The 236850-nt window shown below is 40.1% G+C and overlaps 6 protein-coding genes, 1 long non-coding RNA gene and 1 other non-coding gene across 12 annotated transcripts; 6 read left to right on the forward strand and 2 right to left on the reverse strand.

Moving 5' to 3' along the window:
* Positions 1 to 36166: 36166 nt before the first annotated feature.
* Positions 36167 to 66729, reverse strand: LOC110962468 (B cell scaffold protein with ankyrin repeats 1). The gene is made up of 17 exons (XM_022210421.2): positions 64297 to 66729; positions 63612 to 63704; positions 62431 to 62826; positions 58887 to 59029; positions 58656 to 58794; positions 58421 to 58563; positions 56393 to 56507; positions 55458 to 55654; positions 49361 to 49424; positions 48884 to 49081; positions 46125 to 46184; positions 43219 to 43361; positions 40148 to 40211; positions 39918 to 39947; positions 39596 to 39675; positions 39468 to 39503; positions 36167 to 39377 (listed from the first exon to the last, which is right to left on the reverse strand). Exons 2-16 carry the CDS (start codon positions 63622 to 63624, stop codon positions 39471 to 39473), a joined length of 1818 nt encoding a protein of 605 aa, XP_022066113.2. The 5' UTR covers positions 63625 to 63704; positions 64297 to 66729; the 3' UTR covers positions 36167 to 39377; positions 39468 to 39470.
* A 1214-nt stretch (positions 66730 to 67943) lies between these two features.
* On the forward strand, positions 67944 to 141133 carry LOC110962478 (protein phosphatase 3 catalytic subunit alpha). 3 transcript variants are annotated; one of them, XM_022210449.2, is made up of 14 exons: positions 67945 to 68234; positions 96905 to 97105; positions 108814 to 108938; positions 109492 to 109603; positions 110043 to 110188; positions 110955 to 111094; positions 113992 to 114069; positions 114917 to 115011; positions 124404 to 124529; positions 125836 to 125907; positions 128417 to 128501; positions 130471 to 130568; positions 133845 to 133874; positions 139349 to 141133. In XM_022210449.2, the coding sequence occupies exons 1-14, from the start codon at positions 68174 to 68176 to the stop codon at positions 139549 to 139551; spliced, it is 1572 nt and encodes a 523-aa protein (XP_022066141.1). In that variant the 5' UTR covers positions 67945 to 68173; the 3' UTR covers positions 139552 to 141133. The 3 variants fall into 3 exon arrangements, with proteins under 3 accessions (XP_022066125.1, XP_022066141.1, XP_022066151.1); XM_022210433.2 differs by lacking the exons at positions 133845 to 133874; positions 139349 to 141133 and adding an exon at positions 131176 to 131478 and having other exon boundaries at positions 67944 to 68234; XM_022210459.2 differs by lacking the exon at positions 133845 to 133874.
* A 2580-nt stretch (positions 141134 to 143713) lies between these two features.
* LOC110962501 (uncharacterized) lies at positions 143714 to 152943 on the forward strand. 3 transcript variants are annotated; one of them, XM_022210491.2, is made up of 13 exons: positions 143714 to 143910; positions 146253 to 146306; positions 148470 to 148658; positions 148920 to 149018; positions 149336 to 149434; positions 149524 to 149556; positions 149648 to 149668; positions 149792 to 149842; positions 149964 to 150005; positions 150693 to 150791; positions 150889 to 150913; positions 150988 to 151070; positions 152262 to 152943. In XM_022210491.2, the coding sequence occupies exons 1-13, from the start codon at positions 143850 to 143852 to the stop codon at positions 152273 to 152275; spliced, it is 870 nt and encodes a 289-aa protein (XP_022066183.2). In that variant the 5' UTR covers positions 143714 to 143849; the 3' UTR covers positions 152276 to 152943. The 3 variants fall into 3 exon arrangements, with proteins under 3 accessions (XP_022066183.2, XP_022066164.2, XP_022066174.2); XM_022210472.2 differs by having other exon boundaries at positions 143746 to 143910; positions 148920 to 149027; XM_022210482.2 differs by having other exon boundaries at positions 143746 to 143910; positions 148473 to 148658; positions 148920 to 149027.
* A 7142-nt stretch (positions 152944 to 160085) lies between these two features.
* LOC127530199 (DNA damage-inducible transcript 4-like protein) lies at positions 160086 to 162545 on the forward strand. Its single transcript, XM_022210511.2, has 3 exons — positions 160086 to 160323; positions 160531 to 160684; positions 161107 to 162545. Exons 2-3 carry the CDS (start codon positions 160594 to 160596, stop codon positions 161595 to 161597), a joined length of 582 nt encoding a protein of 193 aa, XP_022066203.1. The 5' UTR covers positions 160086 to 160323; positions 160531 to 160593; the 3' UTR covers positions 161598 to 162545.
* Positions 162546 to 170503: 7958 nt separating this feature from the next.
* Positions 170504 to 170576, reverse strand: trnar-ccu (transfer RNA arginine (anticodon CCU)). Its single transcript has one exon. It is a non-coding gene; the product is annotated as a tRNA-Arg (tRNA).
* Positions 170577 to 171564: 988 nt separating this feature from the next.
* LOC110962514 (sperm-associated antigen 17) lies at positions 171565 to 173320 on the forward strand. Its single transcript, XM_051943665.1, has 4 exons — positions 171565 to 171688; positions 171874 to 172275; positions 172545 to 172730; positions 173195 to 173320. The coding sequence occupies exons 2-4, from the start codon at positions 171877 to 171879 to the stop codon at positions 173210 to 173212; spliced, it is 603 nt and encodes a 200-aa protein (XP_051799625.1). The 5' UTR covers positions 171565 to 171688; positions 171874 to 171876; the 3' UTR covers positions 173213 to 173320.
* Positions 173321 to 173537: 217 nt separating this feature from the next.
* On the forward strand, positions 173538 to 174949 carry LOC127532293 (uncharacterized). The gene is made up of 3 exons (XR_007939663.1): positions 173538 to 173869; positions 174107 to 174167; positions 174420 to 174949. It is a non-coding gene; the product is annotated as an uncharacterized LOC127532293 (long non-coding RNA).
* A 3334-nt stretch (positions 174950 to 178283) lies between these two features.
* On the forward strand, positions 178284 to 200687 carry LOC110962529 (transmembrane protein 151B). Its single transcript, XM_022210524.2, is given in 7 exon segments — positions 178284 to 178522; positions 189486 to 189824; positions 190523 to 190657; positions 191007 to 191146; positions 191241 to 191280; positions 192524 to 193034; positions 193037 to 200687. Coding segments are annotated over 7 exon segments (1992 nt in total). The 5' UTR covers positions 178284 to 178453; the 3' UTR covers positions 193795 to 200687.
* Positions 200688 to 236850: the final 36163 nt, after the last annotated feature.

The raw sequence follows: 236850 nt of genomic DNA on the forward strand, positions 1-236850 counted from the left end.
TTTTTAAAGACCCAGTGATGGTGTTGTCACCCTTAAAAACAATAAATCAGGGTTCAGAGTCTGACTGTAGACTGTGGGTATAAACCTGCCATTTGCCACAGATTTCATGCAAATGTATCCTTCAGCTCCACTATCTACATGTTATTGATTTCAAATTTCCCTTCACTACAGGAAACGACCACTTTTAGACACCGTACATTACCTGCTCAGCACCAAATGGAAAGCAGACAAAGTTAGCAATTAGCTGGTGAAAACGGTGTGTTATTTAGCAGATTAACCCTCGTGTCGTCCTGTGGGTCAAAATTGATCCATTTTAAAGTTTGAAAATGTGGGAAAAAAAATAGATATTCTCACAGTGAGACTTCTGATGTCCACATTTTCAGTGTTTCTGGGAAACATTTTTTGGTGGGAAAAAAAAGTCAAAAATGTTTCTTAAGAACATTCACAAAAAAATCCAAAATTCTTTTGTGATTGTTCTTGAAGAAAAATACTAGAAGTTTTACTGATATACATGGAATTAATTTAGATATTTTCAGGATTTTTCTGGAAGATTTTTACTCATTTAAAAAAAAATTTTTAGAATTTTCTTACCAAATTTGGGGATTTTTTAAAAATAAATCTTTTAAGGGAAACTTTTAAGGAATTGTTGAAATTTTCTTCCTGAAGGTTTGTGCAAATTTTCAGAAATTTATGCAATTTTTTTGTTAAATTTTGGGATTTTTTTTCCAGACAAGGAAACAATAATTTTTTGGTGCTTGTAAAATGAGGACAACAGGAGGGTTAAAAACCAAATTGAAGCCCAAACTGGAGTTAAAAGAGGAGGAATAATTGGATTTAACGTCATGAGGTGGCCAAATTATTCATAATGGTACGTGGTGTTACTGTCTTCAACTTTCACTCCCAAAAGCCCCTCAACTACCACACTGAAAATCAGTCATTGTAATGATAGTGATTGATTGCCTGCATGCAGATATTCAACTGAAGCTATTCCCATCACTATTTTGAGGATACAGTCACTGACTCCTTAGCTTGGGACCACCCAATGCACTCTGCTTAAGGAAATACAACCAAACTAGAAGGATTTTCACCCGTAGCAGAATGAAAATGAGGTGTAGTCACAATATTCTGTGCTGCAGAATGGTCTGACTGCACAAGAGTAAGTTTTCCCAGGCTTAGATACCGACTGCTACAGAAATGTAGCTCAAAATTATACGTTAAGTAAGATGTTTGGGATCTCCTGGACATACATAACCTGACTCCTTGACCCCGACAATAAGGGGATCTGGTCGCTCTGTTATGCTGTGGGAACACTGTGGTCACAATTTTGTTTAGAGTGATCAGTTTTTTTTGTGTGATTAAACTTATCTATGCGGATGGAATTGGTCTGATATATGTTATGGCCTTCACAGTCGCCAGATCTCAACCAGACTGAACACTTTTTGGAGATCTCGGACCAATATGTCAACACTGTCCATCCCAGCTACCATCAAAACACCAAATGAGTGAATATTTTTCTGAAGATGCTCCGTCTCTTCAGTCGAGTTCAAGAGACTTGGAGAATCAGTGAAAAGGTACATTGAAGTTCTTCTGGTCCAACACCTTTATCCTTTAATTTGTCACCAATCTACACATATCTATACTTTGGTGCTTGGTAAGTTTGGGTACTTAATGCTGCACTCTACAAACAGAAGCAGGAAATATGATCCCACATGAAACTCAGTCATAATCAGTGTAACTGATTAGTCTGAAATTCAGACTTCTGATCTTGTATCCGGCCATGAATGGCATGACCTCATATCATTCACGTATATTTTTATTAAGTTATATTATTTCCGGAAGCATTTTCAGACTTTTGTAGGTCAAGGGGAGGTTCCATAGAAAATATGAATAACTTAATAACACGGCCAGCTTTTATCAAATTAAATGTAGCTTTCAACCCCCTCATCCTCATCCTATTAATTTGTGCTACAGTACCTTACACAGATGAGGACACCTGACCGGATAGCAAAATAACTGCAATGTTCAGGATCATGTCACTCGGGGAAGCTTGTGAAAGAGCAGACTGAAAGAGGAAAACAAGGTTAGTGATTGCTGCAGAGGTGGAACAAGGACAGCGTCAGATCAGAGAAAAGACGACTACCGGTATTTGACTTTAAGTATTTAACTAATTGGATTCCATTGATTCTCAGAAGTGTGTCTATGACAGTTTCTCCTGAAAGCAAACATTAGTTTTCATGTCCTGGAGTGATCCCATGACCCTCCATACCCGTGGCTCCATCGTGGTATTACTCCGGCTAATCTACAGTAATACCCCAATCCCTGAGGAATGGAAGACGGTGTTTGGACCAAAGCAGGATCGGGCTGCTGGGACCTCGGCGGGTCATGCAAGGTAACATCCATCTGGGTCACTGTGTCAAGTACATGAAGCTCTGATCGAGTAAAGCCTTTCTAATGGGATTGGGGACATTGAAAGAGGCAAAAGTCAGGCTAAAGCGCCAATTAAGTCTCATTAGGGTTCTGTGTGATGGGCTCAGGGCTCAGCTGGACACTTGATGACAACAACAGGAACCGTCACTGGTGCCCATAAGCCCAGGTGCCCTGTTTGGAGCAGGGGCGCCCTCCTCACGGTGGTTAAAGCACTGCACAGCAACACCAGAGAAGCCCACCTGGCCTCAGGCACAAATCGGAGTTCATTTGGATATCATTAAAGAGGACCAACAATGTGGCATGCCGATATAAAATTACCCGATCTATAATGGTAATCATTATGCCATTTATCAAAATTGGCCAGTTGAGTCAACATCTGGCTTCAATAGGGGGGCTCTTGTCGGTGAGGGTCTTGGCAGCGTCTTGTACCCTACATATTTTCCACTCTCTTTTATCAAGGCCTGCTGTCAGTGATTTGATGAAGCTAAATAGATGATGATTTGGCCCTATTATGTTTCGCAGGGCTCAAGCAAAGGGGATTTGTTGATTGCCTTTGTGTTTGTCCATTTTTCTTTCAACCCTTATGGATCCAGGAGAGGTAACGGCGCCTCGTGGTTCTCCGACGTTGCGTCTGACTGTGAACCAAAGAGAGGATGTGGAGGGGGAAAGCACAGCGAGTTCTCTCACACAAACCTGTGAGTGCCGAGGCTGGACTGGGCTGCTGGACACGAGCCAATGGCAGCACAAAGAACTCTGTCACATCCCCAAGTTTTATGGCACGACTATAATATTCATCTTGTGTGCCGTTGGGGGCAGGTAATGAATTAATCTGATCCTTTCGTCTTCTGGCATCAAAGTCTAATGCACTTTATCTAGCAGGAAGTGATTAAGGCTGAATTTGTGCAGATTTATGCTGTTAGTGTTTGGTGCAGACAATGTGGAGCTGCAATTTTCATGCAAAAAGGAAACTGTACTTTCAGTGAAGTAGGATGCAATCTGTCATAAGCAAAGCCACGAGGGGAAAGGTTTCGGTATCAGTATTTTACTTTTTCTGGGAAATATTAGCCAACCTATAGAGAGTTAGCAAACACGCACTCATATCTGACTGTTGAGGAGATGTTAGCTTAGCTTAGCAAAGCATAAAGAGTATAAGCAGAGCAAACAGCAAGGCTAGCTGTGTGTTAAAAAGTCTGAAGACTACTAATAAACATAATAAATAGGTCTATATGTTGTTTGTTTAATCTATATAAAGTGTAAAAAGAAAAAAATCACATAATTTCATTTTTCATTAGCTGGTAAGTTCATTTTGTCGTTGTCATTAGCTTTGGTTGCAGTTCTTGATTTAATTTTTTTTTTTTTAAACATTCTAATGAGTGTCACCACTGTGTGTTCTGCTCTGATTGATTTCAGCTGTGTCTTCAAATCAGCCCCTGTGTGCATCTGCAGTCTTGAACTTTCCCTCTTTCAGTTACCAGTTCATCCTGTTTACCTCCTGTTACCTGCTCTGGTCCTTGGCTGTTCATCTACTTGCATTTCCCTGTAAGTCTCTTTGTGATTCTACATTTTCCCCAATGTTTCTTTAGTGTTTTATGAAATGGCATTGCTTCCTCTTAATTGTCATTTTGTCGGATTTTTGGACTAAAATTGATCTCAAACTGTTCTTTGCTTTGGTCCTGCTTCTCAGCTCCTTTTGTAGGTTTAATTCAAGGTATTTTTGGTTGATTTAACCGACCTGTCCATCCTGTGTTTCTGCATTTGGGTTCAACTTAGAACTAAATCATACTCTTAATGGAGTCATGTGAATTTTTTCTTTGAGGAAAATGTTGAAATTGTAGACTCTAATATTAAATTAAAAGCTACATTTGCATAATTAATAACGTAGTTTGGTGGGAAAATTTGCAACTCTCATCTTATTTCCCTTTGGAAAGTACTCGCTGTTGTTTTCAATCTGTCATATAAATAACACAGACTTGACTTGTCTTGATTTCTGTTACGAAACCTGCGAGTCTGCTGCTCCTGCCTACTGTGTGTTTACTCAGTACTACAGTTAATACGTGAGGATTACTTTGACGGGTGTATTCTTCCACGAGCTTATATTAAACTACTATAAAATCATTTTATGGTTTGTTAGGCGGTTGTGCTCTTTTGTGCTGCTCTTATGCCTTTGTGTGGCTGTTAATACTAGTTTGGATGTTTCAACCACCTCGAGGGATGACGGAGGTTGCGAGTCTCAACATCCATTGTCATGAGTTTCTAGTACGTGCAGACAATTTTCTCATTAAAGTGTCAACAATACGTGTATATCCTGCCATTGTGACGCTTTATCTTTAACTAATTAATCTCAGTGATGTGTCAATATGTGCTTCACTAAAAAAAAAATCTAACTGGCAAGAAATCTCACAAAAGACCACATTTTTCTGTGAAGAAGTTGATGAAGGGGCACACAACAGCCTATGTTTGTTTGTTAGCTGAAGAGAGCTTGGGGAAGAAAAAAAAGAATGCGCTAGTCCTAAATAGTACTCTCAGCTCCGTGTATTCCCACACAAATTTGCATAAATTTCATAGTCTAAGTCATGGACCGTGGCTGGAGCGTGTTATTAGTCTATCTTTAGGTGGTAGTACAGGCCGATCACACTGAGGCTTGTTGTTATCTCATTCAAAGCACCCTGGTGTTACACCCGGCGGATTGAGAGTGGGTCTTAAGATCGTGGGATTTGTTCACATATTAAAGCATGTCTGTTTGGATGCGCAGAAACGAAACAGGTGTTCAGTGTTTATGTGTGAGAGAGAGAGAGAGAGAGGGAGAGAACTTGTGTGTGTGTGTGTGTGCCTTTGTGTCGATGTTTGTTCATACATAGGATGAGATCACGCTGTTCATGTGTGTGTACATGTGTGCGCTTGTGTGTGTGTATGACTTGACAGAGGGGTGGGGGGTGCTTTATTGAAAAGTACTCCTCTCCTCCCCTGTTCAACATGCTGGATTAGCACCAGCAGTTTCCCATGGAGCCGTCCCTCCCAGCCCCCTGCCCATTTGCATAAGGCGCAGACAGGCGGAGATGTGACAAACAAACCTGGCACACACAGCGCCGGCTGCCTCCTTTACATGAACTCTCTCCCTTCTTTCTCGCCAGCGACAAGGAAGAGGCGCAACGTGGAGCTCGAGCGAACCCACCTGCGCACACTTTTCACACAGAGAGTCCAAAACTGTATAAAATTAAACGCAGAGCCGGGCTGAGGTTTGAGGCCCGGCGTTCCTCCTGGTGATCATAGTGATTCACAAGTACAGGAATGCAAAGGGCTGAAGGAGGTGAGGAGGGCTTTCAATGCGCTGTCATTTGGACAAAACTCCCCTGAATCAAAGTATCCTCCCCCTCGTTTTTCTCTTCCACCAAGATGGTAATGTTCACCTTAAAACATCTTTACTGTACTGTAGCTACATAACACAGCTCTCTGCACTGCTGTCCGGCTGCCAAGTTCCTATCAAGCCCCTGATTTATGGCGCTTGATGCATTCCTTGGCCCTGGCGAGGAGGCAGTTTAGCTGAAATATGAGAAGAGATGCAGAGAACACACTCAAAGTGGATTTCGCTTCAGCCTGCCTGTGCACTGCAAAACTGGTGCGGCCGTAAAAAAACCTGCAAACCCGAGAGTCGACTTGAGGGTATTTTCTTAAAAATCGAACAGAAATCTCATTGGCATGCCGTGTTGGGCCCGTAACAAAAAAAGAACTGCACCCCAGCTGTCATAAAACCCACAAAACCCCCTTCTGTTGGTTGCGATGTGCAGCTTTCACCCTCCTAAATTACATTGGCGTTAAAAAATACAACTCTTTCCCTTTTCCTGTCCACTTACATGTAGAAAATTGCATGCAGGTGTATGCACGGAAAAAGAAACCAACACCTTTTTTAGTAGTATAAATGGCTTTCTTGCTTGTGCAGTAAAGACCTGTAATCAGTCATAACGGCTTTAAGGAGCAGTTTGTCTTCGTTTGAGTCTTAATGCAGAATTGCTGATAACCTGGAATCAGATAAGCAGAAACAGACATTTCTGAAAATGTCGGCGTACGAAGCGTCCGCCGTGCGCCTTGCATCGCTTTGTCTGCTCCCAAGTTACAACAGCGTGATTACATGCTTTATTAAGTGCTGAAGTGCTCTCCCTGAGTAAAAGCAGATGTCACCACAAGGTCTGTCACTGAGTCTGGATCGGGGTGCCTGTGGTCAGTGTCTCAGCCCGCCTGGAGCTCGCTGTGGTTTCCCATCAATTTGGCGCACAAAATCGTCGCCAAACAAAGCGGGCAAAAAAATAGTTTTTCTTAAAGTTGCTGTATGTTTTCATCACTTCCCCTGAACAACACAATATAAACACTTGCATGTTAGAAATTAAAAGTGTTCATACAAATGGTATGAGGGTAAAGACAGATGTTCTCTCCAGGCTTGCGGCAAAAGTGAAATGACGCCGGAGAAGGAAGCGAGTTGCTACTTCTGTACCCAAACGCGCATATGCCCATGGATGCTCCAGGCCTAGTCCAGCAAGGAAAACATTAATTATTGTTGTTTTGGAGGCTAAATGCGGGACAGATCATCCACAATGTCCTTGCACTGTCACGAGCATCCACACCGCTGAAGTGTCCTTGAACAACACGTCGCATCTCGACCAGCTTCTGGTACAAGCTGCCGGTCGGGACACGAGTCCGACCTCTGACCTTTCCGTGAAGGAGAGCAAATCATTTCCATATCATGCTGCATTTTATCGCATCACAAAAGAACACCCATCTCCTGACTAGAATATATACAAACTCGGATTTATATTAGCATTCAGTGCCTGGACATGAGATGCTCTTGTTGTTGTTTCCCTTTTTCATTTGTAACATCTGTCCTATTGTCCTCTCAGGTGACTGATGTCCACGTTTCTGTTCTTCTGAGCCTGAACCTCTCTACAGTTATAACCGGTGAATCCTTAGTTTTTGTTTATCACTTCACTGTTTCACACCATGTTACATTAGCCTCCATCACCTTAAACCACATCAAATCTCTAGTTTGTCAGTAGTGTACGGCAACACTTTAATGGGTGAAAGGAGACACGTCTTTTATCAACAAACGGGCAGCACATGGCCTAAATGATAAATAGAACAGCCTGGTTGGAGGGCAAAGCTGTAAATCTGTCACAAGTGTTGTTCAAGTGTCGGTTTTCATATGTTTTAGCTAAACTAGGCCTGTTATGGTATTACTTTAGTGGGCAAATGACAGAAGTGATATATATGTACGTGTAGGGAGTAAGAGGAGATTTGCCATTTAACTCAGGTACACACCACCATTTCTTACTTTATCATTAAATAACATTCTGTCGCAAGGTTTGGGACATGACACATTTTCTGAGGAATAAACATATATTGTTTTTTTTTTTGTTCTAAAAGAGAAATCATAGTTTTAACTGCATTTCTTCATAACATGGCATTTACATCGTTTTCTGAATCAGAATACTTTTGTTGAGCAACTTTTGTGTTGATATAGTGCAGTGGTATCCGTACAAACTACATTTTCTAAATAGACAAGCACAGAGGAGATTCCAATGCAGAATGCTGAAATAAAGAATTAAAACCGGCATGTGTGCGTAGCTGACAGAAGCACGTCTGTATTATCGTACCATCAGTCTTTACTTCAGCGGTAGCAGGTAACAACAAGCTAGTTAAGTGTTTTTCACAATTCATTTGTAGCATTTGCATAAAAAAGACCAGAAAAATGAACCCAAATCAGAAATGACTTAAACCTGCATTCTCTCAAACAGCCAGCAGAGGGCGACTCCTCTGGTTGTAAATAGATTAGATTCTATAGAAGTTTATTAGAAAATTAGTCTACTTTTCATTTGATTTGTTTACTCAGTAAACATTTTCATAATGAGTTTATGGTCTCAGTTGCAAGTTTAAAGAATTTTTTTCTTTTTTAATACAGCATGATGTTAATTTTGCAAATTATGCTCCCATTTAGAGTAAAATAGTCAGACTCATCCTTTGCTTGTTGCGTCTGGTTTGAAAAAGCCAAGATGGCAAAAAACTAATTTCAAACTAATGGCTTTAAAACAGCCATCTGCAAAAAACAAGACCAGTGTTTTCCACGCTGTATATTCCAGTTATGGCCCTTTCTGTTTAGGTTTGTGTTTAGAAAATGCTCCATCCTCTGGTGTGTACACCAGTCAGCCATTTTAAACTTTAAACCTGTCTGTGTCGGTCCATCTTGCGTTGCCAAAACAGTTGTGACCCACTGAGGCCTCTGGAAGATCTCCTGCGGTGTCTGAAACAGGATTATTCGGGTCATGTGGCTCAGGTTTGTTCTGGTAGACTGGGATTTGTTGGAGTTCGGAGGCCGGGCCATCGCTTTGTGCTCTTGGTTGTGTTCCTCGAGCTGTTCCTGAGCAGTAGTTGATCCTTGTAATCGTCCAAGTGCAACATTTAGCTCATTTAGGCACTAAAACAATCACCAGGGTTTAAAGGTTGATATTTAATGAGCAAAACTGCTGGAATAACCATGCTCAGGGTACCAACACATACCTTAAAATAAAATTAGTGGTATTTCCCTTTAGTCTGACTCTTCCCATATGGGCTCCCTGTGTTTCCCCAACACTGGGAGGGAACAATGTTTAGGATTTACCCACCATAGTATTAATTAATCATTGCACATCTGTAAGTGTGTATGCCCATTTCAGCGCCTGTTATGTTTGTGGACTCGAGTGTGTGTGTGTGTGTGTGTGTGTGTGTGTGTGTGTGTGTGTGTGTGTGTGTGTGTGTTACAATGGTGCTTTGTGGCACTTTGGCACCTGCGCTACATTATAAACCTAAAGGCTTGGATAATAAGCTGCAGGTGCACTCCTGGCAAACAGGGAGGAGATGCATGTTGGGGGGGGGGTTGCAATGCTGGGGTGTTTGTGTGTGCATGCTGGAGGAGCTGGGGGGTGGGGGGGTCACCTGCTGTTGTTGGTTGGCACTCAACTTTAGCAAATATGACGTCAACTCACCTCCTATACCTCCTCTATACCGCACGGTCGCTCAACTTTTTAACTGCGGAAATGACTCGTCTTCCAGGAAATTGGCTCCGAACAAAGAAAGCGGCTCTTTTGTCCATCGCTCCCTCCCGTCTGTGGCACTGTCAATAATTATTGATGCTAATTGCGACGATGATTAGGGTAATTTCTTTATAGCTGTGTTGGCAGGTATGCAAAGTAAAGACGGGGCTGATGGAGGCGACCACAGGAGGGGCTTCTCTCATTGACGGCGTGGAGTCGAAGTGACAGCCAATAAGGAGGCAATGTACTTCATGAAAATCTAATTAGGTGATGAATGGTGCAATGCATGGACTCTGGCACAGTAATATTGTACTCCCACCTGCGAAAATACCAGAAGGAATAATTGTTTATGTTTAGTGGTGGTGGTGGGGTCTATTTTATTTATATAATGCAGGCGGTGATGTGTTGGTATCTTAAGTATCGTATCATAAACATCTGCTTCATACAAACCCTCCTAAACATGCTGCTGCTGCTGCACATATTCTGCAGAGATATGGCTCCCGCAGCACATTTCTGTGAAGTTTTTAGAAGAGAAACTCCAAAAAAAATGGCCGTTTTCTGTAAAGGATTGCATAAAATTCACCTCATTACAGCTTTAGAATCCCTCACCTGCTTAACATTTACTGTACTTTCTGCCGGAGCCGTGCTATATTCTCCGTTAATGGCTTCCAGACTTCATCTTGGCCGAAGCACGTTGTTGTGATTGAGCGAGAATTCGCCTCCGAAGCTCCAAACCGTGGCAGACTGAGAAATGTTTGTATGTTTAAGGTAAGACTGATACGATATGCGCGTTTGTGGTTTTTGCGCCTTATGAAATCTTTCAGAGTCAAACCCTTTTGGCTGAAACCGGCAATATTAACCCTCCTTTTGTCCTCATTTACAGGCACTAAAAAATATTGTTTCCTTGTCTGGAAAAAAAAAAAATCAAAGAATTCAGCAAAAAATTCCCTAAATTTCTGAGAATTTGCAAAACCTGCAGGAAGAAAATTCCAGTAATTCCTTAAGTTTTATTTAAAAAAAACTAAATTTGTCAAGAAAATTCATGTAAATATTTTTTTAAAAATGAGTAAAAATCTTCCAAAAATATCCTAAATGTATCTAAAATGATTACATATATCAGTAAAACTTCTATTTTCTTTAATAACGTTCACAAAAAATTGACCTTTTTGTGAATGTTCTTAAACTTTTTTTTAAACATTTGTTTTTTCCACCAAAAAATGTTCAAAGATTTCCCAAAAATGTTGAAAATGTGGACATCAGAAGCTTCACTGTGAAAATACATATATTTTTCCACATTTTAAAACATTTAAACGGGTCAATTTTGAGCCGCAGGACGACACGAGGCTTAAGGTGGGCTGAACATGAAGAACTGAAATATATTTCAGTTTTAAAGTATCTTACCTCTGCAGCTTCGCATTAATAAAGCCCATCAGCCCACCTAAAACATGCTGTCTGGTTATGAAACGACAAATTTGAAATCCTCGGTTTAGAAGTGAGGTAGCGAGGCAGCGCACAACATATGGCGCCGCGTGTTCAAACCTGGCAACAGGCAGCAGATTAACAATGAAGATTTCCTCTAAATGAAACAAAACCCCTCTAAAAAGGACTGTCATTAAAAGGGCTGCAAGTGTAACCTTCACTTTCATGTGCCCAGGGGAGTGAGCAAGACAAGAGAGGGAGACTTCTTTTTTTGATTCTTTCCGCTGCATTTGGAGAGAGACTGAACATGCATTGAGCTCTTTGGATCTTCTCATCCGCACTTTCCCATATGGCATATGGATCTGGGCGCAGATCGAAGGATGAGACAAAAAAAAAAAAAAGAGAGTCCCATATGTGTGTCTTTTTCTCTTCATTAGCTCCCAGGAAAACAGAAGTACCTCCTCGGCAGCTTGATTGAAATTAATGTTGTTAAAAACGTCAGCCGCTCGTTTGCAGGAGGACCTGACATCGCAAACAGGAATGTTCTAGAAGATTTTGACATTGCCTTGAGAGAAGGTTCGGTTTTGTGAAATGTACGGGACGGTTAAATCCGTATCACTTCTGTTTTTGAGTGCTGCTGGTAAAATTCGAAGGAAGGACCTGCCTCCCCCCAGGGTCTCCTCTTTGTTTGGCAAGCAACATGGCTTCCAGTCTGGAGGTGATCAGCATGCAGCGCTAACCTCATACGACCCTTAAAAGTGAAGATGCAGCTCCGTACACTCTTTATATCCATTATGGGCATAATTTATTGAGATATTATTTTGATGTGTGCTACCCTAAACCTGATTTCACTGACTGACATTATATCAAGACAAAAAACTGGAAAAAGTGAATGCATTAGATGTAAAGCAGTGTTAGCATTCGTTTAAAAATATTATTCATGACGGCAGCAAGTCCAATATTCTTTCTCCCTTAGCTCAGTTTCAGTTTAAACTACCTCCTGAGGGACATTTATAGCTCTTTAGTAGCTAAATGATGGCATATATAAGAAACATCCACCTACAGTAGCCCCAAATGGAGAAAAACATTAAAGCTGCAGGTTCAAAAATCAAAACAATGACCTGAAAGACGCTAAAATCAGTGACACCTTTTACATCACCCAGAGTCTCTGTTATCTATTTAAAAATAACTCAAGCAGCTTTAACCTTCGTGTCATTTTACAGGTCAAAATTGACCCATTTTAAAGTTTGAAAATGTGGAAAAAAATGTATAGTTTCACAGTGAAACGTCTGATGTTCACGTTTTCAAAATTTTTGGGAATTTTTTGAACATTTTTTGATTGGGAAAAAAATGTTAATGTTTAAGAACATTCACAAAAAAAATCAATTTTAATGTGAATGTTCTTAAAGAAAATATTAGAAGCTTTACTGATATATATGGAATCACTTTAGATATTTTTAGGATTTTTTTTGGAAGATTTTTGCTTTTTTAAAAAAATATTTACAACCATTATCTTTCCAAATTAGTTTTTTAAAATAAAAATTTTAAGGAATTATTGCAATTCCTGAAGGTATTGCAAACTTTCAGAAATTTGAGGATTTTTTTTTCTGAATTTTTGGATTTTTATTTTTATTTTCCAGAAAAACAATTTTTTATTTTTTATTTTTGGTGTCAATAAATGAGGACAACAGGAGGGTTAAGCCACATGACAGCACATGAAGCACACAAGATTTTCAGGATTTTGCACCTCGGGTCTTCGTTTGGCTTGCAACTTCACCTCCATGCATTTATTTTGATTTGTGCTATCTTAAACCCCATGTTATTGATTTATGATCAGTAAAAACCAGCACTGAAATGACACCAGCTTAACAAAAAGTAAACATGTTAGATATATTCACTCTCCCTTAGCTTAGTTTTGGTTTACGCCTACTCCCAAGAGACATTTATGGCTCTTCAGTAGCTAAATGCTGCGCTGTATTTAAAACAACCACCTGCTGCTATAAAACATTAAAGCTGCAGGCTCTAAAACCAAAACAATGAACCGAAAGATGCCAAAATGCTCTGTGAGCTTAGGGAAACTCTAGACTCCGAGGATAATTTTCTATTCTTTGCTATCCGTTACACCTTTTACATTACGCAGAGAAATTTGATCCATTGTTTGTTTCAAAAAACATCAACTGGAGCAGCTTTAAGTCACATGATAGCACAACCGGGCCACACAAGGTTTTCAGGATTTCGAGGAATAAGTACCCTGCTGTGGTTTGTACACTAGAAGCCCCCAAAAACTTGAGGATTCTGTGCACTTCCAAACCAACTACTTAGGTTCAATCCATTAATGCCACGGCTCTATTCCCACAGCAGTGACCCCCTCCCTCTGTTAGCTACCAGGACTAGACAAAGTGCCCATTGTACCAGTGCCCTCATTCTTCCTGCTGCACCAACACCCTTTTAAGAATTTCCCTATCCCCACCCACCCCTCCTAACTTAAATTAATCAGGCACACTCATATCTAACACTGAGAATATATACTTTTGATTAATTATACAGTACGACTTGCCAAACACCACTTATCTGAGTCATAAAACTGTGCTTGACCTCATTACCTGGATAAGGCACTTAAATGTAATCCACTGGTGTTAATGCTTTGTGCTTTCCAATCAGCATGACTTCTTTCTCCTTGGAGTTTCTTGCTGCTGCTAATTTTTTTGTCTGCGTCATTATTTTTTGCACTTTTTAAAGCCCTGACTTGATATGTGAGGAAAGCGGGTGCTGCTGTCGCCATGCGGGCATCTTTATTCACAGATGTTTCACTGAATCAGACCTATGACAGCTCTGGAGGGCCCAACAGGAAATTCCAGCATCCTAAACCCATCTAGCTCTGACAGGGTTGTTCTGTGGCAAAAAGGCACACGAGCGATATTTCTTCTGTGCAGAGACGGCGTCAGTTTGCACATGGCCTCCCCTTGACACTTTCTGCCCGTGTCCTCCCCCGCCGCCCCCGTACCCAGAGGGACGTGCATAAATCCACTGTTACCTTGAAGAAGGTGTTGACACTGGGCAGGGCACCAATGAATTGCACTGTTGCCTCAATTAGCTGCTCGGGATCTTGTGTCAGAGCCACGAGGACAAGGGGGTGATGTGATACCCTGCAGCCGAGGCTCCGTCACTTACCTGGTGGCCCCATAGTGTGCCTTAGCATATCATGTGCCGGCGCTAGCTAAAACATACACGCTCCCAGCTCTTTTTACACGGATTCGGCAGAAACGCAGCAGCCGTGGCGATGATGGTGGTGGGGAGGAGGGGAGGCCTCAGCAGGTCCTCGACTCCTCCTTGGGCCAGGAATGTACCTCTCTAACCAGGGCCAGGCCTGACGGGGAGAGAAAGTTACAACTGATGTGATGTTAGATACTCTCTGGAAGCTCGCGGTTGCCAGCAGGATTAAGGTTAAGGAGCATTCTGTTGCTGGATCTGCGCTTAGGGGCATCTTGTAGCTCGGAGGAAGCGGTGTCGGCAGAAGGGGGCGAGTGTTCCTCCCCGTTACCCCCTAGCCACCCTCCTCCAACTGCCATCTGATGTGAGGTAACATGTGAGGGCGAGCTTCCATCTGTCCACGGTATACGCTAGCAGAAGGTGCAGCTAATGAGGCTTGATTTGCTGCTGCACCTGCCTCCAATCTGGGGGGTGATGGTAGTAGTGGTGATGGTTGTTGTGTGTGCTGTGTGTATATATATTTATATACGTGTGTGTGTGTACTCGGGGATGCTCTATCTCAGCAGCCTCTCCTCCTCCTCCTCCACCCGCCCCCTCTTCCCCCTCAAGGTGTAATCATTGGTTAGCTTGTATGGGAGCGCCTGCAGGTTGATGGACCCTGGGAATTCATTAGGAAGTAGGTGAGGCCTTGGGTTGAAAGGGCCTTTTGACCTGCCTCCAAACACCCTCACATTACAAAGCAGAGGACGATTCAAAGGGAGGCGGGAGTCAGCCAAACTTGTCGATGCGTCTTCACTGCTAACACCGTAGCTCGTCTTTTGTTAAAAAACAGAGCGATCCCTTTCCGCTTATCGTTGCTTTTCGCTCGAAAATGATTCCGTCAAAATCAAGCAAACTAAGACGAGATCTTCTTCCGTAGAGGTTGTTTTCCTCCAGATGGTGTAAGGGGGAGGTGTTATGTCCACATGTTAAATGCAGGATGTTTATCCCCCTTCCCTGTTCCCTGTCACAGATACCATTTGACACAAGAGCTCTTCAGGGGCCAGTTATTCCAGGCCATTGAATCCAGATCAAAACCAGCCCTGTGTTTTTTGACTCCCCTTCTTTTTTTTTTTTTTTTTTTTTTTCTTCACAGTCAGTCCCCTTACTGCTCCTGCAACTGAGACGGGGAGGCAAATCTTCACCGCAGCGTAAGCCGCCAACGTGACCACCAAACACAGCATCCTAACGGCGTACTTGTATTTTTACTGCAATATTTTGTTGTTGGCCGTGGTGGAGGAGCAGCAGAGGAAAATCTCAGCCCTCGTAGAGAAGTTTCAGGGGCAAAAAGAAAAGGCAGAAAGGAAAACAAAAGGTTCATCGCCTCAAGGCTACATTTATAGCTGTAGTGAAGCCATCATTGGGAAACCGCCTTCACAAGAGGCGCGAATAATCCACAGGGTGATGTCATCGCTGACAAAAGCTGTGTGCCACTCTAGATTATTTTCAAATTAGCTGCTCCATTCAGAACGGACTTCTATACGAGGAGGCCCAAATTAGAGCTTGCATATTAACGAGCGACCGGGGCAGATTGGCAATGCTCACTTTTAATTTAGAGAATATAGTTAAAATCTGCACCAAACTGATTTGATTCAACTGTAGATAACTTCCAAAAAAATTAACATTTTTGAGTTTTCTCAGCCACCACATTTTCTGCTACACCTCATGATTTCATGAATATTTTATAGCTCCAGTTTGTCCAAATGGCTCATATTTCATATTAGTTGAACTTAGTGCACTATCTGACCCGACAATACACATTCAGCATCTATAAATAATGCGAACGACTGCAGCGTCTCCCCGCAGCTGCTTCAGGAGTTGCTGCTTCATACTCACCCAAACTCCTATTTTTTTTTTCCCCCTCAAGATGTTAAATATGAGATCTGTTATAAATCAGAGCTTCGTCACCCAATGAATCAAGAGCTGAGAGATAAATCCAGGCCCTGCGCTGAAATTGTGAGCCAGCTCCATGGGAAAAGAGTTTATGCTTGCGAATCCGAGAATGCTGATCATCCCATCGGGCTCATTTGTTTACTTTCAAATTCCCTCTTTTGTGGGTTTGGAATTAGAGCAATGTTTGTGCTTGCTTTGGCCAAGGGGGAAATCACTTGAGATGTGATTAAGAAAATGGATACTGCCCTCTTCTGGCTGAAACAACGATCACTTTTCTGTCAGTGTGGAATACAGGAATCCGTCCACAGCTGAAGATGATGTCGAATCTTTGCTTTGAGCTCAGAATTTCCAAACAAAGTGCAGATTTACACAGAAAGATCTTGCCTTCTATCAATATTGCTGCGTATGCGTGCATGAAGGGCCACTTTTTCAGGCTACAACATGTGACAGAAGGCAAGTGATTTGACAACGGATGCAGAAATAAATGCATTTGTCAGTCGGTTTACCAAGCAGAGCATCATTCTCTAACCAGGTAATTGTCCAGAGCTTTTAATGACCACTGCAAATCATTCGTTAAAAGCCACGTATAACTCCCATATGCTTCCCCTGCCTCTCTCTTGTGTGTAATGGCGCTCCAATCTTGTGGCTGACGTGGGTCAGATCTTCAGGCAGGTGGCTGGGAAATGGAGGCAGATGGGGCCGAGCGCGCCACCACCGAATCTGTGAAGTTTCTCTCCTCAGTTTCAAGCCGCACCGACGGGGCCCTTGAATTATTACCGGGGGCCCCCCATTCATAATTAGCCCGGGCCTGGTGGGGACCAAAGCCCCACTAATGACGCCTTTGTTGCCGCTGATCTGCGTCGCACAATCAACAAGAGGAGGACGTATGACTGGGAGAAGCAGCCCCACATTGAGCGATAACGTGCCTTCAGGGCAGCCTCTCTAAAACAATCACGCACTGCTTCAGCTTTCCCCTCGTTAAAGATGAGTGTTCACATGGGGCGTGAGACGGAGAGCATGTTCGTGTGTGTGTGTGTGTGAGAACCAGAAGCTTGTAGGTCTACAGATATGCCAGTTCCCACAGGCAACATATAGCTATTTGATGGGCCTTTAGTCTTTGTACGCTAACGACACCCTCAGTTTTGTCAAATATGCTGATAATTTATATGCGTATAATTCACATTCATCTTGTTTTGACAAGGTTCAGTTGAATCTGTATTAACAAGTCGTAATAATAATTTCATATATGTGTGTGAGTTTTTGATTTTTTTTTTTGTGTTATGTTTATTTACATTATCGTCTTCATTTATGGGCACCAAAAAATATTCTGTCCTTGTCTGAAAAAAATCCAAAATTCAGAAAAAAAACTCCCAGAGTTTCTGAAAATTTGCAAAACATTCAGGAAGAAAATTCCAATAATTCCTTAAGTTTCCCTGAAAAGTTTTGTTTAAAAAAATCCCCCAAATGTGGCAAGAAAATTTTCAAATATTTTCAACAAATGAGTAAAAATATTTTTAAAAAATCCTAAAGTGATTACATATGTATTAGTAAAACTTCTGATATTTTCTTTAAGGACATTCACATAAAAGTCAACCAAATTCCAGCGAATTTCGCTGGATTTTGGTTGATTTTTATGTGAATGTTTGTTTCACCAAAAAATGTTCAAAGATTTCCCCAAAATGTTCAAATGTGGACATCAGAAGTTTCACTGTAACAATATATATTATTTTCTCATATTTTCAAACTAAAACGGGTCAATTTTGACCTGCAGGAAAACAGGAGGGTTAATACAAAACGCATTTCTATTTTAAAAACAAGCTACAACAAACATGATTTAACGTCAGCATTTTCCTTGATTTCTCAATAGCACCACAGAAAAACAAGATAGCCCAACAGTAGCTTAAAATTAAAGCAGTGTCGCTGCCATGTTGTCCTTTCATTTCATTCCAAAACCGCCAGCCTCCACTTTAGTGCAAACCTGAGATGAAACCCAACACGTGCAGGTTTTTTTTTTTTTTCCCCTTAATTTAAACCTCGACAGTGAATTTCAAAGAAGGAAAACAGTTGAGGAAAAGTGACAGGAGCTCCACAGCTGCCATCCCTTCCCTCCCTTCCTCCCTCCCTGCCTTCTTATCAGCCAGAGGACATGACTATGTGACCTCTACGAGTTTGGAACAAGTCCGTCAAAGGTGAAAAAAAAAGTAGAGAAAATATAGAAATAGTCCACTGAAAGTCAGGCAGAATATTGAATATTTTATCCATGGTTATGCATAATGTTTTCCAGCCTGAAAATGTGATTTATTTGTAAAATATTGATCTAACATACGACTATAAACATAATATTCCCTTGAAAATGACCATGAAAGTGCTTAAATTGTGATTGCACATGAGGTTTTACTCTTCCCACACATTAACACACACTCAAAACGGGTTTTAATAATCGCTGCATTAATGTCAAGTAAATTCCAGCATCTGATTTCACAATACGCATCACATTTTGAGACATTTCAGCAGAACAAACCTCAGCCCACTGCCTCCCTCTGCCAGCTCTCCTTCACCTGCCTATTTCACCCATCCTCTATTCAAAACGACCCACTCCCACTGACGAGTGCAGATGAGAGGAAAGGCCACACAAAGATCGGAAATGCATGTTTTCCTCCTTTGTCACGGCGGCTCATCTTCTACCTGGAAGTGAGTTGGAGCAGAGAAAGGGAGGTCAGGACAGAAGCAACACAGAGCAGGAAATCAACCACATCTGCGCTTTCTCTTCCCATTATACCTCCTCAAATGTTAAGTATCATTTCACGTGTCCACATTAACATTCTAGATGTTTCACATGCGAGACAAACGCAGTTTCCTTCAGAGTACGCACTTGAACATCACTTGAGCCTCGGCTGCTGAAGGAGGCTGAATTTTTTTTGGCAGCCCCTGTCATCTTGGCAACATGGTGCTACCAGCATCTGTTTCTGGCTCACGGTGGCAAGGAGGAGCAAGAGGAGGGAATGGATTTTCGGGATAAACCTAAAAAAAAAAAATCTTGGTCAAATACGCAGCTGCTAATGGATCCTGATGTCTCGAGGAGGTGACGGCAAAGCTGAGTGCGCTTTAGTTCGGTGCCACAATAGAGACGAGGCTTTTGGTAATAGTTGGGGAAGTGTGAGCTAAATGTGTCCGTCCAAGAGGGGGCGGATCCCTGCGTCCAGGAAGTTGGCCCTTTCTCAAATGAAAGTGTATTTGTGCATTTATTAGTGCGCATTGACAGCCTGTGTTAAACGATTGCGGTCCACCCACTGGTTAAGTCCAGCTTTGAAGTCACACGCCGAAGGATTACCAAGCCCTATATGCCAAGACGGAGTAAAAAGAAAGGAATACACCCTCACTGACTGCACTCAATTTCATTCCTGACTTAAATGATATCGGCTTTTACAAGGAAGTCAATGGAAGTTAGACATCGAGCCAGAATCCGTTACATCAAGTTAAGTTTAGAGCCATCTTTTTAAAATCAATACACATGAGGTTTTGTCAAAGAAATTGCTCAACACCAAAAACGCTCATTCTCCATCTTCTTGGAGGTTAGAAGAGAAGATTGAACTATAAATCCAGGAGCTGTTTGGCTCCATTTAGCATTACAAAAACTAGAAATGCAGAAAAAGCTTCTACAGGTAGCATAATTCCTGATCCAAAGTCTCTAAAGCTCACTGAGAACAAGTTTTATCTGGTTTCTTTAATCCATACAATAAACTAAGGCACAAAAATTAGTACTTGGATTTTTACGGGCCGCCATGAAGTTGCCAAGCAACCAGTGGAGACTCCAGGAATGGACTGCCAAGTAATAATCAGTCACACAACCCCCCAATAAAAGCACAAGTTGGTGCCGTTTGTATGCTAAGCTAAGCTAACAGACTGCAGATTGCAGCTTTTTATTTACATGTATCAGTGTTAGCATTGTAAAGTATTTTAAACTAAAGTAAAGTTTCCAGGTGCATAATGTCTAATAGTTGCATCCAAAATTGTCAGTGTAATAAGATTTTTTTCCAGGTTTAATCCTCACCAGGATCTACAGAAAGCTCATTCAATTAACGCATTTTCTTTGAGGACTGATAAGCGTCATGTTGATGTCATCCTGACATGCTTTCCAGGATCTAATAATTCAGCCTTTGGCACACGACTCTTTTGAAACTGATTGTTAAGATGTTGCTGCAGTTGTGTGAACCCTGTGAAATTAACAATGTCTGAGCAGCGCAGCTCGCTGATTTCATTGAAGCCAAGATGCAGGAAGCGAGCTGTGGAGAAGCCCTTTATGGTTTTTGGCATGTTGGAGAGACTGTCGGCAGCCAATTGTTCAAAACTCCGTTGTTTCACGGATCCGAGCAAAGAGCGTTCAATGATGCAATAAACTGATTAAAAGAGGACATCAGCCCTAAGTGAATATAACAGTATTATGACTCCATAGAGGAAAGCATACTGATCTGATTTCATGAGATTCCCACAACTTTTGCTGAAACGCATGTTTGTTATATCCGTTAAACATCTTGTGGCTCTAGTTTCAACAGTGCTTGTAATAAGGCCAGAAGCTAACACGTCGTGCTTTTTGCAGTTTTGCCTCCTGACCTCCCTGCTGCACACTTTTACCTCGTCAACAGTGCAAGGCTTCTTAAAGAAATCTGGAAATCCAAAATGTGATTTTTCTTCTTGTTTCCGGACATACTTTCGGGGTGAATGCAGGGCAGACAGCCACTGCTGTACCTAGTAGATTAGACTCCTCCACTTCTTCCTGTTTCATTCCATCCAGGTGCATACTGGGAACGCTGCCATGTATATCCCTCGGTGCACAACAGTACAGCGCAGCTGTGGAAGCCACCTAAATTTGATTCCTCTCGTTGTAGCCTAGCAACGGTGGGTATTAACGCACACAAGCTGGATGGGTGCAGTTCTGGTGCCAGAGGCAGGATGGGCGCCTGGTTGCAGCTCATTGGCAGATGACATTGAGTGAAAGCTGGCATTCTGAGATTAGGGGATCAGATGCTCACAGCGCTCTATGCAGGAAGTAGTATGAAATGTAAAATCAATGCCAGGAGGGCTTGACAGGTCCTTTACACCTGACGTGCAGATGTACACAGATACACCATACATAATGTTGTTACACAGCACATAAACCGCATTACATCAACTCTGTTTTAATTTGTTAGCATGCTGGCATTTTTTTAAAGAAGCAAATGGAAATATAATATTTGCTGATGTAAAACAAACCAAAAGAGCATTTCAAAAATATATTATCAGATCTTGGTTTCCCCTGCAGATAAGAAAAGTGGTTCAGGATTTGAGAAATATTCTGGCATCTTTCCAGCAGGTACAAATTCCTAATGTCACCTTCGCTATTGATTTACTGTGAGTAAATGGGCTCCTGTTTGGACTTAGAAGTTACAGTAGCATGGGGAGGATGTCCTGGCAGCTTTTAAGTGTTTGCATGGATCAGCTCAGGACCTTTGTCACTTTGTCTGTGTTGTGTCTCTACCACCTGCAAAAACTCCATGCTCCCCCCTCCCAAAATAAATAATAACCTTAGGACAGCGCGGCCAAAAAACACACCTCTTGTGGATTTAAAACACAAGCCAGTAGCATTTCCACTGGCTTGAGGCCGCTGAGCGGGGGAGGCAGCTCTCCCCCGGACGCGTTGGCAGCTCCGCTAGCTTCTGTTTGCTAGAATACCAGATGCCTCACGCCACATGCTTCAACCACTTTGATTTCATCTCTGTGCAGTTGTTGATCAGATCCGTCTCTGTTTGACACAACCTGCTTCCCGTCTCCCTCGTAACTTTCATCTTTTCCACGCCGGGCAGGCAGGCGGCCGCGGCTGTCTTGAGATGTCACCCGGTGACGTGCAGTGTCCATCTGGTATACGTTGTAATGGGCCTGGATGAATGAATGGCCAGCCACTCCACTGCTTCCTTTATGATTCCCAGCAGTGGTGCTGTCCAACTTTGATTCCCCAGTTATTAGGGAATCGAATTCCCCACTGAGGCGACGCCCAGAGGAGAGGAAGAGAAAGAGACACACAAAAGAAGTGTGAAATCTGTGGCAGTGCTACAGAACATACTGCACAGCCCACCACTGCTCTCTTCCTGGAGCCTCTTCTGTCTTTGTGTGTGTCTGTAAACACATTTACACTGCAAGCAGCGCCACAAAACCAGAGTGTTAGTAAAGATTTGCAGCAACAATCGAGCCAGTTGCAGAGGTTTCTCCAACTGAGGTGCTGACTTTTTGGCTAAAGTGGAGAGAAATTTAGCGCAGTTTGAATAGTAGCAGCTCAGAGAAAAGCAGCCTGAAGGTCACGTAATGAACCGAGCGCCCTACGACAGAGACAGACTACACTGCTAGGTGGATAACCCTCAGGGGATTTTCCTTCATCTTAAAAACTATCGACCGTTTCCCTCCGAATTTAAAGGGCTCCTACTGGATCCCATCACAAGGGGATTAAAGAGGAAAAGGGCAACTGGGATCACTTGGAGAGCAGACCCCTTCCACTTGAGCCAACACTCAAGCAGGGATGAAGTGGAGCTGCAGAGACGACCCAGAGGGAGAGAGCGCAGAGGGAAGGGAGAGACAGGGAGGTGGCATAGTTTGGATTCCCAATATGTGTCCGGGGAATCCGAAGTGAGGCCAGATGGCACAGGCCTGCCGGTCTTTGGGAATCACAGCATACGGCGGCGGGATGCATGGCAGAAGGTAGCGGGAAACAGTGCCGGGGTCAGCTCTTGATGTTGGACGCTCCCCGGAGCGGTTCCTTCCATCCCTTTGAACAAGAGAGCATCTCCACACAACTGTGCCGCTTCTCTGCTTAATGCGGCAGTTGACTTCAAACACAGCGCTATTCCCTCCTGCCCAAAGCCTCCCGAGTTCTAAACATATGTTATCAGACCTGATGAAAACACTGTGCCAATAACGTGCCACTGAGCGCTGCGTGTGGACATATGTGTTCTGTTTTTGCCGCAACTTTCATCTCGTACAATTTCATTTGACTCACTCGTGAAACTGACATGCTGGAGCTACGTCACAGACACCAGCAACGCTTCCCGATGCCTGTCATGCCGGTGTGCTTTGCTGCGGAGTGAAGATATGATGGCAGCCAATTATATCAGTCAGCTCTCTGAGACAGATGTCCAATATGACCTGGTTTGTGCTAATAGGCAGATTTTTAAACAAGAGTAATTATTCGACGTTCACAGACCAGCAAAAGGAGACGGATGCTAATATCTGATGCTGAATGTGTGTGACAGGTGTTACCACCAATTTCCCTCAGTCTCCTGTGGCAGCCCCCACTCTGAAAACATCTTAAAACACGTCCGCATCCACACTGTAGTGATCTCGCATATTTTTAACACATTCTCTTTGACTTTGGGAAAAGAAGCAAATGCTGCATGTACACACTGATTATCTTGCTCTATTTCTGTCTAAAATAACAGTTTTTTGGAAGCCAAGTGTGGTGTTATGCTTGTTGTTGCATCTCCATATCCGTGTATAGACTAAGATCCCCTCGTTATTCTCATTAATGATCCATCTGTCATCTTGGCAGAAGCCCACTGGTATAGAGTTAGCTATGATTAACATTTAATCTATATGATTTTCTAATGAAAGCAGGGCTACTGCGCTCAGTAATGATTGATTTGGTTCGCTTTTTTAATAATGGCTCGAGTTGTTGGAGAAGATGTTTAACTCTGTGCTTATTATGGCGCTATTGTTTTCTCAGTAATATTAAGTGGTACTCTTTAATATGAATTTCCTCATTTGTTTTCTTTTCATGCAGTTGTCACTGTCGTTGTTGTGTACGTTTCAGGGAGCATGAAAACACTGACTGTCAGCCGTAAATGAGGCCAGAAGATAATCTTCCCTTTTTGTTTCATATCTCAGTTTTTCCCAGACAGTTAGAACACACGCAGGGTGTCAGTAGGTGAACTGGAAACTCTGCGTTGGTTGTTTGGATGAAAACATGTGCACTGAAACAGACCGGCAAACTGTCCAGAGCGTTTCTCTGCAAGTCGCCCGATGCATGCCGGGCTGCATTCCAACGCTCTGCGTAAACGGGGAAAGGACTGGAGTGATTATATCCTCTATCAGCTAGAGTCTTGCTTATTTTTTAGTAAGATTAGATAGTAATGAAACAAGCCAAGCGAACAGATCAAGCAAATGTTCTTTGTAGGTCAAAGTGTTTTGCAATCTTTCTAGCAGTGATTCAGATAAGGAATAAGTAAGGTCAGAAGATAAAAAGAGAAGGTCTTCAGGACAAAAAGATAGTTGGCACATGCAGAAATATGGATCTAGGAAGACAAACATTCACAAAACTACCCGTTACAACTCTCTGAGGTCCATGGACAAACTCTCCATGACGTCACTAATAGTTTCCTGAAAAGCACTTTTGTAGTTCAGCACGGTGACTCCAGCCATCGCCATCTTTGCAACACGTAAATTCACTTAGGTCCTGACTAATCCAATAGCAGGCAAAGAGGTGGAGCTCAGCTGGGCCATGGACTGTCCTGTGAAGGCACCCGACTGCCACTGAAAGCTGCTACACCCTTAATTATGCATGTCTTTGACCCTAAATACCATTTAAATCCTCTCCTTGTACAGGTGCCCAAGTCAGGCTTCCTAAATGTCTATTTGTATCCACAGAAAATCCATAGAGTAGTTTTTCCAGATATTAACGCTTTATTGAAAAATCAACACAAAGCAACATTCGGCTGCGTCATTGTACCGGCAACAAATAACAAAAACCATTAGAGCACAAAGTCTGTGTGTGCCACATCAAGGTGCCAGCGTCTGGTGTGCATGATGCAAAGACAAAATTTTAAATCAAATCTACACCAAAGGAGTGTACATCAGAGGGAGAACCGGCCACAGATGTCCATGTTTGCCCAAATCCATGTGCCGACTAATCTGGTGAAGGCTGAAGTTCTGCTTTGCAACTTCATAGCAAAAACACAATCTGCTGATGGCTTTTGCAAACCACCTGACTGGACTTTTGCTCAAAATATGTAGATTTTTAAAGTAATCCATATGATTTCCAGCATATGTCCAGTTTAAACAGATTAAAGTTGGTTTAGCTCATTGACATTCTGACTTGCATGCGTTTTCATGACCGGGAAGATTATCAGTCGAGACCAAAGCTGTTTTTTTCTGTTGTAAATGTGCCTGTTTTAAGATGGAGGTCTATGGGGTTTGACTCAAAATTGGGGTCAGCTTCAATTGGTCATTCGAGGAACAGCAGGTTTTGGCATCTTTCAGAATCAGTAGTTTCGTCCTATCATAACTGAAAACATGCTGGATGGGAGCTTTGAGGGCTTGGTTAATATTGAAGTCGACTATCTCTAGAGAATCTGTACAGCGTTGAACAGTGATTTGTTTTATTTTATGTGGTTTCTACTTACCCGAATGTTACCTATGAATCTTCCATTTCTTCTTTTCCATTACTTCTTGTAATGTTCAGTCACTATCTAAATGTGAAACATGTTTTCAGAAACAACCCTTCGTTCATTCAATCCTCTCAACAGCTTTCACTACAGTCCGCTGTGTCTTCATTTAGGAATCTGGCTCTTGCCTGTATTGCATTTGGCGTACTTGCTTCATAAATGACTTGGATGATTAAATCAACCATCAGATTCATTGATTAATTTTCTGTGGACCAGCTAATCGATCACTGAACTTATCAGATCAGCTCTACTTTCCATTTTCATTGAAACATTAAGCCCGGCTCAAAGATCCATTTGTCTTTGACCGCAGATTGATTTAAGCAATGTTCTCAAGAAATCAATGGAGTGCTAAAAAATAGTATAATTAATGATGTGATCAGGTCCAACAGTGTGCAAGTCAACCAAAGCACGCGCTACAGATTGGAGTTCATTGATTTTCTTACTGACGCCGCGGTTTTTACTGTCTTCCTCTCCTAACTCCTACTCGGAAAGGATTTCTGCTAATTAGACGAACTGAAAAACCTACCATGTGAACAGTGATGTACAAAATACCTCTACTCCTTGTGCATCAAACATGCCTCGAGACATTCAGTTGTGCTGCAGTCGTCTATATGAAGAACACAGATCTGTAACCTTCTATAGGCTCACCGAGACATCTGCTGTACATGGCAACGTGAATAGAGCTGTTGGCTCGGGTTCAAGCTTCCAAGAGTGCCTTTTGTCGGTGAACGGCCCATTGTGGAGGGACAGGAGGATGGTGTTTACGGTCGCCGCTACCTCCGTGGCCCCCACAAGGAGGATAATGAGATACAGTTGTTATCAGTGACAGCCGAGGGCCACGAGGAGTTGTGTCGGCCCGGTGCCTCTACTCTGATCCTCCCAGAGTGGGAGAAGAGATTGGGATGCTCTCTTGAAAGCCTCCGATGGCTTCTTAGTGGAAACTACGCATCTTTAACTGTGTTGTATATAAAAACATTTCACAACAGAAATACAGCATGAATTACAGATAATAGTCGGTCTAGGTCGTCGAGAAAGAGATGAAAAACACCCTAGCACTTGTAGTTTCGACTTGTTTACTGATTATTTGAGTCAATTTTCAGTTGTACATAGAAATGTAAATTACATCACTTTACTATCAATATCCTTAAATCATACACTGACTAGTCAGAATTTTAACTCAAGATATCAGCATCTACGATAAATAATTCAATTGTTGTGCATAATGTTGCTTGTTATGCTTTACGGTGGATAGTGGCCCTGCAAAGCACTTTAGCAGTGTTAGCGGAAGTAATTATGGTTGCTGTGGTGAAGATTGCTAGATAATGGCATGAAGTAGGAAGATCTCATCAGCAAGGAAGGTTTCGTTCATTCTGGAAAGCCACTTTCGCCTCTGACTTGCCGTAGCTTCCAACATCAATACTAGAACAGATATCTGTAATGTAATCTCGTCAACTTAAAACTCTCATTCAAGATGTCTGTAAATGCATTTTGACTCGGCAGAAATCCAGTTTGAAATATCTACAGCTTCGAATTGGCTGGTTTTAGTCCAGTTTAAGATTCTTCTAATTAGTTTAAACTTAAGTTATATCGTAAAAGGACTTTAAAGGCACAGTGAACTGAGAGAAGTTAAAGATATCTTGAACTTGAAATGTGACAACTCTGGTTTAAACTGTAGATACTGAAAATGGAATAAATGCTATTCATTTGGAGATTTACATCTTCGATACTATGCAACTGAATAATAGATATCTATAGTTAAAACCAAACAAACACATGAATAGTAAAAGGGACATCATTTGTACAAGGAAAGATAATGATATGAATATCTCTAAAATGACAGTTGTGGATAGAAAGAATGTCATTGTAGATATCTGAAGTGATCTTTTAGGCCTCGTCCAAATGAAGACAAAACGCTTAAGTTTCAAAAATGATCGCCATAAAGACGAAGGCGTCTCAGAAAATGTATGCGTCTACATGAATGCACTCGATACGCATGGAAATGCTGTAAAACACATGCCAGACCTCTCGGGCCGCTGTAACGATATGACGGAAACATGCACAAACAGAAGAAAAAACAGTGGGCATGTGCACTTGCGGCAAAAGTTGTAAACAGAGACCAAGCTGGGAAGTAAATAAAGCGCCGTAATGTGTCCTCGATAATTGTTTGTTCAACTCGGTGGTGATTGAGAAGAAGGAGATTTTCCTGCAACAGGGATAGTAGGATCACTAGCTTCATTGCCGCGTGTGGCGCATGCGTGTCAATGAAGATACGAAACTATGACTCAAGCGTATCTGAAAAGTAGCGGATAGCCAGTAAACACGGAGCTGCGTTTCAAAATCTTTCCACTCTGGAACCTGGTTTCAAAAACGATCATTTACAGACCCCCAAAACGCCGTTTTTGTGTGGATGATACGCAGATTCGGCAAGAAACTTATGCGTTTAGACCTCGTTTTGTCTTCGTGTGGATGGGGCCATAGACTAAGGAGAACTGAGCAGGGGATATCTGATCCATATACAGTTTAGCTATTTAATGGTAACATGGTTTGCTGTATGCATGTGGATAAAGAACTATGATGTAAATACTGAAATTCAAATTGTAATGCCCTACACTTCTTGCTTCTCTCTAAAGACTTCACCTCACATTGGCAGGCTCAAGCATTATGAACTTCCAATATGAAATGTACCTTTGTCTGAACTTTGACATGTTTCGTAGCCGCCCAGCTTCCCCCTACACACCGATGCCATTCATTCTTATCTCACAGCTCAGACCAAACATAAAAGCAAATCAGCAGCGGCACACTTTACCCAATATCCTTGCTGGATGTGGCACAACATCTTAATTGATTTGTTCCAAAACCAGATGAAGTGACTCACAAAAATCTGCGCTATATGCCCCTAGATAAGTGCAAAGAAACGAAGATTTGTGCTTTGAAGAGTATCCAGCAATTATGTGTGGCATTTGCGGACAAACGCCATTGTTCATGGAATTTAGGGTCGAAGCCGAGGCCCTTACAGATGATTTATGTGTTCAGCTGGGGATGGGGGAGGATAAAATGGGCAAATTTCATCTGGCTGTAGAAAGCTGCAGCCCAGCGGGCCTAGAGAAGGCTTAAACATAAGCAGGACGGGTGCCAGGTCCTCTCCTCGGCCATTGTGCTTTAATTAACCTACATAGGAGCTGACTGCTTAAATGTGCAGTGATAGATAAGGCCCCTTGGATGATTGATTTATTTACTGCACATGTTAGTGATTTCCATAACATTACTGCCCCAATTACTAGCCATATGAGGCACAAAAGTCATTAACACTCAATGTATGTGCGGCCATGAATGCACCAACATACAGTAAAACATATACTGAGGTGGAGATCAGTCGCTGGAACATGACGAGGCTTTACGAACTCCCAGTCAGGAGGAAAAGATCTCAGCTGCGTCGAGATCAGCCAAGGTCACCGGCGTTTTAACGGAGAACGCTGAGGAGCAATTTCACTGAATGATCAAGAGATGGTGGACTTTTGGAGACATTGTTTTACAAAAGCACACCAGGTCTGGCTTTGTCAAGTGAAGTCTGGCATGGGCCCAGCAGCAGTCTGAAGCTGTGATTGCAGCAGAACGTCTCCATCAGAGAGCACTAGAAGGTAACGGTGGGATTAAAATGGGCACTGCTGGCACATACAGGCGGGCAGGGTGTTTTTTCTTTTTCTTTTTTTTTTTTTTTTTTGCTGGGCCATTGTTCCATATGTGCTCCACCTGCGCCTCTCAGAGCCTCGCGCCAAACACACGGCCGGCAGGCTCTACCATCCTTGCTGATTGGAAGTTGCCATGGAGACGCTGGAAGCCGGCGCTGAAAATGGGGGGGTGCGCACGCTGTAAATCTCAACATGGTATTTTTTTAATTTAGGAAATTGGCAAAGGAAGTGTAGTAAATGAATCGGCGTTAATAATAATTCACATATGGGACAAAACACAATTAGGCTGTTTTTGGCTACAGGCAAAGAGAAGGCAGCTCCCTCTAAAATGTGATCCCATCTCATCAAAGGCACTTCAGCTTTCCCAGTAGTCCTGAGCGAGGAGATGGTACGGCTCTGTCTGATAATGATGTTTATGGAAATAGTATCACTGAAGACTATCACTAGACGCAAAGATCAGCGAGATGGAGACATCAATCATGTATCAGTGACCCATAAATTGATATCCTATCAGTCCGTGAGAATAAATGTTAAGAGTGAATTGTGTTGGTTTAGAATGTTTAAAAAAATAAATAAAAATAAAAACATCCCCTCTGGATAGTTTACCCACTAGTGCTTTATTTTATAAGTTTTTTTTTTTCTTATAAATTGTTTTGAGCGCAGAGGAAAGGCGAGCAGTAAAGCTCACCCGTAGCTTTTAATAACACGATGGCCACCATCCAGCTTCAGACGAGTGCTGGGATTGGCTGATCCCTTCACACCCTGGCACCTGGAGCAGCCAGAAGTATGTGTGCGAGTGTGTGTGTGTGCAGTATATAAGTGTGTGTGTGGGTGAGAGAGGGGGAGAGGGTGAAAGAGGCTGTTATTGGTGGCTGCACTATTGGAGGCGGTACATGACGAAAATCAAAGGCCCTCACCTGCAACCAAGTGAGAAGAAAAATCATTAAAATGGTTTCAGGCCAAAAGCCTTTGCATAAAATCCAGAAACTTTTAGTTTAAAAAAAAAAAAAAAAAAAACACTTTCTCCTGGTGTTAAATTCAAAGTGCAAAGTACATTCAAGGAAATTCTTGGCTGGGGTTTTGGTATTTGCAGCAGGTGTGAGGGAATATGTGAGGGGAAAACAAGACGTCCTGTCTGAAAATCGTCAAAGCTCGTGTTTGTGGGAGTCGGACAAAGGCGCAGTGCTGCTCACAACTCGCCATTGTGACCCATGTATTTGTGTATGATTAGCACCCCCGTCTGAAAACAGCTGTGCAAATATGATATCTACATTTGCATGTTTGTTGTCATTCATTTCCACATTAATCCATAATCCAAACTAAACTGATGGTAAACAGCATTGTGTGGATGCGTGTTTGATTGTTCAGTTGTGGTTGCGGGATCATCCAGTGGATTAATACGTGCAAACCGGGGCTTTGGGTCGAAATCACTGCATCGATAAAGATGCTGCCATTTCCTTGCACAGAAATCTTTAGTGCAGCTGAAGTCGGTGCTGTTTGTGAGGCTCTGGCTTATCCAGTGCGGATGTGACCTTTCCGAGTCATTGAAAATGCAGAGTGGAAACAGACAAACTGACCTGCAGAGGAATTAGCCGCTGCTCCTTTCGTCTCCTGCAAACCCAACAGCTTGAACACGCCTGGGCGCTGCCTCACAAAGGCGCTCTACAGAGGAGGCCTATTAATCTTCCCAAAGCCTCAAAAAGCAGAGGAGCCAGTGTGGGCCCCTGAGTCTGGTGCCCGGGGCCCACAAACAGGGGTCCTTGGCAGGCTCTGAAGGGTCAATCTTGGCCTCCGATCAAATAGGCGAGGGCAGGACAAGGGCACAGGATGGTGTACCTGTGCCCTTTAGCAGATGCCAGACTGAGGCTGGCTCTGGGGAGACGTAGAGGATCATTCCTGGTGCTGCTGGCCTTCACCAACATCAATCAGCATGGAGCTGCTGTTCCTCCGTCATTAAAGAGGAGATGGATGGAAAGCAATCGGAAAGCACGGCAGCTTTTCTCTCTGGAAGTGAATTAGCAGCACCTGTGGCGCCACTTTTTCCCCTCACTGTTCTGTTTGTTGTTTAAATCATTGCCAAGAGACGTGTGTTATTATAAGTTTGATCTCTTGATACATGAAATGATAATAGCTTACAGTTCAGTGTGTACATTGTGGGTGTAAATATCTTGTTTGTTTGCACTCTGAATCAATATTGAAACAAAAAGGCCTGTTTGAGTATTATGAGTCCTCTGTGACATCTAAAAACAACAGTGACTGCTTACCAGCAGTGTGTATTTCAATATTAATATATTAGATGCATTGCAAAACCAAATACTGTTTGAAGTAGAAAAACATCCAGTAACCTTTTGGGGTTCGTCACCATTGCAGACGAGGCTACTTGAGGCTCCTCAAAGGTTCTTCAAAGAACCATTTTGTCATGTTTAAGCTCAATATCGTCATCATTTTTTTTTTCAAATTAATATCGGGATGATTTTTTCAACTGGCTGAACACAAGACAAAATATAAACGGTGTTGTAGACGATCCTAAAGAAGAGTTTTTTGTCTTTGCATTAAGGACCAATTTGCCTCTAAAACCTGCATTTATTCATTTATTGCCACAAAACTACAACCAAAAACAGTTCTTCAGTGTGTTTTTAATTGTTATTGAGCTAAGTAAAATACAGTTAAGCATTGTGTTGTACTGTCAGCACTGTAATAGTTTCAGTAGAGTAGTAGTGAAGAAATACGTTTAAAACATAAATAAATAGATAAAACAAAGTGCAAATGCAGGGATGGCAGTTAGCCCTCCAATTTAGTCTACGAAAAGACAAAGTTACTACTTCTCATCTAAACTGAGCTATTAAAGGTTCTTCAAGGAACCCCAACTACATGAGCGAAATGAACAGGGTTCCTTAGATATCTCTCTTAATTCTAAGTGAGTATTTTGGACATTATAATTGTATCTGCATCGGGTGATTTGCCACACACTTGTGACACACTTTTATTGAAATATTTAATCAGTGAGACACTTAGTGTATGTTGATGTTCTACTTTTTTCCCCTTTTATTATCAAGAAATCTAAAAGACCGAACAAGTTTCATGTGAAGCCTGATGTGACTGAGTCCTGCCTGCCACGGTTGTTCCACACATTATTAAAACCACAATCGTCTCTTCATTACCACAAACACGGTGTTAAGTTGAGTATTAAGCTCATACATTAGTCACGTTATCAGTTATCTCCTTCCTTTTGGCTCGCTGCTAGAGAACAGGATTTATCATTAACTCGAGGCCCAGGTGTAACACGGCTCCTGGGGGCATTTTTCTCTTTGACTAAGCCGACACTTGTGTAACCACTCTACCTGCACCTTTGATTCACTTTTTCAGACCAGCTACATACGACTAAACCTGCAGAAGAAGTCCAAAATAAAGCCCTGCCAGCCTTTTTTTAACACTTTTTTTCCCTCACAAGCACACTTCATGTTTAAGAGCGAACTGGATGTTTTTCCAGAGCCGGCCGTCGGTCATCCTCACCCTCATGGACGCTGTATAGTTTCTTCTACTTCCTGTTGTCGTAAATGCATTCTAAAGGTGTATTGTGCACAGCTGAATATAGTCCTCGACAAACGCACACAATTCACTCCTGAGCAACATTTGCTAAAAAATGCTGCTGTTTCAAGAGATTACTGTTGTGTTTTCCGTTTTTGCACACAACTGTACGTTTTAAAGGTGATCTCTGTCATGCAATTAGCAAAAATACAACACAAGTGTCTATAAATTGTCAGAATAAAACACCAACCATACCACTCTTGGGGAAAAAAAACAACAAAATGATAATATTAATGCACATTAATCATTTATAGGATTTAAACACACATACATGGCTCAGAAAGTTCGCTTTCATCACTAGTTGACTCGTGATTCATAATAAGTCACAGAATACAACTATAATCTGATTATTTCCAAGCTGAAGCATGGATGAGCATTCTCATGAGACGTCTTGTCCCAAAGGACTAGTTTTTAATCCAGAGTTGACCTTTGCAAAGGAGGCTTAAGGTAAAGCAGAATTTCACCTCAGAGATAAAAATAAGACCCCGCTTTGTAAATATAATGTTCATCCATTAACCATTTTAAAGGGAGTTGGTGTTAAAAAATATGGGCTGCTTCCTTTGAATGAAACTTTTAACCTCGTGCTTAAATCCGAATTTAAAGACGGCAGAAGACTGCAACTATGTGATCTCAAGTCGTTAATCGGGAGGAGCTTTTAACGCTGATTTTCTCGTAATAGTTTTATCTCTTTCATTTCCTCATAAAATGGAATAGTTTGTGTTTAACTTTCTGAAATAATTAAATGCTACAATCAAGTCCCCTGATCTGTTAATGCGCAAACAGGAAGCATTTGATTCGAATTTATTTCCGTCAAATAAATCTGCCAAAAGGCAAAAACCCATAAAATTATCCTGTTACTGCCTTAAAGCTCCGCTATCCTTCAGCTCCGTCTATTGCCTCTTAAACAAATAGACCTTGCTCAGGCTTTTCACTGTGTGTAAGGACTTGTCAGAATAGATGTGCCCTGCTGGGGCTGCTGCTCTTTTCACCCCACAGCCTGCGAGGACTGAACAGAGCTCTACTGTGCCGCGGCGGACATTGAAATTCCCCCGCCGTTTGTACAGTGAATTCCATTTCCTTGCCTTTTGATTCATACTTCTTCTTCCTCCTCTTTCCCCCTCCTTGTGAAGTACCTTTTTGTCCCCTGTTTGAACTTGGGTGAAGAATCACTCTGCAAATGGAGGTTGGGGTCAGACAAAATGGGCGAACTGAATGACTTCAGAAGAGGGGGAACTATGAAGTATAGCTGCATGCACTGCAGTGACAAAAACACATTAAAGTCTGTGAATGACAGATTCTCCTATTAGTGCAAATGGAAGAGCAGTTTGATCTCTTTTGAATCTTGTAGGAATTGTTGGAAGTTACTATAAATTTACATCTTGAAAACCGACCCTATTAGATGAATTTCACTCATTAACCCTCCTGTTGTCTACATTTACAGGCATAAAAAATATTGTTTCCTTGTCTGTACAAAATCAAAAAATTCAGCAAAAAAATTCCCCAAATTTCTGAAAATTTGCAAAACCTTCAGGAAGAAAATTCCAATAATTCCTAAAAAAAAATCCCTTAAAAGTTTCATTTAAAAAGTCCCCAAATTTGCCAAGAAAATTCTTGTAAATAGTTTCCAAAAATGAATAAAAATCTTCCAAAAAAAATCCTAAAAATATCTAAAGTGATTACATATGTCAGTGAAGCTTCTATTTTCTTTAAGAACATTCACAAAAAAATTCACTGGATTTTGGTTGTTTTTTTTTGTGAATTTTCTTAAACATTTTTGACATTTCTTTTTTACCACCGAAAACTGTTCACAAATTTCCCAAAAATATTGAAAATGTGGATATCAGAAGTTTCACTGTGAAACTGTATTTTTTTTTCCACATTTTCAAACTTTAAAATGTATCAATTTTGACCCGCAGGACGGCACGAGGGTTCAAACACATTCCCCCTTTATTTTCCATCTTTATTAGCTGCAATCTTTAATCGCAAGACTGACGCATGTCGATCTGAGGCACAAATGTGTCTTATTGGAAGCTAAAAAACAAAAGTCGAGGATGGTTCACTTTGTTTTTCCTGCTCACAGCCTCTACAGCCAATCAACGATGTCCACACCGACTGGTGAGGTCAGCTCAGAACAGCTTGTTCTCATCGCAGTGAGGTTCATCTATAACTGTATGCGGTTTGTGGATTAGGGGATGAAAGAATGCCACTGACTGTGAAATTGCCTGATTTTTATCGGGGATGTTGGGGAGCAGCTGTGCACAATCCTCTGCCCTAATCTCGGGGCTGGAGAGGGGACCGGGCGAATCAGGGGAGCCGTGCATGTGTGCTGTCGCCTCCCCGTGTGTGTTGTGTGCACACTAAGGTGTACGCCGGAGAGGTTGTGTTTATGCATGCTCCTCCACTAGACTAGTTATCCCTGATACGTTATCCCAGTGTTTTTGCAGCAGTATGGAACCAGCAGTGCCGCGGGGATGCGGGAAAGGATTCGACACACGACCGAGGCGACAGCTTGGCTTTTCATGTTTCAATTGATAAAGGCCATCACCGGTTAAGAGCTGTGTCATAACAATATTATTGATGCGTTGACTGTATAATCCTGCCGCTCCACTGTCTAACCAAGCCTGATGCTGGAGTAGAGGAAGAGGGAGACCGACTGAGAGGATTTTTTTGGTGGAATTTTTCAATCCGTGTTGCGTAATTGTTATTCTGTCCACTTTTAAAACACAACTGAAAGTTTGCGTCCGTATGTGTGCAGACAGGCGACAAATTAAAGGAAAACCTAACATACGGTGTCTTGGTAGGGTGTTGGGCGACCACAGGCTGCCAGAACAGCTTCAGTGCGGTGATGGAGCACCGTTCTTCCAAAAGATATTCACTCACTTGGTGAACTTGGTGTTGATTTGCAGTGACGCTTAATTCTACAGGGGCAAGTGGTTGCAAAGCATGCCAGCAAAATGTCCCCTAAAGCATAACTGGGTCACTGCGTCTTCAGAGTGCAGCCTTTTTCCTTTAATGTGTCACCTGTTTGTATATAAGCAGTCCTGTTGGGGAGTAGCGGAATGCTCAAACATGCAAGTGCGATATATGTTTGGAAAATATGTGAAACTTCAGCTAGAGAATTGTAATTTTTTTCTTAAGTGTTCTCTTAAATTTATGATGTAATTTTGCCATAGCCCACGATCCACCACAAAAGAGCAAAAACATATCTGCACCACGGCATAAACCGCGTCCATATTAGGCTCGCGTTGCCACGGTAGCAAAACGGCTGCTTTCCACTTTTATTTCTTCTGCTAAATTTGAACACTTGCTGGTCAAACTTCATGTTGAGCCACAAAATGCAGCTAAGAACCTAAAATGACGACAAAATGTTCTATCAAGGAGCTGTAGTTTGACATAGTTTAATATTCATTTAGATTATTAGTGTCCACTTGATTCTGTGGAGTAAAAGGTCAAGTAAACATTGGATTTTGGATTTTATTGCCAGACAAAAGTGTTATAATGTCCATTCAGATTAGCTGTAGTTTAGGAGGAAGTATTATGTGAATGTCATATCTAATGTTGAAAATTACATTTAAAAGCATGTTCTGTATTCTGTAGTGAAATACATTCAAAGTAACCCTCTCCATATTGATAAACATGCACATACATTTATCACTGGTTCCCTTCAGCTCTACAGATCATTTTGTTTTTATCCTTCAACTTGCTGGTTTGGTTTAGTGAATTCTCACTGTTTGAATACGAAAAAAGGAGTTAAAATGTTCCAATAAACCCACGTTAGCTCCAACTAGTGAACACAGTGAATCATTTAGCAGCTGAAGAACCAGATAGTTTCATCTGGAGATGGAGACCAAAAAAGAGCTAAAAGCAAAGTAAATATTGGATTTACGTTCCTCAGAATAAAGACAACAGAAGACTACAACTGTGTGCTCTCAAGTCAATTATCTGCACACACATTTATACTTGTAATAGTTTTATCCCTTTCTTTTATAGTTTAAGCATATTCTTATTGACATATGGGTCTTAAAAAGAGTTGGTGAGGTAGAGTCAGACCATTCTGTGCTGCTGAATAGTCCAACTGTACCTCATTACCAGTTTTTCAGTGTTGAGAAGGTTACTTTTAAAATGTATTTCACTACAGATGACTCAATGCATGCTCCTAAATGTTATTTACAATGTGTTTTATTGGATTACTCAAAGTGAGTAATGTATTGGGAATGCTTTTACATTATTATAGCATGTTGGGCAGATCATTCTGAGGTGCAGAATAGTCTCCTATACCAGACCAGTTAAATACAGACGGCCTGTAAAAACTATTACACACTAAAAACTGCAAAGCACTGCTGACATTTAGGCTTCCAAATTAGAATTTGCTGTTTTTTTGCAAAATATAAATGCTCAAAATTGCATCCACTTGTAACCATTGCTGCATTTAGATATGAAAAGAAGAAATTCACAACAACAAACAAATTACATCATCATGACAGTCTGAATCATTTGCATTTCAGAAATATTGTGAGGATTATTTTTTTCTGAAAATGCTCATACAATGCAGGGACACAGTCTGTCTTTGATCCTTTGTCTTTGATGTGTGCTGCCTACGTATAGAAGCATGTCCGGTGTGGGCGACACATGTCACTGAAGTTCTCTATCTCCTTGTCTCTCGGCGACATGGGAATCGTTCCTTGTGGTGGGACATTTACATACGCAGTGATCGGAGGGCCTATCTCGGTGGCCATGCCTGACGCACCGGCTGAAATACACTCAGCAGGTGACAGGCAAACATATGCCTCAAATGCCATGGGGTCCTGAAGCCGGATCATCTCCAAAGGCTAACTGGCAGGTCTAAGTAGGGACGGCATTAATACATATTATTCACAAAGAGCATGATTGAACAGAAAAATGTGCCCGGCGTGTACCCAGCTGCTTTGTTGGCACACAGCTCAGCCTCTGCCTGGGTTTCAAGACCGAGCTTGGATTTAGCCGTGCATTCACTGAATTCCCCATGCAGCTCTTATTCATTCATTCAGGCACAGGCAGGCCTGTACCAACAAACTGGTGTGTGTCTGTGTGTGTGTGTGTGTGTGTGTGTGTGTGGGAAAGAGCGTGTGCATTTGTGCCAGTTCCCAAATAGTTTGCATATGACAGCAAATTTAGATTTTTGACAAGTAAAGAGAGTCAGTGTTTATCATTCAGAAGTCCAGAGCAAAGCGATTCTCCCACAAATCACCTTTAATTTAACCCTCACATTTCTATATTTACCCCAGCGAGTCCACTTATAGTTCTGCACGTTTCATTTTCCTCCCATGGTGCTTAATTTGCAGATTAATCCTGACGTTTCTTGGCTGACGCAAGGATCTGTGACCAACACACCGAACACATGCTTCCTGTTTGCAAACCAGGCACTGCAAGAAACCCCTTCACTGATGTTCTCACCTTCTGCGTGAGTGTTTTTACTTTCCGTTTACATTTTTAAGCATGTATGGATGCATTTTTTTTTTTTTTTTTTCCCACATTGCTTGCCTCCCAGCCAACAGGAGGTCAGCAGGTGCTTCTGTGCTCACCAGATGTCTCCGTTTTTTCAGCCTGAGCCGAGACATGGGTATATTTAGAGATATGGCGCCCTCTGGAGGGTAAAGTTCTGGAGAAATAATTTGTTTTCCCCGGAGCACTGGCACATGACAATCAAGCTTGACATTAAACATGACAGATTTTATTCTGCACGACTTTTTAACTCCTGATTCACTTTAAAATTGCTGCAAATATTGAAAAGTTCAGTACAGAGATTTTTTTTTAAAAAGAACATTTTTTATGTAGTTTAACCCTCCTGTTGTCCTCATTGATGGGCAAAATATTGTTTTCCTTGTCTGAAAAAAATCTACAAATTCAGCAAAAAACTCCCCAAATTTCTGAAAAATTGCAAAACCTTCAAGAAGAAAATTCCAATAATTCCTTTAATGTTATTTTTTTAAAAGTCTCTCAAATTTGTCAAGAAAATTCTTGTAAATATTTTTTTTTTAAATGAGTAAAACACTCCAAAAAGATCCTACAAATATCTAAAGTGATTCCATATATATCAGTAAAACTTGTAATATTTTCTCTAAAAACATTCACAAAAAAATCAACCAAAATCCAGCAAAATTTGCTGGATTTTGGTTGATTTTTTGTGTGAATGTTCTTAAACATTTTTAACATATTTTCCACCGAAAAATGTTAAAGAATTTCCCAAAAATGTTGAAAATACGGAAGTTTTCACTGTGAAATTGTATATTTTTCTCCACATTTTCAAACTAAAACGGGTCAATTTTGACCTGCAGGACGACACGAGGGTTAATCTTTGAAATTATAAAAAGCAGTAGCTGTAGACACCCATTTTACAAAATTAGGATTGAAAAGCACTGAAAAAGTGCATTTGCATTCATATGCTGCATATTACATGTAACTTTATCATCAATATTTATCATTTCACTTCTCAATAGGCTGAAAAATAAAACAAAGATGATAATATAAGTTTAAAAAGAAAACATTTTGTTGTTTAATCAGATTAGATGTGGTACAATTGGTGAAGTAATGGGATCTTTGTTGGGTGATGGAGCCTGGAAATAAGACAAATGTAACAAATGGGATGAGTTTGACTTAGCGTTTGATTTTAAAAAAATGTGTTTTTAGGTTATTTGAACACTCACCTTTCATCGTTTGTCGGCTTTCCGAAAGAAATATGACTGTAGAACAATTGAATAGGATGCAAGTCATTATTGCATGCTTGTGTACATTCACACATTTATGCTAATTTTCACAAGTGAGGTAAACTCACCTGCTGTCCTTTCAGTGGCTTGCTGTAAAAATCCGACTCCACTGTTTGGCTTCCTCTCCGACTTTCATTCACCGTAACACCTGAGGGGGAAACGATTCAACATGCACTGCTGAACGGAGAATTGTTCAGTAAAGGACAATAAAGAACTCTCATTTAGTGCTAGTGAAACTCACTAGATCAAAACACAGCGTTGTGGATTTGATTAAATAACGCTTCCCTGAGGATTAATTCCCCGCCAGTGCAGCCGGGACTGGAGAAACTACAAAGGCATGCAAACACAGGTTTCTTCTGTGCACTCTGAGATAAGTTTTTAAAGACTCACTTGGCGCCTGATGAACGATGTTGATTTTATCTGCGGGGAGAGAGGACTTTCTGAGCCGTTTACAGTACACAGTTTAATACAGCCATTTGTAATGTGGCCATTTGTCCCAGTTACCTGCGCTGCATAATATTTGTTCTCGTGTTAAAGTTCCAGGAAAACTAAAGTCTGTGGAGCCTCTCTGTGATGACGGCAAAGTTTAGCCCACACATCCAGACTGGAGGAATATTTACCGTATACACTGTCATCATCCGCTCTGTTGTTGATGATACTGGCTCTCCGATGACTCAACTTCTCCTGCAGAGACAAAGATCAGCGCTTTAATATTAAACTAACACACTCTGAGATTTTTCATGATTTATCTGTGTTGTGTTCGCGCAGGCTGGGGAAAAAGATCGATCGAGGTTTTCCAGCTCGGTCGTAAATCTTTTGGTGCCTTCATGGATGTCGGAATAATGTCTAAGTAATGCAACAACAGAGCAGGAAAAAAGGGCGAAGGAATGCCAAAATATAGCACTTATTACTCCTTTACATATATATAATTTCATATGCAGATTTACATACTATTTAACCTTCCTGTTGTCTTCATTTACGGCACCAAAAAATATTGTTCTCTGTCTGAAAAAAATCCAAAAATTCAGCAAAAAATTCCCCAAATTTGTAAGAAAAAAAATTGCAAAATCTTTAGGAAGAAAATTCCTTCGGTTTCCCTTAAAAATCTTAAAAATCTAAAAAAAAATCCCCAAATTTGGCAAGAATTAAAAATTTAAAAAATAAAAAAATTGTAAATATTTTCATAAAATGAGTAAAAATCTTCCAAAAAATTTCCTAAAAATATCTAGTGTTTACATATATATCAGTAAAAGTTCTATTATTTTCAAAATTTGTTGATTTTTTTTTCCCCTGAATGTTCTTTAAGAAACTTTTTTAAAATTATTTTTTAGCATTTCTTTTTTTCCCCATCAAACAGTGTTCTAAAATTTAACAAAAATGTTGAAAATGTGGAAGTTTTCACTGTGAAAATACATATTTTTTTCCCACATTTACAAACTTTAAAACAAGTCAGTTTGACCCACAGGACAACAGGAGGGTTAAATTGTTGTTCTAAAGAGGTAAAACTATTAAAATTTCTCCTAAAAAAGCTTTCAAAGTGTTCAAAAGTTCCAAATATCAAGACATATTTACTTTGCAGATGTTTTTCTTCTTCTATTCCATAATTCATCTCAAACATTCATTTTGTGACTCTGTGGAAGGACCGTGGCCCACTCAGCTAAGATGTATAAATACATATTTAAACTACAGAAAATGAAAATTACTTATCACAGAGGCCATTCTGCTACATTATGAGAACTTTATTTTTTAAATTTTAAGTACATTTTGGTGATTAGACTTCATAGAAGACCTCTTCTAGTGATGGAGTTTGGTATTACTTTTATTTTAGTCAAATCTGTGAATGCATTCTCCACCACAGTCACATCTTTCCTTTGTGTTTCTGGTGTTCGTAGCGTTAGACTGCTGTTTCCCAGTCTGTCTGATGCACAGCAGACCAGACGTTATGTGTTGTCTCAGCAGGAAATGCACAGGTGTTGCTAATAACATTAACAATGTGTGCCGGTTAGACCTGTCACACTACCAGGACCCTGAAACCAAAGCAGCTAAATGGAGTTCCCCCATCATTCATTTTATTATTTCCTACTGTGACGTGTCAAAGCGTCACCTGTAAGAACAGACAGATGGAGGCCCAGCACCTCAGTGTAAATTAACATTCATATTAACAACGGCAGCCTACTGGCATGGTCCTGTCTTCTTCTCGCCTTTTTGAGGCGTTTGCCCCGCTGTCTGTACTAACGTCTCCTGTCACAGCAGAGCTTCTATTCCCTCTCTGCCCAGCAGGTGTCCTCAGCTCCTCCTGCTGCTCCACAGTCACCTGATAATGAACTGCCTGCACACCTGTCCCTCATTTCAACCACTTATGGAGCATTAGACACTCACTCTCGCTTTAATTTTTTACACGAGAAGCAACTGGAAATCCTTTTTGTATCACCAACACAGCAAGCATCTTGTCTTAGTGTCCACATAACAGATGTGTCACGGCAAAGATTTAACAAATTCATTTCAAATATGTACAACATATCAACCCTCGTGTCATCCTGCAGGTCAAAGATTACCCGTTTTAAAGTTTGAAAATGTGGGAAAAAATATATATTTTCACAGTGAAACTTATGATGTCCACATTTTCAACATTTTTGGGAAATCTTTGAACATTTTTTGGTGGGAAAAAAATGTTAAAAATGTTTCTTAAGAACATTGATTTTTTTTTCTGAATGTTCTTACAAAAGCATTACAAGTTTTACTGATATATTTGTAATCACTTTAGATATTTTTAGGATTTTTTTTGAAGATTTTTACTCCTTTTTAAAAAAAATTTGAAGAATTTTCTTGCCAAATTTGGGGGATTTTTTTAAAATAAAACTTTTCAGGGAAACTTTTAAGGAATTATTGGAATTATTCTTCATGAAGGTTTTGCAAATGAATAAAATTGCCCAAAAAATTGCAAAATGAAGAAACATTTTCCAAAAAAATTGCCTAAAAAAATCTAAAGTCATTACTTGTATATCGGTAAAAGTTCTAATATTTTCTTTAAGAACATTCACAAAAAAACAACCAAAATCTGGTGAAATTCGCTGGCTTTTGGTTGGTTGATGTCCACAGTTTCCCCAGAAATGTTGAAAATGTGGACATCAGAAGTTTCAATGTGAAAATATTTTTTTTTCAAACTTTATAAAGGGTCAATTTTGACCCACAGGACAACACGAGGGTTAACGATTAAATTAAAGAATATATGTGCAGAATTATCATGAGTTTCCTAATTCTTCCTAACGGTCCTTTTATGTCAAAAATGTCAGTTTTCTGTTAAAAAAAAAAAAAAAATCTGAAGTATTCAGTTGCATGCCAATTCAATTTATTTTTTGTAGTTTTATTGATATTTTTTGTGTCTTTCAAAAAAACAAACTGTAAAATCAAAATCACACATTCTGTAAAAGTTCATGTTTTTTGTTTCTGACATATTTTGTGCTCTCTGGCTTGCCGTACAGCTCTCAGAATCTGTGGTCCATCACTTGTTTCTTTCTCCTCTCTAGGTGAACCTGAAATAATTAGTCTTTCTTCAGATCGATGCTCGGTTGCACAGCACCTACACACTGTGTGTCATTAACAACAGATGTTATATTCAGGTTTGGTCTTGCGTGTTCTTTCATTCAGATGCCTTCATGTGTGTGTTCACAGTGCGTGCTCGTCCTCCTACCTGCTGCCTGCCGTCCGTGGCCTTCTCAGCAGCGTCGTCCACGGTGAGTAAACCTGACTTCCTTCTCTGCTCAATGAGCTGCTGGATTCTGTTTGGCTCAAAGGTGTCGTAGGTTGAATTCTTTCTGTCGTCTCGACCGCGTGCTGCAACGAACAACAAGTCCATGAACACACCTGCTGCTTTCAGTGATCTGGAAATCAGACACATTTTTACCACCAGGCAGCACAAAATATTCCCTAAACAAGTCAACAAGGTGGACTTAATGTATAAAGACATGAATTCAGTTTGTTCATTTTCAAACTGAAAATGAACAAACTACCTGTAAAGCCTCAGGTGGTCCTCAGTGAATGTTTTTAACTGTGATTTTTATGAACAATTTACTGTTTACGGTACAGGTTTTCCTCTGTTTGGTAAAATTACAGATAATTAGAGAAGTTATAGAAAAAAGCAATAATTTACATGTTAACTATAAAAATAAAACAGACCTCTAACTGTAAATAAATGTCCACAGCAAAATCTCTATTTTTCTTCATGATAATCCTTTTTTTTTTTTACATTTGACCATAAAATTATACTATTTCACTGTGTTTAAATTGCAGTAAATAAATAGTATTTGCCATTACTTGAAAGACAAATGGGACAAGATATTTTTTAACTGCCATTCTGTTTTGTTAAATCACATATAATATCGAGTAAAATCAAAGAAACAAAGCATTAATTTACAAGTTTACTGTATAAAAAATCTGGCTAAAACTGCACATAATGTCCTCATAAAAAATGAGTAAATCTGCAAAATTAGACAGTTTTGCCACCAGCTAAAAATATAGTTATTTTACAGATATTTGCCATTATTTAAAAAAATAAATATCCATATTAAGGACTGAAAAATGTGTTTTTAGTTATTTTTTCCTGTTTGTGTCAAATTACTGATAATATCTAGTAAGATCAAAGAAAACAAAGCAATAATTCACATGTTTACTGTGTTTACTGTATTTTTTTAAAAAACAGGTCAAAACTGTAAATATTCTCCACAACAAAAATGTGTATTTTCACTAATGGACTTTTCCGTTGTGAGTCTGAATTGACATGATTTTATGGTCAGTTAAAAATATCATTATTTTACAGATATTTGCTGATGCTTGAAAGAAAAATAAATGTATGTGAAGGATTATTTAATTACAAATATCAGTGCAGATTTATATGTTAACCCTAAAAAAACATGCCGAAGCTGTAAGTAATATACAAAAATCATCTAAAAAATGCATTATTTTACAAATACATGCCGTTAAGTTCAGCTTTTTATAGCCTTTTAAGTATTTTTTTCTATTTTTTTCACATTATTTTTCTATCAGTCTTGCTGCCAGCTTTTTTATTTATTTATTTTTTTACAGATTTTATTTTATTTCTTCTTTATTGCGGCGTGCTTAGGATCGTCTGGCACTGTGAGTTTGCGCTGCACATCTGTAACGTCAGCGAGTCTTGTGGATTCTCAGTAATTTTCTGGCTGACTGTGATGATCTATGGACCTGTCATTCAGTGTCACCAGCAGAACAGTGAGGCAGATAAATGGCTTCGTATCTCTGCAGGTGCTCCGTTCACTTCTTTCTCTCTCCGGCACACGGCTTTTGTTTCAATGTGCTACCTGCTCATTTTATTGCTTTTTTTACTGTTTGTGTGCCCATTACTTTGCTGCTATAATGACTCATTTCCCCGCGGTGATCGCTACAGTTTTAATTAAATAAGTAACACACCACAAATTATTTAAGGGTGTCACCATTAATTCAGAAGGTAATTCCAACAGGAAACCTTAGGAGAGTAGTCAGCAAAAATCACCGGCGCGGTGAAAGTCTTGCTCTTGTAGAGAGTATCTGTAAATCTCAAGGTTCTAATACTGATTATAGGGGAATAAAGGCGACTTTTTGGAAGAAGCAGGACAGGTTTCACTTCATATTCTGTTTGTTTTCTTTGTTTCAGAATTAACCCTCGTGTCGTCCTGCAGGTCAAATTGACCCGTTTAATGTTTGAAAATGTGGGGAAAAATATATTTTCAAGGCGATACTTCTGATGTCCACATTTTCAGCATTTTTGGGAAATTTTTGAACATTTTTTGATGGGGAAAAAAATGTTTAAAAATTTGTCTTTAAAAACATTCACAAAAAAATCGCTGGATTTTGGTTGATTTTTTTTTGTGAATGTTCTTAAAGAAAATATAAGAAGTTCTACTGATATATATGTAATCCTTTTAGATAATTTTAGGATTTTTTGGAAGATATTTACTTATTTTTTGAAAATATTTATAAGAATTTTCTTGCCAAATTTTGGGGGATTTTTTATATTTTTTTTTCATTTTTTTTTACACATTTAGATTTTTTTCTGATATCTTTAGGATTTTTTGCAAAATATTTACAAGAATGTTCTTCCAAAATTATAATACAATTATAAAGGGAAACTTGTAATGAATTATTGGAATTTTCTTCATGAAGGTTTTGCAAATTTTCAGAAATTGAGTTTGTTTGTTTTTTGTTTTTTTGCTGATTTTTTGGATTTTTTTCAGAAAAGGAAACAATATTTTTTTTTTGGTGCCTGTAAATGAAGACAACAGGAGGGTTAAGGACTGCAAATGTCCTTTCATGCCTGAACGTCACAAGCGAAAACGCAAAACCTTTGTAAGCTTCGTGCATTAGCTTGCAGGTGATGACTTTGTCAAGGCTGAGAGCACAACCCCTGATGATATGCTGCATGTCATCAGATTATCTCAGTGTGAGCTCGGAGGTTTTTAGCAGAAAGTCTGCACCGCTAACTGAGAGCATGAGACTGAAAGATGCAGATGTTTATCTTAACAAGAAGCTGCAACTGAGCCATAAAATCTCAGAGGTATGGATATGCTAGTTAAATGAAAAACGTACCTTGTTTAGTGGGAAGTGAGTAGAGATCAGCATCACTCTGTAGCGTCTTCTGCTGGAACACTGGACACAGAGCAGCTTCAAGTCACATCATCATCATAAGATCGCACAATATTTACTTCTATTTAGCACATTATATTTACTATTACTAGAGGGATTAAAGTCAGAGCTCATTCTCCAATGTTCTTTATTTTGCCCCTGCATTTTAATTCTTCTCCCACAAGATGGAGCCATGAACTAAATTTAATTAATCTACTGACTGAACAGCTAAGGGGGAAAAACAAAATGCAGCAACAACAAAACTTATTACTGGTTCAGGAATTAAAAATGTGATGAAACTAAATATAGGTTCAATGAAAAAGAAGTGAAAATCTTGTTTAATGCCAGAAAGGACCCATGTTGAGCTCTGGATTGAGTTATCCACCCTGAACGATGCTGCTGGTTTGGTGAGCGCTCAGAATGAAAGGCTGCACTGTTCAGCTGTCAGAGGCGGCAGGGCTGCGGCCGTGTGACCGACCACGGATTAAAATTCAGCATCCACACCCTGGAAGATAATCCCACCTCTGACTACTTCCTCCGAGACAGCATCTCTCTTTTCCACTTGGTTTTCAAACCCTGCCTGGCTCATAACACAATCCCTGGCTCTATGGCTTCATTCAAGCCGGCCGTGTAGTTTACATGTTCAGTAATTTCTCCCGATGGGGTTGAATTTCATTCACGTTTCAGCGTTTCGGTCTCATTGAGCATGGAGATGTTGCCGCTAACAAAAGCAGAGTCCTCATTATTTCCACTTGTGCAGCGTCTTCCAATAACTGGCTCCTCGCCTAATCCTCCACCAAGCCTCATCTCTCCTCTCACATCTCTCACTGTGGGAGTGAGGAGCAAAATGTGATCCTTGTGTGGTTTGAAGCTCCACTGTCTCAATAGATGGAAACCTCAAAATCCCTCTCCCTTCTCTTGTGCGCTCTGGGGACAAGGACGATGGAAAACATGTGTAATGACTTATTCTGGCTGACTTGGCCTTGGCCGGGCCAAGATTGGTTGCAGATGGCAGCCCGGTAGTTCTTTCTATTACTGAGGGGACGGTTGGGATACAGATACTTGTTTTGCTTTGTAAATCCATCGGGGGAGAAGGTTGGCTCACTGGATGCAAGCGAGCTTAATAAAAAGCCACATAATGGGGCGAGAGAGTCTGCTGCACTGGAAAAAATGCCCCTCTCAAAACAAGGGGAAAAACTTATTTGAAAGAACTTTTACCTTGAAATAAGTGGAAAAAAATCTGCCAATAGAACAAGTGAAAAATGGCTTGGTAAGATTTGTTGAAATAAGATGTGATATTAAGAATATTGAGATCTTAAAATTAGCTGGGAAAACTTATTTTAAGCTCTATTTTACCAGGATTGTCAAGCTTAGATGTCTTAGCCCTCCTGTTGTCCTCATTTACGGCACCAAAAAATATTGTTGCCCTGTCTGGAAAAAAATCCAAATTCAGCAAAAAATTCCCCAAATTTATAAAAAAAATTTGCATAATTTTCCTCAAGAAAATTCCTTAAAACTTTCCCTTAAAAGTTCTTTTTAATCCCCAAATTTGGCAAGAAATAAATAAAAATAAAAAAATATATAAAAATTGTAAATATTTTCAAAAAAATGGATGAAAGTCTTCCAAAAAATATCCTAAAAATATCTAAAGTGATTCCATATTTATCGGTAAAAGTTGTAATATTTTCTTTAAGAATATTCGGGGAAAAAAGTCAACCAAAATCCAGTGAAATAAGCTGGATTTTTAAAAACTTTTTTCCCCCGAATGTTCTTAAAGAAGCTGTTACGATCCAACCTCTAGGGGCTGACTGGATGCAACAAAATAACCAGATGTTATTGGTTTAGGTTAAGGGATTTATGGCCGTAACAGAAGCATTTTTTTTTAGCATTTTTTTTTCCACCAAAAAATGTTAAAGAATTTCCCGAAAATTTTGAAAATGTGGAAGTTTTCACTGTGAATTATTATTATTTTCCACATTTTCAAATGTAAAACGGGTCAATTTGACCCGTGGGACGACACGAGGGTTAAAACAAGATAATTTCAAGATTGCTTGACTTAACAAGATATTTAAGCTGCATTGTCTCAAAACAAGTCGCTCCATCTTGCTGAAATGTCACTTGTTAGGTGAATTTATCCTAAATCAAGTGGGATGAGACATTTTGACTAAAAACAAGACGAGTAGACTTGGTAAGATTTTGAGTTTTTGCAGCGTGAGCGTCTCTAATCATTTTTGTGTGTTTTGGACGCAAGTAAAAGAGAGGGACGAGTTGTAATATTTCCTGTGGGAATAACGATTAATTGCGGATGCGTGTTTCACAGCTGTTAAATGATTTATGAGCCTTAATAATACCACTGACTTTTGGATGTTTCGTCTTCATGAAATATTCAAGCTGCTGAAATTGAACAGTTAGGGACTGTGGGCTGTCCACGCACACAAATGGCTCGTTTCTCCATCCTCGCTTTTGTTTGTTTTGCGACGGGGAGCGACTATGTTCTTGTGGTTTATGGAATCAAAACAAAAAGAAAAAAGCCTCTTTGCTCTATTCAGCAGCACTCCACTGACAACAGCAAATTCCAGGCACTACCTCCCTCCCACATGAACTCCCCTTCACATACTGTGCATAACTCAGCATTTGTTTTTACTCCAGAATCGTGTATCTGTAGCCGTGGAGTGAAGGGAGTAGAAGATGCAACAAAAGAGCAACAAGTTGCCACATGTTACCTTGAGCGATGTACGGGGTTTCGCTCTCCTTCACCTGGGTGCTCTCGGGCCGAGGTGTGGGTGCTGGTGGGCGATTGGCAACGAGCACCGCTTTTGTGGAGTTCAGGAAGGTGTCATATTCATCATTCATCCCCAGTGGCGCGTACAGATCCTCCTCCTCCCCCTCTTTATCCTCGCCGCCTTGCTGTTTCTGTACATCTGTGATGGAGAGATTCCCTAATGCACAAAGTGTTTACTGCACTATTGCCTCAGTGTCATAATGACGTTCTGCACGCTGCTTTTGCTGCTGTCATTTCGCCGCTGATCAGAAGCTACATGATGCCCCCCCCCCCCCCCATCTCCATCAGTGAGGGGAAACTGCTCAGTGGTCGGAAATGAACGCAGCATAATGATATGCTGGAGGAGGGGGAGAAAAGAACAATTCCATTACCGGCTTTTCCTTGTCCTCCTTCCGCTTCCCATCAGGCCCACACTCACCTGCGTTGCACATCATTTCGTAGACACTGGAATCACCATTGTCCTCGCCTGAGTTCAACGTATTCTGCAACAACAAATCACCCCAACAGACAGAATTTAGTATTCAAAGAAAGCAATGTTTCATCTGGTGTGTTAGACATGGACATTTGCTGTGTAACAGTGGATTTTTGGGCTAATCTCAAAGTGCTGCAGGCTTGTAGTCTTGGTAAAAATGTGAATTCATCCTTGGCTCGCTCACCACGCTGCTAATTTTCTCACCTGTATCCTACTTCCAAGGCATAAAAACAAAACCTAAAAGCACAGATGACTATCCACCAGCCTCTCTGCCGTGCTGTAAGGCTGCTTTAATATTCAGCGTTTTCATGTCAGCTGTGACAACCATCCAGATTATTAATTGAGGCTTCTCGCTGCATCTGTTAGGACTTGTGGGAAGGCAATTTCCAGAGCTATAGCATGAATTACAGAGGTGTGAGGTGCACTGTATCGCACGGCTGCTGAACAAAGCTGCCGCAGAACCGTCCTATCTGCTAATGGCGTGCTGAGGGACAGGCGGGGGTATGATCAGGGTAATTAAGCAATCAGACAATCTTCCCCTTCCAGTCCAAACATATCATTTAGCGAGCGATTCAAGACCCTTGACTTGATGTCAGACTGGATCCACAATTAGACGCACATATAGATGATGATTTATCGACTTCTGATCAGGAACATTCACTTTATTTAAAACCGAAATGTTATTTTAAAAATGTATTCAGTAATAATTCCTCAGATATGGACTAACCACAATGTATTTCAGCTGCATATTTTCACACTGCCGCTAAGCTGTGTTGTAGATTTTGCATCCAGACAGATTGTGTCAACAAAGTACTCAATCATAGTCCACATGATGGCACCTCAGGACTCCTATTGTCAGTTTAAAAGAATACTGTATAGTCTAAATTCAATAACAGAGTCCCCGGCAATCATATAAATCTGCAGAATATGAGAAACGGCTCAGTTGGTTCAAAATATCCTCCATATAACACGCCTTGCTCTGTGTGCTGTTTCCAGGCAACACAGCCAATCATGACTCAATTACAATATTACACTGTTCCTAGTATTGCAAATTACTTAAAGGCTGCCATGAATGCATTACTTAACAGTCGAGGTTCATCACAGGCCCAACAGGTGGAAGGGACGGGTTAATTACCACCGCGTGAATATTGAATTTTAATAGTTGGATTCTGCACTTTAGCACAATGTGGTACTTTCAGAGGTAATGTCTGGACAGAGGAGGGGTATTTATTTACTAACCGCGAATGCTAAATCATTTTACAGATGTCTGAAACTGCAGGAGCCCCAGGCATTCCAGACAAATTCAGTTTCACCGCCGCAGTCCAAGCAGCGGTACCTCAGACAAAACAGCAGGCATGATTCAGTTCGAGGGAGAACAAATCTTGAGTGAATCTAGTGCAGCAGGAGGAGGGTAAATTTGTCTTTAGCAGCAGCCGAAATGGTCAATTCACAAGCTGGCTGGTCTGAGCTCTCAGCACCACCATGCTCGCTGTTTTTAGTCGTGTCAGGATGAATGGATTTGATGCACGGCAGATTGTGGAGCCATTGTGAGCCCATCACATGAGAGCTATGCACTTAAAATCCCACCAACTTGTGTTTTTCTGTTTTGGCAGAGGAAAATAAGAAGCAGTCAGCTCAGCAGGCAAATAATTATTTCACACTTCTGCAAAACTAATTCTTCTCATAAAGTGTCATCTTCGTAGTTAGCAGGGAACCAAGCATTCATTATTGAAGGCTGCTATAACAAGAGTGTGCCGGCTGCTCTTTAACACTGTGGCGCTTTGAGCTAATTGCGAGTGTCAGTCTGCTCACAATGCTAACATGTCGCAGGTAGCTGTTTGACACATTAGCATGCTAACATTCTGCTAATTAGCGCTGAACGCAACCTGCTGAGCCGCAAAGGTCGGCCTCGTTACGGAGCTGAAGGAAAAGTCACCAAGTCTCTGTGATTCATTGTGTGGCAGCCGTGGATGAATACAATTTACAGACGGTAAATTCACAAGCCATCCACTTGAGGTTGAGAATATTCACTGGAAAGGTTAAAACTTTGTTCAGCTGGTGACGCCAGCAAAGAAGTCTGTTGAAGGTCTTCATCTTCTTTGCTTTCTGTTAACAACTCTGCAACATTTTCTTGGTGATGCCTCCAGTAGTTTTGACATATTTGAGAGCAAACCAAAGCAGTGGACTTCCATTATCTGCTATTGTGACTACAAAACACATGGTATCTTTTTAAAAATTGGCAAAATGACACCATTTTGTGGGAACAAATCATTAGACTTTAACTTTTCTTGGACTAATATGTGGCTTTGTCTGGAAAAATAACCAAATCCAAGCTTAAGATTGTGACTTTTTAATAAAACTACTTAAAATTTGAAACTAAAAATTAAAAAAAAGGTTTACACTGATCAGATTCTGTTAAAAAAACAAGCAAAAAGTAATCTGTGCACCTCAGCGCAACCAAGAAGCTTGAATGACTCAGCTCTGTGAGGCATAGCAAGAATTTAGAGACTATTCGGTTGAGCTGCAGGCAGTGTTTACTCAGAACAAAGATTACACAATAAGACGGATCCAGAGGAAAATAATATCTGCTTGATTGATTCAACAAATGTAGCATGGCTCCATGCAGAGGAGCAAGCTGTTGAAAGACACTTTCGGCATAGTGAAATATCTTCCTGGAGTTGATTCGAGTTATGTAAGCAGTCAAATATCTGTAGTATGTGGAGCCATACTTCTCCAAAGTAATTTTTTGTGAGTTCTCTCTACTTCTAGCCATGGCTGTGCTGTTTGAATAGATGTGAATTACTCTGTATTGCAGTGAAAAATGAGCCCCGTATCATTCAAATGATAAACAAATCTCTGACGTTTTCATAACTGGACTGTAGCAAGTCTGCTAATTTGGCTTGCTTGAATTTGGATAGGGGTATACTTTCCCCAAGCGCAGCATGCAATAAATAAATAGCTCTTTGTAGTCTTTGGAGGGCCTTACAGTTGCAAACTATTCTGCATCTGAGAGTGCGCAGTGAAATCTTGTTCTGGGAGCACCGAGTCCATGTAAATGCCGAGTGACACGCCGCCAAATTTGTGACCCAGCATTAAAATATTAACTAAAGCCTGGGCGCGTTTGCGCTGATAATTGAGCAAGCACAATGCAGCAGTCAGAGGACAAAAACATTGTAGATAACAGCGGAGCATTTTCTATATTTGTATTCTAGTTATGCTCTCCCTGAATAATTCAGCTTTCCCCTCTGGAGCAGTTCACAGCTAATTAACAAAGAAGTGTGGTGCCAGGGCAGACTAGTGGATCTGACGCAGGCCCTGTGAGTGATTTAGCCTGTGTATGAAGCAGGGGACCGATCCATCTAGGATTTATTGACAGAGTGCTGCTACACTGACGCCCAAATCACTGATGCATCATGGGTTGATTAATTGGGGATGGGGGAAACGCTGCAGATGAGTTAATGAAACTGCCATGCACCAACAAAAAGGAATAAAATCTCACCCCGCAATCATGAGTCTTATAATTTCTCTAACGCGTTACACAAGCACAGTATATGGATATTCTTTAGCTGTCAAGATGAATTCTAATTACCTTCCGAGAAAACCACATCGAAACGCTGGTGCATGTCGAATCTGTCTGCTTGGTTACATCTATAGGTTTGTTGAAGTCCCCATGGAGAGACCTCTGTTTGACTTCGTTGCTCCCCTGTCAGCTGAGCCGACTCGCTGCAGCCTTGCAACGAGTGCTCACTAGAGCAATCTGATCAAACCTTGCTCAGTCTGCATTCACTCTCAATTAGCAGTGTTGCTAGGGGGAATAAATGCATTTGCAACAGCTGTTGGAGTGTCTAAATTTCCCTCGAGGGGGAATTCTCCACAGATTCACCCGCGGCATCGGAGAAAGTTAAAAATTGTCGGTATTACAAGGGAAGGCTGAAGATGAGAGTGGAGACATTTTCATATGAATGAATGAGGATCACATAGCTGACATGTTACAAACTGATGGGCTGTAACATGGTGGGGATCCAACAGCTGCTACAAGCTTCAAGGGACTGCTCATACTTAGTTATAGCTAACCTATGGATTATTATAATTTGTCCAGGTTTTTAGATATCTGTCAAAATCGGCATCCATTTGCAGAACGTACTTTAGCTGAAGTTTTATACCCATAAATGTGAGCGCTTCCATTATATGAAACTGTATACAGTGATCAGGCATAACATTTTGACCAGTGGCCTAATATTGTGTTGGTCCTCCTCCCTGACCTGTTGAGGCATGGACTCCACTAGAAGGTCTTCTGTGGTATCTGGCACCAAGCTGCCTGATCAGTGTGCATGTCCATGTTTCAGAGGTACTATTAACTACATTTCTTCTTCTATCTTTTTAGTGGTGCAGAGTAAGACTATCTGCAAAAACAGTTGTTTCTTCTCTTGATTTTAGTCACAAATCTACCTCTTGTCGCCAGCGATGAGCCTGGACATGCTGAATGACTTAGAATCTGCTGGTAGCACCGTTTCTGAACTTTTTGATCAACCCTCCTGTCATATCTACTGTACTGAATCTAAACTCTTGGTGAAGGACTTTTATTCATGATTAAGTATTCTATTACTACTTTTACTACACTTAATAGCTTCATGCTAGGAGCTAAATGAATAGATTAATGCCATACACCTGCAGCTAGTTACCTTTGTGCTAAGACTGGCATTAGGTAGAAACAGCTCAACTGTCTCTGTCCAAAGGTGGCCACACGGAATCTTCACAGGGGTGATAAATTGTCTTTTCACTTTAGATTTTGCACAGATGCGATCTGTTGATCAGTGAGCTTTACAGCTGAAGGTAGGCGGATTATGTTACCTTGCTTGTTATACATAGAAGACGCTTCTAGGTAGCACAAGCAATTACAGCCAAGGCCAAATGGTAGAGGAGACCGTTGACTGCCTCAAAGAAGCAAGAGAGAAAAACACCACAACCGTGTACCAAAGATGTCTCTCACCCTGAAATCTTGCTTTTCATTTGAATCACTGCTGAGGAACAGTGCCTAGACCTTTTTGTGAAGTCCAAATCAGACACAAATGCTTACAAACAGGATCAGATGTGTAAGTTTTTCTTTTATCTGTAAAAAGGTATCATGTATCATCTGGCTTAGTATTTTCTTCACACACTAAAAATGATGCGATGTTTTTAGTCTACCATTCAGGCTTTACTACTGGTGCATTATCTATTTCTTTAAAATGATAATCTCTTCAGTGTCTAATGAAATTAGCATCTGAAAGAACATGATGATACTAATGTCCTTCAGGTTTATCGAATAAAGGTATGAGCATGCATGCAAGGGAGCTATTAAATTTGGATTGCCTCTCATTAGCGAGAGAATGGCAAACGTGCCGCTCGGGCGTAAATGTATCCACAAAGCAAAATGGGAGGTTGAGCAGGAAGAGGATCTCCATATTAACGTGAGAAAATGGCAGCTATTACGCAAGGAAATGTCGACATTAGCGGCTGAATTAATTGCCTGAATGTATGCAGACGGGCTGCGCTGTGAGGCACATTGTGGATGCATAAACAAACACAGCCTTTCTGGTCTCTGTGGGGGTGTTCCATTAGGAACCTCGCAGGCCAAACATGTTCAGGATGAGAGGAGGAGGGTTTGCCATTCATCCACTAACTGAGCCACGAGCTGTAAAGACACTAGTTAGGAGGCGGTGAGGTCGCTCCTGACACACGGGTCACTGTCGCTGCTTCCCACCTGTCTATTCTCTCCTGTTTGTTCATTATTGATAAAGAACCATTTACTCATAGTTCTAGTGCTGGACTGACGTAGGTGAGAACAATCCTTAGTGCTGCTGTGAGATCTGAAGAGCAAAGGTGCATTCTGTCAGGAGCTACCTGAAATCTTTTTTGGAAGTTCTTGTCAAAAACGCCAAGGAAATTCATCATATTTCAATATTGAAAAGCAACAGAAAAGGAAAAGTTCCAATGGGAGTGCATAATTTTTTACAGGTAGTGTAGACAGTAAGCGGTAAATGGATGATCAGGAGGTAGTTACCAGCGTCTCTTTCAATAAGACGTGAAGCTCTGTGTGGCCGTGGCTCTTGGCAATCTCAGTGGGAGTCTGTCCATGGCGATTGGCCGTGTGCAGCGCTCGGTCAGCACCTGGACACTGCAGAAGGAGGCTGGAGACGCTCCTTAATCCATACTGAGCAGCGAAGTGAAGGAGCGAGGGGACATCTGCATGGTGGAGCTCTGTCGTGGACGAGTGCCCATTTTGATTAGGTGCGAGAAGGAATTCATATTAAGCCAAGTTACGACTGAAAAAGAGCAGCTGCACATTCATACACACAACAGTCCTTGAAAGCAAACTCGCAAGAACTCACTACTTCCTTTCCAGGTAATAGGTCGAAGGTGATCCATTGCAATGTGGGCAATCTAACACATCCAGAGTCAAAGAAAGACGGCTTGGAGGCAGTTATTGACCTGTTTGTCATGGCAACATTTCCCTCTGCCCTTTTTAGCAGAGTTAAGGATCAATCTCAATAGCTGATGAAGCCATCAATCTGCCACATAATGAGCTGAGAAATAATGGAAAGACTTTTTTTATATAGTGGGTAATGTGCATTATGCAGGAGGAATGTTTTCCAAATGTGAGCAGTAAGTTCAACTCACATCATTGCATAAACACATGGTCAGAGGGAAAGAGGGAATTACCTTTAGTATAGCTACAGCTTATATGTTATATTAAATACTTGAAGTAATGCTTAAAAATAATATTCACCTGTAAGAATTTCCCATTCCACACATTTAGAGACAGGTTATATTTTCTGTTTCCGAGAGTACATGTGCTGTCAGCAAACATTTTCAGACGATTCTTGCTTATGTAACTCTAAAAGTAGAGTTTAAAGAAAGCTATACCACCAAGTGTGATTACTCAGCGGATGTTTTTCGGTGTAAAAGTTCAGAGTAAGCAGTCCCACAGTGCCGTACCTCTTTCAGGTGTGTTTTCACTCTGCAGTGCCTGAAAGCCTCCGGTGGGCATTGCCTCCAAAAGCATGGAGGCCAACTTCTGATCCAGCTTGTCCACAGAGGACACCTGAAGAGCCTGAAATCCAGACGCACTTTGAAAAGATTTTTTTCAGTTGCAAGGAAAACGTTTATTTCTTCACAACCAATACAGGCAAACTGCTAAAAAAATATATTGGATTTGTCAACAAATGAAAGCACCATCAAAAAAAAACAACAAAAAAACAACCCAGTGGGAGTACTATTGGTGAAGAGGAGCAGTCAAAGTGCCAGTTTGAATTTAACCATCGCACTCATCAGAGTCCCGTCTTTGCCAGTCCAAGCTTTTAGTTTGAAACGCTCTCTGCAAATTCTTCTTTTGGCATTGCTCAAGTTTGCATCTTCAGCAAAAGAGAGCTAATCAAATCAAGTGTTCGTGGCTGGAAGAAGGCTGAAACCTGCAGCCTCTTCAGTTTCAGAAGGGCGACAGTAAACGGTGGCTCAATAAACCTCAGCAGAAATATGCTCCTTCAATTTATCCCTCTTTTTTTTACATTTCTTTTATAATGGCTTGAGTGGATCGATTATAAGCTGTGTTTTAAGGCGGTGATTGACTAATTTCTATGACTGAGTTACATAACGATGAGTCACTAAGTAGCATAGCGCATTTAAAGTGCCTCAGAGGGGTTACTTTTGTTCAGAAGAGAGAGAACAGAAGTGCATTCAAATGTGCTTCCAACATTACCAAATCAATGATTGACTGTAGCTATTTGAATAAATTTGCAAGTGTTATAACTTTGAAGTTCGAAGTGCGCTCACTGCTCATTTTATGCAAGCTTTCTATTTTACAATATAATCTCGACAAAATGAAGCCGAATATGAATGCGAATCTCTCTTGAGAGCCAGAAAATGTACGGAAATTTAACAAGCTACCTTTAAATTGTGATTGAAAATGAACAGAGATGAAGATGTCATTTGTAGTTTTTTGTCCCTGATATGTGTGAGAAAAAAAACCCCCACTGGATCCTACATTTCCCATAATGCAAATAGTAGAATGTTTATGTTAGAGCAAATACTGCAATCTTCTTACCTTTCAAGCCACCACTGTTTTAACCCTCGTGTCGTCCTGCGGGTCAAAATCGACCCATTTTACAGTTTGAAAATGTGGAAAAAAAAGTTTATTTTCACAGTGAAACTTCTGGTGTCCACATTTTCAACATTTTTGGGAAATCTTTGAACATTTTTTGGTGGAAAAAAGAATTGTTAAAAATGTTTAAGAACATTCACAAAAAAAATCAACCAAAATCCAGCGAATTTCGCTGGATTTTGGTTGATTTTTTTTTTTTTTTTTTGTGAATGTTCTTAAAGAAAGTATTAGAAGTTTTACTGATATATATGTAATCACTTTAGATATTTTTAGGATTTTTTTGGGAAGATTTTTACTCAATTTTTTTGAAAGTATTTGCAAGTTTTGCAAATTTTCATGAATTTGGGGATTTTTTTGCAGAATTTTTGGACTTTTTCAGACAAGGGAACGATATTTGAAGAGTTCATTTGCAAAAATGGGTAACTCCATTTCCAGAAAACTAATTTTTTTTATTGTTTACTTGAGATAATAAGACTAATAATATATTTTTTCTCTATATTGTCATGTATTTTTCTACTGAGTCAAATCCACTCAACTTCAGTTTGATTGATATTATCTCAAGTAAACAATAAAAAAAAAGTTTTCTTAAAATTTATCAAAACGGTATTATCTGTTTTAGCAAATGAACTCTTCACTTTTTGGTGCCTATAAATGAGGCCAACAGGAGGGCTAAAAAACAAGCTTCAAACATGTCGTCAAATGGTGTCATCTGCGTTGTTTCTCAGTCGTGCAAATGATTTGAAATCCCCTAGTGCCGTAGTCACTGACCTTTGGAGGAACTAACAGTGGAATTCCCCTTCATAAAACTGAGATAAGGCACAAAAACGACATGCGGAAAGTCTGAGGCAGCCCTTTAATGACTTTACCTGACACATGAAATCTACAGGGTCTGCTACCCTCGACAGAAGGCAGGTGATCTCCTCCATGCTGCTGTAGTACTGCAGCTGTGCGCTTTTCAGAGCCACTCCGCCACCGAAAATGGTCACTTTTACATTCCCTGCTGGAAAATCTGCAAGAAATAATCAGAAAGCGGGGTTAAAAACACAACAGTGCTTCATTATTCTTCATCATACGCTCTTTATTGGTGTGTTTTTTGTTCACCTGGAGCACTGACACACAGGATTCGCTCGTTCCAGCGGACAGGCTTCAGTCTCAGCGTCTGGTTTTCGCCTCTAAACTCAACCTCGGCGTTGCTAGCGGCCGCCTCATTCCTCAAAAGAATGAAAACCTCCGCGGAGCTCTGCCAAACAGACAGTACAGTGGATTGCAGTGTAGCGGAGGTGCTTTGTGAATAAACGAAATGGCTCACTACCGACTAGATGAGCGTCTCACCCCGCAGGGAACTCTGGGAGGAATGACCATTAAGCTGGATCTGGCACTGTCAGTTCCAGTTGACTGCGTTTGTTCCGCCTTCTGCTCTGATCCTGATGGTTTACGTGTCAAGAGGTTGGCATTTGCTGCGGAGGCTGATACACCTGTAAAAGAGGCACTGAATGTCAGAGTCATTGTTATTCTTATGCACCAACAGTTTCTGCAAAAGTGTCTTTTTAGTGTGTTTTTAGCATGCTTGTTGCACTGCTCTATATGGGCAGTAATTTGTCGACCACTAACAATTTTTATTGGCATTCATAGTCCCCTGAGAATGAATCCTACACTGTAAAACAGTGTTGACAGTATTTGACTGTATATCTTTGGACAATTTTACTGTTATTTTACAGTTTGTTGTTAAATTGCAGATAATAAATACTAAAATCAACCGAAGAAAAATATTCATTTACATGCTAACCCTAATAAAATCCAGCAAATACACCCACATCAAAAATACATTCTTAAAAATATCGTAATTTTACAGGTATAGCCATGCATTTTTCTTCTTTTGCCATTTGATTTTAAAGGCATTTAGTGTATTTGCCTCGTCACCACTGATCCCCTTTAATTTTAATTCAGTATTTTTACTTTTTTCCCCCAGTTAGAGTAGGTTATAAAAAATATATTTAAAAAAATCCTTTTTCAGGTCCAGGACAGTCTGGGTAATGAGCTGTACACTGTAAAACCAACAACAACCAAAAAATAAATTAAGCTGCTTTTAACTCTTTTTTTTCTTTTTCTTTTTTTTTTAAACAATTCACTGTTATTTTTATATATATAATTAAATTGTATACCGTAAATGACCATTATGGTGTAATTAGTGGAAGCAAAATTCTATAAATGACCATTTTTGTTTTGTAAATGGTCAAAAATAGTATAAATGATCATTTTTTTCCATTTTTGACAACAAAAAATATCATTTATACTGTATATAAATCAGCCAAAAGTATACTTAATTTATAAATATTTGTGGTTAACTGAAAGAAAAAAGGTAAAATAAATAAAAGTAAAGTTTGCTTGTTATGTGAAATTACAATGAATACATATTAAAATCACAGATGGATTCTGGATTTAACTGTTTGTGGTTTTTATTTTGTAAATTTAGCATTAAATAACAGAGCGTCTTCTTTATTTCACTGTAGATGCACCATTAAAAAAGCACAAATGTCTATTTTTATCATAAATCTACCAATAATTAATAACAAAATATCCTGTTTTTATTACTATAAATTCCCCATTAAAATATATAAAATGTATTTTTTTTAAAACTATATATGCACAATTTGAATAAATAAAAATGTTTTCCATTTTTTAAAAACATTGGAAAAAGTCTGCAATAGGCTGCCAGTATATTTCTTTATTTTTGTGTTATTTTTGCAAGTTTTTCTCTTAATAGTGTAGTAAGTGACCACGTCACCTGCCACATTAACTCTGAGTGAACCAACAACAACAAAATAGTAGTTATTGGACTGAAACTCCTTTAAAAACATCCCTGCAAGAGATTCTATGGGTTCAAACTGTCCTAAAATGACTCTCTGACTGTTAAACAAACTGAGAGTCTCTTGTAATTTTCATTTATTTGCAGTGTCGTCTGGTTGATTTGGTTTTATGGCAGTTCTAGAAACCAGTCATGCAGTGTGCCGTCTTCACCGGGGCTGTGGAATATCAAACCCCTAAACATGTTTTGCATTTGAAAACAAACAGCATCATCTTGCATGAATAGCGCAGGCACTCCTGGGTTAAAATATAACTGCTCATGGGATCCTGGTTTGAACCACTTCTCTCTATCAGTGCAATGAAGTGATGAGGAGGGCTCTTGAATTTGCATGGCTCGCAGTGAGTAATCAGTGGAGGCCAAATTTGCATCAAATGTTCCTCCTGCTCACACACCTGTTTAAATACAAGCCCACTCCTCCGCTTTATGATTTCATACAAATGGTGCAAAGAGGAAAAACAGGGAAGGAGGCTGAGGGTAATTGGCGGGGCAGATGGGGACATGGTGGAGACACGAACATTTCAGCAGAAGACGTCTCGGCAGCAGGTGCTGAGAAATATTAGGTGTCAATTTTCAACACATAATTCTGTTGGGGAAAAAAAAAAGTCAGTAAACAGGTTTCCAAGATGCTGCTCAGGCATTTTCCCAAATAATGAGCATTCTTTTCCACTCTAAGCCATCTGAATTCTCTTTTCTTTACCCTTTTTTCTTGAAAAAATGATGCTCAAGAGATCAACACAGTGACTGAGGCTCAATTTGTCGTGCAAGAAAATATTAGTTTATGGTGACAGAGGATTGGTTTTTGAATACAAAACAGCTGATTAATCAGTGCTATGTAACTCCTTCTGTACCGATTTATAGTAATTATCAATGTAGGAGTGTTTCAATGGATATTTTTAATGCGCATTTGGGATAATCAAGATCAATAACTGCATTTTTAGAACACTAGACAGGATTTTGTTTGAAATAAAACTTTTAAAATAAAAAAGAAACCTTGAATATAAGCTCAATATCTCAGATGTTACGGAGTTGTAGGGAAACTGAGGTTGGATTTCACACCTGACTGGTTCATGAAATAAGGTTAGGGTCTTCTGAAAGATCTTTTATGTCTGTAGTAAACAATACTAATAGTTCTGTTTCACTTTTAATCCATTCTGAAGAAGGCTGTGGATTTGTTTTGCACGTTTGCATTTATTTTTCTTCTACACTCGTAGCCCTCGTGTCATCCTGCAGGTCAAATTGACCGGTTTTAAAATTTGAAAATGTGGAAAAAATATATATCTTCACAGTGAAACTTGTGATGTCCACATTTTCAACGTTTTTGATAAATCTCTGAAGATTTTTTGGTGGAAAAAGAACTGAATCAACCAAAATCCAGCAAATTTCGGTTGATGTTTTTGTGAATGTTTTTAAAGAAAATATTAGACGTTTTACTGATATACATGGAATCACTTAAGATATTTTTAGGATTTTTTTGGAAGATTTTCACAAATTTTTGGAAAATATTTACAAGAATTTTCGTGCTAAATTTGGGGGCTTTTTAAAAATAAAACTTTTAAGGAATTACTTTGATTTTCTTCCTGATGGTTTTACAAGTTTACAAATTTTTTGGCTGAATTTTTGGATTCTTTCCAGACAAGGAAACAATATTTTTTGGTGCCCGTAAATGACGACAACAGGAAAGTTAAAAAGATGCATGAGTGTATGTCTATACATTTGCTGCATATATTTCTGAGATTGATCCCATGTTTATATCATTTATTTCTATTTTATGTTATATGAAGATTAAAGGTGGCCTATACAAGTCATTTTGCATACTTTTTTTCCCCCATTATGCTGGTTTTATTTTGCACTTTTATCTGTGTTTTTGTGCTACATGCTAAAAAAAATCTCAAGATGCACAAGCAAAGGTTTATTTCTATACATATATTTCTTCGTTCTGTTCTATGGAGATTATAGAAATGTGAGTCACATGTGGAAATCTCCAGAAAAGTGTGCATTTTGGATCCATACCTTTTCTCACGATGTCGGTCACAGCGGACAGGTACTCTGCAGCATCTTGTTCGCTGGAGATCTGCAGGCACTTGTCGCCGTTGAGGGGCACCAGCTCCAGCAGAGGGGTCAGGGAATCCACCCCGCACAGCAGCACCACCACATGGGCCGCCGGACTCAACACCCGGCCCAGGAAGAAGCGTTGCATCGGGCAGAGGCTCTCCAGCATGCCTTTAGAAAGGATCAGCAGCTTGCAGGTGTAGCGGGACAGCCTGAGGAAGTCGTCCCTCCGGCTGGACACCGTGGCGATGTCGTAGCAGCAGATCCCGGCCTCTGGGATGGAACCGGCGAAAAGGGACTGCAGGTAGGTCGCCCATTGCTTCGCCTCGGTCTCGTAGATGATCAGCAGATCGTCAGCTACAAGAAAAAGGCAAACTCTGCTCAAAGATGTGAAAAAATCCACAATAAAGCTCTCATCTAATTGAAATGTTCTGGGTCTCCCAAAACATTTGACATCAGTATGCAGGCCAATAATTTTGGCAATTCTTGTTGAAATAACCTCAAATTATCACAGAATGTATAGAAGCAGATCAAGACTTTATTTTGAATGTTTGTTTTTGTTCTGTTTTCAGGTTGAGCCATTCACTCCCAAAGAGAAGTCATTTTGCGTCTTGGAATTTGCTGATGTTGATGATGGGCTAGCAGATGCTTTAGCCCTGCATAAGCAGCCTTCCTCTTCAAATTTTTGGTACCAAGTCCAAATTTGTTTGCCACTTGGTGAAATTTTTCCAAATTTTGCACTGGAGGCACGCTGCACAGTCTTGGGTGACTGCATGCGAGCAGATTCCAAGACGCAGAAGGACTTCTCTTTGGGAGTGAACAAAACAAAAATAAAACATTAGATATAAAATCTTGATCTGTTTCTGTACATTTGAGGTTATTTCAACAAGAATTGCCAACATTATCGGCCTGCGAAATGTGGTCAGATTTTTTTGGGACACCCTGTACAACAAGTCAAACACAGAAGCATAACTTTGACATTTTTCGCAGCTACACTACCGATTTTAACTACAAAATGTTGCTCTGAGCATCGCAAAGGATCATAAATCATCATATATTAAAACATTAATCATTTTCATTACCCAAGTAAAAATGTATGTAATAATGAGCTGATGAATAATTAATGCAGAGGGGTAGCTTACCTGCCTGGCTCATTTCTGCAGAGCTGCTTTGCGTTTAGGTCTCACTTCACTGTAACATGGAAAACAGCAGGAGCTCGGATAAGAGGAAGTTTCCTGCAACGCCGAATCAGACAAAGACATCAAAGATAACTGGTGACGGCGAACATGTTAGGACGTGTGGTTTTGTTTTTCAAAAGATATGCTACTGGAGTAGTTTGACTGCACTGGTTCTGAGTAGTTTAATCAGTGAAATTAAATCTAATAAAATCTTTGATTCATTTAGTTTTGCTGTGAAGCTGGCAGGTAAAAATGGAAATATATTGAGAAAAAGCTCATGTTTATTAGCTGAAAAGGGCAGTACTGTAAGTCTGACATGCTCATCTCATACAGAATATTTCCATATTTCCAACAATGTAAATAGTCTAAAATTACGTCAAAACCACTCTTATACTGTGTGCTTACTATTTTATAATATTTAGAAGCCAGAGTAGTTATGTATATAAGCAAAAATTAAAACCACCAAATAACAAAGGTCACTGTGGAGCAGACAACAGGTGACCGGAAAGTGAAGCGCTTGAGACTTGACCGGAGTTTAATTAAGTCCGGGTGCAAAGCAGAGCAGTGGAACCTGAGGCATGTTAAAACTAATGATCTGGTGTGAATGTGTGTAGAACAAGCGGAGATAAAAAATGATGTTGTGACCTACCATGCACTCAGTCCCTCATTGTAGAAAATGTAGAACTCAGAGCTTCATTAACTGCCTCCACCTGCCAAACCAGTGACTCATAACACACGAGTGTCTCACTAATAGCAGTTTGCCGCCGTTTATTTCCTTTGAGCTGCAGGGCAGCGACTGAAAGGCGCAACTGTTGAGAAAACGAGCAGGTGAAAGTCGAGGTCTTCTTCATGCAAATCAGTGGTGGCTGGTGACTCACCAATGGCAGATCGTACTGTTCCCCTGCATGCAGATCCACTCAAATTTTGTCTGATCTGAATGTTAAAAGAAGACCTGAAATCTTCATTTGCAAATCAAGTCCTGTATAGCTACTTCTACATAACTGGTGACGTGGAAACAAAAAAATAGCAGGTAAAACTCGGCCTCAGTGAGATATTAGTCATGTTATCACCTGTCCAAACAAACAAGACTGAAAGTGCAAATCTTGCCCTGAGGGTGGTGCTAGTGGAGAGGATATCGAGTAGTTGAAATCAAAAAGGTTTATCTTCAAGGAACCATGAGTATTCTGTGCTGTTCTTCCTCCAGAAATATAATGTAGTTGTATTGACCTAGATTGAAATATAATACAGATGTTTAGTCCTGAAAGTGATGTTACAGAGACTATATGAAGAACTCAAAATGAAAATGTTAGCAAGTCACTATAACTCAGGATTCATCCTCAGGAAGCTATGAATAGTTTATGACAATCTTTATAATGTCACCATAAAACTGATGACATAGAACCAAATAAAATGTCAGGTGAAACTTGACCTCATTGAAACATTGATGATGTTATCACCTGTGCAAACAAACAAGACTGAAACTGCACAATTGGGGTTTATCTTCAGGGAACCGTAAGTATTCTGAACTGTTCTTCTTCCAGAAATGTGTGTGTTAAATTGAAGTAGATTGAGATGTAACAGAGATGCTTTGCCCTGAAGGAGGCAGTAGAGGGACTACAAAATAATAAAGGTAAGGGTGCTACTAACACTCAGGATTTATCCTCTGGGAACTATGAATCGTTTATACAATTTTAATATATATTTTGGTATAAAACTGGTGACATGGAAATAAAATGGCAGGTGAAATTTAGATGGATAATGTTATCATTTGTGTAACCAAGGAGACTGAAAGTGTGAATTTTGCCTTGAGGATGGTGCAAGTGGAGAGGACATGGGTCAATTGAAATCAGAAAGGTTTATCTTCATGTAACCATGAATATTCTGTACAGTTCTTCCACCAGAAAATGTCTGTTATATTGAGGTAAATATATAATATACACGTTTTGTCCTGAAGGTGGTGCCACAAGAACTACAATATGAAGGCTGCCACTAACACTCTACATTTATCCTCTGGGAACTATGAATAATTAATCATAATTTTGATGCAAATATTTTATATATTTTGAAATATAGTGACACAGTAGCAAAAATAAAATGGCAGGTGAAATTAGGTTCCAGTGAGATATTGATGTAATCATCTGTGTCAACAAACCAGACTGAAAGTGCACCTTTTGCCCTTAGGGGAGTTGAAACCAAAAGGGTTTCTCTTCATTGAACCATGAGCATTCTGTTTTCAGTTTTTCCTTTGAAATGTGGCTGTTGCATTAGGATAGTTCGAGATGTACAGTATTACAAATGCTTTGTCCTGAGGGTGGCGCTAGAGGGGCAAAATGATGAAATCAAATCGCCACTAAAACTCAGGATTCATCCTCTGGGAACAATGAATAATTTGAGAATCTTGACTTAGAACTTCACAAATTTTTACTTACTCTGGAAAAAAAAAATGCAATGTTTCTCATGATTTTACCAAATTAATTTTCTTTATTTATTGTAATGTGTTTATTTATCATTATTTTGACTTTATCTGAGAATTTAAGTGAGTTTATTTTAGCTATTTTTTTCAGATAAAGAAGATAAAACGGTAGCAACTGTCTGAATTCTGATTCATGGAAATCTTTAGTATTAGTCAACAGTCCGAGTTTTGACAATAAAAATGTCATTATCACATGAAAAAAGCAACATTTCGACTCGATGGTGAACACTCACACTCAGTCTCTGAGTCAAAATATGTTGGTCTATCTGTGCATTAATAAATGATTTTTTTCTAGTAGAATTCAGAGCACCTCAGATACTCTTTGGCCTGCAGATCAATACTAAGGATTTCCATTATTAACAAGTGGGACAGTCATTAATTTATCTCCACAGACGATCCACGGCCCAGTTCTTGAAGAGCACATGGTTCTGTAGTTTATTCACTATTTTTTCCACCAACATTATCTTAATGTATTTGAAAGCTACAAGTTTTTTTCTCTTTACATTTGCTGTCCTGCACAGTAGCAGAGCTTGTAACTGCTGCACCAGTCTTTAAATGTACAACAATAGCAAATCCAGACGTTCAGAACAGATGGTAATCCATATTTATAATCCTTAATACGTCTTTAGAATTATTCTTTACTAATACAAAAAAAGGGGGATGAGAGAGAAAGACAGGAGATATAACCAAAAGAACATTTTAGTTTCAATAATCTCAATGCTAATGTTGTTATTTCAAGATAAATATCAAATGAAGTTGACATGATTTATTATTCTGTTGGATTCTCAGTTGTATTAAGATTTTTTACATAGTTCTTAAACTTACTTTAATATGTGAGATATATTTTGTATTGAAAGGTTTGTTTAAATTTGTCTTCTCTAATGTGTAATAATTGGCCTTTTCAGAACAAAGCTGTCGACGACCATGAGTATTTGTTTATTTTTGCTAGAATTATGCTGTTTTGGGTACAGGTCGAGGAGAATCTGCTCACATTTAACTCTTATGCCTTCCAAAAATGCTTTTGCAGTTTAGCTTTGCAATGTCTATCTTCACAAGGAATAAATAAAATAAACCCAAACCACCGCTTATGCGTTGCTGAAAGGGAATTAGATAAAGTGATGATTGAAATGACATTGAGATCATAAACACCTAAAAACAAATATTCACCACTTGATTCCAACCTATTTTGTAACTGAATATAATTATGTATAAAAATGACTCAATCAGTTCTATACTCTTTTTTTTTTTTTTTTTTTACATTTTCAAATATGCACATTTCGCTGGTTTCATGTCATATAAATAGCACAAAATGTTTTGCTGATCACCAAAACCATAGTGTTTTAAAAAGAAATCACATATATTTCTCTTAAGTATGTTATCAGCCAGCCATGTTTTAGCCAATTTAGAAATAATTACCACACCAATAAAACCCTCAGCTACCTTTAGCACATCTTCTACTAGCATGTGTATAATAATTTCAAAAATTTTCACGCATGAAAAAAAAAATCATTTTACAAATTTTACTATGCTGTCAGCCTGAAAACCTCTTACCCAGCATATACTGAGTGGAATGTTTACTTGTTTGTTAGATTGCTTCAAATTAATCATTAATTTTTTTATTGTGCATACCTAACTGCACATTTATCACGAGTTTATTGCAGGTTATTCACAGCAGCAGTTATTAATACCGGAGTGACACAGACACAGCCCTTTGATAAAAGTGAATGTACAAGCGGGGGGGCGGGCCGTCGCTTGTCGACCAATGGGAGCCCCGTGGCCGGTGGTGGGCGGGACTTGCGGGGGCAGCATGTTTGGTTGCACACTGCGCTCAGACAAGTTGATCCAGAGTAACAGTAAATCAGACGGAGCAGCTCCTACAGCACCAGCAGTGAAATTGTAACCCTGTTGCAAGTATTTTTGGCCGCTGATAGGACCGAGTGAGATCACTGCGGTCTCTTTTCTCGGATAGACTCAAGAGTTGTTCGGCGAGAGCAACGCAGGGACCGTTTTCAGTCTCATTTCTGCTATATCTCAATTTTATATCACACTGGAAATGTCCGAAAACAAGCCGAATGATGAACCGAAGTTATCTACGACGGACAGGGTGGTGAAATGTGAGTGTAATTTCATTTTTCTTAGCTTTTGTGACGTGTTTGTCGAGACGCTGCCACAGTCTCTCCGTGCTCTCTTGACGGTCGTGGCGAGCAACAGCAGCGAAATGTAGTCGAAAAAATTGTTTGCTGGCCATGGAGGAAGAAGAAGAAGGGTGTTAGCCGAGCTGTGACAGCAGCAGCAGCAGCAGCAGCAAACTAGGAAGTGAGGCTAACTCAGTTTGTAGACCAGAGCAAGAATTTAGCAAGAAATGTGTCACTGTCTACTTGTGAGGTGTGATATAGCCGCTCAGTCTGCACATACACTGTGTTCATTAGCAGCGAGGAGCCTCCAGGCAGCAGGGTGACAGATGCATTTGATTCACATACAGTGCACAGCTTTACAGTATGCATGCAGATATTGCACAACCATTGCATTCAACCCCAAGGGCGATTTTCCCTCATTTTGCATGCATCACCAAACATAGTTTTTTTTTTTTTTTTTTTTTTTTACCAAGGCTCCTCTTTCCCCCCGTTCAGCATTGCATAATACTACTTGATGTCGCCTGTTTTGTAATCTCACAATTTGGGGTTTAGTGTTCATGCCACATGGGGTGGTTTCTTCCTGCCTTCTGTGTTTACAGGTCTGACATTCCACCTTTGCAGTCTACCATAAGAATGCAATAAAGATCATAATCGAGTCGACCTAACCCGGAATAGGAGGATTGTAGCCTGCCCAGCTGCATGTCAGTCATGTAAAAGGCAGGGCAGAAACAAACAGAAAAGCAGCATTTCTGGAGTGTGTTTGCTTGGGCTGGCTGGTTTGGATCCAGCACTAGTTGCAAACCAATATCCTCCCCGACTCCCAGCACATCACAACAGTGCAGGAATCAGCGTGCACGAACACATGAGGGAATTGTTGAGTGGTTTCTATCCGGGCTTTGCTGCAAGACTTCAACCAATTGAAATGATTAGATCATCAGTGACCATTAAGCACCAAGATTTTTGTTGGGGAAATCTCCAAAAGGCGACCATGATGACTGGAATCATTGCCTGGGCTCTGTCTCAAACGTAGTTGCACTCGGTTGCTCTGTTAGTCTTGTGCCACTTGAAATGCTGCAACAGAACGAGAACTGCAACAATCTCTCCTGTGCCATGGCTGCATTTTGCTGGGAAAATGGGGGGAGAGTGTTAAAAGAGAGTGGCAGTGTGTCTCGGGTGCTTTCATGATGAATATTTCAAGAGATCATACCCCTACAGTCTCCACCAACTTGAAGGGTACTGAAAAATACATATGACAAGTATGGGTTTTATAGAGATTTAACAATATCGCCGCGTGACTTGAACGGTCATGTTACGTGGACCTGAAGCTGCTTGAGGAGATGCCATCGAATTGCACGTCTCAATAGTGTATTTCCCTTCTGCTGTGCTTCGCGATGGTCTTAATCAGGTTGGAATGTATTGATTAGACATTAGAGGAGCTGTCCGAGAGCCCGGTTTATGTGGCTCACTCTTAAACCTCATGTGGATGTCAAGAAAGTAATTTCACTCATTATTCATTCATCAAGTTTCCTGAAGTCAGTGTTTTGGTAATGCATCAGTATTATGTCAACACGGACGCCGGCTGTGTACAAAGCATCTCTCCAAAACAACTGCAGGCCATAGGTGTGAAGTAATTTGTTTTTCATCGTGCTACGAGGTGTCAGTCCAACTTATCCTAAGTGCTTTGCATCCACCTGTTTTCAAAATATATTATCCTAATGCTCCTGAAAGCCGCTGCTGCTTAGTAATTACTCATAAGAGTTAAATCAGCTGAAGCGGCGTAATTTCCTTCATGATGTTTTGGCAGAAATAAACATATCAGCAATTTCCAGTATGTAGCGTTTCTGTTTAAAAAGCTCTGTGACCTGTACAGTGATATTATTGTGCACAATTCCTGCTCTCCTGTTGATCGTCGCAGCTGTTCATTTTTTAAAGGCTTACCTGATAAAGTGTCAGTTAAATAAGGATTACTTTGGGTTGAATGGTAATCCTGATTATTTTTGTCAGAATCTGTGATAATGTTTTTTTTTTTTTTTTTTTTTCCAAAGTTATTAGCCAAAGCACTACAGCTAACCAGAAAATGTTTTCATTGCCGAAGCACTCTAGCACTGTGAAATAATATTGTTATTGCTCAAAATATCCATTGTTGTTCATCATTCTTTGGGCTTGTAGAGTGAAAATCGAATGTGGAAACATGAGCTTTCTCTGTGCTTGTGTAAGAGTTTGTAGTAGTGCTGCCCTGGCTAAGATATAAAATAAATAATTAGTAATATGGTTGTCATGGTGCAATCATGACAGGCCCAGCGCTCCAAAGCAAAACGAGCTCAGTAATGGTGTTTTTCCGTCATCGGCCGGCTGAGAGGCAGGGCCTCCGCGCCCCCAATGCTGCACCGGGTCCTTCTCTGCGAGTGGGGATGGATAACATCTGACATTTGACTTTTGAGAAGAGGCCCCCATGCTCAGACATGCGTGGGTTGGAGAGATGGTGGTGGTGACAGCGGCGCAATGCCAGCCTCTGATCCCAGCTGGATAGGCGAGTCATTTATAGAACAGAACATTAAGTAATGCCACATACTTGATCCTCGCCTTACGTGTGATCACCTGCATGCGGAGCTGCTCGGCGTTCATTAGCCCACGTGTGCGCCACTGTAGTCGTCCGGTTCACGCAGCGATATAAAATTACCAATTGGGAGGAATTTTCCTTGAGGTGTTGTCATACTGAGCGATATTTCCTCATCAGCATGCATAAACCTCGTCATTAGGTTTATTTGCATGGGAATGTTGCTAAGGGGAAGTTGGGTGATTTATAATAACCGCTGCAGACGCTGTTTATAATGTTAATCTCGTGCCAGTCAGTTGCGTGTGTAATTTGTGAAGTTCAACCTTCAGTGAAAATTGTCTGCTGTGTTTTGGTGACGCTTTGTGTTACAAAACCTGCGCAAGTTGTTTGTGTTTGGCACACTTTTTTTTTCTCTCTGCTAAGTTTTTTTTTTTTAAATTAATCGTTTTTGTGGAAACACAATAATGGATACAGAAAAAAGAGGTTATACATATATATTTCCCACTTTTTACCCCCCCCAACTTACAGAACAACACCAGACCCTGACAAGGGGATCAACGACATGAAAAATGGAACAGTCTGTGTACAGTTAAATAAACTCAAAGTGTAGCAACTGTAACGTACGTAAATTAATGAATAAAATAAAATACAAAAAAAGGGGGGAGGTTGAGGTGAGGAGGTTAAATCAGAGGTAAGATTTGGCTCAAATTGAAGTAATCTTTGAAGGATTGCCATTTCCTAGTATTGAATTTTAATCAAGAGTCAGTAGCGACGTATCTGAGTTGCTCTGTAGGACAAAGCTAAAAAGATAGCATTGAATTGTCTTCTTTGGTGGTTGCAGTGTGTTCTGGCTGATTGTTGTGTGGTGCTGTAAAAAAAAAATATCCTGAAAAGAAATTAAAAACCAAAGAACGATGACTGACCTAAAAAAATGAAATACTGCAAAATTCAAACAAAAAGCAAAACAGAAAATAATTGCAAATATCAGTAAAATGATATTTTTGCTGATTTAAATGCAGTAGAAAGAATATAATTTTACCATTGCATGACCAAATTGCTACTTGTGAAAATACAGATTTTAAATGTGGACATTATTTGCAATTATGGCCTGTTTTTTTTAAATTTATTTTTTATATGTTCAAAGTAAACATCTAATATATTATTCTCCAAGTATTTTACTAAATATTTCCAGTAATTCAAAAAAACAGAAAAATTGTAGAATAACACAAAACTGATTTCTCAATTCTTAATATATTTTTTCATTGGAATAACATCAAAATTAATTACTATTTGCAAAAATACATATTTTTTAAATGTTGAAATTTACAGTTTTGATCTGTTTTTTTATGGTTAATGGTTAATTTTTGTTAAAATGGACTTTTTCCTGTGATTTTGCAAGTTATTTGTAATTTAATGAAACAGAAATTTGTAAATTACATTTTAAAAAATCATTACTTTTTTCAAAAACGTTCAATACAGATATTTTTCTTATAAGTAACAGCAAATATCTGTCAGATAATTGTATTTTTTTTTAAAATTTAAATAGAACAAATGTTTTTTAAGAGCACTAGAAAAATGCTGGCACTGACTTTTGTATTCAGTTATTTGGTCATTATTCCAATTATTAATCAGCTTTTCAGTGTGTTCATGTCTGGTTTTCTTTCTTATTGAACAGTAAAATCATGGCAGCTACTCCTGGGTAAGAGCACAGAAGTTAATCTGAGCCTCTGATTGGTCGATACTTCACTTGTTCAAGTAGCACTGGAAACATTTTTCATCCTTACACTGATCCAACCAAAGGAGTTTGCAAGATTTAGATTGGCTGTGGAAGACTTCCTATGTTTTGAAACCTTTCTGAATAAGAAAAAGTTAGTCAGTCAGTTTCCTGAGTTTTACAAGTCTTCAGGGATGACACCTCTCTCCCTATTTGTTGACTTATCTCCTTGGCATGTGAAGAAGACGTCTGGCGGCTGGAGGGGCTCCTCTGCTTTTTTTCCTTTCTTTTTTGACAGCAGTCCACTCACACAGCTCAACCTGGAAATGTCGCCTACGGCAGAAACAATGAGTGACAAGAAGATAACCGACCAAATGATCAAAACCTCTCATGTGTCTCCTTGCCTGGTCCGCTGTGACGCCAGAGATTGTCTCGGTAGTTTTTGATAACGGTGTGTTGCGTCATGGCAGAGAAGGGGGAAGACCTGAGCTGCCTGTGCCGCGATGTGACGCTCAGATACTCAGCCTGCGGTATTCTGAACCCGAGAAAGTGCACCTTTACTGCTCATTAGATTAAAGAGGAATTAGGCTCTGTTGTGGATTTAGGGCACGGCAAAGCAGCGGATTTGGACAGATTAAGCTCCATATAGGGGGATAAAGGCGGATCTGCTCGGAGGTTGTAATCTGACTCCATGCATTAGCTTCTGCTCTTGCTAATTCATGTGAACAAATGGATGGCAAGTTTTGATAAAGAAAGAAGGGGAGACAAACTGTATAGCTACCTTAGCATTTTCAGCTTATTGCTAATCCTATGAGTACAGTTTAGGGATTTGCAAGCCTTTGCACTTGTGCTGCTGGTACATATGAGCCCTTTTGTAAGCAGCAGTTTTGTAACTTATATGTCAATAGAAGCAATTTATTGATGTGGCTCTTCTTAAGGTGCCTTACGAACACCACATGTGCCACATTTCACTCTTTTGCAGAGCACCAAACACACAAATTCCACTCTTGATTGCCCATACCCACAGTGGGCCATAGATCATAATGTTGTGCTACTGTATTTGGTAAAAAAATCAGCCTCGGTATAAACAAACGCTCGGCATTTCTCATTTCATGGCTGGCAGACACCGACACATGGAGCTGTTGTGAGCTTACAGTGGCTAACAAAAGCCATTTGGAACAGAGGCAGGAGTGGTGTGTCATTAGATCCCTCTGTGGACTCGATCGCAGCACAGTCACAAACCAATCAATACAGTGTCTGCAACACATGTAACTACATATTGGGCACCCAGTACAATGAGCGTGGGGGAGGAGAGGCTAACCCAGTGAACTGGGAGTAGTTGGGTTATAATAGAGGCCAGTGGAGTAGCAAATCTGCTTTCTCACTTCGACTCCTGCTCAGAGGACCGAGCATCGACAGGCTGCAAAAGACACTGGGTTTTGTGGGGGTAGATTCAGAGTCGCACCCGTGTCCACACGTTAGCCGGGTCAGTTTTAGTTAATCGAGAAAGCAGATTGCGAAAGAATTCAAATCCAGAGAAACATCTGTTGTGCAGTTGTTGCCAAAAAAAAAAATACTGAGAGCAAAAGCTTTGTCAAGGACTGAATCATTGCCGAGATTCAATTCAATTACAAATCGGTGCATGATGAGTTGCTCTTTTTTGTATTGTGAATAGCTGTTTTATTTGGTAAGTGTTTGCTAAAACTGACAATCCATTAGACACGTTTGTTTTACTGGCTTTTTATTAAATGTATCCAAATGAATGAAAAGCAAACTCTTTATTTTCCTAAATGCTTTTATGAATTTGATCCAGCCGGTGCTCACCTCACACTTGCATCACAGTCTGAGTAGTAGCGGTAGTGTCATAGTAATAGCACTAGTCGTGGTAGTGACGCTGCAAAAAATACAAAAACTCGTCTTTACTCATCAGGAAAGGTAGTGTGTGTGTGTAGGAGGGAGCGAACAAAAGTATGTGTTACCTTGGGTAGTCAGATTATCCCACTGAATCCAGCTTTGCAAATTAATCTTGCAATAACTTTCCTTCATATTTTTAATCCTTGCAGAGTCGCCTCCAAATGTTTGGTCTCAGAAGTTGGATTTTCAAAATACTTTCTCATCTTTCCAGGTGGTTCATATTTCTGGCAGCATTTCACAGTGAATTTTCTTAAAATTCTGCATTAAAGTGTATAAATCTCTAATTTTGAGCATCTCTTTGTTGCTTTTCCATCACTTTCATAAAATACAGTGTCATATCAGTTTAGGTGATGTATTTTCTGAGCATATTGCGTATATCTTTTTTTAATTTATTTTTTTTAAGAATTCGATTTTTTTTTTTTTTTTTGCACATAAAAGCAGTCTCATAATTTAAAATCAGCACATCAATGCAGTGAATGAACGTTTCCACCCCAAGCTTTATCCTTTGCAGATGAGTAACACTCTTTTGGTATTTTAAATCAGCTGAATATTTATTTAGCCCCACGGGTACACACACACACACACAGCTACCTTAAACCGCATACCTTAATGAAAAACCATTTTAGCGACACTGAATAGTGCTTTGTGCCTCCGAATTAAATGTTTCCACAGTAATGTCATGTTTCCAACTAGAACAGATCTCCTGTATGTGAATTCACGCAGCATTTTTGGCCTCAGTTTCTCTTGCTGCGCTATTAGAAGACGAGGTGGTGAAAACATACCTGTATGCTAAATGGGAGACGTGACTTAGTGGTTTGAAACAAGCCCCTGCATGCTGCTGTGCCGGGCGGCTGTTTGAATTTAACCCTCGTGTCGTTCTGCGTGTCAAGTTGACCCATTTAAAAGTTTGAAAATGTGGGAAAAAATATATATTTACAGTGAAAACTTCCACTTTTTCAACATTTTTGGGAATTTTTTGAAAATTTTTTGGGTGAAAAAAAATGTTAAAAAAATGTTTCTTAAAGAACATTCAGAAAAAAAATCAATCAAAATCCAGCAAAATTTGCTGGATTTTGATTGATTTTTTTCTGAATGTTTTGAAAATATTAGGACTTTTACTGATTCATTTTTTGAAAATATTTACAGTTTTTTTTTATTTTGCAATTTTTATTTCTTGCCAAATTTAGGGATTTTTTTAAATAAAAATGAAGCTTTTAAGGAATTTTTAGAATTTTTTTCCTGAAGATTTTGCAACTTTTTTATAAATTTGGGGAATTTTTATGTTGAATTTTTTGATTTTTTTTTCTGAATGTTCTTAAAGAAAATCTTAGAATTTTAATTGATATTTATATATATGTAAGCACTTTAGATATTTTTAGCATATTTTGAAAACTTTTATTCATTTTTTGAAAATATTTGCAATTTTTATTTATTTTATTTTTCATTTTTTAAATTTTTCTTTCTTGCCAAATTTGGGGATTTTTAAGGGAATCTTTTATGTATTTTAAAAATTTTGTCTGAAGATTTTGCAAATCTTTTTTTTTTTTTTATAAATTTGGGGAATTTTTTTGCTGAACTTTGGAAGTCTTTCAGACGAGAGCAATATTTTTTGGTGCCTGTAAATGAGGACAAAAGGACGGTTAATTTCTAGTAAAATGAGCAAAGCTATCTGTGAGGTGCCGTTTAATGGTAGATTAGCAAGCAGAGAAAAGTCACGACAGGAGAAGGAATGCCTTGTGTGTCGACTCGTTAACTGTAACGGGGGGGGGATGATGATGATGCGGCGGCCAGAAAACACAATATCTCATGGTAGGTGTTGAGTCGAGATGGCATCTTCTCTGCTATCTCGTAGGCATCTGTGCTTGTTGACATACAAACACACTGAGTTTGACGCACATGCAACCTGTTCCTATAAAAAACTGTTGAATATACAGTTTCTTTTTTCATTTCCTGGAGGCTATGTGCAGCTTGCATACAGGTAATGTCAAACCTTAGCTATGAGGAAGTTTGTTATATCGACCTTTGTATGTTAGCTCGCTCCATCAGTTTACAAAGTGACTCCGCAAAGCAAATTTGCTTGGAAACCATTGCACCGGGCTGATTTTCTTATTTCAGTTTGATCAGGCGCTGTATTCCCCCCAGGGTATTTGATGAAGCCTATCAGCTTTCATGGCAGAACAGGATTTCACACAGAATTCACAGTTGTCTTCGGGGTGCAGCGCTGCGTTCCACTGCAGGTTTGTTTTGGCGGTAGTTCGCTGTGGCTGATCGCTGAAGCACCAGCAGTAACAGCAGCAGCCAATATGGCATCAGCACGACGCTTTCAGACACACTGCCCCGGTGGTTTCTGGCCAGCGACGGGTTCAGCCCTTAAAATGCAGTTTGACATTTTCCAGGGCAGGACTCATAGCTTTTGACTAAGAGCCAGCAGACCCTTGAGGTGAAGAATGCGTGGGACTCATATTAAATGTCATATGTACCAGCTTTCAGTTGTTTGCTGTGCAGTGAAAGAGCGCCGTATAGGGCTTAAATCCTCATCTTTTTGTTTCATTTCACCTGCGACTGGAGACTTGAGAAGAAAATAGTCGTTTTTAATTAAAAGTCCAATCAATAGTTTTCATCAAGTGTTACGGATGTGCTCCAATAAGGCCATAAGTAACACAGGAGACACCAACAAGAGCACTGAGCTGCTGCCTTTTCCTTTTTTTTTTTTTTTTTTTTTTTGTGCTGCCTGTGTTGGATAATGCGATTTAGTTTTTAAGGGATTTAGACAAAGAACACATAAATTCATTTTCACTCTGTGCTGTGAAAAGCAAACACTGTGCTCAGGTTCTGCACGGAGCCTTTAACTGTAAGGTGTTTTTAATTGCTCGGCTACATTAAGCAAGTGAGCAAAAAAATTAGCTTAATTGTGGAAAAGTCCTAATTACAGATGAGTAAATAAGCACGTCGTGTGCTGTGTAGCTTCGTTCTGCACATTCACTGTTTATCCTGGTGCGTGAAATGACAATCCTGGGAGGTTTTTTTTCTTTCAGGTGTCGTCAGTTTTACGAGCTAAAGCGCCCAGTGTGTGGACGAGAGAGAAACTCCAGCTATACAAATACAGCTGGAGGTGAGTTGAGGCCCCAAGGTTTATTTACACTCATTCACACGCGTTAATTATAGACCACCTGGCTGAAAATTAACCCTCTTCTTCCACGTGCTGGTCGTGAATTTGGCGTCGGCTTATCTTAGTTTACCGATGAAAAGAAATTTAAAAATCTTTCATCGGATGTCAGCATGTTCTATAATTGACCTGACAGGATGTTGTCTTGTGAGATTGGCATTCGTGTGACGAGACATGACGGTGCTTCCTGATGCTGCGTGACGTGCTCTCATCCACATATTTATCATTAATACTTTTGTCGTTGGCTTCGGGACATTGTTTAATAAATTTCCACCTGCACGTTTTGAAGCCGGTGACTCAGTTGCGGTTTTTAAAAGTGAATTTTACATTAGTTTGCGGTTGATTTTCGCCCATGGCAAAAGCAGAAAAGGGCAGAGAGGTGTTAAGTTTGCCCCAGAGCCAGTGATGGCAGGCCACTCAGTCACTTCCTCCCACGTGGAGAGGGAGGGGAGGGATGATGACGGCCGGCTGCAGAGGCTGACCAGAGCTCGAGTCGTGACTGTGGTGTGTCGGTGGGGAGACTGGATCAACTGTAGAGGTGTATTTGTTCTCCTGCCCTTCCCATTTCAGCCACTGAATTAGGCCCCAGAGCCAGCTCAGAAAGGGCCAGTGGATTTTCTCTGGGAATATTCTCCAAATAATTATGTCTGTTTATCTAAGTTGGATTTGTCCGCATTCGACTCCCAGGAAGAAGGAATAGACCAATTATTGGCCTGGCAGATTATTGTGGCCGATATTTAGCATTTTACAGATTGTCTGTATTGTCATTTTTTTTTAGTTGATTATCAATAAATGAATGTGCTACTTCAGGTCTGATGCAGCCTCCTCTCTGTCTTTTGTCATTCTGTGGTCTAGGAAATGCTTTTCAACCAGAAAATGCAAAACCTGAACAGCAAACACAAGCCGTTGCCGCAAACCAGGAAATTAGCATCTCTCACAGTGACGAAGATAGAAGGCAGCCACAAATTACTCTAAAACATTGACTGGAAAATATGGACCTTAGTGGGCTATAAAGTGGTAGAACTGTGAAAGATTATGAAAATAGAGAACAGCAGAAGACAAACTGATCAGTCGATCCCACATAAACCGAGGAGAGCGTTTAGTCACTCCTGTTTCTATTTTACATATTCAGTTACAGCCGCCCTTGTTAATATTGTTAATGAATATCGGTCCTAAATATTGTTCATCGGCCTTTCTTGAGTATCATTAATAAGCATCGGTATCGGCCAGGGAAACCCACGTCGTTCGATCCCAGCAGGACCTCAAGGGAGTCACCGCCCCCTGGAAATTCACAGTTAGAGCAAACTGATATCTCATCGGCCTGAGCTCACAGCGTGTCTCCTTTAGCCAGACTGTGGACGGGTTAGTGCGTCCCATGGCTTCGATTGATTGTGTGCCTGTCCAAACACCACCAGAGAGCCATACATTACACTGACCAATCATTTGAGCTTTAATGCCACCCCATTCCCTGTTGCACCATTAAGAGCAGAGGCACTCCTACTGTATCTTTTGGCTGTTAAATGGGCCTGCCATTTATGAACGGATCCCTTATTGATTGCCTAGAGAGAGAAATTCTCAGCACACTGTGGTTTATGCACTCATCAGCTGTCATTGTTGTGCATGTTAATACATGTATGTTTTCATATTTGTGTGAGAAAAACTCTGAAGAATGTCGGACGTGAGGTAGAAGTTGGAACCTCCCATTCCACTATTTGTTTGTATTAAACATGTTGCTTCAACAGGCTAATCTCCTCTCTGTGAATTCCTGAGCCCAAGATGTGATCCATTGTTGGTAATTAATACCGTTGTCACACCCCGGCCAGACTTTACACACACATCGACGCGCTCCCTAGCTGTCATGCTCTTGGCAGCTTGTTTGTTGCCTTTCTATATCATGCAAACCTTTAATAGCGGGCCTCCCCCCACACAGAAACTGGTGAGGTTGTTGAGTGACAGCAGCTAGCTGGTGCACAGTTACTGCTGCGAACACAAGTTTTGATATGTCCGCATCCGTGTCACACAGCCTGGAGAATACTAAAGAGTACAATGTCTGTGACAGCTTTTCTACCGAGACTCGACACTTACTTCAGTCAGCCTTTTTTTTATGTCCTGTAGAAATGGGAGACACGGCTACAAAGACGATGATTTTTTTGTCTGACTGGCTCGACTATTTTCTGTCTCTGTGTCATGTATTCCAACCACCCTCCAACAACATATATTTCTGTCTTTCTCCAGCTATTCACTTTTAGCTCTAGTTCTGGCATCCCTGCTCTCAACCATGACTACAACGCTTCCTCTAGGCCATCGTCTGCCGTTCATTCAGCATTTCTTTTCATTCCCTTTTGTACACTCGCTTGCTCAGACTGCTGCTCAACTGTGTCAGACCCATGTTTGTAAGGCCAAAACACCCATAATGCCTCAGGACCTTCTCCCTGTATAGAACGTAATCCGATCCCCCGGGAGGAATGTGGCGAGCCTCGGGGACGGCCAAATCGAGGTACAAATCAGCCGGTCGGCCCGCAGATAGTGTATCTGCTAGTGATTTTAAGCCAGCTCTTTGGCATCGATTTAATTTTTACCCACCACCAGAACAAAATCATGGTTATTTTTAATTGCAAACACACATGACAGGAGTGATGTCAGATCATAGTTGTAAACTGCATGAAGCATTCGCTGAGCTCTGTCTGTTTTGTAGCCAGCAGTTAGCAGGACAGGGGCTTCTTTTCAGCCCAACAGATGGTGTATACAGTACAGAGCTATTCTGTTCCACTGCACAGGACTGCAGCACTGTATGGGGATGTCTTTTTAAAGCCTGTTTGCTTTCGATGAAAGCAAATACACTGTGTTTGAGTGCCGGATAACTTAAATACCCCACCCAGGATTTACAACAGTGTATTTTGTCTTTGACTACTTGAATTTTCAGCCTTGCTTGCTCACTTTCTCTGTATATTTTTGCAATTACTGGACATCTGTGTTGCACAACCAGCAGGAATGACCTTTGAGATTTTGCAAAGGTGAAGAATTTAAGAAACCTCCTGTATCTGGTCTGACCAGATTTGCATGGAACAGCTACTGAAATGCAGCAGAAGAGAGTCAAGGCTCCCTGTAGGCAGTCAAGCTGTCAAGTGAACTGAACTTACTCACTGACCTGATCCTCAAGAACATATGACCCTTGGAGCAGGCCTGTTTGCCCCAAAGCGAGCACGGCCATGACCCAGCCAGCTCACTGCTGCTTGACCCACACAATCCAGCAGTGCCTAGAGAGTGAAGGCCTTGGCCTCTTACTTATGCTCTCATCTTTGATTGGATGTCAACTGAGGAGATGGCTTTCAAATGTGAGGCTTTAACTGCCTTTAATCTCACGGCTGCTAGTAAAGCCTGCACAGATGGTGCCTTCAGCATTATACTCCACTAGTGAATTTTGAAAGTGCTTTCTCTGCAATATGGAGGTCAGGCTGGCGGCTGAGAAGGATGATTTACTTTACAGTCACTTTTAGCCCAGAAGGGTTGCATAATAGCAGCTACTTCAGGGGCTCTGTCACAGTTTCTTCTGATATATAGAGCTCCTCTGGGGTGGGGTGGCTGGGAATGGCGAGACAAGATATGTGTGTGTGCACTTGGTGTGGAGTTATATTCCTTGCTGACTCAGAATTCCTTTGGTTTTCAGAGAAGTAATTCCTCTGTTGCCCACCCCCCCTCCTATCCCAGTGCCGTGCTGTTTTTGCTTTTCTTTCTTGGCAGTCAGGTACCCCTGCTGGCAGGAGAACCCACCACACCCGCACAGTCATGGCCTAGAAACAGAGATGGGCTTGAGAGGTGGGCGTGGGCAAGGGGGAAAAGGAAGCGATGGCAGGGGAAGGGAACTCTAAGGGGCCTTGTTGTCTTGGCAAGAGGTGGGAGGAGGTGGCTGGCTGTGCCATCCCATTGCCTCACCACCTGTCCTCCCAAAAACCACAGTCCGCCTGCCAGAAATGAAAGCTCAACCATGGATCTCTCGAACACAAACACTTGATGCCAGCAAAATGCTTATTATATGGCATATTATACTTGAACCTATTTGCTTTATTTATTTCAAACGCATACTTCGCTTGCTGTTGCTGACCCATCCTCGTTCTTTTGACACAGCATGGAGGAATGCCATTTCACACGTGATGTGGCTATTCTTGTATGTTTGGGAGGGCTTGCCCCAGTCCACACATCATTGTGATAGTTGGTGGTGGAGTATTAATTTTCAAGTCAGGCAGGTAACCTTCCCAGCTGAGAGGATCGGGGCGATGGAGGTTAATTAATGATGAGGAATGTTATCTACAGTTCAGGCTGTGTTTTATTTGGGTCAGCTTCAGGTCTGGTATGCTCCGTTTACAAAGTGTGGGTGCAAATATAGACTGGCCTCATCCCCTCTGTATGTGTCTAGTAATTGCATTCTAGAAATGCCAACATCCCGGCTGCCAACGAGCCCTCCTTGGGAGGTGCGATCACGCCTGTTGAGGCATATTATCTCAGAGGCAAGCTGTGAATGAGTACAGAAAACACTGAAGTCAGTTGGAGTTTCTGGAATGTAACAGCATCTTTCTATTGATTAACATGCCATATTGCATCATTGTCGATAATTCTGTACTCGTTAGATTGTTTGAGGAGTCGTACATGTAGATTTCGGATTATGGATTTGCAATTTCATGGTGCTTGACCTCCTCCAGATGTGCAGCGTCGACGAATCCTATAGCAGCCAACCAGATTTTCAGAATGTCCACGGTACTACATTTGAATGCAATCCTATATTTTTTTGAATTCACTCAAGACATTGTATGTTTAGATACTGAAAGCAAGTGTGTCCTGCATCTGAAGTTTAAGATTCCGTATTTCTTTATTTGCCATTTCTCTGTTCATCTGTGCACACAAAAAACCAAAATATCGCATCAGTGCCACGGAGAAGACAATAAAGATTAGGTTAAATGAATATAGATCGCTAGAAGACAAATAACATAAAAATTACCCCTGCTGGATCAGTATCTGTAAAATGTTGATCACCTCAACAATTTAGCGTCTTACTACAGAAAATCTAGAAGCATGTATATGTTTGAATTACTGTTCAGATTAAAAAGTTTAGTTTTAGTTGAAGAGAGGATGTTTGTAAAGAAAATTACTTTAGTCAGAAGGGTTACATGTGTCATTTCAGATATTTATAAAGGGTTGGAAAAGCAGCTTCAGTGTAGCTCTGGACAGTTTACTGCAGCAGGCAGTGAAACGAAAGCATTCAGTAGCAGGTACAGAGTACAACTAATTTTCTTGCACATCTAATGTTACATGACTAACCAGTAGTTAAAAGTACTTTTGCAAATGTTGCTGCAAAGTCGGCCAGTTTATTTGTGGTAGCATGCTGCATTATATTTTTACTTCTCTGTTATGCTATCATTATAGTATTTGGTTTCAGGTGTTTAGTAGCGAAACTTTTGAAGTCAGACCTCTGGTATTGTAGCTGAACTGCGCATTGCGGATCTGTATCACATCCAGCCGCCGCCTGCATGTCAGTACACACTCATAGAACACGCCACCAACAAGAACACTTTGTAAAGTGGCTGCCGGTGCGCTGGCGGAGCTCTCCAGGGTTAGTGGGGACATATGTTCTCGATAGAACCGTGTCGTCAGTCCTTCCGAATACATGAAGCAGTTGACAACATGATGGAGAGCGGTGGAAGACTCACACAAAGGTGGTTCTGTCAATGTGAAGGGCTAGATTTTTTTTTTTGTCCAGACTGGAATCCAAACATCCCTACCAATCCATCTGCAACTGCCTGACCTTTCTGTTTGCCATGTGAAGAAAATGTTGAAATTGTAGCCTTGAAGGCCTTTGCAGACATGTTTTCGTTATGCCAAAGACTAGACATCACACATCTTCTAAGTAAATTTAATTTGAACCATGAGTGACACTTTAATATTGGGATCGGTTATCTCTGTTTGCTTTTAGGGAGGCGGTACGAGAAGAAGGGATTTCTGCTTTACATTTCTTTGTGTCTTATTGCGATGGTAGTTGAAATTCTTAATCCCTTGGATTTTGTAAGGCGTAGCTTGGTTATTCTCCTGGACACACCTAGTTGATCTACACAAGTTAGCATCAAAGCGAGCTGACCAATTAAATATTTAGTGTCCCATCGTGTCTTCTGTTAACGTTTGCACTTTACCGCCTTGCAAATGCTACAGCCGACATCCATCTGACCTCCTATGCGTGAATACATCCAGTAGTTATGCACGCTGTCTTGCCTTTCTTTGCTTTGGTATCAGCACATGGTTTTGCTTGTAGAGGAACTGGAGAAAACAGCAGAAATCACAAATCCACCTGTCTGTGGACTGCCCGTTAGAGCTGCTAAATATTACATCTAGCAGTAAAATCCATAGGTGTTGCTGCCCCCAAAGTTCAGGTCAAGAATGCCTTCCTTGTAATTGTCAGCTCCATAACTAGACAAGTGGAGCAATTAGCATGTTGCATTGATGTTATGCTTGATTTGTCATGCCAGCAGACTTTTAGATCACCGGGGAATATGCAGATAATTGTCGCCATGACACTATCTAGCCGTGGTGTGCCACAGGCTCCGTTTGTGGAAATAGCTTGCATACGGCCGAACATGCACCCATAGCACCCCGTCTTCCAGATCCTTTCAGCCTCCTTCATTGTTCCGTCTCTGCTATGCTCCAAAGCTGATTACAGCGCCTTCTCTAATGAAAGCTAATCCTGTGTCACGGCATTGTGGAGGAGGTGGTGGAGGAGGAAGGAGGGGGTGCAGGCCTCAGCACGGCAAAGCTGGCAGGGAATGTCTTCTTCAGGGCCTGTCAGAGTGGCTTTCAGAGGAAATGCCTCAGAGCGTTAACGTCTCCACAAACCTGGAAACCTGTGAGGGGTTTTATGTTGAACTTTATTCTGTGCATCTTACACGTGGCTGACCCGAGCCTATAATGCTCTGTAGTAATTTGCTATGATCAGTCCAGCTGTTCATCCCTCTCACTTGTGTTTACCTGTACTGAAGGAGAGCATCGTCTTATTTAACCTGTTGTTTCTAACACCAGTCTACAGTATAGACACTTGTCCACAAGAATTCACAGCAGGTAAATTTTGTCATCCGCCCAGGTCCACGAGATTTCGTACTAAAAGTGCACCAACTGAGCGTGTGCAAAAGTGATTCTCCACCATTCATACCTTTTAATAGTTTATCATGGAAAGAGTTGGAATGGAAGTTGTCACTGCCGAACGTCAAAGAAGCTTTGATTTGTCCATGCTTCACATTCACGAAGCCCAAATGCAGTAATTTCTCCAGATATCTCGTGCTACATTCACATACTGTTCAGGAAGTTGAAGGGGAGCGGGGGATCTCAAAATTAATATCCGGATACCACCGTCACGACCGAATATTCGGATATTCGGGTCCAGCCCTACTGTGGATTTGATAGCCTTGGTCTAGGCCTGTGTAAAGTGTTGCTTTGATGTTTGCTGCAGCGTAAATGTAGAAATTTCAGTTGCATAGACATGAATTTGACTGATTAGGAAACACTGAATGTTATAAGGACACCGACAAAGAGAGTGTATTTAATGTGGATCCACTTTATCGTATGTCATACAGGATCCATTCACAAGGTCAGGTTCAGCACAGGAACCGATCCATCATATTGGATTGGAGCATCTCTATTAGTTTTCGGCAGCATGCTTTTAGAATCACTTATGATTATGTAAATTTAAAAAGCAATGAGGCAACATGATGCTTCAATATTTCCTCCTTGGTTTTACTTTCATCAAAATCATGTTTAGACAGTGTTGAATCTTATAGATTTGTACAAAGAAGAAGCTACCCATGTTGCTTAGTATCTAACCTAATACTGTCCCTTTGGCTTAGAGAGCTTTTTCAGTGTCAATATTTAATATGGCTGTCTAGACTTCACTTTATTCTCCATCATCTACGCCTTTAGAGTTTACTAATTTAAAGAGTCTGACCTTAGAGGTGCTTTGGTTTGTCCATACTTCTCAAACAGTAATTTCTCCAGGTATCTTGTGCTGCGTTTACATACTGTACTCAGGACCCATCAGAAATAGACATCGACTTTCTAGACATGGAACTGACTTTCCTGTCTGTCATCAGGGCCTCGCTCATAATTTGCAGTGGACTACAGGTTGCGTCAGTCTCCAGGGGACGTCCCATCAGTGGACTGAGAGTCAGGGAGTGCATAGTTTTTTTAGAGTTTGGCAGATGCTCTTTTTTTTTCAGCCATTTTGATGCATTTTTACTTCATTGACAGATCTTTCCTGACTCATGCCCTTCCCCCAGTCCAGTCCCAAATAACTGAAGTCATTTGCCAGCCGTGATCCGTGTCCCTGGCGGCCTCTCACTGTGTCATTGATCCGCTGCTGCATTGATGGCTCGCCACGCACCCAACCACCACCAGAAAAACAGCATAGGGACATCCCTTACAAAACGCCTGTCCACCCCCCCCAGCATGGTATCCGTTCGCCTGCTCCCTTCTATCCATCCTTACGTGCATATATACATTCATCCATCCCGACATTCGCCCACATCAGCGTCCCACGCTTCAGTCCTAACCTCACTAATTAATCAGGGACTTAGAGTGCTGTCTGAGCAGCGGTGCATTTTGATCACCTGCTGCTGCAAATGTTTTCTACATTTCTCATCTAAAATCTGTTGCGGCAACAGCAGGATTAACGCTTGCTTGTCGCTCATTCTCACATGCAGCCCATGCCTTCTAAAACACTGCTATAGGCTATTTTCTGTCAGAGCTGGAAGGGCTTTGATAACCCCTGTCAGCCATAGCAGGATGGTTGCAGGTCTTGGGTGGATTGTTCGCTTGTTTAGTACACAACCTGTCCGTCTTAATAATGAGGATCCTTAAATAACTGTCATTGACGGAAACCTCTGTGCAGACGGCCACACATGTTGTTGCAACGAACAGCTGTCAGACGCACCATCGCACTGCTGTTGTTTGTGTTCGCTACGCCTGATAGTATGTCATTTTAAAGCATGTTTCAGAGTAATATGTATGATCAGGCTTCTGCTCGATTCTTCAGCTTTGAATCGGCTCTCTGCAGAATGTAACATGCTGCTGGCAATTTATTTTTAAGCCAATATTTTGATGGATGAAAGATTAAGACTGAGACTCCACAGCACTGTTTCCCTGGCAACCCTTTTACTCACTTTTATCTAATATCTCTCCTGTTTGTTGATGCAATGTAAAAGCTTACATCTCTGCAGCAGATCTCGATGGTCAGCAGCTCTTTAAAGTACAGTAATAGTCCACTTGTAGCATTAAATTGAAATTATGGTCATTAGAGCCACAATTAATTATGACATTGACCACAGGGTATAGCCAAAGATTGAAGCAGAGGAGAATGATTGTGCCGCTTAAAAAGTTGCATGCAACTGTGTAATAAATTCATAACGTCTGAAACAAAATTTGCAGAACAAAGCACACTGTGTTAAATTACTGAAATAATATAGCCAAATTCTAACAGCAGTGTAATGTTTTTACAAAATACAGTAAAAAACCTGCAAAATCAGAGGCTTTTTTTGGAGCCAAAAATGAGAGTGACAGTTAACAACAGGCTGCTGTACAAACTGTCGGTGTGAACTGAACAAAAAGCAAGAAAACGACAGAAACGAGACCAAAAAAATGCGGCGCAGCATGGCAAAAGCAAGACACAAATGAGAAACAAAATTACAAAAGAAATGGCTGAAAGGAGAGAAAAATGACAAATGATGCGCAAAAGAAAAGCGAGACGAAAAAACGAGACGTAAAACAACAGAAACAAAACACTAAAGAAAACTGAGACGCAAAATGACACGGATAAGGCAAAAACTAACACACAAAACAAAAAAAACCCATACAGATAGTTTCAACGAGGCATAAAACAACGGAAGCAATGACAGATGACACAAACATACACAGGATAAAAGTGTGACATGACAAAAACAAAGCACAAAATTACAATAAATGTTGATCACAGTGGCAGCACAATATAAATGCTGCATATTACTGGAACCTCATTAATTAATTATACAGTTGTGAAGTCTTTCAAGTACATTAAAATAATGACACTGTAAAAATACAGTCAGGCTCCATTCAACCAAAACTGGACAATTAAAGGTGTAAAAAGAGCTGGAATTACTTTCAGTGGCTTCGGAACATGCACCAAAAGTAACGGGTATCTGTTGACCCATGTTGTGCATCAAAGGGTTAATGATGTTCAGCAAATATTAACAGATGAATAGAAGTTATAGCCTACTGGTGGGATTTTAAAGCTTGGGTATTGTTTACTCTCTGGCTGGGATGGGAACAAAATGCAACTTCTGCTCCAATAAATCCAACCAGCTCGCTACTAATTTATGGGAATGAATTGAGTAATTTGAAGACACCATTTTAGTAATTTTAGCATGTGAATTATTAATTACAAGGAACAAATTGAGTAGTACAAGAGTAGAAATTATTAATTCGAGGGAGTAATTTGTGTGCGCAAATGATTAAATATGTTATCCTTGATACCTGCTGGGCATTGTAGCGTTACTTGTCTTCATGGCACCACATCTGTCTTTGATACAGGCCCCCTGAGTCTTCGTTGACAGTTATCCTCAGCCCCCTTTTGCATTTCTATTTCCTTTTTTTCCCCGTTCTGTCTCTGGGAGGGTTTGTGTCGTAGGGCTCGGCTCCTTCCTGGCTCAGCCGCGAAGGTAACCCATTCCACTCCCGTAACGGGAGACAGATGTAATCAGCGGACTCAAAGCGCTGAGCTTCAAAGCTATAGGCCGGCTTCTGTCCCTACTAATGCATGTTAAAGAGGTTCACACCAATTTATAAGTGACCTTTTCACCGTTAGTCCCAAAGCCTGCAGGCCTTTTGAACCTGTGGCGGGGCAGATGAGAGTACTTTACGTTCTATTGGTCGACTTCTTAATACATCTTCATGTGACATAATATAGTAGATCCCCTATTTGAAGTATAGAGTCACATTGCAAATACCACGTGCATGGATTCAGCTGTGCATCAACTCACTGCTACGATGCTTCATTTTTCAGAAAATTAAAATCTGCGACTATGTGCCTGGTGTTTAAAAGACCAGATTTTGAAAAGAAAGGCTTTTTTTCATTTCTCACCAGAGTCCATGATCTTTTTCTGTAACTGAATCCACAAGTTCTTGCTTGAATATTGTTTAAACCCGTTTTTGTTTTACAATACCCTGTTTTTTTTGCTGCAGACTGCGCCATTCGTGTCATTCTACAGCTGAAATCTATGGTGATAATTGAATTTAAGAGATGCGTCATTTCTAAGGAGAGCTGGCTAGTGAATTATTGATTGACAGCATTAGAGGCTTTCTAGGTGGGTTGTCGAGGAAGACAGAGTTGTAAAAAAGCCGATACACCAGTTTCACATCCGACTTATAGACATCACACTGTATCCTGCGTGTGAAGTAGACCATGCTGCAAATAATTTATCACCTCATGAAATACAATGAGTGTTACATGGTTCATGTGCTGCAGTTCTTTGCCATAAGGAAAGCTAGCCATGTGATCTTTTGCATTATACATGTCAGGTAGTCAGCTTCGGAACGGCCCAAACAGTCTCATAATGAAGCGATGAAAGTGCTGCCAGATGACATTTGAAGATGAGGTGCTTTCTGCTGTACAGTATGTCCTTTGTTTCCTGCCGCCTACAGATGCTCATGCATTCTGTTCATCCTGGACTCCTATCCCACTCTAATTCAGTGTAGTTATGTAATTTAATTAACAAACACTGGCTATCGGCGGAGAGTGAGTTGCACACTCTCTGTGCCCTATTCAACACTTGGCAGTCGTCCCCTGCGCATACAGCACACGCAGTGGATGCTTCATCACTAAAAGGCTTCCAACTGGATAAAAGTCTGAGTGTGATTGATATTTTTTTTCTTTTCTGCACCGTCAATAGCAAATTAATCTCATATATGCATGTACGGTGTGCAGATAGTGCAGCATGCTGTGATTCTGAAGCATAATCTCACATTTGTTAACATGCTACTCAGCGTATTTCTGTTTTTTCTGCGTGCCTGCTGCATGTCACTTTGGTCGTGCTGTCTTTACCTGGCACTGGTATTTATTTTTTGATCAGATAGTCAGTTTCCACTTGATTCATTACTGAGAGATCTCGCCTGCGCTGCTAGCCACTTACCTCGCCTCAGGATAAAGAGCACAGCACCGTATTTCAAAAAAAGGCAAACGGATCAGGAGAACAGAGTCGGCCGCTTTGTGCCAGCGAGGAAGCAAAGTTGTAGATTGGTATCAGACTTTAGATCACGCTGTGTTTGCATAATAACATCTGTCCATACAGTCAAATCACCTCTGGTATTCTATACACTTGGTGTGAGCTGACCTTTGCTGCACTCGCGCATAGTTGCCCCAGTCTTTGTTCTGCCTCAGCTCCCTGTTGGTCATGCTGAGATTTCCACTGGTCACGCTGAGTCTTAAGGGAGGAAAATTGCTGGTGCGGTGGCTTGTCTGGTGGAAGGGGATGGAGGGGTTGACGTGACAACCGAGAGTCTGGCCCACGCCCCCTCACTGCATCGTGCAACGTCAGCGGTCAATTTGGCATCTGATGCAAAGATGCTGAACTGGAAGGATTTATCAGATGGATCGGTGTGTTGTGTCTGTGCGGTTTTAAAGGAATTCATTTGTTTTATAAATGCCTCCTCGCTGGCTACGCTCCCAACGTGGCTTAGACTTGTTATTTTTTCAGGTATTTCCTGGGTGAAGGATGTGGAGCATCCACAGTCAGTGTTTGCGGTTGATGTCAGTAGCAGCACCAGCTGGATATTGATCGACTGACTATATTATGTGCAGTATTTGCAGACTTATTTTTGCTCTGTAGCTCCCGAAATTTCTTCTGAATATATCAGAATGTGACCGTACGAACGTCTGTTAACCCTCGTGTTGTCTTGCGGGTCAAAATTGACCCATTTTAAAGTTTGAAAATGTGTGAAAAAAAATATTTGCACAGTAAAAAGTCTGTCCACATTTTCAACATTTTGGGGAAATCTTGGAACATTTTTTGGTGGACAAAAAGAAATGTTAAAAATGTTTCTTAAGAACATTAACAAAAAAAATCAACCGAAATCCAGTGAAATTTGCTGCATTTTGGTTGATTTTTATGTGAATGTTCTTATAGAAATTATTGTAAGTTTTACTGATATATATGAAATATTTTAGATATTTTTATTCATTTTTTGGAAGATTTTTATTCATTTTTTGAAAATATTTACAAGAATTTTCTTGCCAAATTTGGGGGATTTTTTAAAAAAAATAAAGCTTTTAAGGGAAACTTGGAAGGAATTATTGGAATTTTCTTCCTGAAGGTTTTGCAAATTTTCAGAAATTTGGGAATTTTTTTTGCTGCATTTTTTTCAGACAAGGAAACAATATTTTTTGGTGCTCGTAAATGAAGATAACAGGAAGGTTAATCATGTTAGATTTAGCACGCGCAACTTTCAGCAAAAACACCAAGACGACGTGCAGGAATTGTAGACATCCGAGCTGCCAGATGAGGCCAGGTTGCTCTTGGCTAAATGAAGCCAGGGGTGTTTGTTGAGCTCTGCAACAGTCTCTCACTTTCTCCAATTAAGCTGATCTGTCCAGCACCATATGACTGCGCACCTCACGCTGTCTCATTCCTCAGAGAGATAGCATTGGCTGTGAACCACACCGGCCTCAACATTTCAAGGCTTCCCAGCAGTTTCAGATGCTCCGGTGTTGCAAAATTTCTTGAAATTCACACCTGAATGTCTGCTCTGCGGAACTGTTCTTCCCGTAATTCTCAGGCTTGATGAGTTGAGAACTTTCTACTCATCAAATGGTTGAATGTTGCTATAAACCTGACCAATGTAGGATACTATACTTTCATTAAATCAACTCTAAGGTTTATTTAGCACGCCCTCCAGACATTCAGAGGTTTAGTGGTCTATTAAGCCTTAAACCTAATAGCTGATGGATGGCTTTAATTTGCAGCTTGGAAATTACAATACTAATCTGAGACAAATTACTAGGGAAAGTTAAATCAGACGGGGTTTTTTTTTTTTCTTCCTCTGTGACCCTCGCTCACTCTCTAGTCATTTCTCTCTCATGCTAGATTTGAGGCTGCAATGCAATTTCCCAGTTACATAACAGAAAGGGAACAGAGAAATGGTAAAATTAATGAAGGCAAAAGCAACCGGCTAATGGAGACCATTTCTGAGTCATACTTGTTTCAGGCAGATTGCCGTGGGGTCAGTTTGTGTTCTCGTGGCTGTAAAGCTCCGTAGGAAAGAACAGAGAGATGCACAGGGCTATTTGCAACAATCAGTTGCTGTCTGGGAAAATCCTGATGCTGCTGATAATAGCAGGGTTTGGCTGCAAAAGGATTTGAGGGACTTTTTCCATTTTAATTCTGCTAGACTTTCACCGTTTTTGAACAGCTAGTTACTTCAATGAAAGGTTATATAATGCAATATGCGCCTCCTCCAACAATAATTTTTTCGTACAGAAAACAGAAAACAACAGATAGGTGTCCACCCATGTCGGACTTTTTCCTCAACTCCGAGCTTTTAATTTTTGTCTTGGGAATAGCAGCTCTTTCTTTAGAGTGAAGAACCTACCATTACAATGTGCCATGTAATGTTTTGGCAGGGGTGGGTGTTACTCTTGTTAATAAGAGGGCTGTTAGAAATTCCACAGGGGGAAAGTTCACAGTGTTTCCATTGTCATGACTGTAGGAAGTGGAAGGTTGATGTGTTGTAGAGATTGCCGAGGTGCCAACATCCACAGCTTTCGTACGAGTTATTTCAGTTAAAGAATAATGTTATTCTTCAGTGTTTGAATATTAGAATGCGCCGTGTTTTGGCACTTCTGTGGGGGCAGATGTGGTCCGCTGGTTGTTCGAATGGGACCACACACCGCACGACCGTCTCCAAATTTGTTGTGTGTGTCCCATCAGCTGTAGATAAGATGCAGGAGGCTCGTGGTCTCAACCTAACAAATGAAGGTTTTGGAGAATGTTTTAGATTTTCATTGTTTTGGTAAATTACTGTTATTAACTAGTACAGATAAAAAGGTGTTAATTTGCATATTAGCCCTCACAAAGCATCACAAAACTGTAAATAATGTCCACATAAACAAATCCGTGTTTTTAGAAATAGTAATACCTTCTTTTACAATGTGTGACTGTAAAATTACCTGATTTTTTTTTTGTGGATAAATTCGTTATTTTATAGGAAAATATGTATACCGAGGATAGAAAAATTATGAATAGCTTTTTAACAGTTGTTTTCCAGAGTTTGCCTGTTTTGCTGAATTTCACATAACGCATTAGCTGTCGCAAAACTGTAAATAAAATCTACATCAAAAAAGTATCTACATATTTACAAATAGTAATTGCTTCCACTACAGTGTATAACTGTAAAATTACATGATATTTACCGTGTTTCAATCAGCCACTCCGCAAAATATATATTTTTTCCCAGGTAATATCTACTAAAATCACAGAAAATCTGTTTTGTCAAATGTTATTCATTCTTTTACAATATGTGACTGTAAAAATTACGGTTTTTCTGAATGTGAATCAGCTGAAAAACATTATTTTAGAGATTTTTTGCTGTTATTTTTGCAGTTTGTGAGTGGAACAGTATTCCACATTTTTATAGATTTTTTATTTTTTATTTTTTTAACAATGTATGCCTCTTGTTTATGGATCCCAAGTTACCATTACGACTATTAAAAATGTGGTTTTCCATGCATCTTCTTCATGAAAATCAGTTTGTTTAGCTTCAAGCATGTTGAGCATCTTTTCACAGAATGTTCTGCAGACATTCTTGAATTAGCTTTGTTTAGTTTTCTAAAGTTCAGTTTCAGCAGCAGCATAGTTGTGGTGGACTGCTTTGGGAGTTTACCTGTCACCGGTTAATGCTTAATTGGCTAACATTGTGGGCTGAGGAAAATACAGCAAATACCTTGGCCTCTGCTCCCATCTGACAGTTGCACGAAATTTCTTGGTGTTTATTGTGACGGCAAACCAAATCAATGCTCCTGATGTTCAACAGCTCGGAAGTCTCCCTCCAGCATGAAAACGTGTTTTGGTCACTTTACGGAATATTGTCAGATCAGAGTTTGCCTAGGAAATATGAGGTGTGGCTATTAAATGAGACTAATGCTATAATTCAATTTTATTATCCCCCGCCTCCACAAAGTGGAAAATGGGGATATAGGTTTGGCTTCCGTGCGTCCGTCCATCCGTCCATCCGTCCGACATGAAGGGGACAGCTTTTCTCGGAAACTATTACAGCTAGGATTACGAAATTTAGTGTATAGCTTCACACCATGGACACCTTGATCAAGTTCGAAAATGAGACCTGTGCGACAATATTTAACAGAGTTATGGCCCTTGATCACTATTTTGGACATAGACTCATAGACATCACATGTGGCGGGGGATATTGATGACCATGTCGTCTTGTTTAATTTGGGCAGATTGAAGCTTTCAGAGGTTGTTGATGCCTACTGATTGATGCATACTACGTGATTCAGACCTGCACACTGTGGTTTAACCCTCGTGTTGCCCTGTGCGTCAAAATTGACCCGTTTTAAAGTTTAAAAATGTGGAAAAAAATTTATTTTCACAGTAAAACTTCTGATGTCCACATTTTCAACATTTTTGGAAATCTATGAAAGTGTTTCTTAAGAGCATTCACAAAAAATCAACCAAAATCCAGCGAATTTCGCTGGATTTTGGTTGATTTTTTGTGTGAATGTTCTTAAGAAATATTTTTGAACATTTATTTTTTGTTTTGAATGTTCTTAAAGAAAACATTAGAAGTTTTACTGATATATATGTAATCATTTTAGATATTTTAGAATTTTTTTTGGGAAGATTTTTACTTAATTTTTGAAAATATTCGCAAGAATTTTCTTAAGGAATTATTGGAATTTTCTTCCTGAAGGTTTTGCAAATTTTTTAGAAATTTGGGAAATTTTTTTGCTGAATTTTTGCATTTTTTTTTCAGACTAAAACTATATTTTTCGGTGCCTGTAAATGAATTCAACAGGAGTGTTAACTGACATAAGCCAAGTCTCATTACTTAATAGCCACACCTCGGACATTTTGCACATCATCTGACCCAATGTTTGAACTCTTATGTTACTGGTTTTACAAATTCATGCTTCCTCCTTTTGGGAAAATCACTCTTATGATGGTATTTCATGTCCATCATGTAAAGTTTGACTTTAGAAAATTAAATCAAATTGCAAAATCTGTCCGGAAAATTTCATAATATTACATATTTTCCCCAAATTGTTCAGTCCTAGTTCAAGATGTGGCCTTAATTTCTAGAGACATGGTCCAATGTGCATCTTAGACAAATGTGAAATAGAAGCTTGATCTTCTATTCAATAGTTTAATATTATTATTTATTATGTAGTATTATTAAAACAGAGTATTCATACATATCTCCTGACATGCCTAGATGGTATCTTTAATTATCTTCATTTATGTTGAATCTCTGACATAATCACATTGCAGATTCTCAGCCGCCCTGTCTTTCTATTGAGGTGGAAAATGCCCCCAAAACAAGTGCATAATAGTTCACATGAGGGTTCACACTGTCCTGTATGTGTTCAACATGTCAGGGGAGCAGTGTTTGCCACTGTGGAGCCCCAAAGCCCTGAGGTCCTGGTCCTGGGGCTCGAGTTGTGCAGCAGGTGCTCATGGGAGGCCAAACCGGGGCCTTGGGCAGTTCTATCTCAGATGAAGGATCCCTGAATGCCCCAGACATAAGCCCTACATTGTTTAATAAGATTTATTCAGCCACACTAAGTATTGGCTTTAATAAAATTGGTGATAATGGCCCATTTTGAGCATTTTGTATTTCAGTAAACATGAGTTTGATGCCATAGCACTGTGTCCTGTCACGCAGAACCTTAAACTAGTAGATAAGGAGAAAATAATGGTCAGAATGTTGATTTTCACACATCAGAAATTGGTTTTCCCTGCATTGGCTCTAGGCAGAGTTTTAACTGAATCATGCTTTGTAAATTGGAACAACCGTAGAGAAGTGTTACTGTCAGTCAGATTTAGATTGTTACAGACACAGGGATGCTTAAAAATATCCAGGGTGCAAGCGTGCATGTCCAGTAAATCTGCAATTTCAACATACACCTGTTAGGAAGCTTTAACTAGTGCAGCTGAGTTCCCAAATATCATCTGTCACCGAGCACAGTGTGGCACAGATAAAGTGCTGGTCTGATTACCAGTGATGTCACCTATGGGAGACACACACAAACACAAACACGCACATGCATGAACACCAACAGTATTTGCTCCTTGCTTAGTGCGTTAGTCACAACCGTATGCTATGTGCAAAGTCTGCAACTGGACATTGATTGAAACGTTGTCTCACATTTTCATACTCAGTAAAGCTTCTAATTATCTGTTTTTCATGCAGTGATTCGATTGGAGAGCACGTTGTTTTAAATTTAAAATACATGCAAACAACAGTCGGGCTTGTGAGTGCCTCAGTCGTGTCCAGAATTACTGGAGCACACTGGACTGCCGTGAAAAGCGATGCCTTATAAGCCACTAATTATGGAAATTGACAGTAACAGAGATTTGTTGTGGATTTGGTTAGTCTAATTTCTGTGATGCCTTCGAGACTGTCGGAAATGAACATCATTTTAGCCCTTTTAAGTAACTCTAGCTGACAAATAAGTGAATGCATGTCAGACTGAGGATGATGCCTGTATTCACACATTAAAAAAAAAAGCACGTTGACCTCGCCCTAAATATGGAGAAGGGTTATACATTAAACCCTGCATATACTCATGTTTTTTAGACTTTGTCCTCATATGAAACCCTTTTTATATTATTAAAACAACAGATGTCTCAGTTCTCTGCTTCATTTTCAAAGTGTAATCTCTTTTGCCATGAATATTGCCAAGAAAACTAGAAAATGTGTGGGTCTGTTATAAATATTGAAAATTGAATGAGTCACAGATCATCGCAGCAATCTGGTAAATTGTCTCAGAGGGTGGGCTGGAAGCAGGGGAGTGAACACTGACTCCCTCTCCTGCAGGGAGTCGATCCCCTGGAAGGTACAAAGTACCTGCTAATCAAACAGCTTAAATGCCGTTTGCTCAGTCATGCGGAATTATCTGTGTATCCTCATAAGTCTTTTGTCAATGAAGAGAATATTAAAGTACTATAAACATGTTATGAAAGTGCAGCGGCCTTAATGATGCTTTCTTTTTTAAACCCTCGCAGCTGTCCCCTTCCCCCCCAGTCACCGGCTGACAGCTAAAGAGGTGTTTGACAGCGATGGGAAGCCCAAAGTGGACGTGCTGAAAGCTCACCTAACCAAGGAAGGCCGTGTGGAGGAATCGGTGGCTCTGAGGCTCATAGGGGAGGGCGCCGCTATCCTGCGTGCAGAGAAGAACCTGCTGGACATCGAGGCCCCGGTGACAGGTCAGCACTCAGATATGGCGTATTTTTCTGAAACTTCTGCTCGAGCTTCTTTGATTTACCTGAAAAAGCACAAAATATGTGTATTTAAAAAGATAGCTGTGAGCTTTTAGCTTGATATGACATACTTACTGAGATAAGTAGATTTTAAGTTGCCTTTTCTCCCACTTACAGCTTTTTTTTTTTTTTTTTTTTTGCGTGTCAAAGTTTGAAGCTGTTTGACAATATCTCATGAACTATTAGCTACAAAAGCCTGATGCTTCCACTATTATTTGTCATCATGCCACCAGTTCAGAATCTGCAATAGTGGACAAGTAGATAAAATAATCTGATTTTGGGTTAGGTAAAATATTAGAAAAACAATCAAAGATTCAATCTTTGAGCACACATTAACCAAGAAAATCATATTGCAGAAGACAACTAGTGATAGTTTCTGAATTACATGTAGTTTTATGTCACAATAATACTGCATACATATTTTTTTGAAAATGTATTCATTATGGGCATATTTTTTATTCTCAGATAATAACTGAATTCATATCATGTTAGTTAGGGTTTCTTTTGTGCTACTAGACTATGTTTGGATTTTATGCTCTTAGTCATGCAAAGCAAACCATAGAATTAAGGAAACTTATTTATTTATTATTTATAGTTTATTTAATAAGGACCAGTGTATACAATAAACATGTATAACACTATAACATTTATAGCCAGAGCTAATTTGCAAAGTCTGTCCCTAGAAGGGCTTTTACAAGATGAACTTGAACATCAAAGGTTAAACAGGTCCAGAAATTCTTGTTTTTCCAAAAGGAGACACTTGAATGTGACTGTAAAATCCACTATAGACTTCCTTGACTTTCTTGTCATACTCTCCTTAATGTTATCTGCATTTATTGATTTTTGTATTGTTGCAAATCTGCATTTATTTTTCCATTTATTTATTCAGTCTGCCTGTTTCTCAAACTGAAACTTAAGGACTGCTTCACAACTGTTTGGAAAAATGTCTGAATTTTTCCTTGTTTGTACTTTAATGAATGACAGACCATGATCCACTTACAGATATTACTGGTGTTTGCATGCAAACATGATGGAAGAAGATGAATATTCTTCCTGGCTTGTTTTTTTTTCTCCAAAGATTCCAAATCCTCATCAAAACTGCGCTGTGTGGCAGCGTACAATAACCAACTGTTTGTTTTACGTATTAAGAGGTTTAAACAACTTCCAGATAGACTTGTGCTGGAGCGAAATCACGCTGGATGAGAGGACTGAATGTTTACAGCAGTATGAAAACTTAATTTTCCTAATTAACTGAGTCATTGTGCCTCAAGGCCACACATGGGTCGCATTGCTAGCCATAGCAATGCAATCTGAGGAACACACGGGTTTCAATTTTGCAAAGGTAGTAAGATCAACAGAATACTTCTCTTTTAATACCAAGAGGTGATTTTAAAAACCTCTGCTACACTTGATAAAGGGTAATGAAACACATTGTCCTTCTTTTGGGTAAAACAGTTTTTAAAAAGTACATTTTCATCTCATTTGCTTGTGGATACTTAATAAGATTTGCTGTTTTTTTATAGTTGTGCACTTTTCTAAGCTCCCTGCAGCTGAAGTTGAGCTCATTCGTGGCTGCCTCCCTGAAGGAACATGCTGTTGTGGGAGGTTTTCGCTGATGCAAATGCACAGATCCAGAGCGTCTATTGTTGTCTTTCTTCCTGGTCAAGTGCCCTCTTCCTCCATTAGACTTTCTGATGAGGCTTCTTTGATGTCGTCGTAACCAGAGGCCTACTCAAAGGATCTATGGCAACCCCATCATTTCTTAATACGAGCTCATTCCCTCAATATCGACCAGAGGGGACCTGTTTTCATATTCGGCAGCCATCGTTCTTACTTACATTCATGAATGCACGGCTCTTTTTAAGCACTGTGAGGTTTTATTGAGGTCATTGCGATGAGAGAGTATCTTGTTGAGCTGTTAAAGAGAGTGAAGCTTAACAAAAAGATGCAAACAGGTTGCACAATCATAAGCCTTATTTTCCTGCCTCTGTCCTTGCATTTGCATTCACCTAACCAAGAGATTAAGAGAAATCCAACTAGATTACTGATTATTTAAGCATGCGTACACATAGCCAGTAGTGGTTTACATGATGAAGTACCACTCTGGAAACAACATCTAAGTGTTGTGCACCGCTGTGTCCTCATGAATTAAGTTAAAACTCCGACTGAAGCTCAACCAAATGGTATTGATGTTCCAGTTTTAGCTAAGCAGCACAAAATAAGTTAATTTCCATAGTGAGTAGGCACTGGGCAATTTGTAAAAATTAAACACATACGCAGAGGATGGAAAAGTTAAACTCTCTCCTCTTGCTGTAGCAGACCTCCAGGAAAATACAAGAAGAAATTATGAGTAATATTAAACCGAACACAAATAAAATATTGCTTTAAAAAATGCAGCGCTGGGTGTGGGAGAGATTAGATTACTGAGTGAATGACATGCATTTATTGCAGGATGTGTAAAAGCATGATTCGATTTTATGGTTTAACTCGGTCGCAATCTGGACTCTGGCGTGTGAACACAGTCTGACCTTCCTCTGTGGTCAGATTGTCTTTGAAATTTCCGAGAAGCTCTGTTACAAGCTAACGTTTTTTTGTTTTTTTTTCTTTCTTTCTAAAACGGCAGAAATGACAGATCAGCCAGTAAACCTCCTGCCTTTGTTGTGTTACATAGAAACAGTGCTTCTGTTCGGCAGATCCTGAGGAGCTGTGTGTGTTTTTGTGCTCATGCGCTTGTGTACACGAGTGCGGCAATGAAGCACTTTTTTCCCTCCCACTCAACACCCCTGTCTCAACCCCTCTCCCACTCACTAGTCAGGCTTTTTCAACAAGGATTTCTCTGTTTGCGCGCTCACTCTCCTGCTGTGTTTCCCTCTCGTGCGCGCTCCCGAACTCGCCATTCTCTATAAACATGTCTTTGTTTCACTCCTCTTCCCTCTGTCTGCCATATTTGAACCTTCTGCGCCGTGGTCAGAAGCCGTTTCTTTCCCCCTCTGCAAGCGCACCTCCAATTCCAACGCGACACATGGTCAACAAATTAGTATGTAAATATTTATCATAGATGCAAAGCGCCATGACATGTCAGCTATCTCTCTGCCTCTCTCTCCCTGCTTCTCGCATAGTCACTTCCTTGTTGGGCCAGATGGCAGGTGGGGTTTTCATGATGGGAGGGGTGTGTGTGTGTGTGTGTGTGTGTGTGTGTGACGAACGGAGCTGGCTTAGGCTACCGAGTACAAGCTGCTCCCATGGCCTCCACACAAGTCACCATCAGCCGAGCTCCAGCAGCCACATCAACAGGCATCGGCACGCTTTTAACTGTTCGGGCACATGCTCGCGATACGGGAGCAGGGTTTCTGTCGTATTAACCCTCCCAAGCAGTTTTGCTTGACTGTGGGCTCATTTTTCTCTGCAATATAAAGTCCTGCACCTCTATGGAATCAGCGCAACCGTGGCTGGAAATACAGGGAGTATGATATAGTTATGATGCCATAAATCAGAAGAAGTTGAATATATTTGATTATGTTGCAAAAATGTTAAACCTGGAATGAGTGTGTCATCATTTTTCCATCCGCCCACATGCATTTCCAGCACTCGAAACAAAAAAGGCTCCTCTGCATGCTATCAATATTATACTACTTATGATATTTTCCCCGATTATCCCCAATCTGCCTAATGTAAACACAGCCAGCAGTTCTGCCGAAATGTCCCAGAATTTTTGGCACGTAACTGTTGAGTCACTAGTGGCTTCACTGTTGCACAAAATTTTTGTTTTTTTTACAGAATCCGGTTGGAGCAAGCTATCTATTTTTGACCAAATTTTGTATTAAACAAGTCAAATAAATAGAACTAGTTAAATATTGCAATGTTAAGCCTAGATGTGGTCATTTTTCCCAACAGAGCTGCACATTCTTTGTTCTTTACCGGTCAAAAAATGGAAAATTCATTGATTCTTCCTGCTTTTAAAGATCTGTCTCTGATGAATATGACATGTTTTTATTTCCAGCGAGTTAAAACACATTGAAGAATTTTGTGCTTAAACCACTGAGGATGATTTTCCACGAGCTTTAGACTTAGCAGTACTCAGTAAAATCTGAAATGATTTAAATTCAAGTGCAGTTTGCCTCAGCTGCTCCCATTTCATAACAGATCTATTTTTTTTTTTTTGTAGAAAATGCATTCTTGGTAAGGAAAGACTTGTGTGTGTAAAAAGGACCTTGATAAGTAAAATGTAAAGTGTGCTTCCTCTATGCCGCACTGCAAGGCTATTAAATCTTATGCAATGGTCTTTTAATGAGAAATACATGTGTATGGAGGCTGACAGATCAACCAGCTGGGTCAGATTTTGCTTATTGCAGATATTATGATGTCTGTATATGTGATAGCTGGTGTACTATATGCTGGGAAGTAGCAACAGAAGTAACATAAAGCAGAGGGCTTGTGCAAGTTGGAAGAGGAGAAGAATATTTCTGCCCCACAAAAGCGATGTTTATTTCCCTCTGTCTTTTTCTAGATCTTTGTTTATTGCATGCGGAATGCTAAAAAGGCTTTCCTATTCGGGCCCCGAAAACGGAAACAATAAAATACAAGCTCAAAGCCCATATATATAGATGCATCCAGTGAGGGGTAGGCATTAAACAGCTATAAAAGCTTGGGAACCAGCAGTTTGCACCAGCACAGTCATTTGAAGTTAGTTCATTTCTTCAAAGTCCAATAATAAATCAGAGGTTTTAATATTTATTGTTGCTGCCGTGCTTTAACAGCAGCTTTTGAAGCATTGCATGCAGATTGATGTTCGTAGCAGATTGCAAGCTCCACCTCAGCCTTTGCATAAATGCAACGCTCTGCAGGATGTCATAAAAACCGGGGGTATTGTTATCGCCCGGTCTCAATCAAAACGCGATATGGCACAGTCTGCACCACTCGCTCAATGAGCCCGGCCTTTGGAGTGGCCTGTGTAGGTTCTGAAGCCAGGTTGTGTAATGCCCACCACCCACTCGATAGCTGCTGCCCGCTGATATGCTGCTACTCAGGGAGATCACTTTAGCGCACAAGCAGGAGATGGCCAGAACGAATTGTTTCTCACTCCAGATAATGTACTCCCACCTGCTCTTCTTATGTGGGCTTTGGTTCTCACCTCGTTTTTGTGTGTTGTGTGACAAGAGGGAGGGAGGCAAAAGCATGTCTGTAGGTGTACAGGAACAGAGTGATGGGAGGGTTGTGTGTTTGCTGTGATAAAGCGGAGCCCTGAGCCGGAGGAGTGGGCCGCTGCACTGTTTCTGTTTGATTTGCATCGACCAGCATTGCACAGAAGAGGTGACTGCAAATCACAGTGACGGTCACGTCGGGTCTTTTTGGCCGGTGATTGAACTCCCAGCATCGCCGTGTCACCCCGCTGTTTTCTTTGCCAGCTAGTGATAGCTTTCCAAAAGGTCAGCTGGAGGTGCAGTCCTCCCACACACTGTGTTTGACGTGTGCTTCAGGTGAAATTGAAGTCTCTCGCTCCCTCAATAGACTTCAGCGGGAAACTGTAAACACTGGATTTTCACAATAATTGCTCTCTTGGTGGTCCTCCCTTCAGACAGTATTGTATTCTCCAGAGTTTAATGTGAATGTTTTTAGCTGCAGAGCCTGATTCTGAATGTTTTTGCGCTGCATTGTTGCCATTGGTGATGCTTATAGGGGTCCTTTATCAGCTCAGCAGCAGCCCAGGTCAGTTTCTTTTCACCTCCGTGATACAAGCTGCCATTCTTTGCGTTTGAAAGGATTTGATGTTTCCATAGCAATGTGCAGCCTTAGCATCACACACCTTTCTGGATGAAGCGAGATGCATCACTGGGGTAATTGTGTTGCATTCTGTTGCATCATGATGTTCAGGAACACATTTATCCATCTGCTATACGTGCTTTATCCAATAGAGAAGTGCAGTGGGGCTGGTGCCTGTCCCAGCTGATAGAGGGTAAAAAGCAGCGTGGAAAGGGCAGTAGTTCATCACAGAGAGACTTACACACCTTCAGCTAATTTAGAATTACCAATTAACCTGCCAAGCATGTCGCTGGACATTGGGACAAAGCCAGAAAACCTGGAGAGAGCATTGCAACACCAGCTTTTAAATCATTAATGAAAAATATGCATCATTTGAGGTGTGAATTCAGCAAAATAAAATAATGTCAGCAAGTATTTTTAAAGAAAATGACACTTACACGGTCACTTTCAGTTGATGTGAGAGCTGCTTTTTCAAAAATCACATTCTAAGGGAGGAATTTGAGAAGAAAAAAGGCAGAAAAAAACCTCCATTTTTTTCAAGATATGTAGTTTTTTTTTTTTAACTTAATACAGAAAATAGCTGTACACTTAAACAATAGCTGCAGTTTACTTCCTACTTATTAAAGCACAGATTCAGCCATTTTTATTACATTAAATCAATTTCCCGTCAACTTTGCACCCAATCTAAAATAGACCAGCCCAACGTTTGTAGTAGATTTGGTTTGATTACACGAGGGAATAAGGACATCTTTAGAAATCAGACACAAACAACAAGGCACCTTTTTGAAGTTGGTCCCTGCTGTGGATTTAAACAGCTACACAGTGTGGATTTAATAAAAGACAAATGGTAAAGCGGAGGTTTACGATACAGTCAAGGCGAGCTGATTCTCCGAGCTGTCTCGCGAGGCTCGTAACTTGAGATAATTGCTCTCCAACGCTGTCCTCCAGTTCCCACTAATTGGGTATCTCTGTGAAACACTTTTTTTTCACAGGCTCTTATTGTATTTCCTGCTCCAAGATACAGTTCATAAAGCAACGGTTTCACAAAAAGAAAGTCTGTGTCCTTTTCAAATTAGATTTACATCTATTCACCCTGTTGTTAATTACTTAATTAGCCGATTGCTTCAAGAATAGATGAGTTGTGGCACGCTGGCATCAGACATGGATGCTTTGCTTATCTCCGCTGTTGCTGTGAGAGCGTTCAGTGAATATTGCTGATTGTTATCTTTGTGTTATTTGTTTATTATCAGATGAAGAAGATGACTTTTCTGACTTGTTAACCAAACTGGAAGGGCTTTAAATGGCGGAGCTAACTGCTGTTTTGATCAAACTGTTAAATGATTTAATATTTGTTGTAACTTAAGCCCCCAGTGACACGCTTGTTCACCACTATGCCTGTTATACTATTAGACACCATTTGACAGCCATTAGCATTCAGTGAACTCATCTTTAGTTTCATTTGATTTGGATTAGCGGTCCCCGACTGGTGCAGCGTGAGTGTCCACATTTCCCATCCAACCTTTCAGCATGTCAGCTGTTTCAAACTCATGGCCTCTTTGCTGTGGTTCAGTTTTAATTTGTAAAATAGAAACAAAAGCATCTCAAGTAGAACTCGGCTTGAAGTGCAATGACTGAACTTAAAAAACAAAAATAAGTTCTGCAGCAACATTTACAAGTTTATTTTAAGCTATAATATGCACCATTTTCACAACTAAATGCTCAAAAATAACAAGACTGATGTTATAGATTTTGCTGACGTGTGCTTGCAACGCCTGCACAATATTGGGGAAAACGGTTTGATATTTTGTTTTTCTGCAACATATTTTGCAACGGGAAACGGCTGCATAATAAACTCTCAGTACGATGCAGTTTGTGACCAAAGCACTGCAAGATTTCAAGATGTTCACCTCATTTTTTGTAGTTATACAGCTTAACATCTTTCACTGAGGCCACAAACAGCCAACACTGCTAACAACAACTAGCTGCAGACATTCAGTGTATTTTGTCATGCTAGTTTGGGCTAACAGGGCTGCTGGATAACTTTTTATTGACTGTTGTATACGTAACAGGTTCAGGTAAGACTCCCACACACTGTCTAACTTGTAAAAATACATTTATTGGCGCAACTTTTGGGTATAAGACCTTCATGAGGCAAATTGTTTGGTGAAAAATCAGAATCCGTGTTAAAAAGGAATGAGCAGACTCTACCCTAGAATGGTATGAATCACCAAAACAGACAAAAAAATGCTTATTTTTATATGAAACAGCAGAGTCAACAATGATATAAAGAGAAACACTGATATTGCACAAACTATTTACTTCGTGTGGGTAAAGCCCTACGAAAGAAATACTGAAATCTTCCACTCACATAATGGACCCGTACTCTGTAAACCAACCTGCAACTTGAAGAAATACCCTAAAATATACATTAGAGAATACACAACACTACTGGATAGCATAACCCACAATCAGACAGAAGAGGTGAACAGCAATAAAACATCCAAATAATGTGAAATCTAAAAACCCCCATCCTGTCCAAATGCAGCCCATATTAACCAAACAAAACTATTTTCTTTATATACAATCAGTGTCTCTGTATCCAGAATACCTGCAGTGCTGTGTGTGTGTATACACATCAGTCAATCAATCAATTCATCAGACTTTAGCACAGAATGCTTTGCAGATAACAGAAATAAAAATGCAATAAAACAGCACAAACAACCCCCAACCCCACCCCTACAGCCAAGTTATCAGTAAAGGACTTTAAAATGTAAGGACTGAGGAACTGAATAAACACCGTCTCGTACAACACAGGCAATGAGGAAACACCAGAGGAGATAAAATGAAATAAAACAAGATAAGCTAGACAACGAAGATAAAATAAGTGAAATGAAATATTTATTATTAAGCTAGAGATTGATAAAGATAGAAGTCAGTGATAATAAAATAAATGATAAAAACAAAACAAAAATAAACGACATTAAATAGACTAAATTATGTAAATAGAGAGGCCAAATAAAATTATTTCTGCAAAGGGTGATAAATGAGTAAAATCTATAACATTAATCAAAAGCCGGACTAAAAAGGTAGGTCTTGAGTTTATAATATATGCGTTGACCTCCGTTTTCAGATGTCTTGGCTGTTATCAACAGCTTCTCTTTAATTAAATGTGTGGAAAATGTTTTGGTCTGAGATGCTGCACTCTAAACATTTAACCTCCTGTTTCCTTGGAACAATACCTGCAGAAACCTGGAACACTAAAAAATATACCTTATTCCTTAAAAATATGCTGATTTGGGTGACTTTTTACTTGGAACTCGGCCTTTAAATCGGCTCCGGATCTGCTCGTCAGAAAGCTCGCCACAGTTCTGGTGTGGATTTTCTCTGCTTCCGTTTGTTCATGATATTCCAGTTTGACTCCACGAGGTTGAGTTCATGGCTCTGTGTGGGCCAAACCATCTGTTGCACGACGAGTTGTTCGCGTTGTCACTAAAGACAGTTCTTGAAGACAGCGGCTCTGTTAGTGGTCATTGTCATGCTGCAGAGTGACTTTAGTATTGACCAGATGTGAATATGTTTGTAGAATGATGGTGTTTAAGTGTCTAAAGCTTGTGTGTGTCTTCATACCAAAGACTGCACCCTTCCAACGTCAGAATGCTGCTTTAAAACTTTCCTTTGATTTTAGGAAATAACTGCATCCGTCACACAGCGTCACACATTTCTAGAAACATGACGCAGCAGTGGCAGCTTACATTAATAATTTAAATCTCCCGTCATGCTATTAGATGAGTCGCCTAGTTAGTCTTCAGTGTTTTTCTAAACAGCAGCACACTGTGTTAATGTTTTACACGTAGCTGCTGTGTCCTGGATGCATCCTCAAATGTGTCGCTGCTTTTTATTCTCGGCAGAAATTCAAAAATTACTGTTTTTGTTTTTAGTTTTGCACCTCATTAATAGTCTACTTTTTAAAAAGGAGTTGCTGTGCACGGACTGAGTATTGGAAAAAAAAAAAAGGAACATCTGTATTTTTTAGCTATTTTTTTAATACTGGGTAATTAAAACTACATTTTATTCACAGGGAGAAGTGATCCAAGAGTGAGGTCACTAGCTGGCAACGCATGATGAGATTTTTTAGTGATAAATAAGTTCAGATGGAGCTTATCCTTGAGCTGACCTTCATAGTGTCTGTAAAATTGACGAGGAGCGTTTAAATCTGGCATGCTCCCTGTCAGTCAATGTTGGCGAAGCAGCAAATCCCCGGGAGCCTCTGCTTCCCTCGTGTCCTCAGGGAGTAATAACGTATAGGATCACATAGGGTGATAGGAAACCAATCCAGAGTGAATCATTGGTGGCGGCTGCTTCCCGTTGGTCACAGAATACTCCCCTGACGGTGTTTATAAGCTGCCTGGCGCGGCTGTTAGCATGGAAATGATATGACGGGAGATCAAAGTATGTCAAGTGATGCGGCGAGTGTAACAACGCGAGAATATTCTGAGTAATTATCTGTTAGTTACTGCGATGACAAGCCAGATTTGTAATCACAGGTAATTTAACAGGAAAAGTTTAGAAATTGCACAAAGCTTTCCAGTGGTTTTGGCCAATGAAACATTTGTGTATTTGGCAAAGACGCGTGCTGCGTTTGAAATGAGTCCTGCGAGCCAGTTGAAACACCTCAAGGTTGAAAAGAGGTTGAAAGGATAGGATGTGGTGGAAAAGCCAGGTTTGGAAATGGAGCCAGTTCTCCAAACTGGACAAATTCTTTCTCGCATGAAACAGTGGGTTCTGACGTCTGGTAGATTTTGTTTGCTATTCAAAACCTGACATGTAACCATATGGAGTTTAATGTCTGACATTCAGTGCTTGCCATAGAAATGCTGTGCTTCCTATATTTCAAGGGTCGTGAATGAACAGCTTACTTTAGCAAACATTTTGATGAGGGATTGAACGATACGGGTTTTTCCAGGGCCAATGCCGATCACTGGAACTGAGGAAAGGCTAGTAACTGATATTTACATGTAATGATTAAACAGCATGTGATAGCAGAGAACCTGTCATTCATAACCAGACTTATTCATTCATGAGGCTGCCTATAACTGGATCTGTTCAATAGAAATAAGAGTGATTAAATTAGAACGCTCTCCGGTTCATGTATCATTGATTGAGATTGATCAGTTTGTCTCCTGCAGTTACATCTGTTGTTTTTCTGTTCACTTTTAATGCAAACTAAGGTCCATCTTAAAGCATTATTAATTACTGTTTTCATTATTAATTATTGTTTTCCAAACTCTGTTTCAGGTTAATCTGTAGCTATCTTCTAACTTAGTCGCTAGCCATTTTGAGAGAAGCTAATTTCCCAGTTTGTGACAGCAACTTTTGTTTCTTGTTTAGTTTTTCTGAGACCACAGAGTGATGACGGACAGAGAGAGGAGGCTGCATCAGACCTGAAATAATGCATTTGATTTAATAGTAATTGACCAATAAAAATACAAATACCGATAATCAGAAAAATCCCAAATATTGGCAGTGATAATCTGCCTAATTTTGACATTTAAACGATCTCTTGTTTGTATTTTTGGGTACAAATCAACATTGTTTTAAGTTCTTTGTGTAATTTTTGAGAGTAATACAGTAGTAGCGTGGGCTGATCAAAAACAGCTTCTATAAATAAATTTCATTAAAGGAAGCTGGTTAAATCCTGTGTAGAAAACTGCAGATAAAATATTGTTCCATCTGTGCTCTTAACTGCTCGGCTCACTTGGACAGCAAACAATAAAAATGATGCAAAATGTGGAAATAAACAAATATCCCTCTCACCATGTTACTGAGGCTTTCGAGTGTTGTTTATCGGGTGTAAAGTACTCGCCATCCTGACTTGCTTTGGTCCTTATTTCCAGTTTGCGGCGACATCCATGGGCAGTTCTTTGACCTGATGAAGCTGTTTGAAGTAGGAGGATCGCCAGCATCCACGCGCTACCTTTTCCTGGGGGACTACGTCGACAGAGGGTATTTCAGTATTGAAGTGAGTCTGTGTATTTGTTTTTGTCCTCACGAGGGGCCTAATCATGTGCGACACACACCATGTGCTCGACTGAAGCTGTGCTTATTAATAGCTTTTCTCTGAGCGTGGATCAAATCCGACTGCAGATATTGGAGTGGTAATAGGCTTTTGTAATAACTTCAAATGTAGCCTGGATAGCAAATGTCACGCTGTAGCTTAGGGTTATGTACAGAGAGATTTTTAATATGAAGCAAAATACATGCATTTAATCTGGGACTGCAGGTTGGAGTTACTAATATATACATTTCCTGTCATCTCTTCACCTGAAACATTATACGTGTATTAATAAAATATATTTTAATGGAGTGTGCTGTGCCTGTTCTCTGAAGGTTCCTTTGAAGGTTTGTCATCTCTCTTCAAATGTACTCCATGAATGTTTCATTATAAGCAGAACTGCTTGTATTGTGCCACTCTGTGAAGCTGACAGTCTGACTTGAGGGGTTTTGCTTCGCGTTTTAGTGAATATGACAAGCTAACCGTTCCCCCATGTCTTTTCTGTTCTTCTTTGTTCCAGTGTGTGCTGTACTTGTGGGCCTTAAAGATCCTTTACCCCAAAACACTGTTTTTGCTGCGTGGGAATCATGAATGTCGACATTTAACAGAGTATTTCACATTTAAGCAGGAATGTAAGTAATGCTTTTGCACTTCATTTTTCACCTTTGATCTGAAGTGAGGCTCCATCTCTTGACGCTTTTGTACAGAGTGGAAGGAGAATTGAGTTATTCTTTCTAAAAGCTGTTTATTATGCGTCCTGTTCAACCGCTGACCTCAAACGCTCACTTAAAAGGGCCCTCTGGCCTGCTGCAGGATTCAGTCAGATTTTTGCCCTTTTTGATATTTACACATGTCAGAACTGTTTCTGTTGGACTCAGAAAGGCAAGGGGAAAAAAAAAACAACAAAAGCGCTGTGAAATTGTGCTCTTTTTTTTAAGTATGTTTTGGAGGTTTTTTGGCGCTATTGAGAGCCTTTTCCGTCCCAGACTAGCACACTGCCCCAATGTATGAGAGCGCCGTTGTTTGACTTGGCATGCTTTCTTTTCCCTGCCCTATTTCCCCCCATGACAGGTAGAATTAAGTATTCAGAGAGGGTGTATGACGCATGTATGGACGCCTTCGACTGCCTTCCCCTGGCTGCACTTATGAACCAGCAGTTCCTGTGTGTACACGGAGGACTATCTCCAGAAATCACAAATCTTGACGACATCAGGAAAGTATGTGTCTAATTTGACATCGCTTTTTCTATAATTTCTCAAAGCTACAGTCTGTGTGTGATTTCTTAGCAGCAGGTGTCCGTTAATGACTTTAAAAATACCCATCATTTGTTGGAAATTGGAGCTTTGTGTCCGCTTTGTGTATTTTCTGCGTTCACTCAAGTTAATGAGAGAAAAAAACTGTTCGTTTTAGCATGATGTGCCGTGAAAATAACAACCTTGCTCGCAGTACATGAAGTGATTCTCCCAGATCTGTCTCAGATACTGCTCAGGACTTGGACATGGGGGATTGTAAGCACCGGTCTGGTCCTCTCTGTGATTAAAAAATGTTGAAGAGTCGGATCCTGCTTTCAAACTAATTCAATAATTCCAAATGGATTTTGTGGCTGCAATCAGAGGGCATGCATAATAGAATTTGCTCCATTGAAGTGTCCATCATGCTACCCATCCAGTAATCAACAAGCTTTTCTTCGAGAAGGAGCTATCCTTGCCTGAAAGCAGAGAAATTTATGTTCATTGCTTGAAAAGAATGGCTGCCATCAGGTTTTTTTCATACCTTTCCAACATAGCATCCTTCTAGGTACTGAAAGATGAGCTCCGGCTTTGACACATCATCCATGCCGTGTAACCCTGAATGCCATTTAAAATCAATTCAGCAAGCATGTTCGCTTCAGCCGTGATTTAATTACGATGACTGCAGTCTTCCTCATGTGAAATTTTTCCTGCCACACAGGCTGACGGGAGTTTTTCGCTTTTTCTTCCACAGCTAGACAGATTCAAAGAGCCTCCAGCCTACGGGCCTATGTGCGATCTGCTGTGGTCCGACCCTCTGGAGGACTTTGGAAACGAAAAGAGCCAAGAGCACTTCACACACAACACAGTGCGAGGCTGTTCCTACTTCTACAGGTGAGCGTTTTGTTACTTACAACTACAGTAATGCCACATTTGAAGATCTTTGGAAAGCTGAGGGCTAACAGCTTTATCTCCCTACTAGCATTAACCAGCTAGCTCTATATTTGCAGTGAATTTCTCAAAGACTCCTGTCGCCCGTATTTATGTAACCCACATTACCTTGAATTGAGCTGAGTAACTGAACAAACAGAGGAAGTGCTCGGAGCAAGCAGCTTGCACTGTCACAAAATGTAATGAACTGGCACATTACCACGAGGCACAGTCCTGTCTCTAAATGCGTTCGGCGCTCCCTCCGCTCATTACGGCCTGAGCAATGCTTACTTGGCCCTGCATGCCTGGGGCAAGCCAGCAGAAGTAGTCAGATATGTCTTGAAGCTCCTAATAAGCATTTTCTCTTTTTGTCTTTTATTAGTAATAGCAGGTGTTTCATAACTGCTGGCCTAATAGTATTTTAATGTTAGAAATGATCTCCCAGCGCTCCAGCAGTTGGGGATTTATCAGAGCATATTTCCTCTAATTGTCTTTACGTCTTTTCTTAGCTTATATGAGCATTTACATTGCAGAAGTGAAAAGAATGTTTCTCGCTAATGTAACCAAAGAGAGGTCGAAAAAAACGTCAACAACGTTGGCCTTTTACCTCAGACGACTGATTTGACTGTCACATGTTTGTGTTGTGCCAGCATCCTTGTTAACCTTCTGCCGTTTGGTCAAAAATTCCTCCGGAGTCTTGTTTTCATCAGTGTCCTCCACTTCATCTGCCCAGGGGATGGTCACTAATTGGCATCACGCTGGCTTGCGGGATTTATGAGACAGTTTAAGCCCGACTGAGAGAGAGCCATTCCTCAGCAACCCCTCCCCGAACAACATCAGCTTCTTTGTTGCCTCCGTCTTGCAGCAACCGATATTTCCCCCCTCTGACACCGCAGGCACGCTTGTACCACTTTTACAATGTAATTCAGGCATGAAATTGCACGTTTCAAATGTGGTAGCTTCCACCCAGCAGTATAGATCAGTCAGCCTAAAGGGATTGTTGTTGTTTTTTGTTGTTGTTGCATCTTTAATCATCGGTGTTAATCCAAGCTATGCATACTAAACCAACTTTAAACTCCGCTTTCAACGCAGTGAACATACAATGTGGCCCTGTAGATTGCAGGTTGGTGAACCAATTTCTTGTGCAACTCCTCACGGTGTCCAAGGAGCTCATTAACATCTGTGCCCTGTTGTTGGACAGATGGGAGATGATCTAAACTCAGGATGCAAACTGCCAAAAAACAAACTAGGCCAAAATGCATCTTGTCTGCCCGAGCAGCGCCATATGGCACGTGTCTGCATCTGCTGCAGGAAATCAAGTGCGAAATAAAACATTTATTCCTAATTTCTTGTCTCCCATAAAGAAAAACAAACTCATTGCATTTTTAATTCCCTCTTGGCGTCTGCCGTCTCTCCTTTCCACGTCCCTCCCAGCAGATGTTGTGATTGTCAGGAATGTATTTGAGACTGTTGAAAATTCCGAAGCCTCGACGGTGTATTTCGTTGAATATTGAGAAAGAATCTTCTAAAATCCTGTTTTAAACTCAGCTGGTTTGGTCGTGAGGCAGTTGCTGAACAAAATGTTTAGTTTGGTTTTGATTGCAGCATGTGGGCGTTGTTCATTGTTGTGCTCTGATTTTGCAGAGGTGTTGAGCTGGGATTACAGAACTTAGTACAAAATCCCAACATGTACATCATTTTGCTTCTTTGAAACACAAACGTTTGGGAGATGTTTATGGATCCTGGTTATACTTGTATTTTTTTTCCCTTTACATCACTGGTTTAAATAACCACAGGACATATACTAATACCTAAAACAGACGGGATTCCAATCAGAGTGATGACAGCAGACACCGTAGAAAATAGAGATTTGTTTCATCTACTGTCTGCCTCACACAATGCCGTGAAGTCCCCTCAAATATCATCTGCATTGCTGCAAAAGCTGTAAAGTGACTGCCGGTTTAATCAGCCAAAAGTTCTGGAAATGAATCTGCAAAAAGCCACTTGAATTAAGCCCCTATTATTACTGCAAAAAATCCTCCCACATACAAGCGTTTCATATGTAAAACAACGGTGTCACTCATTTATCGTGAGCTGCCACTCATGCTGTTCGTTACAAAGCATCCCACGATTCACAAATCCTGACGTCCTCTTGGGTTTTTCATCGTGTTCAGTAGCGGCACCTCTCAAGTGTGTTTTGATAATGCAGTTTTAAAGGCAGATTTACTTAAGAAATAGTGTTTGCCAAGGAAATTTCCAGTGGAAGCCGCTGCCGCAGGATAGAAATGGAAAAATCTGAAGCCCGACTGAACCGTAGTTTGATTGTTGGCAGTCGGGCTTTTACTCTTGCAGACTTGAATAGATCAACGTGAGCATAAAACACGCTCTAACACTCCCTAGTGATCCTTTTTTTTTATTCTTAAAGAAGCAGTCTGCTATGAATCATGTCGTACTTGACATTTTTTTTAGCTTCATTCTAAAATACAGTCCAACATTTGAGAAGCATCACACCTACTCCTCTTATAGTATGAAATCATCTTATGGGCTTTTGTTTAGACTATGACTTATTCTACTGTTGGCTTTCTAGACAGTGAAGAGCCTGCTTAAAATTGCTTAAAACTGATATGAAAGTCTTTTTTTACAGCTAACCTGTCGGGGCAATATGTCTACATACGAGCTACAGTCAGTTTTAGAACAAATTTAACTTTAACTCTGTGTTGTTTATCTGCTGTTTCTCCAAGCACAATCAATAACACCCGTGGCTTATTTAATTATTTCTATTGATCATGCTTTCTTGGTCTTGCTGGGACTTTTCTTGATGTATGAGGTATGAGTAAACCAAACATCTCTTTATTCAACAGCTACCCTGCAGTCTGTGACTTTCTACAACACAATAACTTATTATCTATCATCCGGGCCCATGAAGCGCAGGATGCTGGGTGAGTGTTGTGGCAACTTGTCTTCTCCCATCACACTCATCACACAGCAGAGTGATTCAGCATTAAATGCTTTGATCCAGCTTGTCTGGCGAGCAGGTTTCGGTTGCAGTCTGAACTCATGTTAATCCGAGAAAGAAAATGAATCCAGTATGAGTTTGGCCAGATGTGATGTGACGAGAATGATTCATGCAGATCTTGTTAAGCGCTCTGGTTTCCAGAAGTTTAGCCTGATTCGTGCTTCACATTCAGACACATTTAGCACCAAATTTTCCGCACGGTAACATCTCACTCAAGCTTTTTACGAAAACCACTTTGAAAAATTAGGCTTTTAAAAGGGGGCCCGGTGGGTGGATGTGTCAAGCTGATCTGCCTCTGAATAAGGTTAAGGCTGTAGGAGGTTGTTTACCATCGCACACCCACAGCCCGGTCACGGGGGACGCTTTGACACATCTTAGCTGAGACTGCTGCCCCCAGGCGCCCCAGACCACACATGTAATTATGCTACCAGCTTCCATTTATGCTGTCTTAGCAATTGGTCAGTTTTTAACATCTCTGTAAGGTTTGGTGCCGCAAATAAACCATCCACAGTGAGAGTAGTATTTCTGTTTGGTTTTACATGCTCAGTTAGTTCAGTGTGATGACGACTTGTGGGCGTGTTTCACCTGTAACTCTGGGATTTACTCTCCTGAGGTTAATCCCCCTTTGCTAATGCATCAACGTAAACATAGTGAAAACAAGAGGTAATAAAAACTGTCACTGCTAATCAGATCTCCAGGGTTCAGCACTGTTGACTAATCCATGGATGAACTGTTGTAAAATGACCTCATGCTTCTCACATTTTTACCAGATACCGCATGTACAGAAAGAGTCAGACCACTGGCTTCCCGTCCCTTATCACCATCTTCTCAGCACCTAACTATCTAGATGTCTACAACAACAAAGGTAAGGAAGCGGAGTATGTCATTATCAGTCTTCTGCGGCTTGTAGCCGCAGAATACCACAGTGTCACATTTATGACTAGCTTCAGGGCGACATCACATTCACAGACAAGCGGATCCTGGTTTGCAGAGTTGCTGGTTTCAGATTGGTGAAAAATTTAATGGCAGCTTTGGGACGATCCAAAGCGCTTTTTTCCCCCCATGCTATTGTTACACCGCTGGAGGAAAAATGCAGGTGTAATTTAAAACAATATGTGTGGTTTCGTTTTTGTTGTACCTGCCAGCTGACGTGGCTTTCGGAGACGCTACAGCAGACGAGAGGCTTGATTTCTGTCCTAGTAGAACACTTTAAAATACTGTTTCTTCCCCCTTTAACCCTCTGAACGCCAAGGAGTTTCTGGGCATTTTATTTCTCCGAAGCTCTTTGTTGCCCAGGCCTTTTTGCAGCTGTAACCTGTTGTCATTTCCTGTAGTGAAGTGGATTTTAAAAAACTGTAACACACAGATAGGACGAGAAAGCTGCTTGAAGTGTACAGTCAATGGCAGGCTTATACCCACAGCCTACATCCAGTGAGTCACGCTACATTTTTACTCACTGTGGGCTCATTTTTCACTGCGATATAAAATACAGCATCTCTATGGAAATAGGACAACAATGACAAGTAGCAGAAAGAAGTGAAGCATGTCTTCTGTGGAGTATAAAACGATTTAAATGCCATCAATCAAATCAATTTTTTTGATTATTTATTTTTTAAAAATGGAAAAGTCTCCTAAATACAACATTTTTTGCCTGCAGGTATTAGCAATACTGGAACAAAAAATGCTGACTCTTCATACTTTCGGTACTTTACTAACATTTTTAATTGTCTTCTATCTGTTCTGTGTAAACAATCAGCCCAGTTCAGCCAAAAACTCCTTGAACTTTTATCATGGGAATGTTAGTCATTTGTGGCTTCTCATTCGTGCAGAGGAGTGCAGAATTGTTAGTTTTTGACAGTGTTGGACACATGCATAATGAAGTGATTTTGTTGTTGTATCAAGATTTCAAGCTCATATTTGATTGGATTGTCTGATGAAAACCAAAATGTTTGGTGAAAATCTTATAATTATCTGTTTTTACTCTCCGTTTTGGAGTTCAAAGGGACAAAGTGTTTCATTTGATCAAGAATGGCAATAAAAATTGTTTGCTTGACTGCAAAACATGATAAAAAATCCAGATTGACGCGTCGTTATATTTATATGCAGCCTATCAGAATGGCAACGGAGAGCCAGCATACCCCGCATCAACAGCACAGAATGAAATTGGGTCACAGCTTTGTACTTGTCTGTGATTTGCTGATTTCGGTCTGATCAGTTCAGGAAGCGAGCTGGTGTGAAATGAAGTGGCCCGGTGCCGGTTCACTTGGCACCTGGTGGCGCCCATCGCTGTGCTGCGATGCCCACGCACCCACATAGGTTTGCCTTTGTGCTGTGAGTCAGCACTTTTCCCCGCAGAACAGACAGTATCTGCTTTAGCTGTGGGGGCACGTTAGGAGTGGAGGTGGCGATGGGCAAACCACAGGAAATGGAAATGGGAAGGAAGGAGCTGGATGCAGGTAGTACACGCTGTTTTCCAATCCCTCTTGTGATGAAATGCCACAGTACCGCCTGTGTGAGCACGGGGGCGAGGACTGTCCTTTTTCTTTCCTTTTGGCCCATTTGCAGGTTTGCTGCCTTTGATTTGAGGCAAGGTTACATTTGTTTGCTCTTTTCCTCCATGAGCTGCCCTCCAGTGCCTCCTTTCCTTTGCATTAAAGGTAGTCAAGAAACAGCGAGGCAGTTTGCCTGTCTGGATCGGCGTTTATTATTAGGAGCCTATTTGTTCCATGCCAACTAATCTTCCTATGGCTCGCAGTCAACACAACACAATACAAACAAACAAACAAAGTGATGTCAGGCGCGTGTTGTTTTTAGTTTTTGGCAACCGTTCGTCTGGAAAATCACCTCTCGAGCTCAATATGGAACAGTCAGAATATCTAAAATGATTTTCCTCTGCACCCTCATTTTAGTTGCGACTGGCTGACCTTCAGCTGATAAAAATGCCTACCAGAGCAGGAGTGGTTATCAGCAATAGAAACATTACTCTGTGCTTGTTTTTAGAACTGACTTCATTTAGGAGCACAGATACATCTTAACTAGTGGGAGCGCATGTTTTTTTTATTTCCCTCATCATTCACTGTCTGCCTCAGAAGGAGACGCACTTTTCTTTTTGGCTGAATCCGTCTCGTAACGACAAGATCTTTGACTTATCATCCAAATATAATAGCAGAGAAAGAGAGCAATTCCAAAGCAAATAAACCAGAGATTATAACCCAGCGCTCTTAAAATTCAGCTCATTTTATCAATCATTTACTGCACTCTTCACTGCTTGATGTCTTTTTCCCCCTCAGTTCCACAGCTAACCAATGCAGCCCTATCAGTCCTGTTGATGCTCTTCTAATCAGTCATGTGGGTGGGGCTCGCTGGTAGAACCAAAGCCTCCGTAATGAATTGCTGTGCTCTTAGCTTCGTGCTGTAGCTCCAAGCCCGCTGAGCAACACCCCTGTGATTGATGGCCAATCGAGTGGGCACATAAATCTTCAACGGGAGAGGGGGGGAGATCAGCACTTCACATCAATCCTGTGCTGGGAGTTGGCCAGATTAACCAATGGGACCTCTCCACGTAGGGGGGAGAAGTGCCAAGAGGAGGAGGTGGAATATATATCTATGAGGCAACACAAGCAGACAAGGAGGAACTCGTGGCTGAGTCAGATTAATCTACACATGAATGATGCTGAGGAGGTGATTCTGTTAAGACAAAGCTTCAAGATGCCTCCTTGTGCTTTGAACTGTTGCGGGAAGCGTCAGGCGTTGGGTTCAGGCTCCTGACCCCTGCACCCCCCTTCAGCGGGATCCGAAAAGTAGCGCCGACACTCGCGAGCTGGCAGGGAGACTGTGTTAAATGAAAAGGCAACAGCAGTGATTTAGCAGTTTTCACTGTTTGATCTTTCACGGTTTGAGTCCTGAAGTGACTGCAGTGGAGAGAGTGAGAGGAGAGATGGAGGAGGAGGATAGAGGGAAGGGGGGGGGGGGGGTGTAGTTGGCAGTTGTACACTTTGGAGATTGCTTGCGGTTTTGTATTAATGGAATGTTTTGTGCTGCATCATTATTGACTGGTCCAGCGAAGCCAGCGACTGAATCCTAATGGTTATGTTGCTTGGATAGAGTAAAAGCTAAATGACAGTGATGCTGCCGGTGCAAATCTTTTTCTTCGCCCCCCGAGGAAGTGGAGGTTTGGTTGATTTGATCCGTCTCACACCAGTTAAACCTTATATAACCAAATTAGGATCGGAGGACGAAACAGGAATGGATTGGTGGAACGGAAACTTGAATGAATCTTTGAATAAAAAGGCATCACTTTGGTTCACTCACGGGCCAAACTGGTCACTTTTTGCACCATTTCCTTCCTGCGGGGAAATGGAGTGGCATGATTGGCTCTTGGCCCTGCCTCTGGAATAAATAGTAGGGTGGAAGCAGGGGAAGTGATGACGCCAGCGCAGCGGGGAATTCATTTTTCCCCCCTCGTCACTTGTGCCAGCGAAACAGAGTATCCCTGCCTGCAGATGCCCACCCATCTGTTATCACTCTGGTCATTACTGGGCTTCCCCTTCATTTCTCTGTAAACATGCTTCCCTTATGACACTTTTCATGTCGCGTCAAACAAGAAAAATGGGCAACATAATGCTCTCCCTGTTCAATAACTGAAATTTATACCTTATTACAGTATATCTTCACTTTTATTCACATTGGTGAGCCTGTCTTTGTTTACATTCTGGTTCCCATTCTTCAGATGAGTAAGAACGTGAACAAAAATACATGTTGACAGTGATAATGCCATAAATCATGAAAAAAACACAAAATTTGAATTTGATTATTCATTGTATAAAATTACTAAAAGCTGGAATTCAAATGTCCAATATCTTCTCAACAATCCACAGGTGTTACCAATATTTGGAAAAAATGTGACTGTACATGCTGTAGATATATTACTACTTGTATTTTTAATTTATTTCCATGTCTCCTCTCAGCTTTGCCTGCAGTTCAGCTGAAAAAGTCCCTGATTTTTTTGTCACATGACTGATGGTCACAGCTAAGTCACTAATGACGTCATGGTTGCACAGAAGAGAGCGTGATTTTTAGTGTTTTTTCTCCACAATTTAAATTTTTGGCCTTTTTCTTTAAACTGAAACATCTAGAATAAAGTGATTTTTGGTGAAATGTTCCAAATTTGGTGTTAAATATGATATAATATGATTTTCTCTGTTTTTTCATGTTCTAGCTTTGATGAATGGTGTAATTTAGGTGATTTTTGAAATAGAATAACAATCCTTTTTAAATTTGCCGGCAGGTTTTGGGGATTTTAGGGTGAAATCAAAATCATTTTTAATCAAAAACTACCTGTTGCTACTAAATAAAGGCTCCCATAAACGGTTCCAGCCATGCGGTTAATTGCATTATATTTGCATTGCTTTCTTGCACCATGCTGCAGTAGACGCATTGTCATTTTAGATGGGCTCCTACTGTTGCATGAAATTATGTTGGTGCAGTGATTATATATCACTACTGTCTTCTGTGGTGCTTGCCCACACTGCAGAGTGCTCCGTCCTGGTTACCGTGTTGTAGTGCAGTATTGAGCCAAGGGTCCAGTAAGCTCTTTCAGACGAGAAACGTTTCAGAACCAAGACTTGGCTCAGTGCAACGACATGTTTTTCTGTCATTTTGCAAATGTTCTCATACGGAAAATGAACTGTTAACCCTTTGGCAAATGTGCAAGGACAGGATTCAGTTCATGCTATCCACATGGTTGACATCAAGTGGAAGGAGAGCGCTGAATGTAATGAACCAAAAGGTCAGGACGGCTGGTGTGGAATACTAACCCAGTGGAACTCTGTACAGGAGGCGTTCCAGACAGATATGCAGTCAGCACTGAACGTCAGGGAAGGACAGTGGAATCTCCCCCTGGTCTCAAAGCAGAATTAACCGTCCTCGTTACCGGGGAAACCGACTGGAGGCACTCCCTTATGAATAATTAATGAACGGGCGTCGCGGTGCAACGTGTGTTACCATTGCAGCAGGCTTTGGCCTCAGCTACCCTGTGAACTAGCACCAGAGCAGCAGAGACCTCTGGTGGCGGCCATGCAGAGCTGGATTCAGAAGAGGACTTGATCGCAGAACTCGCAGCTGGCCGCCGCAAGTGCAGTGACCTCCTGCTGCATGAGAAATAACTTTGCATATAATTGTGCATTTGTACTAATGAGTGTTCTGATAATTGGGAAACAAAGCGCCGCTCGCGTCACCTTCATGTGCACGCTCTAAAAAAGACAGCAGGCCTTGAACTGCTCGCACCCAAAGCTCGGCAAGTGTGTTTGTTTTGCACAGGGGAGGTTGTCGGGTGTCTCTGTTCCTTTAAAGGGAATCTGATTTGAAGGAGCGACAGCAGGGGAGCTGACCTTCTCCCCCGCTCTGCCTTTTTCCCTCTGGGCTTCCATGGCTGCGTTCAATCAAGTGCCTCAACGATGTTTATGCAGTATGTGATGTTTATGCAATGGCTGCCCACGTGTGCGATTGCTTTCATACACGCCAACGCACACCGATAAACACCCACAGCTCCGTCTGAGTGGAGCGTGTCAGTGTAATACAATGCTTCTCTTATTGGACTGGGTAGTAATGCTTTGCTGGTATTGATAATAATGTCAGATTAATTATACAAGTGTGTGGATGCTGCTCCTGCAGGAGAGGGTTCTGCGTTCTGTTTGTGCGGCTTTGGACAAAGAGGCGAAGCTTTGCAGGGCAGTTCACTTTAATTGCACAGTCACTGCACTATATGCATTAGTGATTCCACCGTCGCACTGAGGCAAATCCCGGCCTGGCGCGATGTTTTCTGACCTGATTTGTGCTGAGGTTATAGCCGCTCGCATGCCAGGTTTGATGACTTGCTATTCTCGAGCCCGAGAGGGGGTGAGGCGGGAAAGTCCCCCACGGTGACCCAGCCACGGTGTCCGCTTACCCCGGATCTGGGCCACCAGACTGGCCTCGCGTATTAAGAGAAGCTGAGGCCTCTATATACAGCATGGATATATTTATGTTTGGCAGCGCTCATGTTTGCCTCTACGCCCACGTTCGCACTGCGCCTTAATCATGGGTGAGGTCACATGGGGCATTCTGTGATCTGTTTGGAAGGTGGTTTCTATGTGCACAGAGAGCATGTGATTACAAGGACGTGCTCTGAAGAAGAAACCGACCGATATCATGTATTTCTTCCAAACAGAGTGTCTTTTTATGCCGCGCCATGTTCCAGCAAGTACATGAGGGTGGACATTTGCCATCACAGCTGTTAAGTAATTTTAAAAAAATGTATCTGCTGTCAAATAGGCTTGAATTAAACACACAGCTTAGTTGTTTTTATTCTTTCACTCTGCTTTTTTTTTACCAGCTTAACCAAAACCACTGGACTCTCTGCTGTTACATGAATAATATAACCATTTCAGTAATTTAAAGCCGCTATGTGATGACTTCTTCGGTGTGTATGGCATCTTTCTGAATATTCAAAAGTGAGTAATAGTAATTTGCAGGGAAAAATGATCAGAAAATGGAACAACTAAGCTAATTTTGGTGTTCAGATAGACACATTTGTGAAGATCACCATCATTTGTTCGATCCGAATTGCAAAGTAAATCTACAAACTGAGTTTTATGGGTGGTTATGTTCTGTCCTCTTAGCCTCCCCTTAGCTTTTAAAGCAGAATCTTCTAATAATGGAAAAAGAACTTGTCAGTAAGCAGCTGCATTTAATATCAGATTGCCTGGAAATTAAGAACGTACTAATTAGATCACACTAATGGTCATCATCAGTTCCACAGCGAGTATTCCACATCAATACTTCACTTTTCTGCTCTCCTCTTTCCTTCCTCACCAGAAATTGCTTTTCTGTTAACTAATGAAAAGTGCTCCGACTCCTAGAGGCCAAATGCTGAGCCGTGTGTTTCTGTGATGTTATTCATGTATCCAATCCTGTAAATGACGGACGTGTTTCACCCACAGGGGCGGTAATCAATACTCAGAGGAAATGTTCCAGTGGAGAGAAAAGGGGGAATTGATTTTTTATTATTATTTTTTTTATCCTCCGAGCACCGGTTACCTTCATTTGGAGGCTCGTGCAGTTTGCTAGCTTTAATCTACACCACTCGGTTTGTGCATATAAATTAGTCCCACTGTCAAAGTGAGAGATTGACAAATGCTGACTGTGTAGATATCACCTCAGAGTGGAAAAAAATAAAAGATCTGCCTCTGGGTCTTTGTGTAGGTAGTTTTGTACTGAACCGTTTGATGTACTGTCATCACCAGTGGTTGACTGACAGCGTTTGACAACATCTTGAGCTCCGTCCAGGCTTCAGTTTTTCTGTGGATGACAGTTTTGGCCACTTTACACTTTCCGCGATTGTTTTGTCGCCAATTGGAGCTCGGTGCTAATCGGTGGTTTCGCTTAATCACACCTCCTCCAGCACCTGCGGCTACTGAATCACGAACCAGGAAAGGTACACAAGAAAAACACAGAGGAAGTTTGAGATTTAAAGTCTTTAATGTAATGTTTTATGATGGCTTAACCCTGTGAGCTAGACTGACTTCACTACCTTTACTTTTAAACTGTTATCTTGTTCATTTTAAGTGACATGCTGTTTCCTTTTTTTTGTCAGAACTATCTAAGCTTTCCGGTATTCAGTCTTTACTTCTATTTTTTTTTAATATTAGGCTTTTTATCAAGGAAAATAATATTTGTATTATGAAATTTGTATGTTTTTACATGTCTCTCACCATAAAATGCTGGAAAAAGAGATGTTTTTTCATAAAAATGCAGCACGTCTGAAGTGACATTAGCACAACGATGATGGGAGCAAAATGTGCTGAACAGAAATGAATGTCATTTGATTTGCTGAAGTGTTGACATACAGGAGCGTACTTGCAAAGGCGGCACAGCAAGTAAATGTTTGCCGTGTCATTGCGTAAATATGTTAATATCTTAGCGTATTTGTATATTAACATTTATACGCAAGGACTAATTCAAATAAGAGTAATGAGTGTGGCATAGGATGCACTGCTGTGTGCAGGCTGTGACCATGATTAATTGTTGTTTTTTGCCACCGACACTTAATCGCACAGACAAGCAACCAGCGTCGTCGGAAAGGTCAAATCATGCAGTTTCATTTGATGTGTGTTCCACCTCGCTGCAAGAAAAACTTTGAGAACAACTCAACCAAGAAGAAGGGCTGTGACTTTGGAATGCATCCGTCAGGGTCAGTAAGCTGCTAAAAGAACAAATGTCAGTTAAAAAGAAAGAAAGTGATCCGCACATTTTGCTCTAATTTCATTGAGAATTTCAGTATAAAACAGTCTTTCAAGGATTCCACAATTGTTCAGTTGGTTTTAAACCCTCGTGTCATCCAGTGGGACAAAATTGACCTAATTTAAAGTTTGAAAATGTGGAAAAAAATGTGTATTTTCATGGTGAAACTTCCGATGTCCACATTTTCAACATTTTTGGGACATCTTTGAACATTTTTTGGTGAAATAAAAAGAATTGTTAAGTGTTTTGTTCAGAATTTCCATTGAATTTCATTGAATTTTGGTTGATTTTTTTTATGTGAATGTTAGAAGTTTTGCTGATATATATGTAGTAATTTTAGACATTTTTAGGATTTTTTTGGAAGATTTTTACTCGATTTTAAAAAATATTGACAAGAATTAGCTTGACAAATTTGGGGGATTTAAAAAAAAAAAAACTTTGAAGGAATTATTGGAGTTTTCTTCCTGAAGGTTTTGAAAATTTTCAGAAATTTGGGAAATTTTTTGCTGATTTTTTTTTTTTTTTTTTTTTCCCAGACAAGGAAACAATATTTCTTGGTGCCCGTAAATGAGGACAACAGGAGGGTTAATGTATCCTGTTCGCTCCTCGACTGATGACTCTCTAATAGACTGAGTACTTACTGAGATATTCCCTTCAGACCAGTAACATGCTGGAGTGTTCCAGTGATGGCTGTACATTTCTAAGTGGTGGTTGGAACATGATAGAATCTAGTAATGGACCTGGAAAGCAGTCAGAGCTGAAACCTCAATATTACTGGAGTTGGGTTTTTTTCTCCACCGTGCAGTGATTTGCTGCACAGTAAAGAGATGTACTTTAGTGCTCAGGCTCATTATCGTGGGACATGTGGATTTTGTTTTTACAGCGATGTTTCTGTGGCAACTGTTCATGCTGCGTGTTCAAATACCAGATAGAAAGCGTTGCATTCAACTTTCCACATGCTTTTCTTTCCGTCCTCAGCGGCGGTGCTGAAGTACGAGAACAACGTGATGAACATCCGACAGTTTAACTGCTCACCTCACCCCTACTGGCTGCCCAACTTCATGGACGTCTTCACCTGGTCTCTGCCCTTTGTCGGAGAGAAGGGTGAGCTGCACACATCTGCAGTCAGGGTGATATAATATACATAAAGGGAGAACACTGAGTACAAGCTGTAATGAACGTTCATTTCCCTGAGTCACGATGAAAATGGACCAGCCTTGAGAAATGGCACAGGCAGTCAGTTCATGAGTACAATACTTATGGTTTAGGAGGCAGAAACATTCTCACAGGCAACCTACTTCAATACGTTAGATGTGCTAGAGGTAAGCACTTAAAAAAGATGGATTTAAACGGCACTTTTAAGTTGCAAAGTGCTTCAAACTAGGAGCACTAAGAGTTCATGGTGAAAAAAGGGAAAGCTGCTGTTTTAAGGAGCTTCTGTTGAACTTTATAATCTCATATTAAGAGGTAAACTATTCCAGGGGCAAAGTAAACAGAAGCTCAGTCTTCTTTCATCTAAGTTTAGTTCTCAGCAAAGTAAATACTTTGTAGCCAATCTCAGAGACTTTAAGTTAGTATAAGGCTGCAATAAGTAATCAATTACCTGCCAAACTTATCTTGATGATTGATTAGTTTGAATATTTTTTTAAGAAAAGAAAAAGTCAAAATCTCTAATTGTTGTCTTTACTCCTTTATGACAGTAAGCTGAATATCTTTGATATTCAAGGATGTCATCTTGGGCTTTTGGGAAAGACTGACTGACGTTTGTCACCAAACAACTCGTCGATTAATCAAGGAAATAGTCAAAAGATTGATCAAGAATGGTTCATCATTTGCTGCAGCCCAGATATGGACACAGCAATTGTATGATGTACAAGTCATGACCAGAACTTTTTTACTGAATACTCAGTTCTAGTGAGAGAAGTCAGCACTCAAACTCCTTTATGAGGAGGTGCAGCATTTTAAACCATCTGCAGATGAGCTGCAGCTCCTTGTCTGAACGAGAGTTAAAATTAGTTCAGATAGTCTAGTTGTGAGGTCTGATAAATGTCTGCAAACACTAAATCACAGACAGACGTTAGCAGAGGTCTTAGTGCTTTAAATATTGTACCAGCTGTTTGTGTTTTTGGGTTAAGCTGTGACACATCTGTGTCAGTTAATCACACGTAACTGTGGCTGACGCACTCCCTCCAGGAAGCCCGATGTAGTTGTGACCTCTCTGCACAAGGCCATTTCTAGCGGTGTTACGAGGTCACAGATGGTCACTGCTGACTGGGTGTGTGGAGGAGTTCATCTGCTGAACTTTTGTCTGTCTGACTAGCACCACCAGTGGCTCAACACGTTCAGGCTGAAGACTAAGGAAGTGTGATCATAGAAATAAGCTAAAATGTGTCTCTCTTTTTCTTTGCAGTAACTGAGATGCTTGTGAACGTATTGAGCATCTGCTCCAACGATGAACTGACGACTGATGAGGAGCTGGACGGTAAGAACAGCAGTTTGCTTCAGCTCCAGTAGAGGGAGACCTCCACCAGGAACAGACATTCATTCATTCAAGACCTCAGAGACACACATTCACTTACATACACTTTACAGGTTTCCCTTCACCTTTAGACATTCTTCAACATATTTATTAGCAGAAAAACAATCCGGAAACTCTGTGTTTTGCTTAAAGATATTTCCCTTAGATGGCTCAGAAAAACAGTGGACCCTGAGCATATCCTTCAGTCTCAAAATTTAACACTTTTAAATTATTTAATTGCCTTGAAGTCTGGAGTTGTTCTACTCAGTCCTGCAGTTTTCATGCTTTTTATGGGCCATACAACAAGTTTTAGTCGTCTTTTTGAGCCTGGGTTTCTGCTTATCTGCAATTAGATGACCAGTTTTCCTCTGCCTGCCCCACCCTTTACTGCCCAACAAGAAATGATCTCACCAGTCCTTCCTCCTCCTCTTCATCCTGCTCACTCTCTTTGTGTTTACTGATGCACACAGTTTGACTTTCTCACCAATGGGTGGAGTGTCAGGAGATGACCAGATTTCAGCCACATTTGAAAGTGTTCAAGACATTTAAATTCATCATGTAACAGGATATGGAGCATAGAGGGTAAATTCACACTACAGCAGGGTGTTTGGTTTTTTTTTTAAATTTAACTTTGAAATGTCCAATCTTATAAAAATACCTTGTTGTATGAAGTTGTATTTGCATTTTTTTTTATATACTATTCATCTTCCGTCTGTGTTGAAGCAACAAGGTTTTTGGGAGCAGCGGTTGATTGCTGTTAAAAGCCACAATTTTTAATGCAAATGACAAAACTTAAATGTAGCTTTTAGTGATTTGGAAGTTGCCACAACTCGTACTCAAATTATTAGCCGTCCTTTCACATTTCATAATTTCCCACCAGCTCATTCACTCAGTGGTTTCAGCAGCCTTTTCTCGTTCCTTGCCCTCACTTTCACTTTTATCTCCTCTTGAGCTCATTTCTTTTCAGTTCTGCAGCCATTTCCACTCATATATTTTATCAGTTTTCACTATGTTGACATTTGAATTGTTTTATCCTTTCTCACTCACACTCTCCTTTCCTCTGCCCTTTATAATCTCTGATAATCCTTTCGTTGGCCTGCTATTTATCTGCTATTTTTTTCATGGTTTCCGGTTGCCATTAAATTGATATTTCCATCACATTTTCACATATTTCTTTGGCATTTCTCTCTGTCTTTCTCTCTCTCTCATGCTGTGATGTTGTCACTCTCTTGATTTACCTCATCTAATTTCTCTTTTCTATGTTTTCCAGAGTTTTGTGCTCAAGGCATCGCTTTCCTTTTACACCTGTTGTGCTTTCTCGCCTATTATTTCGCCGTGTGCCCCCACCCCTTCCTCTCCTCCACCTCCTCTTTCATTCTACAGCCATCCACTGATCTCTCTGTCCTTTCTTTTGTCTTCTCTTCTGGGGGTGTTTCATGAGAAGGACAGCTAATATATCCCCCCAAAAAAGGTACAAACATTAGCCACTACTGGTGTGTGCAGCAGTAGATAGACTTTTGCCCGGTGCTTGCTCGCTGCGTTTCAGAAGTCTGTCAACTAACACGGCTGTTTAAAGCACCTTCTAACACCTCTACTGAGTCTCACTGTAAACTGAAAGATGTGTCAGACTTACATACTTCTGCTTTAGCCAAGACAAATGGCAAAAAAGACAAATTAATGTAGACTTTGTACAGATTAAAATAAGCAATAATGGAGCCAAAGGTGGAGGGTGGACGTACATCATTTTCAATTCATTCTGAGGCGTTTTAAACAAGACATCAGACTGAGAGCTCTTGCCATTACCCAGCTTTACACCACACATCCACTTCATTTCCATCCCTCATGCTCGTGCATTTTCCAAGCTGGGTCCCTCGGGCCTTTAAACTGTTATTCTGCAAAAGGGTCTCTTTAAACAAAGTTTTGTTTTCCACTCCAGGAAAAATCCTGTTAGAGTCTCCGCAACTAAAACACAGCGCAGGAAAATTCACGTAGTGTGCGCTCATCGAACGTGCTGAAAAGACATGTTTGGACGAGGACCAGGCCCTTCACAGACCATGTTCACTCACAAAGTTTAAAATATATTTCTGGGGAACATGGTATGTAAGAGTTAAAGGGACAGAGAGGAGGCATGAATGCACCTGAATGCTGAGAATTACTCAGATGGTGTGATGTGTTTATGGATTCAGACTATTTGATATAATCTGAGAAACGGACTTCAATAACAACATTGTGTTTGTATTGAGTTTGCCTCATGCACTTCTGGATAAAACTAATAGTCCAACAAACATTCTGCGTCTGAGGTTCTTTCCTCAATTTGATGGTAGTTGAAGATTTTAAGGAGACATTTAGATAGTGAAACAAACCCCCAGCACACAGACAACACTGTGTGTTGTACATCACACTTCCACAGGAGCTGGTTTAGTTTGAATGAAATGCAGTTTGTGTAACTTCTCCTGACTTGTGATTCCTCCAGGTGCCACAGCTTCTGCCCGCAAGGAAGTCATCCGCAACAAGATCCGTGCTATTGGGAAGATGGCCAGGGTATTCTCTGTGCTCAGGTATGCAAATATGAAAAGCCTGCCTTCGTTGATGTGTTTACTTCACTAATGCAGCATTACAGGAGATGAAACTGCTTGTTTAAGATTGCACTAACATATATTCACAGAGAGTGAAATGAGGATGAAATTTCTAACATCTCACCAACAGATTATTAGGTCTAGCACAGTCTTCAGTGTCTTTGGGGACTTTGTATTGGTTTTACAACCTACTGTTTCACTGTTTTGGCTGTTTATTGTGATACGTCTTTGATACTCAGCATTTGGTGCTTTTTTTTTTTCCAATCTTCCTTTGTCCAATGTCTGTGTTCTTTCGCACATCTTAATCTTTTCCTTTTGGTGGTCAGTCTCAGATGTGGCTTTTTCTTTGTCACTCTGCTTAGAAGGCCATCCTCCCGGAGTCGCCTCTTTACTGTGGACGATGAGACTGGCGTTTTGCTGTTACCGTTTAATAAAGCTGCCAGTTGAGGCCTCTATTTCTCAGACTAGAGACTCTAATGAACTTGTCCTCTTGCCTAGTTGTGCACCAGGGCCTCCCACTTCTCTTTCTATTCTGGTTAAAGCTTGTTTGTCCTGGTCTCTGAAGGGAGTAGTGCACAGCATTGTAGGAAATCTTCAATTTCTTGGCAATTTCTCATTTCTCGCATCTCTCAGAACAAGAATGGACTGTCAAATTTCAGAAGGAGATTCTCCTCCAGATGCTCAGCTAGTTCAAAGGAAGGCCAGTTTTATAGCTGCTCTTATCAGCACAACAGCTTGCAGCTGTGCTAAACTAATGGGCAAGGGTTTTCTAATCATCAATGAGCCTTTCAACACCATTAGCAAACACAATGTAGCATTAGAACACAGGAGTGATGGTTGCTGGAAATGTTCCTCTGTACCCCTATGGAGATATTCCATTAAAAATCAGGCGTTTCCAGCTAGAATAGTTATTTACCACATTAACAATGTCTAGACTGTATTTCTGATTCATTTAATGTTACCTTCATTGAAAAAAAAATCCTTTTCTTTCAAGCCTTTGGCAGGCTGTTTTAAGATTTAATAGCAACACTGGATTTATGGTATGTTGCAAATGTCTGTAATTCAGATATCTAGAATCAGTTTTCACTGGGTGAAATGACATTACAGATATCTGTAGCTATGCCAGAAGCTATGGATGTCTGCAGGTGTTATTCTGACTAGTCAGAACTGAATTACAGATATTTCTAACTGTTGATTTGACCAGTCAGAATGAAATAATATTGAAGATATTTTCTCACTAGCCACGGTGTGATTACAAGTGGTCAAGATGATATTGATTTCTGTCATTTTAATTCTAGGTAGTCAAACTCTAATAAAGCTGCTAACTATTGCTAACTATGCGTTGTTCTATGTCTGTAGGTGGCAATTGCACATAAAAGTAAAGAGAAAGAACACGTTTTTCTGTGTTGGTGCAGCTTAACTTCCAACATTTCTCTTTCTCAGTGTAGGGAAGATTCATTTTATCCGTCTGCTTGATCATCTTTGATTTGCTTTGAACGTTTTACATCAACTATGGATATTTAAGATGATATCCATGAGTAATTGTCAGGACTTTTGCAGAATATTGCAGATACCGAATCAATGGCATGACAAGAGGTTACAGTGAAAATGATAGATTTTGTAAAGCATTTGATACATCAAGCTCAAATTTCACACACATGTTTGCAAATATCCGTATTTTATGGTCTAAAAAATTCTGGCGTATCAGAGATGGTCAAACAGAATTAGTCTTAAATGTTGTCGTGTATCCGGTAGCTTAGCCAACTAGACTTCCAAGTTGCTTGCCTCTTCTACACAGGTTTACAACTCGTTCCACTGGCCGATAAACGCTGTTACTGCTTTAATGCTGCAAATTGTGTTGTCTGAGGGGAATTCTGTGACATTAATTTGTTGTTTACCAGCTCATCAGCGTTTGTCAACAAAGTTCCACCCTCCTGTGTTGATATTTCAGAGAGGAAAGCGAGAGCGTGCTGACGCTGAAGGGACTGACTCCGACAGGAATGCTACCAAGTGGGGTGCTGTCCGGTGGCAAAGAGAAGCTGCAGAATGGTAAGACTGTCACAAAGAACCCCGAGACCCCCATCAGCGGCCCTGAGAGTGGATTCCCACACAAACACAAATCCCCCTTACACAGCAGAACCCTCAAAGTGCCAGCTCAGTGCTTAGAGAGTACTGTCTGGACAGGCTCCTTTGCTCTCCGTCTCAGTGATGGAATTTCAAATTGCTGCCTTAAAGTAATTCTGTAAGTGTAGTTTAATGTTTCTGGCAGCACGAATCAAGTATCGTTTTTATGCTTTATGCTTAGTTATGCGATGGATCATGTCCCGCATGCTATTCCGGTGTCACGATCAAATAAAGGCACAAAAACGGTGACAAACAAAAAGCATCACACTGTAATGCGGCTAAGCAACAACCACTGCTCTGTGTGGTTTTCTTTTAATTTTAATACAGCTCAGAGTTTTTAGAAATATGAAGTTAAGACAGTCTCCTCTTCCCAAATAATGTCAAATACATTCAGGAGATTTTCTTTCTCCCTTTGTCTTCTTGAATGTGTCCCCTCTTGATGTCTGTCTTCCCGTCCCTGTCTCTCTTCTGTAATCCACTGGTTTTTATCTCAAATATTACCTGTATCTTTTTCTTTCTCCTTTCTCCCTAGAAACTGCAGGTATAATCGGTTGTGCAAGTATTCTGTTGTGTTTATTTTATTTTTTTTCCTTTTCTCTTTTTTGTGAGACAAGTTTAGAGTTCAGTTCACCCTCTCATGTTGAATTCCAAACATTCCCTTTCGGTGAGTTTGACAAGCTGCTGCAGCGAGGAAGTAAAGGCTTTACAAACACTTCAAATTTAGTCGAACCCTCCTCACAGACAGAAACGGTCACTTCGTCGTCCAGATTTAGGCGCTCGTTGTGACTCTGTCGGGACAGATGCGGGTCTGTGCGACTCAAAGGATGAATTGGAATTGACGTAAACAACAGCGAGTGAAAAGGGGGATAGCTGCTGTCTGCCTTGTCATTCACAGAATAAAGCAGAAATCCAGACCACTTCCCTCTAACTCTCACAGGTTCTCACACTACATCAGCTAGCACTTTCCTCAATGCACATCTATACAATATTAGGTACCTTCTCGCTTTAAAGTGAGTATATGGAACACAAATTACCATTACAGGGAAATGATAGCAGTTAAAACGTAGTCGTACAATAAATTAGTATTTATTTGGTGCTCTAATCGTATAGTCCTCAAACTGTTTTTGTGTTGTTGTTATACAGCAACATTTTCCACCCGAAGCTACTGGTATGACCTTAAGAGTGTCTTTTATTGTTTGTAATTTGACCATTTCATTCCTAACATGATAAATGTGTTATTTCTTATCTAAAAATGTTACATAGCTCACTTAGGACGCCACTTGGCATAACCGTGTCATTCTCTCAAGACAAGACAATGCTCACAAATTCAGAACTCACCTCTAAAATTGAATGTTGACTTTTATCTTCCTGTGTGGGAGGAAGTGACCAAATCAGATGGGAACAACATTTTGCCGGTGTTGGCACACATCTCACTTAGGAAGGACAGGATGCTCTTATCTGATGTAGCCCCACTGATTTAAAGAGCAACTTGCAGGTTAGCAGTGAATTAGCGTAGAGGAAAACATTATGTGTACATGTGCACTACAATAACATTTAGAGTTTTTTTCTCACCTCAGAAAACAAAACTCGAAAGTGACTCATACAAAAAACCACATCTAGTATTACCTGTTAATTGCTGGAGTATTATTACTTTCTTATAACATAGTCAAATCTCACTTACCCGAAATGAATCAGTCGGCTTCACATAAGAAAAATATGCTAATTTAAAAGTTTGCAAACATAAATGAAGACTCAGTTTGTTTTTGCTAAATCTCCGAATTCTTAGACATTCCATCTGAAACTGAATCGTATATCTGGTACCATAATCCTCTTGTCTAAAAGAAGTTTCTGTCTCTTAAACTGCACAAAGCACACTAAAGCTAGCTCTATTGTTAGAAAAACTGTGGATGCTAACAGGAATTTGTGCACAAACATGCTAACCCACTGTGATGAAACATTCTGAAATGCAAAGTGTGTAGCAAAAAAATACCTGCTTTTTAAATCCCAGCAGCTCAAAATGACTTATTTTTATGCAAAGTCTCATTAAACTTATCATTAGTAATCAAACTCAACCTGCAAGTTGCTTTTTAAGCTGAAAATATCAACATATTTTCATTCTTTTTCAGCATCTCTACTGAGCTTTTAAGTGTGAATATGGAAGTTTTTTAACCACAAACACACTGGTACCTCTAGAGGGATGTTACTGCTGAGAACAGTAGGGTTAGCAAATACATGTAAGCCGAGGAGTCTTTGTTTTGAAGCTATTTGGAAGCAGCTGACACTAAAGAGAACCCCGGTGAAGGTAGAGTGACGTCCAGCGATTCCTGTTGCAACATCGGTAGAATCACATTGCTCCTCTCATTTAGGCAGCAGACACCAGTGTGCTTCTACTGTGATGTTGACTCCATCAGTCATACCGTTTAAAGTCTGTCGCTCTCGTGCTTTTTTTTTTTTGTGATTTCTCCTCATCTTCACGCCATCCCCTGTTTTTGTGTAAAGCTGATTTTTCTCCCGTTGTATTTGTTAATTTATAACCTCAGTGATGACTGTAATTGATTGGTAAGTGGATGAAATATCAAAGGTTTCCTCCTCTCTCACGCCACCAAAGTAAGCCGGCACTTTTGATATTTTCATATCAAAAGATGCTAAACGTTGCCTTTCCAGATGCTGCTCCATGTCGCACACAACGCAGCAGTGATAGTGCTTCATGTGTCTGTGGTACTTTGATTTTACATCCGCCATAAAACCCACACGCTCACATTCACTCAAACTTTATCCCTGTTTTTCTCCATCTGTGTTCTTATGTGAGGACACAAGCGCATTTTTCAGCTTTGTTTTGTCTTATATTAATGTCTCTCACTACATCCCTTGTCAGACTTTTTCAAAGTACCTCAAAGATGCAATCCTCTCTGTGAGGTTTGCTGCCACAAACATGTGTCACCTTCCCTTTACAGATCTGGAACTCATCAAAAATTCAAAAGGCTCATCCCTCTCCTCCTCCTCCTCCTCCTCCTCCTCCTCCTTACCCCCTCTTTGCTAACATCCACATGTCCTCTGTCATAACAAATGTGGAGATGACGTTAACCTTTTGTTGTCGGCATTGGCTGTCTTTGCTGCTCATTGACTTGTTCCTGGGACGAAATGAACTCCTCTTGCTCACTTCTCTCATTCATTTTGCAACCCCCCTCTTCTTCTCTTCAGCTACTATTGAAGCTATTGAGGCTGATGAAGGTAAATGGGTCTGGCCGCCCTCTTCTGTTGCTTTTCATGGCAATAGACAGGGGGCTCCGCTGGGTTTTCATCCATCTCGCTGGTGCTTGAATAGAGTGTGTTGGGTGTTTGGGCTAACAAAATGTGGCATACTATTAACAGAGACGACGAAGTAAGTAAGTTAGGAAATCCTGTGGTCACACGTTTTAAAGGGGAATGCGTTTCATAGCACAGATTTCATAATCACAGGCGCCATACTGTGATTTTGAGTGAGTGCAAAGCAAATACAGAAATCAGATCAGTCTTTGTTAACACTACAAGATAGACATGCAGGTCTGTGGTATAATAATTTATCCACAAGAACTAGTGGATGGAAGTTAAACACTGTAAATTGCATCTTTCATGCAAAATAAATTAATGAGACAGCCTAGCATTAAAATGGAGAGTGCACTGGAGGGATTGTGCATTCACACTCACATAGTGTGGGAGGTGTGAATGCATGGGTTTCATCAGGTCATCTGGCAGCTGTACCGAGCCTTCGCCAGATACCAGAGCCACCGCCTGGAACAACATTCTGTGTCCTTAAAGCCCCTGAAAACCTGGATTTACATTTGAAGGTTTTCTCCACGGTGATGAATAGAACTGAAGACCCGTCGTCAGTTTTTTGTTGTTTTTTTAAAATTAAAATGTAGCTGCACGTGTGACACGGCCTTCTCCTAAATGAGCCCACTTCAAATCTTTAACCCTCGTGTCATTCTGCAGGTCGAAATTGGTCCGTTTTGAAGTTTGAAGATGTGGTGAAAAAAATTTTCACAGTGAAACTTCTGATGTCCACATTTTCAACATTTTTGGGAAATTTTTGGGAAACATTTTTTGGTGGAAAAAAGAAATGTTAAAAATGTTAAGAACATTCACAAAAAATCAACCAAAATCCAGCGCTGGATTTTGGTTGATTTTTCTTTTTGTGAATGTTCTTAAAGAAAATATTAGAAGTTGTACTGATATATATGTAATCACTTTAGATATTTTTAAGATTTTTTTTTGTAATATTTTTACTCATTTTTTGAAAATATTTACAAGAATTTTCTTGCAAAATTTGGGTTGTTTTTTTTTTTTAAATAAAACTTTGTAGGGAAACATTGAAGGAATTATTGAAGTTTTTTCCTGAAGGTTTTGCAAATTTTCAGAAATTTGAGGGATTTTTTTGGTGAATTTTTGGATTCATTTCAGACAAGGAAACAATATTTTTTGATGCCCGTAAATGAGGACAACAGGAGGGTTAAGAACAGCACTGTAGGTCAAAGTAATGCAGAAATTTGTAACTAAAACTGTTCTAACCTCATGTACGATCACGCAGAATAAAAAAACTGATTGAGAAAATGTGTTTTCAGGGCCTTTAAGTCCATCTAGACGCACCATCCAAAATGTTCTGCCCAGAAGTGCCCCTTAATGTCCGGATAGAACATGTTAATGGAGAGAGTATTAAATTGTTCTCTTATCTGAAGCGATAAGAACTTAGCCAGAGGAAAGGAGTCCCTTAACTAGGAAAGTGTTTCATTTAAATCAATCCACACCATAATTTCCAGTTGTTCCCGTAGAGGATAGTGTGACTCCCGCTATGCCCTCACACAATACAATGAAGTCTTGCTATGAAAGCTTATAATGGTTTTTCCCCTTTGAAACAACCGAAGCAGTTGTGCATTGTTGTTGCTGTTGTATTTATACACTAACACAGTTAGAGTTGAATCTGAATTGAATAGAGACTAATGCTCCACAGGAGGCTTTGAAATCCAAATTGGATTTTCTCTAAAATCAGTTTTACTTACACCGCCTTTGGCGCAAGAACAACCTCAACTGCGAGCTAAATAGTAGTTTGCCAGCTGCTATTTACGTTGAAATTGTGTAGTACTTCCTCTTTAGCCCCATAGAGGACAGTCCATTGTAGTGTCGAGACACTTCTCTGCTTCTCTCTCCATGTGGATCCTCTGTGGCCCTGCTGTGTCGTGTTCTTTCCTGTGAGCTGCTAATAACCTGTGTCTGACCTGTGCTATGCAGCAACACTACTACGCTACCCATCATGCCCTTCTCTCCACACTCCCCAATTTGTTCACTAAAACGATGCCCTGCCCCCTCTCTCATTCTAGTAAAGGGTCATCCTTTGCAACCATAGTAATTATTACCATCGAGACCCTCAGTCTTTATGAAAGGTGGAAGTAACAAAAATTTAACTAATTGAAAATGAGCTGAAATGAAACTCGATCAAGCTGAATGTTGGAATGATTGTGAACTTAAAGGAACCACTGAATTGTCTAAAACAGTCATGAAATTAAATGTGTTTTTTTTTTAAATTATTATTGAGATGTCCTGATCCAGTGTTAAAGATCTGGATCAGAGCTGATCAATGTAGTGCTGATTCAACATGTTACTGAGTTATTGTGGTCTGAAGTCATTAAGCGGCACAGAGGTCTTTGTCATGGTGCCTATTGCTCGCTACACCCTCACAATGCTCTCTGCTTAGGAACATAAAGTGCCTGCAGTCTAAGTGAACACCTCCATGGGTTACTACAGTAAGAGGCTCCACCTGGTGGCACAACCAGGTACTACAGCTAATCTACAATACATATTCTGTCATGCATATAGAGAATACAATTTTTCACCATCTTTTGGAGATTGTGGAGCCACGGTAACCCTAGTCTCTCCACACAAGGTTGTAATGACTTGGGTGCAGAAATGCGTTTTTTGTTAATGCATTGCAGAGCTGCTGAGTTGTCGAGCACATACATTGGGCTGATTTTAGTAACTTTAATGTCCTAGAAGTATGTATTATCTAGAGAAATTATATCGGATTTTAACTTGGTTTCAGTAGATGCTATATATATAAAATAACTCCAATCGGATTGGAGGCAAAAACAAGTGATCGGAACATCACTACTTTTAAGACAAATCAGCCTTATTTTATTCTTTTCAGTGGTACTTTAATACATCATTCGATGACTTTTCTTTTAATTCTAATATTCAGCTCCATTGAACTTGATCCTGTTTTTTCTTTAATTCAGCTCTCATTGTGACCTCCACCCCTCATAACTTCCAATTAACTATAAATTGCTGCATGCTCCAAGCAGACTAAACAAGTCGTTAGCACCCCAAGTACCTTTGTAGTGTCTTTGTACGTGAGCTCAGTCTCAACGTGGTTCTATTTTGTGGAAGTGAATGTCTCAGTGGGCTCCACTCTAGTGGTTTTTTCTTTCTCCCTCGTTCTTTTTTTTGTCTCTTTGATCATTCTCCTTCTTCCCTTTGTCGTTTAAGCTGTGATGTGATGGGGCGATCTGGATGTTTGGGGTCCTCAGGTGTTCTGGACTGTGCCTGTGTCGAGATATTGTTTAATATCAGCCGTTTTTTAAACTTTTCAAGAGTGCGTAACTTAGTAAAGATTTATAAAATAGCATTACAAGGTGGCCATTAGATGGCCCCGTATTGTAGATGTCTTTTCAAAGCATGGATTGATGGTACAGTGAAAACCTGTTGACCCTGATGCCAAGAGAGCCCTTTATAGATTTAGAAGGATTATTTAATCCTTTGTCTGTCATGCTACATTATTTGAACCTCTGATAATGGTGTTAATGTGCTGTCATTTCATAAAAATGAATTCTATATTTTTATATTAAGTGTTCATCTGTTATTCAGCCAATAGTCACTGAAAATGATCAGTGCTGTACAATATATGTTGTCGTCCACTGAAAACACAACACATGTAAACAGTTATATCAGTGTTTGAAAAACAAGTCTAGCTTCATGAATAGTACCGATTCTAATGGCATCAGGCTTTTTACGTTCAAAGACTAGTTCAACCTTTTGGGAAATAAACTCATTCACTTTTCTGGGTGGAGATACATGAGAAGGTTGATACCACTCTCAAATATGCCAGTTAAATATCAGACTTTGTTTGTAGACTGTATAGAAATATGGATGAACCTTCTGCGACACCTCCCGTAGGTTTCCTGAGAAGCGATTTTGAAGCTGTTGCCTCCAGGCGTCGCCATCTTGCCACTGTCTAGTCTGACTCACCTGATGTAGACTTCAGGTATTAGTCTGTCATTCCTGAGACTTTTTTGTCCTCTTCCACTAGTTTTCCCACATTCAAACCCCCATTCACTAGAGGAAAGCAACCTTTGCACCAGCAACCTACAGGCTGAAAATTTCAAAGATTTGGATGGCGCAATAAGGAAACCCTGCTTAAACTTTAACTGATCCCCATTGGACGATGTTGCAAGGTTGGTATTCGAGTCGTCAATTCGTCTGACCCCCGAACGTTATGATATGAACCAAGCCAATCCGAATATTCGGCTCGTTCCACCCCACCCCTACTCCCCCGTTGGATATTACGAAACAATCTGAATATTCGGATATTCAACATTAATCGGGGCTGAATATCCGGAGCCCAAAAATTGCTATTCGGGCCAGCCCTACTATTTTGCAAGTAGCTGCATCTTGGCTTTAACACAAACTAAGACAAATATGATAAACAAATTCGGCATTTTTGAGCTGTGGAGATATGGTTGGCTGTGTAAAAAAACAACCTAAGAAGTGGAGCTGAGGCAAAGCAGCTATTTTACATAAATTTATGTCTTAATACAAATCAACAGGTGAGTTGTATATAAATTCACTCCTATACACGCTGGTCATGAATATGGAAATGAAAGAGAGAGACCAAAATTTATTTATGTACAATGCTGTAAACATGCTTATTTTTACTCTAAAGTTGGACATTTTAACATGGGGGTCTATGGGGATCGGCACAGCCTCAAGTGGCCATTGAGGAACTGCATTTTTTTGAAATTCCATAACCCTGGTGTTTATAGATAGATGTAGAAATTGTGCTGGTGGAAGAAATAAGGTGCCCTTGATGCCTTTTTGGACTGCAGCTAGTTAGCTTAGCCAGCATAGAAACAGTCGCATACTTATGCTGACATAAACTCACAAATTGTTGTTTTTGCTTTTTAGTGTATATGTACACAGTAAATATGTTTATAATAGAGTTTTACAGGTACCTTCAGACAGAGCCAGGCTAGCTGTTACCTTCCCACAGCCTACCAGAACGTATGAGAGTTGTATTGATCTTGACTGACTGTGCCCAGAAAGTGAATATGTGTGTTTTCCAAACTGTTAAACTGTGTCTTTAACGCAAGGTCTTTAGGGATCATTAGTGTAAGCTTTGCCTTCAAAGGTGCAGTTTTCATGGAAGAAAAGTAGCTGAATTAGCCAACAGCTCCTCATACGCAGTGTCTTTGTTGGTATTTTCTCAAGTTTTTTTGTCACAACTTCATGCACCAAGATCAAACCACAGATAAGCCAAATCTGGTGATGTGCGGGTGAATGTGAGCAAGTGTGACTCCATTCTTTTAATCATTTAAACCCTCCTGCTCTAAAAGTCACTCCTGATCTCTCCCGTCTTTTCCCCTCTTTTTTTTTTTTTTTTTTATGTCGCATCTCAACAGCCATCAAAGGCTTCTCGCCCCAACACAAGATCACTAGCTTCGAGGAGGCCAAGGGCCTGGACCGCATCAACGAGAGGATGCCGCCGCGACGAGACGCCCTGCCCTCCGACGCCAGCCTCAACTCCCTCAACAAGGCCCTGTCCTCGGAGACCAACGGCACCGACGCCAAGGGCAGCACCAGCAGCGGCAGCAACATCCAGTGAAGGCCAGCAGCAGGCGCCACCTTTGGCCGACGGGGCTGCCTCGCCCCCCGGCCTCTTCACGGCCCGCCACCGTCAGAAAAGGGGCAGAGGGTGGAAGGAGTGTGCAGGAGGGGGAGTGTGCAGGGGGGAGGCATCTATGGCTCACACTGGGGGGACATCTCACTTGCTAGTCTTTGGATATGCCTTCAAAATATTAGTTCATAGTCAAATCTGCTAAGTTATTGCCAGGTCATATTTCTGAACGGTCAGGCCTTTAGAGCGCCTGGCTCCACTCCACACCACAGTATGTCAGACAGAAACAGAGGCACGGAGAGATCTTAAAGGTGATTCATTTTCTTTTCCTTTTTTTTTTTTTTTCTCTTGAAAGACCCTTGCTCATTTACACCGAAACGGAAAGTTGTGTAACTTCTTACTAACTATTGTACGTTTACAAAAATACAGCACTAAAAAGGACAGAACATGAGATAATGTTTTTAACATATAAGGGTGTACAAACTAAATAAGGACTATTTATTGATAACTTTTTTTTTGCTACTCTGATAAAATAGCTCTGAAATTAATTAGGCAGTCTTAAAAAGAATGTTGCAATGTTGTCGAAATGCCAAATAATGGAACGTTTTATGGTTTTGTACATATTATGCTTACCTCAGGTTCTTTTGGTGTGTGCTTTGACCTGATTTTTCTGTATAATGGCTAAATAACTCGGTAATGAATACCTATTTTCTTGAGTTTCATAACTGGAATTTACACTTACCTATCTATCATTTGCAAATATGTTTATTTTTTGTCTCTTGGATGGGGAGGGGGGGTAGATTTATTGTGGCTTGCTGGAATTGAGTGTTAATTTTTTTTCTCTTTTTAAGTATTGCGAACAAAGTAAAAATAGAGAACCTATATTGTGTAAAAAAAAAATAAGAAAAAAGAATACAATAAACTTAAAGTGTCTGCCTATGCATGTTTTATAAAAATCAAACAAAGGAAATAGAAAATCTGAATACCTTGGCTGTGGAGGCCTGTTTTGAAATATATTGCGCTTTAGTGAACATATACTGGAAACGTATACCTGCATACTTTCAATTAACACCATGATGCTCTATGCCTTCAACTTCTTTTGTAATTGAAGCATTTAATTATCTAAGATGGATGAGAAATCATATTTTTAACCTGCGCTTGTAAGTGCACACAGTCCAATTAAGCATGTTTGACAATTCTTGTGAGGTGTGTGGTTACATGTGGAACTCCAAAATGCATGATTAGCTGTTTGTGTCATATAACAGGTGAATCGGTTTTGTTTTGTAAATGTGCCACAGAAAGTGTAATTTGATTATTATTATTACTATTATTTGGAACTCTGCTTTGTATATCAGTTACAGGTTTGATACTGCTCAATACTTTAAGATGAAACAAAAAAAAATACTTAGATCTTTTTTAAGAACTGCTTAAGTGCCCAAGTAATTCACTACACGACATGAAGCCTTGCTTTTGTAATTTAACTTCAAAACTGTTGGCAGATGAGGCATGCACTTGCAACTATGAAAAGTATTTTATATAACTGTTCAATAAAAATGTGCATGAATTTCAACTTGAAATGAACCCACGTCTCTTGTGTATGTGCTCAAAACCACAAGAAAAGCAACAATCGAGACAACAGACTTTTCAGAAGTCTCTTCCATTTGCTTCCTTACACTCGTGTGAGTTTCATTCCTGGTCTCTGTTTTGCTCCGCTCAATGTTTTTCCTCTCAACTGAAGAATTTTGGCTGCAGAGGGTGTAAATGGGAAATTGCTCCTTGGCAATTCCTCCACAAAGGTGTTTCCTCTTTGTCAACCTGAGTGACTTCTCTGATTAAACTCCGAAGGCAAAGCCAAGATTTCACAAACATACCTGCATATGTGAGCCCCGAAAATCTGCTAAATTCTTCTTTAAATGTTCTTTTTACATGCATTAGAGCCCTGTTGTTATATTTGGTTTGTAAAATATCAACCAAGCCATTAGGAACCTCCTAAATTATTACATGTTACTGATTGATTTCATTTTTAGTATTGGTTTATTTCCCCTATTATAAGTTAAAAATAAATTAAATAGTCTAACGTAGATTATTTCTGAAGAAACCAGCATTTTCTCGTCCCTTGAAAGTTTCTTTCTTTGGTCTCCTTAACTGAAATCAAACACAATGCTCAAACGAAAGGAAGTAAACTCTGGCATCCTGTTTTTTGGGAGGGCCAAAAAACAGGAGCGAGGTTTTGTAGCTTCAGGGGGATAATAAGAAAGAGAGAACGTTACTCAACAGGGCATGTTCCAGAGTGATAAACCTCTTGTCGTGTTTACAGCCTCAGGAACTTACCTTTGAAGTCAAGGTACTTATATGAGGTGAAACCGGCACATTTTCCCCCAAATATCTCTGTGTTTAGAGCTGAGACTGAGCGTTCCAGTCAGCCTCAGCACCAAGTTTATCTCCACATTTCTTGAATTCATCATTACGTAAACGGTGAAGAATAGCGAGACGTCATGGCTGGTATTTGAGCTGCTCCCCTGGGCTGACAAGTCTTTGTCATCTCTTCCAGTCATTATTTAGAATAACAAACTGCCATTTTGTGATTGTATCTCTCCGAGTTTGCGCTGTACACATCTGGGTTAAGTAGAAGAAAGATGTTTACGGCTCAAACTGGTACTTTAAGTAGTAGTGGAGTATTTTATTCTGCCTTATTGATACTTGTTTAAAATCAAAGATCCTTCTTTAACCCTCCTGTTGTCCTCATTTACGGGCACCAAATAATATTGTTTCCTTGTCTGAAAAAATCCAAAAATTCAGCAAAAAATTCCCCAAATTTCTGAAAATTTGCAAAACCTTCAGGAAGAAAATTCTAATAATTCCTTAAAAATTTCCCTTAAAAAAAATTATCCTTAAGCTGCACAGTGAAGTAGTGGTTAGCACTTTCGCCCTGCAGCAAAACGATCCCCGGTTCAAATCCTGGCCTGGGTCTGGGATCTTTCTGCATGGAGTTTGCATGTTCTCCCTGTGCATGCGTGGGTTTTCTCCGGGTACTCCGGCTTCCTCCCACAGTCCAAAAATATGCTGAGGTTAATTGGTCACTCTAAATTGTCCGTAGGTGTGAATGTGAGTGTGCTTGTCTGTCTGTATATGTAGCCCTGTGACAGACTGGTGACCTGTCCAGGGTGTCCCCTGCCTTCACCCGAGTCAGCTGGGATAGACTCCAGCACCCCCCGTGACCCTAGTGAGGATAAAGCGGTGTATAGAGAATGGATGGATGGAAATTTAATCCTTAAAAAGTCCCCTAAATGTGGCAAGAAAATTCTTGTAAATACTTTTTTAAAAAATGAGTAAAAATCTTCCAATAAAATCCTAAAAATATCTAAATTGATTCCAAATACATTAGTAAAACTTCTATTTTCTTTTCGAATTTCGCTGGATTTTGGTTGATTTTTCTGTGAATGTTCTTAAGAAACGTTTTTAACATTTGTTTTTTCCACCAAAAAATGTTCAGAGATTTCCCAAAAATGTTGAAAATGTGGACATCAGAAGTTTAACTGTGAAAATATATACACTGCTCAAAAAAATTAAAGGAACACTTTGAAAACACATCATTATTTCAATGTGAACACCTTTGGAACCCCTCTAGTGCACCTGTTGTTAATTTCATGAACACCAAAGCAGCTGAAGCTGACTAAAAACCTCCTCTGTTACTTACCTGACCAGATCAGTATCCCACATGCTTGACTGACTTGATGCAATACTTAGATTAAAAAGTGTTCCTTTAATTTTTTTGAGCAGTGTATTTTTTCCCACATTTTCAAACTTTTAAACGGGTCAGTTTGACCCGCAGGATGACATGAGGGTTAAGTATAATTTCTTCCAAAGTCCTTTCAGTTTTATTTCTCCGGTATCATTCTTTATCTTCAGTTCTGTTCTCAGATTTAATCTTATCTAATTCTGTGTTCACAAATGAACTCGCTCTTGCACCATTTCCCCACAGCCTCCTCCCAGAGCGGTCAAGCCGTGTCAGAGCAGGAAAAAATAAGCGCTGGGAGTTGCCTTTTGCATTTAAACACAAAACCGAAATTAAATGGACTCAGGTTTGCACCGACTGGCTGCCCTGTGTTAGTCTCCACGTCCACTCCTCTTTTACGTCAGGAAGGGAAGCCAGTGTATTTCCTCCCCTTCTTTATCTAAAGGAAGTGCCAAAATAAGCATCGGCAGCGCAGCGCCCAGGCTCGGACACCTCCACACTGGCCACTCTGCTCCAGTCTGTGGGAGAAGTTAGAGGCGTTCGAGTCACCATGAAGTCCATCAGGGTCGTCGTGCTGCTCCTGTTAGCATCCATCCACGTCTTCACTCCAGGTATGAGGATAATTCAGACTTTATCTTGTTAGATTTATCTAGTCTTGAGCTCTTTTCATGGAGAAAAGTTAGGATTGGCCTTGTTTCTGTGCAGGGGGGATTTTTAAAAATGACCTCCTTCACTGAACCAAAAAAAGTAACATCTTCCAGTGTCAATGTCAAGTTCTAACATGTCTGCTTTGTGTTTTCCTCAGTAGCTGTTCTGATTGATTCTGCTGCATGTTTTGATCCCTTCCATGTAATTTAGTTTTGTTTTGGTATGTGCAAAGATAAAGATCACAATGTTCCTCAAAAGACGCTCACGCTTTGAACGTTACCTCGGAGATATCGCTCAGAGTCTATTTCCGTTTCTCCAGGCTGAGATAAGCTCTGTGTGCAGTTATTACCTCACCACGTTTAGTCAAAGTGGGCAGAAGTCATTTTTAATGTCATGAAGATCAGATTCCAAGCTCAAATCAGAACCTCGGGGATGAGAAACGTGAAGTGATAAATGAGATTCTGTGGGTTGAAGGAGAAGCCCAATCGGCGGGCTCTTGATTTGTTTATTTTCCCTTGACTGCGGAGCCAAAAGAACTTCTAACCGTTGTGCTCAGGGCAGATAGGTGATCCAGCAGCAGATAGGCAGTGGGAGCCAAACTGCCCCCTCTCTCACAGGGACGGCACTTTATTGTCCTGAGACTGAGACGTCCCAGCTGGCGGCAAAATCCACTTCCAGCGTTTAGCGGTAAACATCTGGAGGAAACACCCTCGCCTGGGCTGTTCCGTGTGAGATTCTGTTTCCACAGCACATAAAAAAAATGTGAAGAAATCGTAAAACCCAGAACATTCTGATATTTCCCTTGTAGGATTCAACATTTAACTTTTGACTGCTTGGGAAATGTTGGAGGTTTGACTTGTTTAAACGACCCTTGCATCCGAAGTTGCCTTAAACTTGACTTAAAAAAAATCATTTCTGTGTCAAAATGACATTTATTAATTTTTTTCCATGAAAATATTCCCTCATGTCTTAACTCACCTGTTGTCCTCATTTATGGGTACCAAAAAATATTGTTTCCTTGTCTGAAAAAAATCCAAAAATTCAGCAAAAAAAATTCAACAAATTTCTGAAAATATGCAAAACCTTCAGGAAGAAAATTCCAATAATTCCTTAAAGTTTTACTTTAAAAAAATCCCCCAAATGTGGCAAGAAAATTCTTGTAAATTTTTCAAAAAATTAGTAAAAATATTCCAAAAATATCTGAAGTGATTACATACATATCAGTAAAACTTCTAATATTTTATTTAAGAACATTCACATAAAAATCAACCAAAATCCAGCGAAATTCGCTGGATTTTGGTTGATTTTTTTGTGAATGTTCTTAAGAAACATTTTAAACATTTGTTTTATTTACAGCAAAAAAATGTTCAAAGATTTCCCAAAATGTTGAAAATGTGGACATCAGAAGTTTCACTGTGAAAATATACACTTGTTTCCACATTTTCAAACTTTAAAACGGGTCGATTTTGACCCACAGATCGACATGGACGTGTCTAAAAGAAAACTTCTCTTGGGATTTTCCTGAAAACACTGCTAGCTTGACTTTATCTTGTCTGAAATGACCTAAAGAGCTCGAGACTTATTCCAAAAAGCTTAACTTGGATTCACTACAGAGCGAGAAAAAAACTCTGGCAAGAAGAGCTGCTTCGTCCTCCTGATAAGACCCACAAATCCAGAGGGAGCTGCATGTGCCTGAACCTGAAACCTGAGTTTTCGGCCCTTTCGGCGACCGCCGTGCTTTGAATTATGTTGAATGAACTCACGGCTGACAGCAGTGAAGACAGGAAGCCTGTCGCAGGTCAGGGGATAACAATCGTATGTCTGGGGCAGGATGCAGCTTCACACGGCTGCAGCACTGAGGGCAGAGGAAATCCACCCCGACACACCACAACCTCCACTTCTAGCTTGACTTTTCATCCCCAGTCTGACACTTGGAGCGAGTTCTTTGTCTCAGACGCTGGCCTTTAAAGCCGTGCCAAACAGGAATGATGTGAATATGCAAACCTAAAATAGAGGTTCTGTCTGAGGAAATGTTTTACATAGACAAACTGATGCTTGTGTATTTGTGACGGGGGCATTTAGACTTCCTTGATGACACATTGCTTTTATATATTGCACTGTGACCCGAGGGGAAGAGGATGTAGAACACATAGAGCCTGGTGGTGATCGATTATGAACACAAAAACCAGACATTAGCGTCAGTGTTGCTGGCTGATATTAGATTTTGCAGATAATACAAACACATCCAAGCTCCATTTCTGATAGGAAACATGTTGTAAAGTCACCGATTGTTTCTGCTTTACAGTTTCATCAACTACTATCGCTCCAGGAGCCCAACAACCAGCAACACGACCACCTGGTAAGTACAAGATTAACCCTCCTGTTGTCCTCATTTACGGGCACCAAACAATATTATTTCCTTGCATAAAAAAAATCCAGAAATTCAGCAAAAAAATTCACCAAATTTCTGAAAATTTGCAAAACTTTCAGGAAGAAAATTCCAATAATTCCTTAAAGGATTTATTTTTTTAAAAAATGTCCCAAATTTGGCAAGAAAATTGTTGTAAATATTTTGAAATTATGAGTAAAAATCTCCCAAAAAAATCCTACAAATATCTTAAGTGATTACATATTTATCAGTAAAACTTCTAATATTTTCTTTAAGAACATTCACCAAAAAAATTTACCAAAATCCACCGGAATTCACTGGATTTTGGTTGATTTTTTTGGGTGAATTTTCTTAAGAAACATTTTTAACATTTCTTTTTTTCCGCTAAAAAATGTTCAAAGATTTCCCAAAAATGTTGAAAATGTGGACATTAAAAGTTTCACTGTGAAAATATTTTTTTCCCCCACATTTTCAAACTTTCCAACGGGTCAATTTTGACCTGCAGGACAACATGAGGGTTAAAACATTAAAGTAATTTTATAAAACTGAAAGTACACACTTATTTACTTTCTTGCCTTGAGGATAATGAGGTCAATACAGCTCTCAGCACAAAAACTGGAAACAGGTGAAGTCCAAAGATAAAATCTGCATCTTTAATGCTGGTCAGTTAGTTTATTTATGCAAAAACAACAGAGAAAGACAGACTATCCATGGTTTATTTTGGGTGCAGCGGTTGTGTACAGGATTATTTCTTAGCCAAGAGTTGGTATTTGCTCCTGCTAGCTTGTCAGTTAGAATTAGGGTGGTTAGCACTGTCACTTCACAGCTAGAAGATCCCCAGTTTGCGTCCTGGCCTGAGCCTGGGATATTTATGTGTGGCGTTTGCATGTTCTCCCTGTGCATGCGTGGGTTCTCACTGGATAAAATGCCCCTCTCAAAACAAGAAAAAAAAACTTATTTCAAGGAGCTTTTACTTTGAAATAAGTGAAAAAATCTGCCAGAAGAACAAGTGAAAAATGACTTGGTCAGATTTCTTGCAATAAGATGTAATATTTAGAATATTGAGATCTTAAAATTATCTGGGAAAACTTGTTTTAGGTTATATTTTACCCGGATTGTCCAGCTTAGGTGTCCTAAAATAAGCCACACATGCTAAAAAATATATGTTTTTCACTTAGAAATTGATCTTTGCTTTCATGTAGCCTCCTAATTTGAGAACTTATTTAGAGTTTGCTTGTAAAATACAACTCAAAACAAGATAATTTCAAGATTGTTTGACCTAGCATGCTGAAATGTCACTTGTTAGGTGAATTTATCTTAAATCAAGTGGGATGAGACATTTTGACTAAAACAAATTTGGTAAGAGGCTAAGTGGTGATCCCCCCCCCCCCCCCCCCCCCCCCCCCCCGCAGCCTATTGAGGACTAAGCTTTGTAAAGATAATGAATGGACGGATGGACAACTGAGATATCAATAACGGGCAGCCTCAGAAACTGCAGTTCCTCACATGGCCTCTAGAGGCTGAATCCAAATGCGAGTCAATCCCCATGTCGCCCTTCAATAAAATGTCCAACTTTAGAGCAGAAGTAAACACGTTCATTGTCGGCGTCAAAGAACGATTTTGGTCTCTGTAGCTAATATCCCTCTTGATGACAACTATAAAGTGGGTTAATTTTTATAGAACTCACCCGTTTAAATTGTATTAAAGGTGAAAGTTATTGATATTTAATTGTGTCGTAGCTTTGACTCCACTTTCTTTGCTCATTTTTGGATTGTTTGGTGGTTAGGAGGACTCAGACACCGGGCTTTAAAACAGAAAACCAAAGGACGGGGAGCTTTGTAGACAGTCCAATAACACGACAACTCAGACAGTAAGCTTCAGAGGTGTTGGTGGCCGGTTTTGTTCTCTTCGACAAAAGCAGGATAGCACTTTACTTGTTTTCAGTGAAGATAAAACCCTCCGCTAGAATGTAAATCTTTCACACCCAGTTCCTTCTATTCCTTCAATGGAAACTGTTTTCAGCAGAATGAAATACGTTATTCTTTCCTGCACTGTAACTAAGGCAACCAGTTCTGACTCCACATGTATAATCAAAGTGTTGACGTGCCGTTGTTTCTCTTTTCTTTATATCAGCAGCACAAACAGAAAAGCCAGGAGCAGCAGCCCCGGCCACTGCTAATCCAGCAGCACCAGCAGCATCAGCTACACCAGAGGCACCAGTTACACAAGCAGCACCAGCTACACAAGCAGCACCAGCAGCACCAACATCAGCCCGTGTCACTGGTCCTGTTCTTCACAATGCTGATAACACCACTTCTGACAGTGAGCAAAATCCCACTTCTTCTTGTGTATCATTCAGTGTGATGCATGTGCAGAACTTGACTCTAGATGTGCACGTACGGGCATTATTTTTGATGTTGTGAATGTTTTGGAAGCTGATCCCATAGTCCTATGAGCAGTTTAAATCGATTTGATGGATGCTTTCAGTGGATTTCAGTGCTCCTTTCTCTTGGCCTTATTTTGTCTTCAAGCTGCTATTGACTTATTTTACTGAGAGCTTAAATTTCCTTCCTTTTTTCCTAGAAATGTCTAAGCCATCAGCCTCGACCGTGAAGCCGACCACACCTGCAGTGGTATCTACAGACCAGCGGACCACCGCACCCTCACCTGTCACCCAAACAGGCAATGAAAGTTAGTCTTCCTATGAGCTTAATTTACATTATTGGTTTGTTGAAGAGATGTGACTGAATGTCATGATTTGAACTGGATTTACTCTCCTGCTGTGGTACAAGCAGGATGTAAATGAGCGTTTGCTTGTTTGTATGTTTGTTAGAATTGGTTTTGTTGAATAACTGGGTCCATGGCTGAGAAATATGTCTTTCTATTGTTAAAAAAGAATTTTGTCTCTGTCCTGCTTTGAAGTTGTTGAAAGACTTCTCAAGCAGGATTACAAAAAAAAGGACAATATGTGTTTATTTCATTACTTTTTTTTCTATTAGCTCCAAAAACTGGAACTGGTCCTTTGGTACCACGAAGTCCTCAGCCTTCGAACACAGGAACCAGTCCTGAGACCGTGAACAAGTCAAGTGACGATAGAGGTAAAACAACATGCAGGTGTTTGTACTTTAAACTTTATTAAAAGCATGTTTGAAGTGTATTTAATCTAAACTGTTCTCTGTATTGTTAGGACCTGATGAAAGCACTGAAAAACCCAAACAAGGTATGTACCACAACAAAGTTTGCAGATTAATTGATTGTCTGAAAACTGATTTTTTTCATATGAAGATGCTATTTTTTTTAATTATCCGCAGGTACACCTTCTCTTCCCTCAGGTACAGTATGCAGACTCCTTCTAGTATTTTTAATATTTATACATTGATATTTATCAGTAAAACTGCAAAAATGTCTGTCTGTGCTGACGTGTCTGCAACTGATTCATTTATTTGGTTTGACAGAACCACATCAGGCCGTTCCACCTTCGGGAGCGACAAAACAAGACCGTGCTGGTAAGTTCTGCTTTATCAATAAGTGCTGCGCATGGAGACTGAATGATGTAATGAATGATTTTTAATTGAACTGTTCAGTGACAAGTGACAGGAAGCTAATCAGATCACGTTGTCTTGAAAGGTTCCATGACGGGCAGTGATGAGAAAACACCTCCCAAATCAGGTAATGGACTCCACTGGTTCCATTAAAATCCCAACATTGCTGCAGCAGGCGCAGAGTCACAAACTTTTTTTTTTTAATTTATAGCACTAGTTTACAGTGTAAGTCACCTCAGGGCAACCACACAGTAAGATCAAGACCTGACGGTGTTGTAAAGATGAAAACCAATGGTTCCCTTTGAGCGATCACTTGGTGACAGTAAGAGAAAGTTCATTTGAGTTGAATTTATTTATGTAGTAGCAATTTGTGGCATAAGTCACGTCAGGTCATCCACATAGTAACGTAAAGGCCTTGCAGTGTTCCAAAAGGAAACCCAAAGATTCCCTTTTAGCAAGCACTTGGTGACAGTAAAGACAAAAAACTGGGAGATAGGCTGGGAAAGAGATAAGAAGCGAAAAACAACGATAAACAAGCCGCGTTAACAGAACTAAAACTACATCTACACCATATTCAGGGCTCCGAAATGAAATGTTTTTGGTTATTAGCAACTTTAGCATGCTAACTCTTGGTGATAACGCGTCAGTGCTGATAGTATAATGGCTGCAAAGTGAACTAAAGAGGGATGATGTCTTGGTTGGGTTGTCAGAATTGAAAGCTGTGAGGTGCATCACCATTTGGTTTCATTAATCTGCCACAGAAAAGCCAAACTGGATGGATGTCGCTGACTGTGTCCTCTAATTTCCCCCTCAGACAAAAGGCTGTGGTGGATTGTGTTGCCTGTCCTCCTGGTTACAGCTGCTGCCATCATTGTGTTCAAATTCAAATGCAAGAAAGTCCACGACCACACAGGTATCTGCACGTAATCTGCTTTTATGTTTGAAGTTTATACCTTAATACTTACATAGTTCTAATCAGATCATGTACAATCTCGTCTTCTTCTCAACAGAAACCATTGACACTGGAACTGAGAAGTAAGTTGGATATTGAAGGATTCTGCTTTAAAGGTGTGAGAACAGGCCTCTGATTCCGTCCTTTGTCTCCACAGCGCATCTTTCCAGAGCCGACCAGAAAGCACCAAAGATGGCGTCATGCTGCTGGGAGTGAAGTCGTCAAGCGGAGAGGAAAATGGTAAGCTGGCAGGGTCCTCCTCCCAGGTTGCTTCTGTTTGCCCGTTCTTCCATCGCTTACTTGCTTGAGCGATTTCTCCAGACACAAACTCGCAATTATTCCAGGGAAGTAGCTGGCTTTTAATATCTCATTGTGCTGTTTGGGCTTTTGGGGCTTTGCTGGGCAGCAGAAGGTGTTTCCTGTGATTTCGCGCCCCCGCCCTCAAACAAGCAGCAGGGTCTGAAAGATAGGGACTTCCTAACATAAACACTGATTATTTTGGACAGGAGCAATTGTGCAGCTCGCTAAATGTCAGCGCAGCCCAGACGTTGGAGGCGTGAGTTGTGCGCTGGTGGGGTGAACGCACATCCACGTTTGTGTCGTACGTAGTTTGTCCACACACTCCTTAAAAAATGTGGGCACCGAACGTCCTGCCTTCCTTCCCTCACATACAATCAGGCCTGGATGTCTTGGCCGTGAGCTACGCAGGGAAATGGAATCATGCTTTAGGAATTCTGCTGAGGAAAATAGTGTTTATGTTGTCACGGACTACTGGATTTCATTGGATTGCAGCTTTAGAACAGCAAAACTTGTTACGCATGCATACCTCACAGCAGGGAGATGAAACCTTGCAATGTGGCTCTCAGGACTGAAAATAAAAATGTCTGCTCCTGTGAGTCCTAAATTCTATGTAAAGAAGCAATAATTGGATAAAATGTACAGACATTTATCAGGTTGAAGTTGTGGAATTTAGTCAAATGAACTCTTCTTTTCTGGTTTACTTAACGTAAAATACTAAATTTAGCTGGTTGCTCATTAATTAAACTTAAAATATATTAGTATTTTTTCTCCTTTTCAGACCAGTCCTTATAACCTTAAAGCTTCCTTTTATTGTCCTTCAAGAATAGTCAGAACATGCAAAGCAGAACAAAGTTTCAAAACAACAGAATCACATTTAAAAAATATCAAAAAATAAGTACTAAAATAAACAACTACGAGTGATCATATGATTAAAATTTAATAAGTTAATAAATAGCTGTGCTGTAAATGCTCGTAAAAATCAGTCCGGTATTGCACAGCAATACATGGTATTTACATGGTAAAAACTTGATGTGTGTCTTTATTACATGTTAAATTAAGTTGTTAAGTTGCACAGATGTGGGTCCATTGTCTTAGATTTGTTTTCTGAAACGCTTCTTTTGTCTGTTTCAGCTGCTGCCAGATAAAAACGACCAGAAGCAACATGAAGGTCGGCGAGTGGATGAAGCACGCTGATGTTCTGAAGGACGCTAGGTGTTTTTTTTTTAATGTTATTTTTAATTTTGTGAAATATTGCGTGAAGCAGGAAAGTGTATTCTCACTACTGGAAGCAGTTTTAAGGAAGGTGTCTGACTGTGATCATAAATCTTTGAATAAGCAAACTTCAGCTCAGAGGGCTGCAGAGCTCTTAGTTCAGGCTGATGATGATTTGTTTTCTGTACAGTCTTGTTTTGTTTCCATATCGGGCCTCAAACTTGTGTTCTGTACCGTGCACTGACCTCAGATCCATCACAGAAATCACTGCTGATTTCACGGCTCTATAATCGCCCTGTGGTTGTGTTGTCAGCCATCATTTATTTGTTTGTAGATTGTCACAGTAACTGATTTTTTATTCCGTTTCACCACCAACAATAGTCCCTCTTTCAGATTTAAACCGGGTTTCTCTTTGCGTCTGTACATTCACCAGGGATGTTGTTGTGCAAAAATATGTTTTTTTTTTAGTAAATATAACATTCAAGCACAGGTAGGAGGTCGAGCAGATGCAGAGGATTGTATTTAAAGGGCTGCTTTGTGCTTCATGGCTGGAATTTGTTGCTGTCAACCTCAATTTCCTCAATAAACCACGAGAAAATGCTTTTGTTGTGCAGCTTTGGTTCAATAATTCAGATTTTTTTGGTTTTAATGCGACGAGTGGTGATCGATTTGGAATCATTTTTAGAGTTTTGAAAGCTTTGCACTTCATGATATATGGAGTAGAAGCACTTTTATAGGTAAAATAGCCTCATAGCACAGTGATAATTCATTTTAATCCTTGCATTGTCCTGCGGGTCAAATTGACCCCGTTTAAAGTTTGAAAATGTGGAAAAAAATATATTTTCACAGTGAAACTTCTGATGTCCACATTTTCTACATTTTTGGGAATTTTTTAAACATTTTTTGGTGGAAAAAAAGAAATGTTAAAAATGTTTCTTAGGAACATTCACAAAAAAATCAACCAAAATCCAGCAAAATTTGCTGGATTTTGGTTGATTTTTTGTGTATGTTCTTTAAGAAAATATTAGAAGTTTTACTGATATATATGGAATCACTTTAGATATTTTTAGAAGATTTTTACTCATTTTTTGAAAATATTTACTAGAATTTTCTTGCCACATTTGGGGGAACTTTTAAGGCATGCTTTTAAAGAATTATTGGAATTTTCTTCCCGAAGGTTTTGCAAATTTTCAGAAATTTGGGGAATTTTTTGCTGAATTTTTGGATTTTTTTCAAACAAAGAAACGATAGTTTTTGGTGCCCATAAATAAGGACAACAGGAGGGTTAAACACGACAAACTACTAGTAATTTTCAGTCTGTATACCTATTATCACTATACCCCTCAAGTTCAGTACTTGTGCTCTCTTACACATCAAAATATCTGACATGTTTTATATTTTTGTTGCTCACTTGCTGGTTTTATTCTGAAGGATGGAACCCAAACAGCAGTGTCAGTGATGGACCACTAGAGGGAGCAAACAGTCAACACAATGAAACCTTCATTCTGCCTCCACTTCATGAGCTGGTGTTTATTGCAGGGAGGTTTGTTGTCAGAAGAGTGAGATATTAGCAACTCCCGTACAGACCTCACCCTGCGCGGTTTTCAGAACAAAAGCACGTCCCCAGATCTCAAAAAGTGACGTCGTTACGGCACAAAAAGATGCTTCATAGCCGATTGCTTTTGGTGTTCGTTTTAGACTCATGACCTACATTATGAATCAGTTGAATCACACACTGGCTCCGTCTTTGTAAGCTGAGAGTGTGGGCACATTTCCATGAAGCAGGCTGGCTGAAGGCCCATCACACGGAGCTTTAACGCCTTACCGGCTGTGGCTGAGGCCGACTCACATTCAGGCTCATTTTTTCAGCTGCTTCCATTATTTCTCAGTGTTCAGTCTCCCTCTTTAGGCCAGATATCCACTCAGCTTCATTTTCAGAGTGTCATTTTTCTGCTGTTGAACCCAGCTGAAGGAGATGATCCATAAAGTTTGCAGCAGAGCAGTAAAAATGTGGTTAAATGTACACTTTTTACCTGCCCTTTGGAACAATGCATGGGGCATTTATTGGGTACCAGTAAACGCTACAAGTGACTAAGCTATTTCAGCAACCAAAATGAGCACATTTTATCCAGCAATAGTTTTTTAAATAATTCTGGTTGTGTTGATCATACCTATATGGCTTTTATACACAACAGATATTTTAAAAAATAAGTTAAAAAACACACATTATGCACACATTTTAACACCAAAGCAGAGATGAACTGGTGACTTTGTAATACTTTGATCAACAACAAATTATAATGAAATCATCATAGTTGGGGTGTTTCATGTATTATTTATTATCTTTTTTACTTCCATGCTTCTGTTTATAACTATATCGAAGCAAACGGCTTCTTGGTAGATCTACAGAAACTTAAAATATTAAGATTTCTGAAATGTGTCAAAATGAGATGATGGAAATCTTAAAGCTACAATAGTGATTTTCATGCTTGATTTCAGCGTTGCTTCTGTTTCAAACTCAGCTTTTATGGACAGATCCAGAACACTCTGACATCTCGGACATACAGTCTTCATTGTTCGATGCCAGTCCTGTGAAAAACTGTGAAAAAGAGGTCGAAAAATGAATGGTAGGAAATATTTTTCCAATTTAAAATGTCACAGTGACGCACATAAACATACAGCAGCTGGTTACTTGAAGGTTTAAGCACATGTGACCCACAATTTGTTCAGAAATCGCAAGCTTTTTGTTGTGTTGATTGAATTTTAAAGCCCAACACTACATGCACTTTTGATTAAATCTGTCACTGGAGCTCTAATGTTGAGAAACATTAGAAGTATTCCCAGACAAAATCATTTTGTCTGGGAATGCATTTTATTTATCATCTGAGATTTGTAAGTCTAAATCTGAATATTATCTGAATATTCTCAATATAGGATTCTTCCTATAAAGACAGAAACAACCAAAGAGTAATTATGCACGACTAAAGAGTCTCCAGATCAAAAGGAGCAGAATTCATCCAGATAAATTAACATCGCTGGGAAGATGTTTGGTTTGCTGTCACATTTTCCAACGTGAGGGATCTTATTGCACATGTCAGCTGTTTGCAACACTCAGATATCTCTCAGTTTGACTCCAGCACATGCAACCGGCTCCCTACAGTCAAATGCAACTCAGCAAAAAGACTCTTGTTATTCAGTTTCATGGAGGGTGCAAAAAGGCAGCACGTTTTAGTGAACGGAGATCGCCGCCAGCCGGGTGGAACAGGTGTCTCTGCAGGGCATAACAGGAGGTCTTTCTGAACCGCCACGGATTTGTAACCCGAAACACAACGCGTTTTATCTTTTGCCTCTTTCGGGGAACCAGGAGGTGGAGAGAATTATCAGGCGAGTTTTGGTCCACTGACAGGGGGTGAAGGTCAGAAGTGGAGGAGATACTGGAATAGTCTCACTGCACAGATGTCTGAACACACAACAGAATGATCCAACAAGTCTTTATCAAACACTCAAAAAGCCGAGCTTAATGCAGAGGCAGAATGTCAGCGAGACGCATCCTCCATGCTGACAACAAGAAATGGACTGATCTTGTAGTGATACAGTACGTGACAACAAATGAGGTCTGTTGGGCTTTAAAGCTGCAGATTATTACTTCATTCATGAGGTCAAAGCTGATAGGATCCCCTTTTCCAGTTCTGACTTACTTTCTGCACATCTAACACTAGAAACATTTATTTTTAATGGTTTGGTTGCATGCAGGTTATCTCATTCAAAGTCTAAGTGCCTCATTCTTAACCCTCGTGTCGTCCTGCGGGTCAAAATTGACCCGGTTTAAAGTTTGAAAATGTGTGTGTGTGTGTGTGTGTGGAGGGGGGGGAGAGAGAGAGAGAGAGGGAGAGAGAAATGTTAATGTTTCTTAAGAACTTTCACAAAAAATCAACCAAAATCCAGCGAAATTCGCTGGATTTTGGTTGATTTTTTGTGAAAGTTCTTAAAGAAAATATTAGAAGTTTTACTAATATATATGTAATCACTTTAGAGATTTTTAGGATTTTTTTTGAAGATTTTTAGGATTTTTTTGAAAATATTTGCAAGAATTTTCTTGCCATATTTGGGGGATTTTTTTAAATTAAACTTTCAAGGGAAACTTTCAAGGAATTATTGGAATTTTCTTCCCGAAGGTTTAGCAGATTTTTTAGAAAGTTGGTGAATTTTTTTGCTGACAGGGAAAGACAAGGAAACAATATTTTTTTGGTGCCTGTAAAGGAGGACAACAGGAGGGTTAACACAGCATGTTGACGATGTAATGAATCTTCCCCACCGTTGCTCTCTTTAACTAGCTTCATTGCCTTGAATGTCCTGTTCTACACACGGTTTAAAGCTTTTTTTCTGTTGACATTGCAGCCGTAAGTGTACTATACAACCAGGCTGCACAGTTAACCCACATTGTTGCAAAGTATGACAGCATCTGGAGATAAGAGCTGAACGCTACTTGGACAGCTTTCAGACACTGTGCAGACAATAAAAGCTAGTAAAAAAAATCCTCTCCACAGCAGATGCTGAATATTTCAGTCCAACACACTCTCAGGATTCTAAGTTTCAAAGGAGATAAAGTTTTTAATAGTGTTTTACTTTATGGAGGACATTTTGAACATCTATTCCTTCTCATGAGGTTTTTATTAGACAGTAAAATGTCGATGTCTGGGTCTTTCAACAACGAGTGACCTTCTCAGCATTGAGCATTTAGGTCAGAACTTCATTCAGACCACAATGTCAGCTGATGCTATGATTTTTTTGACCTTTTCTTTCTTTGTTATGCATGTGTACATCTCAGCTGATAACTAGTTTTGCTTTTAGTAGAAGCAAAAGTCAACTTTGGAGGACACTTTGCAAGGTAAAAAAATGGTGCCAGTACCAATAATAAAAGTGCAAGTCTCCTGAAAAGAGAATCCAAAGCACAGTGTAGGTCTTGTACAAAAGTGAAATGCCCTTATTTCACATGCAAATATGTTAGAAATGTAACTGACGATTTGCAACCAGCTGCCCTACTAACATAAAAGCCTTTTGCACCAAATTGCTTTTTGACATTTTCAAATTTCTGTTTGCATTCTTACTTGAATTAAAGACAACAGATCACACAGGATATTTCTGCATCCACAAAGGCAGCAACAGTAGCTAAATAATGTGACTGAGGCATATCTAGTTCTCCCCATGTGACTCCGTCTCTCGCGCCCACTGGATTCCATTACCCTTTAGCCAGCAGAGCTGCTGGGGGGGGCGAAGGCCGGATTTAATTACTGGAAGAAAACTTCTAAGGCAATGTGTGATGAGAGATAAACTGCTGATGAGCTGAACAACTGTGCTCGGTGCTTTACCTGCCAAATGTACACACACATGCACATAGAAACGCAGTAACATGAGACATTCAGGTTGTGTAAAACCCACAGCAGGGGGGGCTTCCTCCTTCCTCACATGCCGCACATGCATGTTTTGGTTTGGTTTAGACTTACAAATGGAAAAATACTATGGTTATTTACCCCATGGAAAGGCCTGCGGGAAGTGGAAGTCACTCATAATATGCAGAATTCACTCATATGGCTGCCGCTAGTAACACAGGTTCTGCACTGAAAAGATGCATCTGGGGGAGGGGAATGAAAATAAGAAAGTACTTAACCCTTGAGTTGTCCTGTGGGTCAAAATTGACCCTTTTTAAAGTTTGAAAATGTAGAAAAATGTATACATTTTCACAGTGAAACTTCTGATGTCCACATTTTCAACATTTTTGGGAAATCTTTGAACATTTTTTGGTGGAAAAAAGAAATGTTGAAAGTGCCCATAAATAAAGCGAACTTCGCTGGATTTTGGTTGATTTTTGTGAATGTTCTTAACGAAAATACTGATATATATGTAATCACTTTAGATATTTTTAAGATTTTTTGGGAGATTTTTACTCATTTTTTGAAAATATTTACATGAATTCTCTTGCCTAATTTGGGGGATTTTTAAAAATAAGACTTTTAAGGGAAACTTTCAAGGAAATATTGGAATTTTCCTCCTGAAGGTTTTGCAAATTTTCAGAAATTTGTTGAATTTTTTTGCTGAATTTTTGGATTGTTTTTCAGACAATGAAACAGTATTTTTTTGGTGGCCGTAAATGAAGACAACAGGAGGATTAAACTAAACTTAAAATGTACATTTCTATGAAGCTATTTAAAGCTATTTAAAGCATCAGCATTCCCCCCCAGCATTCCCCCCACAGTGAGAACCCCACACCACGACAGCAGCATCTTCACCAGATATTCTTGTTCTTGCACTTTCGTGACTTTTGCACTCCTCTGTTTTTTGTTTCTAAGAGCCCTGTAATGTTAAATTTCTCCTTTGTGAGATTAATAAAGTCTATCTTAGATATGCATTCACATCCATTACTGTGTAACTTTGGCTGCATACTTCAGGCTATTGTGTTGCTGGGAAACAAATCTTCTCCTAAGTTACAGTTCTCTTGCAGACTGCATCAGTTGTCCTCCAGGATTTTTCTGTAGTTTGCTGCATTCATTCTGAAGCCTTCCTGCTGAGAAGCATCCTCACATCATGATGCCGCCACCTCCATGCTTCACGAAGGGGATGGTGTGTTTGCGATCACTGTTCACCAAACTTAGTGTCATTATTTGATGGATGAGGATTCCAAAGTAGTGCTTTTATTTCATGCTTCATTCTCTGTTGCTATTACCGAGCTGAAAATTCTGCCTGCACCGTTCAAAAGGCAGATTCTTCATCAAAACAGTCCTTTTTTGGCATATATTTCAGGGAGAACGCAGAGGTTATATCCCTGAATTATTTCTTTTCCCTGTCCTTGTACATTTGTGCTCCCAATAAAAAAAGAAAAGATAAGGCAGGACAAGACTTTATTGATGCCAAAGGAAAGTGTAGTGCCAGATGTTGCTCAGCGATAACAAAATGCCATAACATGAGAGCAAATGCAGGGCCTAGTGGAAAAAAATAGATGTGAGTATGAGACATGACTGAAAAAAAAGCTAAAATAAGACTTAAATATTAAAGTAAAAATTAATGCTGGCAATGATAATGAGGTAATACGTAATATCACACATTGTAATTAATATTGGACATTAAATTGACAATGTTGTACATGGAAGTGAAATATTTTACATGCAATCAAAATATTATATATGCAAATGAAAACGGATACATGATACAACATGATACTAAAACGGATATTGCAGAAACTATTCAGAAAAAGCAGCAAATTCACTGGCTGTCAATGAACTAATATAATATTAATGCATTGTGCCTGAATTTTGTGTTTTATTTTACATAAATTAAAACATTTTCCCATAAACTAGTACGCAAAAGGCACAAATGGCCTCATATTTAAAGTAATGTGAAAATAAATAAAACATTTTTTGCTATATAATTAAAAGTCTGTAGCTTGCTATGGATGGTTTCTTTGAGCAGTAAAGCTTAAACATGTCTTAAGGTCTATCTGTAATAAAATCTAATAGGCAACTAATAAAAGATTTGGTCATAAAAAAATGAAAATGAATCTTCACTGACCTATATTGTACCAAACGGGTCGATAAACCTCTGTGTGCAAATTTCAACAGAGTTCAGGCAGATTCATATCAATATATTCTACTTTCAGAGTAAATACAAATCTTGACTCCTCCAGGCTGCAGCCTAAACGTTATACCTCTTCTACGTAGCAACACAGATATTCCCCCTCAAGCATTGGTCGATTATTTCACTTAAATGCCGTTCTGCAGCCAATCAGAGAGGGGATACGTCTCTTCGTCCAACGGCGTGCTGTGATTGGTCAAACCCTCTGGCCAGCTGACGGAGAAGAAGGTATAAAAGCTGCTCAGAAGTTTTCTCCTGCTGCAGTATGTTTGTGTGTTTAATGTATGTGTAAGTGTGGATTTATTTATACGAAACCGTCTAAACTAAACTATTTTTGCACTAAATAATATTTAAGGTGAGTATTCTTGGTATTTCGCGCTAATGTTTGCGAGCTAGAAATTAGCAGGTGAGACGACATAAAGTAACGGTTTTTTTTAACGTTAAAGGCTGCATTTTGATAGTTTGACGCGTTAGCATCTTAAGCTAGCTTCCTTAAAGAGTCACTTGTATGTTATGGCGCTGAAACAGACCGCGTTATTGACGCCACTGCCTGAATTTGCAGGCAGCTTTTTTTTCTAAAAGCCCAGGAAAACGGCCCAGTCCTGAAGAAATCAACACTGTCACCATGGTTGCCACAAGCACATTGAAGACCAAAAGCAACGAGTGTATTTCCGAGCTGGTTGAAAGAAGATATGACCAGGTCTGCATTGAGAAAGGTGAGCCCACTGGCGTTTTCTGCATGTTTTTGTGTGTGTTTGTGGCTAACCTGCTAGTTGCTGGATGCTTCCAGTTGTGAGCTTGTTTATCCCTGTGTGCTGCATGGCTGCAGCAGTGGAGGGGAGAGGGAGGTCTGTGGAGGATGAAGTCATCCTCAGTCATCAGCCTGTCTGCACAACAACAGCCTACGATCAATGGCACATCTCACAGCATCTTTGTCTGCCTACAGCTAATGTACACCTGCTTTGAGGTTGATTTCATTCTTTGCAAGGGCTCGTACAGCTCAGTAGTCTGTCAGATTCTTTTCTGTCATGCAAAATCAGAAACATTCCCTCGTGCATGCTTGGATCATGAAGTGGCCCTTCAATGTCCTGCAGAAGAAAGCTGGTTCTTGTCCCTAAAATGTTCATTGTGTTCCCAGAGTTGGATTTCTGGGATCACTGCTTGACTGAGCCCCAGATGAATGCAGATGTCACAGAGGACAGATCCTGTCAGCAGCTGGCCAAGATGTTTGAAAACTGCCTGTCACGGTCCAAGAAGACCACGCTGCACTGCTCCTCTGTGCTGGTACCAGAGAAGCTAACGAGGAGAATAGCTCGGGAAGTCCTGCGGCTGGCGTCCTGCGAGCCCTGTGGCCTGCGTGGCTGCGTCCTCTTCATCCACCTGGAGCTCAACAAGGGCTGCAAGCAGCTCGAGCGCATCGTGTACGACGCCACCGTGGTGCCCACATTTGAGTTGACTCTAGTGTTTAAGCAGGATGGCACCGCCTGGCCCAGCCTGCGGGACTTCTTCTTTATGGGAACCTGCTTCGCCCCAACTTTCAAGCCTGTGCTTAAACTGAGTCCAGGTTTCCGGCTGGTAAAGAAAAAACTGTACTCCTCCTCGGCTGGTACCGTAGTGGAGGAGTGCTGAACTGGGGAAGGGATTAGAGTGGGATATCGAGTTCCCTGTGGGTAAACGCACTTCTGCCCAAATGTAAATGACACTCCAGTGGTGTCATGTTTTCTACAGTGTTTTTGTAAAATACAATTTGTCACTTCAACTAATAGCCAGTCAGCTTGGGATGTAGTTAAAAGCTTATGCATACATGAGCCTCGTGGTTCTGGGTTTGGCTTCTATGTTTCTAAAAGTCTTTTTTTTTTTTTTTTTTTAAATGAGCAAAGCTGTAATATTCCAGATGTTTGGGTTTCTTTTCTAAAAAGACCATTTGTTGCTCAAACACCATTTTAAATTTGCAAATGAATGTAAAACTGTGTTCACATCAACGAGTTTGAGAGGGACATACTGTGGGTACACTTTTGTTAAAGACACTAGCCACTTTGTTGATGCGTCTGTGTGTTTCCAGATTCATTGAATGTTCTGCAGCAGTAAACACACCCAGGCTTCAATAGGGGACTAAAGTTTAGTCTTCGGGGGCCACATGTAGCACGCTGTGTGATGCTGTATTTAGGGCTGTGTATGTTTTTTGTGAAGATGCTGCTGTCATGGTGTGAGTCTCTCGCGCTGTGGGGGAATGTTGATGCCTTAAAATGTCATTGAAGTGTACATTTTTCACTCTGATCACAGCTTTTTGTCTGTTTCGTGTAAATGTTTTATTGTATTTTTACTTTTATACCCCTCCCCTAGATGCACCTTTTCAATGCAGAGTCTTTATATATTATTAAAAGGATGGTTCAGGCAAAGGTAGACATCTTGTTTTTATAATGTCGAAACTTCAACTTGCACAGAAATAATTTAAGGCCCAGCTAGAGTTTAGATTTGTTTTGCTTTTGGTGAATTTACGACTTGTTTCTCGACCCTATAAACATTGAAGGCAACCAGAACTTGTTGTCAGTTAGACAATAAAAGACTTAAACATTACTTTACACCCTCCATGTATCCTCCTTTGTTGACTGTGAATATTTTAGTTCATTCTCACAGCGTTATTTTGCAAATTCTGCAGCTATGGCAAAGCCTCCTAAAGTGTGACAATGCAGGCTTTTTTAGACCGAACAACAGGCACAACAAGACCTTGACAGGAATGCGATGTGCTTATATGCGCTTGGTTCTGATTAGAACGACAAGAGTTTTCATGACATCGTGAAAGCTGCTTGTGTTCACTCCAGGGGAACTGTCATGTCACAGAAAACTACCAAACCTTTTGTATTTCCCTTTGTAAATTCCAAATGTGGAGGAAAAAAGCAACAACCCCATCAGGAGTGTCTCTTTAACTGGCCTGTTGTAATATGTTACCGATACTTTCACCTCCTGCTAGAATTTAATTTGCTTCCAGGTAAAAGTTGCGTATACATAGCAGCTTCTTCACATGCAGTTTTGTAGCTGCTCATATAAACTCTTCAGCTGCTTGTTGTGTGAACCTGCAGAGTTTGTGTGACATTTCTCTCCCTGTATTTAATGGAGGTGCCTCCTGAGTGATTTTGAAGGACTCTTAATGAACCGTACACGTGAGACATTTGTGTTAATAACATGTCATCGAGGCCGAGTTGGTGAACTATTGATTTAATGGTTTACTATTTGAAGCTGCTGGTGTAAAGGTTTCACCAAATACTTTCACGTCATTCATGCAGAGGGAGTTGAACGGGCCGACGTGGTTACAGCAGGTTAATGACAGCCACATGATGTGAAAGATGCGTTGCTGTCATTGTGCAGCACAAAGCAGCACTGATTGTCCAGTCTGTGCCGCACATAGCAACCTCTGATCCCTTCGCCCTGCTGCACTAATGTGGGTCAGCAACACAAATCTGCATTGTTGGACCCATAAACCTGTATGACGCTGTGCAGACTCACAAGACGAGGTTGTATAGAAGACGGTCAACAATTATTATCCAGTTTAATGTTGCTATATATAGTTCATTGTGGAAAAATGTTAGTCAACCCAAGTTACAAAGAGCTTAATTTTTATCCCACAGTGTACTGGTTTAAGTCAGGATTCACTGTCTAACGTGTTGTAATTTTTCATGCATAGTTTCTGCTTTTGTGGAAATAGATGAGACGAGGTTTGACGAGTTAATTCATGAGCTTTAACTTTATGTGAAAACTAACTATAGATATAAACTCAAGTACTTGATTACAGCTTTATTTTATGCTGCTATATCTTTCAACTCCATGTTTCAGAGGTAGATAGTGCACTTCTACAAGTATTCGACAGCTTTAGTGACTTTTAATATGAAGACTTCACCAAAAGATGATATATCAAGTCTTAAAATACAACACCCTGTTAAAGATTAAACCACTGGTTTCCATGTGGTGAAAAGTCCAAAATCAGATTTGTATGTCAGAACTTTACAATTCATCAAATTAGGATCCTCTTAGATTTATTTCGAGTCTCTGTGTATAAAACTGGACGTAAAATAGTGACAGCAGCTCCATCAGTGACATGCTGCTGACCCACTGATGCCCCAGTACTAATAATCTAATATTGTTATGTGTAATAATATATCAGTCAGAAGGACCAAACTAGTGCTTTTTCTTTCATCTCTTACCTATGTTTTACTGCTCATACTTATGTACTTTTACTTCAGTAGGATTTTCCTGCACAACTTTCACTTTAAATCGAGTATTTCTACACTGCTGTATTGTTACTTTAACTTCAGTAAAGAGTCTGCATATTTTTCCCTCCACTTTGTGCTAGCAGGCAAATTTATTCACCTTTGGAGAAAGCCATGATCACTGTTTTTCTTTATTTTTTTTAATCTGTATCCTCTGCTGAGCTGACCTTCGTATTTACCACAGATATGAGCATATAATTAATTTTCATTTCCTTGAACTTTGGTGGAATATTTTCCAATATTTTAAACAGTTTCTGTCCAAACCTTCACTCTGTTTTTCAGCTTGGTTGGTTCTAATGTATAAACATGAGCAGATACTTGTGTAGATTCATGAAGGGGAGACACTACAGGCGACATGGAAATTTTCGAGTTGATTACTTCTCTGAAAAGTTAAGTTCGAATGAGCAAATGGGACATTATCTAAAACTGTTTTCATTTGTGTTCATTTCTAGAAGAGAAATTCAAACGTGATAAAGCCACATTGTAAAAAGTGTATTTAATCTACACTGAGGTAAGTACTGTTTCTGGATTCTATCAGCTTGAAATGACACTTTCTCACCTCAAACTGGTGTACCTAATATCTTCAAAGGTGCAAAAAATGAGGTTTTCTGCTCCTTCAGCATTGTGTGCAATGACTCCCACGTTTCTTCAAGCTTTAAGGAATGAACTGCAAGGCTAACGACAAAATCATGATTCGCACTTAATGTTTGGGTAAGCAGATATTTACATTCTAAAAATCCAAAACCGCAAGTTGACTTTCCTTAGAATTAAGCAGCAACAATGACCAGTTAAGAGAAATCTAATTATTTCAGTGCCATTACAAAATTGTTGTTTGTTTTATTATATTAGAGGTTTTCAATGAGCACATGTTTTTATCATTCCTCAAAACACTATCAACAGACATAAAGAAAATCTATTTTTTCCGCATTTTTAGGAATAAAATGTTCTATAATTCAAAGTATGAATAATATATGACCAAATCCCTCAGTAAATATCCTTCAGGATATAGGTTGGAATAAAAATAGAAATGTGGGGTATGTACTGCAGTGGAGATTTCTGACTTCTGTGAGAAAAATCTGATTTTGAGATATTCATTTTAATTGAAATCTACAGATGCACATAGACAAAGTTTAGTAAAATAAGGACCAAAATGTGCATTTTGAAAGTTTTCTTTCCACGAGTCTGAAAGAAGACTTGTTATGGAAGCAAAATATCCCAAAAATGCATGAAAACTAGTGTTGATTTTATCCTTCTACTTACTGCCAATAACTAGACTCCATCCCAGCTCTACACCTGACAAACATCTTTATCAATTAGGGTCTTTAAAATGCAAAATTTACTGTATTTTACACTCTTTTTCAAAAGGCAAACAGAGGCTACAAATGCTCCCACTGAGGGATACTCCATTAACTCCTGATGGAAAAGTACTGAAGGCCGCGTCACGCTGCTGAGGAATCTGAGCTGCACTGTACGGACTTGGCAGCTCATACTCTGAAGCTCGTGAATCCATCGGCAGTACTTGAGATGTGTCAACATGATTCATCTCAGCCTGCAGTGTGGCTTACAGTGACAGTAGCGTGGTGAAAGGGGTCCTTCGCGGCCACAGCTGCATGGATCAATCACATCGATCAGACTGATCAACATACGGCTGCGGCCTGCACAGACCTGCAGATGTTTACCAGCTTCTCCATCCACACTGAGTCACTAGATAGGCCTGTTTTGGTCCCGACTCCTGGGAGATGAGTGGGCTCCATTCCCATGTTTCCTCCTAACTCTCACAACAAGCTCTTTCTGGGAAGATGGAAATCAGATGAACTTGGCTGAAGGCTGCATGCATGTCACACTGGGACTTGAGGTTATTTGATGATCCAGATATGTTTATCTCACTCCTAAGTGTTTGTGTATAAACTATGTAAACAACACTTCTTCTTCTCCTTTGCATTAGCATCTTTTTTGTATGTTTGTTTACAAGATACTCTCAGTCACTTTGGTCACGCCTGGTAGTTTCTGTGTAGCTTTAAAGTATCCTTATTTATAGCAATTATTACATAATTTGGTGTTATGTAATGCTCATTTTGCACTAGGAAACCAAAGTTCACAAATGTCAGATTTTTAAAAGCTACATTAGAGTTGATTTATAATGTCACAGAGTTAGCTCAGTTTGTGTCATTTTCTGTCAGGTGCGATTACTTCACAGTGACAAAGCAGAAAAACCAAAGAATGAAACCTCCAGCCAGAGAAAGTTGTTAATGGATGTCTTGGTAAACATGAGCATCATGTTTGCTCCTTAGTGATATTATATCACATGATTTCCAAGGACTGAAATTCTAATCTTAAAACCTTTCACCTCTTCCTGCAATTACAGGTATGCTCAGCAGCAATTATAAATTCACAGGGTTCATGTTTATTGCAGCAATAACTCACTGGGTTACATGAAAATGCATTTGGCTCCAGTTTTCTTTTGGTTATGTCATGTTTTTCCCTTCACAACCTCAGTGACGCTTTATGAGCTGCTGATGAACCTAATATGAAACACCACCTGTCATCTAAATACAGTGTGAAGCGGTTTATGAGCACATGATTTAATACTGATTGCTGTGTGTGCCGATAGGTCCGAGATAGCTGGAGGTACGATGTGTAACAGCATGTGAAGAACAAGCAGTGCCCTTCCAAATGAGCAGCATGTCTTATTTTCTTTCCAATTTTAGTGTTTAATCTTAAGCACCTCTTGGCCTGATCAGATTATATTAACTCGAGTAAGAAATTCTTAAATAAGCCATTACGACTGCTGTTAAATGAAATAAAATAGTCCCTAACAAGCACATGACACTCAGATTTAACAGCAGTGCATCCTTTAAAAAAAGTGGATATTTTGAGATGTTGCTATGCTGTTTGCTACAGTGTGCACGGGGTTGTTATTTAAGCATCACTACAGTGTTGATCTGACTGCTGTGTGTGTGACCTTTGACTATATGCTGCCTCTGGAAGGTTTGGAGCTGACAACTCCTCCATAACTAATGAACCGCTGGCTTCAAACATGGATTTCTCTGGCATCTGACAGGTGGGCGTTGTCTCACTTTTGACCTTTAATGGGGAGCTGCTGTAAGTAGGCCAGTGCTCGGGTGAAATCATGACATTGTATTAATAATAAAACTGCTCCAGAAGGGAGAATCGATTGGAAACTTGTGCCAAACCACGACCTTGAGAGAGTGAGAGAAGTGCTCATTTACAGAGCGAGAAGGGTATGAAATCACTGCTACTGAGTCACCATTAACAGAAGCCCATTGTATGAAAGTTATTCATTTTTAAGTGGACCATCTTTTCTGGTTTGAGTGAGCCTCTTTCAAACTGCACAGCTCTGCACAGTCCAAATAAGCTTCTAACTTGCAAAGAAGCGAAAACAGCCTAAACAAATACCTTAAGAAAACATTAAGTAAACAGTTAATTTGAATCTCTAAGGTGAATTTTTCATTTTAAACTTGCAGTTGGCTTCAAGAATAACTCTAAAAGTAAAACTTGGAAGGGCTTTAAGATCACCGATTATGTTTATCTTGTTTGTTCCTATTCAGTAAAATATGAAAATGTATATACAAAACACTCATCTTCTCCTTAAAACCAGCATAATTACCCTATTTTTTTCACAAATCGAAAATACACTGGGAGTTGTTTAACTGAACACAAATATTACACAAGCTGATACGTCATATTCTGTTTTATTGAACCATTTTGTTTTGAAACGGCCACAAAGATTCTTCGTTTCCATTTTAAAGCACTGAATACTAATTGCAGACCCACTAAAAGAACAAAAATTATCATTATTAAGAACTGCTGTCGCTCTTGTGATTGTTATTTGAGAATGTGTTAGGGCAGTGAAGTGGCCACAACCCCTTTCACACTCCATTATTATTCATTTAATGCAGTATCACTGTTAGTTAGGCTGGAGTATTCACTTAATTAGCATTCAAAATCTCTATTTCTTTGAATATGACCTGATGAAGGATGCATCATTTTGATTACAAATAGATTTGCAGTTTACTCTAGATTTATAGATACCTTATAGCTATATCTTTACCTGAAGTAGAATGAGAGATTCTTGATATTAGAGTTGCCATAAATAATCTCTATCTTGTCATCGTACTAAATTTACATTCTCAGAATACGCTGACTCACTGGTTCTGGCATCAAAATCATATCAGCTGCTCTCTAGGTTCTTCATTCATGACTGGGCCAAACAGAATTACTTTAACTATATGTGTAGCTTTAACCATTAGAATTTTAAGAGGAGTTTATGTATCTGTGTGTGCATATTTATTGATGACCTCCTTGCAGCATGACTGAAATTACAATATTCTGAATGTAAAGATGAAATAGTGACATTGTATAAGCTACTGCTAATTTTTGGGGTTGAATCTGGAGGTATTTTAACTCCCAGCTATTGTGTTCTACTGCCATCTCGTGGAACAGAAAAGACAGCATCATGACAATGGAAAGAAGACCAACTCCGTCTGAATTCACAGATGGGGGTTGCAGCACCATTTTCAATTTTACTGTGGGTGCTGGTGGTGGAAGATCATGATAAAAAAGCTTTGTGTGCAAAATTACAGGCTTATACTCCCAATAATTTTTGAGTTATGGCATTTTCAAATTTTAATAATTTAGGCCAAAATGCCCTCCCCCCAATCCTCGCCTGGATTTTTTAGGTTTAAAAATGCTTAGATCTCTGCTTCTGGGTATCACAGAGACTTGAATTTTTTTTCTCCAAGCTCTCTACATGTTGGTGCTGTCCTAGAAACAACACACACACTCAGGAGAAGTCTCTACAGAGCAGGGGGGCTTGCCGAAAATGTATAAATTATTAGTAAAAACCACTCGCGAGTAGAGTTAAGGGTGTTAAAAAATACTAGAAATCTTACAGATTAATGTCTTAGCACCATTCAGTATTGCTCTAGACCAGACTGGCTGATTATTTATACAGGGGGAGCCCTCATCAATGCTGTGACACAAACAAAGTGTGTGGAATCCTCCTTCATTTACAAAACTGCTGACTAATCTGCCTTTTACACTTAACTTCTTGATCATAGCACTTGAAGGTGCACCGTGTGGACAGCACCGCACTCACATCACATCAAGCACCAGCAGCAAACAAGTATCTAGATGGAATATTCATTAGGGTTCATTTTCATATAATTTTCTGTCAACTTGTGTTAAAGGAAAAGAGAAAAGCAGCTCCCTCACCTCTGGAGCCTTCCAAGGAGATGAAAACCAAGCTCAAACGCAGGGGTGAAGTTGTCTATATCGGTACAAATTGTTTTTAAAACAACTGTGTTTAACGTAAATAAAGCCAAAATTGTGTGGATTAATGCACTGATGACTCTAGGTTGGCTTTACTGTATATGTGTGAAATACCATTTTGAGATTAGTCATGTAGAAGGTTTCATGCATGATGCATTTTTTTTTTAACAAACACACACAATCAATGTTTTGTGAGCAGAAAAGTGGAAATTATATCACAAGTAAACCACCTGTTTGAACACTGTGTGTAGAGACACATACATTTGCTTAAGTGTTTGTGTGTGGGTGCAGATGATGAGCCAGACTGTGGCCCTCAACACTATGTCCTGTTACTGGGATTCTACCAGCCACACCTGATTGGGGTGCTTGATGCCATGGGTGTACATGTTGCTAATGTCATCAAATTGTATTCGGAACAATTCCAAAGTTTTGGTGGACAACAGGAGCAACATAGCTGTGAGAAAAATGAGCAGAGTCTGAGAGCATCCTCAGTTTCGGGTGCAGGTAAGGACTCTGATGAAAAGCACGACTTTGATGCACAACTATGAAGGTATTTCAGGTGCAAAATGTTTGAGCACCTGTAACATTGAATTTGTAGCTGTGCACATTGAATTTGTATGTGTATCAGCAAATCTGATTTCCCACACTCTATGAGTTGTGTACTTGTAAAATAATTTCTTGTATGCGTCGATTTTTTTCTTCCCACAAATACAACACAAAAATACACATAACTGGTACATACGTATCAGTTATTTTAATCAAGAAATGACCTCAGTTACTGTTTTTTGATTAACTTGCTGGTCACTAATGAATTTGGTAACTTGGGTTACTGTATATTTCCCACAGGCTGAAACGATGTCTCCAAATGTACTTTGTTGTCCAAACAGCCGTCTGACAGCTCTAAATGTCTTCAAGAAAACACTAGTATAGCAGAGAGCACTTTCAGCTCATCAATTGCTTGGTTACAGGTCTGCTACACACCCCAGATGGGACTTGAACCCACAATCCCTGGCTTAGGAGGCCAGTGCCTTATCCATTAGGCCACTGGGGCTGTTGTAGCACTTGGTGAGTCACGATGTCTGACCCAGTGTTACTGCCATGATCACCATTCAAACTGAAATATTTTGAAAGATTATGTTCTGCCAAGTGTTCAAAACCCAAAGCTTTTTAATGTACTATAACAGTAGAATATGTAAGCCAAAATATGTTGATGTTTTGGAAGCTCGTAACACTGGCACTGGCACTTTTGGCATTTTTGATTTTTTAAAAAATAGCTTCAATAATTAGTAGTTTCAACGACAGTTTCACAACATTTTAACATAGAAGGCATTTATTTGATTTTTTCACCAACAATGTTGAATTTTTCCCCCAGCATTTCAGTGGGAGAGTGTCCAGTCAGCTGAAATTATCTGACATGCAGAGTTGTAGGCTGAGATCTCTGTTTGATTGGCATTATACTGAGCACCATGATGTCACCTTTTTTCCACAGGCGAGTTCAAATTTATTTGTATTGTTAAATATGTTAATTGTGTTATTTAGTATGCATTAGTGTAATCTAATGATACCAGATTAACTGTATTGCATATTACTTTACAGTAAAGATTAAGCTTTTTTGGTGGGCTTTTATTGTGAAATTTATCAGTGCATGACTTGATTATAGCACCAACCAGGGAACCGTGATCCGTAACATGAGAGATGGGTCTACAGAGGTACATACAGAGGCTGAGCACCTACATCAAAGATTTCTACCTAAAATGTAACAATATAGCCTCATACGCACAAAATTGATTCTCTCCATCTGTGTGTATTGCAGGTGCTGTTTGCAGATGGTTCAGTCAGTTTCAGCCAAGACTCTGGTCCAGTGTGGGTTTCTGACTCTGAGGTTCAGGATGAAAACTCTCATCAAGAAGCTGAGAACAAGGAGAAAGGTTAGATGAAGTGCCACAGAATACAAAACATGGCACACTTGACAGGATGATAATTAAGTATCACTTTCAGTGACACCTTGTCCTCTCTGTATGTTTTGTCTCTACAGGACAGAGAGGATGTTGGTTAACTACAGCTCCATCAGGAGGGCGCATCTGCACTGTTGGGACCACCCACAAACAAATACCCACCACCTCTCTTCTCAGCTATAAGTCTACAGACCCCTTCACCCATCAGGTCAGGATTACCGAATAACATAGCTTACAAAAACTACAGTTATTATAAAATTTAAAGTGTGATACTTAAAAAAAAGATTCCTACAAAAACATATTTGTGTTCTTGGTATATGACAGTCTGTAAAAATTATACACTGCAATAATTTATGCATTTTATTGCTAAGTCGGCATCTCTTTTTGTGTCAGGTGATGCTAACCCGGGAGGATGAAGTGGTGTCTGTCAAGAACCCGGACGGCTCTCTAGTTGTAGAACATGCTGACGGAACCAGGATCACCAGCTTCCACGACACTGTACATACTTGTGTGAAGTTGAGTGAGATTGTACGAATGTGTGACTACAGTGGGTTTACTGGAAGTGGTACGACTAAGAATCGTAAGCAGAGCGTGTTTACTGACAAGACCATGACTGGGAGTAATAAGATGAGTGAATGTGAGACTGAGAAGGAGTGTGTGCCTACCAAAGAGCGGGTGGTGCTGGTGGAGAAGGAGGGCTGTGCCACAGTAGTGATGTACCCAGAGTGTCACACAGCTCACATCTTTCTAGCTGATGGAACTGCCATCTCTGGGACCAACCAAGGAGAGTATCAGGTGTGTGGTTTACAGCATTTATCCCAATCTTAAAATTATTGTTTGACGTTTTTTGCGTGTAATAGCATCTTTCAAGCTACATTTTGTTAGAAGAAAAATGGGACATATCTGCTGGAGGCTCATTCTGCTCATTGTTGGTGTGACCAGCAGATGGCACCATAATCAAACTTAAATCTTACAAATGATGCCTTTCAGATCTGAGTAAGACTTTTTCATTAACTTTTGTCTGTAGATATCCAGTTTTAAATGTGTGTGAATTTGTGACCAAGGTCTTCCCGTCTAGTGTTGGGCTGCTGCAGATCCAACGTGATGGAAAATGCCTGTACTCCTCGGACCCAGTTGTAACCCCCACTCCAAAGGGTTGCACCCCCACCACCCAAGCAGGAACTTACACCATGAGTCACACAGACAAGGTGGCCTGTGACCTCACTGAACCTGATGGGAACCACTTCCAGGTAAGTTTCTGTGATACTGAAGAGAATGGGAGATATCTCTCTCAGTCTTGACACCTGAGGTCACTTTGCAAAAAACAAACACAACAGAACAGATAAAAACTATACAAAGGTACAGTGTTGGAAACGATGACAAACTGTGCTGCAGGTGATGGATGATAGGCACATAGCAGTGGTAATCTTCAGTCCTGCTCCATGCACACTTAAACATGAGGAAGAGGAGCAAGAGGTGGAGGAAGATAGAGAAATGGCCAGGCTTCATGAGAAACGTAGAGAACATTGTCCTAGGTAGGCTTCCATGTATATGTACAATTTCTCCAATTTGAAATTAAACTCTGAACCCTTTTTTATTTTGTCACAATATGGATTGTTGTAGTAGTTTAACAATATTAACGAGAAAGTGACGAATCAGGAGCATTGTACTCCTTTTTTGGAGTGGATGGCTGGCTACATATTATGTCTTCCAGGCTATTTCTGGTGCATGAAGATGGTTCGGGCACTGAACTACTGAGCTCTTGCACTGTAGGAACTACTCTTTCAGGCGCACTCTGACCGTACCATAGCACTGCTGAAGGAACCGCTGCCAGATACATGAGGTGTTCTGTTCAATATCTTACAAATCAAGAAATGGAATATTCACAACATACTATTTAAGAAGGAATAATTTGAGAACAGTTGTTTTAACTTGTTATTTAGCTATGTTTCCCTGATGTGTTAAATTAATTCCCTGTTTAATGCTGACTTGTATCATTCTGTTACCTTTCAAGAGTAATAGGGAACATGGTTCCATACAGCTTAAACAGAAAAGCCTTACTAAAACACTTGAATGTTTTTCCCTTTAGTTTCACTGCTTGTGCATCAGCAGCAGCCAGATCCTTTTTGTCCTTGATATTCTGGCAATGTGTTCTACATGTATTTTATGTACTTCACATATTTCTGTCATGCACACTGGATACTGTACACATTACTGTCTGCATCCTATGTTCCACTTCTTGACTGTAGAAAGAACCAGTGAGGAGGAAATGTCGAACAATTTCTCTTGCTAATCCCAGTACCATAGTGAGGGGCTTCCAGCTTCTCCCAGAGAGTGTCTACTTCGGTACACTGCATGTAAAAAGGATTTATTGCAGTTCTTGGGGCAGGTACAGTTCCAGACAATAGATGGATGTAAAATGCACAATCAACTTTAGGTTTCAAATCCAGGAAATAATGAAAACCGCTTTTAGTTTAGTTTCAGCCTCACAGCTTGTTTGAAGCATCTTTTAGTGTGTCAGAAATGAGGACTGTGCATAGGTGGAGGCACTTTATGGGTCACCTTCAATCCAAAGGAAAGCTCTGACCTGTAACTATTTGTGCTTTATTTCAATCCGTCTCTGCAGGTTCCATGTAAAACAGCCTTCTCCTAGTACTGGCCTCAGGATCATCTACAAGCCGAGGCCTGTAAGTTTCCATCTGGATGTTTAGTGGTGTAAAAAGCGTAATAATTAAAGGGTTCTGTTCATATTTGAATTGGCTTTTCCAGGTTAGATATTCATTTTGCCGTAGTGAAAGACTTCATTTCTCCCCTTAGTTGCTAACACTTTCCATGTTTTGGTCATGATGAAAGCAAGATAATGTCGTCATCAATGGAAAATGCTGAATTTCAGTTTACTCCAGGGCTCCAAATACACATACAATGTACTGTCTGTCTAGGTGGCTGCAGGTTTGCAGGTTGAACTGCAGGTTCAGCTGTTTGCCATGTGTGCAGCCCAAACAGGACAAGTGGAGCCGAAGAAGTTTCTCCCAGGATGTTATCAACACTGAGACAGACATCTTCTATCTGCCTGTCACTGCTAATATCCTTTGACACGTAAAGAGAACAACATAATTGGGTTGTATGTCCCTTGAAGAGACTGTATGCAACTGCTGAAAACCCAATGAAAAGTACATGTAATGAAAAAACGCGTACAATTTTATGGTCGCACACTGTTAGACTGTGGACATTGTTGCAGTTTTTATGTTACTTTTGTTTTTTTTCAGTCAACATGTGTCTAAATGCTTTTTTCTAGGATTTTACAAGATATAATCTGTAATTAAACAATATGGTGAAAATCTGTACAAAAAAAAAGTTATATTATTAAAAAACCCGAAGACCTGTAGAAAATTGAGTAATTTTATGGTCCACACAAAGAATGTTTTCCTGTGATTTATAGGTCTGTGTATATTTTGGTAATTGGATTTTCCGTTCTAAAGCAGGTATTGAAAAACAAAAAACGAGTGGTTATTTGATTTTCGTTTTCCAAAGGCAATAATTAAAATTGAAATAGCAAGGCGTTTTCCTTTTCGCGATCAAAAAGGGATATACGAATTTAAAAAATGTTTTGATTTTCATTTATTATTTACGATAACAAAAATAAAATAAGTAAGAGGACAGAAACGAAAAAAAGGTCCGTTTTTTCGTTTTCTGAGACCGGAAGTGGTCATCAGCAAGGGTGGAGCCAAGCAGAGTACGGTGCATAAACTGTAAATAAATGGTGTTTTTTTTTTTTGTTAGTTTTCATGGTCAAAATGAAAGATCAAGTGGCCGATCTTAAATAAATCAATATCGATTTTTTTATTTATTAAGTTTTGCACGCAAGGGGCGTGGTAACCTGATTGACAGTTTGTCTGGAATGACTGACAGTCTGTAGGATGTAGCCGAGACTCTGCTCTCCTGGATTGGATTAATTCTGATATGGTCACTGGTGGTTTATCGGTGAAGAAGCAGAACCTTTTCCCCAGACGCTTTTCCTGCCTGTTGGCTTGTTTTAACCATTTTGCTCCTTCGGCGGATTCTACCAGCAGACACTGAAAGTTCGGTAAGTAGGCTAAATGTTTATTTTCTTATCAGTACCGCTTTTAATGCACTTCATATGCAACTTTCGTGAGAGACAGCAGGTCCGATTTGTGGCACTGGCAGCGAGCAGTGACACTTTTTGTGGCACCGCGCCGGATGCCACGGTTAATGCCACTGCCGCAGTGACACTTTTTGTGGCACCACTGCGGTGCCACGGTTATGCCACTGTGCAGTGACACTTTTTGTGGCACTGCGCCGGATGCCCACTGTTAATGCCACTGCCGCAGTGACACTTTTTGTGGCACCACTGCGGTGCCACGGTTAATGCCACTGTGCAGTGACACTTTTTGTGGCACCGCGCCGGATGCCACGGTTAATGCCACTGCCGCAGTGACACTTTTTGTGGCACTGCGCCGGATGCCACAGTTAATGCCACTGCCGCAGTGACACTTTTGTGGCACCGCTGCCGTGCCACAGTTAATTGCCACTGCCGCAGTGACACTTTTTGTGGCACCGCGCCGGATGCCACGGTTAATGCCACTGCCGCAGTGACACTTTTTGTGGCCCGCGCCGGATGCCAACGGTTAATGCCACTGGCCGCAGTGACACTTTTTGTGGCACCGCGCCGGATGCCACGGTTAATGCACTGCGGCAGTGACACTTTTGTGGCACCGCTGCTGTGCCACAGTTAATGCCACTGCCGCAGTGACACTTTTTGTGGCACCGCGCCGGATGCCACGGTTAAATGCACTGCGGGCAGTGACACTTTTTGTGGCACCGCTGCCGTGCCACAGTTAATGCCAACTGCCGCAGTGACACTTTTTTGTGGCACCGCGCCGGATGCCACGGTTAATGCCACTGCGGCAGTGACACTTTTTGTGGCACCGCTGCCGTGCCACAGTTAATGCCAATGGCCGCAGTGACACTTTTTGTGGCACCACGCCGGATGCCACGGTTAATGCCACTGCTGGCAGTGACACTTTTTGTGGCACCGCTGCCGGATGCCACGGTTAATGCCACTGCTGCAGTGACACTTTTTGTGCACCGCGCCGGATGCCAACGGTTAATGCCACTGCCGCAGTGACACTTTTTGTGGCACCGCGCCGGATGCCACGGTTAATGCCACTGCTGCAGTGACACTTTTTGTGGCACTGCTGCGGTGCCACGGTTAATGCCACTGCCGCAGTGACACTTTTTGTGGCACTGCTGCAGTGCCACGGTTAATGTTAACGGCCAACCTGCGCACCCCCCGCAGGTTGGCCCGCTGTTCGATTGTTTACAACAAACATTTTGGCCCGAAGCCAACATCTACTTGCCGACCCCTGGTTTAGGGGGTGAGGTACCACAGTTAATGCCACGATCTGGTAGAGATGCCACATTTTAAGCCAGTAGGCTACTTTTACCGCTGTTTGGACGGATGCTACGGTTAATGTCACTCTTTCGGGGAGATGCCACTACTACTACTACTATCAGGATGGGGTTATCCGATTCTGTGGTTTGTCCAGTGACCGTATTAACCTGAATGAACTAGTGGTCGTTGCCCCTAGGGGCGCTAAAGAAAGCCGATAAATGTGGGCGGGACAGAGAGTCCTCGGCTCTGATTCAGTCTGACAATCACAGCTCCACCCTTGCTGATGACCACTTCCGGTCTCAGAAAATGAAAAACGGGTCTTATTTCGTTTCTGTTCTTATTTTATTTTTTGTTTTTGTAAATAAAAAGTGAAAATCAAAGCATTTTTAAAATTCGTATATCCCTTTATGATCGTGAAAAGGAAAAAACGCCTTGTATTTCAATTTTAATTTTTGCCTTTGAAAACAAAAATAAAATAACCACTCGTTTTTTGTTTATCAATACCTGCTTTAGAACGGAAATCCAATTACCAAATATACACGGACAAGGGACGGACCTTTATACTAGATATTATATACAATTTACCAAACGGTGAAAATGTGTAAAATAGCTGTGAGTTGTTCCATAAATTAGTTAAAACTGCTTTAAAATCTATCATTTTTACAGCGTAGAAATATAAATAAACCTGTTGTTGGTCTTCATACCGCTATTTTATTCCTTACAAATCCATTTTATGAACATATTTCGTTTTAAACTCGAACTGTCGTGGCGGGAATCAGTGTTTACATGTGTGATGAATGTGTGATAATCTGAAGACCTCTTGGTAAACAGCAACTGTGCCTGATTTCATTTGGGCTGTGCTGCGCGTGCCTCCACAGGGGAGCCTCGCGCCTGTGCGCAGGTGGAATGGGTGGGTGGGTGGAATGCCTGTATGGAACGTCAACGGGGAACCGACGCGAGGTAGCAGACGAGAGAAGTTCCACCGCGACCGTCCTCGGTTCCCCCCCCCCCCCCCCACCCCCCCCTCCCCCCCCCTCCCCTCGGTTCCATTTTTTGCTGGCCTCCGTCCGTTTAACCTTCCGGCTCCGATTACCGAGCCCCCGGTGCTGCCGTTGCTCCTGCGGCTGGAGTCCCGCGCTCCGGTTGGCTCCCCCCCCCCCCCGAGTTGTCGGTCCACGCGCCCCACGTGCACACCACGCACCCTCGTCGAGCTCAGCACACGGGGGGAGGCCGGCGGGCAGTTGGCGTTTGGCAGGGAGGGCGACGGGCTTTGACTTTGGATGCTTAGTCACGTTTTCCCTTTTTCGTCCCCGAGGATGGAGCAGGTGCAAGGAAGGAGCGGTGAGGAGACGCAGCCGGGGAGGAAGGCCCGCGGAGTCCGGAGGCGGAGGATGGCTTGTGTGCCGCAGGCCCCGCTATCGTGAAATTGGATACCGACTTGCGGCGGATGGGGTGACCGAGCTCGCTGCTCCGCCGGGGAGGTCCCTGCCTTCGGACGTTACCGGGGAGGGAGCTGCCTGTGCCCGGTTCTAAGGAAGGAAGGAGTGGCAAGAGGGGAAAATGCAGACGGAGGAGGAGACGGCCACCGCAGAAGAGCCCATTTTGGAGGAAGGGTCGGGACGAGAGCAGGTAAGAAAGGACATTTTTTTCGTGTGTTTTCTTTAACCTCTCTTCACGCGTTTGCTCATTAAAGTTCAAGAAGCAGCTCCAGTGTAATTCCCAAACAATCATCTTCACTGTGATGTGGAAGTGATTGCGTGTACATGCAGCCTCTTTCATTGAAAAAACATGTCTTTGGTGTTAAGTGCATGAGCAAGGACACGGAGAAGGACCTTGGCTTCAGTATGAATGGAGAGCAGACTGTGGTTTTGGTAAACAGAGAGGGGAGGGAACTCTTATTGTCTGTGCTGATATGATGTGTTACTGTTAGGGGGGGGGGGAGATGGTCTTTTCTTTGTAGTGGAGCTGGTCCACCTGCCAGCTGTCACCACTGAAATACACTAGAGGGTGACATCACAGTTCAGCCACACACCCACATTTCTGCCAAAATACCAGAGTGATGCCTAATGTGGAGGAACACACAGAAAGACATCCCCCAAGCAGCATGGTCGCTTATTTATTGTCACCAAACATGGTTGCAGGAGTGTTTTCTTCCTTTTTTGCTTTTACTTTACTCAAATACCAGCCTCCTTTAACATATATGGTTGTTTTTAAGCACAGTGCATCCCCACTGAACCCTTATAATCCAAGTCCTTACACTAGAAATATAGAAAAATATCATGTTTCTCAGTGTAGTGTTTACATACAGTACAGAGCCATGAATTCGACTCTGTTTGGAGGATAGTTTTCAGCACACACCCCTGTTTCCCCTCCAACACACTCGCATGTCTTTAGCCAGTAACCTTTCCTCCTAAGCAATTCGCCACCTCCTCTATTACTCACACACCTCTTTAATTTGTGTAAAAAGCAACAGATATAGAGTGAATTATCCATGGCAACACATTATATAAGTCAGCTGCCAAGAAAAAATAACCATGGATATATCTGGGCATGCTGTTGTTCTCGCTAACACATGCAGGCGGTTCTAGATCTTAAGAAAAACAGCACAGTGTGCGTGTTGTGTGAGATAAAACTTTAATTTTGTTTGATTTTAACAAGCATGGAGTTGTGTGCAGTTGAACAGAAGGGTTGTGAATGCAAGCATGTGGCTACAACCAAAAATTATTTCGGTTGTCCATTAGTCAGACTTCCCTTTTTGGTTAATATATGTTTTTTGTGTGTGCATATAGTCATATATATATATGTATATATATATATATATATATATATATACCAGTGATAGTTTCTCTAAATGTTTAAAAGCAGCAAATCATGAGCTTTTCATTCTGACGGCCTCTCATTCGTGTGCCAGTTGCACAGTAGATAAATTGACTAATTGTTTTAGTTCTAATGAGCTTTAAATATCCTTCTTTAGTGGCCTCAAGGCAAGAAACTCACTTCATCTTTTACTGTTGTCCATCTACTCTTTGTTACATAGAGAGCCTGACAGCCACATTAGATTTCTGAGGCCAACTTTTGGGAGTAAATAAAAGAAATTGAATTGTCTTTAATAATACCCAGTATTCTTTATATGAGGAAAGTTGTGAGTTTGTTGGCTATTAAATTTCCTACAATATATTTCATTGGCAACGTAATGCGAAGACACCACTTGACTCCGCACCACCATCTGCTAAGCTGTGACGCATTTTGTGCTGCATGTGCTGCAGACACAGTATTGTAAATAATACTGCCAGAGCCGCCCTAATTCACAAACTACATGTTAAAGCCACTCACTTCTAAATCACCTTGAAGATATTTTCTATCACAATGATAGGCCAGTATCATCCAGTAAATTAAACTAGTCACTATATTGTTCAGTCTTTGATTTAAGCTTTGCTGAACTATGAAATGGCTTCTAAAAATGACAGAAAGAGACAGAATTAAGCATTTGGCTCTTCAGCAGCAGTAATTTAAAGCCCTAAGTGTATAATATGTAGAGCTACTAATCCTGTTAAATGATCCCTTTCACTTTATTCCACCACTCTCTGTCTTTGTCTGTACCTGCAGTGCAGACAATGCGATGTAATGCAATGATTTCAGCCTGCATCTGTTCTCTGCCTCCATTACTCCCTCTCATCTTCCACTCTTGGTCTCCTTCCTGTTTTAGATTTGCCTTGTGGAGTTTACAGCCTCGTCCTCCCGTCTCTCTCTCCTTGACTCTGCCTCTCAAGCATTTGCACTCTCATATCTCCCCTAAGTTCATTCACTCTCTGGCCCACACGGGCATGCACGTACGCTCACACAAGCATTAATACAAGTAAAGTAGAGCAGCAAGATATTAAAATTTCAATTTTGAATTACACGTACCTTTATGTAATCATTCTCACATGGAAATGCTTCTGCTGTATTTCCATTAGCAGGGCGGTCTGTTGCATTTAACAGAGCGTTTGATTTCTTTTCAAGTCTCACCAACAAATGATAAGACTGCATTCTCCCAAATTGCAACATATGTCTTGGCAGACGGGGGAGGAAAACAATTTAATGTGTAAAAAGAAGGAAGGAGTTGCATGATCCAAATAACGGTGTTGAAAAGATAAGAGTAAAAACAAAATGTGTCCCTACAAATAATGACGGAGAAAAGGAGCCAGTTTGGATTTCTACAGAATCCTGAAACTTCACACAAAAATAGACACGTTTATGCTGTCGAAAGTGACCAGAAAATTCAGTTTGCAATGTAACAATACCAGTGTGTCAGCAGGAGGAATTTTGGTATTATGAGAGAAAAAATGCAATTTTTACACAGAACAGTGCAATACAAAGCTTTACAACATCAGATGTGTTCAGGAAACCACAGTTTTTTGAGGGGAAGAATATGCCAAGCTAAAACACTTCATCTAAAATGAACGCGCGTACGATTTTTGTCTGCTGTAAGTCTTTCTCCTCCCTGATTTTGCCCCTCAAAGCAAAACCAAGTGTCTCTTTAAGTAAGTTACTCCACGCACGCCAGTTTAATTTGGTACCATATGTTTCACTCTTTGCATAGATATAGACTTGGATTTTGCACAAACGTAACACTCGGCTTTACAGGTTTCTGAATTAACTGCTGATAATCATCATTTACACCTGCAGCTGATAAGGTAGCAGATGGCACATTGTTGCAGGGTAAATGGTTCGCCTTGAAAGTACATTTTATCAACAGTGTGAGATTGGTAAATTTGAATTCTAATTCGCCATTTAGAAAATTCATCTAAGTGTCTGCCTTTGACTTTCAAAAGCTTTAGTCTCGAGCAATGTCCCACCCACAGCACTAATTGATCGGTTACCACTACATCTAATAGCCCTAACAACACTAAAGGAAAAATGTTGAAAAGTTCTCTTTAATTAATTTAGGAAAGTCTTGATCCAATTCCAAATATCAGGATTAGGGTCAATGAAGTTTTTCCTGATTGATATCGACACAAACCTAAGCCCCGTCCTTGTTTTATCTCTGAACACAATTTGTGGCAGAATATTAGGGTGAAGATTTTTATTTTTATTTTTTTTAGCAGCAATCAGCTGCTCAATCACTCAGTAGTCATTTACTTGATGACAGAAACTGAACACGATAGACATTTCTTCTGCGCTAATGTTGCAGATTTGGTCAACAGAAGTGTTTTAGGCTGCTATTGACGTCACTGGGATATTGGAAAGATTTTCTACTTGATCCCAGCTTTGATCAGAGGTCATTAGGTGTCACAGAAATCCTTGCCATGGCTAGCTAAACCCTCATAACACTCCCTGCTTGGCAACACGGAGCTGCCTCTTCTGGTCACTACAGTATTAAACAGTAAGAGGAACTACAGCTAATGTACCAAACATTTTCTTACATGCATGTAGAGAATACAGATTTTGACCTTCCTTTGGAGCTTTGAGCCATACTACACCCTACTTTTTTCAGACAGTGCCCTATTTGAGGTTTACAAAAAGGTTCTTAACCTCAGCTTAAGTGCAGAAATGCGTTTTTTTTTCCTGAGGAATTAGATTGATTTTAATAACTTTAATGTTTTTCAAGTTGTATAAGCTAGGATTGGGATGAAATGACTCAGATCGGATTGGGGCAAAGAAGCAATTGATTGGGACATCCCTACTTTTAGCAGGGTAGATGCAAACCTTTCAACATTTCAACAAAGTTATGTGTTGAAGTTTGCTCTTCTGTATTCTGATTTTTTTTTTCCTGAGATGTAAATGAGATTCAAAAACAGTTCTTCCCTCCATACGTTGGCAAAACAATGACTCATACAGATGGACAGTAGAATATTCAGATCATGCTGCAGTTGTTTGAGAGGTTATTGTGGACGTTTTGAGGCCTCTGCTGTGAAAACATACAGTATCTGCCATTTTCCTGTATAGTAATGTAGCTGGCATTAATTCAAGCTGATGTATAGGCTAACTGCTGCTTTCAGTGATATTTCATTTATGAGCAGGAGACCTAGACCTTACTCGCTTATAATTGCCACTGCTGGGTTTTTATCCTCCGCTGAGCTCACTGTAAAACAATAAGGAATGTCAGATTGCGAGCATATGATGACACACTGCCACCACATCAAGTGTTAACAATTTATTTATTGTTTCGGCACAGTTAGTAGAAACCTGACTCAATCCAGTCGCGCTGAAAGCCTTTTAACACTGTACTGCAGGCATCAACAGCACATTTTCCTCTCCTCACTTCCTCATTTCATTTGCCACCCACATGCTAGGATTGCTAATTATAGCTGCTCCAGTCACACCTAACCAGCTGAATCAGTACGAACGGAGGCACAGAGGGGGAGCGAGCGAGAGAGAGAGAGAGGGAGCAGCACTTGTTTTCTATCAGACACCTGAATACAAGGAGGGGTGTGTAAATATCATACGCATGCCTGCACAAAGTGGAGTTTTTTCCATCTTATTTTGAGCTGTTTCAAAGTGTTCATGTCCACAGTGCAAAATGTAACCCCAGCTAGTTTTACTATAGAATAACGACCTGAAAATAAAACACTAAGTAATGAAGGATTCACGTTTGACCTGTGCACACATGAACGCAAAGAGCCAGTATGTGGCAGTGAATTTAACAAGAACAATGAGATTTTTCTGGCTGAAGCAAACAGAATAGCTGAAAAAGCCCTGCCATTTGCATTGTTATTGAAGCAGGATATATCTAATGTTTGCATGACGTGCTGAAAGTCCAAGAGACAATTCTTTGAAATCTCTGACTCACACAACCTGCGGTCAAAGATTCCTGTCATCTATGTGGGCTCTTTTTTCCAGACAGCTCTCTGTAGTGCCCAGCAGTGTAATGAAAATATGTAAGTGCTTTCATTCCTGCATAAATTACTCGGCTATGTCATTAATGAAGCAGAATATGTCATGTAAAGACCACCCTGTTTTTGTCGTCTTCAAAGAGCCTGTAAGGAAGGCGGTCCAAAATTTCAGTCTGAAAAAAATGAAAGCGGACACCATCTAGACTCGGCGATATAGATTTCTTTCGGTAATGATGTCAAGGAGACTGAGATTTGCCTTTGATCTGTATGAAACAAGAGCAAAGGCTCGACACAGGCAGCTGTAACACATACACAATCATGGCACATCCAAAGAGCTGCAGAGTTTTGTGGCAGCACAGAAGATGTTGTTTACCGAGAACTACTTTCTCATACCAAAATGATTCCAACCTCCCATCTTACATTGTGGTCAGACCTTAAAGAGGAACTTTGATCAGACCTTTAAATATCTGTGAGGCAGACAAGAGCCAGCAACATTTACCTGCAGAGAAACCTGGATCAAAGAGGTCTGATTATACCTGCAGTATGCCAGAATTTGTTTGCTTTCTCAAATCTGCCGTGCTGGACATCAAGAATAAAATATCAAGAGAAATTATGGATGCACATAACACTGTATGTCTGATTTGCATTTGCTATGTTGATTATATGAACTAAATTGGGAGTTTACATGACCGTTCCACTTTAAATTCAGATTTTTTTTTTTAATCACCGCCATTGTAAAATCTGTGTTTTTTCAGTCTCAGAGTTGCAGGCAATAACATGTACAGATTTTAAATTTCTCTCCGGTCTTGGTGTTGGCAGATTCCCCGAGCTCAAGCTGGAAATTAGTGCCACAAGAAAAAGAACTAAGAAAGAGCTTTTCCTATTTTCCAGGCACTTCTTCTCCATAATAGACATTCAGCCTTGTAAACAAAGGAGCTCAAACTGCTGCTCACCATGTGATTGTCTGCATTGTTGCTAGATGTGGAATTTGACCCGTCATTAGCTATTTGCTAATTAAAAAGGTTGTTGCTAGAGGTACGGACCCGTACCCGTAGCCTGTGGCCTACGGATACGGCACTTTCCATTTGCCAATCAGATACGCGAGATCTGGTCACGTGACTCCCGGTAGACGCTAGCGGTACGGACCCGTAGCATCGGTACTACAGGTACGGACCCTAAACCTAACCCTAACCCTAACCTTTGCTTACCTTTCAACAGTTTGCAGTGGTTAGCAGCTTCTTGACTCGCGTACGGGTCCGTATCTGTCTGGCAAATGAAAAGTGCCGTATCCGTAGGCCACAGGCTACGGGTACGGGTCCGTATCTGTAGACACTACCAATTAAAAATGGCTTCTCAGCCCCATATCCAAGTCATATTTCTTCAAACTGCCAGCATCATGTAGAAGTTAATGGCAGGCTGAGTACATTTCATTATTCTCTGATCATTGGTTGTTCAGTGTGAACTTTCTTTGTTTTGTGTGGTGACTGTGGACTGGTTTACTTTGCATCCACGACGGCAGAAGCTGTGGTTGGAGGAATTTAGTTTTCATCCCATTGAGATCTTAGTGTTAAAAGGCCGCTGTGACTTAACTTTACCCAAAGTTAACCAATGAACACTAAATGACTGTAACGCTTGGAGAGAAATTCTTAATAGTCACTTAAAGTCAATGATGGATTTTGCCACCGTGGTTTTTGGTGGAGTTCACCGTCTTTCATTTTTTGTGGTCAGAAAAGACAGATAAAACATTTGTAAACTCCCTAATTTAGCGCATTTGCATTGTTATTTTGAATAATAATTGCCTAAGTGTTACTGAAAAGGGCCAAGACTCACTTTTCGGTGCATTTTTTCGCGCTTTTGAATGACAGTATTTGTTCAAGGTAACTGTTCAAGATGAAAGCCTGAATTTTCCACTTTTATTTATAAACATGCCATTGATTCAGAATCTACTGAATACTCTTTTCTAGATAAGTTAAAATATGAAAAAATGTGGCTGTTGTGAGCATATAATATCCAATCTGTTGAACAGACATTAACAAAAAAATGGAATTCTGCTAAAGTCACCGCATATTTCTGATATTTTCTGACCTGTATGCATGTCAAACAAATAAAATAGAATGCCTTACAATATTGGCATGCTTTTCATTTTTGGACTCCCACTTTGTAGGAATAAACCTTGATTTGATGGTCAGCTGAAGCGTATCTTGCTCAAACAGCAAGATGCACTGTAGTTTGTGATGACATTGTTTAATCAGCTGATATGCTTCTGCACTAAATGTCATCCCATCTGTGTTTAATGATAGTTGTATCAGCAGATTGGAAACATGCACTGAGTTTTATTGCTTTAACACTTAGTCTTTTATACATTGTTGAAGCTGACAGCTACTTTAAAACAGAACAAGAAAACTGTTTTAATTTGCATCATTGCTGCCCGACTGCTGAATTTTCTTCTATGTATTCTCTACTCACTGAGTATTGATAAATGTGGGTTTAAACTCCCACCTCACTGCTTGGTGGAGACATGCCACTACAAGCTGGTAATTTGTAGTTACTGTAGCACTGCTTCGCCCTAAGCTCATTAAATTATCTCCAGGCTGTGTCACTCAGGGACAGCACATTGCTGCATGTCTTGTCTTTACCTGTGGGAATAAGAACTGCTCATACTGACAAAAAACTGATTGCATAAGTGCATACAGGAATAATTTGACTCCTGTCTTGGCTGATATCCCCCACACTGTCCGCACACACACACTAGCTGCAGATTCGGATGGAAATGTTGGACCAGAACCTTGCAGGTTGTTTTTTATTGCTAGGATATTTTCCTCTAATGGGTGACAATTGAAAAACTTAACAGGAAATAAGCACGAGATTTAGAGGCAACACGACAAAATGAGAGAAGGGGGGAGGTAGGGAGAAGGACGAAAAGGATGGATTCTGGCAGCGAGCTCCCCTGGAGAGAGGTGCAGTCTGTCACTGCTGCCATCTCTTTAGTCTCTCTCCTCCCTCTCTCTCATTTTGTTTTCCTTTCATACTTGCATTCATGAAAAGTTCATGACCGTTTCTCCGTCTCTCTCACTCTCCTCATCCTCCTCCCCTCTGCCGCTACACTACACTTTTAGCCCAATCAATCCACTTAGAGACAGACTTTCAAAGAGGATGTAACAGAGGAGACGTGAAGGGGGAGGAGAGGTTGGGATCGGAGAGTAAAATGCTTAGGAGATGGGAGGGAAGATTCGGGGAAGGAGGAGGAAAAGGAAAAAGGATTATGTAAGAATAAATGAAAGAGGATGTGGAGAGAGGAGGCATTCAGGAAGCAGAAAATATGAAATTGGCACCAGTGAAATTTCCCGAAGTCTGCAATCGGATGCCTTTCGGGAGCATTAGCAGAGCAATGACAGGCTAGTGGGAGTGTAGGTGCCCTTCACTCTGCAATTCACTACTTGCCCTTGACGTACAGTTGTAAAATAATAATAAAAATAGAAAGGCAGTGCGTATGGCTGTGTGTCGCAGCCAGCCAAATATGCCAGCAAATCGCAAATTGTGGACGACGATCGTGCCGGACAGCGAAGGAGATGAGTGTGCATAAGGCAAGAGTGAGTGATAAAGAGGGAGGGCTGTGTGTTTGATAAATGGAGGGAGTGATGTGCTGACAGGACAGGCAGACTTGACTGAGAGAAGGGAAGGACAATGGTGTCATCCCATCTGTGTTTTTTTCTTTTTCTTTTGGCATCTGCTTTGTTGCTCTTTCGTCTCGTCGCATTCAGGCAGAGACAAAGAGAGGGCACATGCAAGTACAGAATAGACACTCCTTAACACATGTGGCTCAAGCAGTACAGGTGTGTGTTACCTGTGTGCCCTCATGCCCACACACGACAAATATAGCACACAATCTTTTGGCCCATCGCTTCCCAGATTTCTGTCTTTTCCCCCCATTCACACGCACACTGATATGCCGCTGATGTTGGAGTGGAGTCAGTTGGCTACAGAACAGTCTAGAAGCATCATCTAAATTATTCACATACTCTTTCGCTGGCTGCATTACAATGCTGAGAACGTGCATGCTGGCAAGAGTGTGGATAGAAAGATGGCGAGAGAGAAGAAGGGCACATTAGAGCATCTGTGCATGTATCTAAAGCATGCGTGTGTGTTTGAGTGCACTGTAATATGATGTCTTCACAGTGCAAGTGAGGCAGCGTGCACTTAGAGAGCGGCATAAACAGCGTATGCGTCTAATGTGCAGCACTTATCCTGTGATGGGTATGGTCCAGCGCAATGCATTCTGTTGGTGAAGACCTCAGCTTACGCTCCGTAATATGACACTGTTTACCAAACAGGAAGATTGTGGTTATTAAAATCTCACCAGGGGGTCACCAGGTGTGTTAAATCTTTGTTCATACCTTATTATTGTTGTAGCAACCATAACTGCAATCGTTTTCACCTGTCAGACATGATTAAATATTAACATTCTGAAGCATGCTGTATTATTTATCAAAATCCTGACATGAGTACATAGAGGTTTGTCAAATGTTTTGGCTCTGCTATATTAAGAATATCACAGACTGATTGGTAGTGGGACTGCATGGTTTATCATTTCAGCTTATTACAAGGTGCACATGTGCATTAGTCACATAGCATGAGGTGTGTTGTTAAAGCAACTTAACTAAAACTTGCAACTTTTTTTTTTTCCTGGAGACAGATGAATTGTAATGCTGCACAATTAATGAAATGTTAATCTCAAACTTGATTTTGGCTGCTCACAAGTAAATTAATATAATCAACTGTCATATTGATTTTTAAAGTCCTCACAGAAAACATCTAGATAAAGGTATTTGTTTTCAGCTTGGGTAAATCTGACATTAGAAATACTTATTTCTTCTTTTTAAAGTAATGTTGGTCACTTGCTTGTCTGAGTTGATGTGCTGCATTCACTGAGTGGAGACTAGAGGCTTCTCTGTGCAAAGTCGCCAAGCTGCCTTCAATTCTAACCTGCATGTCAGGCGTTTAAGGAACATCCGTAATCCAATAATAAGAAAATGTTCAGCAAGTGAGATGATTTGGGTATAATTTTGCTGGTATGTTCCCTCCAGGAGATGAAGAAGAAACTTTAGTCTTTTTTTGATGCAGATTTGTCATTTAGCATAAATGTTGCACAACATCGAAGTGAAAGCAGTAGTCTGTTTTTTTGTATGTGAAAGCAGAATAAAACATTTTTTCTGTAAAATCAGTTGATAGTTGTAACATATGAGCTTGTGCAACATGTTTGGTGTCTTTGACTTAAAATCATGATGATTCTGATTATCATGCCAGCGCTTGATACTGTTGCCAAGGGGTACTGCACGTTCTAGCGCTTGAGGCTAACGTTTGCTTGTATAGAGATATTAAAACGGAGTTGTTGCTGAAGGATAGCTAGCATGTGCATCTTCCTAATCTTTTTCATTCAGATTCGTCATTGAGATGTTTGCTTTTGTCATTTTGTTACGGCAGTGTATTATTAGCGTTACAGAAACTTGCACCGCAGTCTCCATTTTTATACATCTGTTTCCCCATGAGGTCATGTGATTTGGTGCACTGCTGCCTGATTGGTTCCTCTGGTACGATAGTCCTAGTAACATCCTGTAGTGTGTGATGCTCCTTTATTTTTCGATCTTGCAATACGTGTATATCTGAGATTAGAGAGAAGAATGTCTGGAGTTTCTTATGTATGTGATGCAACCTGATTTGAAGATGTGTCAGCTTTCTGTAAAGTCTAATCTGTCATCTCTCTCTCTGTGCCCTTGTAGCAAAGGCCAGTCCAGCAGTCTCTGGCCTCCTCTTTGTGTCGGGAGTCCCACTGGAAGTGCCTCCTCCTGACCCTCCTCATGTACGGCTGCTTTGCCACGCTGGCCTGGTGCGCTCTCTGTCGTGTTCCTGTCCTCGACTCTGCCTCCATCACTCTCGGTGGTGACGATGACGCCACCTCGGCGGCCTATTACACTGACCTCCTGCGCTTGGAGAGCCCGTGCTCCAGCGGTTACGTCTATATCCCCCTGGCCTTCCTGGCCATGCTGTATGTGGTTTACCTGGTGGAATGTTGGCACTGCTTCTCCAAGACGGCCATGTTGGCTCATGCTGAATTTCAGGTATCTGTCAAAGCCAATTTTAGCACTGAAATTAGCAACATGGTTGAGTAACGTCGACATCAGCATCCAGCAGACTGAGGTTTACAGCTGCAAGAGAAAGAAGACATTAAACAGGAAAATCTGTTTACTTATTGATTGTTGTATTGTGCCTGTAAAATCGTTAAAATATAATGGGTAAATTCAATAAAAATAACTGCATTTGGGAAAGATAAACAATAGTCACTGCTCTAAATAGGCCCACATTTAATGCAGTTTGCAGACCTTTAATATTTCATGAGGAGAGAACAACATTTACAACTTTCTACTTGAGTGTGGGAAAAAGTAATACTCAGCCATGTGGAGAAAAGCTGACCTGGGGTCATCGGTCTGTTTTTCTGTTGTTGAATTCTCTTAGCATATTGCATGTAGTTGTTCATCTGCCATAGCCAAAAATATATAACATATTTTTTTTGCACTTTGATGAAACCTTGGCAAAGCCTGTTTGCTCCAGACTTCAAACTTTTACTAGATTCTATGCAAAAATAAAAGAATGTCTGCTTATACAGCCATTGAAAGAACATTTCAAGAACATTTCAGGCAATGTTGCGTTTTATCTCATTTCTAGCACATTTTTTTAAGTTGTAGAGACTGTAGAGCTTGCAGGTTTTATTTAAAAGTGACATTAATTAATGAGATTCGTCCTTTGCTCTTTGACACAGGAGGTGTATGAACGTGTGCAGAGGCTTCAACAGGCCACTCCCTGTATTTGGTGGAAGGCCATCAGCTATCACTATGTGAGGAGGACCAGACAGGTGACGAGATACCGCAATGGAGATGCATATACGACCACTCAGGTGAGGAGACTCTTTCTGAGACGCACACATTTACACTTTGCCTCAGTTTCACCCTTTCTTTTTTATGTTTGTAGCTGCACTGTAAAACTTAATTTGTAAGCTTTTATAATAACTGCTATACAAATTTCTCCTATAGTGAAATATTGCGGGGCTGTGTGCAAACAGCTGTGTGCAGTAAGAACAATATTCTATTCAGTAACCACGCTTTATTGATGCTGAAACATATGTGAAGATTTAAATGTCTTACCATTAACTTCCTTCGTCAATCTTCTCTTCTGTTCTCCCTCCTCCTCTCCATTTTCTCATTCGTCATTTTTTCCCCCCTCTGTCGGTGTCCTTCACTCCTCAGGTCTACCATGAGCGGGTCAACACTCACGCCTCCAGTTCAGAGTTTGACTACGCCCGCTATGGTGTCAAAGACGTATCAAAGGAGCTGCTCGACTTGCAGCTGCACCCTGCTGTTCGCCTCCGTTTCACCAAGTGTTTCAGGTACCAGACGTAAATCAATTTTAGCACTGGCTGACTGAATTTAATCTTAGAAATGCAACTGCTTTTTAAAAATTCCCTTCTTTTTTTCCTTTAGCTTCTCAAGTGCACGTGCTGAAGCTGCCTACCTCACCCAGGTAAGATGTGGCTGAAGGTGTATTTCAAATAGTAATTGTGGTTTTCATGTTATTACTCAAGTTTCAAATGTTGATTATTGTCATTATAAACCAATGTAGTTTTCAAATAACTGAGTCTTTCAAACCCAAGGAGGAGGACATATAACCCAACAAACCACATTCCACTGCCGGTTCATGTGCTATGTTCTTAGCTGGATTGTTCCTGAAGGAGTCATTGCAGCATGATGTTACACATAAAAAAAAAATTACAAAATGACCTGTCCAACAATACTAACAGCTTTTCTTTGTTATACAGCTGTGCTCCCATTAGCTACACAGGGAACTTTTCATTGCATAGATATATTAATATGAATACAATACAGATATTAGTGTGTTTATGCAATAATGTTGCTATCATATCATATATCACAGGAAAGAGTAGAACTATGCTTGTTTTTGCGAATACCAAAGAAAGACGGTACAAAAAGAGATTTAGCTTCAGGAATGTAATATCTATTTTTACAATCCTGCTTCTCAGTTGAATAAGCCGAAGTCCCTATTGTTCCGTAATGTAAGCCTACTGCACATCAAAATAAACACCAGAATCCACCCTGCTACTTGTGTCTGTGAGCCAAAGAGTAATCCAGTTTTGAAAGTTAAATAATGGGTTTGCTTTTCATTGAAATGATTCAAAAGTTGTAGGTTGCTGCATGTAAACAAACAAGTTAATAGAATAATTACTTCTGTTAGGCGTTAAGCACATACTTTTCCCGATTTCTAAGTCGTAGAGCATCTCAACACCACAGTTCTGACATTACCAGATTCCAGACAATCTCCCCTAAGCGATGATGGAAAGATATCTCTGCTGGTGAGATAGTTAACAACACGTACATAACAACTAAATGATGTTTCATGATGTTTTTTTGTGACATGAAGGCTAAGATTAAAAAAAGTATTAACATGTCAAATGATTAAGGATCTGAAAAGCCTAGACTGTTCTGAAAGCTATTTCATTCCATTACTAGGACCAAGATAAAAGCTTAAAAGTTAAGGTGGTGAAATTACCCTGAAAATAGCCTAGAGCTCATAGAGTTCATCATAGTCTTCCATTTTGTCTTCATAAGTGTGGAGAAGCCTATTAAACTGAAACCCATGAAAAAAACTATCCTTGTTCAGTAAATTACTCAAACCAGTTTTGAATGTATTCTATCATTTCAGCTCTAATTCTAACACAACATGTAATTTTACTCCCTTTGATTGCAAGCGAGCGCGCTTCTTTGGGGAGAACGAAGGTCTGGACGACTACATGGAGGCCAGGGAGGGGATGCACTTGAAGAACGTGGATTTCCGTGAGCACATCCTGGCGTTCCCAGATCCCGCTCATCAGCCGTGGTTTTCCAGGCACCGGGTGTTCTGGCTGGCTTCTGCTTTCCTCCTGTCATGGCCCTTGCGAGTCGTGTCTGAATATCGCACAGCATATGTCCACTACCATGTGGAGAAGCTGTTTGGGGAGGATGAGGATACAGTCGGAGGCGGGGGAGTCGGCGGTGGAGGGCCAGGTGGAGGTGGAAGAGGGGACGGGGTTGAAAGAGGGACTGAGAATGGAATCCATCCAGGGGGGATTGGAATTGGAATTGGCCTGAATGGGACAAGCTACAGAGCCATCTCCCGCGTCAACACAGTGGACATGACAGAATTGGAGTGGCACATCCGCTGTAACCAACAGATGGTCCCGAGCTACTCTGAAGCCCTCCTTATGGACTTGGACACAAGTGGGGGACAAACCCCACAGTCTCAACGCCCATCTCCGGGCCTCCGGGCACCACCCCCAGCCAGGGCACCAACCCGCCTCCTCTGGCTCTGCCTGTGGTGTTCAACTCGGCTTACCTCCTACAGAGCTGCCCCCGATGCCGGAGGACCACATCAAGCGCCAGTCTTCCCTCCAGGCTAAGGGCCCCAATGGGAACCACAGCCCTGCTGAATGCCACCGTGGCAGGGATCAGGGCGGCAGGGCCTGGAGGTGGAGGCATCGGAGGAAGGCTGGTGCTCAGTAGGAGTGGATTCTCTCTGGGGAGACTCGGAGGTGGACGCCAGAACAGCCTGTTTCATTCAAGAAGCATGGGGGGAGGGCTAGGTGGAGGCAGGGAGGATGGAGGAGGGAGCGGGGGAGGAGGAGGAGGAGGAAGTGGTGGAGGAGGAGGTGGTGGTGGTGGTGGAGGAGGAGGGGGAGGATTCCTGGGGTTAGGTTCCAGACAGGACAATGAGGAGACCAGAGGAGTGCTTGAAGGAGAAGGCGATGATGACGACGAGGAAGAGGAACAGGAGGAGGAGGAGGAGTTGAGGAGGAGGGAGGACAGGGAGAGAGGAGGGAGAGAGGGGGACGAGGAGGCAGAGCAAGAGAGCGGAGGGGGAGGAGAGGTGAGGGAGGGGAGGGAGGGGGACAGGGATCGACCTCCATCCTACCAGGACGCTTTCTTCTTCCCTGTCCTTATTATACACGGAGAAGAGAGCTGCCATGCTGGAGATGACATGTGATAAAGAGAAACACAAGTAGGAACTGGAAGGTTCAGACAGAAAGAACAGAAGGAAAAGAGAGGACACACACAGAAAGAGAAGAGAGGATGCAGCCAGAACAAAGAGAAAGAGGTAAGAATAGACCTGCAATAGACAGAATTACCACGGAAACAGGGAAGAAGTTCAAATACGTGAATAAGGCTTAGAAGGAAGGGAAGAAAAAACACAGAGGCGAGAATAGACAGGAAAGACATGCAGTGCTTACTGTAAAAAGTCAATAAACCTATGAGCTCAGAGGGAGATGAGAGCTGATAGACGAGTGCAGGAGCGAGATAAGATGGAGGCTAAGAAAATGAGCGAAGGGAAGAAAACCCTACATTTACTACACAGATGGAGAGAGAGGGATGTAGGGGCTTATCAAATATTTGGGAAAACTTAGGAATGTGTTTCCAAATATATCTGCAGGAGCAGGAGTGGGAGGTCTAAAGATAGCAGCGGAGAGAAGGTGAACAAGCTGGGTGGTAGTGGAGGTTTAAAGGGGTATTTGAGGTGTTGAAACTTCAGTTTTGCTAAAATGAAACGCAGAGAGACGAACTGAAAATGTGTTAAAGCACGATAAGGTGAGAATTTAAAAGATGAGATCGCAAATGCTGTGCAGTGAAGCCGAGGGAAAGAAACGGAAATGCTTTCGGGGAAAAAGGCAGAACAAGAAAACAGAAAATCCAGTGTTGGAGGGAATCAAATAATCACAAGATGGACACAGACCAAACTATACTAAATCTTATTTTCCATTTCCCAGGTAATTCTAATTCTTAAAAGCTACAGAACAGGTTTGCCAAAAAGATCAAGTCAAGAGGAGGACTAAAAAAAAAACGATTGCAGGATTTATCACCCTCTGAGCAGCATGTCTGTCTTCTAATCAGGAAATGATATTCGAACAGGCCCCACATGACACAAGTCTTGTAAAAATTTGCAGTACAACTTCCACACAGCACCCCACTTGCACCCGTAGCAGTAGGCAGTGCCAATAAGAGGAGGAAAGATCAATTTCCTCCCCGTCCCGTCATGTATACTTCACCATTAGTTTCCTCACCGCTCCATCCATTATGGAGCTGATAGAAATTACATCCATAAAAGTAGAGCAGTTGCTTCCTCTGCTTCTCAGCTCTACCCTGCCCCTCCTGTCTCCCTCCACGTTATCACCTCTCCTGCACTTCATCTTCCGTCCTCATCCCTCTCTACGAAGAAAACCATATGTTAAGAGGTGTAGTTCTTCATCTTTTTTTTTTCTTTCACAATTAGCACATATTGCACATTTCAGTGAGGGGTGTTTACATAAAAAACAGATTTAGCTCATGCATCATTACCTTCCCGTCCTCCTTTCCTACACCATCCTCTCTTGCTTTCTTTTCTTTTTTCCAAAGCGTTGGTTATGTGATACACCTCTCTGCTTCTGGAGATGCTGAGATCAGATTTCGTCTCAGCTCGCTCCACATATCACGCCTCCTCGAGGCTGAGCTTTCTCCCACAGGATCGCATTTTCTAAAACAGGTATTTCCCACTCGTGACACTTTTTATGACCTCTATTCCTGTATATTTTGAAAGAAACAGATTTGAACAAATTATGCGGGTGAATGGATTTACCCGACGCACAGAGGAGCAAAAGAGGAAAAATAGCCTTTAAAGATGCTGAGCGGTTGAAGGCGATGAGTAAAATGTCCACCAGTTAGGACAGTGTAGTCGTTCTATAGTTTAAAACATTGTTCCCAAAGACAGGCCTGTACAGTATGAAGAGAAAAATACAATAACCAGAAAACCTTCCTCCAATATCAGTATACTATATATCACAATATGTGTTTAGGCATGAAAAAAAAATCACCTATTTGTCTCATTTATGACCATAATATTGAACTGCATGGAAAGTCGAGTTCTTGTATTTAAAGAAAAAGAAGAAAAACAAGAAGAAATCTGACTTTTAATTGCTTTAAATTTTTAGAGCAAACAACAAAAATTGCTTTACGACAAGGACTCACAATTTCAAAATAAAAGCAACGACAGTGGTCGGTCATTATCAGCCCTGTGATAGAATAACTTTGGCCACGCTGCTACCTCCTCCTCCTCCTCCTCCTCCTCCTCCTCCTCCTTAAGAAGAATCATCTGCAAACAGCGCCTCAGTATAAAACGTGTAGAAGTTTGCTGGCATAGAGATGCATGTAGCTACTAATAGCTATGTAGCAAATACGGCTAATGCAGTGCCAAAAAGCAGTGATCCATGATCAGTCAACACAGATTCTGATATTTTAGACACATGTAGACAAGAGCACGGACAAGAATCAGCAGGGAGTAGCCCTGTCCTACTTCCTTAGTTGGTATGTTTTCCTGGAAAATCAGCCCAGGAAAGCTAATTGGCACACACAACCATCAGTGCTTTGACGTGTATATACTTAACAAAGCACACAAGACCTGCTAAAGTAGCAAGAAGCAGTTTAGAGTAGTTAGTTGAGCATTTCTTCCCTACATAGCGCCTTTCAAAGGTTACTTCAGCCGCTGCCTGGTGCCGGACGGGTCTCCTTGTTCTCTTTCCGCTTACATGATGATAAAAAGCACATTGAAGGAATGAGTTTCCCAAAAACGGAGCAAAATAAACCCGACACTGGATGGACTTTCTGACTGGTAGAGGTAATGGACATGTTGAACCCCACACAGGCACACAAATACGGATCATACTGAAACATCCAACCTGGATTCAGCAGCGAACGTTCTCTCTCGGTGCAACTTTTTGCAAAGAAAAAGTAGAGCATGACTGCTGGCCTGGTTTGGTGTAGGGGACACACATGCACACACATTCATACAAGCATCCTGACACACATTCACATCCGCCGATTCTGGATCTTCTGTAGCTTTCGGGGGCATCAAACTGAACTGGGCACAAGGAGACTGACGGACGAAATAGTCACAGGAAGAAAACTGACTGGAGAAAATAAGCAGCGACGAGGACGTGAGTTTCTGTGTGACTGGAGAACTGGAAAAGACTGAATGTGAGATTAAAAGACAATTATTTTTACATAATTATTATCTCAGTCTCTCGACTTGTAGATAAAACTGTCTCCATTTAATGTCCCTAAACAAAAAGAAGCACTAAAAAGCACTGAACACACTTCTTTGTTCATTTATTTGCCGGATCGTGTTTCTTTCACGAGTTTTCAAGTTTTCTTGCAATAATGTGGATGGAATTCAGGATGTATTTTTGTTCGTGTAACCAGTTTGTCATATAAATTTAAAATGAGAAAAGATCGAACTTACAATCTGAATCTCTGAAGACAAAGCAGGCAAATACAACTGTATCATCTGCATACTTGAGTAGACTTTTCAGCTTGTTTGAATGATGTCTAATATCCAAATGCCTCTTTGTCAGCTGCAGAAAATTCTCATGTCTTTGCTGTTTTTTTTAATTTGATCTATTATTTTTTTATTTTTGTAAAACAGAAAATGCTCTTGGCCTCCAGACGAGCCGGGATTGGTGAGCCTCAAATCGAGCTATACTTGCTCGCAAATCTCTTTTTCTTCATGTTAAACAGATGTATTACACTAATATGTGTTGTTACTGGGTATTTATAAGCTGTTTTATTATCTCAGAGTGTGTCAAAAGTGTGTCCGCCGCTTCAGGTGTGCCAAGAGAACTTCGTGCCCATGATGTCTTACACAAAAAACACTCACACACTCATGCGCGCTTGCATGTTTAGTCACAGCAGTTAAAGCAGCCATTATAACAGCTTATTTTAGATTAGAGTGACATTAATCCTAAACCCATAATCGCCCTGCACTTGCAGTCTGAACACAAACATACAAACACTGAAAGCATGGAACTGTCCTGCTATGTTGCCTTTGTGTCCCACGTTGCCAACGTTTTTTCGCTCAGGATTTCAGTTAATGCTGCGTTCCTGTGTCAACACAAGTTCACACGTACAAGTTCGTTCACATGCCAAAACAAAAAGAAACAGAGAAGTCGCCTGTGCTTACACATATAGACAGCAGCTGATACAAGTGGCTGCAACAAATCCACACAATGTGCAATAGTATGATCAACAAACATTTGCATAAAGTGGCAGGATTTACTCCAAATAATAGATATAGCAGAATAATCCTACACCTGTCGTGCAGTCTTTATCACCAACATGCACAGGTTTAGTTTGTTTTTTTAATACATTTATATTGCGTGTTTTGTATATTGGCTGAATGAAAAGGTGCGGTTCATGTGTAAATCCACTCAGAATGTTTTCTTACATTTTGTGGTATGTTGTGGTTGTTTTTGTCCACTAGATAGCAGCAAAGCCTTATAAAACGTGACAGCACTGACGTGTGTGTTACTGTATTTGGAGGGTGAACCGACCAACAGGGTAGAAAACAGCTGCTTGTGTGCTGTGGATTGAAACTGAAGCATGTTGCACACAGATGTTGAATGAAACCACTGATAAAAACCAGAGATTCTGGGATTTGGCCAGAAGTCCAACATCTTCCAATGTTTTAACCCACAAACACCCTGCTGTCTGAAGTGATTGTGCATTTATCTCCACGGATCTTTTTTATTTTCCTTTAACTGAATGTGTTACTAAGCAATATCCCTGCTTCTGGCTGCACATGTATATGTTGCTAAGCAGCTTTCTGAACTTATAACCACAAACAATGAGAGCTTCAGTCACTGAAATAACTGCACTGTTGGATAAATTTCATGACGTGAATCTTCCATTTCCACCACGTTGTGCTGCTCTATACGACACAAATAAAGTGACAGAGAGGAAGGTGATTTGGTTTGATCGGCTTTATTCTATTTCTACAAACTAAAGCACACATCTTACTTCTTGTCCCCAAATTCAGCCATTTCTTTATTTTGCGTGGACACAAAACTCTTCACCAAACATCATCACTCGACTATCTCATAAAACTCTCTAGCAATTATGACCGATGTATTGCTGTCAATACTGTTACTGTTTTTATCTTGTGGTCATGGGGTGAAGTGAGTAGCCTCGCAGAGTTTATCAAACACTGTAAAAACAAGAAAAAACCATGTCTACAATTGGTTTGACTCAAAGTCCCATGAATTCCAGCCGCATTTTCAGCCTTCATTTTCAGAAACACTCGACCAGTCTGATGCTAATGCTGCGAATTATCAGGTTGTTTCACACATTTACTCTGGATAATCCAACTAAAACCAAACTGCAGCTTCCACATATTATATTAATATGGATTTATACAAAAAAAAACAACAGAATTCAGGGTTCTTCTTTCAACCTCTGAGCTCAGACTCTACATTGTGAGTTTGTGAGCATTAATAAATCTCCCACAGAGCTAAAACAGCAGCCAAGGTTACTGTCTGTCCTTATCCACACACACATAATGAATAATCGCAGTTTTCCATTGTGAAAAAATAAAAAAAATAGCTCTACTGAGCCTTGCATTTGTGGTGATACAATATCAGTGCAATTTGGTTTTGCACTGGAACAATGAATAGCTTATTGTTGTACACTGCTGATGCAACAACATGTCACGGCATAAAGGGAGCGGTCCAGAAGTGGACAAAAAAAACAAAACAGTTGTGTTATTCCAGCTGAAACAATCCTGGACCTTCTGCTCAACTATCTCTGATTTTCATAAACTATGAATATTTAAAATACTTCACTTGCAGTAATTTTTTTACGTGTTGAAATTCGAGGCCATCCGAGGATGACAGTATTTTTATTTCAGGAACGATTAAAGATAAAAGCCTTAAATTTTCACTGTTAATTCTCATCAAGCCATTGATTCGGAATCTGCAAAATTGGACAAATAGATCAGTCAGTCTCTGATGATACATGAGTTTTTTCACATTCAAATTTGAGGATGTGCTTGGACGACAGTATTTATATTTCAGGAGCTATTAGAGAGTAAAGCCTTCGATTTTTGCTTTTCACTCATTTCTCTTGTCATCAATTTAAAGTCTGCAAGTAAGACAGAGTTTCAAAAAAATCTCCATATGGTTCAGAAAATATCACTAGCTGACTCCTTCATTGGCAATTTTTATGAATGTCTGCTCAAAGATGTGACTTTTCATTTATTAGAGGCCTGCTTCTCCCGTTTTGTAGATTCTGAATTAATGGCATGATGAGAAATAAAGAGTGACTGTTGTCCATCTGAAAGCATGTGACGCAAATTGAAATATGTTTATAAATAAATGTATTTTATGCAATAAAATTTCAAGAAAATCAAAGATAGCAGTGCAGAAAATGCTCTAAAACTGTTAAATTTGCGAGGGAAGGCCGTGTGGTAAATGGTACCAAAATGATGTCTGCATTAAAAGCTCAGATATTGTCATGTGATGTTCATCTCTGAAAATCTGTGTCGAAGTTTAAATCCGCTTTGTCAGAAGCTCATCAGTGCTGCAGGAACCACCTCTCTCTGTTCAGACCTCAGAAGCGATGATCACGCTCCCATTTCCACGTTTTATTTCTCGCTAAATATTTAATGCCGCTGGATTACTTGTGAGCCGTCAAACAAATGAACTGTTACCACAGTGTAGTTGTTATGTACATGCCGCCTCTATGGAGTTAAAACAATAATGTCACATGCAATGCATTATTGTCTTACACAGTGATGTGTGAAGCCGAGAATGGGCTTTCTGTTCAAGCACCGTCAAGCAAAATGTCCTCAGTATTTAAGCTAATTAATATGTAACTGATAATTAGATTGTCAATATCACACCGGATTATAGCTTTTGTCACTGGTCTGTTTAAGATAATGTAATTACATCCTTCGAGCGGATGATGACAGTGAAGGTAATGGAGCTGGTGGCAATAACTCTGTTAACTGATGCGGTCCTGGCGATGATGATGACAATTAATTATCATGGAAGATACAAATAAAGTCAAACTGCTTGGTTACCCAGGGTTTGTCTAGTGAAATTTTTTGCTTAACAATGTTTTTATCATTTTAAATTTCTTACCAAATATAATTAGATTGTTTTCTTCTAGTAGATAGATCTTCTTCGGAATGATCTGCCTTTTCCAGCTTTGCACAGATGGTGTTGTTTTGTGATGTATACAGAATACTAAGGCAGTCTTTTGGCTCTTGAGGGAGATTTGAAAAGATGAAAAAAAATGATGATTTTAACTTGGAAACTACAAGCTTTTAATGGACAGCCTGCATTACAAAGTGATGATAAGCATTCAGGTCCCGTTTAACCAATTTTATGTTTTATGTGTGATTTAAAATAATGTGAAATTCACTCTCGAGCTCTGGAATAACATTATTTTCACTGCAAATATTGCGGATTAGCCAGTAATTCCTTAGTTTTATTCTAGTTTATCTTTAAGAGCACAACTTGTCTGTTTTGATCTGCCTCTATATGAAAAGAAAAGACACCTGCACACTTTCCTTTTACTGACAGGGAGATTCATTTTGGTTCTTATTATCTTGATCTTTATCAGGTAAAACTGAAGGACAAACAGCATGCCAGACAGGTGTCTACAAGAAACCGTGAGTATGAGCCTCTACAGTTAACATTTAGTCTGTCTCACAAGCTCCCCAAAGTTTCTGAAAGCACAGTAATAAATCAGTAGTGTCATTTCAGATTAGACGGCACTAAAAACGTGAGTGCCATCGAGCTTGACTTCTGTAATGTGCAAACAAGTTGATGCGTGTATTTGTAGTTTTTAAAAAAAAATCTAAAACCAGAGAAGCCTCCTTCAGTTTTAGATTGTATATTTATAGTATAACCACTTGGTCAACCTATCTTAGTGTCTTAAAGGGGTTGTATTGTGCAAAATCTTGTTTTTCATTGTTTTTTCACACAATTACAGCAGTGACCAGAAGTTCACATACACTTGTAAAGACCGTGTATATCATGGCAGAATTTTGTTCCCAATGACTCCAACAACTCTTCATTAACTGTGATGGAATCATTAAAAATCACGTGTCAAGCGATCAAAATCGAGCATTCTGGTCCTTTTATCGATTTATTATTGGTCTTCTGGAAATATGACAAAATCTGCTGGATCAAAAACATACATAAAGCTTTTCTAACATTGGGTTAAATGTCCTTTGGCCATTTTCACCTCACCTAGGCACTTTTGATATTGTCTTGACAGAATCGGTGCAGATCAAATAAATGTGTCGGCTTTCTGACACAGACTGGTTCCTTCATTACAGTCCACAGATTGTCAGAAGGGTTTAAGTCAGGACGGTGGAGAGGCCAGTCTGAAACCTTAACTCTAGCTGGTTTAGCCATTTCTTTACCACTTTTGATGAGTGTTTGGGGTCATTGTCTTGTTAAAACACCAAAGTGCATTCAGGATCAACCTTCTGGATGATTTTTTTTTTAGGTTTTCCTGAAGAATGTGGTCATTTTTCCATTTACTTTGTGTAAAGCATCAGTTCCACCGGGAGCAGAATACTGCCACCATCATGCTTGATGGTAGGTTTGGTGTTCTTTAAGTTGGCTTCTTCCCTCTAGACACATTTCTGGTCATTATCACCCTTTTTTTTTTCTTCTAATCACAGAACTTTGTCCATGTGATCAAACTTCAGTCAAGCCTTAAGGGCCTTTGTGGCTGAGTCTAACCAGGTTATCAAATGAGCCCTATTTAAGTTGGTTCAAGGAAGTCAGCAGCTGTAGTCAATCAGAGTCACTTGGGAGAAGTTAACAGGCCATGCTACTAAGAAAATTTGATAGACACACCTTTCTACTTCTACAAAACTGACAATTCAAGTTGCTGTATGTATATTTTTGACCCAACAGAATTTGTTGTTTTTCAAGAAGACCTTTAATCAATCAATGAGAGAACTAAAATGCACGGTTGGTTTTTTGTGAAAAATGTTGCATGTGTTTCATTGCTTCCATCATAGAAAAATAAAAGTCATAGGAGTCACTGGAAACTCAAAACTGATATGATACATGTGAGATTTACAAGTGTATGTAGGCTTTGTTCATGACTGCATGTGTACCCTGGATGTCTGGAGACCCACAAAATATGGGAAAACAACATCTGGTTGTTTCTTTCATGCTTTCTTTATGTGCTTTTGCACACATAAAATGTTCATAAAGCTTATTTAAATTTCTGTATCATTCACAGGCTGCAACATGTTGCTCCTGTTTATGTACTGACGCATCTGTACCTGTGTGTCAGGAGCACTTCCATCATGGTAAACATGTTTTGATGTGGATGAGCTTCCTTGTATTTGTCCTTCATCTTTATTCATAGAATTTCTCGCACTACTGAGAAAATTCACAGCTCCGTTTTGTTGTGTATGAAGGTTCTGTTTATTCCTCGTACTGTACATCTGAGGTCTTCTTGTCATGTGCTGATTTGCATTCAGGTATTGACAAAGCGCTTGCAACAAAAGATTATGTCAGCTCAGTAATGTAGGGAGTCAACAGAAAGTTTCACAAGAGTCTCCTCATCCCAAGAGACTGTCGCAAGCTGCATTTCAGTGTTTTCATCTAAACAAAGGATAAATCTGAATTCTCAATCTCTACATCAAACAGGAAATGCTATCCTCTGCAAACACTATAGATGCTATACAACACTGTTGCAGAGAAACTAGCGGAAAAGTGGTTATGTCTGATCTGATAGTGTGAATCTGGAGGTTAGACACTAGAGGCCAGCAGAGCCTTTGCACCGTAACGCTCAATATATTGAGACAAATTTAAAATCACCCTCCGTTCAGTCCTTCGCTTATTATTGCTTTACTTGGATGTTTGACCTTCACTATGCAGAATGATGTACGTGCAGAGACTAGAGGTTTGTTTTTATATTTATCTGCTGAAGAGAGAAAGTTTCTGTGCTCACCTTAAGTCTGAGTTCAAAGCAGCAAGATTTTCTAACATGACGACTAAAGTGGAAGCCGTCCCTGCTCTAATATGCAAGAATGTGGAAACTAGAAACGTCCACATGACAGAGCAAAAATAGCCTTTTCAATCAAGTAGGAAACATGTTGAACTTTGATGCTTGAAAGGAAACTGGATTTTTTTATGGGAGACGTGCTCTAAAGAATTTAGCAGTTTATTGATTTTTTTCTGTTTGTGTTTCAGTCAAATAACATGTATTAAAAGTGGAGTAAGACATTTTAATCCAATGCATTTTCTGTCCACATTTATCTGTGTGTGCATTGCATAAAAAATACGCAGCCTTAACTCTGTCAATCCGGGGAAAAAAACACACACAAATACAAAGTATGTGCACAGCTTTATGACAGCGTTAAGACTCTCCACACATTTTCTGGAGGATAGGGTGAATTCTGAGGATTTTTGAAACACCACTCCCCCTTATTGTTTGCAGTAGATGGCCTCTGTGCCATAGACTGTATGTAAAGATGGACGTAGCATCTGGCTCCAAAATTGAAGCCCACCTGGAAGTGTCAAAAACTTGCAATATCACTCCGTCCGCTAGGGTTGGCTCCAAAAAGCTTTTGCTTCATAGACCCCAATTCATTTTTGGAAAAAATAAAATTTGATAGACTGATTTTCTACAGCTCAGGATTTTTTTCCGTTAGTTTTCATGGTCAAAATGAGAGATCAGGTGGCCGATCTTAAAATAAATCAATACTGAATTTTAAATAAATCGTTAAAGTTGGCGGAGCCAGGGGGCGTGGCTATACTTGATAGACAGCAACAGAAGCCTCTGCGGTAAAATGTGGGCGGGATAAGAGAGTCCTCAGCCAATCCTGCCCCTAGTTGCTCTCCGGTCCAGTCTGTTTGATGACGCTTTTTACGTCACTGGCTCCAAAAAATCCAAAACGGCGACCAGGAAGTAGCAAAATCCGGGCTTCATTTTCTCGGCTTTGAAACCAACGGGTGACGTCACGGTTAGTTCATGCCTGCTCTGTGCAGCAGCAGCTTGTAGAGCAGGTGTGATGGCAATTGCTTCTCTCTTCCTTGCTTCCAAGAGGAAATGTCAAGTTAGAAGTGGATTTCAGCATCACAGGCTTCTTCGCTCACAGACACAGACCAAGACTCCCATCTTCTACTAATGTAATATGAAGACTGTGCCCCAGGGCTAACTCTAACTACCTTTTACTCTGCTGTGTTTTGGATGCTGTGTTAGCGTGCCAGCATGTAAATGCTTTTACATTGTAATGTTTGTTTTTCTACATCTCTGAGAAATGGAAGTCCACTTCAATGCTGCATAAAGCTGGAACGTGTCTCTTTAGGTCAGCTGGCAAAGTTGTTTGTTTCGCTGCAATATCAAGCAATTTGAGGGGTGAGTCCTCTGAATTAGCTCTGAAGGAATAGGTGTGTTTGTTTGGGTGTTTTGGGAGTTAAACTTTCTGAAGAATGGCTAATTGCATCAAGCAAAGTGCCTCTTATAACATGTCTGTTACATTGAGACTTCCTCCATCCAGTCATCCATTTTCTCCCACTTATCCAGGACAAGCAGGACCATCAAGACGTCTCTTTCTCAGCAATGATTTCTAGCTGTTCCTGTGGGATTTTAAGTCAGTTTCAAGCCAGATGAGATATATAATCCCTCCAATGGCTTCTCAGTGTCCTCTTTGCTGGGTTTGCCTGGAAAACCTCCAAAGGACGACACCCGGGAAGCATTATCAACAGATGCTCAAACCACCTCAGTTGGTTTCTTTTCACACAAAGGAGCAGTGACTACAAGCCGCCTGCCACCATAAAAAGAACACTAATTTTGTCGCTTTTATCCACAATCTAATTCTTTTGTTCACTACCCAGCACTCACGACCATAGCAATAACAATAATAATAATAATAATAATAATAGGGTTGGATTGTGGATTCAGATCACCTTTAGCTCGGCTCTCTCTTCACTCCAACAGTTCAACATGACGCCCACACCATTGCTGCCATAGCACTCATTCATCTCACGCTCCATTTTCTCTTGAACAAGATCTTGGGATACTGAAATTCCTTCATTTGGGGCAGCAATGCACACCCAACCCAAAGAGAGCCACCCTTCACCAGTTTCTGGCAGGGAGCCATGGCCTCAGACTTCCAGGTGCTGACTCTCATTTCGGCTGCTTCACACTCGGCTGCTAAACCTCCTTTGACGCTCACAGTCCAGTGAAGCCAACAGCACCATCATGTGCATAAAACAAAACTCTGAGGTCCCCGAACCACACACCATCTTTACCGTGTGTGCACCTTGAGATCCTCGCCATGAATACCACAGACATGATCAACAAGTAGCAGCCATTGAGGACTCCAGCGCACACCTGAAACATGTTTGACTTTGTGCCAAGAAGAACATAAACACAACTCTCCGCTTGGCTCTTAGCACTGTCCTCAGTACCCTGTACTCCAGCCTTTTCTGGCTACATGTAAAGCTTGATTTCAGTGATGTCTTTTCAGGGTACTGATGGACAAGCTCCTTATGCAGGTTTGCCTATGCAGCATCTAATCTGTAAGTATAAGGTTTCGGGGTCCATGTGTCTATCTTTTCAGATTGATCATGATTTATTTTATTTGTGACATTTTGTCCTCAACATCAAAGTTTTACTCTGATGCACCTCAGTAGAACTCATTTTATACAGAGTCTTACACTGTAGCATTCAAATTGTGCAAATAGAACGCCAGACCAAAGATAAACTGAGGAGTCATGCAGACGGATCCGACCAGAAAAAAAAGAAGGGTAAATAATAACTGTCTGCCTCCTACCCAACGTAGCATGAGCATCAACAACCTCCACACTTTTTCTCTGGCACTGATATCTGTGTCTGTTTGCAGACATCTGTTTCCCCTCCTTTTACCACTATCAGCTGCCGGTGTTGACAGTCTCTCTGAAGCCTGATGCTCCTCCACAGATCTGGCTTTGTCGGTGCAGCGCTGAGCTCCTGGCTGCACCTGCGGCTGTTTGCCCAGCATCTTCTCCTGGACAGAAGGTTCAGGATCAGTGGGGGAGAAACAGAGGAAACCCATTTACTGCTGAACATAGGTGAAGGTAAAACCATCTGGATGGAACTAGGCAGAGAAAAACACAGGGAACCAGCGAAAACAGACACAATGTAACTGCAGATTTGTTGTAGTTTGCTGGTAATTCTGAACAACCGACAGACTGTACATTGCATTGTTAAACTGATAAGTTTCTACTTTAAGTAAATGACTCCACTTACAGATTAAACTTTGCAGAACAGTCTTTAGTTTCTGCCAGCCAGGAGCCCTTTGCCCACTTGGTGGCACAGTAGTTCCACAGCTTTACACTAAACCTTCTCTGCTCGGCTGAAATCACATTTCAAATAGAAAACAAGAAAGCCAGCAGAGCTCCACATCAAGGCTACAGCTCTTGATTTCTCAGAAATACCCAAAAGACAAACCGGATTAGTACACATTTGGAAAAGTTTATGTGAATGAAGCTCACTTATAATTGGCGAAATTAAGCCCCATTTTACGGGCCTGGATCCATAACAGAGCTCAGTGATTGAGGGGAAGAAAACATGTGCGTGTCAAAAACTCACCTACTGTATCCTCTGTGAATAATGCAATTTATAGAATTTGGCAGGGGGGATCAGAATGTATGTCTGAAATTTATAGCACAAAGCCCAAGAGGGTGAAGGGCTTTTCATGGAAGCAGAAATTAATTGCATTAAATCCATCTGTGGTGAATGGTATGCACAGCATTTAGAGATTAGGGAGTTTTTTTCACATTTCAGACAGGAACTTTCAAGTTTGGTGAAGCAGTAACTGACACAAATAGATCTTAAATGCAACGTCACGTTGAAAATGGCGGTAGACCGATTAATCGGGCTTATTTAATGCCAGTTTGAGAGAATCGGCCAATTACAGACTGCATTGGGTAATAAGGGCGGCACACACTGGTTACTGGGGCCTGACTTTCTAGTGCAGCTAATGGGTTGATTTCCAGAGGGCAGAGCTGCACATCCAAGTCAGTCAGCCTGTGAAGAGGTGACATTTACTACAAAAACTACAACAAAAACTGTTGTGGCACACTGAGGCTGATGCCACTGATAAGACGTCCATGCAGCAGTACATGAGAACTCAAATACAATATAATAAGAGTTTTATGTAACCTGATTAAAGCACGGCTTATGTCAGAGGTTTCATTGTTCTGTTCAGGACATTTTCCTAGTTGAGACATCACGCTGTATCCATCCATCCAAAGTGTCTCTTAGAGTCCCTGCAAGCAGCTACTGGGCAATAGTGGAAAGGAAAAAAATCCTCCGGCAGAACAAAGCTCAGGGAGGGCGTCCACCTGCCTCTACTGTTTGGGATGAGGGTGCTTTGCATTTTCTTTTTCTTGGCCGCAGGTTCTAAGTTAGTCTTGCATTGTTCTGGAGTTTTTGCTTCCGAAGCTCTTCCAAGTAGGCTTCATCCCTACACTCTGTAAGAGTCTGAACAAGACCTCCAACTGAAACTATCGTTAAACCTAAATTATACACAGTTTATCTAATAGCAACGTGTACAAACACATTGTTGATTCATATTGTCTGGTTGGTCAAAAGTGGTTTGTTACATGTGGTGATGATGCTGGTAAAATCTGTATTGAAGCAACGACTGCAGAGAAATGGTTTTGCACAAGAATTTGGCCAGAAAAATCTAAATTTCTAGATTATATTTGAGTTCTATGGCTAGATTAGCAGCCCTCGAATGGGCTTTCCTATTAGTTGTGTGGTTGTGTGGCAAGACGTTTGCCTATAGTGGCCATGGGCACACTTTAGTCAAAGGGTGAGCTGAAGATAACATGTTGGGTCTAAAATCAGAAGGGAAGTGTTTCAAACAAACTGTAAAAAAGGAAGCAGTATCTGGCAGCAACGGTGCTAGAAAAGAAAAATGAAATTCTATAATGTTAAAAAATTCAAATGATAATATTTTAAGTGGATTTAAACACAAAAAAGAGTATAATTTTACAAGGTCTGACATTGAAAAGCAACTAATTACTGTAAAAAATACATAATTTTGATGAGGACAGTTTTAGACATTTATATTTTTTCTAATTAAGAGATAAATTAATTCTTTTTCCTTTTTTTCAGTAATTTAACAAAAAAAGACAGAGAGAGAAATAAAGGTTTTGATATTTCTTTTGATTTCCTGTGGCGATTTATTTAGTTGATCTATTTAAGCAAACAGCGACACCAACAGTGTTTAATAAATGTTCATTTGAGCTCAGCAATTTAGGGTTCCATTTGCTAGTACTATTAAATGACTGTATTTCATCAGATGTAACAGAAAGCCCAACAACAACATGACACTGGCATCATACCTCACATCTGTTGACCGCAAGGTGAAAATACTGTCAGCCTGATTTCCACACACGCGGATGATTCCACACCTGTTGTATGGTTGCTTTTCTCCCGCTTTCTTCACATTTCCACATCCTCAGCACAAAAAAGCGCATTCAAAGCATTTCACAAGGTGGCAGTAAAATTAGTAAGGAGTCGCAGAGCAGCAGTGAGTTCTGGGAGGACATGTGGAGGGGCAATGGGGAGGAAAAAAGGGTTAGGGGCTGGATGGAGAGTTGTACTTTTAGCAGCAGCAGCAGCCTGCTGTGGAGCCTCTTGCAGAGCAGTGAGGCTGAAATCAGTGGAGCGAAGGATGAGGTGGAAGGACTGAGGGGATGAAAAAAGTGAGGAATACATAACAAATATGAAGTGACATAACTGGACATGCTTTGGCTCGCCTCAACATAACACACTGATATCTGCCTCCTTGTTATGCCATCTATCTGTTGCCATATAGTTTTGCTTCTGTTTGCTTGCTTTCTTCTCTTGGACCACCACCCCTCTCCTTTTTCTTTCCTTTTCTACCTGATTTACTTGAATGCAAGCATTTCTTCTGATTCTCCGGCTTGTTGGTGGCACTGCTTCCCTCACCCACATCCCTCCCTTCCTCCTGCAGACCCCCCCCCCCCAAGTCTACCTCTTCTGTCTTTCTAATAATAGCCATAATGTGTTATGAGTATGTCTTGCTCGCAGCAGCTCTGCATTCGCCTCTCCCCCATTATTTCTCTCCTGCCGCCGGTGGAGCTGTCTTTCTCGCCTTCCCCTCTTTTCCTCTCCATATGTTCTTTGTCTTAGCGCTTGGTGTTATCTCACCTCTTCATTTCCTTCACCCCTTCTGTTTTCTGTATGCAGCACAGACACACACTGAACATGTGATCTTTCCTCTTCACCCCTCCCACTCTTTGGTGTCTTTTCACTCTCTTTCATCCTCGTTCTTCTTCTCTGTTTTCTCTCCTGCTTGCGTAGGCCGACTCTTTTAGCTCTACGAGTATGTGGTCCTCAACTCCCCACCGAACCTCGATCACTCTTTTTTTCTTCCTGTCTCCTGCACACCTTCCCGCCTGGTCCCTCCCTCCTCCCTTCTCTTGTGTTTTTTTTTCTGCAGGAGTGTGTGCTCTGCAGGCTGTCTGACTTTCCCCCTGTTTTCCACCCTTGTTCTTACCTTGTCTCCAAACTCTGCAAGCCTGCCTCATTATACTCCTGCATGTGCTGTATTTGTGTCCATGCATGCATCTGCTGATGTGTGCATTCCTTTTAAGGAGTGCATGTCTGCTAACTCACACAGCAAACGGAAACACAAATGCCAGACGCACAGATGAAGGCAGAGAAATTTTCTGGGTAAATTCTCAGTGTTACCGTGTGATCCTCATTACTGCACCCAGGTAGAATGTGAAAGAACAGAGCGGAGCGGGAACAAACAGGAAGGGAGGGTGGATGTCTTCCTTTTCACACAATTAGACGGGCATGCAGACAGACAGATGGGCTCTCAGACTGACACAGACGTGCCGTGACAAACACAACAAACTGAAGCACCAAAATAAAGTGAGACGGGAACCGATGCTGCTGCTTCGGAAACAGTCTCGTACGTTAAAGGTTTCACTCGTTAATGTCGTTTTGGCGCTGCAGGTTGTGAGGCTGGGACCTGACACCTAGCAATTATTTACTGTTAAAAAAAAACATGTTAGGAAATGTTGCTTTCTGGCATTTTAGAGACACGGGAAAACACCAGTTTAGCAGACTGTGCTGCAGAAATGTGCACAGACATTCAGAGAGCAACCTGCTGCCTTCTTTCTAGAACTTTGACGTTAACATGAAAGAGACAAAACTTCATATATGTTAGTCAGCTTGCAAGTACTCTCAGATTGGTTCATTTGATAGTTAAAAAATAAAGCAAAAAAAAACTGACAAGAGAAAGATGAAAACCTGGCAGCAAGGATGCCCGAAAAAAAAATGCATTTCAATGGTGGAATACTCAAAAGCTGTAAAAAACAGTAATGTAGATTATTTGATGAATTTAACATAATGGAAATTTATATAATATAGATTTAAGAAGTATTTAACTTTTTTCAATCCTAAATATACCAAATTTTTCGTTCAAATAATGGAAATTTTCTGTGTTTTTATTTGTTTTTATTCGTTGCTGATTTAAAAGGAGTAAAAAAGTGTCATTTTTGGTCAAACATTTTACAAGAATAAATTAATAGTTGTAATAATAAGCAATAATTTAAATATATTTTTGTTGTGGATTTTATGCAGAGTTTTGACATTTTTTTTTCACTCAACATATAAATATTTTTTCATTCTTCTACATATTATCTGTAATTTAGCAAAACAAAGAAAATCTGTAATCACAGCGAGTATTTTACCAATTTTCATTTCCTAATATATAGAATTTATATTTGAAGAAACGGCAAATAACTGCAAAATACCCCCAAAATTAAATACAGTAGATACAAATTTGGGAATTTAATTGTCAAAGATTGTAAAAGATTGAATTATCATGTATGAAATATTGATTTTTGATGTGAATATTTTTTATTATACGGGGTTTTTTTGGTTGCAATTTTACTAGTAATTATCTGTGATGTAACAATGACAACATTTGTATGAATTATTTTTAAAAAATATTGTACGAACTTCAGGAGCTACAGTTAGATTGTTGCCTCCAGCTGTTTGAGTCTTTCTTCTGAGTTTATCGCAGCATCAGACAGCAGCAGGATCCATATGAACGTCTCCAGAGCGAGAGAGATGTGCACATTTAACGAATCACACAACAAATTCCTCAATAGCTTCCTTAATTACTCATAATTAGAAATATTCAGCGATCTTAACACTGTGAACTTTTCCTCACCTCAGGCAGGTGAGCTGTCACACAGAGTTCATCAGTTGCAGTTAAATCGCAGCTGAATCCTGAGCTCCAACACAGCTGGAATAATTTTCCTGTAAGAGTCGGATTTCTTTACTGAAGCCTTTTCTGTCATTTCAACCTTTTTCATAATCTCACGGCACAGTATTTGCAGCAGTGGCATTCATTTGTGTATGGATGTGTTATGGAAAAGGGATCTTGCAAATCAATAATCATCATCCCACATGGGCAGAATTTTCGGAGTTGAAATTATACATAAACTACAGATATCTTGTCTATAGATAAACTCTTCTGTTATTTTTAATCGAGGTCCCCCTAATCACCAAAGTGCTAACCATGCCCGTATGGAATCAAAGGAGTGTCATAATAAATGACAAATCTGTTAAAAAAATTAGCAAATAAATGTGTAAATATAAAGAGAAATAAACAAAAGAATAAATAAAAAATAATCTTTTAAAAAATAAGGAAATAAATGTAAGTATAAAGAGGAATAAATCAAAAAATATTTATTTATTTAAAAATATGTAAATATAATGGTAAGTTTTGTCTTTGCTTTTCCCTCTTCCCTTTGGTTTTTCCTTTTTTCTCTCCATTTTTCATTGCTTTTTCCTTTTGTCATTGCTTTTACTTGATGGACTGAGATGTCAATCAAATGGTTTTGGGCGGGGCTTTCTGTCCAAGGTGGGTAGTCAATACCTGAAAAAACATTTTAAAAAAAAACGGAAAAAAAAGTCAAGAAAAGGGAAAAGCAAAGATCAACTGTAACTTTATATTTCCATAATTTTAAATTTATTTTTTTTATTTTTTATTTATTCCTCTTTGTATTTAAACATTTATTTCCTTATTTTTAAAACAGATTTATTTATTTATCTTAATATTTACACATTTATTTCCTTACTTTTTAAAAAAAAAAAAAACAGATTCATATTTTCATTTTGAGGCCTCAGTATAAACTACAAGGCTAAGCTCCGCACATACGGTTCACTCTGTGACCCAAACCGAGCGCACCTTTGGAAATGACGCAGTTTAATTAATTGCACCTGTTCTGCGCACCTGCTGTAATCACTGCAGTCAGAAAAGTAGCTCCTCTGATAAGGGTTTGAAAATATAACTTAAGGAATGATTTTTGGCTTCGTGAGAGAAGTTTGTTTTTTAACCGACTGCTTTTGTTTTTGACCATAACTGCGGACTTTTTTGCGTGAACCAGGTGTTTTGTTTGCGTTTTGTCCGTCCAAGAGCGTCAATAAGGTAAGAATCACCTTAGGCAACTGCGCCAACTTGCTATAATATGTAGATGAATAGAGCTTTGACTGTGTTGTGAGGTTTGTGAGTATATTTTGTTGTGAAATTTGCTATAGGAGTGATTTTGGCCATTATGGCTATGATTTTGGCTTTGTAAAAGGGAAGTTGTTTTTTTTTTTTTTTTTTTTTTTGTAACCGACTGCTTTTGTTTTTGACCAGAACTGCGGACTTTGTGCGGTGAACCAGGTGTTTTAGTCTCGTTTCTCCGGCGAAGAACTCCAACAAAGTACGAGCAACCTGTGCTAACATGTTCAAATATGTATAGAAACTGAGATTTTGGCTCCGTTTTGAGCTTGCTGGCTGGCTTTTATTGTGAAATTTACTTGCTCACTGGCTGTTTTCATCGCTGTTAATTCCCTGGCTGAGCTCAGTTTTGTTTGGCTGCTGTTTGAAATGTGCATTATGGTGCTTTTCATGCTTGTTAAATACGTCTGAGTGATGCATTGAATTCAGTATGGAGCTGTGGTTTTGTTCTTTTGTTTGGCTTGATTGTAGAGAGTTAAACTGCAACAGAAAACACGGGAAAAAGCAGATGGCATTTATATAAAATAATATTCAGAAGCATGACTCCATCTCAAAATATGAATTATAAACTCATAAACCCGCTGAATAAATTACAGAACATGTAATTAGATCCATTCATATTCCATTATATGTTGAATTGTCACCATGTACCCTAATTTTGCACTTTGCTTTCCATAAATGGCTGCATAATTACTGTCAATGTATGTAGTAAAGCCCATAAGATCGTCCCAGTGGAGTCACTTGCTTCTCTTTCATGTGTTAACACCAAGTTTTCTGAACATAACCTCCTCATCAGCTAAGAATTAGAGAACATCTCAAAGCAATGTGTTTATATGCTTTTCTGTTTGTTCTCGTGTATTTTATGCTGTCTGTGTTCTGTTTAGCCATACATGTCAAAATAAAATTGTGACGCATTTCTTTAATATTGAAAATAAGCACTAATCTGAGGAATGTAAGTAGATTTAGCTGAACATGCAGGAGCTGGTAGTTCAGATTTTGTCAGATCAGGGTGGATTATTTTGCATGCAGCAGTCTAATCTACTATCCAATTTGTATTTATTAAACCAAATATATTGTCCGATATATAGCAGACCCAATGAAGCGATCCTAGGTTGGGTTTTCTGTATCATTCTTCTTCTTCACACGTAGTTTCCGTCTTAGTTTGACAGTTTTTGAGCACATTTGTTGGTGAGCTTTTGTGTTTCAGATGCAAGGAGTGGTTTGATCTGATCATTTGAACCATTTGAATACAAGTTGGTATTATATTAATAAAAAAAAAAAATTACATGTGTGACTTTAACTCACATAGATTAGGTTTGAAGTGTTAAATTGAAGAGGGAAAGTCATGTTGGAAACATGTAGGCTACCAAAAATGCAGTACAGAAATGCCGATTTGAGAGATCAGAAAAACACATTTTGTTTCAGAATCAACATGGATGTTGTAAAAATGGCAAAAAAATAAAACTAACAGCTGGCATATTGTTGTCATTAAGGGCAAATATTTTTGGATATCCAGCCATGTCAGACTATACTGTATATTATTGTACAATTAAAAAAAGAAAGGCAAATGTCAGGAAACCAATGGCGTATTTTTTTTAACCGACTAACGCCCCCAAAAAACTATAATTTTATGGTTACATATTGTAAAAGAACAATGCCTATCTATAGAAATGCAGATTTTTATTGTGGACGTTATGTATGATTTTGGCCTGTTTTTTTAAGTCGATATGTAGGTTGATTCTTTTTCTGTGATTTTATAAGTTATGATTTGTAATTTTAAAATAACTGAAAAATCTGTGAAATGCCAATAAAATATTTGCATTTTTTAATCCTTAATATACATTTAAAAATAGACAAATATGAGTAAAGTATTTATGTTTTTGTAATATAATTACAGTAAAAATGGCATCATTCTATGCAAAAAAATTAAGTTTCATAAAAATAAGAACTTTGATATTGATTTTATTTATTTTTGCAGTTTTGGCTTGTTTTTACACAGTCAACATGCAAAGTTATACTTTTTTCTGTGATTTTTGCGAGATACTATCTGTATTTTAACAAAACAAAGAAACACTTATCAAACCACAGTCTTAAAAAGGTAAACACAAGTTTTCAGTCCTTAATCAGCACATTTTTGTCTTTTAAATAATGTGAAATATGTGTTAAAATGTTGCATTATTTCATGATCCAAATACAGTAAAATAAAAGGGTAATTTTATGGCTAAATGCTGAAAATTAACATCTGTAAAAATAGAAATGTTTAGTGTGGATGTTTTGTACTGTTTTTATAACGAAGATGTAAATTAATGCTTAAATTCTCTGTCTACCTTCATATTTAATATATATATATATATATATATATATATATATATATATATATCCATTACTGCATTACACTAACTTTGTTTCTCCCTGTGTCCTTTCTCCAAGTGTTCCTGGTCCCAGAGCTGGATGCTTCAGATCTATGGTTGTCCTCCCACCACCTGCTCTAGTCTCCACCATGTCCACTGTGGGATGCTGCTGCTGGCCTTCCTCCAGCCCACTGCTTCCAGCTGCCCATTTCCACCAGTCGACTCTGCATCACTCTCACTGTACTTGGCATGCTCTTCTACATATTTTTGCATTTCCTACCAGCTATATATGTAGTACATTTAATGCCAGAGCCGTACATCATAACAGTAAACTATGAATCAGTTTGTGTTAGCTTCTACTTTGAAACATCTGGCTTATCATGCATGTATCAAATTGTGAGTTTTATGTTCCTTGTTCCCCTACCCCTCTCTATCTCTATCTTTCTACCTCTTCTGTCCCTCCCAACCAGTCCGGCCAACAGGCAGATGGGTCCCCCCCACATAAAGAGCCAGGTTCTGCTCAAGGTTTTTTCCCCTGTTAAAAGGGCTGCTGTGGGAGTTCAGGCATATGGGTTCTATAAAGCGTCTCGAGACAGTTTGACTGTAATTGGCGATATATAAATTGAATTGAAATTGAATTGGGTTCTATGACGTTATTAGTCAGTATCTAATAATTTAATGACATGGGGAAAATCTGTAGAAATACATTAAATAATATTAAATTTGTATCTACTCTCAGGTGTACATCACTCGAGATAAAGCGTCTGCTAAATGAAATTTTAAAACTGTAAATAGGAAGAGGAAACACATTGTATGTGAGTTGGAAGGCAAACATGGACATTGTCACTCACTGATCTTCACTAAACTGAACTCGGTCATTTCAGTCTTTCTCATAAACTCCGTGTAAAGTTAGACACAATCTGGACTTGTCCTTCAGAATCTATCCATGATGCTAAACTAGCTATAAATCCTGAACATTTCCTGCAGTCCTGTCATGTTCGCATCCTGTACTATTTGAAGTAGAGCCACACATATTAACATAACTGCACCCTGTGGGGGAGTGTTTAAGTCCTCACCACACTTTTTGTTACCATTCTCCCTGCTGCACTGCTCCCATGAAATCTTTGCAGGGTTTATGAAATTTCATATCCTCCCTAACCCCGTTCACCTGTGGTCTCTGAGCATCTACCTGCAGGATCTAATGTAAGTTTCCTCGGGGGACGGGGTTATTATGGGCTGTCTCCAACCTTTGCTGTGCTCGGTGTTTTCTTGCAGGCAGTGATGAAGTCAAGAGTTTCTGCAATGCCTCAAACTTTTTCTTAGTGGATGAGCATGGTGCGAGTTGTGGATTATCTTAATGTTGGCAGCAAACTCAGCAGCTATGATTGAAGTGTGTGCTTGAAGCTTGTTCTGCATGCCTGTTCTGTTGTTAATTGGTTGTCATTATTCAGTTAATTAGTCTAGTCTGCTCTGCAGAGGCAGTATTTGTTTTTGTGGTTAGTTAGTGTACTGTAGCAAATGAATGTTTTTTTGCTGTAAATTTTTTTTGGAGCAGTTTGCTACTATTATACAGATTTTCCCTGTTCTGTTTTCTTAAATGAAAGAGTATCACCAATAAAAAAAACTAAATAAATTTACATGTTTACCATAAAAATCAAAACTGTCCATAAACGTCCACATCAAAAATCTTTTTTAGACGTGGTAATTCATTCTTTTACATTTGACCATAACACTTTTCCTTTTTTAAAAAATGTATTTAAATCAGCTAAAAAAAAAACAATCATTTCATAGATATTTACCTGCATTGAAAAGAAGAATAACCAATGTGAGATGGTCAGTGATTTTTTTTTGAAATTATATTATAAAGATTTTCCCTGTTTGGTGAAAGTTTAGTAACACAGAAAAAAAATATGAATCTACATGTTGACTATGGGGAAAAAAACAGGTTAAAATTGTTAATAATGCAGTGTATGACATTATTTGTAATTTTACAGCACAGCAAAACCTTGTAAACTGAGTAACTAAATTAAATTATTTGCCATTTTTGCAATCATAAATATACACTTTTTCCTTTTAAAAGTTAATTTTAGATTATTTAAATTAGACTAGATTATGTGCTCTAAATACGGTTGAAAATTTGGCCTTTTTTTCATGCTTAACATGTAGGCCTATATTATTACTTTATTTCTGTAATTTTACTTGATATCTATCGTGAGCAGAATGGGGGAAAGTCTGTCAAATAACAGTAATTTGTTGAAGAAAAATACAAACAGTTTTTGTATGTTTCTTCACATTACTGCCTGGGTACAACACTTATAGAATAGTGGGGACTAGCTAACAAAGATGCCTCCTGGAAAATGTAAAAATTTCAGGACAGTATTGGGGGGGACGTAAATTCATATTGTTATATTAGACGGAAGGACATCAATTACTTTGGCCCTCAGAACAAACAAAATGTGGCTCTGTGCCACTGTAAGCAACTTCATTTACTTCTTTTTTTATTCACTTATCTTACTATTTTATTTTTGCTTACTGTTTTACTTATTTAGTGTGTTTTTCAGAGTGCATTTGTCCGCTGATAGATGGACTCAGCGCTGCTGTTCGTCCATTTACTGTGTGTTAATAATTGAGCAAGTTGAAAAGGCCGTAACAAACCACTTACTATTGAGCCCGTTCAGAAGCAGGACCTGCACATGTACGCGTTTATGTAGTTATAGAAACAAATCCTTGAACTCTTTATTTGTTTATTTACACTGCATTTTTGTGTTAATTAAGAGGGGTCTATAATGGCACCTATGCAGGAATTTGGTTCTGTTTATTCTTTGCTGCTGTTGGTCCTTTTCTGCTTCATACTCGTTGCATTGCAAACCATGTCTAGACGTTTCAGGAGCCACTGATGCTAAATGCCTGACTGGCTTAATTTCTAATCTGCATTAGTGTCAATGTGTATTTTTACTTCTATAAGCTTCCTCTGTACTTCTGTAGTTGGGAATCTCTTGCGTTTCAGGAGGGAGGATTTTACTTTTTTTTGTTGAATAGTTTCTGTCTACTTTACTGTCTGACAAAAATCAGTAAAATGAAGGCAAAAAAGACCTGAAATATTCCATTTGAGTGAGTCTACAACTTAGATTAGGTTGTTTAAGTTGCCTTAAATGAGTGAGGAACAGGAGGGCCTTTCCTTGAATGTATCCTCTGTTCTCTTTACCGCCAGCATGTAAATTTTCTTTCATGTAAGGTTTCATTAAGCTGTAAAGAAAGAAGCGCTGCAAAGCATTGATTTAGCATGAGCGTCTAATTAGAAATTAGGCAGACTGCACCCTGTTTTGTCTGTCCAGTATTGGCAGTGCTGTTTGATATATGATTATTTATGAGTTTATTATAGAATTTGTCTTATCTTTTCTTTTATTCTGCACATAAAACAGCCCTGGATTGGCCAGCATCTTTTTTGTGTCCCCCTTGAGGAAGACTTTGAATCCTTTCCGTCTTTCAAGGACTGTCAGTTGTCTTTGGTTTTATCATTGGCCTTCCTAACAGGGAAAACATTATGTCAAGGTAGCGCCGTGCTTTGGAAACAGTGTCCAGGACACTGTGATCAGGCACAGATGTGGCATCAGAGAGGAGGCTGAAATGGATTCACACAAACTGTCTGAAGTCTCCTTAAGTGACCCTGGATTCTCCAGATAGAGCTGGCTCTCTGAAGTCTGCTGTGCTTTTCTCTTCTGTGTTGAGGGTTGTTTACCCATACTTTCAAGATAATGGATAATTTTAGGTGGTGTGTATTTCTGTCATTCTCTTGCTGCATGTATTACGTTGATTCACGCTACATTCTGCCTTCTGAAGGGTAATTTCAATCTCAGCCTGTTATCTCAGAGTATGGTGCAGAATATTTCCACAACATGTAATGCATTTACGTAGTTAACACAGGAAATTTAAGATTAAGTCACATGAGCTTGCCAGAGGAGGAAGAAGAATATTTACATGACGGAGATGGTTTAAAAATATTGATTTGGATTTTTTTTTTATTATTTTGTAGCCATGAATTTCCAGGAATGTTGATTTGACACCTGTGATTGTGAGTGTGTAGGAAAAATGATGCGCCCAGATGGACAAATAGTTGTTGAATGTAAAATTATTACATAACAGCATAATTGTCTTTAAGTTCTTAATCAGAATCAGCTTTTATTGGCCAAATATGTGAACACAAACATGGAATTTGACTCTGGTGTCGACGTGGCTCTTAACCTGCAAAACCCACTATTGCAGAAATACATCAGTTTTATTTTTAAAAATAATATTTTCTATTATATATATATATATATATATATATATATATATATATATATATATATATATAGTTTTTTGCTCATTTTCTTCTATATTTGGGTTTATATATTATCATTATTGATATTTTTTGTTTTTTTGTTGCTATTTGTTATATATATGTGTATTTTCTTTTTGTTTTTTGCTATTTATATTTTGTAATTTTATTTTCTTTTGATAATTTTTTTCTATATTTGGGTCTTATAGGGTTGAAGTACTTACACAAAATAAAACACACATGCATTTAAACTAGGGCAACAGCTGATGGAAGGAAAATTAATTTGAAGGTACTGTGTACAAGTACAGATATGCATGATAGAGAATGTAATGTTGTAATTATCTTCAATTCCAGAGCCAGAGTAGGGCTGAACAGTGACGTAGTGGTTAGCACTTTTGCCTTGCAGCAAGAAGATTAGTTACAAGAAGATTAGTAACTAATCACTGTTAGCGCTGAGGCTGGCATTTATGCTCACATTCTTTCTAATTATCCTGTTTGCTGATGTTTATGTGATGGGTCTGACATTCTGCAATTCACACTGAATGCGACAGTGTTTGAGACGGAAGCATCACATATTTTTTCTTTTGAAGTGGCGCAAAACTGGTGCGATCTTTAAATTCAGCCGTACAATTTATTACACTAAATTCATCAGCTCTTCATAATAGGAGCCAGAATGAACAGCCCGATCTCACGAGGATTCGTGAAACTGTCACGTAAATTTTTGTTTCGGTTTCGTGCGCACCAACACGATTTCGTCATGTTTTTCGTGCCGCTCACCACGAAATGCGCACCAATGTATTTTAAACGGCGGACTTTTCGTGCCACTCAGAACGTATTTCAAACGAATGTGTATATTATATTTTTAATGTAAAACCGTGGCGAATCCAACGCTATATTTTGCATGACATCGTCCCTAACCATAACCCTAACCATAATCTAACCATAACCTAACCATAACCCGGTGGTACACTTACCAATTTGCATAGGAATTCAAAGAATGTCCGACGGCCGCAAACGCGATTACACAATCACTATACGCCGATGGACAGCTTAGATCGTCATGAATCCGCCGGTATAAACCACTTTCAGATGTGATTACCACAGCGGGTTTCGTTGTGAGCAACACGAAAAACATTTCGTGGTGAGCGGCACGAAAAACATGACGAAATCGTGTTGGTGCGCACGAAACCGAAACAAAAATTTACGTGACAGTTTCACGAATCCCGTGAGACCGGGTTGGAATGAAACACACACAGCTGAGGATGAGGTAGCGGTATATAATTCTGATCATTTCTGGAGCTCTGCTGCTTCTTTTCTTGTGAGTTTTCATTTTATTAATCTTCTAACTTTCCTGTTTGATTGTAAAAGATTAGGTCTGCTCTTTATTTAATTGACACAGCTGTCAAATCTTATTAAAATCAGGCTGGATTAGAAACGAGATTAAAAGTCAAAATGGAGAAACAATAGTTATTAGAGACTCTGATGTTGCTTGTCTTAGACGTCCAATCTAATTGATTGCCAGACAAGTTGTAGTTGATCTTATATGTGTGTGTTAAGTGGGATAAATGTAAAACAGCAGATGAAACTTCTCTGTAAAGGAATTGTCGAGTGAAAATTGGAACCGCTGACTGAATTTAAGCCTGAGAGCCTTTTTGCTTGGTTTTCTGCCAACACTGTCTGGCTGGGTTGTAACTTTTTTCCTTAAATAATTTATCAGCCGTCCTCTTGATAAAAATATCAATTGGTTAGTTTATTAAATGCAAAAAATACTCTATCGCAGCCCAGAACAGTGTCTTCAAACATCCTTCCAGACCTGAAGTATTTAAATAACTGCAAGAAATGAACTAAGAAATGGAGAAGATTCTCACATTAAAGAGGTAGTAAGTGCTAGATATATTTTAGATCATTGTAGTTTGACATTGTGCCAAAAAATATGTTTATTCTGCACATAAATCTACGCACACTTATCTGTGAGTATACACTGAAGTAAGTCACAGTTTGGCTAGTTATCAGTGGGATTCGACTGATGTGGGATTTTTAGGGCCGAGAACAAAATGCCAAATGTTGGCCACATAGACAGTCAGGCTGATAATTGATCTGTCCTTAACAAAGAGCCTGTGGATGCTAAATGTATGATAGATTACTGCACCGCTTTCTTTGTGCCAAAAATGTATGTATATTCTGTACTTAAATCCACACACACATATCTGTGAATATACACTGAGAAGAGTGTTTGTTTACCGGCTGTTTAGCAGTGACAAAAAGCCTCAAAAAGCAGGAAAACCACTTAGTCTTCATCAAGGTGTTGTTCCCAGCATATGGTCTGGCAGCTGCTGCAGTCCAACAGCCATGGCTGCCGGATTAATTGAGTTGATTATCTATTCAGGTGGCTGACGGTGATGATTGCTAACAAATTTTAAGTCATAGCCAGAGAGAGTATTTGATCCGGTCTGGCTCAAATCTCTCATGTTTTTTGGGAGGTTTAGAAGTCGCTCTGTAGCTGGAGATGAATATCAATCATCGTCTGCTTGATCCTCAGAGATAAAAAAAAAAAAAAAAAAAACGGTACAAACACAGCAACGGGGCGCAATACCAAGCAGCATCAGTTCCTGTGGAGTCCAGCGTCTGTGTGTGTTTCATATGAAGTGAACTTTTCAGAGCAGATGAGTGACGGCAGATACTGCCTTCCCTGCACAATTTCATCATTCTGGGTTGCGTCATTGTCAGCTATGTCGGGAAGAAACGATATGCACGGTGTTTTGTGGCCCGAGTAGTGGGAAGCTGGTTTACATGCAGATCCATTCATGCAGTTGTGGAATGTGTGACAGTGTACCAGTGTGGCCTGTGAGATAGCTGCTGCTCTCATCCATATGTGCCTTGCTTTAACATTTACAGATCATGCAGCTGCAAATCTATTTTTGGTGTTTTTCTGTGATTTTTAAAGCCCAAAATGTCCTTATCGCTTCTTTCCAGGCCCATGCCAAGATGCTTGTGTGTGTTTTTTTTTATTTTAAATTGTCACCTGCTTGGGAAGAGCCTTACAGGATAAAGAGATGAAGTGATTAAGAAAGCAGCAGAGTGTGTGTGAGAGTAACCATGGTACCTTAGCTATGCAGACGAGGACAAAAATACATCATGTGTGTGTGTAAGACCTTTAAAACTCACACTTTAGGCTTGTTGATTCCCTGAGCATTTTTATTTGTACACTGGAAAGTGATGGGAGAGATGTTGAAGAGGAAATTAGGTGTAGATGGCAGATAAAGCTCCTCCAGAACCAAATGCTAGAGCTGTTCCAATATGGCATTTCAGAGTCGATAAGGAGACGCCTCGATAACCTATTATATTAATCTTTCAAATGGAAAAATATAGTGAGGATGTCTTTTCTCCAGAATAACATATTTTTTAATTTACTATAAGCCTGTTTGTACCCATCCTAAATGATTTTATTTGATTATTTATTAACTTGAGCCCTTTAACAGTTTAGAAAGGTCTAATCCTCTACACTATCCTCCTCCTTGTGCTGCTCATCAGCACTTCTACTTCCATATATATGCTCCAATCCACAAAAATGTAGTTTGTACTATCCTTTATCCTCTTTTATTGTGGGTGTTCTAATAGTACCGGTACATGTTAAATAGAATTGGTAGATCTCAATCCTGGATCACAAATATTAAAAACACATTTTTATTTATTTTTCTTTAATTCACGTTCATTTTTAACTTTTCAACACCAGAATTACTACACAATGCTGATGTAATTAGTGATACAGTATTTAACTGTTCGTTCAAATGATAATTGAAGTACTAAAAATACAATGAATTACCGATAACTACAGCTGCCAGTATTTTACTGCAGTTTTCCTGGTACGTTTGTTGTTGTGTACATGTGTGGGGACTTTTGTGTTTTTTAAACAGGCTGTGGTTGAAGCAGTAGGACAACAAATATAATATAAACACAAAATATTACAGAAAAAGGTGCTTGCTGTAATTTAGAAACGCACAGTTTGTACAGCAGAGCAGCTCCATCTCCATAGTTGCAAACAGTCGTCTTTGCACTTTCTGCAGCACATGCAGCAGGGCACTCAGTGGTGCGGAGTAAAGTGGTGTCCTTGCAGTAAATTGCTAACTAATTTGAGAAAGTTATTTGGAAGGTTGTTAAATAAGCCCAGAACAGTATCTTCAAACATCCTTCCAGAGCTGAAGTATTTAAATAACAAGGTTATTGAATAAACCTCATCATTTTCCCATTTTCAATTTAAAAAGCATAATTTGTATGCAAAAAGAGCACAGCCCGATATATCGATGTTTCCAGTGTTTGTAATTTTCACTCTTACATTGTATTATTGTGGGTATTTGCAGATGCTTTTTCTTTGCTTTTAATTTCATCATTCAAGTCTTTGAAAAACCTTCAACCTTCATCCAACCTCAGCCTCGCTCGCTAATATTTGTTTTTCTTACTATAGCAATATTTTTTTTATTCCTCTTCTACTGTTGCTTCTTTCCAGAGATGTATAAAAAATGATGAGTAAACCCAGCATTTCATCACTTCTCAGCCAGCACAGACTGGCAGTACATAATGTATACGTGTGTGTTTGTGTGCATGTTCATAGCTCCACCCAATCATGCAGCGTTTAAATTGTGATTACAATATGTTGTGGGTTTGAAAGCATAAATGCAAAATAATGTATTTCTGAGGATAAATGTGAGTTTCGTATGTAATTAAGGGTAATGTGTAGGCAGCCTTTGTATTTTAAAGTAGGCCTTTACGTGTGTGTGTGGCTGTGTTATGGTGTATTTGCATTATCTCTGCCAGCACTAACCAAGCAGAAGTGACAATAATTAACTAAATGAGCTACATCTGCACCTGAGGGGGTAGAGAGAGAGAGAGACATGCAAAGTGTGAAGCTGCCTCTGTAAAAGAGAGAAAAGGGGAAGTGAAAGAGAGAAGGAACGTGAATAGGATGGTTTTCAGGGAGGACTGGAAGAGGTGTAGGTGAAAAAAAAAAAACAAGAGAGGGAGCTGGTTAGAGGCCAAATCGAGCAGAATTGATACGTGCAAACACACATCCCTCCCGTTTACTAGTTTCCCTCCTCTCCAACCTCCCTGTCTTCATAAACAGCAGGTGAAGGGAGGCTCTCTCACCCAGAGGGAGCCACCCCTCCCTGGGTGGACGGAGCTGCCGGACCCTCGAGGCCAGATTCCAGGACTCACTGATTCAGAAAAGCTTAACATATCACAACTGTTACTGACCTTGAAAAAGACTTGTCAAATGGAAATAATTCCTTTTATGCTTGTGAACTTTTTATGTTTCCTGACATGTCGGGCTACAAGTGGAAATGTCGGCGCCATAATGCATTGTGCACTTCTTGTTGGTGTTAAATCAAGCAGATGCCCCCCCCCCACCCCCCACCCCCCTCTCCCCCTCTCCCCTCTGTGCTTCAGGTTGCAAAGCGCTGCTATAGCGGCCAGAGTTTCTTTTGATGAGCTGAACTGCTGGTACTGTTGAGATGAACTGCTTTATTATACAGACATGATCATTAAAACTTTTCAGATATGATCTCACAGAAAAAAAATTAACATGCTGTTAGACAAAGTAGTGCCAAAGTTGGTATCTAGACTCACTGGCTACCTTTAATAAGGTACTAGGGATCAATCGATACGGGTTTTTGAGAGTCGATGCTGATCATTGGTCATCAAGAAGGTTGATAACTGATATTTGGAACCAATTACATGTAAAGTTTCAACAGTTTATGATAGCAAAGAACCTGACATTCATAATTGGGCTTCTTCATTAATAATATATACACCCCCTGTCAAAAGTTTTGAGACACTTTCTCATTCAAATAAAGTAGAACCCGTCTCAAAACTTTTGACAGGGGGTGTATATATATATATTTTTTTCTGACCTTTCTCTGTAAACTGTAGAGATGGTTGTGCATGGAAATCCCAGTAGATCAGTAGTTTCTTTATCAGATGTACCTTATAAAGTGCCCATTGAGGATTGCGTATAAGCTGTAACATGATAAAAGGCATGTTTTTAATAATATGCATTCAGTCTCACCTTCATATATCTGTCTGTGGCTTCAGGCAGCATCATGCAGCTCCAGAGGTGAACGCTGAGCTCCTGCAGTGCTTTTTTTTTTTTTTCAGCTCTTTTTGCTGCTGATACGTTTGACATTAAACTTACCTTGTGAAGAAGTCATGGTGCGGCACAAAACGAGGGAAGAGCCTTAATGAATAATTGACTTTTCAGCAATATTCAATCAAGATGGTGCAACATAGCGCAACAGTGAGGGAGAGCAAAGGCACACGACCGCTGGTGCAGCCAAAATCGCTGAACACATGTGGACATAACACTCAGTGCTGCTGTGGGAAGAGTTCAACACCATGAGTTTTTGTAGAAACAGTGTTCCAGTTGGTTTAATCTTTCCCCGGCGAGAGTAAAATGCTGGAAGGAATGCTGAATCGGTGCGATCGTTTGGGTTTTTTGAGCATTGATTTTGAGTAAATTAAAGATGAATATTGGTACAAATCATTCCACCCTCTCTCTCTCTCTCCTTTAAATCCCATAAGTTTAACCTTTTACAGAGGCAGTGAAGGCTAATGAAGCTGATTACTGAGAAGGCATGAATAATGCCGACATATTCTAGGAAATATTCTCAGCAGAAGTAAAGAGGAGGCAGAGGCAATAATTGAGATCATTATTCAAAAAAAGAAGAAAAACAAGCTCCCGCTCCCGCTATCTTACATGTTTTAATACCAACTTTTCAGTGCAGACCTTCTAATTTGCTAACATGGTATGAATTAAGCCAGATGGTATTTTAATGGCTTGTCAGGTGCAGAGGTAGTGTGCGTTTGTGTGTGAGTCAGAATGAGTGAATATTAAACGTCCGTGGTGCTTCAAATATAGCTGACTGTGTTTCTGTTATGGAGATACTTTCATATCTTCAATCAAGCTAAGATCTTTAACTTCAAAAGCGTTATTTCTTTATTTTGTGCTGAAATTTTGTAACGCTTCCTTCAAAGCCCTGTCCTGTCTCTGAAATAGCCAGCAGCTTGGGTGCAAATCTGCACTGTAGGAAGAAATCCCATAAATAATTGGTGAAAATCTGACAGAGAGGGGACCCGAAAAGAATATAAAAATATGTTTTAAAAAATGGTAGAATATTGGAACATTCAAAAACTGAAAAAAAAAATCCTGAGAAAATGACAGCTAAATGTGTTAAATGATATTTGAACATATTTAAAGTGAAACTGCATTTTTATGGCCACATGCTATTGAAGAAAAAATAATATTTGTGAAAAAAAAACAGCTTTTTATGTGCAGTTTTGGTCCGTTTTCTATGTATATATCTTTTTTTTTTTTTTTTAGACAGGACAAATCTGTAAATCAACAGTTACAAAAAATCCCAATTTTTCAGCTGTTAATGAACACATGTTAAAGAAAATAATAGTAAATATCTGTGAAATAAAGTTATTTTTAACAGTAATTTTATGATAAATTGTTGTAAATAAGCAAATTACCATTTTTAAAACCACACATTTTTCATGTGCTCGTTGCTTTTTAGTGTGAATTAATGCATTTTTTTTGTGATTTTTACCAGTTATAATCTGTAATTTAACAAAACAGGCACAATCTGTAAAATAGCAGTTAAGGAATGTAATATTTTTGCAATATTTTTCATAATGCACTTAATTTTAAAAAAAAAAGCAATTTTCAGATATCTGTAAATAAAAAAATATTTATTTCAGATTTTTAGATCTAATTTATCCAAACTAGTATTCCATATCCCCTTTTGAGGTTTTAAGAATATTTTTTAAGCTATTTCTTCCAATTTTGGTTTCAATATTTGTTTTTTGTTTTTTCATTTCTTACATGGATTGTAAGCAATGGGAAACTAATTAAATCAAGAACATAACATTAGTAAGTTGTGCAAAAAATTACATTTGAAAACTGTTTATAGAACCTTTATTTAGTAGAGTATGCTCTTCCCTGCTGCTTTCACAAATGTCCCTGGTGTCAGTCCTTCCTCTCAGACTGTTGCTGCATGCTTGTAAAACGTCTGCTCTCAGATCTGTGTGAAACAGTGCTGTCAAAATTCAGCATCCAACACAATACCGGCTCTGATGTCAACCGGTGAAACCATCACTGCCTTACAGCATCTCTTCAGATTGGTCGCAGTGTCCACTTCCACCCTCCTTATTTTATGTACTTCGCCTGTTTTCTTGCAGGATGTTCGGGGTGAATCTGCTGTCTGCATTTACGGTCTGTTTTTACTGCAAAAACTACACATAATAGTAGCGCCTTAGCACACTCGCCATCATAGAGGAGAAAATTAGCTGTACTGTCTGTGCTGCTCCGCACCCTCCTCATGCTGATATTGTGAGAAGACCATTAGAGAAACCACAGAGGCTGCTGCACACTGCATGCTAACACACACAAACAATAATGTCGGTAGTGCACTGACGTTATCAGCAGCACCCAGCTCACATTATGAACTATTGCTTCGTTAGCCTAAACAAACTAAGTTGGCCTTTGTGACGTGTGGAGCAGATGCAGCACTTCTTACACAGCAGCAGCAATATTTCAGGATGTGAGCACATGAAACTCTCTCAGCTCTGTAGACACATCCAGATGTTTCTCTTTGAGCTGCTTTGATCTGCTGGTTGTTCCAAACGAGACACCAGCTCAAACACTGTCTCCATACTCGAATTTTGAGTGCAATTTAATGGCTACGAGAGGAGATGAGACTTTTTTTTTCCTCATTACTGTTTGTTTGTCCACTTCAAGTAAATGACTCCCACTTATTTTGTCTTTATCCTTCAGTCATGTGATCATTTTAGCTTTCTGAGTGATTGAGTCGTTTGAGGCCTTTTGCGGTGAAGTGAACTGTGCTGATTTTTGCTGTTGATTCACCTTTTCCTTTGTGAGATGAGAGATGTGGGTCAGGACAGAGTAGGAGAAGTCTGACGCCTGATAAGTTGTCTCGCTTTGCCACCCAATTCTGTTCTACATAACGGTCTGGCTGCACCTCACCGTCATGCTGCTGCTTGTCTGTAATTCTTTAAATCAGCCGCAGTCTGGGTTAAGTGAAGGATGTGGTTTCTGTGTTCACTCAAACTAGTGACAGATGGAATTGTTTTGGAAGAACGTTTGCATGCCGGGTGATGAGAGCTGGAAATAAAATGGATAATCCAACTGGCAGCCTTACTGCACCATCCAAATATTCTGCAAAACTTTCAATTTTCAGTGGGGAAGGTTGCTGCCTGGAGGTTGTGAAGACAACCGGATAGTGGAAGAGGAGGATAGATAGTGTGGCAGATAGCTGGAAAAAATGGTAAAATTGTCAGTCAAGCATCAAATTTGACGTGTGTTACTTCTAGGCTGCCAGTTTTTAAAAAAAAAAAAAAAACTTTAGCCAAATGGGAGCCGTTTCTCAAGATGGCAAACAAAACTGTGATATTTTGGGATTTTTCAAAATGTTTTTTAACTTGGTTGTTCAATTTTGTGATATTAACATTGTTTTGTACATTTTCAACACAATAACTTGTGAATCTGGGAACAGAAAACATCTAAAAACATTCAAATTTCTAAAAATCGTGTTCATTCAAAGTTGTAATTAAGAGTTATTTAAAACGTTTTTGTACTATCTGTACCATGAAAACGCTTTAAATTTAACAAGCACTTCAAATTATCAGTTTAAATTAGCAAGATTTTCACTGTAGTTGGAAAAGTACATATTCATAAGTACATATGTTTGTTTTTCACACTGTTTTATTCAATTAGCGTTTGAAGATTAGAGTCAGATTTGAACATGCAGAGCAAGGAAACATCACAACCTGTGTAAGACTGGGAGTTAATCCTTTCTGGAACAAGGGTTAGGACATCATCATGTGTTGGGATAACATCCGGATTGGCCAAAAAGTGTAATTTATATGCTAGAACATTCAATATTTGATTCTACATGCTAAATTTGTCATATTTTGACCCCAAAAACAATCCGTGTGCTCTATAAGTCCATGCTGTGTGAAAATATGAGCTTGCAGAGCAGTAATGGCAGCAATCTTGAAAAATTGCAGCATTTTGAAAACTTACATGGCTGATGTTCTTTTCTGAAATAGACACACTCCAAATGTTGATGCTCGTACAACAAAATGAATGATTCTTCTGATATTTTTTCTTTTTTTGCCGCCCTAAAAGCTGCCTATAATGAGCGTCCAATGACAGGCTTGTATCCTCATCCTACATGTGGTGAGTCAAACTCCCTGATGAGGATATTCAGAAATAATCTGGTGTGTGTGTGAAGGTGTTCATGCATTGTTTAATATGTGAAGAGTCAGTGCAGCAGTCACACATGCATGAAGGCTCGAGATACAGGGACAGGACTACATGGGGAAAAAGGTTAACATGCACACACCTGAAGTGAATAATGTCGGCACAGCAGTCATACATACTGAAAACACTGGTTAAAATGATTTTAGTGTGATATCTGTGACCTGGGCAATAAAAATAGTGATATATATCAATCTATTAAATATTATTTAATAGAAAAACGGAAGACAGTTCCCTAAAATGTTAGCTAGTTTCCGTGAAATGCAGTTTCACATGCAAGTTTAGTTGCAACAACAAAAACTTTTCAAAGACAGCACTTCTCCAGCTTTATTCAGATTATGAGACATCTAACACGTGAGCTGTATATTCAATTTACGGTTATTTATTTGTGTTTTTATTATTTATTTGTGTGTGGTTTTCATAGCTGTGTTAATACTAAGAGGATTAATCCATCTGTTTGTTTTTTTATTGCACCTTCACGATTCAAAATGAAGTGGTTTAATTAGGCCTCGTCTTTGTTTTGCTCATTATTCAAAATAGGTCATTATCTGAAATTACACATGTCATCCTGATATAACTTTCAGCCATATATCACCCAGCACTAACCCGTCTACCTTTTACAAAATGAGATAAAGTGGTTCAGTTTAAAGTAAAGTAGTAAAACTCAAAATAAACCTTTCTTTTTGTATTAAAAAATATAAATTAAAATCAGTTATACCTACTGATACAGAAGTCTTATCATGACAGGCTACTGTGACTGACAGCAGAAGCAACAAGCACCTCAGCATCGCTTTACGTCAATGTCAGAGAATTACATCGCTGTTATCACACATAATTTACATGAGCACACACTAATTAACACTGACACGCATGCAGTGCAACTTCTTCCTCGGTAATACACACATTGGTAATGCAGTGAAGGATGCGAATGGATCTACTCCTCGTTCTGTGTTTTGTATTTTGACCTGGCAGCTGAAACATTTTGAGAATTTTTGCACGTTTTGGAAAGTCAGCTTGAGACTTGATTCCTCAGAAGGCCGCCTTGGTTTCTGTCTCATCGCTTTCACGTTAGCTGGTGTCAGACAGCTTGTGAAAGTAGGTGCTACATATTTCAGTCTGTTTTTCCACAGGTACAATAAGTGATCCGGATCACCGTCGTAGGAGACATTCAGTGTTCTCAGAGCCTGGGTTTAATGACTTCCTAGTGCATCAGCTAAGCATGTTTTGATTCCCAGAAATAAAGTATAATTCCCTTTAAAGCCCATTACTTCCTTCGTCAGAACTGCATTACTTGCCCCATTACCCTGGCAGGGAAAGTATTTAAACTTGAGTTTTTTTTAAGTCAGTAAATGCTAACGTGAGGAAAATGAATTCTATAAATACAAAATCAAAGTTTGGGACAGTTAATTTCCTTCCTTGTCAGGTTTTTGGGTGCAATTAGTTCTGCAACCAGCAGTTATTCTCATATTGATTCAACTCCACAGTCGTGCTGGGAGTGAAATGGTGCCATGGTAGAAGTGGACAAAGCTAACATGCTGAGGGTAAACAGGTATGCAGAGTTTGATGCTTGTGTTTTTCCCAAGAAGCACATGTGGCTCTTAAGTTCAAAGAATGTAGAAGTTCTTTAGAAATGCGGTTAAAATAAATGAAATAAGGCATTTTTCCTTATTGAAGACATATGAAGAAACACTTAGAAGTGGAATCAAGTCATTCAGTTGCATGCAAAAGTACAATTGGCTTGTTACTTCTGTTTGAAACTGAATGTATTTGATAATTGTGTAATTATTTATACTTTAAAACAGCGCATGTGGTAAAAGCATGAGCACTATGATTTTTAATAAGTTCTTAGTTCTAAATTCCAAAGAAAAGCAATGCTCACTTTGGCCATCTTTACTGATTTAAGTGAAATGTCAGTAGCCTTTTTTTTGGTTTTTAATATTTTATATCTTCCATGCACTTTGAGGCTGCAGCTGTGCCCATCTTTGTGTATGGTTACCATGGCTACATGTGCAGTTTTTGACTATTACATCAGTCTTTTTAGATTTGGCAAGACTTCAGGAGTATGAGAGGGCTTTAAATTACAGCACATAACTGGACAGAAAGGTGGTTTGTAAACTGTTTTGATAGCAGATAACAGCAGGCAGTTTCTGCTTTTTAGTCGGAGAATAGAACAGATAAGAAGTTGTGGAGGAAACACAACACATAAAGACTGAATGTAAAACCACATTATTGTCTGACAAACTCGCCTTATGCAGATGTTGGACAACTGGGCTGTGAATTCTGTGATTTTTATCATTGAATTTAAAGGTACAACCAAAGTCAGAGAATGAATAGCTTCAACTGGTTTGTGCTTGTAAAATATCCACCATGTCCATGTTGCTTTTTGCCTAATACACTGAACTATCGGGTTGTATAAAATCTTGGACTTATTTAGGCGTTGCACACTTAACCTGGATAATAATAATTTTCTATTTATTTTTATTATGATGGTGGATACAGTTCTGCACTTTAATATAAAATATTAAATATTGATGTATAACATTTAATATGTAAAACTTTTGTTTACATTTTGTACTATGCTGCATTATTCAGTGTTGGCCTAAAATGAGCTTCTATGGCCATTTTGCTTTTTTTTTTTAAAGGAAAATTAATCATCTAGATGAATTGATTAGTCAGTAGAATAGTTGACAGATGAATTGATAGAAAAGTAGCTGTTACTGGCAGCTCTACTGAACAAGTGAAATCTTGGGCAGCTGAAGAAACGTTAAATGATCAGAAGCTGCAGTGCACGACTTTAAATATGCTACAATTCACTAAATAGGCTGTTTTTCCTGTAAAGCGACCTTGAGTGTCAAGAAAGGCGTTTGCAAATAGAATGTATTATTCTTATTATTATTTAAATGAAAGCAGTGTTGTTGGTTCAATGCAGTGTTAATTGTTGTGTTTGCAGCAGTTTTTCATATCAGAACATTTGTACTAGCTCGCATTAAACGCATTTTAGTCATTAATTGTGGAAGGAACTTCTCATAAAAAGCACTGCACATGATGAAATTGTGGCCTGGTGATGGTACTAGATGAGAAGTCAGGGGATCCCCAAAGTTATTACAGTCCATCCTGACAGAGGCGTGAATGTGTGTGATGAATTTCATGACAATCCATCTAAGAGTTGTTGGGATTTCTCACTAAAAAACACTCGTCATCCTGGTGGAGGTGTGAGAGGAAGTGGGGGAATGAGAGTCCAAAAGTCAGCACAGTGAATTTATGTTGACTTAAAGCAGAGAAAAGCCGCAAATCCAAGTAACTGAAAGCATTAGATGCATTTCATTAATCAAATTCTATGTGTTGGCTAAACAATTGCTCATCTCAGAATTAATGTTACTGTGGCTTATTTCTGGAAAATATTCAGGCAGATGTGATGCATTTTGCTGCTTTAAAGAGAATGTGGAGAAGAATGAAGGCAAAAAAACTCAAGCAGAGAAAAACACTGACAAAACTAAAAGATGGAATTCAATAATAATAATAATAATAATAATAATAAAACACTGTTAAAGGGCAGAAGAACCCTCTGTCCTTTACTTTTGGGGGTTTACACCAGAACACATCTGAACCCTGAAATGCGACCCTGTGGCTTTTTACCGTCAGCGGACTGACAGCTTCATGCAGCATCACATGGTCGAGAAGAGACTCTCTCAATAGTTTGTGGCTTTGGGAGATGCTCACCCTTAACTACGTTTAAACCACATGGCTTCAAGGTCACCAGAATATCATCTGTGCAATCTGTCTCCTTTCTTCACCACCAAGGAGCTTTGGGTATATCTCTCTTCATCGACCCAGCCCGACCTCTCCTCTCAAATTATTTCGCCATCCACCTCTGTATTAATCTTGCTGTCTTTCCTCGCGCTCCTTATCGTCTCACTCTATCCATCTGTCGCCTCTCTGCATTCCTCCCAGTTGATCTATCTGTCTGTCAAGGCGACCCTTCCTCTGCTGTATCTCTGTTTGTATCCATCTATCTGGATGTGTCTCTCTTCAGGGGACACGGGCCCAGTCAAATCGATCACATCACCTCATCCGAGTCCCCTTGCGACACAGATCTCTGTCTTCCCTCCTCCTTGTACACCTCTGGCTGTACCAGACCAACACCATCCATCAGTCTTTGTCTCTCTCACACATAAACACAAACCTCTATTTTGACACACTAAGGTGTCCCACACTGCAACTGTCCACTTGTCTCTTGTATCTGTCTTTTGCATCATGTACTTTTGTGTTTTTTTCCCCTCGTCTCTCCATCCGTCTCTCTCTCTTCCTCTGTCTGCTTCAGTCCAAACACATCACTGTCTGCTGTTTGTGTTTTCAAGACGATGTAATAATACAGCTATGTTCCATCTTTGTCGTCGCGCCTGGCAACGCTCCACTGCTTCATTACCACGGCAACAGAAAACTGTCCCCTTTCATTACAGTGCTTATTAATGCCGCATGCTCAGACACACACTCCCACGGCTGATGTGGCGGCAACCACATGTATGTTTCGGCACGCAGACTAGCAGATAAGGAGAGCAGATGACTGCGAAACGACAGAGTGATGCTCACTCTCGAGCATGAACTCGCTGTATAATTGCATGGCCACATTAATCTCTGAGCTCCTCCTCCAGCATGTTGGACACACAACATACTGCAGGACACGCACTGCTGGTTTCAACTTAACAGCATTAAGTGCACTTCAGTGCCTGGCCAGAGCCTCAGCAAACGATACACACTTCATGCACTGCTGAGCCTGAACTAAAGGCACAATCTGCTGCCTAACCACAAGCTCAGCAGCCCACACATGCCAGAGTAAACACACAAAGGTTATTCTTTTCTCTTCTCAGCTTAAATATATAGATCTATTTCAAAAGTCATTAAGAATGCAGAACGTCAACACATTATTTGCCGATCAAGGACAACTGAAGAAAGTCACTTTAATTTGCTGTGATTCTGAGCTGTTAGTCTTGTGCTGCTTTCATGAAAGAGTTATGAAAGTTATTAAATTGTATATCTGCAGATGAACCAGAATTATTGTTGCTTTAAGTTCCGTACTCAAAGAAATCAGGAATACTGCTCCTCTTGGTGCATACAGTGTAATAAATTACTGTAAAATACAGCCAAACTCTAACAGTAGTGCACAAAAGTATGGTTAAAGACTGAAAATCTGATTATTTTTTGGGCCTGAAAGCAATGATTATTAACAGGCTGCTGTAAAAACTGACGGGGAAAACTGAGCAAAACACTCAACACAAACAAGACACAAAACATCAAAAAGCAGACACAAAGAGACAAAAGCAAAAGTAGCAAACGAGAGACGGAAGAAAAATGAGACAACATTAAACAAAGGAGACACAAAGCAACAACAAATGAGAAACGGCATCAACGAGATACACAAACATGACACAGAACAACAGACAGGAGACAAAACACAACTGACAAACAAGACACAAACTAAAAATGAGACAAAACTACACAACAGAGACACAAAATGATTAAAACAAGAAAGGACAGGAATGAAGCACAAAACAACAAAAAATGAGATGCAAGACAGCATGAATTACATTAGAAAAACGAGACAAAATGACACGAACAGGACAAAAATGAGATTCATGACAAAAACTCAAAACAGTAAAATTAAATGAAACAAAATTATCACAAAGAGACATCGGCAAAGGTCACAAACAAGACAGAAAAGAAAAATTAGGCAAAAAACTACACAAAGAAGGCATAAATTGACAAAAATGAGAAACAAAATGACACAAATGAGACACAACGTAAGATGAATGAGACAAAAGAAAAACGACACACGGCTTAAGAAAAATGAGATGCAGAACAGCACAAGTGAGATACACAAAAATATGAGACACAAACGAGAAACAAAACGACAAAAACAAGGAAAGCAAGAAAGTAAAATTAGACACAAAAGAAAAATGATGCATTTCAATACACAGAGGAGTCATAAAATGACACAAACAAGACACAAGAGGACAAAAACAATAGAAAACAGAAAAATGAGACAGAAAATAAAAATGAGTTAGTCAATGTTGATTATAGACATATAAAGTACAAGCACTAATAAATATAAAGCTGACTGCAGCGATGACGCACTCTAACATGATGGGATGAAGGAAATGAAAATTAAATTATCCAAACTAACAATGTCAAAAAAAAACCAAAACAAATCTCAGTAATAAGTCATGCAGGTGATGTCGTCCTGAACTGACAGACAGATGAGCTTTTCTTGAGGAGGTGAAACTCCTTCAGGGTGTGTATTAAGTTGATGATACCACTTTTACACAATTCACTGGTCAAGTCAGTTGTCACTTTTTCCCTTTTTGCCTGGCTGGGCAGCATGAGCCCTGCCAACGGAAATTGGCTGAAAACCGTAGCAACCGAGATTACAGGTGTCAAACTACCTCAGCTGGCTGACAAGTGTAACAAGCAGCCTGTCAGGAGAACTAAGGCTTCCTTAAATCGCCCCCCTGCATCTCATTTATATAAAGGTTACAGCGACTCTGCTGCAGGCCCAACAGAAGGACAAACACCAAGGTCGGCTTTAAGCGAAAACCTGAATAGGTGAATGGAGGCGCAACGCATGGAGGCGTTGTAATGTGAGTCATGTAGTGTGG

This window comes from Acanthochromis polyacanthus, chromosome 23 (assembly GCF_021347895.1).
Source record: "Acanthochromis polyacanthus isolate Apoly-LR-REF ecotype Palm Island chromosome 23, KAUST_Apoly_ChrSc, whole genome shotgun sequence".
NCBI classification, from domain to species: domain Eukaryota; kingdom Metazoa; phylum Chordata; class Actinopteri; family Pomacentridae; genus Acanthochromis; species Acanthochromis polyacanthus.

Coding starts and splice junctions, on each gene's coding strand:
- LOC110962468 (XM_022210421.2), bottom strand. Junction 58,795..58,886: donor CTCCCAGAGTTCCCTGCGGG/GTGAGACGCTCA, acceptor TCTGTTTGGCAG/AGCTCCGCGGAGGTTTTCAT. Junction 43,362..46,124: donor CTCACTTCCCACTAAACAAG/GTACGTTTTTCA, acceptor TGTTCGTTGCAG/CACGCGGTCGAGACGACAGA.
- LOC110962478 (XM_022210433.2), top strand. CDS start 68,174: ATGTCCGAAAACAAGCCGAATGATGAACCGAAGTTATCTACGACGGAC. Junction 115,012..124,403: donor AGATGTCTACAACAACAAAG/GTAAGGAAGCGG, acceptor TTCCGTCCTCAG/CGGCGGTGCTGAAGTACGAG. Junction 125,908..128,416: donor GACTGATGAGGAGCTGGACG/GTAAGAACAGCA, acceptor TGATTCCTCCAG/GTGCCACAGCTTCTGCCCGC.
- LOC110962501 (XM_022210472.2), top strand. CDS start 143,850: ATGAAGTCCATCAGGGTCGTCGTGCTGCTCCTGTTAGCATCCATCCAC. Junction 146,307..148,469: donor ACCAGCAACACGACCACCTG/GTAAGTACAAGA, acceptor TCTTTATATCAG/CAGCACAAACAGAAAAGCCA. Junction 150,792..150,888: donor GAAAGTCCACGACCACACAG/GTATCTGCACGT, acceptor TCTTCTCAACAG/AAACCATTGACACTGGAACT.
- LOC127530199 (XM_022210511.2), top strand. CDS start 160,594: ATGGTTGCCACAAGCACATTGAAGACCAAAAGCAACGAGTGTATTTCC. Junction 160,685..161,106: donor CCAGGTCTGCATTGAGAAAG/GTGAGCCCACTG, acceptor TTGTGTTCCCAG/AGTTGGATTTCTGGGATCAC.
- LOC110962514 (XM_051943665.1), top strand. CDS start 171,877: ATGCTAACCCGGGAGGATGAAGTGGTGTCTGTCAAGAACCCGGACGGC. Junction 172,276..172,544: donor CCAACCAAGGAGAGTATCAG/GTGTGTGGTTTA, acceptor TTTGTGACCAAG/GTCTTCCCGTCTAGTGTTGG.